Source organism: Phodopus roborovskii, unplaced genomic scaffold, assembly GCF_943737965.1.
Source record: "Phodopus roborovskii unplaced genomic scaffold, PHOROB, whole genome shotgun sequence".
NCBI classification, from domain to species: Eukaryota; Metazoa; Chordata; class Mammalia; order Rodentia; family Cricetidae; genus Phodopus; species Phodopus roborovskii.
The window spans coordinates 18,521,479-18,809,836 of NW_026126470.1; the positions used below are offsets into that span (position 1 = coordinate 18,521,479).

Below are 288,358 nucleotides of genomic sequence, written 5' to 3' on the forward strand. Positions count from 1 at the left end.
ACTTGCCTCTGTGGTGGTTTGCACCAGGACTAGGTAAGTGTACCTGGAAAATAAAATGTTACCCTTGATAAAATCAAAACATTCCCACCAAGTATAGAGGAGTTGAAGGGAAACAGATGGTAGTAACAGCTATATAATGTGAAGTAACACATTTGATGAAACATAAAATGTGTCTTAAAAATACAGGAGCTCTCTCATTGTAGAGAGCAATAGAAAGATGTCAGATAATTAACAGAAAAATGGGTGAACAAACTAAATCCCAAGTGATAGATAAATATACCGTAGTTTGCCAAATTAAAAACAGTGTAGTCGCATGTGCTTTAAAGGCCTTGTTTTTGTCTCTTTTCTGGTTGTTGTAACAGAGTACACCAGCAAAAGCAACTTAAGGGATGACTGCTTTATTTAGCTTAGTGTTCCAAGTTACAGATCATCATGGCAGGGATGAGGACATTGAAGCTGCAGCTGGTCATACTGGATCTATAGCCACAAGTAGACAATGATGAATTCATGCAAGCTAGTGCTTAGCTCATCCCTCCACCCCGTTGTAGTCTGAGATTCTCTGTCCAGGGAATACCCTGCCCACAATTAAGATGAGTTTTTCCATATCAATTAATATAATTGAGATTGTCCCCAAGAGACATCTTCAGAGGTCAGTCTACCTCATAATTCTAGATTTTGTAAAGTAGATAATTAAAAATATCTGCCACAAAATGTAAACAACAGTAGTGTATATGGAATTAATTACAAGCTGTGACCTTTTGGGAACTAGAACAATGGAAAATTTTGAAAGAAAATATTTCTCTGCTTATAAATCTTTTTATATGCTAGCAACAGTTAAGAAAAGTAGGCACGTCTCATTCCCTTGCTCATTGCAGCATTGCTCACGATATCCAAATTGGGAAAAGGACTTCAGTGTCCATCAATAAATAAATGAAAAAAGAAGGTATGATGAGGAGATACATGCACTGAGATGATTCCTAGTCTTAAAGCTCAGTCTTAAAGAAGTCATGCAGTTTGTGACAGCCTTTGTGAACCTGGGCAACACTAAGCTAAGTAAAATAAGTCAGAGAGTGTTAATAATTTTTAAGTATATATCTATAAGAAAATATTATATCAAACATGCTAAGTATGTATAATCTTGCCTTTCTATTGTATTAACACTGAAATAAAATAAAAGCATATATTTGTGCAAACTCAACTAATATGGTGGATATAAATTTAAGTATGTACTCAATTGGAATCTGAGCATGGTATCAAATAACTTAAACATGTAGCATGAAGTGTAATGTACAAAACGCTGATTTGCAATGGAAACTATTGCAAACTAGCTTTCAAAGTAAGTTGTTGCCCCTCATGAGGTAACAAAGGAATGACGTCTAGGACAGAAGATGTTTGTAAAGTCACCAGAAGGTAGAACAAGACAACTGAAGGGTGCCATTGAGAAGTTACAAGGTGAAATCCCAAACTTAGCGAAGCTTAGCTTAAACCTAAGTATAAAGGAGGTGATTGCCATTTCTGTCATTTGCAGTAGCCTTAACTTTCAGTATGATATTCACATTATTGGGCAAAAAATTTAAAGTTAAGATTTCAATAGATGGAAAATTGCTACATTGCCACAATAGGAGGCCAAAGATACTGAGGGAAAGACAACCAAAGAGGAGGAAGCTCAAGAGCATGTAGAACTTGAAAAGGAAGCATGGTCAACTTCACAGCTATCCATGAGAGCAGAAAATTTGCAAATACAGCTGAATAAATATTTCATGATACTTTAAACTTACCTAGGCATTTTAAATCACTATTAAAGGGAAAGACACATAGTTGACTTGGCAATCACAAGGCATCTACTTAATGAAAAGCCATTGTTGTTATTGGACTTTATTATTTATTTGAAGACAGAAAGCTGAAAGTTATCTGCAGGTCAGCAAATAACACAGACAATTGAAAGCACAAAGGTTCTTTGGCATCTATGGTTTTACTTAATTAGCTTTTCAGTTAGACGCTAAGCAGTGCATTATACAAAGGGCTTCCATATTCCCTAGGTGGACATAATAGAATATGGAGGTTTTGCATTCTATGAATATTGGCATATTATAAATCAACAGTGAGATTATGCTTCGTTCCATAGCCTATCATGTAAATTTTAGTATTAACATTAAAATGAAATGCATCTCAGTCAACTATTTGTGCTCTTTTTCCCCGTATTAAAATTGGAATTTTAAAATAAAAAGAAGTTAGCAATATTGTTATTTAAAACAATAATAGACCACAGTAATTTAATTCATATGATTTGACATTGTTATTTGTCATATCTCTATAAGACAAACAAACAAAATAACAACAAAAATACCCCACCCAGATTATATGTCTATATTATTCAAGGCAATTATTGGTATATTTTGTATTTCTATACAAACAAATTTATATATTATCAAAATAATTCACTTATATTACTTATTATTCCTGGTACCATAGGTACTTTATATTGCTTAAAATGAGAAGATCCTGGCTCAGATAAATTTTTGTGACCATTTGAAGTTGAAGTAAATTTTATAAGAAGTACAATATATAAGGACCAACTTGAATATATATATGACTTTTAATACTTGAGTGAAAAGTTGGCTCAGATGGCTGATTATATTTTAAAATCAACTCTTGAGAGAAATTCTGCATTATTTTTAAATGACTACTAAAATGCTTGCTTTAATAAACATATATGTAGATGGCGGTGCACTACCCTTTAAAATTTCAGTATTCTTCTATGTAGCATTTAAATCTTCACAGACAACACTAACATGGATTTATGACTTTATGTTTTGCTGCTGACTACACATTCTACTTCCTTGTTATAATTGAAAGTGTAAGGGGCTTTCGATGATGGCAGTTTGGGGTATGTGTTATAGCTCCTTAAAGCTCTGCAATTTGTCATATGAAGAATCTTTTTATTACTCTATCCATTTACTTCATATGTTGCAGGGCTTTATCCACTCAATAACTTTCAGAGACTAATATGTATCTAATTTGAAACTAATCAAAGGTACATAGATAGCTCTTTGCATCCACTCAGCAAGAGAGCATGAGATTTTCCACTTGACCACTACATTGATATGTTTGCTAAAAAGAAGAAGAAGAAAAGAAAAGATAAAAGAAAACGCATTGAAAAAGCACTCCAGTATTGAAATAACAGGAATATCTTGATCCATATAAAAGCTTAGGAGACATAGGGTAACAATGATGATTCGATGATTCTAGTTTAAAAATGTCATCATGAAAACAACCGATATGAACCTTAGAATTCTACTGTGTGCATTTCATATTGAAGTAATTTACCTTGTGGCACCTCTTACTTATATGCTTTAGTTTTACTCAAATGCTTATAGTACTAGGGGAAGAGATCCAACAAAATATTTTAATAAAAAATGAAAAATGCATCGAATGCTACCCTCCCCCCCTTTTTTTTAAACTATACTTAGGCATGATGGAAGTGATAGCATGATAGCAGAAGATATTTTAAAATCAAAGTCACATTAATTCTATATCGCGGATGATGCAATTGTGTAAATATTTTCCAAAAGAACCCTTGACAAAGCTCAACAATCTTTCATGACAAAAACTTTCAACAAATTGGTAAATAGAAGGAATATTTCTCAATATATGAAGACCATAGATAGCAAACACACATCCAATGTCAAACTCAGTAATGGAAATCCTAGTTTCCTTCTGTGTTTGAAACTTAGAAGGATGTTCCTGTCTTTATTTATGTTCAACCTAGAACTGAAATCCTAGCCAGAGCAATTAATCAAGGAAGGAAAAACAAAACTTATTTATACTGGAAAGGAAGAAAAATTTCCACTCTTTATAGATTGATGTGTTATATATCGGTAAATGACTCAAAAGACTCCACAAAAATATTGTTAAAACTGAAAAATATTAATAGAGTTCCCAAAACAAATTCAACATATAAAAATCTCTATGTTACTATATACAAAGAGCAAGTCATCTAACACTGAACTCAAGAAAGCATGGCAGTTGTAATATCACCCACAAACAAAATAAGAATATTGTAGTCAAATGGGTGAAATATTTATCCATTGAAAAATATAAAGCATTCATGAAAATCTCAAGGAAATATAAATGGGAAAGTATCACATATTCACAGAATAAAAATATTACAAATATATACTCATAACTCCCAAAGAAAGCTACAGATCTAATGAAGTCCTTATGTAAATGTCAATGATATTTTTTTCACAAAAAAATGAAAAAAGTAATCATCAGAAATCTGTGATCGTAGGACTCAGAAATCTGAGAAAGGTGGGGTGCAAGTGTGAAGTTAGCTTGGGCATTATAGTGAGATGTTAGCTTGAAAATAAATAAAGAGGGAAAAAGTCAATAGAATTCATATAACCATGAAAGATAACAAATAATCAAAAGCATTCCGGTAAAAGAAAAAGATATGTAAAATAAATTAAATAAATAAAGCTGAAGGTGTCATAGCACTAATCCTAAAAGGTAGAACTGATTAATAACAATCTAATAACATGACATTACCACAGAAATGGGTGCTTTTCCAAACCAAACAGGAAAGAACTCACAAATAAATCCATGCATTTATGGTGCACATTTGGGATAGGTCCACAACTGACAAAACACAGTTTCTTCAACTCTCATAATGTGAAAACCTGATATTTATGTAAAGAAAAATGAAAATTATCTTGACTAGAAACAAATACCAATACAAAATTAATTAATGACATAACGTCTAAAACTATGAGCATGTTAGTAAAAAAATAGAGGGGAACAACTTCAGAAGGTCGGAAGGAAATTCTGCCCTAGTAACAGAGTGGATGGAACTGGAGGAAGGTGTGAGAAGTCCAAAGGACATCAATTTGGAAGTCTTTAGATAAAGTTGTTGTCAAGGCCTGGATATTTATATCAAAATTCCTATGCTAACAATTGTCAAAGCCATTTTATCATGAGATATGCTCTTAAGCTGTCTTTCTAGTGTCACAATCATAATGCCTGAAACTGGATTGCATTATGGTTATTAAACGGGGGCTTTGAAGGATCTAGGACATCAGTCAGTGGTAAAGTGCTGACTGCAGTCCTTGAGGACATGGCCTTTCTCCCAGCATTACAACACAACAAATAAACAAACAATAAGAGACTGAATGAGGGGGAGGAGCCTTCCACTTTGGGCAGCTGTATGACACAAGGTGTGGCATTCTTTCTAAAGACTGAAGCGATGAGATGCCTTGGATGCAGAGGATGGGTAAGAACCAGGGTCAACAGACACCAAATCTGGAAATACATTGAATTTGGCATTTGTAACATTTAGAGCTTAGAAATAAACTTATGTTTCTATAAGTTATTACATATATTTATACTTTCTTATTAGTTGAAATTAAATGATAAATACATCTCCTTTCCCTTTCCTCCTTCCAGCCCTTTCTATATACCTCTCTTGCCCTCCCTCTCTCTCTCTCTCTCTCTTCAAATCCATGGCCTCTGGCTTCTGTTCCTTTAATTATTGTTACATATATATTTGTTTACAACATGTACACATATATATGTGTGTGTATGTATACATATTCCTCAATAGATAAATACAAGCTGCTCGCCTATATAATTTCACTTGTGTTTACATAATTCCAAGGATGACAACTTACAAAGTTGTTTGCACACTAAGATGTTTTATAGCTGCAGAAATGAGTTAAGGTAGCTGTTGTACATACTCTCACTCTCAAAATTGTTATGAATAATTGATATTTATTATCATATTCTCATTGTTTGGTGTTTTCATGTAATTATATAATTTTAGTTATTTTGCCACTGTTACTTTCTCTTCTACTCCTTCCTCGCCCACTGAAGCACTTCTCAGTGAGTTCCACTATGACTCTGTGCTCTCTGTTTATATGTGACTCTCTAAGTTTAATTACATTTTCTTGATCACATATGGGAGGGAGGCTGTTTGTTGGGGCACTAACAACTGATTAGTGGATATACCATGGGGAAAAAATGACACTTGGGTCCCCAACATCTGTTAACTTCCAATATTTCCCTAGGGTCCATGAGAGCAACCCTACCCATGATATAATGTTAATGGCCCCAATAACCAGTTTCATTGAGTTTGGTAGAGTCATGTCATGTCTGGAATATGTCATTTTGCTGCATATTTCACATCATCTGGCTTTTAACATGTTTCCAGTCTCCTTTCCCAGACGGCCCCGCACTTTAGAGGAGATTGTGCAGCTGCCCATGTAGGACCACTTCTTTTGAACAAATTTGCGAGTAAATTTTTTTTTACATCATAAGTATATTCAGTTGAAAATATTTATCCTCTGACAAGTGTCTGGGGCCTTCCATAGAAGCAAGAAGTAGCATAATAATTTTGGAAACCAGTGGGGAGACTCCTAAAACAGCTGAAAGTTGATCTGCCATAAGATCCAGTTATACCAATCTTGGGTATATGCCAGAAGGATTCTCCATCTCACCCCAGAGGCACATGCTCATCCATGTTCACCTGCTGCTCTATTCATAACAATTGGAAATGGAAAAATCCTAGATGTCTGTCAAATGATGAATGAAGAAGAAAGGTGTGATGATTGCAGAAAAATGTGTGGAGCTAGGAACAGTTGCCCTGAGTGAGGTAAGCAACCAAAACCCCAAAAGACAAACATTGCATGCCTTCTCATATATGTGGGTACTAGCTTCTAAGCTTTCAAAATGTGCATTTCAATTTGAAATACCAGTTCAGCTATCTAGTGAGGGCCCGAGGAATATGAGGAGATCTTCCAAGATCTCTTGCCTGCAAGATATATTGGTGCCAACAATAGGATGCAATGGTCATGGGCAAATCAAAACACATTTTGATTGAAGTTAAGGCCAACTCAATGAGAGAGAATCTCTACCCAACAATGACAAGGTGACCAAGAACCCAAAGCTAGATAGCTCATAGCCTATGGAAAAACCTATTTCTTTTAGTCTACTCAAGGAACATTCAATACTATGACTCCTAATGGCACACTTCTATACCTATGTATAAGGGATTTTTTCAGTTCTCACAGAGAAGATTCTTTTTGCTGTAGATGAGAATTAACACAGAGACCACAACTAGACAATGTACAGAGAGTGAGAGACTTTGAAACACTCATTCCTAAATCAGATGTCCTAATCAAATCCCTCTCCTCACATCTCAGGAAGCCATATGGAAGAGGACTCTCCAAGATTGTGAGAGCCAGAGGTGGTGGATGATTCCAAGGAAAACAGTGTCGTCCAGACTGATACATATGAACTTATAGAGACTGTAACATCTCACACAAGTCTAAGAGGCTCAAAAAACACAAAATTCCAGCATTGAGGAGAAATTAACACAAATTCCCACCAGGAATTAAATTGTAATTGATTCCTCCTGGGAAAAGGAGAATCACTTATCTCCAAAGGTGTGACACTGGGTATATCAATCACACTTCAGGGCAGGCTTTTTGCCTAGTAAGTAGTAGGCCAATACAAAAAGGACTCTATCTTTGTGTGTATGAGTGTTTTCTTCCTTCCTTCCTTTCTTCCTTCCTTCCTTCCTCCCTTCTTTCCTTCTTTCCTTCCTTGTTCTCTCTCTCTCTCTCTCTCTCTCTCTCTCTCTCTCTCTCTCTGTCTCTCTCTCCCATACTCTCTCTGTTTCTTCCTTTCAGTTTCTCTGAGGCAGATCTCTGTGTAGACAAGGCTGGCCTTGAACTCACATTCTCTTGCTTCTGCCTCCCAAGTAGAGATTAAATGTATGTACTAGTATGCCTGCCTTATTTGTTTGTTTGTTTTTGTTAAAGTAGAATTTTTGTTTTGATTTTCATTTTGTTTTGAGGGAGAAAGAACATAAAGCAAGAAGGTGGAGAGCTTCAGAGAGGAAGTGGGAAAGGAAAGAATGTGGCCAAAAGATATTGTATGAAAAAGCACTAAATACTAAATAAAAATAGTATATAAAATATGTTGTAGGTAAAAAGAAAAACAATTCCTCAAGAAGCAAAGGAGTTATGATTAAGATTATGGGGTTTTACTTATCTAGAGTGCTGTAAAATATTACCATTTTTCTGTTTATACAAATAGATCCTTTATTCTTTACTAATCTGACTGATTATATCGGCAGTGTGGATTTCAGCAATTTTTTTGTTATTCAGCAATTTCAGTAGTTATTAGTTATAACAATTATTTACAACTTAGTTACAGTGAATTAGTTAACAATCAGTTAATTGTAGCAATTCAAATAATTTACCTATAGTTCTTTTTTTTAAAACATTGTGTTTCATTACTTATTCTCTCCCTAGGGAGGGAATGATGCCAAATTTGCATATGTTTTAGTAAAGAAATCAGGCTGAGAGTTCCCGGAAGAAAGAAAAGAAAAGAAATTTAAGAAACTTAAAGTACACCAATGATACTAAGACAAAATATTGGTGTAGTAAATGTTCCATTAGAAGGACATATGAAATATTAAATGTACAGAAATGGTGTAGCAATTAATCTTATGTACAGAAATGGGCATGAAATATGTTTGAATATCTTCTCTCTAGGATCACAACTGTCAGAGAGAAAAAGCTGGGCATTTGTGTTGAATATATTTATATTTATTGTTGAAAAATGCCAATCAATATCAGTCTGACTGTTAAGTAATAGCATGACTCTGCTACTGCCCAAATAAAGTCATAGTTAATAGCAATTTTAACGTCTAAAACCACCATAATTGCTCTTAGAAATCAATAAATCCATGAAAGACCCTTTTTTGTTTTAGATACAAGTATTGAACAATACATCACATTTGAAAAGGTTCTTTTCGATCTTGACAACCCAGACAAATTTAGAATTGATTTGAAAATTAAATAGAAACAAGTGAATTCCTTTTTTATCTTTATTGTTTTATTTTTGAATTCCTCTTTCAACATCCATAAAGGTAGACTTATAGGTTTGGCTGTATATTAATTTAAAATCACTGAAGATTGAATAAGTTGCTTTGTCAAAATAAGTTCACTCAACTAAAGAAGCTTGTAGAGGAAGAAAGATGCACAGTTAACATTCATGTACTCATGTACTCTGTGATGCTATCCTTTATAGACACTCTATTCAAAAGAGTAGATTGTCAGAATGTACTGAGAACGATATTTTGTACTTGTGACAAAACTTGGTCAAAAAACAGATTTATAGACATCTTTCTGTAAGGATCGTCTTGAACTTTAATAGTTTCTAACTCATCTCTGCCTGGATTTTCTCCTTATACACAAAAGGAAAGTGGTATTGCACTAAAATGTGTTTACAATGTTCAACATAGCTGAGCTGCAAACTGGAATGGAAGCGGGGAACCTAAGGTTGGAATGTTATTTGGGCAAGTAATAGTGTTGTCATCTCAAGAATAATCACCTGTATTTACTGCATTGAGAATTCAGGAAACACTAATAGAGGTGCAGTGATTTGTTTGTTTTCTCGATAGTTGACGTCAAGCAAATTGTCTCGGCCCCATCTCTTGACATGGGATTAGTGCTTCACCTGGCATTTGTTACTGGAATTGTGAGTAATGTTCTGATCGAAGATATGTCTCTCAGGTCGCTCTTGTCATTTAGCCAAGCTCACTGGCTTAGATTGCTGTTTGGACATTTTCAACCTTTAATATCTGAATGACTTGTGTGAGTCCACATCACTTTTACTTATAAAATGGTTATCAGCTTGATCAAAGTGCCTATAATTTCAAAGGTAGCAGAAAACCATTGTTTGAGTCATAGGATACAAACTATCCCATAGGTGTTTGTCATCATGTCTTATTGTGTCCCAACCAAAAATCAGATAACATTATTGCCTAATTTTTTTTTCTCTCCACTAGATTGAGTTTGAAAGCACACTTCTCTGTTGTTGGAATCAGCAAAGTTTGTGTATGTTAGCATGGATTGAAGTTAAATATATCAGAAATGAGTAGGAACAAATGAAAATGGTTTGAGGGTTAAGGGAACCCAACTGAGGTTGGAATATGAATTTTAACAGAGGTGAGGCCAAAAAGAGTAGAAGCTAAGAGCCAGGGGCAATTGACTTAATGATCATAGAAGCAACATGACAAAGGTTACTCCTGGGATGTGCAAGCACAAGGAGTTCATATATAACATCAAGACAGTGGAAAGAAAAACTGAGCTCAGATAATGGAAAGTGGTTCATATCATAATCAGTTGCCCGTGTCCAAATGGGACAGAATTCCTATTACTATTTATGTTGGTAAAGTAGTCTGAATAAGTTGGAGTGAGTCAGACCCTTGTCAGCTGAACAAGCTACATTCCTTCTGTATGGTGAATGTTACCATCTAGAAAATTTTAAATATGTGAGAAGAAATGTTGTCTTATAAAAGCTCAATGAGTATATAGTCACGGGGCTGAAATTCTTTTCCTGTATGTGTCTCACTTTTATAATTCCTTACTTTGAACATGAACTGTTTTATATTATTAGATATGAAAGGAAAGCAGCGGTGGTATAAAGGTATATTCCAAGAACAATATGTTAGAAATAATATTTTCAAGAATTTAATAAATAATTTCTTATTAGTCCATGGATTTATCAGTCTGTGTCATACATCTCCATGTGAGAATGGCTTTGGGGACATTAGAAGTATTAATTTGTTGGTTATACATATTTATTCACTTGGTTTCAATAAATTTTTGAACGGTCATTTTGAATTTATGTGTTTTAATGTATATATCATAATTTAACAATTGATGAAAAAAGGAGCCATGAATTTGAAGAATGGGAAGGAGTATATGGGAGGTTTTGGATGGAACAAAGGGAGGGGAGAAATGCAATTAAATTACAAGCTTAAGAATAAAAACAGACAGAAAAAGAAAAAAGAGAAAGAAAACTTGGTTATGAGTTCAGTCTGTCCCCTCAAGATATTGATGACTTTCTGCTAGACTGATCATTTATGCATGCATTCTCACATCCTTTATGATTTACCAGATGACATAAAATAGCTGTTATCATTAATGTACAGATTTAAAGTATGCTATCATTAAGAGACAATGTATTTCATTTGAGTTAAAGAATTGTATTAGCAAAAATTATAATAATTCTTGTAAAAAGAGCCAGGTCTTCTGTTCATTTTGAGTGTGTATTTAAAGTGTTTATTCTGACATTCAAGGGCAAATGCTTATCAACTATGGCTGTCACTTTATAGTCATAAATGTGCTCAATTAGTAAGAGAGCAGGTGAAGTTATTTTGTACCTTAATTCTGTTTGGTATTTTATTTAACTTCTTACTACTTTTCTTTAAAACTTTATATGATGGGAGATATCATTCTGTAAATATGTTTCTCGTATTGGTTAATGAATAAAACACTGTTGGTCAATAGGAAAGCAAGATAGGCAGGACTAGGAGACTAGGAAGAAAGAGGAAGTAGGGGGGAGGAGATCCAAGATGGAGGACGGAGAGAGAAGAACGCCAGCCTCTCTCTCCGGTAAGATGAGGCCACATGGAAGTACTTAGATTAATATAAATGGGTTAATAATTAAGACAGAGCTAGCTGATAAGAAACCCGTAACTGGGCAATAGAATTATATCTAATACAGTGTCTCTCTGCATGTTATTTGGGGCTGGCATGGCAGAGGGACAAGACCGGCTGGCAGAAAACTTATTCATAACATTTATAACATACATTGAGCATTTAACTTTTGTTATTTTTACATAAGGTGCACAAAGAAGAAAGAGACTGTAACTTTAATTGTAAATAAAATCCTTTGCACAGCAAAAGTTCAGCCTCATTTGGACTTCAAAAACCTTAATTCAGACTTGGCTTCTCATCGTCATCCATGTGATGGACTGGTGAGAAGGACAAATTATTTGATTATTTCTCAGTTATCTCATAAGTTGAATGCAAATGATAGTACTGTATACTAGATATTTGATGAAATCATAAACAGGACACTTTCACAATAATAGTAATATGTGATATACTATTTATCCCTTCCTGATTATGATGATTTTTTTGATAATTTTTTAATTTAAATTTGAAACAAGCTTGTTTTATATGTCAATTCCAGTTTCCTCACCCTCCCATCATCCCCTACCCCCCCACCAACCCCCATCCCATCCCCTTTCTGCTCCCCAGGGAGGGTGAGGCCTTCCATGGGGATCTTCAAAGTCTGTCATATCATTTGGGGCAGGGCCTAGACCCTCCCCCATGTGTCTAGGCTGAGAGAGTATCCCTTTATGTGGAATTTTAATGAGAAGTATCCTCCATAGGCTTTGGTATACTCCGTATGCAGTTGATGGCGCTGTTTGGGGAGGTTTGGGAAGGGCAGACCATGCTGGGGAAAATGTGCTGCGAGGGATAAGCATTGAGTAAAAAGCCTTGCTTGCATCAAGTATAAGCTTTCAACTTCCTGCTTGCAGTTCAGTATGCCTGCCACTTGCTGCCATGGTGTCCCTGGCATTTCATAGGTTCTAATTCTCTGGAATGTAAGCCAAAATAAACTTTTTCTTCTATGACTTGCATTGGGCCATGTTCTATTACAAAAACAGAACGGTAACTAACACAATTATGTACACTGAATAAACTGGAAAGCATTCAAATCTCCGAGGATTTTTTTTTTGTTTGTTTGTTGGTTAATTTTGTTTAATTTGGAGATGTATTGACAAAACAGAGGACACCAACAGTATCTGAATGAACACTGTGTGTTATTATAGAAATAGACAAATGCCTAGTTTTCCAGGAGAGCAAGACTTGTGTGCTGGGCTCACTACTATGAGACATGCACAAACACTGAGAATGACTTGAGTATTGTCAGGCAACACTATGTTTTCAAGTTTTCACACTTTGATAGGAGCCAAATGAGTCACTTTGGTGTATCAACCGCATTTACTCGGTATATTTGTAAACTATTGCTAGTCCTGTTACATTCTGTATCAATATTTTACATTAATAATATAAATGATTTAGTGGATTTTGCTGCTGTCTGTGGTTTAAATTTGTAAACTTTCAGTGTTACACACATGAGAATATGGATGTTTCAAACCGAGCTAGCATGGAGAGGGGAGTTTCAAATCTCTGGATGGCTAGTCATTAGAGTATGTCTGCATGCTATTGGAGCACCTCCATGTACATTGTTTTTCATGATCTTTCTTTGTTATTTCTTCCTCTCTCTCTCTCTCTCTCTCTCTCTCTCTCTTTCTCTCTCTCTCTCCCTCTCCCTCTCTCATCTTTCCTCAATGCACATCTGTAAGGAACAAAATAGAAGGTGGATAACCAACAGATGGCTTTATCTTACCGGCTGTACCAGGAGAGGCATCATTAGTTTCACATTTGTAGTGCATAGGCAATGCTAACTTTACTGTGTGCATCTGTCTGTCAGATCCTCAGGGGATTGTCACACAAGTAACCCAAGCGTCTTAGCTGTGGTTTTAGTCCCCTAGTGTTTGCTCTGGCGTGTAAAGGTACCCATGGGCCAGCCTGATCCTCTTGCCAAATGTGAGCAGTTCTTATATGCTGAAGCCCTATTGACCACACTAACTTTCTTCTGTAATTAGAAGAGTTGATCCATCCTCTTAAGTTTGGTTAATGTAAAGAATAAAAATAAAAAACTCCATCTCAACTAAAATACTGTTTAGAATGTGGTGAAGCACGTAGAGTAATCACTGAATGAGGCCACTACCCAATGCAATCACAAGTCATGTGGATGTTTTAGCAAGCAGATACAATAGAATTCCATGGAGCCATGGGAAGAATAAGATGCCAGGTCATTACTGGTAATCCACAGCCATGTGGTGATACATAGATTAGTAGAAATTGGGTCAATTTAAATGTGAGATCTAGTTAGCAATATGTCTGAACCTTTGGCCAAACAATTGAAGTTAATATTAAGCCTCAGAGTGGTTATTAGGGAACTCTTGGGTGGGATAAACATGTCAGATTACAGTTGCATATGCCTTTCCGCCATTTCTTCCTCTTTACAATGTAACAAGTCCTTACAGATTGAAAACACAGAAGGTGTATTTGAGGGAATAGACAGGTTAATGTCCTGAACGTGGTTCTTCTGAATCTCCTGTAGTACTGAGATATAATAAGAATGGCATCCTTATTCTCCTTGTGTCAACCTTATCCAGATACTTTTTAGGTAGCTATAATGTTAAGGTATCATGGGCATAGATTCCCTGTAATGTCTAGCAGATGCTGTCTCACAACAGACTTTATGATCCTGTGACTCATATATTCTTTTTGCCCCCTCCACAATGTTTCCTGAGCCTTAGTTGTAGAGCTCTTGATGTATCATTTGAGGTTTTGCACTTAAAATCAGTTTATCTGGCTATTTTACCAGTTGTACTTCTTGGTAATGGTCCCTGTCTGATGTAAAGAGAATATTCTTTGATGTGAGTGAGAACTTCCCTCATCTGTGGATATAAGGATAAGTACTGTAATGGCTAATTTTATGTCAATTTTTGACAAATGCCATAGTCATTAGAGAAGAGAAGCCTCAATTGAGAAAATACATCTGTATGTAAGGCATTTTAAATTAGTGATCAATGGGGATGGTCCTAGACCATTGTAGGTGGTGCCATGTCTGGACTAGTAGTCCTGGGTTTTATAAGAAAGCACGCTGAGCAAGTTAGCAGCATTTTTCCATTGTCTCTGCATCAGCTCCTGCCTTTAGGTTCCTGCCCTGTGTGAGTTCTTGCTTGCACTGATATATATATATATATATATATATATATATATATATATATACTGTTATATAGAACTGTGAGTGAAATAAACCTCTTGTTCCACAAGTTTATTTTGATCAGAGTGTTCCATCACAGCAATAGCAACCCTATCTTAGACAAGTATTTACAATGCATATATGAATTATGCTGATTTCGTTTAGGAGGTTCTCCTCCAAGGTCCATACCTACCTAGGCCCTTGTATTTGGCTAGGTTTCCAGTACTAGGCATGCTTTTCATCCTGCCAAGCAGGCCTTAAATAAAATCAGATGTCATTGGTTACTACAAAGACATGAGTACCATTATTACATCTTTAGGAATGTGTTGCCATGCTGTTCATTGTGGTTCATAGACATCATAGAAGGGTAAAATTTTCCTTTGGCAGCTTACATAGCACCTGTACTATGAAAGAAGAAATCTTTCTGATCAGATCCCAGTTATGATCATATCACCCCTGTGCTCAAATTTTATGGTGTCTTTAGCAGTAGGGGCTTACATTCCACCTCCATGTGACAATCAAGGGAAAAAGCAACAGACTATATTGTTTTGAGAATCTTTTAGTCAGATGGTCCATGGCTCTTGAGAGGAACATTTTCATTTTCAGCCCAAATGTCACAACTTCATTTTATATTATATATGTATGTTATGTGATTTTAGGTAAATATAAAATAAAATGATTCTGAGACTTTTTCAATCACCCTTAGTGTTATTTATCCTCCCTCTCCATTCTTCTGTACTGACCTCCATCATTCTTCCACAGTTAAAGCTTTCCTCTGCATGTTTTCTACTTCCCCTTAATATCACTGTATTCTGTTTCCCTCCAATTATTTCTTCTCATTGTTTAAGTTTGTTCTTCGACAATTTCATACATGAATATAAATGAGGTATATCCCTTACTCTCATTTCCAGCATCTCTTAATTTCCTCCTACTGCTATTTTCTGTCTCTCCTACTATACTCTTTCTCATATTTGTGCCCTGGGGTTTCATTTTGTGAGTCACTGAGCTTAACCAAGGTCATCTATTTGAACATGAGTTTGAATCTACCGATTGGAGCCTGGTGGACTCAGCAGTGGGTGTACAACTGGAGAAAGTAACCCCCTCTTCCAGAATCTATAAATAGCCAGAAGTTCAGGAGACCATTCCCTGCCTATGACTGTCATATGTAGGTACAATGTAGGTATGTAGGTACAATGCAATAAAGGAAGCTGCTGTGACTTCATGATTGCCATGCTCATGTCATGCCTAGCTCTTTTCTTTATCTCCCTTCTCTTATATATTTGTTACAACACGTCTCCTGCAATGTTCCATGATCCTTCGAGAGTATGATAGGAACCATCAACTGTCATTTATTCTCAGAATCTTGGGCAGCCATCGTGTTTTTACATTGACTGCAACATACATCAAAGAGAAGTTTGTTTAAGCTTGAGAATATATTTTGCTTATTGATATAAGGCTATGCCAATGTGGATAAACAACAGTATTTGTTTTTCCCTATAGCATATGACCTCCCCATCAGGTGGTGTTAAGCAGGCTTACAGCTTCTAACATGGATTCTCCCATGGAATAGGCCATATTAGGTGTATGTGTGCTGTTCTTGCTATGATAGTTTAATGAAGGGGTTAATGTTGACACTTAGTAATTATGGTCAGTGGAGGCCTAAAGAAATTGACAACTATGTACCATGTGTTTGAAGTGCTAACAAGGCTCTTGAGCATAATTTTAATAGTCTTTCTCTGTCCCTCATTAGAAAAGAACAGGTTTCTAGAAGATAGCAATCAAACATGACAAAATAAAATATAAGATGAACAAAAACCGTCATGTGAAGGCTAAACAAGATAACCCAACACAAGGAAGAGAGCTCCAAGAGCTGGCACAAAAATCAGAGTCCTACTCATTCACACATTTAAGAGTCCCATAAGAAATACTAAGCCAACATGCTGCAATACATATGTAGAGGACTTGGTGCCGATCTGTGTAGGCTCTTCTCTTGCTGCTTAGTCTCTGTGAGTTCCTATGAGCCTTGCTCAGTCAATCCAAACTACATTGTTCTTGTGTCCTCCATCGCCTCTGGCTCTTATACTCTTACTGTCTTCCTTTTTCCTTGGCATTGCCTGAGCTCTTAGGGGAGGAATTTGATGTAGACATCCCATTTACAGCTATGCATTCCAAGGCATGTCTCTGTGTAAGGTCTGGCTATGGTTATAAGGGGTCCTTTATTTGTACCTTTTTTTTTACATCAGCAATATTTGGTTTTACTCTAGGTCTCTGAGATATCTAGTCTCTTGTTTTTGGTTGGCTAAACAGTGTTGCTTATGGGTTCCTTCTCATGGAGGGGGACTTAAGTCAAATCAGACATTGGTTCACTACTATAACAAGTCCTATGCCACAACTGCCCTAGCATATCTTTCAGATGGGACATATTGTAGGTCAAAGGTTTTGTGGCAGGGGGAAAGGCATATCTTGTGGCTTGACTTTGAAAAAAGATAAGACTCAGCTCTAAGTTTAAAAATATCATAATCTGTGTTATAATAAAGTACTCAGACTTTTAATAAAGATTTGTGACAAGGTAAAAGACTGCTGCATTCCCTGCCAGGCTACTAAAGTGCTCAAAGGTTTGGATCCAACATCACAAAATGAAACTGCTGGGAGAGTGCCCTGCAGTAACCCATTTCACTTTATAGCCTACTCAGCAGAAATTGCTTCGATGGCTGCTGGCCAACGATTGTATGCTAACTCCATGATTTGGCACACAATGCTTTCATTTGACTTAATTTAAACATATCTTTTCTCCAGCTATATCTCCCACTGAATGCTCAGAACTTTTCAGAAATGGTCTAGAAGTAGTCTTTCACTAGCCCATTGATTGCTAGGGTGGTGGTTCTGTGTTCATGACTATGACTAGTCTTATATTATCTTTAAATGTGAAAGAATCTATTTGAAATATATTTTCACGTACTTTTAAAGCTTTATTCTCTCTCTCTCTCTCTCTCTCTCTCTCTCTCTCTCTCTCTCTCTCTCTCTCTCTCCCTCTCTCTCCACTCTCTTCTTCAAAGTACAGAATTGGTTCCAAATCACAAAATGTTGTCTCAACAGACTGCTTAATGAGCCCTGGGTTTTGTAATGTACAAAAGAGAGAACACCATGCCTTTGTCTCAGCATTATTTGGGAGAACAACTTAGATAAAATCTATGAAGCCTACTATTTACAACTTGGCTTACATTTACAACTTTACTTACTATGAGCAAGTGTTTTCCCTTTTGGTCCCTTAGTATCATGATTGTTCCTTTCATGTGTTATCACATTTACCCCTCTTTTGTCCTGTAGTGCTTTCCAAAGTGCTTGATTAGGTGTCCTGGTAAACTAGGCCCCACTGTACTCTAACAATGCCACAGATGGATAAGGGTTACAGCCATAACTTTCTGGTCCTTCATTCTGATGGAAAGAGAGACTTTATGCTTATATACAATAAAATGGCCCAATCACACGGTGATATGGCTCTACAATTCAGCTCTAGAGTTGTTGAAGAACTCTAGTGCTGGTATACAAGAAAATTATCTTCATAAATGACAACAGAGTAGAGGCCAATGTTTTTCAAATCTCTATCAATCATGTGCCATCTACAAATTTTTCTTCTCTTTTCTTCTCATTTCTTGATAGGGTCCCACTGTTTAAAGCAGTTTTACCTTTAAATTGGGTTCTATAGTCAGGTCATGGTGCATGACTTTTTCTCATACATAGATTGCAACTTTAAATCTTTTGTGTTCTGTCTTTAATCTGAAATGCATATAACATCAAGGGAACTGGAATCAGACTTTTGGGACGGGGCATGCATGAAGGAGTGAAAGACAGTAATAGGATATGGTAAGATGAAAGTAGAGAGAAAGATCATAGAATATAAAGGTTCAAGAATGTAGTAGAGTGTTGGGGGTGGGGAAAATATGATGTCTTAGTTGGGGTTTCTATTGCTGTGAATAGATACCTTGGCCATGGCAATCTTATAAAGGAAAACATTTAATTGGGGTAGCTCACATATAGTTTCAGAGTTTTAGTCCATTAGCATCATGGTGGAGAGCACTGAAGACATGGTGTTGAAGAAAGAGCTGCTACATATTGACATGCTGACAACAGGAAGTAGACTGTGATGCTGGAATGAGCATATTAGACCTCAAAGCCCATGTCTACAGTGACACAAACTTCCTTCAATAAGACCAAACCTATTCCAACAAGCCCACACTTTCTAATAGCGCCACTCCCTTTGGGGGCATTTTCTTTCAAACCACCACAGATGAGGTATGAGAAACTCTGACCAAGATATATATATATATATATATATATATATATATATATATATATATATATATATGTGAGCCCACTTGGAAAAAGTGGGTGATACTAAGGGCTAAAGATTGAAGCATAGATAGGAGCGGGGAGATGGGGTTAGGTGGGAAGATAGGAGTGTTAACCAAACCAAAGATATATGAAAGACACCTTATAACAATCCACAAGTCTGGAAGCTAATTGAAAATAAAAGAGTAAATCTAAACAGAGGTACCCTGTGTTAATGAATAATGCTGCCCCCAAGAGAAATTGGTCCTTAAATGAGTATCCTAGTTCAAGGCATGGGTTACCACTGTGAGTTATTTGTCTCTGAAACACAAGAGGCATCTAAAATAATACAGGCTATTGTTACTGATCATTGAGATATGGCTAGACGGTAAGTTCCTATTCCTATATACTCCACACATTTTGGCTGCAGGACACAGAGAAACCATTCTCAATCTGTCCATGCAACTAACTGCAAATGTGGTATAGTTTTATAGTGACAGAAGTTGCTACACCGTAGGGAGAGAAAATACGTTAATGGTTTTACTCAGGGATGGACTCTGTATGCTCTGGTCATGGTATTTTCTCACAGCAACAGAAAGGTAACTAATACAGATGTTTACAAGGAAACACTGTCATCTGGACAGTTCAATATAGGGGCTCACAAAAGCTATTCAAGCTCAAACCAGATCCTAGCATGGAGAATGCAGTTGGACACAAAGTCCCACCCCTAGTTGTTGGACTATTGGCAACTGATAGCTGCTGTGAAAGTAATAGACAGCTTCCTCTAAGAGTGTAGCCTGCAAAGTGGATCACTCTTCAGTGGAAGGCCACGTGGTTTATTGCTTTTAGCTTTAACGAGAAGCATAAACTGCTTGATGTGGGCTGCTTTCCTTTGAATGCTCCATGTTCATTTACTTGTGAACTCGGTGTTGTTTGCAGCATTTATCCAATGCCTTGGTAAAACCAGGCAATACAATTATAGGACAATCATATATTACAACACTGTACATGGCTTTCTCTCTGAATCCCAGAGGTGTCCTGTGTGCTTCATGATCCTGGGTTCTTGCTTCTCTTGCAGACTAACCTGGTTCAATTTCAAAGCCCCATCTTTGGCAATTTACAACTTCCTATAACTCCTGCTTCAGGAAATCCTATGACCCCTTGGTCCTTAGGAAACTTGGCATGCGTGTCTATATATAAATATACACAAGCACTCATACACACATGAGATAAAAATTAGAGATCTTTTATTAATGAAGCTTGACTTGATTCCCCTGCATTCTTCTCTATAGTTCTGGTATTGCATGTGTTAGGAATCAAACCCAGGGCTTGCTGCCTGTTCCGCTTTACCAGCTTGAACAACTGAGCTGTACCCGAAGCTCCGTGGTTTAATTTTTCTAAGCATATTTATGCTAATGTTGGGAGAGAATTAAGAAATTGAAATCCTAAGTATTTAAAAAAAAAAGAGCTATATTTTAGGCAAAACGATGAATTGATGTAAATGGGATGAATGGTTGGAAAAGGCTGGAGCCTGAATCCCAGTTAACTCAATTAACTCTAGGGATCACATACCGTCAACTCGACATAAACGATTCCTGGTGCTGTCTATGACTTCTAAGCATCATTGAATTCTATGAAAGGGTTAGCAAGCACCTGCCACAGGGAATGATGTGTTCAAGTGTTTTTCTAAATAGCAGACTCTATGGTACTTGTGACCAAATGAATATGTTTCACTAAATAAATTAGATGTTCCAAATGTCTTTTCTGTATAAACTTAGGGTCAGTGGTATTTTTTTGTCATGGCAACCCAAAATAGAATTTGGAAACTGAAATATTAGAGGTGAGTCAAGGAAGGCTAATGATTTCTGTTTAGTTAAGATCTAGTTCTCTTTTAAGGTTTGCGTATTAAGGAGGAATTTGAAGGATTCATACAGTTTTGTTTCCTACCAATTGCTAGATTTCGTCAGTTACAGTTGTATTCCATATGAGTTATTAAATAAGTGAACCACCTCTCTTTTTGTACCTTGGAAATATTCTGAAATGTTCTTTATTTCTGCCTTGATAACTATGGTAGATTCTGAGCATGTGCAACCTTAGGTCAAGAAAACATTTTGATCACATCAGTGGTCTCAAAAGTGTATTGTAGGAAGACTTAAAATCCTACCAGTGAACCCCAAGGATTCTTCCAAAGGTATGAGCATACAGCTAATGATTACTTATGCCTTAAAAGGTTTCATGTCAGTGTTGCAATAGAAATCACAATAAGAGTAGTAAGAGAAGACAAGGCATCAGGAACAGAAGGCAGGATGGTCACATTGAATCTGCAGTTAGGAAACTGTCAGTGAACAGGGAGTTGGGCTCAGATATAAAATCTAAAGTCATTCCTCACTGACCCACTTCCTACATCAAGGTTCCAAATCCTAAACGTCCCACAGCCACCACTATTTGGAGACCAAATATTTTAACTAATGACACTGTGAGGGATATTTCACATCCAAGCCACATCACCATTTAGTATTTATAACATTACATATACTTTTAAGATTAAGTAGTCACTTAATATTTAATGTTTATTTACAGGATTAATATTTTACACACCTAGTCTTTAATTATGAAAATGTATCAAATATTCTGTTTATTGTGCATTTGTCAAATAATCAATTTACTTACCAAGTAGGCAACAGATTGGGAATAAACACACCAACTGACAGTAAATAAAACAAGCTCAGCATTTACAGTATGCTGAAAGAGACTGGTATTATAACCACAGTTTTAGCTGAGTAATTGCAGTGGCTACACAGCAAATATTTGTTGAATGAATAGTGGATTTGTCTTGAAAGACACTGAAATTGTGATGAACAAGTAGAGGTGAATTTACATTCTGTGGTCGGGGAGGATTTGCTGCAGATTTAGGTAGAAGCAGATACACTTTCATTTGGGAACATCTTAAAGCTTCTGCATATACTGAAGTTGGACTTGGGAAAAGAAATCGCCATGTTATCTAAAAGACAAGCATTAGTGACTCGTACCTATTAGAATGGCTGTGTGGAGTCATGTGGCCGAGTGAGTCTAGGTTGGGATTACTACCATGGGATTACTACGAATGGTATTGTCACCATTGAGATGGTAAGATAGTGAGGTCTATTTTATGTGCAATAAACTTGTTTTAATTCGTGTGTGTGTTTGTGTGTGTGTGTGTGTGTGTGTGTGTGTGTGTGTGTGTGTGTGTGTGTAGAGTTCAGAGAAGACATTAGGTCTCTTCTTCTACCAAGTTATTGTCTTTGAGACAGGGTCACACAGTGAACCAAACTGATCATAAAACTTCAGCTCTGCTGGCTTGATGTCTAGTTGGAGATCTCTGTGGGGCTGCCTGTCTCTGCCTGTACCTCACCCCCACACCCTGCCCCCAGGTGTTAGGGTAACAGGTACTTGCAGCCATGCCTAGCTTTTTGTATATGGGTGCTGGGGATTTGGGATAAGGGCTTATGTTTGCATAAGATGTGTTTTAACCCACTGAGCGATCCCTCCAGGTCCACAGTAGTCTTTCACAGTCTCGCATTAATGAGTCCCCATGGAGATGAGCCCGAGGCCACAATGCTTACACTTGTTTGGAAAGAACTTGGTGTATATTTTGTTGCACTTGTTAACTTCATAAATATTTAAAATCTTAAAAGTTATTTCTGATATTTTAGTGTCTAGTTAAATGATTTCTTCTCATTAGAAAAGTTCTTGGCTAAACTATCACGATGATTGCTTATTTGACAGATGGCCTTTAAAGCTCCTATAAACCAAGACCACTTTATGTTATATCTATTCTGTGGAAGTAAATACTATAACATCAATTCCTTACACAACTTTCTTTTCTGGTACAAAGACTTTGGGAATAGGGGTGCACTTAGTTTCACTCTTTTTTTTATTCAGCTTTAGTCTGAAAACACTTCTGTGGATGGCAGAATACCCACCTCCCTGACAGTGGGCTCCTTATTATTTCCAACATTTCCACTTTGCTAGGCTGCAGTGTACACATGGGCTTGGCATGTGAGCTGTTTACTCACTGAAACCCGTCCTGAAAAGTAGCAAAGTGACAGGTGCGGATGCAGAAGGGTATGCAAATTGACGTTTTGTGCAGATACCTCTGTATTTTCTCCACGAATTTCCCTCTAACTTTGTGTATCAAGCCACACAATTCAACTCCTGTGCTATACTGACGGGCATCAGAATTACCACTTTTTAGTTGCTTGGTAGACGTGGACACACACAGATTATTTGGAAACATCACAAATGCATAATTTATGTTTTAGATGTAGCTCTTCCACTTGCACTTACTCCTTTTTTATTACAGGAAGAGTCAGGGTTTTCAAATATTCATTAAAGTTTTACAGTCTCTGGATTGGGTTATCGTTCTCTCAACCTGGCAATCAGTTTAATTTGGCTGTGTCTGGGCTTTCTATTTGTCTGGCATTTTGTGAGATGATGACCTGTGACTCAGAGGGCCACAGAAACAGCCACAGGACCATGATCTGCTGAAAAGTTTGGAAATCTAATAAGATACTGCTCATCCATTATGAATTTGTACTGTTCTTCTGGATCTAGGAGGAGAGCGTGAAGAAGGAAGAAAGAAAGGAAAGTAAGGAGAACAAAGTGAAGGAAAGGGTGAAGGAAAATGAAAATAATAGGCTTTCCTAAATATGTGGATTAGCATTGTAAAGTTGGAGATTTCAGAAGTAATCCATGCTTGTGTTTTTCAGATTCTTTGAGTATGAAGCCATTTACCTGTTTTGCTCTTTGGGGTTAATATTGATTAAATAGAGAGAGACTAGCTCTATAAATTTAATGATATTTAAAAATTAACTTTACATTTTACTAGAAACAAAGACAACATACATTTAGAAAATTAGTAGTACAGACATCATACAGCATCCTGGCAGGGAGCAATGTTTAAGATTAGAACAATCTGTAAAATAGAAATAGAGTAGCCGCATCTCAAAGATAGAACAGCAGGCCACTGGGAACCACAAAACTTCTCCAACTCATTCTCTTTTAAAGGAAAAACCAAACAGGTGAAGGCATCCGGGGAGAGAGCATCTAAAGAATTAGGTTTGCTTTTCTGCCAGTGAAGGAGTAACCTATTTCTCTCCCTCCCTCCAGCCCCAACTTCCCAATCTCCCCCTCCTTGCCTCTCCCTCTCACTAGCTCCTGCTCTTCCTCTCCTCACTTTTCCCTCACTCTCCCCTCCTCTCCCCTCCCCTCTCTTCCTCTCCCTCTCTCCCTGTCCCACTTCTTCCTCTCTCTCTTATTCTGTAGTTAATGTATTACTACATTTTTCATTATTTTTTTATTTTACATGTCGATCTCCCTCTCCCTTTCTCCCTCCCTCTTACCGTCTTTCCCCCTCACATACACCCTGACTACCCTCCCCTCCAACCCCCCCCATTGCACATGTAGAGCAATACCATCCAGGTGGGGTCATGTAAATCTCTCAAGTCATTTGGAATAGGGAATAGGGCTTCTCTCCTGTCTCTAGGTTAAGGCAGTTATCCCTCCCTGGGGGATGTGTGCGCAAGGTCCTTTTGTGCACCAGGGATACATCCACTGTCTGAGGTCCCTTAGACTACTCAGTCCTTCTGGCTGAGACCCATATTCAGGGGGGCCTGAGTCAGTCCCATGCTGGCTTCCCAGCTATCAGTCTGGGAGCCCGTTAGCTCCTCCTTGTTCAGGTCAGCTCTCTCCATGTGTTTCTGCAGCCTGGTCTTGTCCTCTCCCTCTGCATCTGGATTCTAGTTCAACTCAGTGTTTAGTTATGGGTGTTGGCTCCTGTTTCCAACAGGCACTAGATGAGGGCTCCGTGGATAAGTTAGTTATTGATCTCACTATCCGGGAAGGGCATTTATGGTAGCCTTTCCACACTTGGTGGCAGTCTTGTAGGTCTCTAGACCTTTCTTTAGGTTCAGTTTTCTCTTCAAACCAATAATGGCTCCCTCTTTTAAGTTCTCTCTCTCTCCCTCTCTCTCCCTCTCTTGCTCTCTCACTCTTGCTCTCTCTCGTCTTCTATTCCTACCCTGGCTCAATCTCCCTAGTCGCACATGCTTTCATCTCCTCCCTTTCTCTTTCTCCTACTTCTCTCTCCATACACTATCCCCCACTTCCCCTGTGCTCAGGGGGACTTTTCCCTTTCCGCTTCTGTGAGGGACTTTATAAGAATCTCTTAGAATACACCTTGTATCCTAGTTCCTCTGGTGGTGTGAATTATTGGCTGGTGATCCTTTGCTCTAGGTCTAAAATCCATATATGAGTGAGTACACACTATATTCCTCTTTTTGTGACTGGGTTACCTTATTCAGGGTGGTTTCTTCTAGTGCCATCCACTTGCCTGTGAATTTCAGGATTCCATTAATTTTTTTCTGCAGAGTAGTATTCCATTGTGTAGATGTGCCACATCTTCATTAACCCTTCTTCAATTGAGGGGCATCTAGGTTGCTTTCAGGTTCTTGCTATTACAAATAATGCTGCTATGACCGTAGTTGAGCAGATGTCTTTGCTGCATGGATGTGGATCATTTGGGGGGGATTGCAGGTCATATGGTAAAGTAATTCCCATTTTCCTGAGGAACCACCATACTGATCTCCAAAATGGCTGTATGAGTTTGCACTCCCACCAGCAGTGGAGGAGTGTTCCCCTTTCTCCACATCCTCTCCAGCATAAGTTGTCATTGGTGTTTCTAATTTTAGCCATTCTTGCAGGAGTAAGATGGTATCTCAAAGCTGTTTTGATTTGCATTTCCCTGATAGCTAAGGATGCTGTGCACTTTCCTAAGTGTCTTTCAGCCTTTTTGATTTCCTCTATTTGCAGATGATATGATAGTTTACATGAGCAACCCAATAAACTCTACCAGGGAACTCCTACAGCTAATAAACACCTTCAGCAAACTAGCAGGATACAAAATAAACTCAAAAAAAAAAAAAAAAAAAAACAGTAGCCCTACTTTTTTCAGACGACAAAGAGGCTGATAAAGAAATCAGAGAAACATCACCCTTTACAATAGCCACAAACAACATAAAGTATCTTGGGGTAACGCATACTAAACAAGTGAAAGACCTGTATAATAAGAACTTTGTGACTTTAAAGAAATAAATTAAAGAAGATACCAGAAAATGGAAAGATATCCCATGTTCTTGGATAGGTAGGATAAATATAGTAAAAATGGCAATCTTGCCAAAAGCAATCTACAGATTCAATGCAATCCCCATTAAAATCCCACCACAATTTTTCACTGACCTTGAAAGGTTAATAATGAGCTTTATATGGAAAAACAAAAGACCCAGGATAGCCAAAACAACCCTATACAATAAAAGAACTTTAGGAGGTATCACCATTCCTGACTTCAAGCTCTACTACAGAGCTATAGTTCTGAAAACAGCCTGGTATTGGCATAAAAATAGACAGGTAGACCAATGGAATAGAATCAAAAATCCTGATATAAACCCATACACCTATGAACACCTGATTTTTGACAAAACAGCTAAAAGAATACAATGGGGGGGAGCAAAGCATCTTCAACAAATAGTGCTGGCACAACTGGATGATGGTGTGTAGAAGACTGCAGATAGACCCATGTCTGTTGCCATACACAAAACTCAAGTCCAAATGGATCAAAGACCTCAACATAAATCCAGCCACACTGAACCTCTTAGAAGAGAAATTGGAGGTACCCTTGAACAAATTGGTATGGGAGAATGTTCCCTCAACATAACTCCAGGAACACTGACACTGAGATCAACAATTAATAAATGGGACCTCCTCAAATTTAGAAGCTTCTGTAAGGCAAATGACACAGTGGACAAGATCAAATGGCAGTCCACAGACTGGGAAAAGATTTTCACCGATACTACATCTGACAAAAGGCTGATCTCCAAAATATACAAAGAACTCAAGAAACTAGTCAACAAAACACCAAGTAACCCTATTAAAAATGGGGTACAGAACTGAAGAAAGTATTACTACATTTTTATAAGAACTTTCTAACACTACACCATTCACCCTTAGAATAACTCAAATATAACTGTCTCTATGGGTTTCCTGTTTATTTACAGCATTTAAACAATAACATAAAAGTTATTCATTTACTTGTATCTTTACACTAGATTGTTGTATATTTTACATACAACTCTATACTTTCTGTTTCTTGAAAGTTCCATGCATGCATAAACACATAGCAGGTGTGGCTTCTTGTCCATCTCAAAGCCAGTCAAAATTCCAGCATGGATAAGGAATGACACGGATGTCCCATTCTATGGAAGGAGGTATTGATGGTCAATAGCTACTGAAAGAAGGAAGTCTCTTTCCTTTGGAAATGTGGCAACTGGTAGTTTGCCCACATGCTGGTGGATGGCTTCACACCCATATATGGGAAGAAATGGTTGGATTTGGAGCATTATAATAACAAAATAATACATTAAAATGAGGAAATAAAGCTGGGGGAGTGTGTGATGGGGTAAAGGCAATACACAGAATTGGAGGGAAGAAGATGTGAATGGATATGATCAAATGAAGGAACTTGTCCATTATGTACCTAATAGAACCAGACATCTTAAGCAGAGGTAACTTTTACCTCCTTGTTTTGATGTTTCATTTTGATTGTATTAGTATATATTGAAATTAGGTTTGCTAAGAAATTTAGAGTAAAAACATTGACTCATTATGGATGCATAACAATAGCATTGTTAAATTGTATGTATATTATTTTTGTAGCTTTATTAAATCTTGAGAACTTCATGCATGTATTTTGATCATATTCATGAAATCCCTCCTGCTAATTCCTCCCAAATCCACTCCCACCTTCCTACCACACACAACTTGTGTCCTCCGTTTATTTTAATAAACCATTGCTTCTAATAAACCTCCGTTTATTTTAATAAACCATTGTGTCTATATATGCCATTGGAGCAGGGATGACCTACCAGGAGCTACTAAGAGAAAATTTAATTAAAGTTGACTTTAATTAAAATTGACCAATTCTTCAGATTTAATGCAAAATGTTCCATTAGTAGAGATCCATACTTAAAAGCAACGTACTACCTGAACGGTTGTAATTTAGAACATATTCAATGATTACAAAACTTAAAGTGATAGAAAGGCATCTTCCTGCTTGTGTAATTCTTAATTACGTTTCTATCATCACTATGATCACTGGAACTCTGCTAGGTTTCCCTATAACAACAAATACTTCTGCACCTTCAAGAGTGTCACTAGTTCCTGAATGAGGCTTAGAGACCCTTTGAAATAAACAAGTGCATCTTGAGGGGGAATTCAGCCACCTGTTGGTCCTGTGTTCAAGCGATTATTATTATTATTATTTTGCATTTACCATCATCTGTTCAAAAACCCAATAGCATCTCCTCCTTGAGGATATGAACTGGTCATAAAAATGATAGGCCCTCTATCAAATTAACATTTATCAGTTGTCCATTGCTCTACCAGCAGATAGTATATTCACGTCAATAAACAGAACAACAAAGTGATAGAATGGCTGCTGAGGAAATGGCTCAACAGTTAAAACATTTGCCATGTAAGCAAGAAGACAAGGGCTAAGATTCCCCCAAACCTACATGAGCATCAGGTGGATGTTCTGTCTCTCCTGTAATCTTTGAAGGTGGAAAACCAGCAGTCATTGGCCTGTTAGAGTGGGTCAGGGTTGGGTTTAAGTCTCCTTAAAGTGAGACTTAACATCCAGTGGACACCGTGTAGCACTGAAGGATGGTTTCAAAGAAATTCACTCATTTTACATCCATGAAGTTCCCAACAATCTAGAATTTTTATTTTGTCTTGATTCCCCCCCCCCCCCGGAGTTTCGAATACTGAGATTGAAATCAGTAGAGGGAAAACTCGTTGCCAAGATACTTTTCAATTTGCTTCTGTGGCAATTTAGTCAAGCAACCTGTTGGGAAGAAGTAATCTATTTGCAGAAGCTAGGTGGGAAAAAAAAAGCTGCCACGTTATATAATTCACTGAGCAGGTTTTGGCTCCCACTCTGCCAATCCATCTTAAACAGTGGCTAGTGCCCTGCATCTCGCCATACATATGATCAAGCAATTTAGCAGAAAAAGAGAAAGGCCCTGCGACTTGGCATCCCCGTGGACATTTATCTTTGAGAAAACCAAAATGGAGCCAACTTTTGCCCGAGTTTAATAGCAAAGCTGTCACATTTTTACACAAATGAGTATTGAAGTCTGTTGGCAAATGGGAAGGGGGTGGGGACCAGGGGAGTGGAGGGGGAGGGACTGCTGACTATACTGTTTTCAAAGTGGCTCCAGGCTTTAGGGGCGGGGCCAGATGCTTTGCTTGGCAGGAGAGGCGAAGTAGTTAAAATGATTACTAGCTAGGGGTTGGAACCCCAGGCTCTGGGTGTATATAAGACGGTGCAGCCAGAGCAGAGTTTCTATTGCTGCCACCGCTGCTGCTGCGGCAGGAACCAGGACTAGGGTACACCAGCTCAACCCCTTAGGACACAGAAACCTGAGAGGAACGCGAAGAAGGCTGCTTAGGTCTGCGCTAGGGATCTTAGTTCACCTTTGCAATTGATACAGACACAGGAATCCCTAACCCTGTTCCCTGCCTCCAGAAAGACACACGCCCACAGTCTCTTGCGCTCCAGCCCAGTGCCGCACCGGGCAGCCTGGCAGCGGGTTCCCGCTGAAGGCGATGCTTACAGGGATCCTAGCTCCTGTGCTGGGAAGGAGGGAGTAGTACCCAGCAGGAAAGCGAGGAGGCTGCTGGTTAGAGCGGCCGGGGGCTGTGCTGCGGGAGGACACCGCCTTTGCTTCACTGGACACCTGCTGCAGAAGCCTGGCCACCATGATCCGCATGGTCTCCCTGCTGCTGGGAGCTGCGCTGCTCTGCAGCCACTCAGCCTTTGCCCGACGGGTGGTCAGCGGTAAGTCTGAGCAGAGACTTGGGACTCCAGGGCGGTAAGAGGCAGTCTACATTAGGGTGGGGACTCCTTCAAGAGTTGGAAAATTGTACTGAGTTGGGCAACCAGAGAGACGGTGAAAAAACATGCTCTCCTTTTCTTTCACCCTCTGTCCGCAAAACAGAAAGTTTTAGTTCTTTTTGAAACGTCTTTATAGCTGTGGAAGAAGCTCTAGCTAAACCCGGAGCAGCGCAATCTCTTCTAGCAATGATTTTCCACTTTTCTTTGGAAGATAGAGAGCGCGGATCACAGGCAGGCAGGGTTGGGCACCTGCGAAAGGGGTGTGGTAGAGCTAGGCAGGCAGAGTGTGGACGCAAAAGAGAGCAGCATGAATGCCACCTCCTGTTGGTCTGGCTTCAATCCAGCCAGGGTGCTCTCAAGGATGGTTTCTGAGACCAGCCTAGTTCCCATGTCCCAGTTTGCAGCCTTTGTTCTCAGGAGGACTGGCAAAAAACAGGGAGAGGCATTGCACTGGCGCCGTTCTTTTTTTGCACACTTCATTCCTAGTTAGACAACTCAGGAAACATCCAAGTGGAATTGGGTGGAGGTTTGGTTTGAGGTATTCTTGGTAAGGAATTTGGGTCCGTGCATCCCACAAGTGCAGTCAATTCTCTCAAACCAGTAAAAGGGAAAGAGGTCAAAATTACCAAGTTTCCTAGCTTTGTCTCTGTTTTATTTATTTATTTGTTTCCCCAGAGTTCATTGTCTAATCATTGAGGAATTCACATCATACCCACTCCCCATTAATACTTACGGATCCCCACGCAGAAAGCTCATGCTATGCTCATCAAACACTTGCAATGAGTTTGGTGAATTCAGAAGAGCAGTACACAGCAGATGTGGTCCACTGAAAGCTTGTCCATCTGCCCAATGGGCGTCACTGATAGATGCAAGATGACAGCAACTAAAAGAGTTCAGAAATCAGATCTTTAGGATCTAGCATATTTAAGCCCCTCCGCAATCCCTGTATGTCACTCAGTCAGATACAATTCAAGAAAGTATAGGTAAGCAGTCTGCCTCAAGTAGCTTTTCACAGGACTTTCAGAGCCTATGAGTTTACATCCTTTCCCTCCCTAATTTAGCAGGAAATAAAGGACTCCATGGAGTTCTGTCTGGAGGAACCAACTGCATATTTCACTCCCTTTGTCTTCGAGAAATTTTCATGCAAATAAATGAACAGCAAGAGATTCTGCTTTGAACATATGGCATTTTTAAACAAACAGAAGCATTCCACTAACTTAATAATGTTTCTTTGTTCTCATATTATGTATATGCCTTAAAGTTCCAAAGGAAGAGGGAGATATTCAGGGTGGAAAACTGAACTCAAATTCCTTGTTGATGAAAAGTTTAAATTTCATTGTACTTCTATATAACTTATTCCAAAACTTTGGCTATTGCTTTTCTTTAACAATTCATGGGCATCTTGAGGATGACATCTGGAAAATTTCTGAGTAACTGATCATGATTTATTTGATTTAGTATAAATTATGATGTTGACTTGAGATTAGAACAATTAGTTATGTTTTCCTTATGAATAATTTGATTGTCTTCACATTGAAATTTATCTGTAAACTGATTTAGGAATTATAGGCTTTGAATAATTCTAGCTGTGATGGGCTGAGTAGAGAGCAGCCTAAAATCTGTTATTTTTCAAACAATATTTCCTAACATGTCCACTGTCAGCCTGTTGATATTTCTTCTGAATTGTGCAGCAACCATTTTATGCCACTAGGGCCAGTTACCCAGTCCCTTCTCGTGTCCGGAGAAAACTGAGACAGCTTTGCTGTCCACTATTCCGAACATACTTACTAAATTTCAGGAAGACAACTTATAATTCCTTTGTAATATTAATAATCACTTATATGCCATATCCTCAAAAGACAGACATTGACAAACTAAATCTCCAGATATGTTTCTCACGTTTCACAACATTCAACAAGATACATTCCAGTACTTTTAAACACATCATTTAAAAGGGAAAATAGTTTAAGGATAAATACATTTCCATCAACTTCATCAGCTGATCTACAGAAGATTTAATAGTGTCCAGTGCACTAATGCAGTGCACAGTGCACACAGAGAAGTCTGATGATAATAATCAGTGAGTTTACTGAGTTTGTGATGCACACTGGGAAACTCAGTTGAGGATCTGAATTGTATGATGATTTCTTACTCCGCACAGATGGGTAGAGAGCATCTGTTGCATCTCTTTAATCATTCTGTTCAGAAAGTCACTAGCTGGTAATAGCATTTGTCTTCAGACAAAGTTTGAGATTTTTCCTTAAGGTATAATATGAAAATGGGGGATTGAAACTGAGGTCTTTAGCTTGGGAGAAGCAAGTAACATTTTATTTTAAGACATTTGAAATATTTTAATGAAACCTTTCTCTCTTTCTTCCTTTCTTTCTTTTATTCTTTCTAGAGTTCGGAGAACTAGTCCCAAACATCTCATGCTTCAATGTGGCATTAATCATATTCAAGGAACCCCTCAAATTTCTCTAGAACTCTTTTACATGCAAAGTCTTAACGCTACTACAGCAGAGATAAACTTTATCTTCGAGACTACGGGAAAACAGCCCTTTAGAAACAAGGTTATTGGGCCTGCTACTGACTTCCCTATAGCAATCCATGTGCTTTGTGGAGTCACACATGATTTTTAAATGCGCAACTAAACAATTACTCTCTATTTTTACCAGGTTGTTTGGAGTCTCTGACTTTAAGTCCCTTCCCTCCATAATTTAGCAGAGAGTGAAAAGGCCACTTTGGAGAGTTAGCTAGTGGAGCCAGTTATATGTAGATTTCTCTTTATCATCTAGAGAACATAGAATGTCACATGTGTGATGACCAGCGACTGGTTTCTAAAAGGTAATTTAACAGCGAGGAAGATGCAAGTGGAACTGTATTGCATATTCTGGCTTACAGAAAAATCCCATGACATCATCAAAGCAGACATGATGACAGTGCAGGTTGCAAAGATGCAATTACTTTAAGTATCTCTTGGGCAAAAAGGGAGCAAATTAATCTTATTACTAGGCATTTAATAAACTACTCATTTATCACAGGCATTATTCCTTAGTGACTGTTCATCATTATCATATGGTGGCACTATCCGTACATTAATGCTAAAAAAAAAAAATCTGTATTTTTAAAAGGGCTCTGGAAAGGGGAAATGCAGCTGATGCTTCATTAGTAATTTTTACCACTTACATCTCCCTTCTATACCAGATCTTAATATACAGATGCATCCATACAGACAACTAGGTGCTGTATTATGTCTGTACTGATAGTATTTGAGATGATGCCCAATTTAGGTTTTAATTGTTTTATTGAGAAAATAAAAGAACAAATGAGATATCACACACACACACACACACACACACACACACACACACACGTTTGGAGATAGAAGTGCCCTCAAATTAACTCTGATCTAATTATTCAACATAAAAAAATACATACTCAAAAACCACTTTTCCAGTACACATTCTTGTGCTTATACCAGCTATTAATAACCAACCAATAGCTATATTCAATCAATATCTCTAACACAGTATAGATTCATGCATGTCCATTTATTCATTATTTATTCATTATTATTCATTAAGTCTTTTAATGTCTATTGCTTGTGGGAAAGTATAGACACCATGGAAAGTGGGCAGCAGAACCACTGAGTCTGTTTCCAACCCTGTTTGCAGTTATGATCTGTGTGAACATGGACAAACTTTTAAACTCTGTCTTTGTGAGCCCTTTTTATTTTACAGATGGGATGAGAAAAATCAGCCTCATACAGTGGCCTGGAGGATTGAATGGTTTTGATACATTAATGCCTTGTGCATGTGGGAAGGGTGGGAAGGGTGAGAAGCCCTGTGTCTAGAGTTGAGTTTTCTAGGGGCAAAAGCAACTGTTCCAGTTGAATAGCTTTTTAAAAAGAACCTCTTAGTTACCTGTCAACAGATTCAGTTTTTCCCACTTCCTCCAAAGGTGTGGATTGTACTGGCAGTGAGATCTCCTATTTCAAATTATTGGTCAACTTCAGACAATTATGAGGATTAGTTCTGTGAAACAAGTTTTTAGGAAACAAATGTGATCATGAAAGTTTCATTCATTCCAATTACTTTCAGTTCTGTGGGACCTAAGGAACTTCTCTTTGATTGGATGTTTAAACTCTCAAGTATAATATTATGAATTATTATGAATGGCTTTCCATTCATAATCTTTATATTTATTTCAGATATCAGTATACCTCAGAAAGCCTGTAGTGTTTCTTGGAGGGATAGATCAGAAAGACTGTTGCTTGCCACCATCCCTGAAGTGACCCAAGATGGAAAATGTGATTTTCTTAGTATAAGAGGATAGACGCCAGCTATCGTGCACTCTGCAGTTAAGTGAATCATAAAACCCATCTTGCATATATAAGTTAACCTTAATAAATCTGTCTCAACTTCAAATAATAATTCTCTAGAAATTGGTATGTTCTTGAGAATTGCAAATAGAACACTTAGAATAAATGACACCTTCTTTCACTTAGTTCCAGACAATTGATTTATTCTTAGAGATCATGCAATTCATATATTTCAATACCACATGTGTTTTAGTGTGTTTTGAGGGGGATAGGAAAGAATTAGGTAAAGGGTTTTTTGTTTTGTTTTGTTTTTGGATTCTAGTAATTAATCTTAAGTTTATCCAATCTGGTTTAGGTGAGAGTTATCACATTGTCCCTTTTATATGTTCATTTTCTTTTCAATTAAGTGTGCAGCATAACTGAAGTAAAGAAATTTATACTTTCTTCTCTGTTTTTATGGAACAACATGATCTACATGAATTATTATCTAATGTTGATAAGAAAGAAAAAGAAATGTTTGACAACCTCACAACTGCAGACCATGCTACAAAAAATTACTTGAGGAGAGTAAAACCAAATTATTGTTTCTACTCAAGAAGAAGAAACAAATTGTCATAACTTCATGTGTTTTACTCTTGGTACTCGCCAAAACTAGTTTCAAGCCTTTTGTAAAGAAAAGTACTTATCTAGGTTTGTGGTTCAGTGTGGGCCCATGTATTTACAAATCTGATAGGGGTGAATATTTGCTTCTATAATTCTATGCAAATTTATTTGAGAAAATTTAAATATTTAGTTATTAGACTTGAAGATTATTTAGGTCCAGGTGCACATCCAGAATATTTTGTAAAAGTAAGTACATGAGGCTATCTCAGACTTCTCCTTTTATCAGTGTTTCTAGAATCTGAAGAGGAAGGCCTTTGTAGAGTAGCTAAAACCAAGTAATTTCTAACTAGAGATTCTGAATTGAGACTTCTTTGTAGTTAGCCAGTATGCATGTGCCCTAAGCATTAACTTTGTGACTTACAGAAAAATTATCCTTCCATAAAACATTTCTGAAAGATTTTATTTGAATATGATGTTTACAAAAGTTCAGGGAAAGTTTTCATGTGATCAACCAGGGCAATGAGGCAAGTCATCATAATTGTTCTCTAAGAAGGCTGGATTTTCTGTGAATCGGGAAAGTCACATAAGATGTGCATTAGCAGAACTTGTCTGGGAATTAGGGCAACATTTGTTTCCCAGCTGTTCGAGTTCCACTGTGATTGCAGCCAAATGGGATCAGCCCAAGTGCAGCAGCAAGCTCCATAGCTCCAGCTCCTGCTCATTTTGCCACAGCTAGGGCCAAATGTGCACAATAAGGCAGACACGAGTAGTAAAGTAGAATTATGTGTAAAGGTACTCATCCAGTCAGCATTAACTGACTCTATGTGAGCCATAATAATTGTGCAGTGTGTCTAAAATTTCTTGGAAACAGTCTTGCTCTCCCTGACCTGGTAGTAGCTTTTTAGTTCAAACATGAAGACTCAGCTGGCACTCACCAAATGTCCTTTGGGGTTAACATATCTGTTCCAGCAGATAAAATGCTTCTGTCTTGATGATGCAGGCATCATCATCTCTGTTCATTTGTTGCGATCACAGACTCACTCCATCTATAGGGAAAGACTGCCTAGTACAGAGTGCCAAGGTGGCAGTTTCTCCAGGACCCATGGAGCATTAGTTGTGAATTATTTAAAATGCAATCCTTTCTCTAGGAATCACTACCTTTTACAATGTAACATAATAAAGAGTATTAGGAATTTCTACATTATACTCAGAGATCTCTATGCATTTTTATTGTAAGTAGTATCTTAATTTTATACATGAGTGAATTTCAATCACATTATATCCCTTCACCATGTATAGACTAGAGATGAACTTACCTTTTAATATATCAAATATAATGAGTAATGAATTTTAACACTTAAATCATATCCAGGAAGCCCTTTAAGTGACCTGGTTTTATTACATATAAATTCATGTTACTCAGCATAAACATCCCACTATACTTTTTTTACTTCCATTGAGATCTTATAAAAAATCTTAAAAAATAAAAGCAGTATCTAATGAAAATGCTTGAGGGAGTGAAAATTTGGAACTTGGAAACTCAGGGGAATGTAGCTAAGATATATTCAGAAACTTAGAAATATGTAAAGGATGTACTAGATGAAAATAGGATGTGAGCTTGCTTCTTAAATGCAATAATAAAAATATACACGTGTAAGAATAATTGAAATCTTACCAGGAACAACTATTTTAAAAATGAAATCGTCATAAAACCTAATAACAAGCAAGGGTAAAATTTCAAATTTATGTGTGATTTCTATTAGAACTTAGCATTGGGATTTCCATTGCTTCCTGTCAATGATTATTTCAGATGATTTTCCCTACTGATGCTTCTAGCTCATTTCCCATGACCTTTTCTACTGATACATTATTTTTTGTTAATTTCAGGTTAGTCTATGTATTAATTTGTTTGTACCTTTCAGTTTGAAGCTCCTAAGTTCAGATCCCAGTTAGCTGGCTTGTTTTCATCGCTGGAATAACTATTTTATATTTGCAGTTTTTGTCAAGATCTTGAATGAGTATCACTAAAATACTGTTGCATTTATTATATTTATTTCTGCTTGCTCTTGCCTTGAGTGTCATTCCTGATCACAGATTGAGTTTCCAGCACTAGTGGGATGTTGTAATGTTGATGTAATATAGTTGTTCAGCATGATGAACTGTAGTTAAGAGTATAAAGTATAAATTCTTTACTTACCACAGTACTCAAACATGATTACCCTTTCTACAATTAATGAAGTTTCTTATAGACTGACTGTGGTCCTGCCATGTCTATAAGACACTCCTTTGCTCTGGTCCTCCCCAACATTTGGCTCTTACATTTTTTTCTACACCCTTTCCATGGTGGTACCTACGCTTTGGGTAGGAGGGTCTGATATAGATGTCCTATTTCTGGCTGAGCACTCTAAAGTCACTTACTCTTTACATTTGGATTAGTTGTGAGTTTCTGTGCTAACCACCTTCCACAGCACAGAGAAACTTCCTGATGAAGTTTGAGAAGTGCTCTAATCTATGGCTAGAGAGATATGAATGTAAGAGGGAAACCTTGGTAATATGTCCATTCACCGAAATAACACTAATATGTTCACCCTTGTGGCTTGTGAGCTCCACAATCATTAGTTATTGACCAGGTTTGTCATAGTAGGCATGGGTTTCCTCCTGGAGAGGCATGACTTAAGTATAATCAGAGGGTAGTTGTTTACTCCCATAAATACCATGCCACTATTACACCCATGAACATATCTTGGAGAAAAGAGTTCTTAATAGTGTTTCCTATTTTGAATTGTTTTTATTGTGATTAATATCAAACTTATGAAGAAAAGACCTCACAATCAGTTTTATTTTTGTTTGTTTTAGGTCAAAAGGTGTGCTTTGCTGATGTGAAACATCCCTGCTACAAAATGGCCTACTTCCATGAACTGTCTAGCCGAGTGAGCTTCCAGGAAGCACGGCTGGCTTGTGAGACTGAAGGAGGTGTCCTCCTCAGTCTTGAGAATGAAGCTGAACAGAAGTTAATAGAGAGCATGTTGCAGAACCTGACAAAACCTGGAACAGGGATTTCAGATGGAGACTTCTGGATTGGACTTTTGAGAAGTGGAGATGGCCAAACATCTGGCGCCTGCCCAGATCTTTACCAGTGGTCTGATGGAAGCAGCTCCCAGTTCAGGTAAGCTATGACTGGATCCGGAAGTGTTTATTGTTGTCCTGGAGGAATCAGGACAAAAGAAAAGCCCTGATACCTAGAAGTGCTCAGACCACATGTTGCTAAGTGTCCCTTTGCTTGTTTATTTGTAGAAACTGGTACACTGATGAACCTTCTTGTGGAAGTGAAAAGTGTGTTGTCATGTACCATCAACCAACTGCCAATCCCGGCCTAGGAGGTCCCTACCTTTACCAGTGGAATGATGATAGGTGTAACATGAAGCACAATTACATCTGCAAGTATGAACCTGGTAAGAAACATCTGTAGCTATAGTAGATTTTGTGCCTGTTTGTTTATATCAGGCCTCATCTTTAAGGTTTCTAGCCTTTCTCTATTATTCCTGTGGATGAGGCATCACCTAACAGCTTTCCCTGTTAATGTACTGAAGCATATTGTTTATAGGAGAACAAACCTGCCAGTGTGTTGGGTAAGAGGGAATGGGTGGAAACATTTGCTGGGAGAGGCATTTCCAAGAGAAAATAATAATTTATACAAGAACTGTACTCTGCTGTTGTAATCATACTTTATAAATGACAAATGTCTATGTGAAAAGATCTTAAATGCTTAAGAGACTGTGTAGAAAATAGGTATCAGCTACCAAAGGGCCTATAGACTTGCACACTTGTGAGCATTAGTCCCTTGGTTCATCCTGCTGAGTTTAGGGGAACAATCAGCTTTCTTCAGGCATATTATTTCACCGTGTTATAGCATAGTGCTCTCCATGTAGTCCTTCACCTGAACTTAAATCCTTTCTCAATAGTTAAAAAAGAGTAAGGTCACATTATGCATTCTTCTGATTTGTATCTTTTGAAAAATGACATTTTTTTTATTTTTCTTTAGAAACATTCGTTCAGTTATTTGTTATACACAGACACTGGGAAAATTACCTTGATCTAAGTCCCATGAGAGTGGCTTCCCACTGAATGTAGTGAAATTGAGTTACTTTAATGAAACACTTCAATTGAATTGGTATTTAAACTACAAGAAGGACTAATCAGAGACGTGTAAACTTATATATTTGATCATCTTAGACACTCAAGTTAGATATGTAAACCTTGATATATTTATTTTTCTATTTTTCTCCACAATGTTGGAAAGGGTCATTTTAACTTTTCTGAAGGACTGTCAACATGACCTCATAATATGTACCCATAGAAGGCAATTATATCCAAGTACCCATGTTCTCATTATTCTTTGGAAATTACACAATTCCTTTTCTCATAAAGCCATGAAGCACAAGGGATTATTGGATTAGACTTCCCCTTCTTTTATGTTTATCCTGCTCTTTAGTATATTAGCCAACTTTTTTTTTTATATCCCTGGTGAGTTTATTCTTTGCCCTTGGCTGCTAAATCTGTCATTACACCCCTGGACCTCTTTGCAGAGCTGAAGTCTATTATTCATTTCTATTCTTTCCAGTCGTGTCTTAGAGAAATGTAGTTAAGATTCTGTGATATTTTAAATTTGATGCAACATTTGACATTTATTAATAAGAGGGTTAAAGGAAGGAACGTGGCTATGTGATATGTATGAATGTATTTATGTATTATACTCATGATAAGTTTGAAGTGTATTATTTATTTTTATATTTCTACTCCCATATATTATTGAATAGAATGGCCAACAGTGATGAAAATGTTACAAAGTTGCCCTGTTTTTTCAGAAATGGGATAATTCAATTTTATGTTTTCCCTTTTCTCTAGTGAAACACACACACACACACACACACACACACACACACACACACACACACACACATTCTTTTGGTCCACTGATACACATTCTATAGCAGTATTTCTAAGTGTTAAATTTGTCTTTTAGATCTGATGAGGTGACTACAGAAAATGCTCAATGTAACTTTTTCGTACACAAAATGACAAGAGTAATGAGTCTAATTTTTTAACACCAAAACATTTACAGTTGGGTTTGTTATTGTTGTCTGCTCTTGAGGCAGTATTTTACTTTATGACCCAGTCTAACTTGTAACTCAAAATGTAGCCCAGGACAGCTTCAGAACACTGTGAACCCCTAGACTCGCCATAAATAAAAGGATGCTGTAGACTTACAGAGAGAAACTGCAGTTTCTCCAACCCCCAAACAACGGCATCAAGGAAGAAACTGTCCCAGAAACCATGATGGGGATCCTGGAGAAAGATAACCTTCATTCTCCAGTTCCCCAAGGAGAACTCCATTTAGAGTTGTACACATCATGGATAGCGTGGCAGGAATCTGAAGAAAAATCTCCTTCAATTCCACTTACTTCAGGAGTATTAGTGGAGTTATAGTATGTACCTCAGAGGAGGGAGGACCACTTTAGCTCAGGAGAGATAAAGGAGATCCCTTGCTCTTATCACCTTCCAGATGTGAGGTTTACAGGTCGGAGGGTTGTGCGTGCCACACCATGTAGCCTAACCTGTGTTAGGCAGGAAGTTCAAATGGATGTGTGGTACAAGAGTTATCCTTGGTTTGGATTTGGGGGTGTGGGAAGGAGGCCTTGTAGTTAGGTGCAAGCAGAAGGAGACTTCAGAGCCACAGTAGGCTTGCTTATCAACCAAACGTGCTTCACGCCAGTCTTCAGCTGGGCGGTTGGTGGGTGGGGTAGCTGGCAGGAGTGTAATATATTCATGCCTAGCTAGGTTTTGTTTTTGTCTTCACCAATACAATTTACTTTTGACTAAACTGTTACAGTAAGAATTGGGTTCTTGGGGGTAAAGTATAAAATATGGTAGTACCAGACTATGGTAAGAACTCAAGCATTTCTCATGCATTTGGATATTCAAAGATCTAATCCCATAAAGCTAGAAAAGAAACGAGCTGTAAATCTGTACTTACTGTTCTTAAAAGGAACAGGCCCTACTGGAATTCACATTTCGGAATGTCATTATTTGGGTAGCACAGACATGGTTTTTCAGATGGCTGTTGCTTGAATCAGCAGTACCACATGCAACTACGGAACTATCTGCTAATTATTATTGCACAGGAAAGGCAATTACACGGAAGATTTACCTTTGTTTTCTTTTCAATTGTATCATATGTGTTACATTTGAAGTTCACAAATGATTGTTTACCCCTGTAACTTTGGGCCTCTTTGTCATTACTGATTGGAGCAGGCTGCCTCTACCTCTTTTGGTTGCTAAATGAAGTTTGGGATTATAGAAAGAATTTATCAAATTGGTTCTTTTATTCAGAGATTATGAAATATTGGCTATTTTAGTTAATTTTATGTGCATTTAAATTCAGAATATATATTTGACTGCAAATTATTCAGAAATTAAAGCAACCTTTTTTGCCGTTTAATGAAAGAATTTTATTTTTGTTGATGTTTGCATTTTCCTTGCTTAATTATTATTTGTTATCCCTATGCTCATTATTTACAGAGATTCAGCCAACAGACCCTGTTGAAAAGCCATTTCTTACAAACCAACCTGGAGACACGCATGAGAATGTGGTTGTTACGGAAGCAGGTGAGTCCCTTCCGTGTATTTGTATCCCTCAGCAAATAACTGAGAAGGAGGGCTTCATCTTGATCCCAGGGAAGCCTTTCTTGTGGTTCAAGGATGCGGTGCATTAATTACGGGCCCAAAGACATTTACTTTTGACCTACATTAGAAATAATTATGCAATGATGTGTTTTGGATACAATAATATATTTTTTTAAAAAAAATTCCACTTCAGATGCAAGTATCTAGTATGAAACAAAGTGATCAACATTAACACCTGTATCTACAAAGCATTTCCCAATAAAATGTAGTAGTTATCACATACAGTGGCATGTTTAATACCAGTTTGCCGTTGAATGTTTAGGGCTTGTTCTGGCAGGAGAGATGAGGTATAAAATAAGCCTCATTGTAGTTTATATAGTCTTCCCTGGTAAAAATATCTCTATCTGATCAATTACATTCTACCACTGTGACATCACTGTATAGCATGTTGGAAAGGGGTACACACAATGGCCTTTCTATCTCGCTGTCACCCAGAAGACAGAGTGAAAAAATGCAATCCCCAGTGTAAGTCCCTTATTAACCAGCTGTAGTTGGATGTTTCTGTCCCACCCAGTCCCGCAGCCATTCAGTCCCAAATAAACACACAGAGACTCATATTAATTATGAACTGTTTGGCCTATTGCTCAGGCTTGTTACTAACTAACTCTTACAACTCTTATTCACCCATAATTCTTATCTATGTTTAGTCACATTGCTTGGTACCTTTTCTCAGTTAGGCATTCCCATCTTGCTTCCTCTGTGTCTGGCTGGTGATCTGACTCTCTGCCTTCCTCTTATCAGAATTCTCCTGGTCTGGTTTTTCTGTCTGACTATTCATTAAATAATGTAATAATATAATAATAAACCAATATAAGTTAAAAAAATGTTTACAGTGTATGAGAGCATTATTCCAAAGCCAGCAGACATTTTTTGTGACATGACATAATACAAATGTAAAGAAACATTTATCCTATTTCTTTTGTTAATATTGGCCCAAAGACCCAAGTATTTTAAAATCAATAACTCATAGATAGAGGCTGAGAAGAAAGGCCAAATACTCCACAGTCACTATTGTCTCCATTTTTAGCCCCCTGTAACAACCATGTGGGACACACACACACACACACACACACACACACACACACACACACATCAAGACATGAAGTAAAGAAGTCAAGAGAGTGATCTGTGAGAAATAAATCTATCAGGAAATGATTAAACTACAGATATGTTTCCTCTTATAATATTGAAATGCGCCTAGTAAAGTCATTTCATGTTGTGTAGGTCTTGAGTGTTGGTGATTTTCTTTGGAATCTACTAAAAATATATGCCATCATGGAGAGTGAAAGAGAAGGGCTAAAAGATGACCTATTTTCAGACTTTTATTAAATTATGTCATTGCCTCCAGAGTCTTGTGTCTCTGGGTTGTGACTACATCGTCACCACCTAGTATGTGCTTATTGTCATTTAATGCCAGATACTTACATTTTCTCCTGACATCGAGCTTATTGGCTATGATGATTAACTACTAAGTCAACAATGATTATAGTAATTACTATTCCTTAATATAAAGTCTTAACTTCTCCAATGATGCAGAAGAATTGATAAAATGAGACAGCTAAGATTATTAACATGATACGAAAATTAACCTATGTCTGAAATGGAAATGTAGTAGAAATTTAAAAGCATGCATATTCAATTGAGCATGTCAACCAGGGAATTACAGTTTTGTTCATAATTTTGTCAAAGTATCTTTATTTTTTTTATAAGTCTTGTGCTTGGAGTTTACATTTTGGTAACAATTTTACTTTACCTTAATCTTTAGGGAAATTTGTTCATAACTTTGCATTTGGGTTTCTTCTGATCTATCATTGAACACTAAAACTGTTTTGTTTTTGTAGGTATAATTCCCAATCTAATTTATGTTATTATACCAACGATTCCACTACTTTTACTGATACTTGTTGCTTTCGGAACCTGTTGTTTCCAGATGTTGCATAAAAGGTAATACCCATATTTTTGTCAAGATAATTAAGAAGAAAAATACTTAAATGTACTTTGAGAGATCTTTAAAATTTTTTAAAATATTACTATGTCTTTAATTTATATTAAAGAATTTTAATGTTCTTCCCTGTCAGTAAAAATCCAGCACATGAAGAATTACAGTATGTACTTAGATTATGTGAAGAACCTAGCATCTCCTTTATACTTCACAAATCCTGTGAATTGATTCCGTTTTTGTTTCTGCTTTTCAGTCAAGAAGACGGTGGCTCAGTTGGGTCATCTTCAGTTGCCTTGTGTTGTACAGTTAGCATATGTGGTGGATGTGACGTGTGAGCTCATATGAAATTTCATTAGTTATAGATATTTAAGGTGTGTTTATAAGCAATCTAATCTAGGCCTGAGTCCCAGAACTCAGAGGCAGGACAGCAGAAGGACTGCAAGTTTGAGTCCAGCCTGGGCTACACAACAAGAACATATCTAAACAAATAAGCAAAGACTTCCAACAAACTGAATCATCCCCCCCAAAAAACCCCAAAAGAGATGAAGAGAAATAAAACTAAACAATAACATATTTGAAAACATAAAAATCATTTAAGCTAAAAATGAAGAGCTTTTAAATGAAGTCTGGAAAATTAATATATTTTGTGACCCTCTTGACTTTCATTAAAAGCCATATGGAACACTATAAAATTTATTTTCCAATATTTTATACATAATAAACACAATAGAAAATATGTCATTTCTTGCTCTAATTCTGAAGACTCTAGATGGAATCCCGTCTGATTTCTCATTGGGAGAGCAATAGTGTAGGGGGATTGTGAATGCCCTCTTAGACCAGACAGACTGTTAAAGTGGCCATTTAACTAGCAAATTCATAAGTAAACATTAAAATAGGATTCAAACATTCTCACTTGTCAAGGAAAATGTGTTAATGTGTTGAGTAAAAGCATTTCCCCTGAGGCTTGTTTTCTTTCTCCCAAATAATGGTTGTATTCATTGAAAAGATCTGTGGCTGGCTTCACTGGTTTGCAAACTTCAGAGTCAGAAAAAAGAAACAAAACTGGGCACTCTCAGCTGCCGGATGAGCTGACGTCCTGTGTTCACCATTCTTAGATCCTCCCCTTTTCCTTTCTTCCAGGAAAGCCAGGAGAAACTTCATCAGACTCCACTCCATTATCATCTGAGTGCCTTGCAGAAAGTTTAAATTCCAACTGGTACACATGGCGGTTTCTCATTCCATACCCATGCCACAATAACTTTCCTTTCCTTAACTAAAGGAATCTTTTAAGTGAAATATTAGTTACAATCACAGCCACATTGACAATGTAATTACTCTTCCTACCATTTAAAATAATCTGCTCTTCATAAAGTTTGCCTGGCTTACTTTCACTTCATGTTAGTTATACTTGGTAGAGTTAATTATGTTGACTTTACTCATTTGAAGGAATATCTATATAACATGTAATTTGGAGTTTTATTAATCACAACATTCAAATTGATATGAACAAAGTATTTTGCATTGTAATGCACCGGGCTTTAGAAATAGTCCTTATTTGTCCTTAGAAAGTTTCACAATTCTACAGGATGGTAGAATAGTGCAGGGTTGCTTCTGTGAGTTTGGCAAAAGTGTGGAGGCTGAAGTGTGAATACCTAGGGATAGAAGTAAGTACTAAACATGGGGAATGTGGACAGACCAGATGATTGGCCATCCTAAGGAAACTAAAGCAAAGAAATGCAGATATTGACATGTATATGGTAGAGAATGACTTGGGGAAACTTATAGACACTTCTGCAGTAGCCTGAGCAGTGACCATTATAGGAAAAACCATCAGAATCCCAGGCACGGGCTGCCATGAGGGCCTGGGTCCAGTTCTACAGAACAGAAGTTTCATGACAGACATATCTTGGACGCAGAACTCACAAGCTCCTAAGTCACCAAATGTGTCTGTTTTGAACAGAGGGAGGGAAAATTAAGCTTTCTGTACACAAATGACCTAAGTAGGTTTGAGACAGGGGCAAAATTAAGCTCTCTGTACACAGTTGACTTAAGTGGAGCTCAGGAAGATTGATGGCAGAAGGCAAATAGGCATTCCTTACATTTAGGGCCATAGCATGTGTTTGGATGATTTGACACTAACTGCAACAGACATTATTTTAGAGTACCCAAGTAATATGTAGAAATCTGGCCAGAGAAAACAAGATTTATTGGGGGAAACTGGATGTTTTAGTACCCAGTCAAGCATTGTTATGCATGTGTGTTTGAACTCTTTGGTGAGTTAACAAATGCAGGTATGTCTGTTGCTTTATTTTCAAGTCTCATACAGACTGTCATCTTCACACAGTGATATCTAGACTTTCTTGTAGGAATAGAAAACATGCTGCTGAGGAAAGAAGAACTCATCCTAACTGTCTGAGCATCTCTCTTTGGATGAAGACACAACCAGCTTGATAAACAGATTCAGGAACTGAATTCATTTCTTTTTATGTTTTTCAGTAAAGGAAGAACAAAAACTAGCCCAAACCAGTCTACACTGTGGATTTCAAAGAGCACAAGGAAGGAAAGTGGCATGGAAGTATAATATTTAACTGACTTTGCTCCAGAAAAAAAAAAAACATAGTTTTGTAATTCTTGATCAGTGTAAGGAATGGCATCATTAGCTTGGAATGGCTTAAAAAAAATCTCAAAGGATCTGCAAGATGAACTATAAGCTCCCCCTTGAGGCAAACGTCAAAATAATTTTTATATGTCCATAGTTACACTTACAAAATATGCTGTGTTGATCATGGAGTGAGGAGATCTGCTTTCTCAGCCAAAGGATGCACCAAACTTCATGTAAATGAAATTGACCATGCAGTAAATTTCAGTGGACACATCTGGAGTGCCTGTGTTGGAAATAGTTACTTTTGCTTTTTTTTCATTTTCATAATTGATCAGTATTGCTTTATTTCATGTAATATAATTTGGATTCACATTTACAGTGTGCAGAAACATTCTACCTTTGCAAAAGTGTCTGATAAATATGGAGTGTTCAAATATTTATATTTATGGCATTTCATTTTTGCATACATGCTATTTTGATTAAATACTGAAAATACTGAATTCACATAGACACAAAGAAATCTTTCCATTGGGAAAACTTTTTTTATTCTTTTTTTTTTTTGCAGAAATAGTTCATGTTTTTCCATTTCTGTTTTTGGTTGCATAAGGTTAGGAAATCTCTTCAGAAATAAGAAACTGTTTCATTGACTGTGTTTTAAATCTCCTGAAAACCTTTACTTAAAGGCAAGAACTGTCTAACTTCAATTGTGCAAGACACGTGCCTTACAATTATTCTTAATTTAAAATTAAACTGAGTTTTGTAATAAAATGTCTTTATTAATAGTGTATATACACCAATGTAGTTTATCTTGGAAAAAAGTGGCATCACAGTACAAATCACAGGTCTTCACACGTTGCCTATAGAATTGCAAGCTGTTCTCCAAGTGTCTGGACTCAAGGTGCAGCTCCTCCCTGTCAACCGAACAGGGTGGCTGTTGGAGGGCTGGAATTGACCCTGGAGTCAGACAGCTGCAGTTCAGCTAGGGTTTCTAACTGAATTTAGCTTGTATTGATATATAGGCCTGAATGGTTTTCAGCAGTGTGATGCTAAGCAGAATACACTGATATTATCAATTAAGAACAAAACAAAAACTACAAATCACACCAGTTCACGGGCCAGGGGCTAGATGCCATTGATGTTTAGATATCTTTGATGAGGGTTTGTTCATGATTGTGAACTGTGGCTCCCTTCTGTCTGATCCAGTTTCCTCAACAGGTAGCATTTGTTCTTCTCAAGAGAGAGTTGTGACTATTTTGTCTTCAAATGTCCCGATGTTACTTTTGATCAAATAAAAAGTGCTTATTTCTGAGGAATGATCATTGGTGTTGTCTAAATTCTTAAGTGAACAGTTGTGTTTCATCACTACCTGAAGATGAAAATAAACATTACATGTGAAGAACATGGAAGGCAAGGATATAGAGTGAACAGGGAAACTTCATATTTTTGGCCAGTCTTTGTCGGCCAGTACTTCCCTTACATAGAATTGGTTTGTTTAAATAAGAGGCAAATGGGACCTCTGGTCTCTATCTGCTGCTCTGAGACTGAGATGGGCAACTGCATTCTAAGCTCAGCTGTCCTCATTCGGCCCCCATCCTTTCTGTGGCCCTCCATCTTTTGGGTCAAATGGGAGCCCAGCTGCTTGGATCTATGTTTTCCTTCCTTGCCAACTCCACCAATTTCTTCCCTTAGTTAGAACCGTGAGAACGGAAACGGGGGTTTGTCTGTGCCTCTTGGAACTCTAACAGCTGGAGGGTGGAAGGACAAAGTGGTCAGGCAAGGCTGTTGTTCCCCCTTTTATTGCTATCCGGGTCAGGGTAACTACAGATGTCAGTGGCAAACTCCATCTGTAACAAGGCTGGGGAAAGACATTTACTTCCCATTAGAAGGTGGACACGATACCATTCTAAGCATTTCTGGAAGTTTTAGCTGGTCCTCAAAAAACAAAACAAACCAATATGTGATGTAACTACTCTGTATTTGCAGAACATTGTTTAAATACATGTTGGGAAATGCCATTAAATATGGAGCTGCTTTCACAAATTCAAAACAAACAACACACCCCAATCTTTGTGCTCCTTTCTCCTTGCTAGGCTCAGGTGAGTAGTAACTGTTTTCCTAAGCAGAGTGTGTTCTGAGAGCCCTATTTGTGTTGTTGTATATGGGAACATCCAGTCCTGCATCATCTTGTTCAACCTTCTTTTAATGGCATGTTTCCCATGCTCTGACTGTCTTTTGACCTCTGTCCTCAACCTTCAGGGTCATTCCTGTCTGTACAGCTGTTTCCAGTGTTTCTTGATTGCCCCAATTGTAATCATTGTCTCTAAGTGTAGCTGAAGCTTCCCTTCTTCCACAATGCAAATCACAGCAAGTGCTGCCTCTTACTCAACTGATTTGAACCCGATTCATCCTTCCATTGTTTCAATTCTTGCAAAAATATGTCAGAGAGTGTGTGGGTGTGTGTGTGTGTATGTGTGTGTGAAATATGTCTCTCTGTGTGTGCATATGTGCATTTTGTGTTTAAGTTGCTATGGATTTTAGCAGGATCTGTGTCGTAAACTGAATTGACATTTGTAGTTACTCTGGAAATGATCCAAGAGATTAAAGTAGTAAAGAAAATTAATTTATTATACATTTTTGACTTCCATGGGAAACTCGGCTGTTTCAGAACAAGTTTTTCAAGTTAAAGATCTTCTGTAAATATATAAACTAAGAAAGAAATTTAATAGCTGAATTTCCTCAAAATACCTGCTTGTTTTTTGAGATTTTAGAAAATACCAGCTTGATGTAAATGCTAAATTAAAATGACCCAAATAAAGAATATTTGTGTAGAATGACATTATTAGGTAGTTTCCTTTTACATTTTATGGTCAGGAGAGAGACTTTGTGTGTTTTCTTTACCTGGATGAAAGGCACAGTGAAGATGTGATTATGTTTGCAATATGAGTTTATAACAAATGTACTTTTATGAACAGGAAAATGTTACATTTAACTTGAAATGCATACAGATGGTAAAGCAAGAAAACAAGAGTGACTCTGATGGTACACTAAAGCGAAATTAGATGAGTTACAACAGCTCATTTCAAACAACTGCACCCTTCAGGCCAACTATTACATTTCATTTCTTTACCTATTTTTGCTTAAATGTATGCAGAATGTCTTAAAATAATAACCCTCCACACAATAGAAGATGATAAAAATGATTCAAAACAAAGGAAATGATGTCTATAAAAATAATTGTTTATTATGAAACAAAAATGCATTTTAGAGTTACTTTATGTTGCAAAGATTGATTTGAATTTGTTTTGTCGTTCTTCCTTATCCCAGTATTTAAATTATTTGGTTTAGAAGAAAAAGAATTTTTTTTTCATTCTCATGAAACTCTCAGTTGACGTGCTACTTTGAGTAAAAAGGAAAATCAAACAAACAAAGAAAAATTGCCCAACTTTCATGTTTGGGTCAGAAGAAATGTCTAATGTAGAAAACTTTGTATCCACTCTGTAAATCCTGAGACCCGGGCATATACCCCAGGGTGATTAGGCAGTGCGCATCGAACTCCAAATGATGTCACACCAACAAGAAACCACCTGTTGTTTTCTTGGCACATTAATGGTCCTCCCGAATCACCCTAAAGTGTGAACAACAAAAGAAAGGCTGTGGGTACGTGGCCAATTAGTATAAATAAGTACAATTTTGCTAGACTCACCAATCAAAAAATTAATTAATTAAATAAATAAATGTACAGAAATATGTTCAATTGCCAGTTATGTGCCTGTATTCTTGCCATCATCCTAGCTATCTGCAATTTGCTCCTCAAGGAGATGGGGTAAATGGTAACAACACAAAGCTTATCATTCTGGTGGAGCATTTCTTATATTTTCAGTTGTGAGCTCAGCCCTTAATGGTTGAACCCTCTCTCCAGCCTGTGGTGAAGCATTTCTTAGCAAGTAATTTCTCACTTTCGCTACTTTATTTCAACATAGTTAGACATTCTAAAATGGTACAATAGAAAATTCCGTCAACATCAACATGCTAATCATGTTATTAAGTAACATGTAAAGTACCAGAAAAAGCCTTTATGTAAAAAGCAAAGCTATTCCCCATCATGATTTTGGAAGAATTAAGAGCTTACACATGGTTTCAGATTTATTTCTTATGTGAGTGAAAGTTTTGTCAGATACTAATGAGATTTGAACACCTTAATAATATTTCAAGTGAAATAAGAAGATCTCCTATTTTCTAGAATTCAGAACATGTGTTTTCACTTAGATTTCAATTATAGGTGGGTGGATTTTTGTCACGGTGTAAGTGATATGAGTGATAGTTGATCCTGTATAGGTATGACCACATAGATCTTATTTGTGCATAATGATTCCTCTCTAATGTCCATAGAAATGCTATGAACATGAAATAGCATGAAAAATGGATACATATTTCTCCCATATTACTTATGCAGATATTCTGGTTATTTACTTGTCTTTTTTTTCCCTTGAGACAGGGCCTCACTATGCAGCTTTTGCTGGCCTGGAACTGGCTATGAAGATCTGACTAACATTGAACTCACAGAGATCTGAATGCCTCTCCTGGAATTAAAGGCATGCACTACCCTGCAAGTTATTTATTTTTATATCATAAAACGATATGCAACACTATATACTTGATCAAAAGCCACTGCTGTAATAGAGCATTTAAAATTTGGCTCCAGGTTAAGAATTATCCTGAGAGACCCCTTGCCTAATATTTTAAACATCCTTTGGTGCTGTAAAAAAGGGGGGAGGTGGTCTGTCAAAGCACTCCCTGATCCATGGTTGGACACAGAGGAACACAAGTGGTATTGGCCAGTCACAAGTTACCTATATTTAAGGTGCAATCACTGACAATACTGTCTGAGGGAGGGACAGTGATTTTTACTTTCATAGCCTCAGGCTTGGATCTGTATATTAGAAATATTCATGGAGAAGTCTATTGCTCACAATGTCATATATTATTTAGAAATTATTAACACTAAAGCAAAGTTTAATCTGGTGTTTTTAAAAGGAGCTACCTGGTTCCTCCTATTTTATGAAGATAGTTTTACTAGGTAAGTATAAGATATTGATGTTAGGGTCAAATGTTTTAATTTACTTAGTGTATATTGGATAAGTTCATTGGCATTGATACATGGACCCTGCAGAAGGCTTTCTACCTTTCTCCTAGATGTCTGCATGGCTAGGGGCCTTGGCTTTGTTTCCCATTATCCAGCCATTATGTAAATTCCTGGCCTTGACTTTATAATTTGTTTAGTGACGTTTCTTCTTCTGTTATTTCAAAGAAATATAACTATTTAAATCATAAACTAATGCAAGAACACAAAATATTAAAACTATCTGTTTCTACTTTGATACTATTTATAGTATGTAAGAATATGCAGTGTCTGTTAATACAAACACAGGTCACTAACTTCTTTGACTCTGAAAGGATTAGTTACTATTTTTGTTTAGAACAATTACTATTTGTTATAGTAACAAATAGAACATTACTATTTGTTATAGTCACGAGCGTACATCATTGAGACTCAATTTAAAATTCTGATTTGCAAGCTTGTGAAGGACTCTTAAATTTGCAATTTAAACAAGTTCCTGGGTAAAGGGATCCATCCCATGTAGTGTAGGATATGTTTGTGAAGCTACTGACAAAGAGTATAGTTTCTGAATGGACAAGGAAATGACATCTAGTCTCATCCATAAAAAGACAGTCTGTAGTTTCTCTTATTGACTTTAAATTCAAAAGACTACAATAAACAAAGGAATTGGGTCCCCCTGGTTGGAAAAATTTTGAGGCTATAATATAATGATTAAGTGAATGTATTCAAATAGTGATATATTCAACATTTTAAGTAATATGTGTTAATATTTCACCAGTTAATATTAAAGTTGGACCAAGAAAATCATGTGGCAATCTTGAGTGATGGTTACTCGGTTATAAGAACATTTTACTGTATGGAATGTTTCTATCCATTAGGAATTTCTTTCTTGCTAATGAGCAGCATGCTTAGGTCCTGTAGAAAGCAGAGCCAAGCATATAATTTCACAGATCTGGAAAGAGTTACTGGCCTAATGTAACTCTAAGATCAATAGCATTAGATATCATATTTTCTACCTCATATGTGAGGTGCCTGCCATGCAACCCTATTAACTGTAATTGAAATTGTACAGCGGATTTCCCTCTTGCAAATAATTCTATAAATCACATCTTAAGTGGTAATGTGTCTTATCTTTAGCACATTATTCATTTTACAAGGAAGGTATAAAGATCTGGAGGTAAATTTTTAAATGAATGTAAAGCTATTTTATTTGTATTGAATATACAAGTGTTCATCAAAGCAGATAAATGTAAAGCCAATCTGAAAGTTTAGCATGACTTGAGAAATTGATTTAACTAAGGGAAAAACTTACACATTTATCTGCCTGTCTGTTAAAAAGGTGTTGTCAAATTATGTTATATGTGTTTGACTACATGAAACATGTTGCTACCCTTTAACACGGTGAAACCATTTCCTCACAGTAAAAATGGTTATTTTCACGTATATAAATTAATCATTTGTTCTGTAATACTTTATAGTTTAATGCAGTAGATATAGATGCATTAATATTTTATTAATATCCAAGTAATTAAGACATACCAGAAAATGTATTTAGTAAGTGTCCTAATAAAATCTAATTGGATTTTAATGTTTGCTGATTGTCTTACGTGTGTCATCTTACTTAACCCTCTCGATAAATGACAAGTGGCTTGTCGAAAGTCACTCGTGATCAATAATTGGATTTACCATGAAAGAAGTGGAATTGAAGATCATTAGTTATTTCTTGACTCCCCAATTATGTCTACACAAAGAGAATGATATTTAAATGTATAAGATGACTATTATCCTATATTTACCTGACAAGAGTCTATACCTCCTTCTTCATATCCTGCACATATCATATTTTCGGTGATGTTGTATTCTGGCAGCTGTTGCTGGCACTTCTCATTGGATACAAGAGGAACATCAGCTTCTTTCAGTACATCAGCAGTAGAACCTGCTCAAAACAGTGATGCAGACAGCCAGTCAGTAGTGATTAACAGGTGTCCTTGGATGAAACACCATCCATCCTATTGATTCCAGCATTTTGCTTTCATTATCAAGTACTGTGTGGATGTATAATGGAACTAACTACTAACCCTGCATTTTAAGCTTACATAGTATACCCACCTGCACTCTTTGGCAAATGGATAGCAGGAATGCATTTCTTTCTTTCCTAAGGGGTACTAAGAATCATGGATTGGACTAGGGTGGTCTTTAGGCATTTTCAGTGATTTTAAAGAGTTACAGTGTTGCTCATAGAAATGAAGTCTGCCAGCACAAAGAGTTCATTCATGGAAATCAGCACAGGGACTTGGAGATTCAGAGGAGCTTTTCATTCAGCACCTGAGGAGGTGCTCCCTCCTGTATAATGGCATTCAGCTTCTTTGTGGTTCTGTGTGTGGGAGCAGGTGCACATTTTGCAGGGGACAAAGCTCCGATGAACTGTGCTGTGCTCTGGGGGCAATCAGCTTGCCTTCCCATGCAGGAGAAGGAAAAGGAAGTATATCGTAGCATTGTGTATTTGCATTTGTTTTATGCAACTAATGATTGGAAGTGTGAATCTCTGTTTACTGAACTACTACTCCCAAGAGGCTTGTGAAGCAGACAGGTGTTAGTTCCTCTAGAAAGGGTACACAAGCACTCCCTCATGATTAGCAACTCTATTTGGTGCAGCAAAAGAGATAGAAAGTTAAAGGTTATTTATTACATCTGCCAGGCAGCATTGTAGAAACATATACAACCACATATTGAGCTATGTTTCACTTACACATAAGAAAATTAAGATATTGAGGAAAGGAACAAGTGTGCATTTATGCATGTGATTTAAGTGCAGTACAAACACGCATATATACATACACACACGTGTGTGTGAGTGTGTGTGTGTCTTAGTGTATGTTGGTAAATGTAGCTATTTGTTATCTTAGGGGGAAAAGTCCCAAATCTTCCCTCTTCCCTACTGTGGCAAACAATGCTACCATGAAAGATTTAACTATAAAGGAACAATGATTAAAACAGAGTTGGGAAGAAAATGTACAAATTGCCTCCAGCCAAGTGAACAACACAGCCACAATTGGCTTCCAAAACCTGGCAGATTTCAAATTAAGAAAACAACCACAAGAGACTGAAATAGAGAGGAAAGTTCAGTCACTCTCTGTCATTTACCCTACAAAGATCAAGAATGGGTAGGCAGACCTTAGTGTGACAATAAAAACAGAAGCCTCCCTTTGTACTTGCACCTCGATTCAAAATTTGTTTGAGTAAGTGACAGAGCTCCTTAGCAAAAGAGACTATGAGCAATGTCTGTCTATTTAGTATTTCCTTCTCTTATAAAATCTGATTTTGGTTATTTTTGAGTTATATATGTGCATGCAGGGGTGCCTAAGAATGTGAGTGGCAGCAGAGCACAGGAGAAGTCACCTGGTCCCTGGAGCTAGAGTTAAAGGCAGTGGGTTGTGAGCTAATTAGCCTGGGTGCTGGGGCGTGAACTCAGGGCTCAGGGTCTCCACACTCTTCACTGCTGAACCCTCTCTCCAGACATATTTATTTCTTCATGATAGTTTCCATGCGTAAGATTGAGAACATGTACAGATACACACACACACATGTATATACACACACACAGAGACATACACACACACAAAGAGACATACACACACAGTCACACACACAGAGACACACACACACACACAAAGAGACATACACACACAAACAGTCACACACAGAGACACAGAGACACACACACAAACAGACACAAACACAGACACACACAAACACATACAGACAAACACAAACACACAGAAACACACACACACAGACACACACATACACACACACAAAGAGACATATACACACACACACAGTCACACACACAGAGACACACACACACAAAGAGACATACACACACAAACAGTCACACACACAGAGACACACACACACACACAAAGAGACATACACAAACAAATAGTCACACACAGACACAGAGACACACACACAAACAGACACAAACACAGACACACACAAACACATACAAACACAAACACACAGAAACACACACACACACAGACACACACACACACACAAAGAGACATACACACACAAACAGTCACACACACAGAGACACAGAGACACACACACAAACAGACAGAAACACACACACACACACACACACACACACACACACACACACACACACACACAAAGCCATATATGGCCAAACTTGGTTATTTTTAAATACTGATTATGTAACTTAAACAGTTATCTCTTTTCTTTCCAAATACCTTAGCTAATTAACTAGTAAAATAAACTCTTTAGATCACAAAATGGAGTTTTATGAAATTGTATGGATAAAAACCATATGGCAAAATTAATAAAATCTATGAAAAAACTAAGAAGGAATGAAACATGGTCTGGCCATTTCATCCTAAATGATTTCTGATACTGTTTCCCTCTACTGGCTCCACACTGCCTTTGGAGACATTTTAATTTAATTAAACATATATTTTAGGAATAATAAGCAAGCCATGCCTGCCTGCTCCGCTCCAAAAAATATCTTCAATGGAATAAGGAGTCTTAAATTTTGTTAGCAGATAATTTGTTTTTGATGTCTACATTGTGGCTATAAATTGTTCTTTGGAAATTTGAAAGACAAAACATCTGTCTAGCAATCATTTTACTATTTAAGTTTCAAACTTAATAAATCATGATGTTTTCCCAGCAGAGGGAATACAAAAACATAGTCTCTTACTATATACTGAGTGGACAGCAGCTAAGAGGTACTGTCAGCCAGAAAATGTGACTGTCATGGACTATTTTGCTGAGTCTTCAGGCAGATGAGCACTGGCCTCAGAATTGATGCTTCCCAGATCAGCAAGGTTGTTTTTCTCTATTTTTAAAGAATACTTTTATGGAAGCAGAAGCAGACACCCACAGCTAAACACTAGCGGAACCCCTGGAATGCAAACAGGGAAGAGTATTGAGCAAAGGCTTCATGACCAGGCTGGAGAAACCCACAGAGACAGCTGACCTGACAAGGGGGAGGTCATAGACTCCAGATGATAGCTGGGAAACTAGCATAGGACTGACCTAGAATCCCTGGATGTGGGTGTCAGTTAGGACTGGGCAGTCTCTGGTAGTGGGTCAGTATTTATCCCTAGTATAGGAATGGGCTTTGGGAGCCCATATCACATAGAGGGATGCTCTCTCAGCCTAGATACATAGGGGAGGGCCTAGGCCTCACCCTCCCTGGGGAGCATAAATGGGATGGGCTGGGGTTTGGTGGGGATGATAGGCGAGGATGGGAGGGTGTAGGAACTGGAATTGACATGTAAAACAACCTTGTTTCAAATTTAAATAAAGGGAAAATATCATTTTACATTTCAACCCGTTACCCCTCCCTCCTCTTCTGCTATTCTCCCCCATTTCCCACCCTTCCCAACACCCCCCCCCCACCCACTCCTCAGGTGTCAGACCTTCCTTGGGCAGTCAACAAAGTCTGCCATACCAAGTTGAGGCAGGACCAAGCCCCTCCCCCCTGTATCAAGGCTAAGCATGCTATCTCACCATAGAAAACGGGATCCAAAAAAGCCAGTTTATAAACCTGGGATATATATTGGTCTCCCTGCCAGCCCTGTCCTCAACAAATCAAGCCACATAACTGCATCCACATTCAAAGGGCCTAGTTTGGTCCCATGCAGGGTCCCCAGCTGTCAGTCCATAGTCCATGAGCTCCCTCTAGCTTGCCTCAGCGGTCTCTGGTTTTCCTCATCATAGTCTTGACTCCTCCTCCTGCTTTTCCATACGACCCCCTCCTCCCTCTCTTCAACTGAACTCAGGGCGTTCATTCATGTACACACTACCTCTCAGCCATAATGATCCAACTCCTTTCTCCCATTTCATTTCAAAAGTGCAATAAAGAAGTGAACGGAATATATACGTGGAGTGTTTTTACACAGGCTAAGTGTGATGTTGTGATGAGGTTTCCTAACATCAAGTCTTATAAAATCAAAGGTGGAAAACCACTAAACCATTCCACACATTTTCTCCAAAGGGCATTTTAAAAGGCAGTGCTTTGAAAAAAAAATGTGTTCTTCTTCTTAAATACATCAGGGTAATTTACCTATCATGGCTATCATTTATGATTACAGAAGTCACATGATCCTGCTAGACAATAGTGCCCTTCCTTTGATGGGAGATGTCATTCTGTAAATATGTCGCTCATATTGGTTAATGAGTAAAGCACTGTTGGCCAATTGGAAAACAAGGTAGGCGGGGCTAGGAGGTTCCAGGAAGTAGTAAGGAAGAGTCAACATGTAGAGACTGGAGAGAACAGAGGTCCGGGGCCCACTCTCCGGTAAGATGAGACCACGTGGAAATACTTAGATAAATAGAAATGGGTTAACATTTAAGACAGAGGTAGCCAATAAGAAATTCTAGTAACTGGCCAACAGAATTATATCTAATACAGCATCTCAGTGTGTTGTTTGGCGAGGCAGTGGGACCAGACCGTTGGAAAAACATGCTCATAACTTTCTTATTACCTATCCTCACTAAACATTCAAAACTGTTCAATTTACATATTGTTCCCAGCAGTACTTTGGGCTCTAGTATTGGGTCTGACACAATCTGAAAATATTCTGTGGTACTATATGAGCGTAACCGTGGAATGTAATTCCAATAATTGTTTCAGAATATTCTTCAAAAAGTAATAGGTTAAAAGATGCAAAAGTATTGAAAATATGTACAGCAAATTTCAGTAGCATACTTTTTTCTAGTATATATTTTCTCATTTTCAAATATGATAACTTACCTTGAATTTCAGTATATCCCCAGCCAGCAATTGAACAAATTCTCCCTGGAATGAATACTTGGTTTTCTTCTGGCAAACAAATAGGCTGTATATAATCTGAAAAATCACGCAAAACAAAAAAGCAGCAAAAAGAAAAGAAAAAAAATCACAAAATGTCACCCATGCTTCTAACATTTTTTTAAATCAACCATTTCCAACATTTAATGTAAAAAATTTATAACTGAATTTCATTATACCAGAACAACTTTAGATATTAAGGGGTGATGCATTTTAGAGCAGTGTTTATTTGTCTGTGTTTGATCGCATGGTAGACTGTTTGGATTCTTCTCTTTCATTAATCTTTTATATGTACATAATGCCTTAGTTCAGGATTTGTCAGTTGTGTTTGAATTTTAAATAACTATGGTACTCATTTCAAAGTGGTCCCAATATTGTAAAATGTTGGAATATTCTTTTACATCTTTATTTATCCTCTTTATATGTGTACATATACATATGTGTAAGCAAAATATTAGATGGTGTTTTAAAATATTCTTTGACAGATAGGACCATATTAAAACCACTTTTTTCCCAATTGTTTCAGTTGGATCTTACAGAAGGATCAGGTTTGACTTTTCAGCATCAATTTACAAGTCCTTTAACTTTCAGTGGGCTTCTGATGCCCACAAGATGCATGAGAGATAGAGAAATGAAGACTACCCTTGAGGACAGTGTAATGCTACTAAGGACTGTAATCATATGACTTTTTCATAATCAACATGGAGACTTATTCCATTAATTTAATTCTCTTATCAAACATGAATGTAATCTTGATAAATGTTTTATAAAATTATGCAAAAATGAATTAATTTTATAGTGGGTGGCAATGTTGCCCAACCAGGTTTTGGAAAAGACTTCAGAGTAATAGCCTGGATTGAACAAAGCTCTTTAGGAAAAATTCACTTTATCAGGTGAATTCTTGTGCATTTTATAGGCAGTTAAGACAACCCTTCATTGATTGAACTGGTGATATTATTTGGTGTCCTTTAAAACTGTCTCCACATGGATGAAACAGTTCTTTTACTTCTTTTTTTTTGCTTCTGTGTTTTGCTTCATGCATTTTGGCAGATGGACAAATGTTTCTATTGCATGACAAACAAACAGGCTGGATGAGTTCCTGGTGCTTCTTCATGAGGAACTCTAAGAGTTCATTTTAGTAGATCTCCACATAGTTAGATTTAAGTACTATGATGAAGATTTCTTAATTTTCCTACTTCAATTGTTTTTAGGTTATAAAGATGTCTGCAGAAAATTACTAAGTCTTGTGAACTAACCCTGCATTGATATTTCAAGTGTCACTTTGGATTGCTACAAGCAGACTAGGTGGCTAGATATAGTTCTCTTACCTGTATAATTCACTTTGAACTCAAGGTGCATCATAGTAATGTCATCGAACTTTCTTCGCTTATCATAATGAGGATTTATGACAATTTGATCAATCACCCTTCTTTCTACTTGAGGAGAAGTCAGATTTGATTGCATATGCAGGCCCAGGAATGCTGTCCACCTGGTTGGATCTACATTTCTTCTGAAGATTGAAGTAAGAAAAATCTTTTCAAGTAATTTTCCATCTAGAATAGAACTTTCTAGAAGTCATCTAACATAAAAAGTTAGAAATGTATACATTTCCATTCAGTAGTATTCATCTATTTCTCTAAGGAGTGTTCCTTTTTTAGGTATTTTTTTCTCATTAATCTTCACTAACATGAAAACTGGGATATACTTAGGGAATGCCATTTGGTGTTTTGATACATGTGTATATATATGATGTTGTAAAGTTTAAGTCAAAGTAAGTAAACACATTTTCTCTGAAATTTATTATCTTCTTGGGGTGAAACTTCTCAAGATGCTTTCTTCCACCTTTTTGGAACAAATATCGCTATTATTTGTAGTCACACTATTGTGTAGTAGACAACTAACCTCTACTTTATGTCAGATTACCCCTACTTTCCCCTGTTGGTTCCCCAGCTTCTGATAACCACTACTACATTGCTAATTTCCTGTAAACCAGTTTTGCTGGGTTCCACAGGTGGCTCCACTTTGATATTCCTAATCAGATTAAAGAAGCTTAACTAATGTTATTTTTCTTCTAAAATGACTCCTCAAACATATTTTGACATTTTATTAGTTACTTTTCTATTGCTATAACAAACACATAATGAAAAAGGCAACTTATATGATGGGAGGTATCATTCTGTAAATATGTTTTTCTTATTGGTTAATGAATAAAGCACTGTTGGTAAACAGCAAAGCAAGATAGGAAGGACTAGGAGAGAAGGAGGAGTCAGGGAAAGGTAGGAGAAGATTCAAGATGTGGTACCAAGACAGAAGAATTCCGGGCCCTCTCTACGGTAAGATGAGACCACATGGAAATACTTAGATTAATGGAAATGGGTTAATACTTAAGACAGAGCTAGCCAATAAGAAATGCTAGTAACAGACCATCAGCTTTATATCTAATACAGCTTCTCTCTGTGTTATTTGGGGCTGGCGTGGCTGTGGGACCAGGCAGGCTGGAAAACATGCTCGTAACACTTATATAAGAAAGAATGTATTTGGATTATTATTCCAGATGAGTAGATAGAAAAGTCTTCATGGGTGTCATTTCTGTTGAAAAGTAGTGATTATTTGTATTTTAAATTATTTTCTTTCTTCTTAAATCCTACATGCTGGCCAAAGTGGAAGAGCTGGGCTGGGAGTAGAACTCAGTATTAGGACATGGTTAGCATGGGCAAGGCCTTTGGATTTATCACTAGCTCTGAAATGAAGAGAGATATGAGGGATAGTAGATTGTAATAGAATATAATAGAAAGAAGAAAGGAAGGAAGGAAAGAAGAAAGGAAGAAAGTTAGGGAGGAAGGAAGGAAGGAAGGAAGGCAGAAGACAGAAAACAAGTGGACAGGTGGTCATATTGATAGCTATTTCTAAGTCATTGGCTGTTACTTCATAAGGCTTCTTAGATGTGGAAGTTGACTTAATTCTGACAAATTTCCCTCCATCTGCTGGGTGTGGTAAAAATACTTAAAACCTAGCACACATCCTAGGAAGTTAATATTGCACCAGATGTATAAACAAGCATTATCTCCAAATAGTGGTGTTGCCTCAGGTACAAATGATTTAGGAAATAAAAATAGGAAGAGAATCATGGAAGAGCAACATGATAGGGAAGCAGACATTAGTGTAGGTAGAATTTTGTAAGTCTAAACTGAACCCTCCCTCTGTTAGTATAAATGGAATAAGGGCAGCCTCAGCAAGTTTGTCTATAACCCTGCTTTCTCCTAACAAAAGTTTTTTTTGACTCTACAGTTATTCTCTTCTGAACAAGATGAGGGTCCCTAGAGTACAGCTAATGATAATTTAAGGAGTAAAACTTAAGATGCAGCTGAAATGGAAATTGATACTACAGAATAAAAAGTTCTTCAAGGATTACTAAGAACAATCCAGCATTGGTGGTGTACACCTTTACTCCCAGTACTTGGGAGGCAGAGGCAGATGGATCTCTGTGAGTTCAAGGCCAGCATGGTCTACAGAGCAAGTTCCAGGACAGGCTCTAAAACAACACAGAGAAACCCTGTCTCAAAAAACCAAAAAAAAAAAAATATTTTGAACTCAGAAAGAAGCAGACCAAATTAGGTAAAATTGGTCAACTTTCAGCAATTTAGACATCAATTAATAATTATGATGATTGTTTTAATCATTATAATAAATTGGTCATGAAAGGACATGAATCTATATGAGCAAAAAGAAGTAGTAGTATTATGAAAAGTGGATAGGAAACTAGGACATAATTTATTCTGTGTATGAGTGAGTATAAATGACATTGAAATGCAAGAAAGCCAAGTACAGGCACTGGAGGAAGCCACAAATCATCATTATCCACCTGTGGACTAGTCATAGAAATAAGGAATCATTTTGAACACCCTACTTTGCATGACCTCCAGAACAGCCCATGAACTTGTGATTTCTTTTCACTTAAGCCTTCTTCCTCTGCCCTCTTCTGGGTCTCTCTCTCACAATCAACTCTAAGTAATAGAATACTTTAGGATTCTACTTTAGTCTTTTTTTTTTAAACCTATATACATGGGTTTATCTAGTGATGCCATTAATTCAAATACCAACGGCATATTATTACACTTTAATCATTGCTTCTCTATAATTTAGAGTCAAATTGACCAGTATCAATAAAAACCCACAGACAGAAATTATGCAGAGGTAGTTTAAATTGGAGGTCTTCATTGGATTCCTCCCCTCAGAGCTTGGGTAACCCCAGAAGAGGGGAAGGAAAAATTGTAGGAGTCAGAGGGGATGCAGGGCATCAGGAGAACATGGCCCAGAAAGCATAGGGACCCACACAGGTCTGTACCAGGCCTCTGCATATATGTTAGAGCTGTTAGCCTGATGTCTTTGTGGGACTCCAAACACATGAACAGGTGCATCTCTTATTCTTTAGCCTGCTCTTGACCCCATTTTCCTACTATTTGTTGCATTTTCCTTATTTGTTACCTTCTCCAGCCTATTTATGAGGGCTTTTTGCCTTGACATATTGTATCTTGGTTTTGTCCTGTTTGCCTCATGGAAGCCTGTTCTTTTCTGAGTAGGAATGGAGGAAGAATGGATTTGGGCAAGAGGGAAAGTTAGGAGGAGCTAGAAGGAGTATGGGGGAGACTGTGAATGGGATGTATTGCATGAGAGAAGAACATATACATATACATACATAGCTCATATATGTATAAAAATAAGAAATGTTACTTCCTTTTTACTGCCTCATTGTTCATTCCTCATCTCAACACTGTACATTTTATCATACTCCCACTGTTACTTATAGTCACCCCTTAATTCTTCCTGGTACCGGTATGCTTAGATGTCTTTATTATTAAATTCCCATCATCCTCAGCTATGATCTTAGGTTATCATCATCAATTTTTACCTGCTTTTTACAGTTTCACTTTTGATTAGCAAGTTTATCCCCACACATCAGCTTGATAAAATAAAGTCATCTTTCAGCCTCTAATGTTTGTTCATCTCAGTTATCATGGCCCAATATTCTTTACCTAGACTGTGCCTCAACATCCAATGTATTATTGTTCCTTTAAGATCTAGATCAAGTAGCAAAGATTCTTGAGGTTTCTGGAATAGGCCTACATCACACTATCTTTGTTGCTATGGGTCTTGATATATAATCATATAATCATGTTATCTATTACTTCTTAAACTTTTTCCTTCAAGTGGATCAGTGAAACTGATCTCCAACTATCCTAGTACTTTCTTCACTTGGCTTGTACTGGGAACATGTGTACATATAATTCTCTAAAATATTTGATTTAAATATTTTATCCTTAACATTTGAAAAATCCTTAGTGCAAGGTGAGTCCTTAGCAAAATCACTTTACTGAATGAACATATGGAAATCAGGAAGCAAAAAAATCATCAGAAAGATTTAGTAATGTCCATTATATTTGAAGTCAGATAATGTTTATCAGTGAAATTAAAGGTGGTAGCTCTTCTCAACATAGAGCTGACTTTAGAGATCTGATACAGAAGCCTGTAGAAAATAAGACTTTTGAGAAATCTATTAACTGCAACATACATTATGTCTATTACAAAATATGTGATTAAAGGATGTGTTAGTAAAGTGTCAAATGGGGAGTTTAAGTAGTCTGAGGAGATAGAAGAGATGTCTACTTCCTCATCTACTGGATAAAAGAGCCTTCCTAACGTTGTTGTGTAGTATTAGTTCATTAAGTATCTGGATCACAATATTTCTTTTATTAAGAAATCACTTTTACTGATAAAATTAGGGAATAAGATAAAAAATTGATGCCATTTTGTTATTCTGTCAAAATATTTTAAATATAGGTCAATAAAATAATTTGGAAAATTTTGCTTTGCCAGTGAGAACAAGAAATAGATGAGAAAATTAGAAAGAGAAACTGTTTCTATATTTCTATTGAACATCGAAGGATAGTAAGATGCAGATATTTCAGGACAATTCTGAATGTTTACAATTGTAGTATGGCTCACCTTTACTCATTTGTGTTCAAACTGAAAGTAGATAAAGACATTTTGTACTCTGTGTGATTGAACATGTGTTTATAATAGTTAGGGCAACCTTTCTATCATTTCATGTATTTGTGGTTTGAATAGGTATTATACTGGTATCACTGACCTATAAAACATACATCCATAGATTAGATAAGTGAATGATATCATTAATTCTGTTCTAGACCTATTTGACATTTAGAAATAATTTGCTTTGTGAGGATGTCAAACAGGAATTTACCAAACCTGAAGCTAATAAGACAATATTGCTGATTAATATCTGTCCATGTGCAACAGAAAGGGCCAAGCTTTTAGCTAAAACTTTGATTTATAATATACTTGTGATAGAGATCATCAACTTTAACTTGAAGTATAGGAAAAGAGCAAAGGAATATTTAGTATAGATGAGAAATGAATGCCTACTGTACTTGTTTCTCATGGTGTCTTAGGAAAAACATCAAATATAATTGTCAGAAGACAGCAAAGTCAGAGGAGGTTGCTTTTACTGTGAGCAAGGATATTATTTAGTTATCTTAGCATTCTTCTGTGTATAACATCAGAGAACTATAAAGGCAGATGGAGAAATTCCTTGGATAGCTCCCCGGGAAACTAATTGGTTAACCAAGCTACCATCTGGTCAAGAGTCCCAGATCTACAGACTTCTGTGGTCTGCATTTGCATTTGGTGCCATGGACATCTGGATGCAGGTGGGATCAACAGAGTTCATCAACATCACAACTCTGCCTCTTCTGCTCTTCCCTGGAAGTGTCTGACAATTTGTTTATACATACCCAGTAACTCTCCTTGACTGTTATGGAAGGAGACTTTAGCTCTTTGAACCTATGTGCATCTGCCTTCTCCAAGCCTGATCCCAGGGTTCATTCTTAGAGTCTTAAGCTGTCATGGGAGACTCACCCTAACCTTAATAGGTGAGGTTATGGAATTCAGTGCCCACTCAGTTCTTAGATGCTAGGAATACATTTTGTAATAGGTTCCCATACATCTTAGGAAGAAGCTTCTGTTCTTTTATGATCTCACTGAGAATTGTTAGTAGTTAACTAAAACCTTGACATTGCCCTTGTGTAAGAGTAGATGAATAGTTTCTTTGGCCCGGCTGTTCGTTTCTTCCTTTCTCCTCATTTCTCTCCATTTACTCTCCTTACACTCATGGTACTGCATTAGGAATGACTGCTTTTAATGAGAGGAAATCAATCCTAGAATTAGGCATGGATTTTGATCTTTGTGGTTACAAAATCAACTTATACATGGAAACTAGTTCCAAATTTTAAGTACATGTAGCACTAACAATGCAACCCAAGGATTAAGTCATTGCAAGGTACTTATTTCACAGACTTTTAGAGCACAATGTGCTCATAATTTGAGGGCAGTTCGTGAATGTGTTTTTCCTACTGATGATTTGCTAAACATTAATTATTTGACCTAATTGAATGATAGCAAACATTATGCAATAAATATCTGTTCTACATTTTTAAATGTTTCCCTTGTGACAAGATTAAAATGTCAGTGTATATAGGAAAAGTAACCAGTGATATTACAAATGAATAATATATTTGAGTCAAAAATGTTATACATAGTTTTATGGAAAATGATTGGAAAGTTTACATCACAAACAGTAGAAATATTTTCCTGGTGGGTTTGGGCCTATACAAAATCAGATGCTATTTTTTATCTGCTGAGTTAACCCTGTTTGCTAAAGGACACCTTGCTGAGGGAGGAAATAATTTGCTCTAGGTTATAAGAGAAAAGGGACCATGGGGAAAACTATCAGTTGCTCACATAGAGGGAATGGATGTTAGAGTTAAAAGGCAATGTTAGGGCTGAATGATGATGGCAGAGATGTTAGTGATGAGAAACGAAGAACTTGAGGTAGCTAAGAGGTCTTAAAAGCAGGCGAGTAGAAAGGAGGCAGACTCTGAGGATTAAGGTCAGTGTCATCATGTCAGTTAGCTGGCTTTCCTGAGACCACAACCCAGTCTTCCAGGAAACATCTGAAAGCTATTCCTTTTTAACAGATTCTTGTTTCCAAAGCAGGTAAGTGAAATGATCCCTAAGGAAGCTTTCATCTGTTTCTACAGGTAAATCCCAGTCTATCTTATAGACAAGATGTTGACCAACATCAACAAAGAACAAGTATATATACTTTTTGGTATATATACTTTGCATATATAAAAAGAGAACTTAGTATGATTATTAACACTGGATACACCTGTGAGGTTGAAGGCCCTTAACACCATCCAGGCAATGGTCATAATTAACAAAACAGGAGACAGGTGGACAGATGGGGTAGTGGCCCATGATTGGCACCAATCAATTCCCTGGTTGGGGTAGGGGAGCATGCACAGAAAGTATGGGCTTAGCATTGGCTCTGATAGCCCAGAGAACAAATAATCTCACAACAACTATCACACGTTTTGTTCAGTTTGTGCTACAGCCCTATAAAAGCTAATAGATTATTTCAGGGCTTTCCCTTCTGTTGAATCCTCTCCACTCTTGGACATTTCCTCACTTTCCCTTATTTTGTCAAGTTTACTTACCATCTCTTAATAAACTCCCACCGTGCTTTGCTTACTCTTAGCTGAATATGCATGTTATGCTTTGACTAGCATGAGACAGGGAACACAGAGCCAACTGTCTCACGCCAACCTTTGGTGATGGTGAGTGTTTGGCACCCTGGTGTATGAGTCATGCACAGCTGAGCCCTTCACCTCCATACTCACCCATATACACAGTGTGCAGCCGACACCAGCCATTCATTGCTGACAAGAGACGCACCACAGACCAGCCGGTCTCTGTAATACAGAGCCACCACCCAGGGCCACGCCCCGGCATGCGCATCACTTCCACCAACAATCTTTGGGTTGACTTTCTGGGTCACCATTTTCTCTCCACATGCTATCAAAAACAATCGAAGAAATGGCATATACCTTGTTTCTAGGTAATTCATTTGGTCATTGAAGTAATGACAACATAACTTCAAGCGACATAAAATTCTGTCTGGAATTTTAAACTGAAAGCTTAAAGTTGACAAATACTTACACTGGTGGTTGCAATGTAACAGAGTCAATAAATCTTGTGTACACTGTAGACTATAACAGAAAATAAGTTTTTGTTAGTTAAATAGACATTTAAACCTACATGCCAGATATGAAATTTAGGAAAGCTGAAATCCACAGAGGAAAATGGCCAACCTGAATGTCAAATAGGGTTGTGCTTGCATTTTTACCATTTACTCTTTATGCAGTTCTAGGAAAACCTCTTAGTATCAACGTGATTATAATAGAACTTAATGTATTGTGATTTCATAGAGATGAGGTGAAAACTTTGCTTTGGAATTATTAATTAAACATAGTTAATATTTGATCTATGATAGATATTGCCATTTTGCTCACACTAGACTTGGATTTCATTATAGTCTTATACTTAAGGAATATGCTTCAATATCTCTAGTGTTTCTCTAAAACCATATATAGAACTCAACCCTATGTTCAATGAATTCCCTTGTAACCAAACACCTATGACATGTCACAGTTAGCAGCTTGGGTTATTATGGTGAGAGAAAAAAAACTAATTTTTTTTCTTTTCCACAATTCTGTGAACAGAAATTGTATGTTTACTACAAATTGTAGATTTTTAGCAATACCATCACATGGCTCTTTAAAAATAGATGCTATTCCTTTACTTTAGTGCCACTATTGAGCAAATTATGGCTTCCTGGAATAAAAGCTCTGAACACTCCAAGCATTTTTAAGAATTAAAATAACTTCTGAAGAATTAATGGGAAGATAATGTGTGCCTTGTTTATGTTACACCAAAAGATGGTTCATTCAAGACACGGTAAGATTGGCTAGTCCTACTCAAGAATTGAAACTAATGAATTGCTTAAACATGACTTACTCCTTAAAACATTTAGACTATGATTGACCATTTGGTAACTGAAGTAATATAAATTAAGTCTGTTAATAGAAACAACTGATGAAAATCACCCACAATATCATCAATTTCAGAGCTATTTAGTAAAGATTCATTCTGTTAAATTGTTCTATAAGTGAATGAATGCATTATAGTGTGTTTGCAAGAGAGGCAGAAATGGGCATGGAGACTATAAAATAATGAATAGGCACACACTGCTGAAGCAGTATCGCCTATAGTTTTGAAATTTTTTCAAGAGCCAAAAGTATACATAAAGAAAATTTGTTTATAAGGTATTATACAATCCAACCAGTAGAGGTCAATGTTACACCAGGAATCATAATACTTCACACTTCTGCTGCTGCTAAGGACAGCCCACACATTAAATAGCACACATGTTAGTATACATGTGCACACACTTAGAGTTAAATGCTGTACACTTAAGAACCTACCAGAATGTGGTGTACATGTAGCTTGAATCCTCTTACTTTGGGAAATGTATAAAAGAAATGAGCAAAACAATACTGTATGCTCCATCAAGGCATCTCAATATTTTTAGAACATGAACAATAGAGCTTATTTATAAGCATGTGCACCTACATCCTATTGGTGATATTCTGTCTTAATATACAATTTCAATAGAAATATAATAAAATGTATTTTACTAACAATCAATATGATTGTATGTCTCTCACTATGTGTAAAATTCCTCAAAAAGTCTCAATTTTCCTTTCGGTTTCCACCTGTGTTTGAATGAAGAGTAGTTTATCGGATGCCACATGGATCACAAGTCTCACAAAAACACTTTTCACATATAAAGTACTCATCAATAAAAATCTATATTCGAAATGACTTCTAAAACATTACTGGTGGTCTTGGAAAGATCAAACAATGCTTAATTATTTTGAATCAAGCTCAGACATAGTTATAGGTCATTATCAATTTAACAAGCAAGTTCAGTTTTTCTCTAGTAACTTCTCCCTTATTTTTCTTAGAACCCTTAAAATAAGGATGCTCTGAAAGGCACCATTTTTCACATGACACTGATTGTAATAATCCTACAACAAATAAATAAAAGCATAAGTTAACTAAGGGAATGAATAAATCAATGTCCCAGTTTTACCAGTTCAGATTAAAATGGGCAATTAAGAAAAGGATTGAAAATGTCAAGGTAATTGGCTTTTTTTACTGTAAACAATGGTAAAGAATACGTCTTTTCTAAATATAATGGGTGTAGGCATAATAGTGGCTTTAATATGACTTGGTGCTGACACATTTTCATAAGAATGGAATGACGTTATCTTTTTCTGAAACATGCATGATATTGTTGTGAATGGCTTTAAACGGTTTCCTTTTCTCTTTCTTGATAATAACCAATGCAGGAAACAGGAGTGGGTAGAATTCTCAACCTACTGGAGAGCCACGGAGTTTTAGAATGCTTTATAGCGAGGAAGTGGGGAAGCTGTTTGAAAACTTTCCAATGGTTTGGTTCATTTACAGGGCTACTCATGACATCAGTCAACATTGTTGCAAAATACTAAACAGGCAACACCCTTTTTGATGCTAAATATGGTCTTTATAAATTTGATTTATTGTTTGAGCTGTGGGAGTTCGAACTTGTGCAAATAGAAGAATTGCATTATGTTAGTTTTGACACCAAGTCTGTTAAAACAAAATATAGTGGTAATAGAATGTTAACTAAGAGTACAATTTTTAGATAAAAACTGCCCCTAGTGCCTAAATAGGAGAAATTACATAATTTACTCATGACATGCCTTTCATAGATGGTGATGCTTTACAATACTCTACAAAAGCTTGAAGGGATAAATATAATTTAAAATAGTAAAAGGAGACACAATATAGGCTTGATTACTTTTAAATGATATTCATATTTATTTGCTAAGAAAATTAGTATTTAATTCACATCTAACCCCTTGCCTTTTGATGGTGGTCTGAGGACCATTGATCCTACTCACTTAAGGATTTGCAGTTTATTTTTAGGGGTTTAGGAATTTAGAATATGAGAATAAGAACAGTATTAAGGTATATCATCTCCCTTTCTGTATGCCAGAACTTTAGTTACTTATATTTCATTATACTGTATTTTATAAAAATGAGGGTCAGACAATCCTATCAGAAAAGATTAGTTAGCATTACACAAACAAAAGAAACTACACAACTTTCATGGTGTATGGGGTACCACTGTGTGTAAGGTACCACTGACATTTTATTGCCTTCAAAATATTTCCCATCTAGTCCTGTGTACCAAATGAGAATAAAACATCTTAGTACCCACCTGGCGGTTAGTGTCAAGCTGCCATTAGGGGCTCTGTTTAAAGTCACAAATGGCCCCTTTCCAGTAGAGAATGTTGGCATTGATGAGTTTGAACTCCTAAGGGAGAGGAAAAATGACAGAAGATAAAATAGCAAAAAAAAAAAATGTTACATTTTAAATCACTCAATGATGCTTGAAATAATTTGATGACATGGTGGGGGTTAGAAGGAGGGGAAACAGTGGTTGGGATGTATTGTATGAGAGAAGAAACTATTTTCTGTATACACACACACACACACACACACACATATATATATATACTCAGTATATTATATATACAATAACAAACACTACTATAAAACATTAGAGAATTATTATAAGGGCATGAAATAATGCCTTTGACACTTGTTTGCATAACTTGCAATATCATACAAAGATCACTCCACATTTCTCTTGAGGATCTGATTCTTTTCCATTTTTCTTTTCTGTGTTATTGAATGAATGTCATTAGTTCAATGGGTCAATACATACTAAAATTTGAATGAAATTTGCATGAGATAAAAACAAACACAGCACTCATGATTTAAGTACTTCTTTCCAATGAGTATAATTTATTTTCGAAAAATCAAACCACCTAAGAGCTATGTAGTGAAATAAGATTTTCAGAGTTTAGTTTTCAAATAGATCCATCTACCTACCTACATATCTATCTATCCATCTACCTATTTTGCTCCTGATGTTTTATTAAATTTAAGGTCCAAGCAGTTCCAATTAAAAGACAGAAGACATAGTTGCTCTGAGGACCTCTAAAGCCTGAATCTGCAGTTGACAACTCGTGAGCCACCACAGGGTGGCAAAAGATACCTCCACGTAAAAAGGCATACAATTCTTCATGCTGAAATCTGTAGAATCTGCATCATCTACTGTGTGTCTTAATGATAAGTTCTTATTATCCTTACTTGTACCTTACAGTTTAGCTAGAGATTCATTCAAGATCATAATCTTAATATAAAACCATGCTTTTAAATTTGAGAGTGAGTGGGGAGGGCAAGAAAACCAGGAGAGGGTTAAAAATGACACTGTGTACATATGGAAAATCCATAACTCTTAACAACAATCTTCTGATTCTAAAATCATGATTTTAATTTATTTATGGCTCTCAGGAGACAATGTAGTATTAGGTCTGCTGCTGCCTCTCCAGAATGTTCAGTGTCTCTCTTGGACTGTAGCAAAGAGCAACAGTGTGTTTGTGTGCACAGGGAATGTGCAGAGAACACTCACAATCCACACAATCAATGAAAAGAAAAAAAAAAACAGTTTATGCGGTAACGCCTCTGTCTTCTAATGTATTCTATAGGCTGAACATTTATTTGGGTCTTACAGCCACTAAAGAGGAAGTTGGAAAATTGGAAGCTCTCTCTAATGTCACAGAATTTGGTATATTATACTTTCATTTGAAAAGCAGAAATATTTAATGAAAGAACACAAAAACATTAATATACCTTTAATAAAATCTCAAATAGATTTAGCAAAGCAAAAACAAGCCTTACTATTGTTTTTTGAGTTTTTTTTTTTTTTTTGAGATTAAAATGTCTCCTCTATCATGTGAGTAGAAGAATTATTTTACTTATGAAGCTATAGGCATGTGTATATGTTGCACTTTAGTGGGGGAGGAAAGGCTAAAAACTTTTCCAATGTAAACTAGTTCCAGGTGAAGGCTGTCACATTCGAGCAAGAGAGACTGTACATCGAGAGCTCAGGATTTTATCAGCATGTAGTTTCTGGGAGAAGTCCTCACATCAACTTAAAATACAAGGTCTCCTGAATGAGAAGAGGCTTTATTTGTTCGTGTTGGCTGCAGGGTTTAGACATCTGAACTGATTAGTTCACTTCTCTGCTGGGAGGGTAAAGTCCGTGGTGATAATTACTCTCTAATCTCCTTTTAGACGGCTTTCTTCTTGTGTTTTAGTTTCTTATTCTGCTCATGGTGTGCCACCCCTGAGCATTCTTTCAAATAGTTTTCTAAGTCTTCTCTTTTCTAGAAGATATTCCCACAGTACTTTGTCAATAGCAGCGGCTGTCACCCCAGAAAATGTATTAAAAAATATGAACTACCCAGAACCACTTTAAATCTATGGGTTCAGAAAGTTGGCATACAGGCCCAGCATGTTGCTGTAACAAAGTTCTCAAATGATTCTAATGTCTGCTACAGAAACGAGGAAGGTCAAGCTGAAATATAGTCCCTGTTTATTGTAGCACAACATTCTGTCATTTTGCTTCTATCTTGATTTCTAGCTTTTAGAATCTGTTCTTATGTACAAAAGTGGAGAACACCCTCAAGACAGCTACATGAAAATGTATTGCAGGCATGTGAATTTTAAACAACTCAATTTCACTGCTCTTTCTCTGTTCCTTTGATTTTTTTTTAAAGATAGGTCCTAACGGGCCTTATCAAAATCTCTGGATATTTAAATAAAAGTAGAAAATAGTAAATTACGATTTTTTTAAACATTTTAATCTATTGTATTTATTACATATCTACTGTTCGTGATAGGTGTTGTGACTATACTTACTGACTTTATCTTGTCTATTCTAAACAAAAGGAAGGGTAGAAGATGACTTTTAAGAATAATGTACACATGTTCTTCTCTAGAGATCCCCAAAATGATATTCCATGGTGATATTGAGGCTGCCCTAAGATGATGTGGAGATAGTGTTCACATGAAAAAAAAGAGACATATTTATTATTCTCTTCTATGTGATTTGGATGAACATGGGACAATAGTACAGATCGCATTTAATTACACAACTACACTGACAGAGTCTTGCTATGTGTCCCTAACTGTTATTAGTCTTATTATACATCCCCAGTTAACCTTGGCCTTTCAATACTCCTGTTTCAGTCTTGAGTGCTAGGACCATAGGAGCACAGCATCACACCATCTCTGGTTTGCTAGAACACAATGCACCTTTTCAAAAAAAAAAAAACTATAAAATATTCACTTACGTTATTTTTCATGTATAATATTGATGTCAGAAACCTAAATTGTATTCTTATACTCTACAGAGTTCTTAAGCTCATACACATACTTCCATGTGTAAGAACTGGATATTAGATTTAGGGAATTAATTAGAAGCAGATGACATACATTCAAAATCTTGCCAGCTTAAATTTATCCTTTCTTCATGCACATTATTTAAATTTCATGCCCAAAAAACAGGATATGAAACAACAAAAGTATAAGACAAACTGTTAGCTTAAAAATGACAAAATAATAAAAATACATGGGAAATAGATATTAGCAGCCCTAGGTAATGTCATCATAATGAGTCTTTTGCCGACTCTCCAGTCAGCTCCCAAATAATGTCATGAAGACCTATTATTAATTATAAAACTTCTGCCTGTACCTTAGATTTGTTTCTAACTAGCTTTTTTAACTTAAAGTAACCATTTGTATTAATCTACATTTTACCATGTGGCTTTTTACTTTTCTGTCATTCTATATGTCTAACTCCCTCCATATCTCCTTGGTGACTCCTCTAGGCCTTGATTATTTCCTCCTACTTCCTCTCTCTGCATGGACATCAGGCCTATATCTCCTGCCTAGCTATTGGCCCTTTTAAAACCAATCACAATAATATGTTTTCACACGGTGTACAGCTATCCTACAACATGTTATCTACCCCTTAGTTTTGAAAAAAGTTCTTATAGTGATACAAATTGAATCAAGATGATTAAAATGAATTAAAAATTTTGTGATAATTTCCAGATCTACAGATTTTGATAAGTCCAAAGCCCATTTCTTTTCTTTTTTCTTTTAATTTAAAGAAAATCTCGTTTTACAACCAAATCCAGCTCTCCCTCCCGTTCTCCCGTTCCCCTCACCATCTCCCCATCCCAGCCCCCATCCACTCTTCAGAGATGGTTTGACTTCTCATGGGGGATCATCAAAATCTGCCACATCGTTTGGGGCAGGACTGAGGCCCTCTCCCATATATCTAAGCTGAGAGAGTATCCTCCCATAGGGAATGGGCAGAGCCCATTTCTACAACTGTCTGAAATGACTAGAGATTTAGTGTCATACAGATCATCTTATATAGCTTTACCTTGTTTACATATTATTGTCTCCTAGCAACCTATTTCCAAACCAGTATTATCATTTTCATAGCTTATAAACTCATAAATAGGGCTCTCCTGACTGGGGAAATTCTATTCTATGTGAGAAAAGAAGCATATACATGCAAATATTATAACTTTTTAGGTCATACATGAAGGGAGTATAAAATTATAAAAGAATTCTAGGGAGAGATAAAGGGCTATCCCCAGGCTGCTCAGATGGTGTTCAGTGTTCAGCCACTCTTCTTGGGCCCTGCTTAGGTTGCCTCTCCTTTGTCTTGCTACTCAGACTGCATTTGCTGAGATAAGGATTCCTCCCTGCAGGGAGAGCTTAGGTAGAGATGTTTTAAGCCTTTGGATACACTAAAGCTGAAGGAATAATAATGCATACTGCAAATACGACAACCAGGCACTGTAGCTCATTTCACACCCCAAAAGCTTTAAGCAATGAATAGAGCCAGGTGGGATTAAACTAAAAAGGCTTTGGAGGAGGAACATCTTTCTTTTCGTATTGGAGGGAAAGAAGGGGATTGAGTTGGCAGGACAGAATTCAGGACTTTTATAGACTCAGGCATGGTGGCTGGCAGAGAATCCGAGACAAAGTATTGCACTCGAACAGTGTCAGCAGTGGGCAGTTAGGTAACACTGTGTCTGAGCTGGACTAATTTCAACGGCAAATCTCATGCAGTTACTACATTTACAGCAACACACCTACCATTCTCCTAGAGAAACTTGTAGTGAATAGGTAAATTGAACAATGTTAAATTGCTTTTCTGACCTAGGCTCTTTAAATTTTGTGATATTTGTATAGAAGTAAACAAACACTGATAGAAGAGTTTTCTTTACCTAATCAAGTCCTCTTCTGTGCATGGTACCACAGTCACAGCAAAAGAGAAATCAATGGGTGAATCTTGTCATTGTGGTCTATTATCTTACAGAAGTAATAGTGTTTGGAGGAAAATAAACTGCTGGCACTTCAACCAAAGAGGTGGCTGCGAGATGAGTTTTTAAGAACTTGTCAAGAAGGCAGGTTCTTTGTGGATACTATATTGAGTATTGTGTACAGCATTTTGTCCTTGAACTTTATTTTCCTAAGTGTTGCTGGTTTTATTTTAATCAATTGTATGTATTGTGTGTGCTGATGCATGTGAGGGCGTGCGTGCGTGTGTGTGTGTGTGTGTGTGTGTGTGTGCGCGCGCGTGCGTGTGTGCGTGTCTGTCTGTCTGTCTGTCTGTCTATTTAGAGTGTGTCTGTGTTGTGAGCCAGATGACTGGTGTACGCCCAGACATGCATCCTGTCTTAGTTCTTGGGTTATAACTTGTTGGCATCCCTTGCTTATGTGTCTGGACCATCCCAAAAAGGCAATACATTTATCAGAGATGAATTTTGGGAAGCTGTCAAAGGACTGCATTTCATTTGCTCCTCAGTTATTTTTTAATTAATGAATTTTTAATTTTAAATCAGGGTAAGTGGGTGTAATTTGTTTCTCAGGTAAATGATAAGCTTTTAGTAAAATGTATCATTTACTGGAATTACTTTGGAAGACATTTTCACACAGTAGAGATTATTTTTCCAACAACTTAACTAGAGTTACTTCCACTACATCACACCTAGGTAATATGGTGCTGTGGCTGGAACTAAAAGTACTTGCCACCAAGTCTAAGAACTTGAGTTTCGACCATCCCCAGGAATGACATGGAAGAGAGAACAGACTTCTTTGTCCCTCACACTCTCCCTCCATCCCCTCCTCCCCAGTTTACTCCCCTTTTGTGTGTATACACATGCACCTACTTACACCTAAATAATTGTAATTAAAATATAAATATATAGTTTGAAAGTTTTAAGTAAAAAGGAAACAAAACCAGAAAGTAAAAAGTAAATAAAGAGGAATCAAGGTTAAAGGTAGTAAAGTTTTCTCTGATCTTTCTCCTATCTTGTCCTGGAGGATGTGTGTGTGTGTGTATTCATGTACGTGGCTCTGTGTGTTGTATGCATGTGTGTTTACAGTTGAAATAAGTTAAGGCTTTCCCTACATACTTGAAGATTCTCAGGACACTGGCAGAAATTACATATGGGAACCAGAATACTGTCTATCAACTTATTAAGCCAATATAAATGCCAATTTTAATTTCAGGTTTCAGTTCCTCATGTCAAGTTGTTGAAATAAATGTGTGTTTGTGTCAGATCTTTCATTTTCTTTTTGAACTCATAATATAATGAAAATATTTCTCCCTTCCCCTTTCTCCAATTAATTATGGTAATTTTATTGTAAAAAACTAGTCATTCCTCTACCCGAGTATTGATCAACACCTTTCAGTAGAAGAACATTGATGCAAGTCTATTTTTTATCTAGATTTTAGAATGTGAAGATAAGTTTAATAGTCTGGTATGTAAGGTGGAGACATATTGCATGGGACTCTTAGGGTTAATGACTCCTCCTGGAACTCCTAATCAGGAAACAAATCATTAGCTCAATTACTCACAAATTTTTCTTTAAATATTAGTATTAATTTTAATGATTTTGCAAGACAAATCCCATGGGCATGGCTTGGGCTGTAACAAAGTGGATCTCCTCCTTAGAAAACATGGTTGAAAACTCACTGCTATTTTAGCATTGGTCTTGCCTCAGTGTAAAAATATTTCTTTACTTTTTAAAAAAAAAAAAACAAAACAAAACACGAAAAAGTTATTCCAAGTACTTTTTACTTTTATGCATGTTACAAATGGAAAGGAATTAAAGTGTTTAATATGAAGGGGTAAAGTCTGATGAAATCTGCCTCATGAGATTTTCAGAAATCTGTGGGGAACTGCAGGTTGTACCCAATCTGCATAAGTAATCCTGAGAGACTACAGTGCCTGCTTAATAAATTGGATCCTAAATAATTTCCCGCTGTACCAAACACATCATTTAATCTCACCAAAATTTCTTTCCATTTCCTGATGCCAGTCAAGATAGTGCTCATTAATGCTGCAGTGCTCTTCCAGCTATTAAAGCTCCATTGAGACTAATAAGCATGCATAGGGACAAAGATTAACATCTTTGCATGGATTATCTGAACCATCTTAGAAGAAAGTAAGCACCTGGCCTTTCTAAAAAGAAATGTATCTAAGACAATGGATTGCTGACACAGCTCTAAATTTTTGGTCTCCATGTTTTGCAGCAAGAGCTATGGCCCATAGCAAATGAGATCAATGAACCAGGCAGGAAAATCTGTCTGGGGATGAGATAGCCTGTAATAGGACAAAGTCACATATACACATCACACAGGGAGAGAAAGAGACTATACACATATTAATAACAGTTAAAAAGCAGCATAGTATAATTCTTACCCTTGTCCCAGGAGATGACAAACTTCGTTTGAAATTTGTGTGGTCCAGTTCTCAGCACAAGCTGCATGCCACACACCGTGGATGTTGAACTGTACCAAACCATTGTTGTTCGTTATGCCATTGAGAAAACGCACTAAAATGCAGAGCATAGGATGTTTTTACATGAACAGGGGACATGTGGGGATACTGGCTTAAAGAAGGAAGAAAGTTTTTTGAGGCCCAGTGTACAGTAATATATGTTAACTGTGTACTTTTAAACTGATAAAAAAAAAAATAAATTTCTAACAGTATCCTTTCAAAAATATTAAGCATCTGAGGTGCTGCATAGAATAATTAGCTAATTTTACTTATTCTCCATTGTACACATAATGCATAATGTCACTTTGCATCCCTTAAATTATTATAATTTTTACACTTTCAACAGCATTCTTGAAATACCAATAAGTACATAGAGAGGCATTAAGGATATTGGATTGTACATAGGATCATCTCGATCAAGTTCATGGAGAAATGATGGCCTTAGCTAAAATGTGCTCATTCTTAACAGTTAGATCTTAGTAACTGGTTGTAGTTTTTCTGGAGTATCTTGGAAGATAGAAATTGGAAAATAGAAATTTAGTTGACACAATTTTGTCCTTTTCAATGACTATAAAATGAAAAACAAAGCAGAAACATTCAAGTTTATTTCCTAGCAAATGAACAAAATGAATCTGTGTTTTTTGCTATTTCAGTATGTTAAAAGTTATTTGTGACAAGCATTGCTTACAAACTTAGTCACTAAATGAATGAAAACAGAAATTCAGGAGAAATCTCAGTTGGTTCCCCCCCCCCATGCTGCCTTTTCCAGATGTGTATTTTTGTTGCTGTTTGATTTCCATCATCTTCTTACTATCTTACTATATGCAAAGAATGTTATGGTCATTATACCCAGAAAGGAATTGAACATAACCAAGTTACCAAGTAAAATACTCCTCTCTGGTGATGGTAGTCTGATAAATGAACACTTTGTTGTTGTTGCTTTTACTTTATTCTTGCTAAAAATGTTTAGTAATGAATTAAACAGAGTGAGTCTAAAAATGTATCCTTTGCTTTTGTGAGGTATATTATCTTTAAAAGATACATAACTTCCCCAACACTTAGTTGCTTCAGGACAATATCTAGAAAGTTCTTTTCCACACTTGTTTATAGTGCAATGCACATAATATATGTAATCATTCTTTTAGAAATTAAGCAATGTACAATAAAATAAGATATTATTCATATCATCATTGTAATCTGAAATGGGGGGTTGGCCTGAAACCAACTGAAACAAAAGAAATAAAAAACACTTAAGAACTAAAATTCCTAAAGTACCAAATTCAGAAAATTCGGTTAAAATATGCATTTAGGTATTCCTCCTAAAAGCAATTAAAAAAAAATTGAGCAGTGAATGTGGAAAGTACTAAGGTGCCTGATTTGCATTATTTTCTGTCTTTGATATTTCTGTTTTCTGACTGAATCTTTCTTGTCCTACCTACACTTGCTGTTATTACATGTAGCTAAATTTAACATATAATATGCACACGAATAAGACATACCGCAATGTTCTTCGTCTGAGCCATCAGTACAGTGTGTATGTCCATCACAGAGATCCCCCATTGGAATGCATTTTCCGTCTTTACACTGAAATTCGTCATCCTGGCAGGGCTCTGTTTATGGCATAGCTTAAGGAAGTCACAGATTGAAGGTTTATCCTATGCATCCATTTATGCACCTTTGACATTAGGCCTTTGCTCTAGCATGTCATGGAAGAAGCTTCTATGTTTAAATACTACAAATTTTCTTACCCAGAATGCTTCAGAAACATCACTGAAGGTACATGTGGCTTTAAATGAGTAAAGTACCATGAATGTATCATTATATCAAACCTGGATTGATTTCACTAAGTCTCAACTTAAAATAAAAGGATACCAGGAACAAACAAACATAAAAAGTCACTCAATATCAGATGCAAATCAAAGGATAACCAGACCAAAGTCCACAGCTCCAGAGAAGCTAGGTAATAAGGAGGACCCTAATAAGGACACATGGATCACCCTGAGAAGAGAAGTTAGATGATATCTATAGGCCAAACTGGATACAGGCGGCGGCAGGGGGTGGGGGAGTTAGGAAGAATGAGAAGAGGAGGGAAGGAGATGGCCTAGGCAGGGAGGGATGCAGTGGAAGAGCAATGACTGGGTTATCCCAATAGAGAGAGCCACTGTGGGCTTAGGGAGACACCTGGTGCTAGGATAACTCCCAAGAATCCACAAGGAGGACCCCACAACTAAGACACCTAGCAATAATAGAGAGGATGCCTGAAATGGCCTACCTCTGTAATCAGATTGGTGAATGCTACAACTCTCATCATAGAGCCCTCATCCAGTAACTGATGGAACCAGAGATGTGCAACCAAGAACCAGGCTGAGCTCTGGTAATCCAGGCGAAGAGAGAGAGGGAACATATGAGTAAGGGAGGTCAAGATTAGTGATGGAGAAAACTACAGAGACAGCTGAAACATGCTCATGGAAAAATCATGGAATCTAGACCTTCAAATGTGGAGACCCCAGGGGACCAGACTGGGCCCTTCATATGTGGGAGACAGTTGTGAAGCCTGGACTATCAGTGGGGCCCCTGGAAGTAGGACCACTGTACAAACCTGGTACATGAGCTGGCTTGTTGGAGCCCATTCCCTATTGTAGAATACCATGCTCAATCTTAATGCTTGGGAGAGGGGCCGGGTTCTGCCCCAACTTATTGTACCAGACTACATTGACTCCTCATGGGAGCCCTTACTTGTGAGGAAGAGTGGATGGGGGTAAGTTAGGAGGGAGGTGACAGAGGGTAGGAGGGGAGAACTGTGGTTGGAATGTAAAATGAAATCAAAAATGGAAAAAAAGTCACTCAAAAATATATGTGTGTGTGCACACATATAGATAAGGTTCAGTGTCATTGATTATAAACACACATAAAACAAGGTAATAGAAAGCATAGATAATAGGTTTATTCTGTATTTCCTCTGAAAACAATTGCTCTGTATTTGCTGGCTTAACAGCATTGGGGGGGGGGGGAAACTTCTATTTTATTGATTTTTTTCATACAAATATTTGACAATTTCATATATGTACAAAGCTCCAACCTCTATTCTCTCCTTTCTATCTTTATTCTCTCTCCTGACAAGTAGTTTCTCTCTTTGTCATGGTTGGTTAATCCCATATTTTTGTACCACTGTTGTACTGGTTTGTATGCCTTGCCAGACCGGTTGTTATTGTAGTTCTCTGGGTTTATTTATAATGTCTCACTTGGTGGAAGAAGAAAACTGACTTCCCAAATTGTTCTCTCTCTTTGGTATTAGCGCCATTATACAGATGTCCAAACACATACACATACGTAGCTAACTAAGTAAATATAAAATGAGTAAAAACTAAAAAAGCAGGGAGTGTAATGTCGGAGGGGGGAGCTGGGGCAAGGAAATCGGGGTGAATATGATAAAAATGCGCGATGTGTGTATAGGAGTCTCAATATAAACTTAAAATATCTTTCTTCCTTTCTCTTTCATTTTTCCCTTTCTTTCCTCGTGCAAGGGTGTGTCCTATCATTGAGCTCTAAAACATCTCTCTATTAAATTAATATTCTTGTTCTCTGCCCTACTTCTACCATTTTCCTCTCCAAATAATGAGATAAGAGGGAAATATGTCTAATCATTTTCACTTGGCAGCAGAAAACAGTAATTGGAGCCATTTGTCTATTTTAAGCTTTGAAGCATTCTACATTTTAACTGAAATCTAATTTACCTTAATAAAGATATTTTTAGGAAGTTACGACTGGCTGTTTCTGCAAATTTTTATATCAGGAGAAAAGTGGGTTATATATCTCAAAACATAATATTATTAAGGAGGCTCTAGTAAATGTAATTATCAATTTATTTCACAAACACATATTTTTAAACAGATTACTGGGATGACAAATGGCCCCAAATGATTACATTTTCTACAAGAAGCATGAATATCTTACTGGAAAGATTCCTCTTTCTTCTAGATGTTATCATTTCTTTAATTTTCCTTTAGAATATAGGAAAACTTTGAAATAGATGCACCGACATAAATACACCCTCTAACAATATCTATATTTCGGTATACATCAATTTTTATCAGGTAACAGCACTTGTTTCAGACATAATCAAATATTTTAATATACTCCATAATGTCAGTCATTACTGGTCACTGTTCAATTATTTGTAATATTTTCCATAGCTATTATAATCATTATGTCAAATGAAGTTACAGCAACAGTTCTTATTTATGGAACTCATTTATTGATAATGTTCTATCATTGTGATAAAGTCATATTCAGTTTGAAAGGCACATGTTAGTTAGTGAAAACATGTTCCCTGTCCCTGTCTGAAAATTATAATTTTTGTCTTTTGTAATCAAAACTGTTAGGATTATACCTGTGGGCCCAGAAGAGATAGCTAGTTGGAAGGCAAAATAAATGGGATGAAAAATTATAGAATGAAGAAAATAGTATAATATTGCTAAAGTGAATAGAAATTATAAAATTTGTGTAAAGGTGTGAATAAACTATTTCAAAATTTTCCATATATTTATAATCTTGATTTTGACTTTTTTGGAACATACAATATTTCAGGTCATTAGGAAGCCCTTAATACAATAATTTACCCTTTCTGGAGTCTGAAATCTTAATTCTGATACTTTTATGCCAGTGGTAAGAGAGGAAAAAAGTAATATTGCTCAGAACTGCATTTTCCCATCTTCTCTTTATGAGGTCTCTATAGCCCTGCTTCATTTAGTCACCATATGCTTGGTTTTTCAAAGCAAACTAAATTGGTTTCTGAGGCGCATGCCAACCAAGCTGGGGAGGCTCTAAGGCCCTGAATGCAACCAGCTGCTACTCATGAGTTGCCTGTGATGCTCCACTCAATTTCACATGGAGGCACCGAGAGTCAGAAACAAGCAACAGGAACACATTCGTAAAAGACTCACCACAATAAATATCCACTGTGAATACTCAAGGTCAACGTGTGGGGGTGATTAGAAGAGGATAAATAAAGGAAAATATTTATTCCTCATAATTATACTTCTATTGAAGAGTTCCTAAATTATCTCAGAAGACAAGCAAAGTTGTTAAACACTGGAAGCAATTTTTAACATAGTTTTTTTTTTCCACAATGTTTTTGAGATGATAGCCAAGGCAGAACACCAATATAAAGAGATGTGTGTACCACCACTCATATTTGTTACTGGTTTGATTGTCTGCTAGTGCCAGATCCCTGTTTCTGTAACTGCTTTCCCGTCTTTTTCTATTAAAATCATTTTGATGGAAAAATAAAAGATTATGCAGAGGACAATTGGGTCACTGAACTTCCCTTCCCCAGAAGGCTATCTTCTAGGTATGAAAGGAATGCCAGCTCACAAGTGGGTACATCTATCATGCAGTGATGTTATGCAAGGGATTCCTCAATCTTCATTTAGAAAGATCACTCTCTTAAAAACAAGATGCTCATGACCAAAAGCTAGGTCTAGGGCAAACCCCTTCACATAACACGTGTATGTCTTTTTTATCGACTGCATTAAAATACATGATTTGGGATACTTTCTCAAACTTTGTGTGTGTGTGTGTGTGTGTGTGTGTGTGTGTGTGTGTGTGTGCGCTATTTTTCAAAATAATTGGTACACTATTTTCAAGAGTAAGAACCATATAAAAATTAATAACTAATAATTTTGATGAAGAGTTGTGTTTGTTCTTGCCTTTCATAGTCTATACTATTTTAGTTTCTTTTATTTCTTGCTATTTGTGATTTTTAAATAGGAATGTAAAGACCCATGACTTGTATAAATGTATTCTTCCTGAGACTCAAAACATTAAGTAGGAAAGGCTATAATATTGAGACTTGATAATGATTTTTATTTTATAAAACATAGTAAGACACCAGGCTTTTTTGATTAATTTTCATCACCCACAGAAAATGTCTTGTTTTTCCCCCATGTACTTTCCTTTCTGAATGTTGGTGTAGTTTGCTGTGTTCTGCATTTTTATTTGGTATGTTGTCTTTCGTGTCCATTACTGATTATCATTCTTTCCGATGCATTTATTATTTTGCATTCTTTATTATGCTCTCCTGCTAGAACTGTAATAGTAATATGAATATTCTGGAATCAGATATCAGAAAAGTACATGGCTTCTATTGTGGCGTGTGTGTGTGTGTGTGTGTGTGTGTGTGTGTGTGTGTGCAGCAGGTTCTCTCACTGGCCTGGAGCTCAGCTGAACAGGGTAGGCTGGCTGCCCAGGGAGCCTTGGGATCTACCTGCTTCTACCCCTTGGCACTGGAATTGCACATGTGCTCTTCCACACAGCTTCTCCACATGGGTACTTAGAGTACATGCAGGTCTTCATGATTGTAAAACTGGCTCTTTACGAAGTAAAATAACTCCCCAGGCCTTGCAAGCTATCAGCAAAAAGACTCCAGTAACACTGGAAAGAAAAATCGGGGTGGCAGAATTTCACTGGAAGCTGCTCTGGCCAAAAATGAGTGCAAGTTTTCAGAAGTCTTGAGGAGGGACTTCATTGTGCTGTCACTTATAAAACAGGTGACAAGCAAGTGCTAGTCTATTAGGAACCAGCTATTATGTAATAATTAAAAGATCAGAATCGTAAGTTTTATTTAAAACAGTAATAGTGAAAATACTTTTTTATTTTTCTGCCACTCAGTGTTTTTGTCCTATGCAGACTTATGACCTACCCATAGGACATAAGTCAATTTCTTTAAAATATCAAACACATATTTTGCTTTTAATTTAATGATCCATATTCTTTGTATATTTTATCTTAAAAGCACTAAATGCTAGCTACTAACATATCCTTACATCATTACATATGCACACTACACATCATTAAAAATTAGCATAACCCATATCACATATTGAATTAAAATACAATAGAAAATAATGGATTCCTCCAAAGTGGAAATAAAAACCTGAAGCGGTAGACAAGCTTTCAGCAAATAGACATAGTTGTCATAAATTAATCAGTAATAACAAAATTAGAAAGAGCAGGGCTACTTTGTAGCTTGTTCCAAAGTATCTTGGTCAATATTTCCAAAGCAATGATTCAATTTTTAGTTACATTTTGAATATATATATACATGCATTGTAGCAAATCTATGCTTATTTTCATCTTATATATACTTTATATATATTATATATATCATTCATTATTTAATAAAACTGTCATTTTCTTCTTTTACATGAACTCTAGTTTCATTTTCTTATTAAATTACAATTTAAGATCAATTTTGACCTTTTAAAAGTTAATTTCTCCTATGCCCTTTGCTTCTACTCCCTCTACCTCCATCATAAAAAAAGAAAGAAAGAAAGGAAGGAAGGAAGAAAGAAAGAAAGAAAGAAAGAAAGAAAGAAAGAAAGAAAGAAAGAAAATCTCGCGTGGCGTGCTCCAGGCTCATCTGGAACTCACTATACTACCTAAGTGATAGACAGCCTTGTAAATTCTAACCCTTGAGTCTTCCTGGGGTTCTTTTCCTTCTGTTTATTTTGTGCAGTTTTTATTTAATTTTGTCTTATTATACTTTATTTTATTTTCCCTCAGACGTGAGGATATATGGAGGAATGGAATCATTTTCATTCCTCAAATGAAACAGGTTCATCTTCCTCACAGCATGGGATATGAAGTGCTCTCTTTCTATTTGCTCCCTTAGTCTCAGGTATTGAAGAGTTTGATCTCTAGCTAGTGAATCTTTTTTGGAAGGTTCTGGAAATTTTCGGCAATGGAGCTCACCTGAAGAAAGTAGTGAGCTGGTGTTGTATCTTGATTTAGAAGTGTTAGGAGACTCTCCCTCGCCCTCTCCCCATCTCACCCCCTTTACCTTTCGCCACCACTATCCAGGTTTGCATTTCCAACATAAATTAGGTGGCCTCTGCCACATGTAAGATTAAATTATTTAGTTAGTAATTTTTAAGAAATGCCATCATGTTCTTCTTTCTTATAAGCTCAGACATAAGGTCCAAAGACTGTGGTCTGACTGCCTGAAGTCTCTGAAACTTGGAAAAAAGCAAATCCTTCCTCTTTTAAATTGACTTCTCTGGTATCTGACCAGTGATGGTTAGCTAGGTGCTCATGTGGACAAATAGTTTTCCATTGGGGTGGGGCAGACATTCCCTGGATCTATTCAATCTCAATACTTTAAAGCATCTCGATACACACATGTGTATACACATAAACATACACACACACATACACACATATATATGTATACTATGTACATATGCATATTCATACGTATACACATATAATACACAAGTATTAAATACCACTAACACACATACATTTATATATATATATAGTTCAATAATCTCAGTAATTGTGTATTTTGTTTGATTCATATCACTGTTTCTAAGTGAAAAGCAGCTGCTTTTAAACCAGATGGGAAGATTAGCTGATTGGATTAGCATCCAACTCTTCCTAAGTAGCTTTCATAATTAACATTATGGCTTATTTGTGGGGCTAGAGAAAATGGTCATAAAACTGAAAGCAGGCCACTTCCCAGGACAGAGTCAACATTTCAGGCCAGCTGTGATTAGTAAAGAAGCAGATATAAGCATAATTTAACCACACAGCAGTATTTAGCCTTAGTTAATAATCCATAAGAGAGGGATCATGCAAACTTTCCCCTTCTCTAGGAATTCATATATAAGAATGAAAATTTATGAATTTCATTCAGGAATGCTGATACTGAATATTGAGTAATTGGTCAGCACAAGGAAAGTTAGAGCCCATGAAGAACCACCAGCAACAAATAATTCAAAGGTTTTAATCATAAATATGCGAGTAAATACATTTTGTATATTTGTCTAAACCTGTCTTTGTCTTTGCTCTCTCTGTCTCTCTCTCTCTCCCTCCCTCTCTCTCTCTCTCTCTCTCTCTCTCTCTCTCTCTCTCTCTCTCTGTGTGTGTGTGTGTGTGTGTATTTATGTGTGAGTGTGTATTACAATGTGTTGGTTTTTTTCCTGCTGCTTAAATTAGGAATATAAAAAGAACACAATGTGAAGGTTATAATGGCAGCAGCATTCAGCATTAAACACCTCCACTGTAGTTGTTTTGTTCTGGCTACCTCTAACAAGTTAATGATGTTTAATTTTTTAATTGGGTGTCACTGGCATCCAGCAGTTCAGGAACCCAGCTCCCTCCTCCTCTCTCGGTAAGATCTAGGCAAAATGAAAAGTCTTTCCTTACAGAGCCAGTTCCTTTACATTGAACTTCATGCTAAATTTTAAGTCAAGGATCTTAATAGAGAAGTACTTGATATGCAAAAACTTGTGAATTCCTGCTGTGAAAAAAAAAACCTCATATAATCATTACATAATATATGGAGTAGGAACAAAAGTCTACATTATGCTAAGAAAAACAAAATGATATCTCAGAATACAAACCTGTACATTGTGACTTAGGCTTGAAAGAGATTTTACTTTCCTTAGTCTGCTCATATAGCTATGATGAAATGTGCAATATTTCTTACCTGGAATCCCCAAGTAATATCCAGTGGTGAAATTTGCTTTGAAACCAGTGCTTGCCCTCCTCGTATTTGTGATGAAAAGCACAGTCATTCTGTTGGTGGTAGAGAACACGTCCTTCACAGGGCCAGGCCCTGTGTACACAGCTGCCCCCAAGGGAAAAGAGACTGTGAGGTGTTTGAATCTCAGAGACACATGAAAAATTTTACCTCCATCTTCAGAAGGATGGACTACAAGCAGAATGGCCCACCAAATGCGTGTGCATATTCTTATACTTTAGATGCTGATTCTTAGTTGCATTATCTATTAGAGGCAGAAAAACAATTCCAGAACAAAACCACTTCTATCTACAAATTACAATATAACTTAAATATCCTTCTGGAATTTTTATTTCTTTGATTTGTGTGAATAATTAGAAGTAAAATAATAAATTGTTATTTTTATTGCTCATATCAGCAGCGATTTCATTAGGAGCACAGTGTAACCAGAAAATGAAATAAAAAGCAACCGTTCAAAGTACTTTTACAAATGGGTACCCTGATCCCAATGAATGTTCCCCAAATCTTGTTGGTTCCCAGGGGATTTCGTTGTTGATTTATTTCCTGTGTGGCTCTGAGAATTCATTTTAGAAAGCTGTGTTCTAGAACTCTGTGAGATTTTCCAGGTATGCCTGGCAATGCTCACTGTTATTCTGGTCCTTCAGAGGTTGGTGTCTCGTGGAGAGTCTCCATTCACTTCTCATAATTTTTGTGTGAGTGCCCTGATTTAGAGAACTTCAAGCAGGTTACATAACAAATGATGAATATGAGTCATAAGAGCAGCTAGATAAAACCCTCTCTGTGGTGAGGAATCATAGTTCATGCTTCCCAGTTGAATATTTAAGATCTTCCTAATTTAGCATTGAGCTAATCTTAGCAAAAAGTTGTTCTTTCTTAAAAATTACTAACTAAATAATATAATCTTACATTTTCCCAATATACTTTAAATGTGCTTATATGTATTTTGCCATTCAGACAAAAATATTTCTTGTGTATAGTTACAAAGTAATAACCAATAGAAATAGAAAAAAGCAAACATTGGTAAATGTTTGTGTCATTATCAGCTCTTGAGAAGTAGATGCTGCTCTGCTACAGACAGTAATAAGAAAAACTGATAAAATATAAAATAAAAATGACTTAAAATTTTATAAGAAACAGAATTTGGATATTTTATGATCAAAGGAAATCTGACTTAATAATTATCTTTAAACACCTGATGTACACAGAATTCATAGAAACTACATGATAGGTATGCTTATAGTTAATTATTGCCAACTTTTAAGAATTATGTTGTAACCATATCAATCCTGATTAGCAACGACTATTCTAGAAGAGAATAATCTTGTTACTATTGTAAATATGTCCCATAAGAAAACCCATCATGCTTTGGGAGAACTTGGGTGTGGAGAAATCATAATCAGAATAAACTTTATGAAAAAAATCTATTTTCAATGACATAAATATCATCAACATGCTACCCTGTTGTTACACTTTAATTTTGCAAATTGTATAGTTCTTACATCCACTTCAAAGTGCTCTCTCTGTACATAAAGTGTCTCAAGCTGCATAGACTTTCAAGTCTCGATCGTACCTAAGAGCAAGGAGTCAACTTCTCCCCCATCTCTCACTTCAACCACATCGTTGATACTTTCTAAATCAAAATCTTGAAAGTGAAGTTGAATATTTTTTCCCTTTTGTGCATTTAAATTCCATACACCTTGAAGACAATAAATAACAACAATTAGTTTACAGCATATGTCTTCCTATTTTCCTTAAGTCTTCATAGTCGTTTTTTATTTTCATTGATTTGTCTTGTTTGGGCTAGGAAAGGTAATATATTGGATTGGTTTAAATATGTATTGTAACAATTCAATTATATTTGATATAAATTCACCATAATTCATTTTATACAAAACAATATACCTTATTAAAAAGTTTTACATAGCCAATTGATACTATTGCACAAAGTTTAAGAACATCAATAGGTAGCAATAGTCCAATTCATTTAAATTTCTCTGTTTTCTTGTATTTAGTATGTGTGAGGGGGTGGGGGGGGGTGAAGCTTCCACAGCCCAGAAGACAACTTGCTGGAGTAGTTCTCTTCCACCATAGGGGTATCAAGAATCAAAGGACATGAGGTTTGTGGCAAGCATATTTACCCGATAAGCTATCTAGCCAGCCTCAGTTCACCTAACTTTCCATGATCAAATAAGCAAACTCTAGTATTTATTTGAAAGTTTCCCCAATTAAAATATATTGCATTCTTTTAGTTTTAAAGAAAAAAAACTGCTTCAATGAATGTTGTTTTTATGAGTTTTTGAGGTGATTTAAATTTAAAACACACACACACACACACACACACACACACACACACACACACACACACACACACACGTGTCTCTTTGGAAAACTCCTGGCTCTTCTCTCCATCTTAGGTAAGGGCAGCACCAACTGTAGACTGGCCCCTAGCTCTCTTCACACCTTCAATCACATGCAAACTAAAGGCAGAATTGGCCTTTAGTTCTGCCTCCTATGCCCTTCACTAATATTCAGTTCTCAACATGCATTGCTTGTAGCATGAATAATAAAAACCCAGAGGCAGATATTGGGGTTTAAGCTGAAGATCAGAAAAGCAAAACAACCAGGCACTAGAGAGTTCTCACCTCTACCAATACTTAAACTGGAGAGGCAATCCTGTCCCCAGATGGCAACTCCAGACTACACGGCTCTCCACCAAGCCTCACAATCCTAGACTGCTGCCTAAGACTTCACTGAGATCCTTATGTTCTCATGGTATTAAAGATGTGAGCTCTGTTTCTCTTTTAGACTGATTCACTCTCCTGTAGCCCACAGTGGTCTTAGAATCACAGAGATCTATCTGCCTCTGCCTCCTGAGTCCTGGTATTAAAGGTGTGTGCCATCACTGCCCAGCTTCTGTGGCTGTGGCTAGCTTTGCATTGTGTTCCTTCAGGCAAGCTTTATTAGATCATAAACAATATATCATCACAATTGCCCTATCACAGTGCAAGGTGCTGACAGTTCTGATGTCCTATTTGAAGATGCTGTTGAAAATTCCTTCTCTCCCTGTTTCTGATACATAGGCAGATTGATCTGTCTGAAATGCGAGATGATCCTCTCATGCTTCTCATGCAAATATATGGAAACTAAACTTCCTTTATTTTCTTATATAAAATTCACATTCCATAACACAGAGCAAAATTTCTCCACATTATCAATTTAACCAACTACAGTTATGGAGTTTTACTTAAAGAGTCAAGAAAGTCATGCTTTCTTGGACTAGTCTGTGCCTGCCCCTTCAATGTCCCTCTATAATGGCTTTTTACTCTTATTTAATGGAATCTTGAACATTTGTAGTGCATGACCTGATCTGAGTATCCTTCCAGACAGTCACATTGTTTATTTGATAACATTGGGTGAACAGAAGAACTATAAACAACTAAGGAATGCTAAGAACAGGAAGAATAGTCTTCCCCTAGGAAAGTCATACCAATTGGTTTTCCAAGACCAAATGGTTATTCCTGAAAACTCATAAAGTAACATTATACTGATTCTCTCTCTCTTATCTATATTGATGTATATGATACACGTGATATGTATATACTAATATAAATCAGTATAAAGTTATATATAGTATATATTCACACATATACACATATATGTATGTACACATAGTATATACATTTGTATGCATATGCATATACCATATAACACACATATATACATATGTATATATGCATGTAACAACAATTCATGTTAAAAGAAGCCATCATGAATTTGAAAGAGTGAGAAGGGTGTGTATTGGAATGTTTGGAAGGCAGAAAGGGAAGGGGGAATGATGTAATCATATTATAATATCAAAAGTAAAAGCAACAATACTGCTCTTAGTTGTATCACTGACTAAATTTTAGAATTTTTAAACCTCTATACCAATGATAAGATTACATGTTGTCTTTGGCATGACGTGTGTATGGGGAAGATAAGTTCTGCTTCTGCATTCAAACCATGCTAGACTATTGTCTGCCTATTCGCTTGCCCTAGTGACCGCTATAAGCCTTGAGACTGCTATGTATCTCCTTGTGAATAGAGGCTCACATTTTTAAATCCCCCTTTCACTGCTATTGTTCCATTCATGGTACTGGCCTTGTACTGCATTTGAGTCCTAACTAGGAATGAACATGGAAAAAACATGGCTATTTCACAGCTCATAGCCCTTGAATTATAATTTTTGTAAAACAGAATGGAGAGTGTGGATGTGCAATGCAGAATATGCAGTTTTCAGATAACTATCTGAAACTATCAGAAACTTTGGAAACTATCTGAGTTTCTCTAGATAGTAACACTAGCCAGGTGACAACTTTTGTCCTATTTTTTTAACAGGTTGTTTTCTCTAAATATAGATATTTCATCAGTCCCAATTATCCTCTTGTTGGTGTTGGGAGTCTAATCACACCACTCTGGTTGTATTCTCTATTGAGTCTAGTATGTGTTTCCTAAGGGGGAAATTATTACATCAGCTGTTTTGACCCTTTGCATTGACTTTGTTCTATAAAACCATGAACATGCTTTACACACACTGCAGGGATTACATGGATGAGCTAGGAAGTTGATAAGAGAAATAACTGGAGCAAGGGTGATTGTATCATGGGCATTACTTTTATATTTTTATTCTGAAATTACAATAGTGCAAAGCACTGTAAAGAATGGACTGAAATCATGCATAATGAACACCATTACTTTGCCTTTATTTAAAAAGTTAGCAAAGTAAAAGTTGGCCATAAATTTGAAAGAAACCAGAGAAGGGTATATGGGAGGGTTCGGATGAAGGAAAAGCCAAGGATGGGGGAAACGATGTAACTATTCTATCAATACTCTCAAAAATGAAAGAAATAATTAAGGATGCATTTCATAGGTAGACAATATGCAGTACCCATTTTGACAAATTAATAACTTTGCTATGTACATTTTTCCTTGGTATCCTGGAAAAGAAAAGACTCACAGAAAGCTTGATTAGGGTAGATATCTGGAAAGTTTGGAGAACTGAATGTTGTATTTGGCTCCCATAATTCGAAAGGTCCTCCACAGTCAGCTGAAATGGATTAGGAAAGAGTCATTAACAACACTGCTTATTCCATAGATATCCTACTAGATGCCAGGCATTTTAAAACTACATGTCTTAGGATGCCAGTTTTAACAGATTCAGTTTACAAGTTGTATAAGTTGTTAGGGAGACATGATGGTACATCAGTGTCTTTCCTAGAAATGATCTCACAAACTTTTACATTCTTACTCCCTTTATACATTTCAACAGCTTATAATATTGTTCAGGATTGCCCATATTTATTTGGCTAATATAGATATTTTGCAAAACACAAGAGAAAAAAATCATACCTTCAGAAAACCATGAATATTTATAATAGACAAATCCCATCTCTGCCACCATCCTAGAAGAAGGGACAGTGCTGGCATGTCACTAATCTAGCAATATAGACTTTCCTATTGTTTGTTCTTAAGGTGTTGGATGGAAATGTTGCTAAATATTAAAGTGCATGGTAGTCAGGAAGTTGAGAGTAATGTTTTCTCTTTCTGTTTGTAATTCTTTTGAGGGAAAGTATGCTAGCACACACTTGTGATCTAAGGTCTTAGAACATGGAAGCAGAAAGATTCAAAATTAAAAACCTTCCTATGCTATATGAGAGCCTAAACACAACCCCTCCCCCCAAAAACAAACAAACAAACCCACAACAAAACAATATTTTTAGTTTAGTGTTGTTTTCTGGTTGGACGTGTTACTCAACATTTTGCAACAATCGGGATTCCCAGGGATGAATTAATGTTTATTATAAAATGAGTGCCTACATCTTCTTGTTTTGACTATGATTAGGAATGTTAAAATTTTGTTTTTTATTTAAAGTAAAAACAATCTTATTTTATATGCCAATCCCAGTTCCCTGTTCTTCCTGTTCTCCCACTCTCCCACCATCTCCCCATCCCACTCCCCCATCCAATCCTCAAGGAGGATGAGGTCTCCCATGGGGACGTATCAAAGTCTGTCACATCATTTGGGGCAGGACCAAGGCCTTCACCCATGTATCTAGGTTGAGTATCCCTCCATAGGGAACAGGCTACAAAAAGCCCATTCATGCACTAGAGATAAATACTGGTTCCACTGCCCGTGGCCCCATAGACTGCCCAAGCCCCCTAACAGACACCCATGTGCTATGTATGAAAAATGAATAAGTAGGAGCAGAACTAAAATAATGTCAGTTGTAACTATTAAACCTAATCAGACAGATAGTTTACTCAGCATTCATTCTGCAAACAAAAATATTCTTAGTAAAGTCTTTCCCTTAAGGTACTTAAGATGACCATTTTGAAATATATTCAAATTACAATTTCATATCAAATAACTGACCAGCAAAACTCCTTTGATCTTTATATGGAAGATGCTTCTGTGGCTGCCTCCATGTTAAAGACTGTAGGAAATTAGCTAATTTACCTTGTGCCACTTGGCTGTTACAGCACAACTTATTTGAATGTCAAAGTGTTCCCACAGTGGGGAGAACCCCATGATTATTAGAAAAAGCGCCATAGGCAAATGAGCCACCCTCTAGAAATTGCTGTCATGTAAGGCTACTAGGTAATCAATGCCTGCACAATGGGAGTAAAGTGACCTGACTGGTCCAGAGGTCCTGTCCCTAGCCAGATTAGATCCTCACTTCTGATATTTCTAGGTATTGTCTTTCAAATATTTGTATCTGATGGATCTCTTATGTTGTAGAAAGTTTCAGTGCACACATGATGTGTTTATGCTGCATTCTCTGAGGGAGTTTTCAAAGATGGAGTATGTCCTTGAGAGATTCAAGTGGTAGGTAGCATCTATTTAAGGCCAACACAACACTTTTGAGGTATGTGTCCATAGATTGGGAGGTTTATCCAGGAGGCAAGGAAGACAGAGAGTTTGAATTGAACAGGTGGAAGAAAGTAAGAAATGAAGACATAATTTCAATCACTAATAGGCTTCTGAATGGTACTCATTTATGGGGGTAAATAATAAAAGTAACTTGAGAAATAATAAATCATGTTGAATTTATGTGAAAGTCATTTTTAATATTCTCAAGTAAGTATTATGTGTTATTTTAGAAAGACACAATAGATCTTTTAATAATATATGGACCATGTTAATAAGTTATGTTATAATCCAAAATTAAATTTCCCATGAGAATTTGGAGTCCAATTTTTAAAAATTAATAATTTTAAGATATTTTTGTAACTATTAATAATGTAAATACTTTAATCAAACCTGTGACTAATAGCTTTAAGTATTTATTCATGAACGATAAATTTTATTTGTTCTTGTAATAAATCTAACCAACTATAACACTAAATGAGGCTAGTTGTAATAAAGGTAAAGTCGTGAAAGCAAAACAATAGTCAAAGTTTCTTTGGCAAAGGATTCTATTAATGCAACTAATACCTGTGTGTATTAGGGGCTGAATGTAAGTTGAATAAACACCACAGAATTATAGTCTACAGGGAGAGGCTAATACAGCATAAATGCAGATTGATTTTCACATGAAGAACTTGTCAAGTTGTTTAGTAACATTTTAAAAATGAATAATGGCTTAAATCAGAACATGACAGAGAAAAATCCTGAGAAGTAGTGAACATTGAAATGGCCAAAGCCATTTTTCTCAATTACTTGAGCACCCCAGAAATCAGCCAGCACCTTGAGTGCAGATTTCTTTTTGTTTACACATACTGTACTTTATCAGAGAGCTTCAGCATTGTTTGTTAAATAGATATGATGTTTGTGAAACAGAATATTAACTTTCATAAACTTCTCCAAATAGAGTGCCAATATTGAAATTAGTTGTTTCACCATCACAGACACCATCGTGGAGCTCATGGGGCAGAAGCCAAGGTCAGATGGTAAAGGAATCTCCGCAATTGTGAATAACCACAAAACTGGAACTAACAAACATCTCAGGAAAGGAGTGGACACAGAGTTTTATTATTTACCCACTTGTCTGAGATTTTCTTATTTAACTGGTTGGTAAAGAGTGAAAGAAAGGTTTTAGCTAGTCAACCGTGGTCTTCTTTTATTTTTGCTTAAACAATTCAGTGATCTGGAATCAGAATAGCTCTGCACAAATAGAAATTCCACTGACCCATCTGCAAAAAGCATTAGAAAGAAATTGTTCAGAATTCGTTGGATGGTAATTAACATTTTCTCTGTGCCAAACATTGGCTCAAAGTGAACCACTTAGAAAGTGGAACAAACACATTATGGGAAAATTCTAAATTTATTTCTTAAGATCAGATGGGTTTTTCTAACAGTACAATTTCTCCAGTGCTAAAATGTGCATGGATGCCAAGTTTCTGTACATTGAGATACTGTGATTTTTTTCTTTAATGGCCAGAATAGATATAATAATGGTACACATAATATAGATTTTAACATGGGAAACCATGTTGTAATCATTTTTTATGTGCGGTAATATAAAAAGGTTATCTCAGATTTTATAATTTAAGTAATGTGATTTGGCTTATGTCTTAAATATGGAGTTCTGAGATTGTACTATAGAAACTTAGAAACACTCATCAAACCAATATTGATTTTAAGAATTCTGAACGTACTATTTCATATACATACACTATGAATGTAGAGGGCCCATACAGAATATAATGAGACTGCTTTATTCAAATGCCACAAAGCCCAAATTAGTGCGTTCATATTGGTATTAACCCAAAAAAAACTTAGTTTCAATGACCTAAAGAGGGATATGACAAAACATCGGCATATCAAAAGCATTCTCAGTATGTCTAATAACATTTATGTGTTATTGATTCATGTGGTACTAGAAACTGGACAGATATAGTGAGTTACAGTAGGGCTAAATTGATAAATAAAAATAGTGTTGAGAAGCACACCTGTGCATCTGCCTAATCTGTCAGAGCCTTGCAGTCCATCCCCACACTGAAAAAAATTAAAATAAAACCTGTTTTTTTTTCAGAATTTATAGCAGCATCAGACTTCTTTCCCCCTCTCAGATTTCTGAGTGACACTTTTACACACACATTTCCATAATTAAATCTTGCCCACCTCACACTTTCTCACATATTAGCCATAAATACTACACTGTTTAAAATATTTGTTTTTCTATCATGTTAAAATTTTCACAAATCACCTATACCTCTTAGGTTTTGTTGGCATTGTGATTTATAGAGTGAATATCTGTGACTTAATGAATGATGGGAATAATGCATAATTCAGGAAATATCTAAACATGTCAGCATGAAAGGAGAGTGGGCACTAGCTTTTTGGTCTCATATAGCGAATATTCAAGTTGGCAGCGTGAGGCCTGTATGAACTACGTCTTTATGTAGTGGCAGCCCAATTATTAAAAGATGGAAGATACCAGTTATTTTTCTACAGGAATTTGGGTTTGTTAAAGTCATTTAGCTGAGAAAAAAAAATGATTCTTATAACAAAAACAAAATAAAGCAAACAGAAACCCCAATTCCCTGTGTGTGTGTGTGTGTGTGTGTGTGTGAGAGAGAGAGAGAGAGAGAGAGAGAGAGTGTGTGTGTGTGTGTGTGTATCTGTGTGTGTGTGTGTGTGTGTGTGTGTGTGTGTGTGTATACACTCATATGCGAACGTCAGAGGACACCTGTAGGAGTCAGTTCTTTCCTCTTTCATGTGTATCCCATGAATTAAAGTCAGGTCACCAGGTTAGGTTACAAATGCTTTCATACACCAAACTCATTTGCCAGGCTTCTTTGCTTTTTAGAAAAAGCATGTAGAAAAAGTCATGCTTTTGTATGTTAGTATTTTAAGTGTTTCAGAAGTGTTTCAGACAAAATGAGAAGAGGAAATTCTGTGTTTGAGTGTTCAGATATATGACAATACATTGTTTGACTCCCTCAGACTCCCACAATCACCAGACAGAGGGATGTTGTCTCAAAACTAGCTCTGCACTAAAAATATCCTAATAGAGGGACAGTAGCTGTGCTATATAAGGTATCGTTATCTGTGAGTCTCCTTTTATGGTCTGTCAAATCCAATAGTCTGGTAATAGGATGTGTTCCTTCACACATGGATAATATGAATAGTAATGAAGGTTTTAAGCTTTCCAATTTGAACTGAGGAAAGTAAGCATAAGAATCTTTTTTTTTTTTTTTTTTTTTTTTTTTGAGTTAAAAATTCTTCTAGGATTGGAAATCTCAATTATTGCTCAGCTAAGCAGTTACCAAGGTTAGGTAACAAAGCTTTATCAAGGCATTGTTTCAGAATGTAAATACTCCCAATCATTAGGGCTGTCATGTAAAAGTTTCAGTTTAATATTTGCTGTCAAATTTATTCTAAAACAGAGTTGGGGGTGTATGGTGTTTTGAAAGAAAATGGCCACCAAAGGGAGTGGCGTTATTAAGAGATGTGGCTTTGATGGAGTAGGTGTGGCCTCATTGGAGGAAGTGTGTCACTGTGGAGGTGGGATTTGAGGTCTCATAAATGCTCAAGATTCCACCATATTCCCAGCCAGCATGCTACCTACTATGATGATAATGGACTAAGCCTCTGAAACTGTAAGCCTCCATCACAATTAAAATGTTTTCCTTTAAATGTTGCCAGGGTCATGGTGCCTCTTCACTGCAACAGAAACCCTAAGGCCGTGTTTCAGTCTTAACTGAGGTGTTGTGAATTTCAAATCTTTTCCTAAAAAGGCAATGAGCACCTCAGCAACCCTTCCACCAACATGATAACACCACAGTCATCACCACCAATGTGGTGCTCGAATTTGTATTTTAATGAGAATAAAATAAAAATTAGTAGTCACTCAATTCAAGAATAAAGCTACTAAAATATTTTAAATGTGATCAACTAAACAATGGATGACTCTCTGTGTATTGATTGTAACATATTATTCGGCTAGCTATCATTTTTCTTATTTTTACTTCCATTTTTTCATTGAAATGCTGTTAGGCTGAGATAATAAAAATAAGCCCAAACAAGATAGATTCATGATTTAGGGAATACACATGATGGGGTTACTTACTAGGAAGCTCTGGCGGCGGGGTGGGAACCAAAGTCGGTTCTGGATAAAGACTCTCACTACAAATTCCATTTGTTAGGCTTATGTCATCCAGGGCTATTGTACTCCAACCTGGGTTTCTAAAAGCATTGAACACAACCTGAAATTCACAGAGGCATATAATATTATTTCACTCTAATAATTTTCTGGCCTGATTCTTCTTATGGCTTAACAACTCTGGAGAACCAGTATAGCCAATTACAAAAATGCATAATAAAATACTCCATGTCGAAATATTGGTAAATCATCTTGTATAAATACTCTTGAGGAGCACAACTTTTATATTATATGTAAATCTTAGCAAAATATGCACATATGTATTCCTTCTGTATTATACTCTTGTGATTTATTTCTCTTTCCCCTGATTTTGTCATAGTCTACTTAATAAAACCTATATATAATTTAGAAGCAGAGAGAAACCTCCCAATTATATTTTAAAAATATAAATATCTGTTTTCCTTCATAGTAATGCTAGTCTTGAAGAAAAGATACTCTGATTATATCATTTAAATACAAAAAAAGTAGACAAGAAGAAATGACTAGCATAATATGAGCTTCTAGATCCATCTAGTACTGGTTCTCCTAGTTCACTTAGGGTTGTGAGATGGCCTTGTTATGAAGGTGCTGATTTCAAGACCAATAAACCGTCTTGGTAATAGCTTCTGGGGTCAGAGACATCACAGCAGGTTCTCAGAAATGGTGGCTGTTTTCAACTATATTTCTTTGTACCTATCTTCATTAGGATAAGAATGATGTGACCGAAATATTTGCTACATGTTACTTGCTGTATGAGGCAAGTATTTTATTTGATTTTTCAGCATATTATATATTCAATTCACTAATGTGTCCATTAATTTCATAGATGTCTTACTAGACACTATTCCAAACAATGTGAATTTCTTCCTTTCCCAGAGGAGAAAATAAAATTTTAAAGAGATAACAGCAAGTTTTCCACAATCTCTCAATGCAATGTAATAACCAGAAAGTAAGTTAGTATTCTTCCAGAGAGAATAATATACCCCAAGTCCCACAATATGACTGAAATTCCATATAGCATCAAACCTCATACTGACCATGGTATATTCTATGTTATCTTACCTTCGAAGAAGTGTGATGTGTAAATTAGGTACAATATGGATCAATGATAGAACATAGTGCAACAAAACAGCTTGATGGGCAGTAATTTCCTCCATCTTGCAAGGAAATTCCTTAAAAGTCAGGGTATTCTAAAGTAAGGTAAAACATCCCATCCTGCAGGGAAATTCTTTCAAACTCAGGAAGCAGACCACTCAATTGATCCAAGAATTCCCTCAAAGTGATGAGGTTTACAAGGCCATTTCTCCTCAAGGTTTTCCTAAGTTGTAAGAATTGTTGGGAGACATTCTCAGAAAAGCTAAGCTACCAAGATAGGGTCATGTCAGTAGAGCCAACTGGAAAAGGTTTCAAGGTTCCAGCTTCTATGACCCACCATCTATGCTGTGTCATGAAGTTGTCTTTGAGATATTTCTGTTCCTGTAAGTACCCTTCAGCCACACTCCTACGAATAATCCCAATGAATTTCATTGGTCGACAAGTTGTATTTTGCTGGTATCCTTACTTTGGCCTGTCATCACTTCCCTGTCTATGGTGAGTAGATGTTAGTTCATATGTCCCCAGGATTAATATCTCAAAGCATAATTGTAACAGTACACTGTAATAAGGTTTGTGCGATGGGAATTATTTCTTTCAAACTTTACATTACAAGCTTTAGGACTCCAATTAACTAAACCCTTGAAATTAAATCACGAATAAATTATCATCACTGTGTAAGTGAGATGGGGCAGTGTCTATCTGTTTGTTGAGCTAACTCCAAAATCCTGAATCATTACAAGGTTAGAAAGGAAGCTCAATGGGCAGAACTGTTTGCAGAAATACCGATTTCCTCATTTTATTCATGTCCTTCTTTTCTATTTGATGTTCCATTTTCCCTTATTCTAATTACAAACAAAATTAAAGAGGAAAATTTCAACATGAAGACTAGAATAAGAAAAAATAAAGGGAAAGATGACAGGAAGAATTCAGACAAGGGCCACTGATTATGTTGGAGCAGAGACTCTATGCCTCTGGTGATGACATTGTCTGTTCAAATATACATCTTCTAAAAGTGATACTAACTTGTTTCAAATTACTCAATTAAAACATTGTTAATTTGGTTAAACTAATAGGGCACATTATCCTATAGTTTAATAGCAACAACCCTTAGGAAATGAAGACATTAAAATCTTATCTGGAAAAATTAATTCAACTTAATGCAGAATAAATGATCAGAGACTTCCCAATGATATGGCTCATAAAATTTCTTTCTAAAGGAAATCCATGGAGATTAAGTCAGAGTGGGGTCACTTGGTGGATATTGATGGGCTTGGATACACAACTATGAAATGTCAATTTTCTGTGATGTGTCGAGCTCAGTAAAGGCAGAAGAATAGAAGGAAGTGTTGATGAAGGGAGATGAAGTTGTCTTTTCTATGGCTTCGTGTGCCATTATAAACAGTATCTTAATATCACAAACAATTCCTCAAAAGTATTATATAATACGTCAGTGAATAAGTTTCCTAAATGAAAAAAAAAAAAGGTAGATTAGTACAGAAGGGAAAGTCACTAGATAGATTTTCTCCAGAAAATGCTTCACCCTATCATTGTCAAGTATAATCACAGTCACCAAAATATACAAACAGAAATTACAAAGTATTTTTACAAACCTTAAATTCCACTGTCTCATTTATTGTGACTTGACCGTAATTCCAATTCATCCCATAATTTCCTGTCCTTTGAAAAACTGTCTTGTCTTTAGTTTCATCACTGCTGATATGAATGCTCAAGTTGTAGACACTTTCACAACACATGTAATACCTAGTTTGGAAATAAGCAATGACATTAATTTTGATTCTTTCTACATAGTTTCTTGTATTTAAAATATTTTTGGTTTCTTTGGTTGTTTCTGGGGAAGGAAGTAAGGGGGCATCTACCAACACTTGCTGTTCTATCACTTGAAAAAAATAATGAATGAACTTTTTCTATCATAGTGAAATCAGGTTGGTTCCCTAGCAAAAGCATCATTAACCATTTACAAAGATAGCATTTAAGTATGTCCTACTTAAGGACCTGGCAGGAAACATACCAGAAATGAAGGCAGACAGGCTCTGAAGTGAGCTCTAAATAGAGGCTTGAAAGCCCCATTCTTTCTGTTCTCCATCCTTGGTCAGTTGGTGTAGAAATGCAAAATCCTGTAAAGACAACCATGGATTTTAGTTGATTAAAGTAGGCACTTATTTAAGATGAAGCATTAGGACATGCATTTTTGCACATTGGATGAGGCACCAGACTTGAGTCCAGAATGATTGACTTCATCATAATAAATTGTTTAGGAAGTTCACTCAACTTTGGGCTTCTCACTTTAATTCTATTTTTCTATACATCTTGATAAACTCACAGCTTGAAAGGTAATCAGCACATGGCTGATTGTATCTAGATATACTGATTGGTTAACTCAAGGGATATACAATTATTTAAGCATACATTTGATGACAAGGCTAAATGTTCCAAAGAACAATGGGTTTTATAGCCCATTGACTGCACTGCATATCTTTACATAAGAAGATGCCTGGTTTTATAAGGGTTTTGTATTTCTGTATTCCTCTGAATGATAACTAATCAGATCACTGTGGAGCGGGCAGCATGCTAATCCATATAAAAGCTTTTGAAATAGCACAAGATACTGCATAAGTGCTTTCAGGTCTAGATTTCATTATTCGAGCCAATGATTTGACTCATTCCAAGTGTGCGAAGTACAGTTAGGTAAGAATACTTTGCACATTCTCTTGTGGGAATTTACTGCATTCTTAGCTGGAAACTCATATATTAAGACAGAAGCAGGAATCATGCAGCAAACTTTGCTACAAAGTAAATGAAATATAGGACTAATAGAATTTGATTCCCGTGCATATTTTTCTGAACTACTCAAAAATGTTTGCTTGAAATCAACATCTTCACTCCTGTACCTTCCAAGAGAAAAATATAGATAATGTTGCCTATAAAATGCAATCTCATTCATTTGTAATATGCAGAGTAAGAATAAGATATGAAGAAGATAAATACAAGTAGAACTGCTTATAAACACAAATTTAGACCAATGAGGCAAAAATTGTTCAGAATATATGAGCGTTCTATCAAGGTGAGATCATGCTTAATGGCTCATAAATGTAATATATGCACACACATTAGTTTTATATTAGAAAATGCATGACGAAATAAATGTGTTTAACAGTTTATACTAGTAACAGATTACTCGCAGTTTATATGTGTTGTACTATTTCATGAATACTTTAGCTGTGTCTGCTCTCATGTGTACAAAGCTATGTAAAAGATCAGCTTCAGAGTCAAAGCACAACTCCCAGCACCTATTGTCTAAGAGCCCACAAGCAAATCCATTTTGAATTCTCCTGCTTTTAGTTACTTAGGGCATGAGAAGAAAGAAATACATGCTGAGGTGGTCTAAGTGCTCTGAAATTTTCCAAGTTAGTTGTTTTTTGTGTACTAGAAGCACACATGGTGTTGGCATTTCTTAGCATGTTCAACCATCACAGTCAGTCTACCTACTTACCATGTGCAAAGTTCTAAATCTATAATTCAGTCATTTAGTGGTAATATATATTAGAGCTGTACAATTGGTACATGAATTTACTTCATTAACTCATTAGATAATTTTACATCCCAACCATAGTCTATCCTCCCTCCTCTTCTACTTTCTTCCTCTCTTGTCCTCTGCATTTCTCTCAAATCACTCAGACAGGTGCACTCCGACAGGCCTCCCATGGGCATCAGCAAAGCATGGCATATCATGCTGCTGTAAGACCAAGCACCTCCCCCTGTATTAAGGCTGGGCCAGGCAACCCAGGATGAGGAATAGGTTCCCCAGAGCCAGTCAAATCACCAGGGACAGCCCTGCTCCCAAGACCAGGAGTCCCACAGACAGAAGAAACTATACAACTGTCACATATATCAGAGTGCCTTAGTTGGTCCCATGCAAGTTCCCTGGTTGTTGGTTCAGACTCTGCTCCCATGAGCCAGGCTAGTGGTTTCCATGGTTTTTTTTTTTTTTTTTTTTTTGTGCCTACCCAGGCTTTTTACAAAAGTGCTAGGGAATCTAGTTCAGGGCCTTCTTTTTGCCTGGTGAACACTTTACCCATTAAACTAGTTCCCTAGGCCTGTAGTATATACTTATTGTACTTATTAAAGAATTTGGGGAAAATTAGTAATATCTTGATAATTTTTGTATTTTCCATTTGGGTAAGGTACATGTTGTTTAATATATTGTCATGTCAATTTGACTTGAATTCACATTTTAAAGTCCTAGAAGAAATGACTCATCAGATATTTTACACCACCTTACAGGAGTTCTATGGCTAATTGATAACCTTTTAAATTCTTTAATTTTCTTGAGATGCATTTTAGATCTCTTGAAATTAACTTAAAGTAAGATTAAAGCCAGAAAACTAAGTAAATTTTGCTAATTCAAGCACACAAGGAACTTTTTCTCTAGTCATTAGACTTTTCTTTCATCTTCCTTCTGACATCTTTTCTGTTTGTTCCTCCCTGGACTGAATTTAAACTCTCTCCAGCCAACACCCCAATTAAAACCATAAATTCTGGGCATACATTGGTGCTCATGTAGACATCACAGCCCAGGGAGATAATGTGTTCTAGAAAACTGGAGGCCTGTTTCAAGAAGACGCTAGGTTGACTTAAATGGCTTTGTGAGTCTTAGGATGGGTATACGATAGCTGAATCTACTAGATAAATATTACTGAAAGTTTTAGTAAAAAGACTGTTTTAAATTTAGTTTCTTTAAGTATGATAATGTAATATTATTTTCTAAAATTTAATATAGCAAGAAAGAATAGACAAATGGGAAGAATACTACTTTAAAAAATATAAATTACACTAAGAAAGTAATTAGCTAAGTTGAAATGCAGATATATAAAATAATAATAAATTATATATGTATACATATACACATATATATGTGCACACACACACACATATATAGACATACACAAACATACACACACACACACACACACACACACACACACATATATATATTAGCCAGACATCTGTTTTCTTCCCAGACAGAAACTTATAACAGAATCATGGACAAGTGTTATCTCTTGAATACTTATGAGTCATGGAAAGAAAATAGTTTTAGCATCATATGGCACTCTTTTTTCCTGATGTTTCTAGAACATACCTGGCGGTATTTTCCTGATGTTTCTAGAACATAGAGATGAATTGAATGTTTATAAATCTTAAACATTCAACTATTATTATTATCAATCATATTTTCTAAAGAAAGGAATTGGCATGGAGAAGAAAAATAATTTACCTAAATGGAGGAGGGAGCAATAAAATTTTGCTCTAGCTAAGACGTCAGTGTCTTAATTTTAATGATTTCCATTCTATGCAGTGCTACCTTTCACAGCATTGAAAACAATTGGCGTCTCTGTGGGTTTCTCCAGCCTGGCATTGACTCCTTTTGTTATCACTCCTCCCTTTCTACAACTGGATTCCAGGAGTTCGGCTCAGTGTTTAGCTGTGGATGTCTGCTTTTGTTTCCATCAGCTACTAGATGAGGGCTCTATGATGGCAGATAAGTTAGTTATCAATCTTATTATCAGGGAAGGGCATTTAAGGTAGCCTTTCCATTGTTGCTCAAATTGTTAGTTGGGATCACCCTTGTAGGTCTCTGGACATTTCTCTAGAGTCAGTTTTCTCTTACAGACTCAGATCCCCTGAATGTGGGTCTCAGTTAGAAGGCTTGGGCAGTCTAAGGTACTTCTGACAGTGGAACCAGGATGTATCCTTGGTGCAGGAAAGGACTTTGGGAGCACATTCCCCATGGAGGGATACTCCCTTAGCCTAGAGGCAAGGGGAGGGCCTAGTCCCTACTTCAAATGACTTGGCAGATTTTGATGATTCCTCCTGGAAGACATCACCCTCCCTGTGCAGTGCAGGGGGGTTGGATGGGGTGGGGGAGATGGGATGAGGGAGGGGTCGGAAGCAAGGGAGGAAGGGAGTGAGAGGGAACTGGGATCGATATGTAAAATAAGAAAATAATGATAAAATAAAATAAATAATTATATGTGGATGGGAGAAAAAGAAAGGAAGGAAGGAAGCAATTGGCATTGTGTTGAAAAGAGGAGAAAAGGAACCTAAGACCACCTAACCCATTGTGACTCCTCCATTTGCAAAGTCTTTTTTTTTTTTTAAATGCTCATAACCTCATTTGCCCCTGATGTTCAGAGCGAACAGTCCCTCTTTTAGCATGCCAAAGCATTGCCCTGCATCAATGTCACCACCTTCCAATTCCCTTTACTTTTAAGAGGTACAGAGACTTTCTGAGAGCTGGCAGGGCAAAGATTGAGGAGCAGAGGCTCCCCCAAAAGTGAGTTCTTTAGAAGACGTGGAAAAAGTTGAGCACTTAGATGTTCTTTCCTAACGTGATGCTAATTCAAAGTTTATCTGTTCCATTTATGCTCCCGTGTCATTTAAAGTGAAGGCTAAGAACAAAAGCACCCTGCGTAGATAAGAAGAACGGCAGGAGAGGTTTAATTGGCTTGCATTTCAGAGGTACAATGTTCTGACACATTAAAAAAAAAAAAAAGCCAGTTGGAAGAAAAATACCCCTGGAGGTGAATGACTGGTAGATTATGAAATCACAGCTAGGAGAGTCAGAGAGACATTATGCCCTACCGTCGCCCTCATTACTTACTGCGCTCTGACCTGCTTGCTCTTGTCTAATTTTCATAACTCCTGCTACATACCTTTCTCGCGAGACTCCATTTCCCTCCCAAGCATTTAAGGTTTCTGTCGGACACTCATCCCACTTCACTCTGGCCATTTTCATCTGGTTTCTTTAGTCATTTATTCTGCTGGCACGCTGGAATCATTTCCCCCTCCTGCAATGCACTTAGACACTTTAAAATAGCACTGACATGATTTTTATCTTTATTGGGATGACACAAAAGTAGGAAAATGATCGTTTTAACATCAAGAATTTCAACTGCATAACACATCTGCCGTAGTCAATAAGCACTACTGTTTTCTTGAGCATTCATCTAGCTCCTATTGTTTAAATGTGGTATAGATATCATCACCTGTTATTTGGATGTCTCAGGATGTCTTTTTAGGGCAAAGGTGATTATCAGCCTAAGGGGTAGTCTTCATCTGGGTGATTTAGTAGTTTAACCATGTGAAATCACTCATAAGTCATCATTTTCAATATTAAATACCATTGGTCTTATGGAAGTAGCCATCTGTGCAGAACACATTAGTATGCATATGTCTATAATGGTATGTAATGTTTTGTTTTAAATTAATAGCTATTAGTTATTAATAACTAATGATAAGTAATTATAACTAATTTTTCTTTTAAATTACAGTCAAAAATCTAACTTCTCACCACTTTTGCTCTCTGATTCAAGTCCCGTGACCCCTTCTCAGGGTCAGTGGACAGTGTGGAACTGATGGTCCTGTGCTGGTCCTCTTAGTTAGCATGCACCCTAACACTTCCCTGTGCTGGACCTTAAGTCAGTTCCTCCTTATCCTCAGCATGAAATATAGCACCATAGACAGCCAACATCAGAAACACCTCACTGTTCATCCTACTGCATCCCAGCCTGTTGTGGAAAATTATTTTAAGGTGTGTTACATTTGCGTATGCTGTAGAACATTTGCTTTAATGATGCAAAGGTGTGCTACGTCCTTTTACGCTGCATTTGTCTAACTCTGTGAGGTTGTGTTACTTTGCCTGTCTAAAACACCTGATGGTCTAATAAAGAGCCGAATGGCCAACAGCAAGGGAGGGGAAAGGATAGGCAGGCCTGGAAGGCAGAGAGAATGTGTTGAAGGAAAAGTCTGGGAAGGAAGAAGGAGCAAGAGGAGAAGAGCAGGAGAGAATAAGGACAGGAGCAAGGAAGGAAGGAAGGACAACAGGGGCCAGACACCCAGCTGCACAGCAACACACAACACCAGCCTAACAGGCCTAATGGCTTTTCCTCATAGACAAGGAGCCTCACTGCCCACCCCACTGCATCCCAGCCTCGCGGGTTAATGGATTTTTCTCAAAGGGACCAACAATCTCTTCTCTTAGCTGTCTTTGCTCCCTCTGTCTAGTACATGTGCAGCTGCCTCCTGTGATCCCCTAGAAATTTGGTTCATGTCACTCCTTCACTGACATCTAAAGTAATTGTCTTGTATTAATTAGCACTCTCTGTCCTAATTCTACTTCCAAAGCTTTATACTTTTTCAGGTTTTTCATACACATGTACCAAAATTACTCTTCTTGCAACTGCAGCTGCTTATTATTTTCAAAAATTTGAATAGAACATGTGATCTTTGAAACCAGAAAATATGTTTTTATTTTTAATCCCCATATGTATTATGAGCATCTTTATATGACTTAGGTGTCAAAAATGAGTAAAAGAAAAAAAAAAATAAAAGGTAGCTTTTGTGATTGCTGTGAAAATGCATTAAATACAGTCAGGTTAATAAATCGTATTTTCTATTATCAGGATGTTTCTGTTTAAAGAACCAGAGTCAAATAAGCTTCTATCTTTAAAAACACTAAATTTTCAACATCCTTTTGCTGTATATCAGTCACAGTTCACATTAAGTCTACCACTTGCTTTTTCAGGTCATTAAAAGGAAATTACAGTGTACATGTGCTTAGATTTTTAGTGCTATAATGGTTTATTGGATAAATTATTCAGAAATGGGTAATTGAGTCAGGGGTGTGGACATACATTACTACATTCAAAATAGCTTTACATACTGGTTACATCATAACTAAGATGACTAGGTTCTTGTCACCTGAAGGAATGTTGTGGTAAGTCAGCACACAGTGTTGAGTGAAAAGATGGGTTCACACAGAGGTCTCAAAATTGCACGCAAACTTTGACATGTGGCATGTGTCTTCAATCCCTGAATACTGCAGTGTTGGTGTGAGATTCTTGGCACTGTGTTTTATCAGGGATGTTGACAAGTCATTTCACAGAATGAATTTGTTTCTTAATAGGTATAAACACACACACACACACACATATACACCTATATACACACATAAACACACATATGCATACACTCATATACATACACATATATACATGTATACACATGTACACATAGATGCATACACATACATAGATAAACACACCCATGAATGCACATACACACATACATGCACACATAGACATATATTCATACATGTGCATTATAAACGCACATGCACACTGCATACATACACATGCACTCATAAACACACACACACAAGCACACACACTCTAATGTGACTATGATTCTTACTAAGTTGTAACCTTTATTCACAGAGTTTATTAGTCTTACAGATGTGTTACTTCTAGTATCTCAGTAGTATCATCCCAGAATAATAACTTAGCGCTATCTTTTCTACTTAGTCAAATTTTATTGTCCCTACATTAGTGTTTTTACATGGAATCTAGCATTTTCTTCACAGGAAGATATCTTTACATATCACAGATTGCCCCTGGGGTCTATACTCTCAAGTTACTCTTACTATGGTTACCAGAAGAATATCTATATCTGTTTTGATAGGATTTGTACACTCAAATTCTAAGGTGTTTTTAAAACAACACTATCTGAACCAATGAACAAGACTATGAGCAAGAATATGAGCGCTGGACCAGTATACAAAACTAGATTACATTTCTGTGTATTCACAGTGAATAACTGAAAAATGAACTTGAGGCAAGACAGACTAGTGGTCAGAAGAGTCAGTTAACTTATATGAGTCCACTTACTAATGAATCATTTCAAAGCTATGGTTACAAGTTAATTTCCTTATCTCTAATGTCCTTTGATTACTCTCCATCATCATATCTGGGTAAAAGAGTAAAATAGTATGTGTTTTAGAAACTGGTCACGTATTGTTAGATATTTGATTACCATTTTTATCTTAAATATAATTATTAGCTAATAGGAAAATATAATTTTTTCAATTAATGAAGGTCCATTAAAATGAAATAATAGTACATGCTTTTATGGTTTGCTTTATGGATAAATGTAAATCAAACCTGATTCATTTCCAAATGTGTGGTCAAAAGGTGGTCCAGGGAAGAGAGGAAACTGTGGCCCTTGAATCCTTTCCCACTCATTATCATCATTGAGATCCTGGGTCCAGAAGCAAAAGCCATCATCAAAAGTGCAGCTGATTTTCTCGTAATCTGTGAATTTAAAAAACCCACAAATTTAATATTTAACATGAGCAATTTCAATGAATTAAATGTAAGAGTCCAACTTTATGTAGTTTTTAATTGCTTGTTTGTTGTGCATCAAGCCATTCTATTTTACTAATCTTCACTATGATTAGTTTTACTTATTTTTCAATTTTATTTTATTTAAGTTACAACACATGGCATAAGTTTCAACCATGACAAATTGTTATGTTTCTTAGAGTACTGGGCTTTAACAGACTTTTATTGTTTATTTTTTATGTTGATTCCACTATTTGCCACATATACTCCCCCCTGCTCCTGTCGCTTGTAACATTTATTTTCTGAATATTAAAAAATAATGAAATTTTTAGATCGACTTGTGATATTTTTTTGAAGCTGGTCATCTGCTTCCTCAGAAGACTATAAACTACTTTTCATATATTGTTTGATTCTAACTATAAAGCAAAGAGGGGATTAGTTAAGAGCTAGAAAGAGCTCACTAGAGAAAAGTGTAGGTTCTGCTGATGTTAAAATACAACCACAGCCATAGGCTGAACAGTAGAAAGCACTTACTGCTGAGGGTGCTGCTGTTAAAGGTGCTGTAGGAGGCACTGAAGCCAATAAAATCACTTTCATCAGATTGTATCAGGAAGGTGACTGTCACTAGGTTGGAGAAAATTCGAATTGTCCCAGGATCCGTTTCCACAAAAGAGGCTATGAAAGAAAATGTTGACAAATGATTATATTCTACGAGTATATCCTATCCATGAAAGGAAAAGATGAATTACTTTGCCAAGTATGTGCCTCTGAAGGCTATAAGTTGAGAAGTTATAGGGCTAAAGGTTAAATTTGTGTCCCATGTCACAATAGTGAGAGCTAGAGCAGGGTCTTCATAGTCAATAGTGTATTCTTTTGGTCTGCTTGCTAATAAAGTAGTAAAAACTCAAAATAATAATAGTAATTTTATTATTATTATTATCATGTAAGAATTACTTCTATGCCATTTATACTGATTATATTATTGCTCTTCATTAACTCTACCACCCATAGAAGATTTTCTCACTTTTATTTCCCAAGGATGGATATGCTTGTTGAATTAATTGAACTCACATAATTTATAAAATTATCAACACATGAAATGGTTTTACAACAACAATGTGCAGCTTAACATGTCTGTCATCAAAGGTAGTAATTTCACTTTTAGGAGAATCAGAATTGGGTTATATGGGGGAAGGCCCACAAATTTAAATGTGCAATGTTCAGGTACACAAAGGCACATATTTCAGATGGGCCATCTGGAGCATGTATCAAATTCGGGCCTTTGAAAGTGTCAAACTTCAGATGGAGCAAGGGCAGATCATTGCCATTTATTTTCTTGTAAAGAAATAAATCACGGAATATTGAAAACATATGTACTTCTCTATAAATTAGCACAATTTAACATTAGCATGGCAATTTCAACAAAGCCCAGTGGAATCATCATGACCAAACACTGAGCCGTGTATTAATGTTCCATCCACAGTGTGTCTTTTACTCAACTTTTGCTCATGAAGACTTACGTTGGCTCTTTGATCTTGCAGGGTATCTGACTCATAGCCAACATGATTTTTAAATTGAAAACCTTCTGCAATCACTCTAGAGATATACTGTACAAGCTTTGCTTTAAGCCTAACCTCTCCTCTCACCATGTTCATTTCCTGTACATTAAAAGTGTTATACCCAGTGGCTTCTGGAGGATCAAATGAGGGTTGGGACATCACAGTGTATTTGACAGTGTATTCCACATTTGCAAGTAGGGAGGATCTGGTGTAGAGTTCAGGTCATGAAGCCCATTAACCTGCTTTTGGTATGCATGCAAGCCTCTGGCAAAAGTGCAGAGTGTTAATCAACAGAGATTCCATGAAGCATTAATTATATCAGAGCACTCTGTTGACCTCGAAAGGAATCAGAACCTCAGTGCCAGATGGTATGCTACGTACAAAAAGGTACAAAGGGGAACCAGAAGGCTGAGACACAAGATCTAGGCTCTGGAGAAAAAGCTGAATTTAATTCCACTCCATGTCTTTTTGTCCCCATTTACTTTGATGTAAGGCATTGCTTATTTGTGAAATCTTCTAAGGGATAACTAAACGATTTCCGTGTGGAATGGCGGTTAGCACCTAGTAAATGCTCAATGGGTGATATCGTTTCCTTACCTCAGCAATTAGATTTTTTTGTTTGTTTGTTGGCTTTTTTGTTCTCTCGAGACAAGGTTTCTCCGTGGCTTTGGAGCCTGTCCTGGAAATAGCTAGCTCTTGTAGACCAGGATGGTCTCAATCTCACAGAGATCATCCTGCCTCTGCTTCCTGAGTGCTGGGATTAAAGGCATACGCCACCACCTCCTGGCAGCAATTAGATTTTTAAGTCCCAATAAAGTAAGGCTTATGGTTTAATTTTTGTGTGTCTCTGCCACAGGGACCTATCATGAGCACATTTTAGTTGATGATTAAGCATATGTAATAAGCTATGGATATTCCTAAAGTACATGAAGATTTATGGAAAGAAAAAAATATACCTAATAATATTAAAAACTGGATTTTCTGCAATATTACATTAAAAGCATTAGTATAATTTTCAGCAATGACCCAATTATGTGGATATTAATTTAATATGATTACATAGTTTTCATTGATCAAATAATCATTTGTTTCCTAAAAGAAGTAACTCTGGAGAGTAATTTTAGTGAAAGAAGTGTGCAAAGAAACATGATAAAAATGCAGAGAAAAATTATGAAAGGGTCTTTAGAAAGAGACCAAAATATAGAAATGGCAGATATTCTATTGACTGGGTTTCAACAGATGTTATAAAAGACATTTACTATCTTTTATTTAAATAAGAAAAATTCTGGCTGTTTTAGAGCATCAGTTTATGATGGAGAAGACTTCAAAGATGCCCACCATGTAGCCTTCAGTGCCAACTATGAATTCAGTACAGGGCCACACATTGATGATATGGAGAAATAACTAGACGCCTTATTAGAAAAATCCAGACATTTCCATTAATATTTTTAAAAAAACTGGTAAAAAATGTGATGGAAATAATCAGGAAAGTCTTCTCAATTTTTCCAGGCAGTCTTGTGAGGTGATTTTTTTTTTAATCAGTTGTGGACTGAAGCAACTTCTTAAATTAGCAACAAACTTTTTTTTCCCCTATAAATTCTCACTATTAACAGAAGTGAATGAATGGATACTTTTGTATGTAGAAAAAGTGTATCGATGAAAGCTACAGTATTTACCATGCACTTGTGAGCTTTACTGCCCTATGGGAGTGAGACTTACTGCAGGACATGACATTTAAAAACTTGTTTTCATGTGTTTTTTTCAGGCCATGTTTATGACATGTCTTTAAGAAGGCAAATCGTTCCTGGCAAAGTCTGGTGAAGCAGAACTGTTGCCCAGATGCCCAGCTACTTCGGTGAACAAAGCAGGAGGATTGTAAGTCCAAGGCATTCTGCTGGTACAAGGTGAGTAAAACTAGCCCAGGAAACATTGTGAGACCATGTTTCAAAGTTAAAGACAACAGAGCTGAGAATGTAGTTCAGACAGAACCCTTTACTCAGCATATAGCAGAGGTCTTGGCTCACCGTAGCACCTCCAAAGTTACACGTTATTTTAGGCAATTATGAAAAGGAGCCACTGTTCACAGTCCAAACCTATCTCAATGCTGACATTTATTAATATCACTGAATTAAGATCATGTCTTCATGAATAGGACCTAAGGGACAAGATATTTTGACTTAATTTCTTGGCAATCTATGAAGAACTATCTAAAAGCTAGTGGCAAATACCTCTGGAATTTACCTGTTTTGACCACCTTAGTAGGGTTTATAACAATTATTTTGTGTCACTGGAGAATCTTCTTTCCTTATAATTTTTTAGGGTAATTATCCCAGATTTAAGAAATTTAAGAAGTATATATATGTAAAATAAGAAAAAAATCATGTATATATATATATATATATATGAAAGACAAATACATATTTTTCCATTATGATAAAATAAAAACTGTGTTTCTGCTATATATTCTGAATTAGACTTTAATGACAACTATCTGGTAAGCATCTCTTAAAAGAACATTTAAAAAGAAGTTTTGAAAACATGTTCTTTAAATTAAAACAAAGTTATTAGCTGCCTTTCAATAAAAATACATATAAAGTTATTGCAAATACAGCTGGCATCCACTATTATATGGTATATCATCACAGTATAAGAATGTAAACCCTCTAGTTTAAGTTTAAATATAGAAATCCCTTGTTTTTATAATTAAATCCACATGCTAAATATTAGAGACATCATTGTCATTATTTAATAGTGCTTTAATTTTAAGTGACCTTTCTAATTTTTTTCTTGTTAAGATTGGCATATTTATATATTTAATTTGAAATGTTTTGTGTGAAATCTTTAACTGACTGTTATAATTTAAATGAGTTTTCATAAACTCATTTTCTCTGTGACTATTAGCTTCATATAACATTATTATAATAATTAGTTTTGTCTTATGACATCCACATGCCTAATTACCTCAATGCTTGCTTATTGCTTAACTGCAAAACTAAATATATGAAAATACAATAATATAAAACTAGGTATTTTAAGAGTAATTGAACATAAAACATTTGCATCTATGTAGAGTTAGATTTGATCATCAGCATGATGTATTTTATTTCGGTTCATATTAATTAGGAGGCACTTATTGAGATGACTGAAACTGATTTACACACTGCACGTGGTTATTTGGTGATACTCATTTCAGCCACAGTATTTAACCATCTGCAGTATGTCAATCTTTATGTCAAGGAACTGCAGATATTTTGTTACTGTTTTGTTTTTATTGTATTATTATTATTATTATTATTATTATTATTATTATTTTACATACCAACCACAGTTTCTATTCCCTCCTCTCCTCCTCTCCCCTCTGCCCTCCCTTCTTCCCCCCTCCCCTTTACCCCATCTATTCTTCCTCTGTGGTGGCACATTCCTTTAATCCCAGCACTGTGGAGGCAGTAGTAGGTGGATCTTTGTGAGTCTGAGGCCACCCTGCTCTATAAAGTGAGTTCCAGGACAGCCAGGATTGTCACACAGAGAAACACTGTCTCAAAAAACAAAAGAACAACAACAAAAAAGAACTGCAGTTTTAAACTGCAGGGACAGAGTATCAGCTGTGTGTTTCATTTGTTTAAGGGAATGTGAACATATGATCTCATGTGTTGCAGGCATCCTCATTACCATGCTACTTTTGGACTGCTAGAGCACTGTGCATAATTCAAATTTTGTGTTGACTTCTGCCTCTAACATTATCTCTCTGAACTTAATTTCTTCTCCTTTATCTCTCTTTACTCTTCTGTAATGTGTATTTTACAGTCATATTTAACAATACTAAATAAGAGGTTCTATACAGATTATCCAGTACGTTATTAGATCAACAATATACAATAAAGTATGCATCTTTGGAATATGCTTAAATACTTAACATCAATCAAAGCCATTTCGAGATCAAATCATTTTCCATCTTTCATACAATTCCAAGGTGAGATCATTAATCTTTGATATGAAGAATTGTTTGAAACTTATTTTCCCTGACATTTCCCTGACAGCTGTGAGGAAAGTTGGCTACTCTTGTGTTCTATTCCATGTAGCTTTCTTCATTCTTACTTAAGTTCCTCTGGAACTTTTCTTCCAATTTCATTGTCAGTGGGGATCAAGCTATGCAATTTAAGCAAACTGGAATGTAGACTATGGGTCTAGTGTGGACCTCTAGTCGAATCCTGCCTTTTCCCAGCTCCATCACTGTCTACACACTAATGACAAATTGTTCTATGTAGTGTTATGAAAAAAAGATAATGCAATATTAAGGGTTATTTGATTTTTAAGAATAGCGTCAACATTTAAACAGTGAATGAATGACACCTGATTTTAAAGTCATTAATTTCACACCATTTAAAATACACTAGTTTTATTGCAAATAGACAACATACAATACTCATTTCCTAATTTTGACAATGACAGCCATCTTAATTTTAGTGACTTGAAGCTCAACTTAATATTCTGATCAGAATTCAAAGAGAAACTATCCTACTCATGGCTTCCTGTTTATTTTCATTGTTATAGTCAATTATATATGTTTGTTTTAACTTACCTCTTAAAATTTTGCTGGGTCCTACACCTTCATAAATATCTAACACATCTGTATAATGTGAAATAAAAGATCCAAAGCTGATTCTTATGGAAAGTCCTCCATTTACACTAAATTAAAAGATAAAAAAGGATAAAAGTTCTTAAGCTGTGATAAATCTCAGTATATTCTAAAATTTGATTGTATTTTCTATTCTGTGACAAAGCATATAGGGTAAGCCATACTATAAATTTAACCACACAACCCAGTCCTGTAACTACTACCAGAACATACATATTTAGGATCTTGTCATCTAGCACAATTGAAGCCGTGCATTCATTAAACAAGACCAATGCTCTGCCCTTCTGGCCCCAATAACATTAATCTACTTCTTTCACTTAATTGAAATTATGAATGATTTATCTTGCATAGTTAGTTTATTTCATTTAGTGGTCTCAAGTTTCAATCATGAAACTTGGATAGGAAACTCTTCCTTTTCTGTGGCCAAATAAAGATATCCCAAAATATGTACATTCCACATTCCCTTTTTCACTTCATGTAATATTAACAGTATCAGTGTAATGTTAGACACATACTTGCTGTCCTATTAACCAGAAAATTTGTGACTTTAAATCAGATCCATTGACTCAGTCTTATATTCTCTAATATTTGTGTACACTATCTAGTAACTTCGAGTGGTAGTTTATAGCAAGAAATAAGATGGGGTTGATTGCAAAGTTTCAGTGTGGCTGAGTTATTATGTTGTGGGAATAAATTTATAAGTCTGCAGAAAATTTGTGCTTTGATCTTTGGGAGGGGGGAAGACATGTAGCAACTAATTTTAAAAAGACAAAGGTTAAATTATTTAATTTTCTCAGTTAAGTCTGACAATGATGTCTAAAATTTGTTTTGAGGTGGTACTTAAGATTCCAGTGAAACTGCTTCTATTAGAAATATCTTAGACAAAATTTTTCTTGGTACAGAGTTCTTTGTAAGTTTAAGATAGAAAGAGGAGTTTTGATACAATCTATCAGTTGGTAGTTAATGAAAATTGTAACTATTTTAAACATACTGTAGAAAGGAGTATATTATGTTGGAGGACTCTCATACTAAAGATCAGGACATAGACAATGATCTCTTACCTGATGATCCAGCGGCAAACAACAGCTGACCCATTGTTTGGGTAATGATCAGCTTGGAAAGACCCAGAATTTCCCATCAACAAAAATCTTCCATCACAAGCTGTGGCTGTGTGAATATGTCAGGTAATGTTAGATATAAGCAGTTTTGGAATAGGAGTGATTAATAGGATATGAACCAAGGTCTCTTGGTTCATAACAATATTCACAGCACACCCCATTCTCTGGATGCTTCTATCTGCAGTTCCCATGACCATATGCGTTACACAGGCAAAAGTAAATTATAAATTTCCATCTTTTGCAATGTTCTGAAACACTAGTTCATACCATGTCAGCAGCAGTATCAAAAATGGAAAGGAATGAAATGAAAAGGAGGAGAAAACCGAAGACTAGATATTTGTAATAGCCATTTACTCTGCTGGTGAATTTACCCATTTCCCCAGGTTTATTTCTGACATTTCTCTAGAGGAAAGGAATCAACAGTGTCTTGTTGTACAATGAGATTCATAGTTTTTAAAGTGTTGAGAGTATTCTGTGTTTGTTGGACTCTCTTGCAGCGCTTTCAGGAACAAAAGATTTGTCTGTACTTCCTCCGATGTCTGTACTTGCAGTCATATGGAGTCATGTGACTGGGTTGCTTAATCAGCTATTCAACAAATTGTGTCTATTTCCAAATGTCCCCCTGCCTGTTAACAGTTTATGAAAGAGCCGAGTAAGGGAGGGTGACAGACAGGAGGCATCCTTACCACCTAGGCAAGTTTCTGTGACCGCTTTCAGGGGACAATCCTCGTCTTAAGAGGCTAGGAAGTTTTGTATCACAGTGTCTAGCCTGTTCTATAGAATATGATTAATTTGTTTGCCTACTTTTTTTTAGGATCTTTACATTTTCATTGCCAGTGAATAATCTCTATCTTAGCCTGATGTAAATGGACCCTGGCTGTTACTGAGTATAAACAAAGGTATACAAATCCCTGAAAGCGGTTGAATATATAATCATATTCGGGATGCCAAAAATATCCAGTAAAGATGGAGGATTGGGTGGGTAGCTTCAGGTAGATTCTTTCCAGGGAGCCTGTGAGAAAGGCAACTTTATATCTGACAGTGAAGCAAAGATCGTTTCTCAGGGTTAAAAAGAATTATACAACATATCTCAGCTATGAGTGAGTAGGTTATTTGGAATCGTGAATCTGTGACCTGCTGAGAGCCTCCTAGAAGAGCACTAGAAGAAATGCTAGATGGGAAACAAGTAGCTATCCTGTTAGCCACCAGTCACCTTTGCCACATTCATGAAGCCACCCCAATGACATGCACTTGAAGCCCACCACAAGGTTGCTCTGCTGGCTTGATATTTACCCATTTTGTTTTTTCGAGCATTGAATTCTCCAAGACACATGAGTTAAACATGATCTATGAAGACACACCAAAGCGTATCACACACATGCATCTGAGCATGCAAACCACAAGAACAGTTGCCAGCTTGGGGACAATGTTGCACTTTGGGCTAGTCAGCCTCATTTCCCCACATAGGTCAGCTACAAAGCAAACTTTCTTGCACTTGCAATGCTAATCAGAGGAGAAACACAAATTAAGGAAATCTTATTTTAGCTATACTCAGCTATACATTGTATAAACCCAAATAACTAAGCACTAAATACAGAAACTTGGTACAGAAGCCATCATTAATATGGCTCTATTAATAACACAAGCTAGAATTAGAGCTCACAGCTGGGGTAAAATCAATAAATAAGAGAGAGATCAAAGGTCAATATCTTACAGAGAAAATTCCTAAATTAGCTTACACATTTTTTTCTCTGAGTATGGATTGATGCATGAGGACTTTGAGGCGGTGTCCTGCTGCTAGATTCTGGAGTTGGTGCTGAAGGGATGTTTGGGGCTCTGGGGTTCACTGCTCCCACTGATTAAAATGAATAAGATCAGCTGTGTTCTGAAACACCCGCTGCCTGAACACAGCTCGTTGATTGATTTTCCTCCTACCTTGGATAAACAATGATTTCAAACTATTTTTTGAGAAATAAATACAATGCAAACTTTATAAGACATATAGAGGAATGGAGACAATAAATGAACAAGAACTTAAGACTTGAGTTTTGTGAAAAGGGGTGACCCTAAGGTTTGATAAGTACAAAGACACCACATACTGAAAAAATATCAAGCAGATCACTATGTTTTTAAAGCAAAGGCAGACATTTAATGTAGATGCTGAGGCTCATCTTGTGACTCAGAAAAAATAATTTATTAATTTAAAACTTATTTGCAGATAATTTGTCATCCTTACATTATTAGTCTTATGGTTAATTTTTTATATGAATCATTATCAACTTACTTTGAAAATGATGAACTCATTGAGGTTAAAGGACAAACAGTAAGTGAGACACATTTTCAAATTATTTGATTTGTTTAATGTTACATCATCTCCTATCTTTAAAGTTGTTAATCATCAGTACATAGGTTTAAAGCTATATGACTTTGATATGGATTATTGTTTTAGAAACAAAAATCAGAATCACCTTTGTTTTCTCTCGATGGCACATTTGGATTATATTCTCTTGGGAAAGGTTTTGGAAAATGCCAGAAAAAAACATTTTCTGTTTTGATCAGCTTAGTTATAGAAAATAAATTAAAAATATTCTATAAGCTGCACTTTCTTCCCGTATATGACAAGTGAACTTCAAAGTGCATAGCTCAACTCTGTATGCTTCACGTTTATCCAAGAACACTTGAATTGGGATTTCTGAGTAGAAGAATGTCAAGTGTAGTTGCTATTTTTTGAGTTGTTGCTATGAAACAGACCCAATGCCTGTCCTATGAAGTATAGAACTGGTGGATAGGTAATTTTCCTAATTTGGTTCTGCATTCAAATCTCCATATTGAATTAATGTCAAGGAATAGGAGAGCACAGTGGTAAGAGTCAAGGAAATTGCAGCCTTAAAGCACTCCAACAGACGTGTTCACCATCACTGTACATGCTTTGTCAAGTTGACTAGTACTACACATTTGGTCATAACCTTAGCACTAAGGAGCCGTAGACAGAAGCATGATAACTATGAGCTCAAGCTCAGAGCATCTCTGAAAAAATCAGCAATAAATCAAACGGTGATTATGGACCAAACCAAAACAGTATTAATTCAGACTTCTCTTTAAGTGTTCAAAAATGAATTATAGGTTAGACTTAAGTTAACGGTACTTTTCAATTCTTACAACCTGAATTTACACTTACATGATGATAGGTTGCAATGAAACTGCATTGTTTGATAAGATTCTTTCTGGTAAGTCTAAGTGGAAGCAAGCTGTAGTGTAATATAAATCAAAGAGAGATTCCATTTAGATTATCTAGATTAATGTTTGGTGTAGTTTATGCTATTTAAGTATTTATTAATAAAGGCAATTGAAATGAGGACAATCAGAACAAATAGCAAAATTGATTCACAAAACATTATATATATACATATATATATATATATATATATATGTTTATATTGTTGTTATTAAGTTGTTACCCTACACTGTTTGTCCTATTTATAGAACTACAGGAGGAGAAGAAAAGCAAAGAGCAAAAGTGAATAAAAGCTCACTGATTTGGTACTGTGAAGCAGGGCCAAGGGGAGTGACAATTGATGGTGAAATATCAGGAAATGGTATTATATTATTAGTACTTATTCCTAAGAATCATGGCAGCTGAAGACAAAGGAGAGATGAAAAAGAGCGACACTTCCTACCTGAGTTATGTGTGACTGGTCACAATATTCTTTACAGAGCTCTCAAATGGGGAAGTGTAAAATTAGTTACATATAATATTATGCAATTTAAGTTTAAAAATAATATACTAGATTTTGTGTTAAACTATGCATATGGATATGGGAGTAGATAGCTCTTCACTAGTTTCCACTAGATGAGACTAAATGTGTACGCATAAGTGTGTGCCTGTGTGTGCACATATATGTGTACACATAAATGCATGCACATGTGTGTAAATGCATATGTGTGCTGTGCATGTATGTGCATGCATGTTTTTGTGTGTAGCATATGTATGTGTACCTGTATGTGTATATGTGTGTATGTGTGTGTGTGTGTGTGTGTGTGTGTGTGTGTGTCTGTGTTTGTACAGTCACAGGAGAGAAAAGATGAAGAAGAGTAACAGAAGGTGGGTGGCCTTACCACATAGCTCTGTGTCTTCATCTGAACCATCTGGACAATTCACTTCTCCATCACAAAATAAATCAGTTGCTATACAATTCCAAGTGTTAGCACAGGGCCGCGAGCCAGGTTGGCAATCTATTGGGACGTTGCCTTAAAAATACAGGTTCAAATCATAAGCTTCTTGAACAGCAATTTTCCAACTGGTCAGATATACACAATGGCTGAATATTTCTTGTGTGTTTTCCTTCACTTCAGCTTTGTAATGGACGGATGTAGTTCATTTTGTAAAACAGGAATATGTGTTTCACTCGGTGAATCATTTACAAAACTTCAAAGCACTTTAAATGATGCAAAAGAGATTATTCCTTCACTGATGTTAAATGTGAATGCTGATGCTGTTCATTATATTCTTGTAAGCTTATAGCTTAACCACTTAATGCCTATGGTGGTTTGAGTGAGAATGGCCGCCATAAGTTCATATATAAGTTTTACTTGGTCTTTGGTGGGTAGGACTCCTTGGGAAGGATTAGGAGGTGTGACTTTATAGAGGGTGTGTCATAGGGACTAACTTTAACATTTTCAAAGCCATCCCGAGTTAGTGCTCTCTGCCTCTCTGACCCATACTGTGGAACAGGATATAAGTTCTCAGCTGCTATCTCAGTGACACACTTGCCAGGCTGCTCTGGTCCCTACCACAATGATCAAGGATACACTAACCCTCTATTACCATAAGCCCCCTGAATCCTTTCATTTGTACGCCACCCTCATCATGGTATCTTAACACAGCAATGGAAAAATACCCAAGTTCCTAATTTTATACCTTTAACAAGGTTGTGTTATATGGGACAATGTATTGTAAAGTTTACTATAGCATTTAGTTAGTATTTCATATACATATTTCATAACTAACTCACAGTTTTATTATTTGAAAACACAGTGGAATTCATAAAGTCTCCAAAGGAAAATGTTATTAAAGAAAACCACTCTTGGGTAAGATAAAACGTCTACTTGCGAGTGTGCTATGTAATAAAAATGTAGAAAATGTTGGATATTTCTCCTCCATAATTCTTTGCCTCTTGTCACAGCCATTGTTATGGCATCCAATACAAAAACATCCCTCTAGAGTGCTAAATTGTTTGCCCAGGCCTTCCAGTTTGTATCTGTCAGTCTGTTTATCCTTCAAGTGACTTGCTTCCATGGATGTAATATAGAAAGACTGTCTAAGTTAGGATTTCTATTGCTGTGAAGAGACACTGTGACCAAGGCAACTCTTACAAAGGAAAACATTTAATTGAGGTATCAGCTTTGAGTTTTAGAGGTTTAGTCCATTATCATCATGGCATGGATCATGGTTCAGAGGTTCATTATCATCATGGTGGGACATGGGTGTGTGTAGGTAGACATGGTGCTGGAGAGGTAGCTGCTACTTATTGGTATGCAGACAACAGGAAATAGACTGAGATACTGGGCAGTGTCTTGAGCATATATAAAACCTCAAAGCTCGCCTCCACAGTAACTCATTTTCTCCAAAAAGGCTACTCATACTCCTCCTAATAGTGCCTTTGGGAGCCATTTTCTTTCAAACCACCACAGCAACATACCAAGACACACATACTTCTAGAAATTAACTTTGAAATTCTAAGAATAAGACATACTCTTATATGCCTACAAGGTAATATGCGTCTTGTTTTCCATAACAATGTGGAAATTTGAATGTTTTTGGTTGTGATTGGAGTATCATTGATGCTTTATGGGTTTTTGAAAAAAAATTTTTTGTTTGTTTGTTATTCGAAAAGGGTTTCTATGTATTGCTTTGGAGCGTGTCCTGGAACTAGCTCTGTAGTCCAGGCTGGGCTGGAATTCACAGAGATCTGCCTGCCTATGCCGCCTAAGTGCTGGAATTAAAGGTGTCCACCACCAACACCTGGCAGTTTTGGAAATTTATTGCATAACATTTGTTTTGTTATTATTCCTAACTTTGAAAAATGCTTTTGCTTTTTATTTATTCTTTGAAAATCCCATACATGTATATATTGTAGTTTGATCATTTGTAACCTTAATTCCTCTCCAGCTCTTTCCAGATCCCCCCACCATGTCTCCTTCCCAACTTCACATCCTGTCTTTTGCTCCCACTGAGTTCTATTAGTGTTTGTAGTGTGTATAGGGAGTAGGGCCATGACCTAGCATTCTTAACATGAAAGGAAACACTGTACTGCCATCTGCTGGCGATTAAAACTATGACAAACAAAATGAATTCTGAAATTCTTATTTATGCTTTCTATAAAATCAACAGGGAAAAATCAAATATTTGTATCATGTATCCACCTACCTAAATATTGTTTGAGAGCATTTATAGATAGATTTGGCAAACATATAACATATAAATAACCAAATTAGACTTTAAATACTGGTTCTGATTAAAAAGAATATAAATCATTGTGAGACTAATGGAAACATTAACATCTAAAAAATAGCATAAAGATTAGAGCTGTATTCAATGATAGAGGAATCTCATTTAATAAAATAAAATAGAAATAAATATATTTATTATATCCAAATATATTATAATATTATACTTCAAACCAAGTCATTTAATTACTATGTCCCAATTTTCAAAAGGCACAATATTTGATAGTGTGTCAGAAACTTTTGGTGAATAAATAGGTAGGAAAAAAACGCATTTCTTTACATATCTATGTTATTTTGCTGGGGGCCCATAAGATTCTATGTATTTAGTTCATGGAAGAATAGATTTGGGTACATAGCTAGGAAGATATAACTTGGGATGTCTTGGTGCTACCTTTGGACCTTTGCTTCCTGAAGCTCTACATGTCTCTCTGTTTGTCTGCTAACCCTTAAAACCTCACTGGCAAGAGATGGTTGCTTGAGGCCCTGTGATCCCTGTGCTGAGTGGTTTTATGTCAACTTTACTGACTCCCGAGTCATCTGAAAACATAATGTACCAAGCATATTGGTCTGTGAACAAGTGTGTGGTGTATTCTACTAATTAGTGATTGTTGTGGGTGGGCCCAGCCACTGTGAATGGTGTCAGCCCTGAGCATGTGGTCCTGGGGAACAAGTCAGTAAGCAACACTTCTCTATGGTTTCTGCACCAGTTCCTGACTCCAGGCTTCTGTTCTATGTGAATTCACACCCTGACTTGCCTCAGTGATAATAGAGTGTGATGTGGAACTGTAAGCTGAAATAAACCCTTTCCTTTCCAAGTTACTATTGGCTTTGGTGTTTTATCACAGCTATAGGGACCCCTACTAAGGCTGTCCCTGTAGTGATCATTAATCCGCAAGATTTTTATGGCCACTTATGCCATGACACTTTACAGGGTGTAGATAAAAGATAAAAGGAGAAAAAAAAATGTTTGCGGAATAGCACAGTCTCTGTTCTCACAGATCTTGATGTGAGGAAATAGCAATCATTTTTGTAGGATTTTTTTTTGGGGGGAGGGGGAAACAGGTTGGTCTGAGGGTGGTCTCTAACTCCCTACATAGCTGAAGGTGAACTTGAGGCTCTGATCATCCTGCTTCCATTTTGAGAGTGTAGAGATTGTAGGTGTGCACCACCACACAGCTACTGAGCAGTGAAAAGTAGCTACCCATTCTAATTAGTTTCAGTGAGGTGATAAGCGTGCAACGAAAGCACTGGGAAGTACGCAGAGATCCAGACCATCCTCACAAGAGAATTCATATGTAAATCAGACTTCGGAGAGCCCCTGGATGTACCTGAGTAGACAAGGATGGACCATGTATGACTATGTGGCAGAAGAACATGGAAATTAGAGACACAGAAAGGTCGAATTTATCTAGAAGTGTCGAGGGTGAGGGCATGTCAGCACAGAGTGAGGAAGACTTAGAAGTATGAAAATAGTTCTTCCTCAAATAAAGATGGCAGTATACTTGTGAATGGACAAAATCTCCACATCCCCAAATCAGGGATGTTCAATCAGGGACACAGTTCTCTCTGGATTCTTTTGGCCAACCATCTTGTTCTTCACAAAAAACTGCACATTGCTTTTCTCCCCTCTTCAATTACCAATTTCCACCACACAGTGGATTAGTGGCAAGATAGTGCATTTTGTGTGAAATAGAGAACACCACAGTATGGAAACTTCCATGTTTCTGAAATCATTGTCTGCACTGTCAGCAAGAAAGGACTAGAACAAGCTACAATATAGGAAGAATTCAAGCCTACGAGCAGATGTCCAAAAAAGCCTCTCCAGGCATACTGCAGCAGCCGAGAAATCAGTCTGTGTATGTGGCCTTAGCTCCGGTTGCTCTCCTCAAGTGCTCCAAACTGGTTAGTAAAACTTTACAGTAATTGGCAGGCAACAAAGGCAGCTGAACAAGAGAACATAATCCACATGGGCTTTTTACCTGTTATCATATAAAAATTCTCTTTGGCAGAATTTATTATAGCACTAATGCCTGGTATATGATGCATGTGTTTGTTGATTTTTCTCAAACTCCATCTCCAAGGCATATAAAAATGAGAATAAACTTAACATCCCTGAAAGACTTATTCATAATAAATTACTGCTTGGAAACTGCAGTTTTCAAGTTTAATTGCCTCGTTCCTCTCTATAAATCTATAGTGTCTTGCTGTATGAGGGGATTAAATGAGAGGTATGATTCAGGACTCACGTGCTACTTGAACTTAATGCAAAGGAGAATATGATATTTCACTACCTAGTTACCTTACAATGATTCTTTGTGAATTAATTAAGATAATACAGTGAAAAGCAATAGTCAAAAACAATGTTTTGTTGATGCATAAGTTGCCAGATGAAGATGAGCACCACAGATGTGAAGTCATGCTTGAAATCTAGTATTAGAAACGTCCCTCTTTTAGAACAATATACAGTTGCCGATATAGTAATATGCCATGCTGTTATTTTGATGTTAGTCCCTAGGAGCAGGCTGAAGTGACCTAATTGGTTCTGTACATCTCTGTGTGAGTTGTTGAGCTCTTCACAGTGAAACAGTATCTGAATGTATTCTATTTATATCTTCAGTCTACTTTGCAGTGACAAGAAATACCTAGGCACCATCTCAGGCATGTACTTTAATATTTATATTCTATGTAATGTTTATAAAGTTCTAAGATACTATATAGCTTTGTGAGTAGTTGAGGAGTAATTGGTAGAATTAGTCAATGAGGAAATTGAGCCAAGTCTTATCAATAATGAGCAGTTTGACATAAAAATTTTTATGGGATTCTAAGAATCATAAACTAGAATTTAGTGCATGCTCCTTAATTTCAGTACAAAATACACCTCAACATTTTACATTACTTCTCCATCTTTGTCCTGAACATCACTTGCTTATGTATAATAAGAAAGACAAGCCCAAGTGTGTGTTGACCATATTCTTGTGACTCAGATGATGGGGTGTTTTGGTTTGTTTTCCATACCTGCTTTTCCTTACTCCCAGAGGCACTGGACATATGGTCAGCTAGGTTTCACTATTGCTCAACTGATCTCCTCAACATACTTTGGGAGAAAAAGTTCAAGGCTTTCTTTTGTTGTCATATATCTGGTGTTTATTATTCCATAACTGAGCCATTCCATGTATATCTCTTATAATATTTTATGCATCTAAAAGGACCTCAGTAACTCAGTTAGATGAGTCCTGTAACAACAAATCAGTAGACTGACAAATGGAAAACAGGACACTAATTTGCATGCTTGTTTATATTTAAGCTTCAGGAAGAATGTCTTGAAACATTTTAACTACCTTTTTCAGTTTAGTTTTAGTTATTGAGTTTTTTTTTTTTAAGTCAGTTATTGTTGCTTGAAGTTAAATATATAAAAGTGTGGTTTGGGAAACTTTTAGAATTTCTTCATATTACAAAAAAATGAATGTGGGGTAAGTGAGTGTTTTCTGTATGTGACTGCTCTGTAGCTGTGCCTAAATGTCACTGTGGGCATTGCCACACAGATATGAACTTTCCATCGGCTCCAAGGATGTTGTTACTGGCTACAAATCATTGTAACTAATGAATCATGCTTTGTTTTGCATTTCAAACATTGCAACCGTTCCCTTATTCCACTAGTGGGTCGGACCAAGACATTTTGTCACTGGTGGGACCCACAGGTGGAGTAAGAGAACTGATTCTCACAAGTCCTTTGACATCTACATGTGCACTATGACACACATGCCCTTGTACTTGTGGGAAACATAAATTAATACATGTAAGAAAAGAACATCCTGTGAACTATTTTACGTTACACTCTCACTGGAAAAAAAAAACTGAGTGAATGAATCCAGCATACTTTATGACTGATTTATGACAGTATTGCAATTGCAGAACAGCCCTAAGTTGTATGCAGAGAATACAGTCAAAAGAAAATATCCCGGTATCTGAAGAAACTGGCATCCTTTCAAGAAAACCCTTCAGTCCTAGTGGCTACATCTCTGGCAAGTGGAGATAACTATAGTTTTAAAAATCAGAATGCAAGAGTAAGTTGGGGGCAGCTAATATTAGCCCCAATATCTAACTATGTTTGTTAAATATTATGCTTCAACTGCAAACTATGAAGTCCAGTTTTTCTTCTTAAAGAGTATTAAACTGTGGATGCATTAGATAATTTCCAAATATTAGTGAAAATCTAAAAAGTATATATATACATATATATATATAATTATTAAGACTCAGTCAGAATTGCCATAGAAGTGCTGTCTATTAGTTTATCTGCCAAATGAATAAAATTAAAATAATTTATATATTTTAAGTGGATATTAGCTATTCATTATTTATTCCTTCTGTACAATATTTTATCTTGGTGGTTTTAGCTTATTGTAAATTAGTAGTACATGCTAATTTGTTATATATATTTTAGGCAGATATATAGATATAAATATGTTTTATTTTAATTTTATAGCTATTTTTAATTGACAGATAATTGTGCATATTTATGACAATCGACATCACACTATAAGAACTGACCTGAAGTTGTTGCAGCCATTGCTGTTGAGAAGTTACCCCAAGATGCTAGAAGAAAGCAAAGTTGACTTGATACTTGGGTTTGTGACAAAGTTAATGTATAACATGTTTACAGCTTAAGTCAATGTGATGTTGAAAGAACTAACCTGAAGTTGTTGCAGCAATTTCTGTTGAGAAGTTACCCCAAGATGCTAGAAGAAAGCAAAGTTGATTTGATACTTGCACTTACAATTTAACTTTATCGTAAAACATGGTTACAGTTTGAGTAGATTTTCATTTCACTTGGGTTTTGCTGATGCTGCACCTATTGAAGATGTGCTATTAAAACCGACCTAAGTTGCCAGTGGATTGCAAAGATAGATGATATTATAATAATACCACATATTTAAAATGTTATGTGTGCTATTTAATGTTTTATCCAATGGGGCTGGAGAGATGACTCAGCAATTAAGGGCACTTATTACTGTTGAAGAAGGCCTGTCCCTTTTCAGCACCCACATAGTGGTTCACAACCATCTGTGACTCCAGTTCCCAGGGATGAGGCACCCTCTTCTGACCTCTATGGATACTGGGCATGCACATAGCATGCACACAGATAAGCAGACAAATCATCCATTAATCAAATAAATGAATTTAAAATATATTTCATATGAGTTTTAGCTTTTTCTGAATTATTAGTGTATGCTAACTCAGATATGCCATTTATATCTAGATCTAAAGATAAGTCTTTTATGATTCTTAAAAATTTGTTTGCAGCTATTAATTCATTGCTGAATAACTCTGTACATTTATGGAGTTAAATGTGATCTGACCTTCATTGTGCTGTTAAATACTGACCTCACTTGAAGTCAGTATTGGAATTGCTGTTGTGAGAACCCAAAACGCTTTACGAAAATAAAACTTATTTGACAGTTGATTTTAGCACAGTGGTGGCACTCGCCTTTAATTACAGCACTCAGGAGGCAAAAGCAGGTGGATCTTGTGAGTTTGAGGTCAGCCTGGCCTACAGAGTGAGCTCCAGGACATCCAGGGATAAACAGAGAAACCCTGTCTCTGGAAAAATCAAAATAATAATATAGAATGTAACAATTGTTTGGCTCTTTTTTACATTTGTTCATTTTGTTCTTCAGTTTTTAACATGTTTGTTTCTAAAATTAAGAGACTTAACTATAGAAGCCATAATAGAAACCAATGCATGTCTCTCATGAAAGAAGGTTGTCAAGCTTATAAGGACATGAAATTTAATTCTTGGAACTCACAGATAGAAATGGAGTTTTCCTAGACTTCTGTAGTGCACTGTAACAGGTGTACACTTACAAACACATGCACACACACGAACACAAACATGTGCACACACATTCACACTTTCCCACAATAAAATCGTAAAATAAATTAAAATATTATTGAGGCAGACCTGAAGTTGTCACAGAACTGCTGGTTGTCAGCTTATCTGCAAAGATAAGTGAGATTAAAATTATTATTTATTTTAGTCTGGTTATAAGAATTTTACCATATGTATCATATGCATAATATTTTATCTAAGAAAGTTTGTGCTTATGAGGACTTAATACTTATGTATCAGTCTAAGGATAAACCTTTTATATTTTATTTCAATGTTCATAATTATTTTAGTTGAAGGTAATTTTGCATATTTATGGGATTATATGTGATGCCTTGACTGCATGTATATTTGTACACCGTATGTGTGTGTGTGTGTGTGTGTGTGTGTGTTTGTGTGTGTTTGTGTCTTCATGGAAACAGAAAACACCCTACTTCAGTTTTGCATAGTTGTTACCTCTAAGGTATGTACTGGAATACAACTCTAGTCTTCTGCCAGAGCAGTAGGTACTTTAAACCACTGAGCTATCTCTCTATCTTCCTATTTATTCTTTTATGTCTTTTTAAGTGTGAAAGATGTTATTTCCTTAATGGGTTTTCCAGAAAATTAAATGATATAATTATTGGTTCAGGTATGTACTTTATAATACTTGTCTCAAATGTTGTGGAAATGTCATGATTATGGATAACACTAAAAGTGTTATCATTATATCTTTTGACAATTTTTATTTCTTAATCATATGTACATAAGATTGACATTTAGGATAGTGTTTGCAATATCCAGGAGAAGACTGGTAATCATACAATTTCCAGGATGCTGATTTCAAAGAACTTATAACAAAAGGTGCTTTGTAGATTGGTAAGTTAGCAGAACCACAATGAATTTTTTGATTTCTGGTTACTATTTTAATATACCCTCATTAGTAATTAAGGTTACATTTAAGGTAACTAGTGTTAATTATATATATATATATATATATATATATATATATATATATAATTTTTCAAAAATAATTCTTCAAATAGTGATATTGCTTTATTGCTTTGATGAGACATGAGAAAGTTCTAAATATTATGAGCAGGGATGGAATCTGAAATAAAAGAGACAAAGCAGCAAACACTGAAGTGGATCAGTTAGCACTACAGTTTAGTTTTCTTTTTCCAAAAATGTGTAATATATATATTCCTTAAATTACTGTTTTAAATGTTTTATCTCCATGTCACATGATGTGGGTCAATTGGGGAATCATACACACACCAAATAAAATTCAAAACACAACAGGAGTATTGAAATCAGAAATACCCACTTTTATAATTTAAAAATAGCAGCATGTGAGAGAAAGAGGCCGTGTGACAGAGCTTGGGTGGAAGGGTTTTGAAATAGGGGGAGAGGAGAGAGAAGAGAGACAAGAGGGAGGAAGGGAGGGAAAGAGAGGGGAAGGGATGAAGGGAGAGGGAGGGAGTCGGAAGGAGGGACAGAGACAAAGAGAGAGATGGGAGGCGGGCAGGGCCCCTTTAAAAGGAAACATAGCGAATATGCACAGGTGATGCTCTTAGTGGCTGCAGATAAAGATTTATCTTGTCAGAACCCCAAGGACTGGCCAGTACAGGTACCTAAATACTAACATCCATCTTTGGCATAAGCAGGTAGATATCATTAATACCTTAGCTACACATTAGACTAAATATCAAAACACGATGCAGAAACAAAATACGTTCTTTTCTAATGTCATGACGTTGATAACCCTGAGTTGTTGTAAGGCAAAATGGCTGAGTCAGTAAAGTACCTGTCAAACCTTCATGAGGAACTGAGTTCAGAGTCCCAGGACTCTTCTAAAAATCTCAGGTCTGGTTGTATACATCTGGAATCCCAGAGATTGGGTGGGGTGGAAGGCAGGTGGGTCCCCAAAGCTGGCTGGCTGGCTGGGAGGTCTGACCAATATTCTAGTCTCACAAGGTAAGATTTAAAGCATTGGTGGGAGGTGACATGCCTCAACCTCTGGTCTCTACATGTCCACAGACATGACTGTGGATTAGTAAGTAAATGCGCACACACGCATGCACACGCAAGCACACCCACACACACACACACACAGTTATAAATACAAATACTGACCTGAAGTTGTTACAGGGAATGGTGTTGAGAAGTTATCAGAAGATGCTAGAAGAAAGTAAAGATGGTGGTTTTATACTGGCTTTATAATATAACTGTATTATTAAAAAAAACCGTACAGAATACAGTTGTGTAGTGAGATACTCACTTTGTCCACACCTGTGGCACAGACCACGCCCATTGGGGGTGGGGACAGGGGCGGATGTTACCTGGGGGGAACTAAGTCTGAGGAAGGGGAGCCTGGAGCTCTCTTACTTGCAACACGGGGACAGGAGAGCATCCGGAGACATCCTTGGGACCAGGAACCTGCTGGTGTTCGTCTATCTATGTTGTGAGATATTTCTCCCTGAATAAGCATCTATTCGGCCTGTTTCTCCTGATCCGTACTAAACCTCAATACAGTTGAGTACCGTTTGGTTATTTCTTCAAAGGGCACCTGGTCCTGTGAACGCCACTTTGCTTGTTCTCATGCAATTGCCGTTCGTTATGTGGCTAAGATACTTCAGATAAGTTTTAGCAACTGCTTAATTGGTTTGTACAATTTGCCTAAGCTAAGTTTGCTTTATTTTGTGTTAACTCAATGAAAGTACCTATTCATTTATTGCTAAAGTTATATGGGATAGTTTATATTCAACTAATATAACATTACCTATCAGACATTGCCAATCTCAGGACTAACAATAACCAATATAAAATGAAATATATTTGAAAATTGCAAAATGCAAATATTAAACATAAATATCTAAAATTAAGCTTGGTGCTATTTTTATAGATGTGTTTTAAGAAAGCTCAATAAATCAAATATAGTATAACTTTGATTTGAGAATATTCTTAATTCACAGTTAAAATAAAGTTTGTGGGATGTGTAAGACAGACTAAAGTCAACTTAAGAGAATATGCTTTACTTTAATCACACGTGATTTTTTTTGACCATAAATTTCATCTTTCAGGTTATGCAAATGTATGGAATCATAATGATTAATTTTAGCATGTCTGTCAAATAGTTCATCAAGGAGATTATCAATGTGAACACACATAAAAGAGAAAAGAAGTTTTTTCTTTGAAAGATGTGAAAAAAAAATCAAGTATTATTTTCCAGAGGTATATCCATTACATAGAATTAAAATAATAGCTCTCCACATACAGGGTAGTATCCTAAATTGTACCCTGGAACACAGAAACAGCGTTAGTTGATAGCCTTACAAAATTCCTAATAAAGACATTATTAGTCTTACTAGTTGCTCTGGTTTGCATTCCTGTTGCTGTGACAAAAACCAGAGGATCCAAAGCAACTGGGCAAGAAAGTGTTTCTAGCCATCATCTAGGGAAACCAGGGCAAGAACCCGAAGCAAGGCCAGCAAAACGTCTGCTTCCTGCCTCCCTTTCGTAGCTTGCTCGGCTACATTCCATATGTAACGCAGGCTCATCTGCCCAGGGTTGGCGTCACCCACCTTGAGCTGACCTCTATTAATTAGCAAGAAAATGCCCAGCATACATGACCACAGGCTGATACAATGGAGGCAATTCCTCAACTGTGGTGGTTTTCTCTACTCAGATATCTTAAGCTTAAAAATACCAGTGGTTTATCCTTTTAATATCAGCACTTGGGAGACAAAGGCAGACATATCTCTGTGAGTTAGAGACCAGCCTGGTCTACAGACTGAATTAGAGGACAGCCAGAGCTGTTAAACAAGAAACCCTGACTGGATAAACCAACCAACCAACCAAACAAACAAAAAACCCCAAAGCTATAAGTATACATGTTTGCATATATATGTATATATATGCAAAGTCACATACAGTAACTTACTTTCTCTAGCCACACCCTATCTAATAGCACACTCAACAGGATCTCATTAATGATTTCATCCATTGGTCGATTTAGCATTTTTCCTTATCCAAGTATCTCTCAAATATTGTCTTGGTATTAAAAAATAATTTATTATTTTGTGTGATTGTGTGTTCATGTGTGTTTGTGGACATGATGAGTGACCAGGGCATGCTTATGGAAGTCAGAAGACAGTGTTTGGCATCAGATCTCTTTTTCAGTTTTAGGTTCAGGGGATTTAACTCAGATTATCAGGCTTTCAGGGCTACCCACTCAGCCCTCTGCCTGGTCTCTAGTGTTAGTTTCGACTCCCATGCTTAGGATAAAAATATTTTATCACTTGAAGAGGAAAGTTAACTTTTTCAATAGGAAATCGGGTTGGATTACATTTATTAATCCATCTTTTGTCTTCTTTTCAATTTCTAATTAGACATTTGTCCTTGCCACTTGACTGTAATCTCCTGAGGTCTGTGACCCAATCGTAATTTCTTGAATTTGACTTTCTAATGACTGGCTCTAAAACACACTTGACCAATACATAGAATGTGACAAGACTCACAAACAACTCTGGCCCCTGATATTTTTAGAATCTTTCCGTATTTCCCAAACCTCTCCTCACTGATACTTCCCTTCAAATATTTCACTTCTCTCATGTAAATGTGTTACCTCAGGCGATCCGACATGCTCCTAAAGCCAAGGACGATTCTCCTGCCTCTCTCCTAAATTGCTAGAATCTTAATTTCATAGCTTAATGATTCAAAGAAATCAAATAATGTTCACAGATACCTGTGATATCAATGCTGTTCAAGTCAATATGGAGAATGACCAGTTGGCTGGATATATTTGCTTCAATGCCTTGAATTAGTTCTTCTTTTACATTTTCATCTGATACCCACTGAGCAAAAAAGAGGTCAAAAAGGACTATAACGCTGCCATTTCTGCAAAGCAAAAAAAAAAAAAAAAAAAAAAAAAAAAATGACGTAAGAGTAAAAGTCAAGCATCTTCAAGTAAGTGATTTGTTCTCAGTTCAGGCAAAATGTCTGAAAACTGCTATAAATACATCCTTAGGCTTTATTATCCCACTGTATAGAACAGTATACTAGATATGCCAAGTATTACCCTTAGTTTATGATGGAAGGAAAAAGTAATTAAAACCTTCAATATTTTACCAAGTACAGAAATGCTGAAGTAAACCCAACTTTGGAATCAGTGTTCAATATGGCACACAGGAACACAATGATTTTCTCTAGTCTCTTGAGTCAAATCCAATAGTGTCACAAGGTGTCCTGTCGTTTTACTGTCTGAAGGAACGGAGTGTATGAGTTTGCAATGTGTCTGGTGGAGAGAAACGTGACATCATTCTTGTTTCAATAAACTGTACAAAACGAACAAGGCCTGATACTAAGGCTCTGTAAACATTTGTATTTAGTTTTCTTTTTGCTTTTGTTTAACCTAAATTTTTAAAATATGTCTTGATTTTGGTGGATAGCAAGAAAAGAAACATAATGGGAATTACTGGGCACTCAGGATATTTATACTTTTAAGAAATTCTTGCCCACAGGATCTGTCACAGTAGAAGAATTCAACCCCATGGCCTTAGGGAATATTCTTTCCCTTTACTTTAACCCCTCACTGTATTTGCATTTTTAATGACATTTTCTTTTACATTGTAAAAGAGATTAAAGAAAAAAATGCATTTGGAAAACGTAGAGACACTTGAGAGATTTCTTTTCACACCTTTCTGTTAACCTCATGTTTCCTATTAAGCTTACAAACATACAGTGATACACATACACACACACTCAGACACACGCACGCACGCACGCACGTGCGAGGAAATAGGGAAATAGCTAGTTACTAAAGGAAAGAAAGGTGTTTCATTCCTATATGCTTTCAATGTGTTCAGCTTCCTTTTCCACCCTTCACCACAATCTCCCTTTTCTCAGTCCTTCTTCATCCCTTCCCCGTTTCCTCCATGTTTACAGAATCTATCCCCTTGGCCAAACCGGACTGCTTAAGTGTGAACTAAAAGCTGATGGGATTAAATATGGCTTAAGATAAAACATGGATGCACAGAATCTTTTATCTATCCTTGTCTGTTCCATGGTTTTACTTTTGCTTTTGTTGCACAGAAGATGATGTATTATGGTAGTGAAATACGCATCTTCTCTCTATAGTTCTACATATTTAATTATACAGATCCCTTGATCTTGTGCAGCTTGAAATCAGGCAGTAGAAGACACAAGGTATTTGGGGTAGAGAGAATGCAGTTCTGAAATTTTCCTACACTGGCTTGTAACTAACTAGAACAATTCAACCTCAGGCGTAAACATATCTGTATGAAAGATGTGTCTTTTTAGTTGTGAATTATATATTGCAGTTAATAATTTACCTCTGTGAGGATAACAGCTCTATATTATAGATACACATATGATTGTATCCTTTACAGTTTATTCTTGTATTCAGTATAAATGTTGAGATAAGAAAGATGTATAGGAGAAATCAATGATACCATGATAAGTATTTGTGTTTTATCGCTTAAGTAGGCAGAAACTTATTTTGGGAAGTTTATCAATGATCTGTACCCATCCTGTGAGATTTATTTTATTTATTAAGATAAACGAGAAAAATCATTTCTTTAAGGAAAAATAATAGCCATTTTCATTTCAAAGAACTTGTTCTTAGTAGAGGTACACAGCCCTCCTCCTTTAGTCTCTGCTTTTCTTTCTTTCTTTCTTCATTAATTTTATAGTTAGATAAATCCTATCATTGCACAGAGAGCTTGGCTGTAATAGATCAAAATGCTTCTTATCTCATATTTTCTTTAATGATACTGATAACCTTTACGTTTGCTGAATAAACACAGCACTTTCCTTCAAGAACTTTGTGACTCATCTGTGTGTAAAGGGCAAACTTAAAGTGCACATTGCCACCGAGGGCAACCAGTCCTTTATTAAAAGGGTCAACTGCTAGTGCTCCGTGAATTAAACGTTTTCCACAGAGCATAATAACAATACCCCAAAGAGAGACAACAGATTTTTTTCTTCAGATTGGTTACACACACACACACACACACACACACACACACACTTTCACACACACACTTTAGAAAGTGGTAAAAAATACATAAAATACTTGTAAAATATGATCAAATAGAATGATGACTCAGTTTGTTACTCTTGGTGATATATTTTGATGACATATGTCATGTAAGGTCACTAAAATTGCTGTATTTAAAAAATATTGTTAAATATAAGGTTTTTACAATGGATATTGTTATGTAGAGGATAAAGCAACAATTTATGGTCCATGATTTTACAAATCAAATACAAATTGAAATGCTTAAGTCTAATGGTGATTTTGCCCCCTTTACTATGATTATAGATATTCATTTGTGATTATTTATGAGGATAACACACAAGCATCATGACTGGAATTTGAATCCCAACACCCATATAAATGCTAGGAGGGCATTATCTTCCTAAGTGTAATGTCAGCATTCAGAGGCAAATATGGGGAATCCTGATAGAAACTGGCTAACTAGTTGAGGTGAATAGGTGCACTTTAGGTTTAGATGAAAGATTTGCACACACACACACACACACACACACACACACACACACACACACACACGCACACACGAGAAGGGGGAGGGATGGAGGCGGAGAGAGAGAATAAAATAGGTCTGAATGATTCCTCATTCTTTTTCCCCTTCCTGTATTTCCCTTTTCCAGATTATTATTTCTGAGAAAGTGACAATACCATGGACTGTCTTCTTTATATTAATTTTGTTTGACTTTATGTCACTTTTTTTCTAGGCATAACTCTTTGACCCTGAATTGACAATCCCACCTTCATTTAGTCTCAAGAACAGTGGATTCTGGGCTGGTTAAGAGTACTTCTTGCTCTTTCAGGGGACCAGAGTTAGGTTCCCAGCACCCACATGATTATTAAAATCAACACATAACTTCCAATTCCAGGGGAACTAATGCCTTCTTCTGACCTCTGTGGTCAGACCCCATTGTCTAATAAGGAGAGAAGAATACAATTCCGTCATGTCTTGCGGGTGGCATTTTGTATGACTGCACAAAGTTCTGAATGAACTAGGGAGAAAAATGCTCAGTTAGAAAAGTTCACCAGTTAAGCATCACTGCGGATGTGCCATGGACTGGAGCTTAGCAGTTGCTAGGTTGGAAAGGAAGGATGCTAAGGAGGAAAACAGGAGAACAAAAGATGGTTGTGGGGGTGTATGCATGATGGGATAGTTCAGTACAGGTGCTAAAACAGAGTCTCAAGGATCCATGGAATTCATACGAGTGCCTGACACAGTACGTAGGAACACACCTGCATTCAGAGTGGCAATGCTATGGTCTTCAGCAGCTAAAAACACAAAGTATGAGTGGGGAACTACACTCAGTCTCCAAGGTGTCCTGCTACAGCCTCATCAGTGGATGAGGATGCAGAAAACCTGCATTGGGATGAGGGGAATAAAGCCTCCTTCTAGTAAGTGAAATTAGAAAATACACAAGACAGCGCTAATACTGATTATTTAACGGTGTTCTCATGTCCCTCACAACCTTAAATTAAACACCTTTGCACACATGCTGTTTGAAAGAATTAATTTTAAGTAGCATGAATACTTTCCACTTATAGAAATTGAATGAACTTCTGTCTAAAGCTCTGAAAATAACTTAGACAAAGCAGCCAATCAAAGGCTAGGTGAAGTTATCTTAAATCTTTTATATTTCCTTGAACTATTATAGGAATCACTACTTAGTAACATTAGATATTCCTTGATGTTGATATATCTCTTTAACAATATTTTTACTTCTTTGAAACAGGGATTTAAATAAGCATTGTCATAGCACCTTCAGAGAATAATTATTATTAATTAATTAATGGCTGAATGTACTTATCAGTCACTGCCTAGGTAACTCTTTTAGGTAGGAAATTAAAAACGTTATAAGCATCCCAAATGAAGGAAGGTCAAGACAATGCTCTCAGTACCTCATCACAATAGAGAGAATGTCTTAATGGTGTTAGGTATGTGAACTCCTTAATAAAATTCTTTCTTAATACCTTGATTCTTAAATACTTGTAAATCATGTGGTTAAAAGCAAGGCTCATCTGTGAGAAAAATAAGAGATGTGGAAGCATAAACATATTTCTTGGCTATTGTTGAGAAGACAAAATATTTGTTTCAATTTTCGTAGATATTGTAGTCATTTCTTTTGTGTGTGTGGATGGGCAGGCCTGTGTTCTTATGTATGGATATTTGGGTGTGTGGGTGGGAGGGTACATGCATGCATCCCCCCCTATGCAGGGAGGCAGGTGGACAACCTCAGCTGTCCTCACTCAGGATGCTGTCCACTTTCACTTTTGAAAAAGAATCTCCTATTTTATCTGGGTCTCGCTGACTCAAATTTCAGTTTGGCTAGCTGGCCAGAGAGGCCTGGGAAATCTGGTTGTCCTTGCCACCCTAACCTGAAATTACAAGTTTGTGCTACCAAAACCAGCTTTGTTATGTAAATTCTGGACAATGAACCCAAGTCTTCAAACCTCCATGATGTCAAAGACTTCGCTGCCTGAACTATGGCCCTGCCCACTGCTGCCACTTTCATACAATCCTTTTTCATTCTTGCTATGTACCTATGTTTGACCTTTGGTGTTATTTTGCCCTCTACTTGTGCAGGTGCACAGGACACTAGTTTATATTTGAGTGGTTTTACTTTATTTTCTTTATACTTGATTTTAATTTTGCATTTCATCGTCTCTTTCAAAGTGCGTGGTTCCCCCACACAGACTGGTGTGGACATCACAAGCTAAGCTAAAGACCATTTGGGGAAGTGAAGAGAAATAATGTTTCTTAGAGATTACACAAAGTCAAGGTGACAGCTTTCATCATGTCAAATTGAAGAAATAATTATAAATGCCTCAGTGGAAAGAAACATGACAGTGAAATGTCATTCTGAGAAGGAAGTAAAAGAAAGGGGAAATGATGGTACGATTTGCATAATAACAGAAGGCACTTAAGTCTCTATCTATGGCACATCTCTCCCACACATACCCGTACATCACTTTAATATGTTGATTTGTCTTTACATCATGTCCACAATACAGTTACTGTAAAACTCTTACTACATCTACGATTTTTCTGCAGCTTTTACTAGTAAAGCAGTGTAAGGTTTATAAAAATAAATAAATTTGCGTCATATTTGGTATGAAACATAAAGTTAGAACACTCTCCTAGGCTTCTGGATTGACTACCGCACATCAGACTCAGGCTGGGTTCATTTAATTAATAATCTGATGTATTGTCTTTCCACATGGTGGCTCTAACTACTACTATTGGTTTCAGAGAAGAATTTTATTTATGTAACTATTTACACAGATAAAATTTAAGACAAAATACATAGCAAAATAAGGTGCACTTTTTTGATTATGAGTTCTGTGTTTTATACAATGTTTAATTCTCTGGCTTAAAAATGAGGATACCTTATTCAGTGGGGAGGGCCTTAGGCGTGCCGCAGGTGATGTGACAGACTTTTTTGAGTCCCCATGGGAGGCCTCACCCTCTCTGAGGAGTGGATGGGGGGAATCAGAGAGGAACTGGGATTAGTATGTAAAAAAGGTTTAAAAATAAAATAATAATAATAATAATAATAATAATAATAATAATAATAATAATAAAAAATAAGGGACTTTGGATACAGACTCTGCTATAAGTCTTCACATATTATGATCAATTTTCTGAAGAAAAAAGCAGGAGGGAGAACGAAGCAAGGGATAAGTAAAGTGTAGAATTTCCCGATAAAAAGTCAACTTTGGAAATGAACTGAATGAGATATCCAGAGATGATATGACCGGTTATGATGTGTGTGCCTTCAGGGTTACATTTGCATCATTTTCTTCTCTTCTTCAATAGTGTTTTACATAAAAATTATCCAAAAAAGAACAGATGTGATCTTTTGACACTGTGTTTTCGCATCCAAATTGTTTCTGTCACATTTCCCCCCTCATTTTAGGAAATTAAAAATCTCTCTCTCTCTCTCTCTCTCTCTCTCTCTCTTATTTTAGCAATACCAGAGGTATTGCTAAATTGTATATGTTTGTATTTGAATTTTTTAGTTTTTGAGTAGAACACTACTTTTTTTTTCTTGAAATTTTATAGGTTCTTATTAGCAGCACAATCTTCTTTGCTAATTTTACTGTTCGTGTGTATCTCTGTTTCAAAGTCCCTTTGGTCCTAACATGTTATAAATCATTAGATTTACTGTGATGTAAGCAAGAAGACAGATCAGGGAGTTCTGGACTTTCATTTATAGACACAATGATTCAACAGAGACACATGGAATAATCTCTGAAGAAACATTCGTTCTTAAGAGGTTAAATCTCATATTAAGTGTTCCTGTAGAAAATGCTATATTTACATATATAGTATAGCTTAACATATCTGGATACCAATACATACTCTAGATTGAAGTATTCATAGTGAAATTAAATATTATCCTATTTACATGACTAATTTATTTATTGAAGATTGAAATTATGAATATTTATTTACTGTGTGCATAGGCATGTGTGCAAGTGTGTGTGTCTATGTGAGAGTATGTGTATGCACATAAGCTCACAGAGGCCAGAAGGGGCAGAGCGTTTTTTCTCTAATTACAAAAGTTAACAATTCTCATCTCTTTTGTGATTTACAATGTAAACAAACTTGGTGACATATTATTTTGCTAATAACTAAGAAGTTTCTTTCACATGTTCTTAACAAATTAAGCACTACATCTCCATGGCATTTATTCAATTTTAGTCCTCACACATCAGCACAGTTTTACCCTGGTAAGAGGAGCATGTTAATATATCAATTTTCAAACATTACTATTATCTCTTATTAAAAATGAAATTTTTTTTTACTAGAAATCATTTTTAGGTCCTCACACAATGTGGGAAATTTTTCTAGTTTTCCTATACATAATGACAGCATACATTTGAGTAGTATGTTCTCTGGAGCAATGTGTATCAGGGGGATGGGATGGCTTCAAGTATACTCACTCAAATTGAAAAACCCTCGATTTCTTATATTCGTTCTTCAGATTACTTGATTCAAAGATCTCATCTATCTAAAAAAGATGAAAACTGCATTAAATTCTATAATTTAACTTTTATCAACTTTTTATACAGAATACAGGCCATCCATTTGTTTAGAACCAAGGAAATACTCATGGTTGGGGTGGGGGAGAGGGAGTTCATGCAGTTTTCAATCCTGAATGCAACATGCAGTTTTTTGATATTTTCTGAGTGAAAAAAAAATGTGGGCTATGTATCATTTGAAAATAAGTTAATAAAATTGATTATGGTATTTTAAACAAGCTGTGGAGAAACAGCCCCCTACCATTTGCTGAAGGTCAAAAGCAAGAATTTTGAAATCCACCGAGAGTGTGTCTTGTAAATTAGGATTATATGTCACTCCAGATGTTATTTTAAATGTCCCTCTGACTTGATGACTTTTTCCAAGGGCTGCATCTAGATGGATTAATAAGAAATAAAACTCCTGATTATTAATAGAAGAGAATATTGCATCATGGTTTACAATATAGAGGCAATGGCACTCATTTAATATACTTTCTCTGTAATCAATTCATTCCTGCTTTTCTTTTGCAGTCCTTTTTTTTCTAAAACCAGCTACTTCCCACTCTTTTTTCATTTTCACATATCTGGTTGTTTTATTAAAAGACTAAAATGTGTGTGTGTGTGTGTGTGTGTGTCTGTGTGTGTGTGTATACACATACACACATAGGCTTATTTTCTGTCCCATTATTTCTTTCTTCTTTCTTTGAAGTTAAGCAATACACTTTTTCTTTTTTCATTTTCTTTCTGAATTGAGATTCCTGTTGGAAGTCACAGGGCATAATCATACTTTACCAATTACGGAAAGTGACTCAGGAAAACATAGTGAGAAATGGACCATTAAAAGTTGTGTAGCTGCTGTTAGATGTTTCTTGGACCCCAAGCCTCCTGGACACTGCTGGCTTTCTATGTGTGAATTTCTGTGAAAATTTCTACTCATGTGTAACTTTGAAACAGCTTTGAAGGCACTTCTTACATCCTAATAATTATAAATCTGGCACGTATGACTTTTGGCATGAGACAGGAACTGTCTTCATTGGAGAAGCTATCTACAATGATGTAGAAAATCCACAGTCTCAGAGGGGAAGTAATGTAAGATGTGGCGAACAAGTTAAACAGTCCTTTTATCTGAATATTTTCTTTGATACATACTTGTATTTAAAATGAGAAGCTTTGGCTTAAACTCACAAAACGATAAAACCATCAGCTAATGAAATAGTAACATCAAATAATTCTCACCATGGTATGATATGAGAAGGTTTCTTTCTTACAACAGGGAAACAGGAACTTAGAGTGACATAATATCCTAAGGTAATAAAGATGAGCAATGATGGGGGTAAAACTTAAAGATATATTTGACTAACTATAACATCTAAACTTTCCTAGACACATACATTTCCTGTTCAGACAAATATTAAAACTAATATTTCAAATAATAAACTTATATTTAGCATAAACAATCAACATTGTACAATTATGTACCTTGTTGTTGTTAATATAATTTCCATTTTGTGCCCAAATTAAATTGCATTTAAATTTTCCAATTTAAGTATGGAAATGGTGAAAGAGTTGAGAGATGTCTGATTGAAGAAGGATCAGAGACCTTTACTAGCATATGTGTGTATATGGAACTGAACTGAATACTAGACATTACGATGTTGATGGAGAAACCAGCAGTCTGAATAAAGAATATGGTCTAGTTACTAATATTGCATGAATGTGAATGTTTTAGTAGGGACAATTTCTATGCCTGCACAAGATGACAAGTTTGATGAAATCTATATATGCATTCTATATAATCTTTATAGCATTTTAAAATTGTATACATACATATATGTGCATATAACAATAATCAAGGAAAGAGGTTGGGGAAATTGAAAGGTTTTCAAGGGAGGGTAGCTGGAGTGGAAATAGAGGGTGAATCTATTCAATTAAAGATGTTAATACTTTACAATATTTCCATAAGTACAAAAATGAAACAACTATAAAACATTTTATTTCTTCTAATGTCTTATTAGTTAAAATCAAATTTCTCTTTATTCTGAGTTATTCCTCATTGCATTGAATTTAAACTTACAAATAATGTCAATATCATAGAATAAATAAGTGACATATCCTTTATGAACTCAAAAAATTATAGACCAAAAATTATTGTTTTTTAAAAGTTATTTGAAGCATATAATAAGCCTAAAACCAACAATTTTCTAAAACTCTATGTGAAACTTGTGTATTGATTATACAAAACACAATTATTCATCTTATAGTCTGATACCTTCTAGATGGTTTTAATATTTAAATTATCAGGTTTTATACTAAATTATTTGTATGAAACCACAAATACTTTTTATTATATTCAAATTCAAACATTTATTTGTCAGGAGGAAAATATCTACCCCCAAGTACTTACTTATTAAAACTAAGGTGACTCACAAGTAAATTCTCCTTGTGAATTTTTAGAATTAATTAATCTGCCTACATATAATTTATTATTTTTGAAGCACAAATCAAATTTTATCAAAAAAGAATCATCAGTGCCCAGACTATTGTGATGATTATGACTGTATATTTATCTTATAACTGAATAGGTTTTAGGACCTCAGAACTGAGGTCCAGTTTGTGTTCTGATGCCTTCTATGAATCAAATGCTGCCGAGTTAAGTAAATTTGTTCTCTAGTTCTTTGTTCCAGATTCATAACCCAGACAGAGAAATACTAATAATAATGAAGTCAAATTTGCTACCTCATATTATTATATTTGAATGTCTTTGAAAAGCTTTTGGCCCATATTTGCATAATTCTACACAATTTTAATTTCTTTCTTTTTTCTTATCATATTACTCCTCAAGCAGGAGTAATATACCTTTATTTATGTATTTATGTTTAGATGTATTTACTCAAGTTATCAGCAACATTTTAGGCCAAAAACAGAATAAAGATATCATTTTATATAAATGGACTACAGTGTTCACTTTCTTCATGTGTATGAGCTCGTATAATTGACAATATTTAGATATGTTTATGATTTAATTTTTATCAGTATGAGTATACAGACTGTGAAATCTACTATATTATATGTTGATATTAAAAACTGAATATTATTTTTCAAGAAATTAAAATATTTTCTTCCAAAATTTGAACTTGTGATTATTTTAAATGACATAACAACTGATTTTCTTAATTATCTATGAAGTCAAGTGTCCAGAACCACTTAAATGAAACAAAAAGTATCTTGTGGTGTAGCAAAAGCAATGAATAAATTTCAGCAAAGACTGACTTAGAACATGTTCCATGTTTAAGTGCATGGCTTACCTGTTTCTGATTCCTTGATTGCCAACCAGGACATTGCAATTAACCCAGCACACAGGGCAACAAGAATAATGAAGAGAGCAGAGACCATTGCTTCGAAAGAGCTGAGAGAACGATGTCTTGCAACCACCTCTCTGTTTGACTTCATTTTTTTTTTTTAATTTTGAAAGATGGATAATGTAGACCTTGTTATGAGAGACTATAGTTTTTCACCTCAGCAAAACCAATACTTTAAGACTAGCTGTAGAGTAAAGTCTATTAAATTCCTAGGGGTTTTAAAGGCACCAACTACTCAAGCTAACGTTGGCAGTCTTCAGTGTTATATGCTGTGAATGTCCCTCTGGGAATGGTGTGTCTCTACACATTCCGTATCTTTAAAAGGGGCAGTTAATATTTAAGAAGATAGAGTGAGTGAGTAAAGATGCCTAGAGTTGTAAATTGTAGTCATGTGAACAGGCCATTTGTCAGTGTCAGGGTAAGAGAAATGAAATGAATGCCATAAACAATAAATTGACCCTTAGTCTCCTTGAGAACTATTAAAAAACCATGAAAATGACAATAGAAAAATTGGTCATTAGGGAATGCACTTTATATTTGCATAAGTGTTCCTAACTGATCGACCTTCTGCCCCATGACTCACCTATTCCTCTGTAGGAAGGTAAAAAACTTCCAAATCACAACAGACATAGATGTATACTATAGATAATCTTAGTCTACGCCTCTGTTTGTCCCTTCTTACTTCCCCCTTTCTCTTATGTGTATGTATGTGTACATAGATATATTACTGAAATAAACAGAAGTCTTCATGTCACTCCTGAAGTTATGCATTGTAAGGCAGTATTGATTTTACTTAAAGGAGAGTCCACTTAGGACTCATAGGGCTACTCTACATGATATGAGCAATTAATTATCAGTCCCTGGGATTAATCACCCTAAGAAAAACAGAGTGTTGGTTTCTATTTTAAGAAAATTGCAAGAAAGAGGAGACTTTGTTCACTTATGGTGTTATGGTGTGCTTTATCATGTAAAATATGCCAGTATAACAAGGGAACAGGGTAAGATGTCCTTAGCAGATAACTTCACTGCGGTAACTGTAGACCTGTGTGTCCCCTGAAAAGTTAAACTGTTCTTATAATTAAAGTGGGGTATATAGTTGTAATTTTCTTAATTTGCATAATAATGAGACCAGAATATAAATTAACCAATCAACTATCCAATAAATCATTTATTTAGGGGCAAATCACATACTTTTTAATTCTGTTACCACCTTCATGAGCTCTAAGAGAAGAAACCACACATAAAGCATAAAACTGAAAATCCAAATGAATATATTTAGGTTCAGAAATACTACAAAAGTCCAGATTTGGAACCTTACTTCTATTTCTGAGTGAGTCACCTTACTCAGATTTAATACATGGAAAGGTGCTTTATTTTACTGAAACTTAATATGCCAAGTTTTGTTGATTTGCATGGGGCACCTGCCCTTTTCTGAACAGAAACAGAGGAGGAGTAGATTAGCGGGTGGAAACTGCAGGGATGGTGTGGCCTGGTGGGACTGGAGAAAGAGGAGGGGGGGAAACAATAAAAAGAAAAAATATTCTTCCATGTGATATGCGTGTGTGTGCGTGCGTGTGTGTAATATATGTGTATGCGTGTGTGCGTGCGTGTGTGTATGTAATACATGTGTGTGTGCGTGTGCGTGTGTGTAATATGTGTGTGCGTGCGTGTGTGTAATATGTGTGTGTGCATGTGTGTGTGTAATATATGTGTGTGTGCATGCGTGTGTGTAATATGTGTGTGTATAGCTGAATTTAGTGTATGCAAATAAGTACATGGAAGAATATCTTGTTGAAGATAATAAGTTATGGACAGTCTGAAATTAAACAGGTGGTGTGAGAAGTAATATATCATGTCTTGAAATGTGCAAAGCAGACTATTAAAATAAGATCAGAGCTTTCCTATCAGGTAACAGACCTCATTGCAGAGTTGTAACGATGGGGAATGTAGAATCAGTGAAGGATCAGATATGCAACTCAGTGTAGAACAAAGAACCCAGAAACAACTTGATTTGTGCATGGCAAGCAGCATACATTAAACATAGTGTTATTGGTAATACATGAGAAAGAATAGCTATTCAAGGAAAGGGACTGAGATGATTTCTTATCTGTCAGCCAAATAAAGTTAGATCATTACCTCACAGCCTTAGGATGAATAGATTCAAGGTGGAGTAAATATACAGGAGAACTACATACTCATTTAGAAGAAAAAATGTAGTGCTATTTTGATAGTTTCAATTGAGTTTTACATAATCTCATAAAATCAGGAGAATTGTACTGATACATTATAACAATTATAACAACTATAACACAAAAATTCTTAAAGAAACCAAAATCAAAGTCAAAGCCAGAGGATTGGTTGTTAGAATATCTTTTTTTTTCTGTCTGTTTGTTACACAGTAGAAATTAGAGCACTGTTTTAATGTGAATATGTGGGAAACGGGTCACAGAAGGTCTACTGGGGAAATGATGAAATTAAAGGGAGTGCAGCCTGGGTGTGGCCAACTCCACAGGCACCTGGAACTGTACCTTGTCAGTACCCATGGGAGCCAAAGAAAGCAGGCTCAAAGGTCTCTGTTACAGATGAGTAAGTAGGATCATTAGTCAATACACAGCCATCCATTCTCATTGTGGGAGAGTGGCTCCACAACTCCGATGCTTTATACAAGTATATATAACAAAAGTAAAGACAATGAGGAAATTAAAAAAAAAAAAAGACTGTCTTACTGTCTTAATTCTTTTAGTTAGTACAGGTAGCAGGAATTTAACAAAAAAAAAAAAAAAAAAACAGTCCACAGCAGTGCAAATAAAACCACCTCAACATCAACAAACCCAAGCAAAGTGAAAAAGAAAAAATGAAAATGTATGTGTAAGTATAGAAGTATAATTAATATAAGAAATTGACCCAAAACATTAAATATATGGGTACTACAAAAAAGTGGCTTTCCTTTCTTGTTAGACAAAAATTTTCTGTCCTCCAATTTCAATCCCCAAAACTTTTCCCCAGCTTTGTCAAAGGCCATCTTCTGTGCCCTGTCCCCTGCCTGACCTTATTACCTACCTCCATTACCTGGGGTCTATGCACCTCTCAGCAAGCATAAGACCGGATATCAGTACCAAGAACTACAATTATCCCAAACACAGATGTTTAAAGTCCAAGCCTAAATACACACACACACACACACACACAAAAAAAAAAAAAAAAAAGTCAGGAAAACATATTTCCACCAGAGATAAGCATCTCTACTATTGTAGGCCACGAGAAACACAAGGCAGCTAAAGCACAACACAATGATTTCAGAATAGTTATCATCCATATTTGCAAAGTCCTGAGAGAGGTATGAATGGCTCTGCTCTTGAAATCTATGGAAACATAAACAAATTGAAAAAAAAAAAAAAAGAAACAGTACAAGACATGAAAGTGCAATTAGAATGAATTCAGAAAATACAAACTGAGGGGAAACTGGAAGTGAAAAATTTAAGAATTCAAATAGAAAGCACAGATGTACACATCATCAACAGAATACAAGATGGAAATTATATTATTTGGCATTGAAGGCAAAATAGAAGAAATGAATAAACCGTTCAAAGAAAACACAAAATTTAAGAAAAAACATGGCACAAAGCATTCAGAAAATCTGAGACATTTTGAAAAAAACCAATAATTCAAAAAGGCTATAAATAATAGGAATAGAGGAAGAAGAAGAAACCCAGGTCAAATGTACATAAAATGTTTTCAACAAAATCATAGAATAAAATGTTCTCAAAGGAGGAGGTGCCTGCCAAGGTACAAGAAGCACACAGAAAACCAAGTGGACAATATCAGAAAAGAAATTCCCTACAGGACATGATGACACAACACCAAATGCACATAGCAAAGAGAATATTAAAAGCTGCAAGGGAAAAAGACTAAATAACATACTTGGACACATCTGTTCAACTATGTTCACAACAGCATTGTTTGTAATAGCAAGAACCTGGATGCAACATAGATGCCCCTCAACTGAAGAATGGATGGAGAAAACGTGGTACATTCACACAATGTTGGAAAAACACGATGTAATCCTGGAATTTGCAGGGAAATGCATAGAACCTCCTGAGTGAAGTAACCCAGTCACAAAAGACAACATGGTATGTACTCACTCATATATGGATTTTGACAGAGCAAAGGATCACCAGCCTACAATTCACATAGCCAGAAAAGCTATGTGAGGGAGGACCCTAAGAAAAACATACATGGGCATCTGGAGAAGGGGAAAGGGACAAGATCTCCTGAGCAAATTGGAAGCATGGAAAGAGGGGAGAGGAAGTTAGGAGAAAGAGAAGGGTAGAAGAGGAGGGGAGAGGCGAGCACGAGGGAACAGGAAAATTGAGTCAAGGAAAGAATAGAGGTGAGCAAGAAAAGGGACACCATATTACAGAGAGCCATGTTAGATCTAAAAAGAAATCTGCCACTAGGGAAACGTGCAGAGATCTACAAGGATGAACCCAACTAATAACCTAAGCAATAGTGGAGAGGCTACCTTTAATGCTCTTCCACGATAATGAAATTGATGACTACCTTATATGCCTTCACCTAGTAATAGATGGAAGCAGTAGCAGACACACACAGCTAAACACTGAGCCAAACTCCAGGAATCCAGTTACAGAAAGGGAGAAGTGATGAGCAAAGGGTCAAGGCCAGGCTAGAGAAACCCACAAAAACTGCTGACCTGAACAAGGGGGAGCTCATGGATTCCAGTCTGATAGCTGGGAAACCATTGTGGGACTGACCCAGACCCCCTGAATGTGGGTGTTAGGTAAGAGGACTGGGCAGTCTATGGGGCCTCTGGCAGTGGAACCAGTATTTATCCATAGCATACAAATGGGCTTTGGGAGCCCATAGCCCATCCCACATAGAGGGATAATTTCTCAAGCTAGACACATGGTGGAGGAGGGCTTAGGCCCTGCCCCAAATGATATGACTGACTTTGAAGACTCCCCATGGAAAGTTTCACCCTCTTTGGGGAGCAGAAAGGGGATGGGCTGGGGTTTGGTGGGGGGTGATAAGGAAGGATGGGATGGTGAGGGAACTGGGATTGACATGTAAAACAATCTTGTTTCAAATTTAAATAAAAAAGGAAAGAAAAAGACAGCTGGTGTATGAGAGATCCCAAGTTCAAATACAGGCTGAGCTACAGAGAAAGACTCTTGTCTCTAAGACCAAGTTAAGTTTTACTTTACGTAAATTGTAACTTAATAAATTTGTTTTCTTTTTTTAAACAAAAAGAAAAGAAAATAGAAATAACACCATGCGTTCTATCTGGCTAACAGTGATTAAAGCTGGATATCAACAACAGAAGCCACAGAAAGCTTACAAACTCATGGAAACTGAAAAAAGAAAAAAAGAAAACCTCACTACTGAATGAAAATTGGGCCTAGACCGAAATTAGAAGTGCTGTTAAGAGCTTTCTAAAATCAAATAAAAATGAAAACACAACATACTTAAACTTATGGGACATAGTGAAGGCTGTTCTAATATCAAGTTCATACCCCTAATTGGCTCCATTTTAAAAAATAGAGAGATATGATACTAGTAATATATTAATATACCTGAAAACTTTAGAGCAAAAAAAAAAAAAAAAAAAAAAAAAAAAAAAAGGAAGGAAAGAAAGAAAAGAAGAAAAGAAAAAGAAAAAAAATGACACTTGAAAGGAATAGATAAACAGATAAACTTGGGACTGAAATCAATAAAGTAGAAAAAACAAACAAATGGATAAGCAACACAAAAATCAATGAAACAAATACTTGTTTTCTTTCTTTCTTCTTTTTTAGGAAATCAGTAAGATTAAAAATCCTTTAATCCAATTAAGTGAAAGGCAGAGAAAGAAAGTTCAAATTAACAAGTTTAGAGATGAAAAGTGGACATATTGATGGAAACATAGTAAATCCAGAGAATCCCAAGGACATACTTTGAAAGAGAATATTAAGAACATCAACAAGGTTCTTTTACCTGTCAAAAGTTATTATTTTCAGTAGTATCTTGCAATTTCCAGAAAAGGAAGTCAAATTTGCAAGCAGTCTGAGAAAGGTGGGATACATACATTGCTTTGGTAGGATGGCCATTTTTCATTATGTTAATTCTATTGATCCATGAGCATGGAGAGCTTTCCATCTTCAGATATCTTCTTCAATGTATTAAAGGTTTTATTGTACAAGTCTTCCACTTGCTTTGCTAGAATTACTTCAAAATATTCTCTATACATTAATTAGAATCAATAAGAAATGGAAGGCTCTGTGGTTTCCTAGCCTGGTTAGTGAGACCAGCAATAGACACTGGTCTCTTAAGTCTCCTAGTCCTGCACTATCTCCCCTGCTTTTTCCTCAGATGTCAATGGAAGGATGAATGGGAAAAGGAAACGTCGTAATTCACACAATGGAATATGACTCAGCTGTTACAAAAAATGAAATTCACAAGTAAATGGTGCTAGAAAAGTCATATCCTGAGTGACCAGAAACGCAAATAAGGAAAGTATTTCTCTTTCTCTCTCTCTCTCTCTCTGTCTCTCTCTCTCTCCCTCTCTCTCTCTCTCTCTCTCACACACACACACACAAGCCACACACACAAGCTGTTAATTTATTGATAATGAAGCTATCTATAACTAATAGAGATTAGTTAGAGGAAGTTGTTATGGATGACAAGGAGGTCACTGAATTGGGAAGACCAAACAAAGAGGAGAAGGGAAGAGGGTCTTGTGAGAGTTAATGATTGAAGGGACAGCTAAAACTAAGGGGAATTTGATGCATAATATGGAAACCTTGTGCAGTAGCATCCTCCTAAAATATGTAGCTCTATGAAGGTGAAGAGACAGATTCTCAATTGAACATTTTTCATTGCCATAGCAAGTTCCTGTGCTATGAGAACCTTGACATGGCCATATTGTTCAGCTAATCAACAGTTTTAAAGTTACTGCATCATCCCATGTGTGGCAGAAAACAGTTGTAGAGCTCAAAAACTGAAATCGGTTGCCATATCTTGCTTCTACTGTTATACTAAACCACAACTGTGTCCCTTTTAAGAGGTGGGGCTACCCCCTTAAACATATGGAAGACACTATAGGAGTGTCACAAGACACTCAGCTGTCAGCAAGGTGGCATGATGTTATAAAAACATGTACACAAAGCCCTAGATATGTTCTTGCAAGACCGTCTCTGCAGAGCCCCTGACCTTACTGTTTGACATGGGGATCTTCAGTAAAACTCCGTGCTTCCGTTTTCTCATCTGGAGTGCAAAGTTGCTGATTTTCAAAATCCCTTTCATTTTTGAAATTTCATGACTTTGACTTTATAATTCTTATGGTTGCTCAAAAAGACAGCAAATGATCTGTATGCTTTAACATTGAAAAGGAAAGCAAACGTTTCAGATGTCCACCTGAAGCTCATCTGTGTGGAAGGATGTCTTTTAGAACACGTTCTTAAGATCTTTCCCCTCCTAGACGCCCCTGACCTTTCTCATTGCAGGGCCTTTCATCCTTTTCCTGCCTTCTGACTGCAGTGAGACCATATTTACTGTCTCTTTGCTGATGCAAATTCTTCTTCTCAGCTCCTCTAGCCTTTGTGCAGGCTCCACATGCTACTTGGGCTTCTTATCCTGTCACATGAAAGTCGCTCTCACCAAACCTATGTCCCTAATCTACTTTCATCAGTACAGTGGATTATAAAAGTTTTGAATAAAGGGTATTGTACGGGAACACGCTGAACTGCATAGCACTAGCACTTAACTGTTCTGAAGGGAAGAACTCTATTCACGGAAGTATTCAAAAATAGACCTGCATTTCAGGAGAGAAAAATGAACTAGGCTGGGAGAGATTGGTTTTTCCTAGTAGGGGTTACCACACTTTTCATAGCATCTTAGTTGGTTAGTAGGGAGCTTTGAAAAAAATATCAGCATGCTCTTCCCTATAGGCTGCTAGTTTAGGTCATTTTCAAAGAACCCCCTGTATGCAGGATCCTTACTAATTCTCAACCCCATGATTTTACATTGTCGTGCCAGCCGCATCTGTAGCTCAGGCGGGGTTTATCTTCTCACCATGCTACTTTTTAACTTTAATCATCTTATTGCCTGGAGGTCAAAAGATTTTTTGATATTGAAAAAGAGTGAGCCTACTTGTCAAATTTTCTCAGCATTCTATTTCTCTAATTGCCCTGCTATCATCCCCAAACTGGTACATCCAGTTTTACTTTTTCTATAGAACAAGTTTCTCACATCAATTTTGCTAAGTTTTCTGGCTTTTCATTAAAACAAGCCTAAGAGCTTACCTTTTTTTTTTGTTTTGTTTTTCTTCCTAAATGAAAGAACTGTGTTAGAGATAATTAAGGGATCATTTAGTTAAGAAAACAAGTTTCCTGTTCTGACTTACACCTCAAAACTCTCAAACAAGTTCTCAAACTAATTTTTTATATATCACTGAAATAGATTCACTAGAGATTAGTATTATATACATTAGTTTGAAGTACACTAATTCCCATTTTCCTGAGGAACTGCCATACTGATTTCCCAAGTAATGGTATGAGTTTGTACTCCCACCAGCAGTGGAGGAGTGTTCCCCTTTGTCCACATCCTCTCCAACATAAACTGTCTTTGGTATTTTTTATTTTAGCCATCTGACAGGAGTAAGATGGTATCTTAGAGTTATTTTGATTTGCATTTCCCTGATAGTTATGGAAGTTGAGCACTTTCTTAAGTGTCTTTCAGCCATTTTGGATTTCTCCATTAAGAATTCTCTATTTAGTTCTGTACCCCACCTTTAAATTGGATTATTTTGTGTTTTGGTAAATAGGTTCTTGAGTTCTTTGTATAATTTGGAGATCAGCCCTCTGTCAGATATGGGGTTGGTGAATATCTTTTCCCATTATGTGGGCTGCTGGTTTGTCTTGTTGACTATGTGTTTGCCTTACAGAAGCTTCTCCATTCAGGAGGTCCCATTTATTAATTGTTGATCAGTATCTGTGCTACTGGTGTTTTTTTTTTTTTTTTTTTTTTTTTTTTTTTTTTTTTTCCAGGAAGCAGTCTCCTGTACTAATTCATTCAAAGGTACCTCCCACTTTCTCTTCTGAGAGGTTCAGTGTGGCTGAGTTTGAGGTCTTTGATCCATTTGGATTTAAGTTTTGTACATGGTGATAGATATGGATTTATCTGCAGTCTTCTACACACCAGTATCCAGTTATGCCAGCACCATTTGTTGAAGATGCTTTCTGTTTTCCATTGTATAAATTTAGGTTCTTTGTCAAAAATCAGGTGTTCATAGGTATGTGAGCTAATATCAGGGTTTTCAATTCGATTCCATTGGCCTACCTGTCTATTTTTGTGCCACAACTAAGCTGTTTTCAGGAATATAGCCCTATAATAGAGCTGCCCAAATGATATGACAGACTTTGAAGACTCCCCCATGGAAGGTCTCTCCCTCCCTGGGGAGCAGAAAGGGGATGGGCTGGAGTTTGGTGGGTGAATAGGGGATGATGGGAGGGTGATGAAATTAGGATTGACATGTAAAACAACCTTGTTTCAAATTTATATAAAAAAAAGGGAAAAATGTAAATTAGTTTGTACTGGGTTAATGCATTCTTTTATATGAATATTATTCCATTATATTTACATAGTTTAAATGAATATTATTTATTTACCTTTATGCCAGCTCATAGAACATAGTGGCTGAGTATGTACATGTTTCTTAAATAACATAATGTTGCACCCAAAATTATGAGCTTAGTTAAGGCTTGCATCATCATAATGTGACTGCTAAAAATATGACCATTAACATTGAGAATTAACATTAACAATAGGTTATTAGAGAGGATATGCAATATTTAGTGAGTTTTTAAATATAGACTTATTTTGGTTTGGATTTTAAATTGCCTCCAGCAGATGGTTTAAATAGTAAGTCATGATCTGAAGCCTGTGGCCCTTCTGTGAAAATTGTAGTCATTGGTCATTAGGGCCTCTTGGAGGGGAATTGGGATGGGTCCTTTAGTAGAACTGGTGATTGCTGTATTCTCCGTCTCCCTGTTTCCCAGTTGCCATGGCAGGAGATGTCTTACTCTACCACACACTTTATTCCACGATGTCCAGTCCATCCCTTTACAGTTCCTAGTGGGGTCCCATCCACTGACCCCAAGCGTTGAGACCATGAGCCACAAGAGTTCATTCTTCTATAGTAGTTGATTTTGTCAGGAGTTTTCTCTAAACAACAGAAAAGTAACTAAGACAAAAGGTAACGATAGAATCAGGAATGTAGTTCACTGTTGGAATAATTGCCTACCATACTCAAAACACAGGGATCACTTTGTAGTACATGTGGTAAAACATAGTTGTGGCATAAGTTACTCTATGTTCACAGTCCCCTTCAGGTTAGTAACAGAAATATTAGGATTTTGCCTATTGGCCATTACCATCTTCAATTTTCCTTCAGTTTAGACATGTTCATGGATTAAGATAGGAAGTAAAAGTGACACACAGAAATCTTAATGAAATTTTATTCTTCTCTCCCGAAGTTGACAAATGGGCTAAGCAGCAGTTTCAGGAGCTATCTGTGAAGATCAGTCACACATCATGACCCTTCATAAGTGTCATTTCTAGGCAGCCATGAATCAGGAATTTCCTTTTCTTGATACTTCATTGTTATACATGTACAGTGAATTAGAATTTTAAATGTGAAATTACAATATAAATAAAATTTATTTAGAAGGAGATCCCATTTGTATCTGAAAGCAGAGATTTTCCAATTATATGTTGAATGACATTTTTCTTCTTTAGCAAGTATTTCAGGATAGAATGCATCAGCTCTGAACTAAATAGACGCCCATTGAAGTGTTTAAATTGTTGTATTTATCTAGATATTTTTCTTGTTATCCTTTTAAATATGTTTTTTCCTTATTATATTTTATTATGTGTTTCACTAAAATATATATTACTTTAGGTGTTTAATATAAAGACTTTGTTAAGTCTGGGCTTGAACAGTCATTGAAATCTCACTACATATGAATTTGTAGGCATCTTCAGTTCCCCCCAAAGTTCCTTCTCATCCTCTGTGTTTTTAAGAATATTTTATATCTCTCTTCTTATATTTTTTCAGAAGTCACTTTTAACTAAACAGGCTATATCATTAACTATAGATATTATATTATATAGAAAAATCTCTAGAAATTTCAGGTTATTTATTTTGAGAACACTATTCTATCTGGTTTCAAAAATATTTGAAAGACATTATTGCCTAGCAACCAATGTAGATAGAGGAAATTTGCACATAACAAAGTGAGGATGTTAATGCTATCATTTTAAATTTGGTCGAAAACATAGAGACCTCTTATAGATTCCTAAAAGCATTTTGCAAAACACCTTAAAATTATCATCATTGATTTTTTTTTTACTCTAACACATCCAGAAAGATCATGACTCTAATTGTTGATATTGATTACAATAGACTCATTCATTAAAAATATGCGTTTTATGTCCAACAGCGCCTCACATGTATTTATCTACTCTGGAACTATATTTCTTTTTATATGCTTTGCTTTTACAAGGTTATAAGACCTTAGTTTAGAAAAATCAAGTCATGCCAGACTGACTTGAACAGTACATTTCAATCATTACTCTATCTTTATAAAGATAATGCTAAGTAGGTAAATCAATTTACATTTGGACCGATTAAAAGATTAATATTTACACACACAATTTCAACTGATCTTGAACAAATAAAAATAGATTGCAGCAAAAAAATATCATATTGATTGTTTTCCAGCCAAAATTTTCTCAAAACATCTACCAGAATGTACTCTTTAAATTTTGTGTTACATCTAGTCCTAATTACCATTGGTCTAACTCTTCTGTTTTTAAATTGTTTCTTATACTTTCTCACAAAAATGCATTATTAAATCCAATCAAATTATCTCTTACTCTATGAGGGTAAGAAGGCAACAATAAATGCTTTTAGTATTATGTCTAATCCTACCAGGGCCACTTTTTTTATTGGAAAGTTTCTGTCATTGCAAACAAGCAAGTGTAATGGAACTAGATGGGGATTTCTGGGGATAAAGGCTAAACAATGATGCTGTGGATATGTTACCCAGTGAAGTTGTATAATTAAATATGCAATTAGAATAGCTAATGCATTTTGATTCTGTAGTATGGAAATGAAATAAGAGAAGTTTTTTTCTGAAACATTTTAAGATTCTTGCTACACAAGCTACTGTCTCTGCTGAGCATTCACAACTTAATTAAATTCAAGCTCTCTATAACCCTCTGATAAGAATAGAGCCCAGACCTCTCAGATGTTTGTAACTGCTACTTGTTTTTGATCAAGAAAAATAAAATTAACTCTTCAGTAAAATGAGCTAAATAGATTGCCAGAAGCTAATTGTGATCAATGGGAATTGACCTATATAAGTAAAATAATTAGGGCAATGCTATAATAAGCACTTATGCATGTCAGTCAGAAGGACAACCCCACATATATAAAAAGAAATACTCAAATATTTCATATATTGCCACAAGTAGTTATATAAACAGGTACATACAGACACATGTCATCAGATTTGCATATGTATTTTTACCTAAACATATATGTATATGTTGTATATGTTCATAAACACACACAAATGAAACAGTAACGTATTTGTAAAAAAAAACTACACAAACTTTTCAAATAATCCTTTCAAAATAGCCTACTTTCCCTACGGAGTGATGTTACAGGGGGGATAGTTTCCAGCAATTAGCAATTTTGGGGAAAAGCCTAATTTGTACCTGGTCTCTTTTTTCAGCTGAAAGGTAAATGTGCGTGTGTTTTTCTGGTCATGAACAAGTAACATATGAATGCAGCATTTGTTTTGTCTCGTCTGAGCACATCTTTTCATCTGGATTTATTCCACAAAGTAGTCGGTCTAGTGTTTGGCATTAGCTGGAAGACACCTTCTAAAAATAGAGGTTCAAACGGATATCCTGCTTTTGTGGATTATGGACCAGAGTTAAGGGATTTATATTGTTTTCATTTCAACATTTCTCATCATGTTTCTCTATTGTGGCTGTGGGAATTCATGATGATAACATTGTGTCAGTAGTGCTGTATTTTAAGGCTCCTTCGTCATTCTTCCATGTAGATGTGTTGAGAATGGCTTCTCAAGCTGCATGCACCAGTCAGACAAGCTGTATTATCAAACCACTGAGTAATCTTCTTACCCTTGAGGACAGCATTAAATGTGGTCTCCTTCTGACAAAGAGACTATGACAACTTCCATTATTTCTTAACTGACAGGATTGCCATGCATCTCTGTTATTTGCTCTGCAATTAATTCATGATAAAACAGCTGTGATTTACAGCTGCATTTTTTTTTCAGTCAGTGTAGAGGCAACGACGATGTGAGTATGAAAAGCAGTCTTGATCAATACCTGTTGGGAAGCATGGTTGAAATTGGAAGTGAAAAAGGCAACTAATGTTAAACATAGTCATTCTAGTGAAGTTATGATATTGATGCTAGAGCTATGTGTTATGAGCATTTTCTGGCCAGCCTTGTTCCAGAGCCATGTCAGTCCCAAAATAACATGCAGGGACACTGCATTAATTATGAAACTGTTAGCCTGTTTCTAGAATTTCTTATTGGCTAGCTCTGTCTTAAATATTAACTAATTTCTATCAGTCTAAGTGTTTCCACATGGTGTTATCTTATTGGAGAGAAGGTCTGGACCTTTTACTACTCTTTATCCTACATCTTGATTCCTCTTACTACATCTCCCAGAATCCTTCTTGTCTCCTAGTCCCATCTATTTTGCTTTCCTATTGGCCAACAAGGTTTTATTCATTAACCATTAAGAGAAACATATATACAAAATGACATCTTCCATCATGTATGCAACTGAAACAGCATCTTAACCATATATATGAAAGATGCTGTATAGACTTCTCTACTAGCAAAGTTTGTTTTCTGCTTCCTTGATGCCATTCAAGCCTAGTCATGGCAACCTTGGTGCTTCTCACAATAGGTGGAAAACACATCAGCTCTATTATATGATCATTTTTTGTTTGGCTAATAAGGTGAAAAAAACCAGTCAGCATTTTCCTTATGCCATGAGAAAGACACTGTCCTAAACAGGGCTTCTGTGTCAACTTACATAAGCTCAGCTGTTCAACAATGGACATATACATGAGTGCAGAATGGATGTCGACTATGTGTCACTCAGACTCCAAAGCCATTCCTTTTTTTTTTTTGGTAAATATAGCATTACCTACCTTGTTCTTAATGAACAAATAATAACAGAAACATGTGCATATATGCCAAACATAAAAATGCTTTTCAAGATACTACACTGGGAGTCAAATACTTTTAGATTTTGCCAGCAACATTGCCTTGTGTCAGTTTCTGTATATGTTTGAGAATCCATGACAACATTGTTAGCTAGCATTAATATCTCATGACTGTGACTAGATCAACCTTAAATAAGACCACTAAAGTTGCTGTCAACTTGCTTGTATGACATTAAATAGACATGTGGCCTGTGGTTATTTAAAATACAAATAAAAGGAAACATGCTGTCTTGTGTGATTCCTCAAATGTTTAGAAAATGTAATAAAACGTTAAGGTGGTGATGCAGGGGCTTTGTAGCTGGTAAAATCTATAGTTATCTAGAATAGTTATCATTTTGACCTAGTAATTCTGTCAACTGCAATGCCATCACACTAGAGAGATGAAAGGCTCATTTGAACAGACTGCTGTAATAAACAAACTTTTGATATTTGAGCAATAGAAACAGCATGGCTGGGCTTTGACAGTGAGGGTACTCTCCTGGGGGTCACCATGCTGATATCATTTTGGGTCATTGTCAGATTACAGACATCACTATAGTGATTCCCGGTGATATATTATCAAAGAATTTCCTGGTGCTCACGCTTTCTGAACTTCATAAATAAGAGGGTTCTGGCGAGGGTCTGAAGACGTTGTGCTTACCTCTGAAAACACAGTCCTTGCACATTACCCGTAAGTTTGTTAGAAATGCAGAATCTGAATGAATTAATGGATGTCTAAATTTCTATTGCACACTTAAGTTCTAAGCACTTAGAGAGCTTGGTGAGACATTCAGAAATTGCCTTTTTTTTTTTTTTTTTGCCGTTGATGTAAGCCACCTATGATCTGAGATGATACAAAAATTACAGTGTACTATAAACTCTTTAAATGGGCTCTTAGTTTCAGTATCATGCAAAAGTGGCATTTGGGTTTTCAAGACCTTAATTATGTATATATGTCCATATTCTATATATATTTTTAAAAGAGAAATAGTATGTACAAAAATTTCATTGACTCCTGAATACTAAATCTTGACTGGAAAAAATTGTTTCTTGTTAGCAGCTTTATAGTAATGTCAAATTTTCACTAAATTTTCCCAAACATCAATTTGAGGGGGTATAGAAATTGCCTTATCAGTGAAGGATAGCTTTAGAATATTTTTCTTTAAAAGTAAGGAATTCTTTGGATTCTTTTATTTTTATTTTTAAGGTCCACTGCTATTTATTACCAGTTTTTTAATAATAGGAATACCAGAATCACTGTGTTTTTGTAAGATTATATAGTTTTGTTTCAGAAAAATCAGATGGTACACCCAATTCTCACACTGTTGTTTGGGATGTACTCATGGTTTTGAATATATTCAAATACCTCCATGTACTCATACTTGCCTTCTTTCAAATTCATGATAGTTTTCTTTAATTGTTATTACATGTTTATTTATGGAATAGTTTATTTTCTAAAATTACGAATAGGAATTTTCATGATAAAACATTTTGTTAGGAATATAATAGTTGAAACCTCCTGGATGCATTTGATTTTATCTGTTGCTCTAATTTAAGGATTCTCTCTTTTCGAAAAAGAAAAGATATAAGATACATCCATCCTTTGTTCCCAGTGGTTACTGTATGTGTCATTCCAGGTTCTTGGCTACCTAAGAGTGAAATCTAAGACAATACGTATTTGCAAAGTAGCACAGAAATGCTTTTCAAAGTAAAGAGCTAGGGTTACAGAAATAGTCAAGACTAACAGGATCACATGAGGATAGGAACTCAAGGGTCTCTATTATTTCTGGGCCTTTCTTGTATGGGGTTCAAGAGAAGGACTTTGGTTGATAGGCACATAGTATGGGCCATTCTTTATTTTGATAGCTATCATAGATTGCATTGGTCTTTGATTACTGAACATGTCTCTGTCCACATACATTTTATTTAATCTCATGAATACCCAGTAAGCATGCCACAGTAAAGAGAAGAGTCATCCTAAATAATTGACTCTGAGAATGGAGTCTTCCTTATAATTCATGTACCCAGAACTGATTTGGGCTAGATTGATCAATTGGCCAAAGTTTGCAAATACTTATATAATATTCCTGAAAAGAAACAGTGTGCTATTTATGTGTGGCTAGTGGGGGTAGCATTCTCCATTGTTTAAACAGGTATTGATGCAATCTGCTGCAGAGTGATTCCCAGGTTTCAAAAAGTATTTAAGAGCATTGCTAAGAAAGGCATGTGTAAATCTCAAGCCAAGAGGAGCTCCAGCTTACTAAGCCATTCACCTTGCCTCAACTTTGGTTAAGACCCCTGGAAGTGCAATGTTAGGTTTTGGCTACGAGTTACAAAAATCCCCAGAGCATCTTCCTTCGTGCAGAGTGACGAAAGCAATGTGTTATATTTATGAAAGAAGAGAGAAAGGAAAAACAGAAAAATGCTGTCTTTATATTTGCATTTTTGTAACTTTAAAAATTTCTTATATATTTTGAGATTATAATGTAATTATAAACTCCCTCTTTTCTTTTCCTCTCTCTAATCCTTCCATATACCATCCTTGCTCCTTTTCAAATTTATGCCTTTTGATTAATTGTTATTACATGCATATATAAGTATAGAATTACAATATGTTCAATTTGAATAATGTTGCTTGCATGTATGTTTTCAGGACCAACAATTTGGTACTGTATAATCAACTGGCGTGCTATTCCCTAAGGAGTACTATTTCTTGGACTCTCAGCCTTCCTTGGTGGCTTATAGTTCTTTTTGTATGGTTGAAGCCTCCTGGGATTTTCCCTTTTTTCCTTAACCTATCTGTTGTTCCTGTCCTTGTTTGTGTTTAAGAAATCTTGTTGGTGAGACTCAATGGGTGCTGCTTCTTACTTTTAAAGGTCATAGTGTTTTCTGACTCTAAGAAAAGAAGCATGCAACATGAATGCAGATCTCAAATTCATAGACTTATTATTCAGGAGATTGAGTTCATGACCTCATGAAAGTAGGTAAACATGATACCATTGAGCTCTACACATTTGAAACTGGATAAAATAAAGTAAGCAATAGAGATAATTATTTAAAATTCGTGACCATCAACTCAGTTCAATATGTAGCTATAAGAACTTAGTGTTTATTTATTTAATCTCAAAATAACCCAGAAGTCAGATACTGTTACTAGTCACACTTGATAATATGGAAACAAGTACCAAAAAGTGTGTTCATGTAATTAACCCAATGTATTTTATTATTTGTTTTACATACTACTTTGGCAAAATACTTTAACAAAAGCAGCTTAAAGGAGAGTTCACTTAGACTTCCAGCCAGAAGGATCATCAGGAGGATTCCCTAATTTCCCCATCATGCAAGGTGGCTGTTCACCTTGCATCCACTGTTGAAAAAGAGAGTGATGAATGCCATTCCTCAGTTCACCTTTTCCTTTTTATACAGTCCATGATCCCACCTCAGGGAATGGTGTTACCCATAGTTGGGCAGATCATCCCACTACAATTAACCTAATTAAGAGAATACCCCTCTGGTGTTTCCAGGGAACCCCATCTCTCAGGTGACTGCAGAGCTAATTGAGATTAACCACTACAAGCATCAAATCCAGTAGGTACCAGAATAAAAAAATATTCAGGTAATTTGAATGTCAACAATAAATTTAGTGGCTTTCTTTGTGCCTGCTTAGCTAAACTTTAACTGCCCCCCTCCAAATATCTGTCTGTGAATACTTTTTGGTAAGATTGGACCAAAAGAAATTTATGAAATTTAGAAGATGGATATTTAATGATAGCCACAGAATAAGGAAGCTGATCATAGGGCTTTAGGTCTCTTTGTAGGTGTCAAGTGTGTTTTTGATCATTGATATGGTATGTATTTTTGTGGACATAAGACTACATTGGCACAGAGTTACTTTAGTTTCTTTATGTTGTGGGCAAGCTTTTATGCAGTGTCATGGTGGAGGGCTCTGGCTCCCTATGAAGGCTACCCACGGCATGGCACTTGAATTAGTTTCATTTCTACTGCTGAGATAAACTACAGACAAAAACAACTTAAAGAAGAAAGTGTTTTATTTGGCTTACAGTTCCTCTCATGGTTGCAAAGACATGGTAACAGGCAGGGAAGGTATAGTGGTGGACCAGAAAGCTGGACAACCAGACTCTACTCATGGAAGTAGATGGTAAACAGGAAATAGATTCAGGATATATAACTTTGAATGTTGACACAGTGACATAAGCCCTTCAGTCCACTTTAAAAATGTCTAATAACCTTTCTAATCAGGACCCTTAACTGGGGGTAGAGTCTTCAACGTAGGAGCAGACATGGAGTTATAGTTGATGATCAAAACATAGCAAGGGACAAAATGGCTCCTCATTTATCTTTATAATCCTATAATTCCTTGTCTTTAAATTACTTTTTCTATAGATCATTTTTCACATTGTGACTCACCTTACCTTCAGTTACTGCTTTTTCTCTAAATGGAGAGGCGCTAATCCTCTACAGATGCTAAACACTTTTGCCTTCATTCCTTGTTATTGATACTATGAGATGTTCCCATGATAACCTTACTGCTCTCTGTTTTTGGCTGCTTCCTCATAGTAACAAAGAGTGTAAGTTTTAGAATAAACTCCCATTTACTTTCTATACCTCAGAAATTCTTATTCCCTAATAGAATGCAACCTGCTATACATCTCCAGGAAACAAAAGATTTCATTTTATAGAACAATATATTTCTTGATGTTAAGAGGTGAAAGCTTAATGTAAGGCATTGATTATAGCCCACTGCAGCCAGCATTGTTTATAGATGTTTACATCATCATCATCAATGTCTGCATTTAGTGTACTTCTCCTTTGAATCATTCGCGAGTGCATAACCAACAAGAAAACAAAGGAGCCATGCAAGCAAAATAAGAAATTTCAGTCTGGTTTGCCTACATATTTAAATGGGAAAAACTTTTCACAAGTCCTCAAAGGATAAATGATTATATTTTAACCTTTAATTCAATAGTGTTAGCTACTTATACCAAAACCTGCATCATGTTATCCGAGATATCTTCTCCTTCCCCCTCTGCTTCTCCATCTTTTCTTTTTGTCATTGTTGAGACAAGGTTCTCCATGTAGCACTGGCTTGTCATGCATTTCACTTTGTAGCCCTGGCTGACCTCATTCATAGATTCCTCTGCCTCTGCTTCCCTGAGTGCTGGTGTTAAAGGCATGCATCCCCATACTTGGCTTTATTTTTATTCATATGGTTTTCACTTACCTCAGCAATAACCTTTGCTATTTTGAGAGAAAATTCTATTTTCCAACTGCTTAATACTCCTTTATATCCCTTATAGTTCTGAAGACTTTGTTTAAATGCCAGTGCCCAGACTGCTCCCAGGTGTCTAATAAAGTTTTAAAGGCATGGAAACATCTCAGGGAGCTATACAGCAGTTGCTTTATGCACCACTCTTGTTTTGACATCTCGGTGAGTCTATTTACATGTAGTGATTTCCCAGTACCAGTTAAAGCCAGCAAACGTGATTCATTGTAGCATTCTTGCAGAAAATGACAGATGGGCTCATTAGTCTTTTGATTCATAAAACTCATGATGTTGTTTTGCTTAAAATAAGAAGCAAAAAATAAGCAAGTCCCTGATAGGTTGAATTCGGAGTCAGAGCTAAGTAAAGTCAACTCGGCAGATTCATGCAAAGAGCTGACAAAGGAGCAGCATTGGCGGGGACACACACACACACACACACGACTGTGCAAATGAACACATTGAGTTCATTGAGTTCAAAGAATGAACTTTGTGAGAAGTTATGAATTATAAGGTGGTGGTTAAAATAGAACTGAGGACCCAAAAGTTCTGGGAACAGAAAGTAAAAGACAGGGACTAAGAAGTTGCCTGCCATATGTTGTGCATTTTTTGATGTCCCTGTAGCAGGAGAGAGAACAAAAGAATGAAATAGCACAAGCCTTAAGAGAATGTTTTTAAAAAATGCCTGAGTGTTTAGGGGAAAATAAGTCCCCACCAAGGGATGGATAATAACATAGAGTGGTCTTTACTCACAAAGGAATAGAATTAAAAGGAAAGAAGGCTTCAGTTGGATGTCAACACCTAAAATTCTTCAAGTAAGCCCAGTCTAGAAACTGTAATCTTATTGTTATTGAAATTGTCACTCATTGATTAACCATTTATGCTTTTTTTTCTTGTCATCAGCAAAACTACTTAAAGAAATAAAGGGACTCTGCAGTCAAATCCACACTTAATATATGATAGTCAGAAACTTTCTGATCATATTGTCTGCTTTGCATATGGAAGCAGTTGTGGGATGGATCATAGGGTTTGCCATATTTTTATATCATCTAAAATTAATGATAAAAACTCAGAGGATTGCTGAAAAAGAAATCTTATAACAGAATAATCATCAAGAAAACTGTTCACTGACTACTAAAATCTCTATTGCTAGAGAAGGTTTCTAATGGTTTGTGTCCATTTTTTTGTGTCTGTTATCATTTGTGGAACATGTTATTTCTTAAACTCTGATGATTTAAGCAATTTGCATGTCATAATTTTTTAAAAATATAACAGTATTGTACATCTTAGACATTATTAAAGTTTCAAAGAATATGAATACTGTCTTCATACAAACCTTTGTTTTATTCATATATATAAAAGCAAATGTTAAAGGAAAGGATACCTCAAGCATTACATATTTTGTTTAGATAGTTTGATATTTCACATGGATCAGTATTTTGATATTCATAATGGCTTGATGTAAAAAGCCCCTTAGAGCCTGAATGAAACATAACAAAAATACATTATTCAGCAGGAAAAGAGAGAGGCATTAGCTTTCTCTGTGGGCTCTGTGCCAATGCACTGGTCTGTGCCATGAATGTTGGCAATATTGAAAACAATATCTTTTGGCTCATGTTTAATACACTTGATGTATTAAATATACATAGTATATTTAATGCAAACGTTCATAGTAATTCTTTGTTTATATACGGTTCTGTGGCTATGCTTTTGGGTGTCCTTTTCATCTTCAGTGACCCATGACTGCTTTCTTTTACTAATTCACACTCAGAAACCTCTCTTGAACAGTAATAACCACCCTAGTAAATAATGCTGAACTGATGCTACCTCTGACTGTTTTCGAGACTGTCTGCTGACATCTGGAACAAATTAAGGATACGCATATCTGGGCAGGGCTGTGTTCTAGGAGAACTGACTAAGAGGGAAGATATTTCAGAGTAGGAAACATCATCAGCCAGGAGTCCAACACTAAAATGGACATGGCACAATGCGTTGATCCTTCTAGCCTTTGCCTCTTGCTGCTGATTGTGCCTATCCATGTACTAGGACCAGCAAGCCTGCAGAAATTTTCCAGGGCTTTGGTACAATCTTAACCCCTAAAGCATCCAGTATTGTGGCCTGAATAGTGTACCATGCTCTCTGGTTCTTCAGTATAGTGTAAATGCCTGTTGAACTACCCAGCCTTTATTGTGTAAGGCAGCATAGTGAATCCACTAACACAATACTGCACTTAGTTCTGAGTTAATTACACCATCCCAGTTATTTTTTTGAAGAAGAACACCAAGGGATGGAGAGCTTGATGGCATGTCCACTATTACTTAGAAAGTTAGTTCCGAGAGCTGAACTGGTTACAGAACATACAGTATGACAGCGTGCAGAGAAACGAACTGCCATGAAGGTATGGACTCAGGACTTCTATTTTCTAGTTAAAACAAAATTCAATTAAAAAAGTCTCCATATAGATAAGTGAATAATTTCAACAATATATTTTCTATTTTTACATGATTTTTAGATTACCCAAGATTCTTTTCATTATAAAATTATGTATTTTCATTGATAACACTTCAAGATAAGGTTCAAAATATGTTCCCAGGAGGCTTGCTAACTAATTTAATGAAAATGTACTTCGGTTCTTCCCATCTCGCTAATGTGTCATAATCTGCTTCCTCCTTTTTTTGTTGTTTGTTTTGTGTAATTGTTAAAAGTGGACGAGGATGTCATTAAGAAAACAATAGGATGTTAAGAAGCAAAACGGAAAAGAAAGAAAAGTCGAAGAGGTGGTGTTCACCTCTTGTTACCCCATGCCTCCCATGTTTGGGTCATTGCAATCAATCTCTTTTCATGTTTTTGTTTGTAAGAAATTGAGACATTGCTGACTCCTCACATTGTTGCTTTCTAGTAGTTCTGTTTAGGTACCTAGCTGCTATTATTTAGGCATGGTTTGAATGGATAAATCTGGAGGTCCTGTGTCAAAATTCAATACACGTTGTGATGTTGAGGATATGGGAAACTTGTTCTTATGAACTTGTTTAGAAGTAAGACCTTAGGGAAATGTGTAACATTGATATAATTTAGTTCCTTGGCCAACACCTATCCTATCTCTGTCTCTTTCTGTCTATCTCTCTCATCCATGTCTATCTGTGATGTATTTCCTCAGGTTTTTTTTCAGTCAGCCATATTGTTGAAGTGTTTCTTTGTCATTCTTGGGAGAAAGAAATTCACAGCTGATTTCCTGGTCCTCTACCTTTTATAAACTTTCTGCCTCCTCTTTTGGTTCCTCAAGTTTTATGTTCAGGAATTGTGTTATAGATGTATCATTTGTGCCTGGAAATCCTTTGATCATTTGTTCTCTGCATTTTAACTAATTGTGGCTTTTTAGTGATGACACCTTCTATTGCAAGGAAAAGTTTCTTTGAATAAGGCAAGGTCTACACTTTTCTGTGAGTATAAGGGTAAATATTTAAAATGCAATTAGAGATTGTGCTGTTTCTGTAAAGTGATGGTAGAAGATTCTCCTCTAAAATCATTACCTGCCTAGTCTTGAGAAGTTGGCTACATTTCCAGGACCACAAATGAATTTCCTCCAGTTGAGCTGGGCTTAAGTTCAATCAGACAGCTGTGTGTGACTGTGGCCAACTTAGTGCACTATTCCACACTGAGAGATACCTTGCAATACTGATTTTGGTTTTGCTTAACAGACATCACAACTGGGTTGCTGGTGGTTGTTTCCATCCCTTGTTAACATCCCTTTCTGATACTTTTCTGGTACTCAGTGCTTTTGATTTTGGCATGACAGTGACTTTTTAAATGTTTTTGAAAGAACTTAAACACATTTTTCAGATGCTAAACTCAAGCACAGCTGTAGTTCCTTAATCCTAGATGGTGCACCAGAATGGTAGCCACTGAAGCAGAAGTTAAAACAAGTTAAAGAGGAAATGCTGTGGACAGTTTGCTTGTGTTTTACATTTAAGTGTAGATTGTCTACTGTGACAGTTAATCTTGCTTTTATTTATCATTAATATGAAACTCTTTAGTTAACAGGTATACTCTTGTATAACTTATTTCATGTTATTATCAAATCATAATATTTTACATACTTGTCAGAAACTCTGAACACAGGTGGGGTCATAACACTAAAATATATGGTGTTTTGAAAACCTCCAAATATTTGTGTTTTCTCTGGGAATTGTGTTAAAATGATATGTTTTTTGCAAACATGTCCAAACTCAGTCATCAAAAATTCTTATTGAATTAGTCTGAGGAATCTGATAAGCTCTTTTTAAATTAAATCAGTCAATGTAATAAATGTATATATGGTTCCTGAGTATGCATGAGGTATAGTGTCTTGCGAGTCAGAGAATGTGTCTAGCTAATCTTAGGAAGCTATTCATTACACGTGCTGAGACTTATTCGGAGTGGGAATTCACCATGTCACAGCCATGTATGTAATTCCTATGAACTCTGGGAGCTTTAACAATGTTAATGTTCTTTGTGCTACATTCCATCATCTGGTCTGTGCATGTCATAACATCCCTTGAATGGTTACTGTTGATGTTAAATGGATAAGTAGATGTGACAGAGAGAGAACACACTTTAAAAAATATAATACTTTTTAATGCTTTGAGAATTATATACATACATGCATGCATGCAATGCATGCTCACCACATTCCTACTTCTACTCATAATTCCTCCCAGAGTCTACCCTCTCCTAAGTTTCTGTTTCCTCTCAATCAATTGTGAATTTTTGAAAGCCCTCTTCCTTTATCCCACTGTGTTCTGGTAAACAGTAGTCAGCAGGGGAAGAAGTTCAGTATCTTTGGGCCATCACCCATCTAAATGCTTTTCAGCAGGGAGAAAAACCCAACACAGCTTTCAAAGTCAGCACTGTCTTAGAATCTCCTGGTGTCAACTTCCAGGGTAAGAGTGCCATTTGCAAATAAAAATTCCTGATCTTTCAAAGACGATACTAGAAATTATAGTATCTGTCAGAAGAAAAATAAATACAAATCTGTAAAATTCTTAAGATTTTTCCCTCTCACATACTACCTTAGGGGGCTGGAGAGATAGGTGAGAACTCAAGAATACTATTTTATTCTTTTAGAGGACTCAGGTTTGATGACCAACACACACTTGCCTGCTTACAGCTATCTATCACAAGTGTAACTCCAGCTCCAGAGGTTCTGACTCTCTCTTCTAGCCTTCTTGGGTACCAAGCAAGCCTGTGGTGGAAATTCAATTCATACACACAGGCAAAGCATAAGTCAGTCTAAAGAGTTAAAAAAAAAAAAACTACCCTGAATATAAATGGATGCAGTCATTCAATTAAAAGAGGTAGTGAATGAATAGGAAAAACAAAACAAGATCACAAGTAACTTGGTCAAAGTTAGAAATTGTATAGATTGGAAACAAAAGATTTAATAAGAACTTCAACAAAAATAGTCATAAGTACAGCAGATAATATACACTGTGTATTGAAAGCAATATGCAGAGGTAGAAGTTCTCTATCTAATGACACTAGGGTCAGTCCTATAAGAAACATATATAAATATATATGAAACATCTGCAGACATCCATACAACAGCTGCAGAACTGGCAATTTTTCCCACATCACATGGAACATTTCTGAGGATAGATCCTTTTGTTAACCAGAAAACAAAAAAACAAACATCAACAAGTTTCCAAAACTAAAGTCTCATTAAGAATTTTGTAATTAAAATGGAATAAAATTATGAATGAATAACAAAAACCCTTAAGTATTCAACTAAATTAAATTAAGCAAATACTCTGAACAAATAGTGCATCAGGAAGAAATTAAGAAGAAAATGGAAACATCTCAAGACAAATGAAAATGGAGCTACAGGAACATATCCAATATGGAGAGATGTGCTACAAACAATACTAGGAAACATGTTCACAGCATCGGTATAAAAACTCTGGAGAGTCTGAGATGAAAAGCCTGCTGTTACACCTCAGGAAATTAACAAGGTATGAAAGCAATTCAGGAATTAGTGGGAGGAAAGAATAAAGATGCAAACAGCAGAGATACAATAGACCCTACAAAAGCGACATACAAAGACTTGGAAAGAAAATAAACATGATTGTCAAGCCCTTCACTCAACTGATTCAAGTAATAATGACAAAAAGTAGATATTGCAATAGAAACCAAGAATTACATGAGAATAATAAGCTAATGTGAATAGATATTCAAATGCTAAACAAGTCTAGAAGCACCTCAATCAACATGCCCAGATGCCCCTGTTAGGTGTAGTTAAGTTTGACACATCCACCTCAGTGGGAACACTTACTGTTCTTCCTGGGAGCCTAAAAAGTAGATTAATTAGAATGTTTGATAAGGGTGTTTGTTTTCTGTTTGTTTGTTTGTTTTTTATAGTCAACGGAATCCTGTAATTGTAGTCCTTTGTGGAAAAGAAATTTCCTTGAGTTCCATAGACAACATGTCAGCAGTTTCCCAGAGTTGCACTGATGTGGTCATGACCTCTATTTACTAGAAATATCAGGACCGCAGCTTCTATAACTGTATTAAGCTCTGGACCTTGGAGCTTTTCACTTGCTCTTTGCAGATATTCTAAACATTTCTTCTTTGCCAGGGAAACTTCTGTTTATTTTGTAGTACTGAGCGCTGGGGGAAAAATATCTTCCTAGCTTCCTCATCCAGAGATGCTGGCTTTTTGTCAGACACCGACAGTGACAATAAATGAGTTCGGGCAGAGAAGGGTTAGCAAATGATTGTAACTAATCATAGCTATTGAAAAGATAAAATTAAGTCCAAAAATAATGAAAGCAAGATAGTTTCTACTTGCATAGTGTTGTATAACAATTTTGATTAAAAATTTTATTTGATTTTTTCAAAATAATTAACTGCTGCCTACTTGTAGTTTACTATCATGAATAATTCCCTGCTCATGCATATTATTTCAAATAAAATTAATTCCTTGGGTAAGGTTACATCATCATAATTAACAAAGAAAGAAAATAATTTAATTAGAAGCATCATTAATTATTTTTCCTCTAAGAAATGAAATTACTGTAATTACTCTTGAAGAGATAGTATAGAATTCTTTAATGGATAAAATGAATGTGTCCACAAGCAAAACAGTTAGCTGATGAGTAACGGAATTAGAGGACATCTAGGTGTTCATCTCTTCTCCAGGATATGGCACACCAGCATTTATCTGCAAGTTTTTAAATATAATGTCTCAGAAAGGGATTCACTGAAGAACTACTCAGGTGACTTTAATTTTGTATTAAAATTGTTGCCTTTACAGCTCTCAAATTATCCCTTTACATTTTATTATTTAGGTCCACATACATGAATACATATCTACACACTCCTTCACAGCCTTTTAAAATCTGTAAACTTCAAAACATTTTAACCCATCTTTTTGTTGTTGTTGTTGTTGTTGTTGTTGTTGTAAGAATTTAGTGAAGGTGTGGAAGAGACCCACACAATTTCCTACATTCCATCATAGTGTTTGAATCACTACATTAAGATAACCTTTTTAAAAAGTGAAAATATTTAGCAGATGTCTTAGTGGAGGTTGTCAGAATTCATATAACAAGAAATTGCCGATGAATTAAATCACAGGTGGATAATTTAATGTATAAATTGATATATGACTGTTACTCATAAAGCAATCAAACTGTATATTCTCAACAAACTCAGTCTTTAGCAATATTCAATATATAGTCTAAACAAAGAGAGGTTTCCAGAAAATGTTTCAATACTTGTGTAACTTTCCTTAGGGTATAAAATAGATGTAAAATGAGATTCATAAATAATCAAATGAGGTTGTGAAATACAAAAGATTCCCAGTGAAACCAGGAATAAAAGAATAAGTAGAGATTATAGCCATATTATAGATGACAGTGCCAGCTGTAGAATATATAGATTTTTCTTCTTTAATTAAGGGTAAGAGAACTTTGGGAATACACATTTTTTCTCTGCTCCATTGGTGACTCTATGGGGTATAGTTACATATAGGAAATTAAATATTTTGCTACAATTATCTTATTTGTGTCGTGGTATTTTTCCTGAGGTGACTATTTCAATTCAACCTAGGTAGAAAGGGTAATAATGCATTACAAAAATAATTCCATACATAGCCATGTTGATGACAATGACTTTATTAGACTTTCTGATAGGCACCTATGATATTTACAGAGGCATGAATGATAGTGAGAATTGCAGTACTGATAGTGACCCCTCCAGTATGAGTTGCAGGTTTCAGCAGAATGCTTTACTGGAGTCCTCTGTATTTGTGCACAAATACCCCACTGAATAGTCTTCCTTGCCCTCCCCTGGTGACTGCTTAGTGCTTATATAACCTTTGGGATGTGTCACGTGAGATTTTTTTTTCCAGTTTATGAGTCTTGCTTAATGAGAATTTTCTCCTTTTCCAGGGGAGACTAATTCAATTTAAGAAACTATGTGACACTCTGCTCCTTTAGGTTCTCTCATTCTTTCTTTTTCATCTTCTACGATGTCTCATGAGCCTTGGGTTGTGTTGTTTTGTGTCTTTTATGACTGAGTATTGTGTGACTATGCTATAGCAGCAGTCACGTATTGTCAGGAATATAGACCTACAGGGCAGGAAATGAACCAACCAACCAACCAACAAACTAAAAAAAACCAAAGAACCAAAAATCAAAACAAAGAAACAAAACAAAAAACGATCCCTGATAGAATATTATGAGACAAAGAACCTTCAAAAATATCATTGAGTTTGTGTTAGCAATCTGCTGCAGGGCATAGGGCCTAGCCTTTTATTTATTTATTTATTTTGTTTCTTTATTACTCATGTATTATACAGCAGTTTTCCATCCCTCCCCTCCCCAAACCTCCTCTTCTCCCCAGATACACCCCAGCTTTGCCTTTCCTCAGAAAAAGAGCAAGACTCTTAGGGACATCAACAAAACTCAGCATAGCACACTACAACAAGAGCAGGCACATACAATCACCAGATACAACACAGTAGGAGGAAAAGTCTCAGAAACTGTCCCTTGTCCCACTGTTAGGAATTGCACCAGAGCACCAAGCTACTCAGTTATAACATGTATTCAGAGGACCTAGGTCAGGCCCATGCATGCTCCCTGATCTTGGCTAGTCTGCCTGAGTCCCAGTCAGTCAATTCTGTGCACGATTTTCTCTGGCTCTTTACTCTTCTAATTTTGTTTTCTTCCTCAAAGAGTAATGATATTATTTAGTACCAATTATGTTTAGATCAATGATGCATGTGACTTCTAGTATGTATAAAGTATGGTGTTCTCACCATATTGTTGTGAGTAGGTTTTCCCTGCTGGCCTGGACCCACTGTGGCACCAGCCCCAATTAACACAGAGAGACTCTATATTTGATATAATTCTGTTGGCCAGTTTCTTATCGGCTAGCTCTGTCTTAAGTATTAACCCATTTCTATTAATTTAAGTATTTCCACGTGGTCTCATCTTACTGGAGAGCAGGCTGGTGTTCTGCTCTCTCCAGTCTCTCCATGTTGACTCCTCCTTACTACTTCCTTGAATCCTCCTTGTCTCCTAGTCCTGCCTATCTTGCCTTCCTATTGGCCAACAGTGCTTTATTCATTAACAAGTCTGAGAAACATATTTACAGAATGACATCTCCCATCAGTATGGGACATTAAGTGTGTGGAGAATCCTCTTATTTTTATTTTATATAAGTGCCCATTTGTTCTAGCATGATGTGTTGAAGCAAACTTTCTCCAAATAATCTACATTTCAAATATCTGTCTATCACATAAGCTTGAATTTATTTCTGCATTGTGTTCCACTAGTCTATATTCCTATACATAAATTAATGTCTGTCTTACTTAATATAACTTCAAAATAAATGTGTATATCTGATAGTATAAATCATGTTAATGGGTTCTACTTTCTCTTTTAATAATTTTTTATTTAAATTTGAAACAAGAGTGTTTTACATGTCAATCCCAATTCCCCGCACCTTCCCTTCCTCCCCTATTCTCCCCACCAACCTCCCATCCCATCCCCTTTCTGCTCCCCAGGGAGGGTGAAGCCTTCCATGGGGGAATCTTCAAAGTCTGTCATATCATTTGGAGCAGAGCCTAGGTGTAGTCTGAGAAAGTATCCCTCTATGTGGAAAGTCCATTTGTATACTAAGGATAAATACTGATCCACTACCAGAGGCCCCATAGACTGCCCAGTTCTCCTAACTGACACCCACATTCACAGAATCTGGGTTGGTCCTATACTGGTTTCCTAGCATTCAGACTGGAGTCCATGAGATCCCCCTTGTTCAGGTAAGCTAATTCTGTGAGTTTCTCCAGGCTGGTCTTGACCCCTTTGCTCATCACTCTTCCATCTCTGCAAATGGATTGCAGGGGTTTGGCTCAATGGGTGTCTGATTCTGCCTCCATCAACTACTGGATGAAGGCTCTATGCTGGCATAAAAGGTAGTCATCAATCTCATTGAGGAAGAGCATTTAAGGTAGCCTCTCCAGTATTGCTTAGGTTGTTAGTTGGGGTCATACTTGTAGATCTCTGAATATATCCCTAGTGCCAGATTTCTCTTTAAATCTATAATAGCTCCCTCCATTATAGTATCTGTTTTCTTGCTCTCCTCAATTCTTTCCCTGACTCAATCTTCCTGCTCTCTCATGCCCACCTCTCCCCTCCTCTCCTCCCCTATTTTTTCTCCTAACTTTCTCTTCCTTCCCACCATGCTCTCAATTTGCTCCAGAGATCTTGTTCCTTTCCTAGGGGACCATGTATATCTCCCTTAGAGTCTTCTTTGTTTCTTAGCTTTTCTGGAGGTGTGGATTATAGGCTGGTAATCCTTTGCTCCATGTCTAAAATCCATATATGAGTGAGTACATACTGTGTTTGTCTTTTTATGATGGGGTTATCTCACTCAGGATGATTTCTTCTAATTCCATCCATTTGCCTCTGAATTTCAAGAATCAAAGTTTTTGTTTGTTTGTTTGTTTTTTTCTGCTGAGTAGTACTTCATTGTGTAAATGCACCACATTTTTTCCATCCATTCTTCAGTTGAGGGGCATTTTGCTTGCTTCCAGGTTCTGGCTGTTATGAATAATGCTGGTATGAACGTAGCTTAACACATGCCCTTGTTGTATAAATGTGCATCTTTTTGGGTATATGCCTAAGAGTGGAATTATTCGATCTTGAGGTAGATTGATTCCCATTTTCCTGAGGAACTGCCATACTGATTTCCAAAGTGGCTGTACTGAGTTGGCACTCCCACCAGCAATGGAGGAATGTACCCCTTTCTCCACATCCTCTCCATCATAAACTGTCTTTGATGTTTTTGATTTTAGCCATTTTGAAGGGTGTATGATTGTATCTTGTATCTCAAAGGTGTTTTTTTTTTTTTTTTGCATTTCCCTGATGGCTAAGGATGTTGAGAACTTTCTCAAGTAACTTTCAGCCATTTTAGATTAATATATTGAGAATTCTTTATATAGTTCTGTACCCCACATTTTAATTGGATTATTTGATAACTAGCTTCTTGAGTTCTTTGTATATTTTGATAATCATCCCTCTGTCAAATGTGGGGTTGGTGAATATCTTTTCCCATTCTATGGGCTGCTGTTTTGTCTTGTTGACTGTGTCCTTTGCCTGTGGTTTTCATCTACAGGAAGTCCCATTTATTAATTGTTGATCTCAGTGTCTGTGCTCCTGGAGTTATCTTCAGGAAGTGGTCTCCTGTACCGATTTGTTCAAGGGCACCTCCTACTTTCTCTTCTAAGAGGTTCAGTGTGGCTTGGATTATGATGAGGTCTTTGATCCATTTGGACTTAAGTTTTGTGCCTGGTGATAGATAATGGATCTATCTGCAGTCTTCTACAAGTCAGCATCCAGTTATACCAGCGCCATATGTTGAAGATGCTTTCTTTTTTACATTGTATACTTTTAGCCGTTTTGTCAAAAATCAGGTGTTCCTAGGCTTGTGAGTTAATATCAGGCTTTTTTAATTTGATTCCCTTGGTCTACCTGTCTATTTTTGCTCCAATACCAAGCTATTTTCAGGACTATAACTCTATAATAGAGCTTGAAGTCAGGGATGGTGATGTCCCTGTAAGTTCCTTTATTGTACAGGTTTGCTTTGGCTAATCTGGGACTTTTGTTTTTCCATATAAAGTTGAGTATTTTTCTTTCTAGGTCTGTGAAGAATTGTGCTGGTATTTTTATGGGGATTGCATTGAATCTGTAGATTGCTTTTGGCAAGATTGCCATTTTTACTATGTTGAGCCTACCTATCCAAGAGCATGGGAAATCTTTCCATTTTCTGGTATCTTCTTTAATTTCTTTCTTCAGAGACTCAAAATTTCTCATTTTATATGTCTTTGTTTGGTTAGCATTACCTCAAGATATTTAATGTTGTTGTGGCTACTGTAAAAGGTAATGTTCTGATTTCTTTATCAACCGTTTTATCAGCTGTATATAGTAGGTCTACTACTGATTTTTTTTTTTTTTTTTTTTTTTTTTTTTTTTAGTTAATGGTGTATTCTGCTAATTTGCTGAAGGTGTTTATCAGCTGTAGGGGTTCCTTGGTAGAGTTTTTTAAGGTCACTTATATAAACTATCATATCATCTACAAATAGTGAAAGTTTGATTTTTTTCCTTTCTAATTTGTATCTGCTAGATTTCCTTCTGTTTTCTTATTACTCTAGCTAGGACTTCAAGTACAATATTGAAGAGATATGAGAGAGTGGTCAGCCTTTTCTTGTTCCTGATTTTAGAGGAATCACCCTAAGTTTCTCTCCATTTAGACTGATGTTGGCTGTTGGCTTGCTGTATATTGCTTTATTTATTATGTTTAGGTGTGGTCCTGTTATCCCCGATCTCTCCTTGATCTGTAATGTGATTGGGTGTTGAATTTTGTCAAAGGCTTTTTCAGCATCTAGTGAGATGATCATGTGGTATTTCAGTTTGATTTTAAGGTGGATTACATTGATGGATTTTCCAATGTTGAACATCCCTGGGATGAAGCCTACTTGATATTTGTGAATGCTTTCTCTGATGTGTTCTTGGACTCGATTTGCCAGTATTTTACTGAGTATTTTTGCATCACTGTTCATGGGGGATTTTGGTTTGTAGTTCTCTTTCTTAGTTGTATCTTTGTGTGGCTTGGATACCAAGGTAATTGTAGCCTCATAAAATCAGTTTGGCAATGACCTTTCTGCTTCTATTGTGTGGAACACTTTGAGGAGTATTAGATTTAGCTGTTCTTTGAATTTCTGGTAGAATTCTGCACTGAAACGATCTGTCCCTGGGCTTTCTTTGGTTTGGAGACTGTTGATGACTGCTATTTTTATTAGGATTTATAGGTTTGTTTAAAATCTTATCTGTTCTTGATTTCATTTTGCTAAGTGATATTTATCCAGAAAATTGTAAATTTTTGTTACATTTTCTAATTTTGTGCAGTACAGGTTTTCAAAGTTTGACCTGAAGAGTCTCTGGATTTCCTCAGTGTCCATTGTTATGTCCCCCCTTTTCATTTCTGATTTTGTTAATTTGCTTGTTCTCTCTCTGTCTTTTAGTTAGTTTAGATAAAGGTTTGTCTGTCTTGTTGATTTTCTCAAAGAACTCTTTGTTACATTGATTCTTTCTATTGTTTTCCCAGTTTTTACCTTATTGATTTCAAACATCAAATTGATTATTTCCTGGCATCTACTCCTCTGAGGGCGAGTTTGATTCTTTTTGTTCTAGAGCTTTCAGTTGTGCTGTTAATTTTCTAGAATGACTATTCTCCAATTTCTTCATGTGGGCACTTAGTGCTATAAACTTTCCTCTTAGCACTGCTTTCAAAGTGTCCTATAAGTTTATTCTCACCGAATTCTAGGAAGTCTTTAATTTCTTTTTTTTTAATTTTCTTTTTTTTATTGTGGATTGTTGAATTTCCATGAGTTTGTAGGTCTTCTGAAATTTGTGTTGTTGTTGAATTCTAACTTTAAAGCATGGTGGTCTGATAAGATACAGGGAGTTCTTCTGATTTTTTTTTTTTTGTACCTATTGAGGTCTGCTATATTGACAAGGATGTGTTCAGTTTTAGAGAAGGTTCCTTGTGGTGCCGAGAAGGCATATTCTTTTGTGTTTGAAAGTAGTCTCCTATTTATGCCTATTAAACCCAATTGGGTTATAACTTCAGTTAGTTCCTTTGGTAAGTTTCTGTCTGGTAGACCTGCTTACAGTTGAGAGTGAGATGTTGAAATCTCCCAATATAAGTGTGTGAGGTTTAATATATGATTTGAATTTTAGTAATGTTTCTTTTACCAGTGTTTGTGCCTTTGTATGTGGGCATAGATGTTCAGAATTGAGACTTCATTTTCATTGATTTCTCCTGTGATGAATAAGAAGTGACCTTCTTCATTTCTTTTAATTGATTTTAGTTTAAAGTCTAATTTGTTAGATATTAGGATGGCCACACCTGCTTGCTTCTTGGGTTCATTTGTTTAGAAGATGGTTTACCAACCCTTAACTTTGAGGTGGCATCTGCCTTTGAAGTTGATGTATGCTTCTTGTATGTAGCAAAAGGATGGAGTCTGTCTTCTTATCCATTCTGTTATCATGTGTCTTTCAATAGATGAGTTAAGAACATTAATAGTGAGGGAAATTAGTGACCATTGATTGTTAATTCTTGTTTGTTTTGGATTTGTTGTTGTTGGTGGTATTGTGTGTGAATTCCCCCTATTTTTCTTTTGATAAAGTGGGATAACCTATTGCCTAGGTTTTTTGAGTGTAGTTGACTTCCTTGGGTTGGAGTTTTCCTTCCAGAACTTTCTGTAGATCTGGATTAGTTGGTATGTATTGTTTACATCGTGTTTTGTCATGAAATATCTCATTTTCTCTGTCTATAGTGATTGAAAGCTTTTCTGCACATAGTAGTCTGGGCTGGCATTTGTGGTTTCTTAGTGTTGGTAGAATATCCATCCAGGTCCTTCTGGCCTTCAGAGTTTCCATGGAGTAAAGTGAGGTATAATTCTGATAGGTTTGCCTTTATATATTACTTGGCTTTTTTTTTCTTTGTTGCTTTTAATATTCTTTTTTATTCTTTATGTTTGGTGTTTTGGGTATTATGTGGTGAGGGGACTTTCTTATGTGGTCCACTCTATTTGGTTTTCTGTAAGTTTTTTTTTCTTTTTTACTTTCAATGGTATGTCTTCTTTAGGTTGGGAATGTTTTCTTCTTTAATTTTGTTGAATATATTTTCTGCACTTTTGAGTTGGGTTTCTTCACTTTCTTCTATACCTATTATTCTTAGGTTTGGCCTTTTCACGGTGTCCCATATTTCCTGGGTCTTTTATGTCAGGGATTTGTTGAACTTAAGATTTTTTTTTTGGTTGATGAATCTATTTCTCCTAGTGTATCTTCAATGCCTGATAATCTGTCTTCTGTCTCTTGTATCTATTGGTTATGCTTGCATGTCATTCCTGATTGTTTGCCCATCTTTTCTATTTCCAGCATTCCTTCAGACTGTTTTTTTTCTTTTTTCTTTATTGTTTAGAGTAAAACTTCCAATCATTTCACTCTACTGTCCTGTATCAAATATTTCTTTTTTCCCCCTTTGGCCTTTACAAGCATGTTTTATTTATTGTTTAGAGTAAAACTTCTAATCATTTTACTCTGCTGTCCTGTATCAAATATTTCTTTCTTTTTTTAATTATTTATTTTTTTATTTTACATGTTGATCCTAGTTCCCTCTCCCTTCCTCCCTCCTCTTCTCCCTCTCTCCTTATTCTCTCTGCCCCCTCACATACACCCTGATCACCCTCCCCTCCCATCCCCCCACCCCAATTCCACATGTAAATCTGTGGGGGATGGGTCCACAAGGACCTTTTGTGCACCAAGAATATATCCTGGTTCCACTGTCTGAGGTCCCTTAGACTGCTCAGTCCTTCTGGCTGAGACCCATATTCAGGGGGGCCTGAGTCAGTCTGGGAGCCCGTTAGCTCCTCCTTGTTCAGCTCAGCTGTCTCTATGTGTTTCTGCAACCTGGTCTTGTCCTCTCCCTCTGCATCTGTATTCTAGTTCGACTTTTAATTGTCTCTATTTCAGCTTTCAAGCCTTGCACTGCTTGAATTGTTTCTTGCAATTTTTTTTTGAATTTTTTTGTTTGTTTTTTCTTCCATTTCCTTAAGAAATTTTCTCATTATCTCTTGAGGGTCTCTATCATTGTCATAAAGTTGTTTTTAGGGTTGTTCTCTCCTGCTTCATCTGTGTTGGGATAGTCAGGTCTTGCTGGTGTGGATTCCTTAGACTCTGGTGGCATCATATTGATCTTTCTATTGTTGTCTGTGTTCTTATACTGTCATCTACTCATCTCTTCTTCCGATGAATATTGGTGGGGTCTCTCCCTCTCCTGGTGGGTACAGGCAGGTCCAATATTCCAATGGCTTTACTCTTCCAGTGGGAGGTGGTGAAAATACTTCCATGGGTGGAAGTTGGACCAGGATGCCTGCAGACTCTGGATGGGCAAGTCTGCCAAGGCGGGTTCCCTTCCATATACTCCCATATCTTTAGTGGATCCAAGCAGGGCCTGGAAGGCATGCTGGAAATAGGCCCAAGTCTACTTCCTGCCATGTTTGGAGGTGGGACCAGGAAGCTGTCAGATTCTGGATGGGCCAGTCTGCAGGGACAGGCTCCCCTGTGTGCACTCAGGAGTGGGTTTTTGTTTTAAAAATCATTTTTTTTCCATTCTAAATCCTAAACTTCTTGAAGCCTTCATGATTATCTTGTAAATCTCCATTAACAGTAAACATAATAATATTTATTATGGCACACATATTGATTGAGATTATAAATTAGCTCAGAAATATGTAAAAATTTCATTGTAGATATTTTAAAAGTAATTCTATAAACTAATTTTAAGACTTTTGCTAAACAAACTATCCCTCCTTTTATTTATTATTTTATATATTTGTGTCTGTGTTTGTGTGTGTGTGTGTGTGTGTGTGTTTGTGATTTTAGTGTATGTGTGTCCAGGGCAGGTGTGGAGGTCACAGGATAACACTTTCTAAATTTTTCTCTCCTTTTTTGGGTTCTGGAATGGAGTTCAGGTCATCTGGCTTGGGTGACAAATATTATTACCCAGTGCACCAACTCTGTGGCAGAAAGTTCTATGATACTATAATCTTATAATGCTTTTATGTACTTGACATGTTATTCTTTGACCTAAAAGTCACTTTCTTGTAGTTTCTTGGTAATTTTCTTACATACATATTCATCAGTTATAATTTTTCACCTATAATTGCAGTGGCCAGGATTCCCGATAGAAATAGATAATGTCTGTGAATGAGAATGAACTGATTTTGTAGGATTGACTTGTCACTATGGTTTCCATTCTAAAATAATTGCATTTTTTGAAAAAGTTCTGTGAAATAGGTATAAAATAAAATTAGTCTCACAGATTTTTTCCCCTCAACGAAAACATTTCATTCAAATATTTACCAGCCCATTGTTTCAACTGTTCAGCATAGAATTTTGCTGTAATGCAGATTACAGTCTTCAGATAAAACACACATCATCAGATACAACTCAAATCATCAGTGAAAGTAAACCTATTTGAATTGCTTCTTGTCACTTAGTAGATTATGGAGAGGGAAAAAGTAACTAATACCCTTGCATACTATTACTGTCCTCAATCAAACTGACATTTTTAAATTAGCATAGTTTTCTTTACAAACAGTATTGTGTTGTGTCTGTATTTATGGTTATTTTAATTACTAATAAAGATTGTAAATCAATTAACAAGCATAAATTAAAAATTTTTAATGTTATTTTGAACTCACATGACAGCAATTTTATCTTATTATTTTGTTATTGGTAAATAGGAATTACTTTTATCCTTCAAGATTTTACTTATAAGTGCTCAAGTGAGAGAGAATGACTCAAAATAAAGATCACCGAAAACATTGATAGCATAGAAAAAAACACTTAACTCTAAAAGGGACATATTTCCCCTAGACAAGGTCATGGAGTACCAGTAGCTAATTGTGGTTCTGAGTAATAAAATTCTGACAGAAAACTGTAACTTTATTAAAATATTATCTGTGATTTTATGCAATAACAATAAAATCACAATAGAATATATTACATTAAATTATGAATTTGTTTATTTAAAACTTTGCCTTGTTGAAAAAAATCACAATGCAGCATTCTAATTTCCAACACATCTCTAACATGGGTTTCTTACCAAGGGAGAGTATATTAAATCTAGAAGATAAGCTGTTTAGTGAGCTTAATCACAATTAAACATGATTAAGCAACTATTGTTTGTAAATAAGCACATGTAGAGAAAGTTATCTAATGCTTTAAATGCACAAATGACATCTGAAATATTTAGTTGGAGCATATTAAGCATTTCATAACATTAAATTCTAATATTTATAATTTATGTATATGTATGCATGCAATGTGTGGGGATAATGGTGGTTGTGAGCCATCCACATAGATGCTGGGAATCAAGCGTGTGTCCTTTAAAATACTCGAAAATGCTCTTAACTTTTGAACCGCTCCTCAAGCCTATGACACAGAATTATTTCTTTCGCTTTATTTTGCTTTTTAGTGTCTGAGGTGTAAGACAGGGACTTTTGGATGTCAAACTTTTGGAGTTTAATAAGGATCAGGATAAACAATTAGGCCGAACAGAAGTTTATTCAGGGAGAAATAACTCACAACATAGATAGGTGAACACCAGCAGGTTACTGGTCCTGAGGATGTCTCCAGAAGTCCTCCTGTCCCTGTGTGGCTTGCAAGAGAGCAGTCCTAGTTCCACAGGTCATTTCTGCCCTTGGCTCCACCCCAATGGGCGTGGTCAGGCCACAGAAGGAGACAAAGTGAACATCCCACTACATCAAACAATTGCTCTAGTGATTGTTTTACACCTCTGGTCCCCAATTTACTGAGGATTTGAATTTGGAAGATGGGAAAGAAAACATGAAACTTAGAACAAGGGAAAAACAGCTGGCATATAAAAGTTGCTTTTGGTTAACATAACAGGAAATACTTTACATTAGTGACTTTGTGTGACACTGAAACTTTTTCTAACAGCAAGGTACCATTTGCTCATCATAATACTAAAATGTGCAGAGACAAATACATTTTATTGAGGAATAAGTCTTCATGAATCTAAAGTATATTTGCATTTATGAGACGTTTGCCTTTTATAATCATAACACAAAGTAGTGAAAATAATATACTTGTTAAATATTTTAACTGAAAACAATATTTTAGAGAAGTTGAAATAGAAGTCAAAGACAGTATCAAAAGGATTGGTTCACACGGTGACAGATTTGTTGGTAACCCTGTCAGAAACAAAGTAGGGGTTCTATCAGGGGCCGGGACATGAAACGTGGCACGAAAATTCTAAGTCTTACTTTGATGAAGTTGCTATTCCACAATAGTGATGTGAATGTTTCCAGTATAAGAACACAGAAGATAATGAAGTAAAAGCAAAAGGAAGCTTGGTGTTAGATGATTATTGAAAAGTCATATTTTGTAAGAATTTCTGAAGTTTAATTTCTTTTTAAATATAAGAAAAGCAATAGAAGAGTGAGTTAAGAAAAAAAATAAAACAGGAGAGAGGAGATGGGATTTTAAAATGAATTCCACAAAAAGTTGGCCATACCATAATTTATATAAAATTATTAATATACTTGCTTATTTTAAGCATCTGCATATTTAATTTTTGGAATACTTGCAACACTGAGCTTGTGTTTTCTTGAGTCCAGTCTTAGGTCCTTGATTATTTTCAAAGCTTGTTTAGACAACGGATCTGCCCTACTTTATTTTAGCACAAGGGACAAAAGAGGTACCATCTGTAGGATTTCCTCCTGTTCTTAGGTGCCCATCAGTCTGACACACTGAAAAAACAAGCCATCACCACAAATCCATTATGAACACATGTCCAAAAGCTTAGCTTCATTTGTACTTGATACATAGTAGCTGATTATGAAGAGATATTTCTCTTGTTTACTGTTCATGGCACACTTGCTAAGTCTCTCTAGGACTAATTGCAGGTACATTTAGAAGGCAGTACAGACCTAGAAAATCTCCTGTATTTGAAGCACAAAAAGTAATTGTAAGTGTTTTGTCTACTTTTAAATCTCTTTTTGATTATTTCTTACAATGTTTCCATTAACTACATTTATGCAATTCATTTCCAAATTGAGAAATGAGACACAGTCAGAAAACATATAATACAAATCTTCAAAAGAGAATAATTGTTTCCTTTACCCACCCCTTGCATTTCGCTTTATTCCATTTAAAAGTAAATAACTGTACTTTGTCTGTGTGTTTTGCCCTTTGCCTTCTAATTTACTTTCTATAAGACCTCCAGGTGGTACCATATGTAATTCCACCTTTCATAGGGGAAGCTGCAACTGCTAGGTTTCAATAAATGTGTTCTGGTAATAACTTTTAGTTCTGAAAAGCAGGATAAACTGTGGTATATTCAGTCCTAGTCCTACATTATGACATCCTTTAAATGAAAAAGAAATCATTCTGGTTGCTAATGAAATTTGCATGTACATAAAGTAGAAAATGACATGCCTTAACATAAATGCCAGAAGAAAAAGCAATTGCAGTTGGCTGTTGAAATATTTGGCTCTTGTGTTCACCTAGCTAATGGAAAAAAAAAAAACCCTAAAGGCAGTTCTACTTCCAACAGTTTCCTTTTCTTTTTCAACTACTTTTTGAAGGCACGAGGAGGGCACACATGATTATAGACTTCTTTTGGTTGTAAATGGATGTTTGCATTCAAGAGAAAAGTCACTTCCTTTTCAAATATTTGAAAGACTCAATACGGGCTTCAGATTCTTATATTTAAATTTTACAATTTAATTAATTGAAATTTAAAAATGTTAAAATTGCATATGTAAGTATATTATTATTATTATATATTCATTGCATATAGTACTGGGTTTCATAAGCATATTTTCATACACGTAGGTAATGCATTCCATTATTTTCTTCTCATTAGACACTATACCCCTACATTCTTGTAAGCAGGGGTGAATATGTCTAAATGACTTCGTGTTTAAAGGAAATAGTATTCATTACTGAAATAAATATACAGTTCTTGTTTAAGTGTGACTTATTTTGCTTAATTCTAATCTCTAGCCATATTCATTTTCCTGATGATCACAAAAGTTATATTCTTTATGGCTGAATGCAACTCCAAGAGAGATATAATGGATGATATTTTCTTTTGAGCTCCATTGGCTGATGGGTGGATTCAGTAACGTACACACATCTCTGTGGTAAAGTACTTTTGGTGTCTGCCAGGAGTGATAGAAAGGGGTCCACATAGGAGAACTATTTTTGGATAGCAGGCCTATTGAGGGACTAATGTAACAAGTACGGTTTTTCTGTCTGCTGCCTGGCCTTGTCCCGCCACCAAGCCAGCCCCAAATAATACACAGAGACTCTGTATTTGATATTATCCTGTTGGCCAGTTACTAGTTTCTTATCGGCTAGCTCTGCCTTAATTATTAACCCATTTCTGCTGATCTATGTATCTTCACATGGCCTTCTCTTACCGGGGAGGCAGCTGGCGTCCAGCTCTCTCCAGACTCTCCATCTTGACTCCTCCTTACTACTTCCTCTTTCCTCCTTGTCTCCTAGTCCCTCCTATCTTCCTTTCCTATAGGCCAACAGTGCTTTATTATTAACCAGTATGAGAAACATACAGAATGACATCTCCCATCAGACTAAAATATTGATTTTCATAACATTAGCTTGATTTATATTCCCCCAACAATATATGAAGATTTTCTCCTCTCCACAACTTCACCAATATTTGTTTCTACTTATTTTCTTCAGGATAGCTGTTTTGACCAAGGTGTGATAGGATTTCAATATTGTCTTAAGCTATGTTTTGTCAATGGATAAGAATGTTATTTCTTTATGTTTACTGGTCAATTGCAAAATTCCTTTGAAAAATTGTGTGCCAATTTCAATATGTCATTTATTGATGGGGTAATTTGGTTTTGAATTCTATATATAGTTGATATTAATCTCATCTGATGCTTATCAGTAAATATTTTCTCTTGTTTTGAAAGCTGCCATTTGAATTTTAATTGTTTCTTTTTTTCTCAATAGAAGCTTTAACAATTTTACTGATTTTTTTTTAACCTAGGCTATTATAGTCCTGTTTAGAAACTTTTTGTCTACTTCTTAATCATAACACATTTTCCCTAGATTTGAGGAGTTTCTTTTATAATTTTGTAGAATTGATTGTTACTTTTTCTGGCTTGCTTGTTTTTTGAACATGGGAGAAAGAAAGTACATGGAGTTGTGTGTGTGTGTGTGTGGAGGTGGGAAGCATCTGGGAGGAGTTATACATTGTATAAAAAATATATTTTAACTAAAATTTACAAGGTTTCATTCTGGGTTGAATTTATCAGTGTGCAAATTTCTCTTTGCTTAAGAATATCAATCATATTAAATATAGTGGAGGTCACTGATCATAGGGTAATGTAAATGGTTTGTTTTAAGATATAACATACACTAGTTAATGAAATGTGCTCATTTGTTATTATGGCTCTGACACTTCCCTTACAGTTACTGATAACCCTGCAGGATGTATCCATAATCATCACCAAGGAGAGTCAGTTTGTTAATAGTAGCATAAAAATGCTAGCTAGATGAGAAGACCTCATGTTTGCATGAATGAATGGCTGGTCCAATTAGCACTTTCTTTTCACCATCCTGAAATATGGCTATTACCATCCCTTTAAATTGCTCTGTCAAAAGTACATGTGTGTTTTAATTGTTCTCTATGTTATCTTTTTTTGTGGCAATATTTCATAAAATCAATAATTTTATTTTAAAAATTGTGAGAAGGTCTCATATAAGTCATGTCTTTTCAATCCAATCATGACTTTGAACCTCTGACTTTCTTGTCTCTTTCTCTCAAGTGTAGGGATTATTAGTATGGAAACTATAATTTAATTTAATCTTCAAGGACATATTTTTATAGCAGCTATAGAAAAGTAGACTTCATGAAAGCTCATTCTAAGAAGCAAAATATAGTTGTTTGTACTGTTTTTCATACCACCCATTCCCACTGTGATAATATCCATTCCTAGTTTTCATTTTCCATTTTAGTGCCTGAAAATTATAATTAAATATTGGATATATAAATTTTTATACATTGTGAAAACATCATTAATGCAGTTTTCTTATTGATGTTAATGAAGGACAATTGATTTTATTGACATGAGATACTCTGTACTTTTCTCTCAGTTACTCTAACTACTGATTTGTGTTTTTTTAGTCAAATTATCACTAGTTTTATGACTGACTATTTTTTGTATTGAATGCATACATATTATTAAGCTATTGTTTATAATAAAACATAGGATTAAACTATTGTTGAAGATAAAATTATCATTAAATTAGTCAGGCTTTCTATTTCTAATGGTTCAGTTCTTCAGTAATCTTTAATCTGTGTATAACAAAATTCATAAATATAAGATTTTATGTATACCTTAACATACATATGTCAATATATCTTTTTATATATGTGAAACTTTTATATATAAAAATAAATTTTCATTATAAAATATGTAATGCTATATGACTTTATATATCCAAAATGCAGAGAGGAAGATGCATAGATAACATGTAGAGATAGAACATTTAATTTTGTTATCTTTACATAGACTTATAACATGGTATATGAGCTGTTAAAATGCCAAATACTCAAATTCTAGGAATCAGGGATATTAGAGGCATCAAGGAGTGTCCACAGAATACTCTTTCCACCATGAATGAGAGGCATCACAGGGTTAGCACTCAGCTCTGGCATTTCTCCATTCTAGTGTCCAGATCCACAGAGGAAGGTTGTGTTGGCCTGTTCTTCCTCATTCTATACAACACATTTTTATTTTTATAGTAGATGGAAATGGAGAAGGGTGAGACATAAAATAACTCACTCCCAGAGAAGTGGACTTCAGAACTCCCTTTAGGTGTAGTTTATGTGACATCAGGAAGTTGTGAAAAGAACACAGAATGCTTCCAAGCCAGTATCCCATTTCATACTGACCTTTATGTTTGTAGTGTTATTTCCAAGAAATCTAAGACGCAAACATGTATTTTTTTTCTGTGTTTTCTATACAGTCTACCAAATAATAAGAATTTGTATAACAATTGAACAAGATTTAAATTTTGTTTCATTTAAGCCACATATTGTAATTGCCAATTCTAGATCAGTCTTACTTTCAGGTAAATGCTAAACAAACCTCCCAAAGTCATGGAAAGTTTGGATATATCTGATTCTTTAAAAAGCTGGAACAGGAATGTGTTGGTATTTTCAACTTAACAGATTCTTTACAGTTGTTTCAGAGTGAGAGAGATACAAGGAAATTATAGTTCAGTGCATGCTGGCTTATGTCTGATTACTTCTGAATATATGATTATAGGTTGTTTGGCAGAACACATCTCTTTTCCTTACCAGTAGACATGAGGACTGCTGGCTGGTCTAGATTCAGAGACAATGCCCTATTCCTGCAAGCAATAGAATGACTACTGTTGAGTAGAGTGCAAAGAGTTTAATTTCCTTGCTTTCCCCCCTCTGAGATTAACTGTGGACTTTGTACAGATATTTATTTGCTCACATGAAACTATGATCGATATCTATTAAATATCATTTAATTTTATTGACAGAAATAGAGACATACTACATTAGTTCTCAAGTGATTGGTACTGAAGAACTTAGAGTAAGTTAATTATTAATGAGAATTATATTTTCCTGTGTGCCCAAGAAGTGATTGATGTCATATATGTATATCTGAGTTATAGGAATATTCAATAGTATTAGGAAATTATATATGGAGAAAGAAACTGTAGCCATAAAACTATAAAATCTGAATCATATTTCTCAGCATTGATCTCTACAAAATTCCTGACTCAGGCCTTTAGAACGCTGTTAAAAATAATGTTCTTCTTGGTTGGAATTATAAATTTTCATTGCTAAGATGCAGTTTGTTCTGTGTTTTAACATCAGTTTATGATGTCAAACAGCAAACATGAGTATTCCATTCAATAAATTATTTTCAGATTTTTGGCAGAAAGTGTGTATCAAATCTTTCTGAAACACAGCTATTTCTGAAAAACAAATTATAAAATATATTTTTTCTATCATTGTGTAATCTTATTCATTAGTGGAGAAGAAAGAAAATGACCCACAATTTTTTTCTTTGTGAAATAGATAAACTTTTTTGATGAAGTAAAATTCCCATTCACAGTTATAAACAACTCATTGATTTTAACTAACTATCATGCTTAAGAAACACCACATTACTACATGGATATAGATCATATGTATATATCTACAGGGCATAAGGAATATATATATATATATATATGCACACACATACATATATATGTGTGTGCATATATATATAATCACAAATTATTGTTATAAAGTTGAAGAGTATAAATAAAATCTTGTTGCATTAATAACTTATGACTTGAAGACCGGTTTGTGTATTAGCTATAGTACATGATTTATAACTATTAGTTTGTTGCAAAAGGAATTGTGATTTCAGACAAATTTTAACCATTATACTGCCATCAAACATGTTTATCATACAAAATAGGAACTATCACAGTCAAAACATTTTGCCAACAAAAATGAGTTGCTTCATTCCTATCTTGTAAAACTCGATGCTTTGAGATTGGACAAACTCTTTTATAGTATTGTCTGTGTCCTGCTGACAATGGAAGCTTTTCCCTGTAAACCATTGCTGAGAAGTTTGAGGAAATGGCTTGGGGGGAAGCTCGAGATATGGTGGATGAGTCATACGTGCTCTTTGCTAAATGTATCTAACCCTGTCTGAAACTCTAGAGTACTGCAAACCTATCATGAATCAAAGCACCAAGAAATGACTAACATAATGAAACAGTTTGGATCAAGTTTCGAAGCACAGGTTCCATCTTATCCCTGTCAGAATGGCTAAATTCAAAAATACCAAGGACAGTTCATGCTGGAGAGGGTGTGGAGAAAGGGGAACACTCCACCACTGCTGGTGGGAGTGAAATCTCCTATAGCCACTTTGGAAATCAGTATGGAAGTTCCTCAGGAAAATGGGAATCAGTTTACCACACGATCCAGTAATTCCACTCTTAGGCATATATATATATATATATATATATATATATATATATATATATATATATATATATGCACAAATTGCACATTCATACAACAAGGACATCTGTTCAACTATGTTCATAGCAGAATTATTTGTAGTAGCCAGAACCTGGAAGCAACCTAGATGACCCTCAATTGAAGAGTAGATGGAGACAGTGTGGTACATTTACACAATGGAATATTTCTCAGTGGAAAGAACAATGAAATCCTGAAATTCACAGGCAAATAGATGGAACTAGAAGAAACCATCCTTAGTATGGTAACCCAGTCACAAAAAGACAAACATGGATTTTAGATGTAAAGGGTTCCCAGCCTACAATCCACACCACCAGAGAAACTAGAAAACAAGGAGTAGCCTAGGAAACATGGTACCCTGGAGAAGGGGAAAGTGACAAGATCTGCTGAGCAAATTGGGAGCATGGGGGGAGGGAAGAGGGAGTTAGGAGAAAGAGAAAAGAAGAAGAGGAGGGGAGAAATGGGCATGAGGGAACAGGAAAATTGAGTCAGGGAATGAATTGAGGAGAGCAAGAAAAGAGATACCATAATAGAGGAAGCCATTATAGGTATTAAGAGAAATCTGATACTAGGGATATGTCCAGAGATCTACAATGATGACCCCAACTAACAATCTAAGCAATAGTGGAAAGGCTACCTTGAATGCCCTTCCCTGATAATGAGATTAGTAAATACCGTATTTGCCATTCTAGAGCCTTCATCCAGTAGCTGATGGAAGCAGAAGCAGACACCCACAGCTAAACACTGAACTAAACTCCTGGAATCCAGTTGTAGAGAGGGAGGAGTGATGAGCAATGGGGTCAAGACCAGGCTGGAGAAACCTACAGAAAATGCTGACCTGAACAATAGGAAGCTTATGGACTCCAGTCTGATAGCTGGGAAACAGCATAAGACTGACCCAGACCCCCTGATCTTGAGTGTTAATTAGGACTGGGCAGTCTATGGGGCCTCTGGTAGTGGATCAGTATTTCCCTAGTATACTAATGGACTTTGGGAGCCCATCCCCCATAGAGGGATAGTCCCTCTGCCTAGACACATGGGGGAGGGCCTAGGCCATGCTCCAAATGATATGACAGATTTTGAAGATCCCCTGTGGAAGGCTTCACCTCCCTGTGGAGCAGAATGGGGATGGGATGGGGTAGGTGGAGGGAACAGGGGAGGAGGGGAGGGTGAGGGAACTGGGTTGACATGTAAAACACTCTTATTTCAAATTTAAATTTTATAAAAAAGGGAAAAAAGATTCAAAGCTCAGCTCAACTCTACAGTAACTGTGTCTACTCCATTCTTCTTTTTTTTATGAAGGAAGTACACATACAACATACTGTATTATACATCGCAATTACTGCAATTTACCAGTTGCAAAATATTAGTGCATCAAAGAAGGAAAAGCATATAGAAGATGGATTAGAAAATGAAAATGGTTACCTGGGGATGAATATATAAACTGTATATACAAAAATGTATACACACTACGTGTATTTGTGCTTGTGTTAACTGTTCTAATACTCTTATTTGAAAAAAAAATACAGACTTGATTGTCTCAAGTATTTTTTTATGAACAAAAAATAAAATAGTGAATTAATTTCAGGCCATCTAGGTTAGAGATGTGACTCATCTTGGGTAAATACCTATTGTGTATGAAGCCTGGGGTTGGATTTGAAGTACTATATAAGACTGAATACAACAGTGCATTTCATAATCCAAGAACTCTATAGAGATGGAGGCAGGAGGATTCAGAATTTGAGGTTATCCTTAGCTACATAGTGTTTTCAAAGCTAGCCTGTGCCACAAAAGCAACTATCTTATTCCTAATAAGTGAAACAAAGATGTCGTTTATTTATTACATAAAGTTAATATTCATTGGTAAAGCAATCTGTGTTATTTTATGATACATCTTTGTTGATGCTTGCTTGATGTCATGGGGAGAGGTCATTGCCTAATAAATCCTACTTGCAAATTAGCGTGTCAAAGAAAGGAAAACATAAAAGATAGATTAGGAAATAAAAATTTTTGATCCAGAGATAAAAATATACAAGTTCTAATCATATTTTTTCAGTCCCATGTACTGTTTTGTAAGTGTTGTTATATCTCAGTTGACTCAATTATTTTTTATTATTTTCTCCTGTTGTAGTCTGCAACAACCTTTTCTAAATTTTGAATAAACATAGCAGGAAGGGAAAACAGTAGAGACTATTTAATTAATGTCTATTTCAAAGCTACTACCATAAGACAGCTTTGTTTTTTTATTGGATATGATCTCAAACAAAGCGATAGAAACAAAGGCAGTAGAAAATCAGTCTCACATAATTAACTTCATAAAATAAGAATAACACATTTTCTTTAGATATAATTGAATAATAACATTTTTGTTGTGTACAGTTAAAAACTTTATCAGTTTCCTTTTACTAACCAATTATACTGGCATTGATAAAATTATATTGAGTTATTATATCAATCCTTTAAAGTATCTCTACATTTATAATTTTTCTCAATACATTTAGTCTGATGTGGTATCACCTCACTGTATGAGCTCATTTATTTTCATATACATTTAATAAATTTATGTCTTTGAACTGAATCAAAACCAGCTTTCCAATTTAAACACCAATTTTTGCCTCTCCATGGAATAAAAAATTTGAGGAAGTACAGATTTAAGCCACTATAAATTATACTTCTGTGAACACTATATTTCAAACATTTTAAATAATCATATTAGAGTCATTATTTTCCTAAGTATTTATTAACATTTTATATTCTTTCAGTTATGTTTTTAATTAACAGTGTAGCTATAGACTATGTAGGAGAAACAGGAGCTTCTTTTAGCTTTAAATACAATATTCCCGTGGTCTTTTTCTAATGCAAGAATGAAGGCTATGCTAATCTTATATGTTTTTCAAAGTGTTTCTGTTTCATATTCCCATCATTTCCATGAAGCCCCAAAGCTAATTTTCCACACAAAGAAGTTTGTATTTCTGAATCTGCTATCTTACCAAGATGTTTGAATTCTGCCCAAGAGTATTTTGTATCACAATGCTTTACTTTCAAGTATGAACAGGTAATCCTTCGTTCCTACCTGATGTCCCATGGCCCACAAGCTCTACTCTTCTAAATGCAGCTCAAATACCCTTTCTCTGACGCCCAATTAATGTTGTTCTAATGTGTCTGTGAATATTAACATGTATCCATTTGTTTACTAGGAATCTGATAAACAGGATATGCAGAGAGTGTCTCCTTTGCCTCTTTTTCTTCATATTCACAAACTGTAGCTAAAGTCTCAGGTCCAAGCAGGCAAAGTTCTTTTCAAATAGCCGTGGTTAGAACTATTATTGTGTATATTTCTCTACTACGCTTTCATAGACATCACAATTCCATCCTACTAATGTCACTGAGAATTTTGCATTTCCTATTAAATATGCTAAAACATACAATTTTAATTTCCTTTGGAAGTCTTTCAAACAAATTTTCATACATTTTTTCAAAACATGCAAAAGGTAAGGAAGGTCACATGTGATTTTCATAGACAGAACCAGATTATAGGAAATATGTTACCTTTCCAAAATAGCAGATAGGGACCCTAAATCTCAGGCTATTTCTCAAATAAAATCATTTTATTCTCATGCTTTAGCAAATGCTTGTGAATAGCATCTTTTTTTCCCCCAACACCAAGTTTTATTTTAAAAATTCTGACATATTTTTGCAAAATAGAGTATGTCTTTTAAAGTCTATGATGAAATTTACTTTCTAGACTTGTTTATAAAATACAGTATTTTGTGAGTAATCACATAAAACTTCTTAGAAAATAGAAAACACAAATGTAATTTATTATTTGTGCTTTTATTTGTACATACATTATTCGCAATGCTCACAGAAAATCAATAGTAGGAAAAAAATCCAGTATCTCATTTTAATTTTTTTCTTGAAATAATTGTATGTTCATTGATAACCATCTTGCTTGTTTAGAAAATGTTTAATTTTATTTTTGTTTTTCAAGTTAAGTACTTGAATTTATTTAAACAAAGTCAATTTCTGTGTTCCCTAATGAAATTATTTCAAAGGAGTGAATATGTCCAGCATCCTTGGAGCTGTGCTTTGAACCTCATTACTGGATATCTCTTCAGATAATCAAGGCTTAAGGAGAATCACAGTACTGATATTCAGATGGTTTAATCACTAACTTAGTTAAGTAACCCTTAGTTTTAAATGTTATGTAGCTCATATGTTATTATTCTTTGGCCATTCCATTCTCAGTAATTTCTTAGCAATTTTTCCACTTGGCTGCCTACCTTTTTAATGAATTCATTCTCCTTCTGTACATTGTCCTACTGTGTACTTTACCACAGTATATGTGTCTAATCTGAGAAGGATCTTGATGTCAACTCAGAGTTCTTGTCATGCAGGAGGTATAAACGAAGCTGTGGCACATTAAGAAAAAAAAAAGAGAGAGAGAGAGAAAGAAGAAAAGAAATCTTAACCCCTTTGCTCATATTATTGATCTTCCCTCTCTATGAGTTCTGCCCATTGCTTAGCTGTGGATCTTTGCGTCTGCTACCATCAGTTACTGGATGAAGGTTCCAGGATGACAATTAAGGTAGTTAGTTATAGGGTGGGGAGGAGGTGGGGGGAGAAGGAGGATGGTAGGAAGAGGGAACTGGGATTGGTATGTAAAATAAGATTGTTTTAAAAATAAAATCAATATAGTAAAAACCAAACCAAAACAAAAAGATAATCTTAGTACCAAATTTAACAAAAGCAATGTCTATAATTTGAAATACTACTTCATAAATGCTATTTACCTCTTACATTAGGAATCTCCCTCCTATATATTCAACATGAGAAGCTTAATCAGAGTCTTTGTCAAGAACTCATTAAGAATCATATTTTCAGTGGGATTTGATTAGATTATTTTTCTCACGTGTCCCCATTAAAAGGAGGATATAGGCTATAAGCCAAATTCTGTCCCAAATCATGGGCTTCTCATTTAGTAAGGTGTATTTAATTTCTTACTAATATATTAATTCATATCCTCACTTCTTCAAATCTATGTGCTTATATAGTATATACACACACACACACATGCATATATGTGTTATCATATGAAATAAAGACTAATTCATAGCATTTTCTAGCTGCATTTCCAATTCATCAACACCATTTTGATTTTGGTATAAATACATTTATTGTGGATGGATGGATGGATGTGTTTCTCTGTTATGTCCATCATAATTTTTGATGATGATTATCTAAGTCAATCAACATAATCTTACATCTTTGTTTACTATTAGACACGACAGTATACATTTTTCTGTGTTGTTTTCTTTAGTGTTTAAAAACTATGTTTAGTTTGTACATTAATTCATAGCTTTAGAATTAAGTTATTATTTTACTCATAAATGTGATACAAGAATAGATGTTTTTAAACTGAATGATACAATTTATTGAGTTACTTGGGATTTAGTATAGAGTCCTTATATAAGTATTGCTAACTTTGTAACCTTGGGATTTCATTCCTAGTAAAAATAGTATTTATTAAACCTTCCTTCTCACGTACTCATAAATGATGTCAGCATATTTGATCCTGATATATCTTGTTTTCAGCGATTTGTTAAATAGCTGTTCTAGTCACACAAGTCATTAATTATTTTTACTTCCTCTTTCTTTCTTTGATCTCATTACGGTGTCTAGAACATAACAGACTGTGTGGAAGGTGGCAGTGAGTGCTCTTTTATTTTTGTCTTGATGTTACCAGACAAAAATCTGTCCTATTTGTACTGAATTCCCCATAATGAAGGAATTCCCCACTATCCTTCACTAAGTCACATCGTTTTTGTGGGTTATATATACACTGCTGCATGTGACCTGATATCCCAGGTCAGTCTAGGTGTCAAGCATAATACATCCCTGTTTTATTTTTCTTACTCTCTGATAATATGCTTTTCCAATTACTGGCAACAGATTTTATTTTAAATACAAAAGCAAACAAAATTCAACACAACACTACAGTGTTTTGCACATTCTTAAGTAGAACTAATAAAACTCTCTTAACTGAACTCTAGTCTTCTGGTAAGAGGAGAATTCTGATAAGAACATTTCCTTTGCATTTTCTGACTAGTGGTTTTCTATTTCCAGCATTCTTGCTGGCCCCTGCTTTCCCATGTGTTTGTTTTTATGTTGTCCTGGTGTGTTTCTCCAGATTCCCTGGGCCTCACATGCCAGGTATGCTCTCTCTCTCTCTCTCTCTCTCTCTCTCTCTCTCTCTCTCTCTCTCTCTCTCTCTCAGAGCTCTGTCCTGGTCTTCATTTACACTTTAAGTGATTTCCATACAATGCCATAGAGAGTTTTCTCTTTGAGGCCCACACCTCCTGACATTTCTGTCCATGATAACTTAACCATTTCTCCAAAAGCAGTGAGGTCTTTCTCTTTCTAATGGGCATAACAACCATCTCCTTCCATTCCTGCGCCTTAAACATATGTTGGATTACTTCAATGCACTTAAGCAGCACTTATTGAATATTCTGTTATTACAATCCCTCATAATTGTCAGCATTCAGTTCAGTTCTACTTGCTTTCTAAAATGGTCACAGTGTGGCCTTTTCTTTCTCTCTCTTTTTCTACCTAGGGTTGTTTCCTTTCTCATCTCAAATTTGAGGTGTAGCTCTTTCATTACAGAGCCCTGTCCCTCCATTCTTAAAGCCAGGTGTAGATTTCCCCACTCAGCAGGGTGGCTTTCAGTGTCAAGGCTAAATCCTCCATTTTCATTAGTCTTCTGCATTCTTTGATTTCTACTAACTGAGAAAACCTAATCTGGGCTCCCTGAAGTCAGGGTGTCCTCTTGTTACTAACACTGGGGAAGTTTGCACTCAGAGGAAAATACAGAAGAAATATTTGAGCTACCACCATGTTATATTCATCATCTGCAATGTACTCGGTGATTCTTGGGAGAGAACTGATACATAATGAACTTTATTTCTTGATCCATCTGTGGCAATTTTAATACTCCATTTTCTTCAAGGGATGTGACCCATGACATCTGTGAACTCCCATGTTTAGCTGATGTTCTCACCCACGTATTTTACTTAAAGTAAAAAAATATTTGATTGAAAAATAACTTATCATTTTCCATTAAAACATAAAGAATCCTTTCTTTATCTACAATAACACTTATTTTCCTGTGTATATTATTAGTTTATTGATTTAAAAACATCTTTCCACTTATTTGCTTAAAATTAAGTCCCACCCCTTTTTCTTTAGGGTACATTTAATATCGTTACTCTCTTGTTACTATTTATTCAGAATGTATTTCTTTGTGCTTTACTCTGGATTAGTAGTTTATTTGCTGATGTAATATTTAAAGTAAGTGTGTGAAAAAACCTGCTATCTTAGTAGATATATCACATTGGGATGGGGTGACAAAATCTGAACGATAAATCACATGTAAGTACCAATGAATAAAAATTATAATTGTGAAATTTACTATAAGATATAAGTTATTACATTAATAGGAGGTGAGCATAAACTAAATTCCCATCTTTAAAAAAAATCAGAAGCTAGCAAGGTAAAATCAAAGTATAATGAGATAAAGTAACCAAAAGTTCTTTGTTGAAGAATAAGCATATGAAAATATTAAGTAAAATATGCTTACTTCTTTCATTGAGAATGCAAGATATGAAGCAAGAAACATTTAATAATATGGATATTGAGAACAAACAGTTTTGTGATTGTGCCACAATTGTGTATGAACCTAGTGGAATATAAATCCCCAGATGACAAGGATCTTGTCTAAGTCTCCAGGTAAGGGGAATTTCAATTACTCCATTAGTAGAATGATATGGCTGTGCAATATATGTATTTTTATTGGTCTTCAAATTCTAGGGGTCTGTATCAGTCAAAAGTAATGATCATAATATTATTTTTGTGTATTATTTTATGTCTTTGCAAGCCTTAGCTGCACTATCACTTCTAACATTTCTTATTTTAAAAATAATTTCTAGTACTAGAATAAATACTTAGCAAGCTGATTCTGAGAAGAGAAGTAACCATGTAAGTCTCAATGGGATCACAATTACAGAGGTGAAATAATTAATCTAGATGTTCACTGCTGCTGTCATTTCACTCTGGAAGTTGAACACAACAAACATTCGTCATTCCAAAAATCATTATGATTGCACATAGTCTCCAGAAACATCTTAAAATCATTGCCGAACTGTATATCTAATAATGTCTTAGGTGGCAAATGATCTGTCTTACAGAGTAGAACTCCCCTTTTGCTGTTTTCTTCTTGCTGTGCTGTGCCTTAATTGCAAAACTCAGTAGCTGAGTTTGTGTTTTCTATCCCTCTCTCTTGCTGATGTGTCACAGAATTGTGACTACAACTTCTACGGTAATTGATGGGTACAAACTCTTCTGGGATGTATTAATGATGCTGCAGGCAATGAGGCAAGCAGTGAATGGAACGTAAGTGGGTTCAGTAGCTCTGGAAACATCCATGGTGCTGGAGGCAGGGAGGTAGGCATCCTCTAATAACTACAGTTAAACAGTGGGAACGATTGTACATGAGGCTCATCTCATTGGTCATTATGTATCATTTGCACTTTGTGGCTATGCTCAACCATTGCTTTCCCAAACCAATTAACCTTCAGCATGGTGCTAACTAGTACAAATGTGGCTCCTAGTTAGGATGATTACTGGACCTTTGATTTTATGTGCCTGTGATAGTGAAGCAGATTCCCACCATACTTTTGAAGAAGAGATATTATTTGTCTTTTAATCTTGAATGCTTTGCTCAGAGACCAAATTCCTATTAGGTGACTTGGTGTGAATTCATAAAACTATACCTTTACATTTTTAATTGAGTGGTATGAAGTTAATTTCTTATTAAAAATATAATTGTGTTGATTAGGAACTTGGTCACAGAAAATGAGCTATTTGCTCAAGGTCTAAAATCACATGGGGGCATTGCTAAAATAGAAACAAATAACAAAGCTCATCCTAGTTTGGTTAAAGAACAATTTGAATAAAATTCAGTAAAATATTATGAATACCTATGTTGTATTTTGCATAGAGCTTGAGGTAGGAATAAGAGAATATATTTAATTAGCATTTGGAAATAAATGAACAAGGATTATTCTAATGTATGTACATGAAAAGAAAAAGAGAAATTATTAATTTTAATTAATGGTGGGAGTCAATGAGGAGAAAGCAAGCATCCTACTAGGCTTACTAACTGGAGAAGAAAATGACTTTTGTGGAAGTCTGCATCCATCAGATATGGTGGGTAAACCTGTAAGTTTTAATAATATCAGAAGATACAAATTTTTAAGCTGGGGTTTGTATTTGTTCCCTGCCACAGTGAGGAGAAAGTAATATATAGGTGGGCTCTTATTAAAATATAGGAATCTTTATATCATGAAACATGTCTGGTGTTCATTTCCCTAGAAAACAATATATTCTTTGCTCTTGCCATGGCCAAATTCACATGCTAAAAAATAAAAATCCAGGAATACTATGTGATTCATGATTTTCACTGAGCCTGTCAGGAAATCCCTATCCCATGGTTATCTACACATAGACTTGACACTAAAGATGGCATCAATCACCCAGTTGATTGTATATAAAAATCCTTGTGTTTAAACATCTCTGTGAATAATTCCTTAAACAGACATATTTCTTTGCAAATAAGGAATCCAGCATGAAGTTAACTCTCATGTCCAGTTGGGAAGAATTTAATGACTTGTGCACCATATGGCATCTTCCTAGTTAGCAAGTCTCACTAAATATGAGGGAAAAACTCTCTGCAAAACAGCAGAGTGCATCCTCCTGCCGAAATACTTTAAGAGTACTCAATATTTTGTCAGTTTTCAGCCAACATCTTGATAAATATGAATGCAACAGAATTGTCTGAATCTGTGTATTCAATATGTATGGAGCAAAACTATAAACCAAATATTAGCTGACTCCTAAGATGGTATGCTGTGAGTTCTTCAAGTGTTTTATTTCTTGTGTGTTGTCATTTCTGGAGGAACCAGATATCAGGCTGAGTTTAGTGCTACAGTAAAATCCTCCTAGGAGGAAGGACTATTTAAAGGCTGCAAACATATAAAACCTAAACATAGTATGCTGTGTTATGTCAATGAGAATTTCAGATACTTCGTTTTGATCATAGTTACCCCTCAGTTTATCCAATGTTTACCAGATCCATGCCCCCTTACCTGCTCCACCAAACCCGTAGTCTCATTAAAACAAAACAACAACAACAAAAAAAACCAACCTATCTAGTCTAATGTGTGTTACCCATATACTCTTGGGTGTGGTCTTCCTGTGGAGTGTGTTCACTCCCTTAAAAAAGCCTCTCCCTTAAAAAATCATTTCTCCCTCTTCAACAGCTATCAACTGGGTTTTGTTGGACTTGACCCTGAATAGGTCCTGGTCACGCTGTCACAATCACTGTGTAACAGTGACTGACAACCATTGTTTTGTTATAGTCACCTATTATCCTTGACTCTCACAGTACTTCCACTCACTCTTTGATGATGACCCTGAACTGGGAGAAAAGATATGGTGCTACCTCTGAATCCTTACATAAGTGTTTTCATTTGGAATACCAACAGAGATGAGATAATTAGGAAGAGGCCACAGAGAGTCACAGGGCATTGGCTTTCAAGAACGCATTAGGACATCATAGCCCCAAACCTCCAAGTATTAACTTGCCAATCCATAACGCTAAAGTCCTTGTTTTCCTCTCTTTGATTATTAAGACAAAGCTAGGCAAGCTATAATCTCTATAATCTCTAGAACCAGGAATGCAGGGAACTGGGGAGAAGGGACAGGTCTCCCTAGCATGGGACAATAGTGTAGATAACTATGGGTTGATGGGGCATGGGGCTGGAACAGGAGGATCAAACAGAAAGAGGAAAGAAGAAAGCAATGAAGGAGGACAGGTCACGTGGAAACCTAAATAGTAGAACTGTCTTTGAGTTTTGGAAGTATATCCTTGTCTCTCCCTGGATTTCTCCAGTGTCCAGTGTTACGTTCATTCTTTCATGTCTAATTTTGTTAACTTGGAGTTTTCGCTCTCTGCCTTTTAGATAATTTGGGTAAGAGTTGTCAATACCATTGGTTTTCTCTAAGAACAAGCTCTTTGCTTTGTTGGTTCTTGAGTTTGTTATTTGTTAATTTCTATTTCATTGATTTCAGTCCCAAGTTTGATTACTCTACTCTTTTTGGCTCTGATTTCTTCTCTTTGTTCTAGAGCTTTCAGGTATGCTGTCAAGGGCCTAGCAGGAGATCTTGTCAATTTTGTTTTTTGTTTTTTTTTTACGTGAACTAGTCTTTTACAGTTGCCAATTTGCTCCATAGTTTGATTATGTTGTGTTTTCATCTTTATTCAATCAGTGAAAGTCATTAATTTCTTTCTTAATTTACATCTTACCCATTTATCAGTTTCCATGAGTTCGTAAGATTTCTGTTGTTTCTGTTCTTGATATCCATCTTTATTACTTGGTGGTCTGTGGTGATATTTTATTTATGATCTAACAAATAAAGTATGCTTGAAGATCAGAGTGGAAAGCTAGCCACACTAGTCAGCCATACAGGTCAGGCAGTAGTCATGCACATCTTAAATCCCAGTACTCAGGAGAAACTGGCAGATGGAACTCTGTTAGTTCAAAGCTGCCCTGGGCCACACAAAATCCCAGAACTTGGAGTGACATGCCTTTAAACCCAGCATCAAGGAAGTGGAGACAGGCATTTGGCTGGGTGGAGAGAGGAATATAAGGCTGGAGGAGACAGGAGGTCATGGCAGTCTAGGAAGTTTAGGCAATCAGTTTCAGAGAGTTTCAGAGAGCTGTCTGAGCAGCAGTCAGTCTGAAGCAGTCTTAGGATGCATTCTGAGGATGTATTCTGAGGATGCAGTCTGAGGATGCAGTCTGAGAATGCAGTCTGAGGATATAGTCTGAGGATGCAGTCTGAGGATATAGTCTGAAGCTGCAGTCTGAGGATGTGGTCTGAGGAGACTGTCTGAGAAGGCAGTCTGAGTACAGGATGGCTCTTTTGGTTTGAAGCAGAGGTAATAGCTGGTGTCTGGCTGCTTTGCTACTTTGATCTTTCTGAGCTTTTAGGTGCTGGATTCAGATTGAAAATTTTATAGAACTCTTTTTTTTTTTTTTTTTTGGACTCTGCATTCCTAATGAAGAATGACTTTTCTTTTCAATACAATACCAAGTGAAAAATACTCAAAGATGTATTTCTTTGGCTTTAGGTTACCAGGGACAATTAATTGTAAGAGACTGATTTCTTGTGACTTTCTATCTGTCCATTTATAAATTGTCCAGTGTTACAGAAGGAGAATGCTAAAAAATGTTCTTTTTACTGTTTTTCCAAAAAAAAAAAAAAAAAAAAAAAAGAAATACAATAATTAAGAGACCAAGTTCTTGTGTGTTTATATTTGTCTATTTGGACATTTTGTCCAATGTTACTGACAGAGCATACCTCAAGTAGAGTAGTCTCAGGACAACTGGAGTTGGTAGAGAATTTGAATGGGAAGTCCTTACTGGATTGGAAGGCTTGGAGAAAAAGGTTTGGTTTCATTGTGTGTTAAATAAAGGGTTGTATAAACAAAATCCTGCATTTAATTTGAAAATTTGAATTGCTTTATGGCTTATTATGTTGATTCTTAAGCAATTTAAATTATTTTTTTTGGTTCCTTTCTGAAGAAACAATGCTAATCCTACTTAACAATACTAGGTGAACAATTCAGGTAATGTCCTTCTTTTCATGGTTTGCTAGATACTTAAAGTGTGCTAAATATGCATTTGTATTGGTATGCATTTGAATCAGTTAAATTAGTAGTTATATAGGGCCAAAGCACCCCATTTGTTTAGTGCTATGTAAAGAAATAAATCACAGCAGGCTTAGTTCATCTCTCCATGTCTATAGTCATTCTGTGGTCTTTTCTCTTTGCTAATAATGATAATTACTGTTAGGTTCCCACTTATCTGAAGATATTAGCAAAGAATATTTTGGTGGTTTCTGTTTGTGTTTGTTTTGTCTCGTTTGGTGATTTTTCAAGACAGGGTTTCTCTGTGTAACAGACTGTCTTCTGTCTTGGTATCTACTTCATAGACCGGGCTGGCCTGGAACTCACAAAGAGTACAGGGATTTAAGGTGTGTGCTTGGCTACTAGGTATTTTTTAAATTTATTTTTATTTTAGTTTTTATTTTTACCTGTCAGTGGTTGATGGTCCTTCAAAAGATATTTCTGTGTGGGACTTGCACATGCACTTTAATAAAATAAGCATCTTTAAACGAGAATATCCTGAATTCACTTGAATTCTCCATCTAATGACGGGAGTCTTCAGCGATGAAGAGAAGGCGCTGACATGGCGAAGCCTGGATGGAGAAAATGGCTTGCCAGCATGTCTGCAGGTATCAGAAGAAGCCGGAGATGCAGCATAGTGCTTTCCCCAAGACATCTCAGGGATTGCGGTCTACTGCTATCTGTGAGTCATATTAGCCACTAAGAATATGGCATGATGACGGTATGCTCTTTTAATTCTTCAGGTTTATAGCATTTCAGTGCAGTGGGAAGCCAATGCAGCCTCATTCCCACAAACTCTAACAGCAAGGACAAATACAAACAGGGAAATATGCAGCACCCTCAAATTGGGTCATTCAGGAAGCTGTAGTAGATTGTGTGTTTACAAAGGAGAGGTTGGGGTTAAGGAAAGTCATCTGGTGAGGACAACTGACTGATTTTCTGAGTCTGCAATAGTGAAATAGCTCCCACCTTGAAGCGGGGACTTCAGACATCCTTTCCTCATGGTTGTGGAGGTTTGTGCAAGGTTTCTTTCTCAGGCTGCTGCTCTCGGTGGCTTGCAGTTGTTTCTTCATGTCTTCTGACAGCTCTGTGTGTGTATGTGTGTTTGCATGTGTGTGTCTGTATGTGTGTGTGTGTGTGTGTGTGTGTGAAGTGTGTGTGTGTTGATATAATTGTTCTCATGATCTCCCAGTATTTTCATTTTATTAAGACATCAATCAGATAAGATAAAGGTTCATGCAAACAGCTTCATTTCAATTTAATTGTCCATTTAAAAGCTCTCTAAATATGGACACAACTCTTAAGTTCCTGGCAGCTAGTGTTTCACCAGATGAGTTTTAGTACTCAAGTGAATCTATACCATTGCTTTGGCAATGATATGCTCCGAGCGACCCAGAGAAGAAGAGATCTGGGCAGAGGTGTGTATTAGGAACAGATGACCTTGCTACAGCATTGAAGGAGACATGGAAAGAAGGGAGGCTGAGAAACAAGCTGTCCTTTCCCCCTGCTCCTCGACTGAAAGCAGTGGTGCTTTGCATACATGCATCTGCATCTCAGAGTCAGAGCATAGGTGGGAAGGTTAGAGACAGGTCCTGAAGGAGATGGCAGAATGATGGGACACTACAGTCACTTCGCAGAGACAACCTGTGTCCAGTTTTGTAGTCTGAAGGCATGTCTTGGAAATTCAAATTACAACCTCATCTTGTGTGGACTAGTTTTAATCTTTCAGTCATATATATTAAATATTTAAATATATTATAGTTCGATATACACATACTGCGACTAGCACAAAGTATTTCAGAGTATCACAGAAGTGGGTAAATACTCTAAGACTAAGCTCTTGTGTATTTGGCAAGATTGTGCTCTTGATGCACAAATTGTTCTGAAACGTGGCTCAAATTCTTTTTCTGGATCTTACTTGTTAAGTCCCTATACGATCAAGACCCAAGGACACAATAAATAATAGGATATATTTAACCTAAATAAGTCTAGAGGAACATGTTTCTTGAGGATAGCATACTAAAGCACCTTCATCATCCAGGAAGCTAATTGATATTTGGTAAATATATTTATTTAAATGAATTAAACTACAAATAGACATAGGCCTCTTTTCCTTGGTATGTAAATAAACCACTATAAAGTAGTTATTATTTGAATATTTTTGTGTATTCTAGTCAACTAAGTAGTAGGGCTAAATATTTGGATTTATTATCAGGCTGTTTCTTTTCCTCATGGGTTCTTTACTATTCTTGAGTTATAGTGATTCACAGGTAAATTAATTGAAAATGACAGTTTATAAATCGCCTCCTATGTTTATATGTCTACTGACTGTCTTCTCTTATAGACAAATACAAATACTGTTATAGGCAAATACATAAGGCCAGTTTTGCTAGAAAGCTGATAGAAGTTTCTCTGAACTGGGTTTCTACATTCGAAAGCTTGAGATTAAATTTCTGAAAATAATTAATGGTTTCATACATTTTAATAAAGTTTATAATGAATAGACAGTGAAGAAAATTGCATATTTGTTGCAGTTTCTGCTGGAAAATAATTGCCACCAGAAAAGTCAAATGAGTAATAGAAATATTGGAGGGATGTAAAAATGGTTTTCAAGGCTTGCAGAGAAATTCGCCACTAGAGGGCACTGCTGTTCTTTAGCACAACACGTGTGCGCCCAATAGACAGGATTTAAAACGGGCTGACTGGGAATTTGGATTGTGCTATGAAATTCTCAGAAAGAGGAAAATAAACTTATGAAAGTTTATATAATTTATCAGAGCTTTAAAAAGGCGGAATACTTACAATTTTCATCAAACTCATTTTACTTATCTGTGATATGCATTTGAAAAAAGAAAATAAATGATTTGATAGTCTGCGGAAAAATTTAAAAGAGAATACTGTTTATTCATTCTAATATTTTCTGGTTCTCATAGTGTGAAATAATAATAATAATCATAGCTCATAGATAGGGTTCCCTTTGTGGTGCGACGACATTGTTTATATTCATTCTATATTATACATTTATATTTACACATCTAAAGTGCAAATGAGAAGACAGGAACTCTCATGACTCATTCATAAGGAAAGAGATTGAGGAGCGGAATGCAATGACTGTGTAAGTACATAGGCATGAAGGTGGGGATATACATGCATGCACACGAGAATAAAAATGAAGAATAATTTTTTTCTACTGAATAGATAAAATAGTGCTACATTATATAGGCATGTAAAGTTCAAGTTTTGGAGTTGGCATATAAAAGTTTTATTTCATTACTACTAACTACTGCAACCTTTGGTTAAAAATCAACTTAAGAATGCAGTATTTATTATATAAATGTATATATACATATATAATAAAGACATTATTACTAATATAGAAATGTAACATATATTTTATGATACAAAACATGGAAGCAAAGGACATATGATATATGTGCTCAAGTAGCTTGCACCATGATCCATGTTTGAAAAACATACTTGTTTGGAGGTAGAATTAGGAGTTCTGTGTGAGTTACAGTGAAGAACAGTTCTCTGTGGAGGAAAGAGATTTTGTGCTGATCATGAAATATGAGTTTAGTTCAAATTCCTTTCTAAAGCATTACACAGAGCAAGACTCAGGAAACCCTGGATAGCTCAGGTAGACCCAAGTATGTATATCTGGAGGCTTTGGTGAGTAGAGCTGGGCTGGGGATGTGGGGGTGTTGCAACTTAAGAGAAGCAGAGCTCAAGAGATCATAAAGGGGGGAAAAGGGGGAAGAGTGGCCTCTGAGGACAGGAACAGCAGGGGAGAGGAAAGAGGGGCAGAGAGAGAGAGAGATAAGAACAGAGAGAGGGAGAGAAAATAAGAGAGAGACCAGAGGATGGGAGGTGGGTGGGGCCCTTTTCAAAGGAAACACAGTGAATGTGCACAGGTGGTGCTCTTAGTGGCTACAGCTGAGGTCGTATCCTGTCAGAACTCCAAAATCAGGCCAGCACAGTTGCTTGAATATTAACGAAGGGGTGCGGGGGTGGGGGTGGGAGTGGGGGGAGACAGTTGACACAATTTCAGAAGAAAAATGGGGGCTGGAGAGGTAATCAGAAGTTAAAAACAATTGATGCTCTTGCAGAGTACCGAAGTTCAGTTCCCAGAAGCCATATGGTGGCACAAAATGATGTATAGTTCCAGCTCTAGGGGAGCCAATCCACTCTTCTCCCCTTACCAGATACATATCTACTACACTTAATGAGTGTGCAAAAAAATCTGTTTACGTTAAGTAAAAATGAATACATCATGAAAAAAGACAAATGAAGACCCAAGCTTTGTATGTGCCTTTGAACAATTGGCTGTGTGATGTGGTGAAACCAGCAACCAGGAAAAGAAACCCGTTGGGGACTTCCTTAGGGAAGTTCCTCTTTCAAAACGCAATCACACAACCATGTGACGATAAAAATATTAATTAAGGCAGGGTCACAAACATGGAAAGTGAAAGACTAAATGCGCCATTTGGAAAAAGTGAGCAACAGTGATTTTTACTAATTAATGGTAGGGATCCCAGGACAGAGAGAAAATAAAAAATGGGCTTATCTTATCAAGAGAATTAAGCCCATAGGACATACCAACAAGAAAGAAGTGAGTTTATATTAGAGAGAAGGCAAGCAAATCATTTGTGCTTTGGATGTTGAGATGTCTTTCATTTGATTAAATACACTCATTCTCCCTAGCAATGCAGGGCATGCTGTAGAGAGGAGTTAGAATGTCATAAATTTAAAGAGTTATATTTAGAAATGCTAATTGAACCAGGAGGAGGGGTTACAATTCTGAGTGCAGTGGAAAAAAAGAGAACAAAGGATTATGTCTAAAATGTGGGTCAATCTGTAGTTTTATGTTTAGAGAAAGGGCTGTTACCAATGAGATATTAAAAATAATTGTCTTAGATGCGTGTTGGAGGAAGGGTATAAAAAAATTCAACAGCATCAAAGAATAGGAATTCCCTGAAGTGAAATTCTAAACATGTCAAGATTTGAAAGTTAACATGCCACAGAATTAACAAATTCACAAAAGACCGGATCTATCTAGGAAAGCTTTATTTCATCAAGAATTTGGGGATAGAAGATTGGCCTGTTTTGAACAGAAGGAAGAGGATACATGTGCAACAGAGTGAATTTAAATAGAAAGCTGGGATCAAAGGTTTAAATATGAGGAGTAAACATTGTATATGCACCTGGATAAAAGGGGAAGGAAAGATGGCGGTAATAAAAGACCTAAATTAAGGAGAAACACATTAAAGGACCAAGTGTCAGACAGAGAGGGGGCTGCTGAGATGGCTGGAACCAACCTCTTTAGGAAGCTGTGACACTATAACTTCACATACTCTAAAGAGATATAATAGCCTATAGATTTGTCTGGGATATTCTCCAACAATGTCCAATCTATTTTGAAATTGCATACAGGATAAATTAATCAGTAAAAACCATGATAGCTTTTTTTTTTAATCTTTGTATTGAGATTGTGTCCTAGCCAGAGCTTAAATATATACTCACCCTGACTCCTCCTCCTGCTCAGATAATATATGTACAGTATATTCAGTAACTCAGAAAATGTCATATATTTTTTTTCTGATATTCAGTGCTAAAAAAAGATGACTCTCTTCTATAATAGGGTACTCAGTTAAGAAAGTGCTCAACATCCTTAGCCATCAGGGAAATGCAAATCAAAACAACTTTGAGATACCATCTTATTCTTGTCAGAATGGCTAAAATTAAAAACACCAAAGACAGTTTATGCCGGAGAGGATGTGGAGAAAGGGGCACACTCCTCCCCTGCTAGTGGGAGTGCAAACTCGAACAGCCACTTTGGAAATCAGTATGGCGATTCCTCAGAAAAATGGGAATCAGTCTACCTCAAGATCCAGTAATTCCACTCTTAGTTTACCATAGACTCTTATTGATGCTTATGTATAAGCCTAACAGACATTAACCTGAACTCTGTAATTTAAAAAGAGCAGCAATGTCAAAGCATGCTATCTTAGCCTCCTTTGCTGTAGTATGTAGTGTTTCTGCATTTATAGGCATTTCCCATTAGTGAAACACACACAATCCTTCTGAAATATTCTGTAAACCATACAACAGGACAGCAGGGCAATTGACTCTGGTTCACATCTCCTGTGCAGACCTGGGTGAAACCTGGCCATGACTTGGGTCTGTTCTCCCTTTCTTTGACTGTTTTGATTGCCGGCCCTCTGCCAGGCCTTTCACTCATCTAGCATCTGTTCTACGAATGGCTTATCCGCATGCTTTTGATCCCACTGTCTGCCCAGCTCAATGATGGCCACGCTCTAATTTCCTGTATCATACTCTTGGTTTCTAATATTGATCACTTCAGTGATAAATTGCGTTCTCCAACTTCATACAAATTACACGGACAGGAAGAATCCTAGAAGCAAGCTTCCTTACCAAGCCGTACCAACTTGTTCCCTGAACTCCCCCCACCCCCAGAAAAAAAATCCTTTTCAGAGTCCTATGAGAACAGCAGCATTAATGATGGTACCAGGTTTTCGTTGTTGTTTTGTTTTTATGGTTTTTCCAGACAGGCTTTCTTTGTGCAACAATCCTGGCTGTCCTGAAACTCGCTTTGTAGACCAGCTGATCTTGAACTCAGAGATCCATCTGCCTCTGTTTTCTGAGTGCTGTGATTAAATGTGTGCACCACCACTGCCTGGCTGGTACCGACGTTTCTGATCCACAGTTTTCAGAGTTGTCATTAAAAGTAGGAACTGAGAGTTTAAAGGGTGGTAATCTTCACCAGTAAGACCTCATTTGAGGGACAGAGGCAGGAGGATCACTATTCCAAGCCAGCTTACACATGGGAGCAGTCAAAACAACAAAATCAAAAGAAAGCAGAAGTGACAAACAAAACTCTGAACAAATAACAAATAATAAAGTGTACAATGAAGCAGAAACAAACTTGGCTGAGTCTTTTTTGTTGATATACAGCCTTATCGCTCGATGGCAGAACTATGATCAAAGATATGTAACAGGAAGTGAATTAAGTATATTACATGTTATGTTCACACACACACACACACACACACACACACACACACACAATGATAGATAGCTAAAAGGGCATTAGGCAGAATGATTTTATAGAACATATACCTTGCTATATATGGTTCCCTGCTGACCTAAATATTATACAGCTTATACATATGTACTTTATTAATTTTAATATTTATGCGATTTGAGACAGACTTGCTAACATTTTACCATTCATGGATATACAACACCACCTAATCTTGGTATACCATTAACTATTGCACAGGTTTAGATACATCGGAACTCTGTTTTATTTTTTGTAAGTCCCACTTATAGAGTGCTACAAGCAAGGACATCTTCTATAGAACGGCAGTAAAACTTCTTTAAGACAAAGTTAGTTTAGACGCAATGTTGTGTGACTTTTTGGGGGGATGTGAAGAGGGTGACAGGGTGTAATTATCCTAGGCAGGACACCAAGAATGAACCAAATAAGTGATTCTGCCATGTCCTCCTTGGCAAACAACCAATGAATTTATTAGAGATATAGATGTGTAGGTGAGTGGTTCCTTACAAAGCATAGATGGCTCAGTCAGCTGTATCACTGAAGAGCCCATTCTAGCATGGGCAACTATTCAAGAAAGCATCATTCCTGGATATTTGCTCACAGTGTTCAGGCATTTGAAAAGTAGGGGATTGAGATTGCCCTTCTCTGACTCTTCCTCCCTAGCCTGTTCACTGTGTTTATAACTAGGGAGAATGGCCGTGGGCATCTTATGAGGTTTATTTGCTTCCAAAATCATCATAAATCTCCCATTTCCCTCTGCAAGGAAATATTTAATACACACAACAAATAAGTATGAATTGAAAAAAAAAGAAAGGAAAGGAAAAGAGATACTTAAATTTTGACTCTCTACAGCTTTGTATATTTTACTAGTATGGTTTCTTTGACAAAGCATCATAGACATTTCTTTCCTCAAATTTTATTATGGCATGAGATTTGGGACAGTAGTAATTGTTCTTATTTGTTCCATGCCACACCATTCACAGGAAATGTAAGTTTAGGGCCATCAGAAAAAATGAATCCAGCTCCTCCACACTAGTAGTGAGTTTCTGGAGACTTTATTTATTGCAAGTCTTATTTATAATCACAATATTTTATGGAGGTACAGTGCTAGCTAATTCTTTTTGTGTGGGTATACATGTCCGTGTGTGTGTGTTTGTGTGTGTGTGTGTGTGTGTGTGTGTGTGTGTGTTAGTGTGCCTGTGGAGGACAGAGTTGGACATCGGGACATTGGGTATGTTGCTCACCCTTTACCTTATGTCTTTGAGACAGGGTCTCTAACCGAACCTGGAGTTCCTAAGGTAGCTAGGCTCCAGGAATCTGTATGTTCAGCTTAGGAATCAGTACTTGTCCTTTCAATCAATATCTGCAATGAAGATTATCCTTCACAAACCTCCAAATCTATACTTAATTTTCTCCTTAAAAATCTACAACTACTTTGACTCTCTGATTTTCCTTCCTTTGTACTGAGATCTTGAAATATCTTCTGAACTGTTATTGGAGATCTTGAAATATCTTCTGAACTGCTATTGGAGATCTTGAAATATCTTCTGAACTGTTCATCTTGATTCTAAACTATTTCCCCCAGTTTTCATGTTAATATCATTGCACCTTCTGTGTAGACTAAGAAGGGGTTAAGATTTTTCAATCAGGGAACTGTTCTCAAGAGTTACCTCAGCATCTATGATTGTACAAAAAAAAAAATGATTCCTTCTTTTTCTTTTAAAGGTTTGTATTTCCCAAATGATTTTTTCCTTGAAACACTGTTTTGAATGTCCATTTCTGATTTCAGATGCATTCAGTGTGCATGTGTTTTCTGCATGCTTCCCATGTTGAACCTAAATTGCTCATGAAAAGTCTTTGTCTTGTTTCTCCATGGTCTCTCTAGAGCAGAGAGAGAAAGCTCAGTCCATGAACAAGGCACTGCAGAGTTGAAATGACAGCTCAAGGAGGGATGATCCTGATCTCGGGGCATGGCAACCTGACCTGCTTTCTTTTCATCAAATTATTCTAAACACACCACACACCCCATCTCGGGAGATTACAGAAGGAAGCTTTTCAGTTGTATTGAGACCAGTTGACCTGTAGAAAAGGTGCCTGAAAGGGGGAGTGAGGATTGAGAAAAGAAAAGAGCCCCCAAACAGAAAATAGAGTTGGGAGGGCTCTCAGTGAATACTGCAAATGCTCCAAGTTTATTACTTATCACCCTTATATATCCCAATCAAAAGGGGAGGGCAAAAGACTCCCTTACTATGATACCAAGAACAAACAGATGAAATGACTTCCTTAATACTCAAAACATCTAGTAACCATGCCTTAAATAAAATTTGCTTTGTGTCATTTAGGATTGAATGCATTTGTAATGTTGTATTAATTCATGAATTTTACATATTTAACTGAATTTTAATGAATTGTTATTACATAAGAGGACATATATGTATCTGAAAGACATATTTGAACAGATCTATGAAATATATACATATGTGAAATATAGATTAATCCATCATTTACATGTATATCTATCATCAGGTAAAATCAGAGAAATTTGTAGTTATGTTTCATGACACTCTTGGTGTGAACTGTATCAATTATCTGGCATTAGAGAATTTTTATTCTGGAGTGATATATTTCACATGCTGTGTAATATTTTGGTCAACACACTGTTGAAATGGTACGGGAAAATCTGGGTCTCAGGCCTATGTCTGACATCAAATGATTGCACACTCTGGTGCTGACTTTACGGATCTCCAGAGTTTTTATTGCAACGCTGATATTTCATTCATTTTTAATATCCCTTGCAGCTGTGTCTTCCCCCTTTAAAGAGTCTTAGTAAAAAGGCACAGGGAAGAAAGTGTCTTGGTAAACCATATTTTGATTAATAGATGCAATTTTTGTCTTGTGTTTGAAATACTGAAATAATAAGGTGCATGAAAATAAAATAATGATTTTAAAAATAGTTTGTTCTTACACAGTTCCTTGGGCATTTCTCCCTTGGTGCAGCTATATAATTGGCCAAGTCAAATCACTTAGCATTTCATAGAGAAAATGATACATGGGTAAAAGTATTCTTATGATAGAATTGTTCTTATGATAGAAATGGACTCAATGGTAAAGATTTAATCAATAATTAACATGGCAATTGAAATCATTAGACACACAACTTTGTATGTGTTTGGCCATACTCACCTTTTTCTTGCAGGAGCAATGAGGACATTTAGCAATTTTCTCCTTAGGGGACTGGACAGGCACAGTGTTTTGAATCAGTTTTCAGTAAGTAGTTGAAAGAAATTGCTGCTGCTTTCTATTTGGACATTTGGGTCACCAGACACATGCCACTTTATTCCAAGATCATACCCTAGATGTACGGATTTAAATGAAAAGGAGGAAATGGTTCCATTGGAAAAATACCTCTAAGGGACAGGAATAAGACTGTGCTAGAAAAAGTAGCCACTTTTAATAAGAAAAGGGAGGATAGAGTTCTATGCAGAAAAATGAAAATGAAACTGTCATTTAATAACCCTATGAGTGTCCTTTTAACAGTTTGTGTGAGTTCTGAGTTCTCTGCGTCTTCATAATTTTATTGATATTCATTCTTTATCTGATTCATATGGGAGAAAGAATAGAGAATTCCTAGTGTTCACCTTTGAAGGAACCTCATGGGAGAGCACTTCCATCAGAAGATGCTGGTAGCTGGGATCTTTGGAAGGTCCTCATGCGTATGCTTCACTGAGAGTTTACATATTTTCCTTTAAGGGTTACCTACAATTTCCTTTCTCAATATATAGTACTGTCAGTTGGAATAAAACATAAAATTTGAAAGGGAAACAGTAAGGAAACCATTTGGGAGATATTTTTTCTCTGTGTTTCATAAATGGCTACTCATGGCACCACTTATGTGGTCTTTGAGAAACGTCAGTTTCTTCCTCTTTCAACTTGCCTATTGAATATGTTTCTCATCTCTGTTCTTTCCTACTAATTATATTTTCAGCTGTTATCATCCAGATTCCCATAAACTGCTTTGGAAAGAAATAAACCTTTATTCTGGTTAGATTTTACTGTTAATCTGACCCAAACTGGTGTCACCTCATAAGAGAAACATTGCACAGATTGGATTGACCTGTGTCTATGAGAGATTATCTTGAAGGATGATTGAAGTGGAGAGTTGCAACCCACTTGGGGCAACACCATTTCCTGGGAAGGTGTTCCTGGAGAATAAAATAATGATGACAAAGCCTGAGCCTGTGAGAGCGCCAGCAAACTTGCTATTGGAGTTCTGCTCACGCCCCTCAATAATAGATTGGGACCTGGGAATGTAGGCAAAATAAACATTTCATCCCCAAGTTTTGTTTAGTCAGAGTGTTTTATCACAGCAACACAGTGTACCTAGAACTCATCTCTCTCTTTCTAAATCCTTTGCATGTAGATATGGATTTGTGCAGACGCAGATGCACACTATCATCTCTAGGCATTGCTCATGATTTTATAATATGTAACATCCTCTGACATGTTTTCCATGGGACCCTTAAAGACTGAAATAATTTTGGAAGCCTAAGTGATCTATACACCTCATTATCATTTTTTTTTTCTTAATTGAGTACTATGAAATATAGCCAATTATTTCTTGTTTTGGGGATAGATAGTAAGGTTAGTTAGATGAGCCATAGCAAATGTTTAAAGTAGAGTAAAATCCAAATGATGTAAAATATTCCCTTTTCTTTAGGTTTAGTCCCAGGGACAGAATGATCTCTTGGCACTGTTTGGAAAATCATAGCTCCATGAAGTATAACAAGCCCTTCAAATAAAACCAAAGCCCAACAACATTTTCAAGAATTTACATCAGTCTCAGAAGAATGTCTATAATGGTCAGCCACCATCAGACCTTCCTAACATGTCTTCCAGATAGCTCCAGGTCACTGTAACTAGAACGAAGACTGCCTGCGATTAATACTCACATGATTTGTGTGGCTGACTAATGAGAACTGCCAGGACAAAAGTGGTCTTAAAGAATTGACCTCAAGCACATGCTTCTATGGTTCTCTTAGCCTGTCTTAAAATAATTCACTGTCAAATGAAACGTGGGGGCAAGGCAACATCAGCCCCAGGAAAGGGAACACTATGTGAAATATGTAATTAGGAGCGAGCACAGTGACAAGTTGTAGACACCAGCACATGTAGCAGGCATGTCTGGGAGAAACTGCTACTGTGAAGCTGAGAAGCCAGCACTTAGCTAACATGGATTTTCCTCTGACTATCCATTCTTTATTGTATCTAGCAAATTAGCAAGTGTGTTAGCGTGAGCGCCATACTCCTGGGAAGGGGCAATGATTTCTTCCCCTCTCACTCATATTCCAGATTGACAGTTCCCTAGGGGGACAGCAGAAGTAAATTTAGACCTGCCCTGATGGAGGCGAGTCAGCTCATTAGCGGCTGCCTTCACAGCACTTTACCTTCAGCTCACAGATGGAGACAAGGGCTCTTTGAAGGCGATTTTGAGGCAGCTTCGCATGGAGCAGTGTAAGTGCGGTTTTTGTAAAGTATCGTTCCCCTGGAAACCAAGTGTAACAAATACCCTGTTGTCATAAGCTCAGGATGCCTATAGTTCACACATAAAGACAGGGCTTGTGCAGAAATTTGCACAGTGATACCTATGTTAAAGCAAGGGGTTTTAAGGATGGAGAAATGGGATCCTTTAGGGCATCTTGAACTCGTTAAAATGCCTGATATAATTAATCCTATATAAGTGTGGCACGGAATTTCTGTGTGAAATCCAGCATTCATCCATGCAATTTAGAAAGAATTCAATTTTAATTGAATTAGATAGTTTTTCACTATGGAGGCCTATCTTGTTAATTTAAGTCCCAAGGTTCTCACTTGTGGGAACAATTGCAGTGGAATTTTATTTTATTAGTAGTTTAACTCTATCCACATTCATTAGATTCAAAAACTAGTGATAAGCATGTTCTTTTCTGTAGTAACTTTTATCTAAGTACAGTTGATCCTCTGCTTCTATAGGCTCTATATCTGCACGTTTAGCAAAATATGTATAAAAGAACTTGACAAATTCTGCAGTGAATATGAACAGGCTTCTTTCCTCCTCATGCATCACTTAAAAATATATAAGAATCATTTAGATGTTGAGTTCATCATAACAAATAACCCAGAGATGATTTATAGTAATGGCAAGAAATGGATAGAGAATGGCCATGCTCTGGTGTAGAATAGTTTAAGTGACAGAGTTAAGCTTTTATTGACTTTGGCATCCACAGGAGAAACTGTGCAAAATGAAAAGGGAAGACATATTAGAGTTTAAGGTGAGTCTGTATGTGATTCAATACTCTGGACTTGAATGAGGAGTAAAAATGTAGCTTTCAGAAATTAACGTTCTTTATATTTAAAAATTTTTTAATTTAAATTAGAAACAATCTTATTTTATATATCAGTCCTAGTTCCCTCCCATTCTCCCATGCCCCACACCGATCCCCATCCTTTCCCTCTTCTGCTCCATAGAAAGGGTGAGACCTTCTATGGGAGATCATCAAAGTCTATCACATCATTTGGAGCAGGGCCTAGGCCCTCCCCTGTATGCTGAGAGTATCCCTCTATGTGGGCTCCCAGAGTCTATTCATACACTAGGTATAAATGCTGTTTCATTACCAAGGGTGCCATAGACTGTCCAGGCCACATGCAAGGGGCCTGGTTCTGTTCTATGCTGGTTTCCAGTCTGGGGTCCATGAGCTTCCCCCTTGTTCAGGTCAGCTGTTTCTATGGGTTTCCCCAGCATGATCTTAACCTTTTAGTTCATCACTCCTCCCTCTCTAAAACTGGATTCCAGGAGTTCAGCTCAATGCTTAGCTGTGTGTCTCTGATTCTGTTTCCATCAGCTACTGGATGAAGGCTCTATGATAACATATAAGGTAGCCATCAATCTCATTATAAGGGTTTGGCATTTAAGATAGCCTCTCCCCTATTGCTCAGATTCTTAGTTAGGGTCATCCTAATATATCTCTGGACATATTAGGTGCCAAATTTCTCTTTAGATCTCTTTTCTTTCTGTCCTCTATTCTTTCCCAGACCCAGTTTTCCTGGTTCCTCATGTCTTCCCCCACCCTCTCCCTTTCTCTTTCTCCTAACTCCCTCTTCCCTATCCCCATGCTCCAAATTTGCTCAGGGCATCTTGTGCCTTTCTCCTTCTCCAGGGCCATGTATGTCTCTCTTAGGGTCCTCATGTTTTTTCTAGCTTTTCTGGAGGTGTGGGCTGTAGGCTGGTGATCCTTTGCTCTATGTGTAATATTAATACATGTGTGAGTACATACCATATTTGTCTTTTTGTGACTGGGTTACCTCACTCAGGATGGTTTCTTCTAGTTCCATCTATTTGCCTGCAAATTTCAAGATTCCATTGCTTTTTTATCTGCTAAGTAGTACTCTGTTGTGTAAATGTACCACATTTTCTCCATCCATTCTTCAGGTAAGGGGCATTTGGTTGCTTCCAGGTTCTGGCCATTACAAATAATTCTGTTATGGACATCATTGAATAGATGTCATTGTTGTATGAATGTGTTTAACATTCTTCATTAAAAAAGTCCTAAAGATGAGTTTTGAACTCATAAAAAAGCTGTCCTCATCTCCATAGAATGTGGGATGTAGGGTTTACTTAACAGTAGCAATTTAAATGTGTTTGTTAATTTCTAACATTCCCAACACCAAGCTCGGATATGGCTTATCATAAAAATTCCATTCCTGTTTCACACATCTTAAACAAATAACTCAATATTTTTAAGTGAAAATTCTAGTGCCTATGAAAAAACATCCATGACACCATAAGCCATCAGTCTCTTTATTATTTCTGTACTTATTATCAAGCTTTTCCACTCACTTCTTACTGGAAGCTTCACTACATTTGAGTGACACAGTCTTTATTAAAAAATGTCCTAAAACTATCAGGCCCATGAGATATATTATCTTGAAATTACATAAAACGAAATGGACACAAAAAGGACCCAGGCCACTCTCCTGGTTTCACATCATGCCAGCTCTTTGAATAGTCCTTCTCCTTATTTAATCGACAGTTTATGATAGGCTACAATTCAACTCTACCTAATTAGTCTTTACAAGCATAATGGTTGATTAGTTAATCGAGACACATGTACTTACTTAACTGCAATTTGATCTCCTTAAGTTTGAAATATGGGTTTTTCACAGTCTTGACTGTCAGAGAATGAAGCTCTTCCCTTCTTAATTTCTTACATGGTTAATGTCTCCTTGACTTGAGCTTTACTGGACCACAGCAGAGTTTGCTCTGTGGATTCTTGACACAGGATGAAGCCTTCACTTTTTAACTGTTACTCACACAGTTCTAAGAGCATTACAAAAAATGCTGAAGCTGAATGTTTCTGTTCCACTCGGTGTTACTAATGGGATTTTATCAAGGAGCATGACCTCTAATCATATTAATATTTAATCAAGCAATAAACATGCCTTGCTGTGAAGCTCAAAGGCAACCACGTTCTCTATAGAGATGATTTTTTCCCCTATTAAACTGACAAGGATTCCTTTTGCTTTATCTCATTATTGTAAAATTGGGGTAAATGTCTCAGTGTTCAATTCCCTGTAAGTGCCTTAAGGGCCTCTTCTTACCTCTCCTACCTAAATGAATGAAGTATACAAAAGTGAAATTTAACATACTCTGCAAAGCTTTCTTCAGACATGACTTAAAAAAAAAACCTACAAAAAAAATTGCAGACTTATTGCATAAGGGTTTTGAACAAAAGTGAGGAGAGATACCCAGTAATTACTTATAAGTACTAGCTCTATAAAATGCATTCATTTAAAGTGTGACAGGGCAATACTGGTTTTTATGTAATAGAAGAAATGTAGCCGTATTTACATTATTTTGGCGTCTGTCCTGAAAATGTGGGGCAAGGAAAACATTGAGCAGCTACATTAGAATCTCCTTCTGGAGAACACGCCCACAACATTCTGGATCGTTTTCCAAACACTGACATCATATTGTGACTCTGAAAACAAATTTTTTGAATGTGTGCAGAGTAACTATGAGTCCGTTATACCTTTTCGCCGCCCTCTTAAAAGTCGTCTGTACTTCCCCGCTGTTTCCCTTCCTTATCTGAACTGACCTTGGATGCTCGCCCGTTCCCCAGTGTGGAGTTCCAACCAGAGGGGACCACTTTAACCAAGGCAGTCAGGCCTTCTGTGAACTTGTACAGAGCACAGTCACCATTCCAGCTTCATAAAAATACATGACATCAATTGGTTCCAGTAGTCACATGAAGTCATGATCTTGTTTTTCCTTTGGAAAAAGAGATAAAGGATGTTGTAACCCTGGCTGGTTCCAGTAGTCACATGAAGTCATCTAAGCCATGATCTTGTTTTTCCTTTGGAAAAAGAGATAAAGGATGTTGTAACCCTGGCAGAATTTTCTTTCAGTAATCAGCAAGCTTATTTTTTTTTGTGTGTTTGTATTTGTCTTTTTCATGAGTCAAAATCTGAAAAGCTAGTTAAGCATGCTTCCAGAAAAGGCAGGTGTGAGTGTGTGTGTGTGTGTGTGTGTGTGTGTGTGTGTGTGCACGTGTGCATGCTTGCACATGCGTGTGTTCATGCAGTGCAGTGGGGGGACAGGCACCCTAGCAGGTTACTAGTTGGGAGTGGAGCAAGGCCTGTGCTCCTCTCCCTCAAGGCCTCTCTGTGGTGCATGTGGTTTTCATAAGCGGGATGTGTGAACAAACAGGAGTGACACTTTTTAAGCTCTGTGTCTCAAGACTTTCTGCATTTCTTGGCTTCCAGGATGGATCAGGCTTAATTAAGGAGCCTGCTGCTATTTGGGGGCTCCAGGTGGGGGGTGTGTTTAACATCTTACCATTTCAAGTGTTGCTAGCATGCATCCTTTTATTCCCTTATATGGAACGGTACGGTGGCTTCTGTGTAGCATCTGTGTCTTCATGAAACAAAGTGCTCTCCATGATCTCTCTGCTCTGCACATTGTATTTTCTTTGCTTTGGTTCCCTGATGCTCTCCACTTTGTAGCTGAAAACTGAGTCTAGAGAAATGAGAGAGTGCTAAGTACTTGCTCTGAAAGAAAGAATTCTTATCTCCCACGAGAGTTGTTTATCCCTTTGATTTTTTCTTTCTTTCCATGATTCCCTTTTGTCCACCTAAAATAATTAGTTTTCAAAGTGAATCTGTATGACTGTATGGGGGTCCTCACTATCACATGACAAAAACTTGCCTTATTTTTTGAAAGAGTCAGGAGAAGATAGTGCTGCTTCAGAGGAAATTTAAGCAAGGATCAGAATTAATGGGGTAGAAAGTAAAACTGTTGCTGCCGATTAAGTACCAGTTCCAAACAAATGCTGTGGAGTACGGGAACAATACCCAACAGTCACGCTCTTAAGTCAATTTCTACCAGAAAGAACTACTGAAAAAAAATGTTAAAAATATAACCTGTTGTGTAGGTACCAAAATAGCATTTTCCAGAAGCTTCTAACAGGCAATTGACTCTAATAGTTTGGTGCTCAGAGAGGGTGAGGTCTACACTGGAATTGACACTTTCTTCCCTCTCTTAAACAAACAAACCTTTGCTCAGTTCAATCAAAGGATTTAATTTCTTTTCCAGCCCTTATGAGTTTCTGATACAGAAATGATCCCAGGCTGAACACTCAAGAAAATTAAGCAGACACAATATTTTCAAACAGTGTGCATTGCACCCTGTGGAGGGCACTCACAGACCATCAAACATAGCCTAGAGTTCCTCAGACAGTTCCCTGGTTATCATTTTCAAGGCAAATTCTTACTTGTTTGCTCTATATTCACAAAGTATTCCAGAAGCAAGACTCCCATGAAGGAGCTGGTTACTGAAACGGAGGCAACCATTCCTTTTTAAGGTCTTTGTAACCACTAGGGATTGAGTCACACTTTTACTTGCTAGGCAAATTCAGTAAAGCTATTTTCTAATTTTATTCTAACATGAACAGAATTAAAGATACTATAAGAAAAATCATTAGTGGAATGTCTACATTTTTACAGGGGTCATATTTAATGTGACAGAGACTGGGAGGTCTTCTGGTGACAACACCACTCTAGAGTGGGTTAGAACGCCCCTTATTCCCTTGGCGAGGTAGGCAGAAGCATCATCTCTTTATGGAAGGGAATGAATGTGACTCGCAAGTCAACATGATCATAACCAGACACAGTCTGAACCATTTATAATCTATGTAAGGTCATCTTGTGAAACAGCCTGAGACCTAAGATCTTGCCTCCAAAACAAATATCACTACCACTGAAATAAAATACTGATTTTGCTATGTGAATATTCATACACACAGTCAAATTAAAAAAGTAAAATCAGCATTAGAAAGAACAGGGAGCCAGGCCATTTAGACCATGACTATAGTGACCCAGAAATCTGACCTTGCACATTCTTGTAAGGACAAACTTTTTCCAATTTAGGGAGGATTTCATCTGGGAAAATGAGGTATTATCTAGGTAAAGAAGACATTATAGAAGAAGGAAAGTAGCAGTTATAAAGATGTTTAGCATCGAATGGAACAATTATGAAAATACCAGTCACTCACTGAATTGCTGAGAAACTGGTAAAATCATGGAAGAGAGGATTGAGAGCATGCAATGCTTGGATTCGTTCTACAAAAGCTTGAAAATTTCATGTACATGCTGTTCCATTCAAATAACTATAATGAGGTTGATGACTACTTTAAATCCCATCATAGACCCTTTACCCAGGAGCTGATGGAAGCAGAAGCAGAGATTCACAGCTAAGCACTGAGCAGTTATAGAGAGGGAAGAGTGATGAGCAAAGGGGTCAAGACCATGCTGGGGAAATCCAAAGAAACAGTTGACCGGAGCAAGTGGGAACTGACAGCTCTGGAACTAGCATAAGACTGAGCCAGGCCCCCTGAATGTGGATGTCATTTGGAGGACTTGGGCAGTTGTGGGGTCACTGACTGTGAGCCAGTATTTATTCCTAGTGCACCAATGGGCTTTGGGAACCCATTTCCCCATGGCAGCCTGGATACTCAGGGAAAGGCCTAGGTCCTGCCACAAATGATGTGACAGACTTTGATGATTCCTCATGGGAGGCCTCGCCCTCCCTGAGGAGTTGATGAGGGATCTGGGATGGGGATTGGTGGGGGCCATGGAAGGCTAAGAGGAAGAGGAAATTGGAATTGGTATGTAAAATAAGATTGTTTTTAATTTAAATATAAATTAATTAAAAAATAACTACATAAATGCCAGTAGTTTACTGGTGTCATATTTTATGACCTATTAAATGTAAGTTTTGTATTTTTATTTTTCACATTCTTCTATAGTAAAATTAATGAACAATTTAACATTTTACAAAAATGTAAAAGAAAAGTACAGTAGATACTTTATTAAGTTAATCAGCTGCTTTGACTAAAGGAATTGTTTTGGACCCTTGTAGCTCCTTCTATTTGAATGATACATTTTAATACACAGCTTAGAGAACATATTATCTACATATATAAAATAAGATTTCTGAATCAATAAAATGGGAGCCTAAACTGCCAGTTATGTTTCATCAAAGTATTATAGAAATGGGAATTGTTGGGGGATGTATGGGGAAGCCTCATACTATGAAGAAGTGATTCTAAATCATTTGATAATAACACCCACAGGTAAAGCAGCACCCTAAATGATCAAATACTTATACTCGGTCTATTTTGGGGGTGAAATTATGTGATACACACTAATTTTCTCAGGTTAAACTTATACAGAAATGAGCAAATAGGGTTTTGCTGTTATTATTGTTTTAAACAGTGTGACTGAAGGGTGAGAGACTGGGTAAAGATTTTATCTTCTGTCATTAGTGCCTGAGTCGAGGGAGGTGAAGGTGTTTTCAGAAGCCAGTGTTGTCATGAACACAGGTTCGCTTGTCTCTACTACAAGAAGCCTGAACTGCTTGTCACGGCTGTCAAGACTCTACTTGCCGAGGTGTGGAAATCTGAAAGGAAGCAGAGAAATGCAATGAAAAACTTTGTTTCTTTACTGTTCCAAACAGGAGCTCAATCTGGAGACACAAGGAATCCTTAGAGCGTGAGAACCTTGTAAACCCGGAAACGAATCTCCCTGTCAGCTGCTCAGGATGAGAGTTACAGGTAACTTCCCCAGAACTGGGATAGGGAGATGATGAGAGATGTCATTCTGTCAATATGTTTCTCTTATTGGTTAATGAATAAAGCACTGTTGGCCAATAGGAAAGCAAGATAGGCAGGACTAGGAGAGGAAGGAGTAGGGAGGAGATTGAAGATGGAGGACAGAGAGGGCAGAACACCAGCTCCTCTCTCCAATAAGATATTACCACATGGAAATACTTAGATTAATAGAAATGGGTTAATATTAAGACAGAGCTAGCCAATAAGCAATGATAATGGCAGGCCAACAGCTTTATATATCAATTACAGCATTCTGTGTGTTATTTGGGGCGCAGTGGTGGGCCCAGGCCATTTGGAAGAACCGCTCTTGATAGGGAGATGTGAGGAAAGCTACTTACCGTGCTGGATGGAGCCCTGAAGAGCAGGGTTTCCCATTTTGTTGCTTTCCCCCACTTTTCTCCGGTTGAAGGTGCTTGAGCAGGATTTCAAAGGACCCTAGGAACTCCTCATTTTGACTTAGAAGTTTCTTCCAGATTGTTGAGTATTTAGCTCAGGAACTTTTAAGTTAGATTTCACTTCGCTACTTATGCATTAGATGAAGGACATTTCTGAGGGAAGCTTAATTAAATTCACTGTCACCAGGGGACATTTGCATCAGTACTCCTCTTTCCCCAAGGTCCCCAAGTGGTATTAGAACACCATGAAGCATCCCCAGTTAATGATAGTTGTCCAGTGAATATTTTCTCACAGTACAAATAACTGGTAAGCAAATGGCCTATTATCATGTTGATCATGCTGCTTTGGAGCAAAGTGCTCCTCCATAGTTTATTTATTCTCAAGGTGATGGAAAATCTTCCATTTTAAAATATAGTTTGGTTACATTTAGAAAAAATTTTGTCAACAGCCTGTTAACTGTTACATTTTTTTTTCATTAAATTCTACTTTGGTTAAAGTACAAAACAGCATTGAAAGGATTAAAAAGTCAATGAAAGAGTTTGAAACATTGTGCTCAAAACTATCAAGACTGCAGGATGTAGATAATGCATGTTCATAAGACCAAAAATAGTAATGTGTTTATGTTCTTATTAAATTTACTCTACATTTGGTGATGATTCATTTAGCTTTATTCTGTTTCAAACTATCCTGCCTCACTTTTCTTTTAAAATTTGAAATTTTATAATCTAGAGTTACCTAGAATGTTGACCATCGACTTTAAGCAGTGACTTGTCTTCTAGTAAATATGAAAAAAAGAAAAAAAAAACTAGCAGTGTTCTAAAGCATCGAAATCATTATAAAGATAAAAGACAAATGTATTTACTCTATTATATACCAGGTAACAGGAGGATAAAATAAGTGATATACTCATAGACTCTGGGCATTCATTTCATATTCTGGATAAAATAGACTGGTTCTAGTCTAAAGACTCTGACATGCTCAGTTATCTGGGGTTCTCTCTTTGAACAGTCAGTTTTTGATTAAGTATCTGGTAACTGTTGCATACTGAGCTAGAGATCCCATCCAGTACTAAGCATTTTAGATAAATGGCCAACCAACCACTTAATTGCAATTTCATCCTTAGAGGAGGCACTTTCATTGTGATTGTCTCTCAGGTATGGATAATTTTGTAAACTTTCTGAATTCTGTGACTCTTGAATATCATTCATATATCTTTTATTTTAGGGGTTTATAGTTCTTCTATATAAGTACTTATGAGAACAAATCAGGAAATGAACTTTAAAATCTGTGGAATAAGTTACATTCCAGACAGATTATCAGAAGCTTGTTGTCATTATCCTTTCTAACTTTCTAACTTCTTACTGACTTTGCAAATCTGTATGTTTACTTTCATAATAATTATTGAAGTAGATAACCAAGTTTAAGTAAAAATTCCATATGACTCAGGGTCTTAACTTGTGTTTAAATAGTTTTATGATATATATTATATTCTGAATTAATGAATGGTTGTATATAATTAAATTTACTAGAATCTCTATATTCTCAATTCTGATTTTACAATATGAACAGAAATGGTGTGTGCTACTACTTGCTCCATCTACAAAGATCATAAAGTCCAAAGTAAAAAAAATACATATGAGTGTGTGTGTGACGTGTGTGTGTGATATTTTTAAAACATTGAAGTTATCCTGTTATAAGTAGTTCTTGTCTTTTCCTTTACGTTTGACATAAGGCACAATGACTTAAAAAAAATATCTGTATGCATTTCGAGAAATCAAGCAGTGGTGATAGCAGATAAACATCTTTATGTCTTGAATATGTTCTGTGGTTGATTTTTTTATATGGGCATATGTAATGAAGTGAAATTGTAATACATATATCCAGGGTTTTAAGATTATTATGTCAATAGTGGATCCTAACCCTGAGGATACCTGATTCTGACTATACAATTCATGCTGCCATCTACCAAATATTTTACACAGAGCTACACTAGTCACTGACAAGGACTTCGCTTCTACTTTTAGTTGGGTGATCTGACTACCAAAGTGATAGATTAGTCACTACCCATGATGACTCATTCAATCCAAGGGCATACTACCAGCATTTCTTAAGAAGAATTTCAGCATTAATATATTCCCATTTTTATTTTAAATAAAAAATTTAAAACAAAATATACTTGAGGGTAATATTTTATTCCTTGTTAATTTATGTTCCTAATTATCCTATTCTATTCTGATTGGAGGGATTTTCCTTTAGTGCCAAGTTGTGAGTCAAACCATGCTATTTCTTCTATGATATTAAGAATTTGCATTAGCTTTCTTTTGCTACAGCAAAAGACAAGAGTGCTTGCTTACAGCACAGTTTTGGAGACTGGAGCATAATCTTCCGAGTTCCCACTGCAGCAAGGGCCTCCTGAGTATGTTACTTTGAGACTTATGTTATCTATGCTACCATGTGTATAATAGAGACACCATGTAGAGGGACAGTAGGTCAGGGTGTAGAAGAGATCCTGTTTACAGCTGCCCAGTTCTGCATAAGTACCCACCGTCTCACATGAACATTTTCTCTCTCTCTCTCTCTCTGTGCATGTGTATGCATGCTGTACTCGCATGCACACACATTAAGGATTATTAAACCAATGCCCTCCATAGCATAACCACCTTGCTCTGTGCTTCACTTCCTAAATATCTCACCATTTGTGAGTTTCGTTCATTAGGGACTAACTTCCAACACTGAAACATCAAGGGAATGCACCCAAATAATGTAGTAACTGCAATATTTAGTCCCGGGCTACCAAGGTTCGTTTTAAATTAAAAATACAAAATATATTCATTCCATCCCAATAGTCCCAAAGTCTTCTTCCTGCATCAGTAAAACGCCTAAAATTATTAGCTCATCTGTGATTCAAGGCAACATCATTTCAGTCCTGGACTATAACAATGACAAAAAGAACAATAGATTATGAAGAAAGTAAACTCTCCTGTTTTAAAACAGAAATGGAGAAGTAGAAATGTTTAAATGACTCAAAGAAAGGTAACTAAGCATACAATGCCTTAAATTTTAAAGCTCTATAGGAGTCAGATATAGTAACATACACTGCAATCCAAATAGGACGACACACACAGGCACAAACATACACTCATCTGTGCCTGTTACAGTTACAAACATTTTTGTGCATTTTCTTTTCTTTCCTTTTGCCTTCCTTCCTTCCACTTTCCTTTCTTTTATAGACCAACACATTTTCTCCTCCCTCCTCTCCTCCAGTTCCCCTCCCCCTACCCCCTTCCTCCTCCACCATCCACTCCTCCTCCTCCATCACCATTCAGAAGGGGCAGGCCTCACATGGAATCAATAAAGGATGGCATATCAAGTTGAGGCAGGGCCAAACTCCTCCCCTTGCATCAAGGCTGGACAAGACATCCCACCATAGGAAATAGTTTCCAAAGGCCAGTTCATGCATCAGGGACAGGCCTTGGGCTCACTGCTAGGGGCCCCACAAAAGGCCAAGGTACGCAATTGTCACCCAGATGAAGAGGGTCTAGGTTGGTCCCATGCTGGTGCCCTAGCTGTCTGTGAGTGTCCATGAGCTCCCACAAACTCAGGTCAGCTGTCTTTGTGGGTTTCCCCATCATGATCTTGATTCCCCCATCCTTTGTTCATATAATCCCTCGTCCCTCTCTTCAACTGGACTCCCAGAGTTCAGCTGAGTGCTTGGCTGTGAATCTATGCATCTGCTTCCAACAGTTAGTGGATGAAGGCTCTATGATTACAATTAGGGTAGTCACTAATCTGATTACAAAAGGGTACCAGTTCAGGTACCCTCTCCACTCTTGCTAGGAGTCCTAGCTGTGTTCATTCTTGTAGGTTTCTGGGAGGTTCCCTGGCACCAGGTGTTAGTATTTAGGGATTTGTACTGGCCTGCCCTCGTGGCACAGGATCCATCTCAGCTGCAGCCACTAAGAGTAGCCCCTGTGCCTATTCACTATGTTTTCTTTCGAAAGGGCCCTGCCCACCTCCAATCCTCTCTTTTTCTATCTCTCCCTCTCTGTCTGTACCCCCTCTCTCTGTCTGTTCCCATTCTCTCTTTGTTTCTTTGCTTTTTCTTTCCTTCCTTTCTTCCTTCCTTCCTTTCTTTCTCTCTCCGCTCCCCCCCCACTCTCTCTGCCCCCTTTTCCTCTCTCTTACTGCTCCTGTCCTGGAGGCCAGCCTCCACCTTACCCTTTTTATGATCCCTTTCCCTAATAAACATCTTCTCTGCTGGTGTCTTTTTCCTGTGCACTATTTTTAAAAATTACAACACCAGGTTTCTCCCTAACCCCATAATGTCCCCTTTTATCAAGATATCTCTTTCATTACTCTCCCCCCTCTGATTCACCTCCAACTCAACCATCCTGATTCCTTATGGTCCGACATTCTTCCATCTGGTTCCCTCTATCCCATCACTGACACCAAGATTACCCAGAACATCTGTGCATTTTCTAACACAGAAGGATGACCCCATTCCTCATCCCAGTTTTATAACATTAATTTTCATTGTCATCATAAAACTTTCTGAGACTGTGTAAATGTTGATTATTTACCTCAGTTTTGAAAACTGAGAGACCCATGTTGGCTTGGTTTATATGTTCAGCCTTTGATGGGGGTATCTCTGGAGAAATGACTTCAGAGCAGGAATTCATATGAAAGGGAGAAGTCATAAGGAAGAGAGGAGACCAACAGAGACTGGGGTTGAGCCAATAATGCACTTCTAAACAATGTCGAATCATCAATTGCGGAAGCCCCATCAAAAGCCAAGGCCACAGAGTCATAAACCTCATCATGCTCTACTCCTTTTTGTAAAATGTTTTTTTCTTATTTTACATATCGATCCCAGTTCTACTTCTTACTGATATCCAGCACTCCTTAACGCAGACATGCTGAGGGCCAAGGCTGCAGTATATTTACATTTGTGGGGATAAAGTCAAAGTAAGCAAAATTTAGAGTAAAAATAGGAAAGTGAAATACAGAAACCCACTGAGACAGCTGGCCTGAACAAGGCGGAGCTCATGGATCCCAAGACTGACATCTGGGAAACCAGCATAGGACTGACCCAGAACCCCTGAACGTCTCAGTTAGAAGGCCTGGGCAGCCTAAGGGACCTCTGGCAGTGGGACCAGGGTGTATCCCTGGTGGATGAAAGGACTTTGGGAGAACATTCCCCATGGAGGGACACTCCCTTAGCCTAGAGGCAAGAGGAAGGGCCTAGACCCTACTCCAATTGACTAGACAGATTTTGACGATCCCTCCTGGAAGGCTTCACCCTCCCTGTGCAGTGTGTGTGTGGGGGTAATGGGAGGGTAGGGGTTTAGGGGGCATGGGAGGGAGGGAGAGGAAACTGGGACGAATATGTGAAATAAGAAGTAATAATAATAATAAAAAACTTCAAGTTATTAGTAAATTACACATTTTTCCCTTTCCCTATCCTCTTTCTGATAGATTCGAGGAACCCTGACACACCCTGTTCTCTTAAATGAATGATTTCTGGTTTCTTTATAAAAATTGTTATGATATATATATATATATATATATATATATATACACATCTATCTATCTATCTCTATATATACATATATTTCTAAGTATATTATTACAATCTGAGTCTGTATAATAGCAATAATACTTGTATATGTTTATATGTGTGTGTATGTGTCTCATTTTTAGATGAACAGGGTTGCTTAAAAATTAATGATTTGAAAAATCATTAATGCATATAACCTGATACTGAATATAACAGATCATTATACATTATGTTTCAAATGTAGTGTAATTTAAAAAGTATATAACATTTAAATTACTTCTGCAGAAGTGTGAAATAATATTTCATGGGAAAATGAGAATATATGAGTTTAGAATACCAATTATTCAATCAAAGGAATTTAATGGTTTAGTTCATTTGGTACAAAACTGACACAGTAATCAATAATGGCTTCAAATTATTAAGCATATGTTAATGCCTAGAATAAAAATTGGCTCTTCTTTCTTAGGACTTGCTATTTAATCCACTGAATAACATTTAAAGAGGTGAGCTATGTTCCCTAATATAATTGTGTATGCCACACATACATAACATTCAAACACAGTTTAAATCTGCTAGGAAAATAAAAGCTTGTCTTTTGTGTGTTATTAATGTTTTCTGAATATTTTAATATTGTTGGAGACACATAATACAATATAATTCTAGCTGAATAAGGTTGACTAACAAAATCATACAATAGATATAAACTATCATAAAAAGTACAGTAAGTAGCACATTAAGAAAATATGCTAAGTATATAATGTGAAAGTATTGATAATTGAAGTGTACAAGCTCTAACAAAAATTAAGGCCACTTTTTTGGTTTGTTTATTTTTTGAGACAGGGATTCTCTGTGTAGGTTTGTAGACCAGGCTGGCCTCTAACTCACAGAGATCCACCTGCCTTTGCGTGCCTTCAGTACCAATAGTGCCAGGATAGAATATTGAATTTGAAAGAAACCTGATTTGACCATGAATTATAATCCTGGATTTTCCGTAGTAAACTGAAATTAAAGAAGACCAGCCATCTGCTTGGATTTTCTTTAGCAAGGCAGATTGGTACTGTCAAAGACAGATTGCACAGAATGAAGCAAACACCTAAACTTTTAGTTTAAGAACAATAATATATACTGACAGGGTATCAAGAACTTCCAGATACTCATACTCTCTGCCAAGACATAAAATAGTACTTCAGAGAGTAACAATATAGCAACCAGTACATTTTACATTTCAGAAAATGGAATTCATTTCAAAGAAATCCAAACAGCTTCAATGAAACACAAGGAAATGAGTCAATACTTTAATAAGAAAAGCCTAACAAAAGATTCCAGTACTTAAACAATGCAAAAAACAGTCTTTATCTAAAAGACATACAAAAACAGACTCTAAAATAGAGTGATCACAATAAATCACAATATCACAGTAAATTAAAGAGAAATAAAAGGAATCTGAGTTTACAGGGTTACAGGCAGCTTTGTCAGAATACATTGTAGAAGGAAAAAAGAAAATGAAGACTTATAGGAACTTCAGGAGCAACATAAATAGAACAAATGTGTGAGTTGTTAGGGTTCATGAAACACTTGGCAGGAGACTAAAAAAAAAAAAAAAGAATTTGGGTGCTAAATCTTATTTTTCTAGACAGTCACAGATGATGTTTGGATATTAGATCCCAAGAGGCATTAAAACAAACAGAATAGGGAAGATCATGTTTCTCTCCTCCACAAAAGCCAAATGAGAGATGGATGGAATTTTTATCAATTCTGTAACTCGATCCCAATTAGTCTTATTAAATAAAAACCAGGAGTCAGATAATAGGGGGTGAAAGCTGAAAGATCAGAGAAGCAGAATATCTAGTCACTAGACCTCCTACCTCTTTGAATCCTCAGACCAAATAGGTAAGCTCCTGTCTCCATGACCCCTCAGGTTGAATGTTCTGAGCTCCTGTCTCCTCCTGCTTTATACTCCTCTCTCTGCCCAGCCATATCCCTTCCTGTCTCCACCTCCTTAGTGCTGTGATTAAACGCGTGTGACTCTCATGTACTGGGATTAAAGGTGTGAGCCACCAACACCTGGCTCTGTTTCTCTTTTAGACTGCATCAATCTAGTGTAGCCAAGGGTGGTCTTGAACTCACAGACATCTGTCTGACTTTGCCTCCTGAGTGCTGGGGTTAAAGGGGTGTGCTATCACTGCCTGGTCTCTATGGCTAAATAGGGGGGCTGGCTCTGCACTCTGATCTTTAGGCAAGCTTTATTTGTTAGATCACAAGCAAAGTATCACCACACCATTCATTTTCATAGGCCATTTTAAAGTGTTCAGTTCGTTCATAGCCAGGAATAGAATTTCCTTGTTACTTTACAAAACTAGGAAAGCATTTGATAAATCCATGTAAAATAAGTGTGTAATTATTTGTGACAATTATGACACTTAAAATGGGACTAGTCGTAATAAAAATAAAGATCTGGAAAGATTGGCATACATGTGAAATGATTCAGTCAGTCATTACTGGTTGGGCTATAAAATTCTGATTTATGTAACTTTAACTCATGATTCTCATCTGTTTTTGTTTGTCTGTTTGAGAAACACTGATTATTGTAGTGCAGTAAGAAGTTTAAATGTGCTCTCCAATTCCTTTCTTTTTCTTCAAAATGATTGTTTTAAAATTACAACGCTTTTCCTTCTTTTTCCTTCATAAACTCTCTGTGTATCAGAAAACTTCCCCTCTTTCAAAATCATGGAAGGTATCCAGTTATTCATCTTTGTCAATATATTGTACTTATAACTTACTAAACACGATATATGTTATATAGTAATATACATAAACCACAATATATAATGTACATACTATCTATCCACCATCTCTTTATTATCTGTCTATCCATCATACACACACACACATTTTGAAATACATAAATACAACTTGCTTAACCTGTGTACTTGAATGCAGATATTTACAGGCTGATCATTTGATATTAGATAACCAAATGGGTGTGTTATTCCCTGGGAAAAAACTATTTCTCCTGCTCTTGGTTTCCTATCATTAAGGGCCTGGTCACTGGGAGTTTGACCATGCTTCAGTGAATATATGGACAACACAAATTGGACTCCTCCCTCTTTTTTCTTTCTTTTTTTTTGTGGGGGGAGGGTTGCAAGGGTAGGGATGGACATGGGAGGACTAACAAATGTGATTGGATTGCATGATGTGAAATTCCCAAATAATTAATAAAAATAGTGTGTTGGAAAAAAGAATTGATAATTTTATTTAACCCTTTCAACTTTTCCTTATTGTTTGTTTTATTATTTGACATCTTTTCTTCTTTGCTCAGCGTTCTTATTTATTTTTTACATGGTGAAGTTGTCCATTTCCTTCTTGGCCAAATTTATAAACCTGTGATTTCACTGACATCAAGTGAAATGCTTAGAATGGCTTGACATATATAGTTCTTTTTTTTTCTCATTTGCCTTTAGTTGGTCCTATACAAGCCAGGTGGGTCTTCAAATCACTTTAGAAATCTCTTTGTGAAAAACATGTTTAGATAAATGATAATGGTGTTATATTCCTTACAGATCAAGATAGCAAGTAGAAACAGCAGTTATATATTACAGGAGACAGATTTTTATTAGAATGTGTTTTATTTATACTATCCATTAACAACTTTAAATTAGACACTCAAAACAATTACTGAAATTATGTAGAACAGTAGGGAAGACTATCTAATATATCTATCTACTTCTTGGTCAATGATCTTGGCATAATAACTTACTATTGATTTTTCTTTCAACGCACATAAATTTTATTTCATAAATGTGCTAAGTATTGATTTTGTATAAATAGTTTTCAAGGTAGATCATGCAGTAAGCAATCTGAGACAACATTTTGTTAAATGTTTTTAGTATGTAATGTTATGTAGTATTTTAGCTTTAACTGTATATATTTCAAATCATTAAACAAGTTTTTCCTCAGTTGCTCGCCATCTTTTCATCTCTGTGTTTTGACACTTGTAAAACAAATTCTTAAAGGTACTTTTCTGTATAAATAAATAAAAGACTTTGGAGATACATCAAACTGCTTGCCATGTCAGCATGAAGACCTGAGTTTGGATAGCAAGAGTTTGTGGTGAATGACATGGCATCTGTGACCGCATTACTAGAAGTTGCAGGCAGAGTTATATCGAACCTCAGGATGTTTCTGGCCACAGGTCTAGCCAAATTTGAAAGGTCATATACTCATTTCAGAAATAATTGGGAAGCAATAGAGAAAGATGCCTGAAGCAGATTTATGTATTCCAGATGTGTATTCATGGTCTGGTAGTCCTGTACACAGGTGTGCAGGCATATATCATATACTACACAAACATAAGAAGTCTCATATGCACATACTTGCACATACTGCATGAAGAGAGAGAGAGAGAGGGAAAGAAAGGCATATCCAAAGTTCAAAAAGTTTTAATTTGGAATGTTTTTGACAGGATTTACACTAAGATTTTGAAATCACACTTCTGTGAAAAAATAAGTGTTTATTGCCAACATGATACTTACTGTCTTCCATGCAATAATGAATTTTAGGTATTTTGTAACTAAAATGAGAGAAATTCTTCTAGAAATCAATGCAATGAGGCAAAAAGTTCAGTTTGTTGAGATCAGACATCGAAGAACTTTCTATAACATGATGGGTTATATAGCCATATGTAAAAAATTACCCTAATAAAATTTACAAATATAGCCCATAGTCACTAAATATGTTCCCAAGTGTTTTTGTTGATGTGTAAAGTCTATGCTCAAATTATAGTGACAACTCTGTATTAAGAAAGGTAGGTTGTGAGACTGCAGAGGAAAGACTCTTTAAAAATGTGCTATTTCTGTTAAGGTATCTGGAGAAATTTGAAATCCTGTTTAACAACATTAAGATTATGGATGATAGGGATAATAGTAATACTACCATTGTTGAATATTTATTTTGATTTTCAAAATGTAGTCTATTCCATGAATACTCTAATATGAGCATTCATTTTCCAGTATTAGATAAAATCCTGAAACATAGAAAGTGCCATAATCAAAGAAATTTAAATATAGGACCAGAATTCAGTGTATGTCTCTTACTGAAAATTGGAGCACAGACCATGAAAGCTGGAAGGAAGACAACGAAGCTCTGTACTAACCTCTTCCACTCAGCCAGGAACTCTTCTCTTCAGCTTAGGAACCTTCAGAACTCTTAACTGTTGTCATCTCTAGGATTTAAACAACTGTGACTTATAAAGTCAGCATGCATTGTTAGTGATATTTTGTCTGAATATTTCCATCCAGAACTGAAAGATAGAGTTGCATGAAAAAGAGATAAGGGGCCAAATGTCCACATTAAAACTTTATTGCTGAACATTTCAAGAAGTGTTTTGTGACTGATTAACGTTACCGTTCTCACTCAAGCCTTTCTGAAGGTGGGAATACGCTTAAAGAAGTGCTAAACAGTAGCTGCAGGAGTGGAGTCCCTGTGAAAACTGTTTTGACCATGCAGCAGTGTTTTCAAAGCTCACCCGTAAGTTCTAAGAGAACATGAACTCTCATATAATGGCAAACGAATTACCCTCCATTTGTTTTCTAATTATTTCAAGTGCTATCTGTGTTATCTTCCCCTAGAAATGAGGTAGTTTCTTCCTTTCTTCTAACTTCATGAATAATGAACACACACATCTTACTATTTCTAGAGGTACAATAACACATTAGAAGGTGTGATTTAACTAATCACTATGTTCTCTGGAATAAAGAATAAGCTGATTCACATGTAGAAGTCAATGTAAATTTATACATTGCAAATCCAATAAATAAATAAGATAGCTGAATCACATGTTAGTATTTAATCTGACCCTTGACTGGCTGCTTGACATTTTGTTTTGAAGTGTATAAGGTGTTTCTAAATCATAACACAATTGATTAAGTCACTTTTTCCTCAAACATGACACATAAATTACAGGATATCAGAATGTTCCTGAATTAAAATGGACACCATTCTTTTGCTTTTCCTTCTGTTTGAATTTGTTTGCTATTAATTTCCCTTATATTATTATGTGGTCATTTGTACCTTTTAAATTTCTAGTTATGTTTGTCTTTGGTATACTTCTTTTTAAAGTATTTTTGTTTCCTTGAATTTTGGAATGAAAAAAAAGATTTTAAAAAGAAATAAAAATACTCCTATATATTGTATACAAATTTATATAGCGAAATTTTACTGCCTGCACACTACAAAGAATTTTATCTCTTTCCTGTAACATAAGAAATATTTCTTTCCTGTGCTGAGACATTACATACTGCCAATAGCACAATTATATATACTTTTATAGTTTATTACCCATACCTTCTCTCTCCCTGAGAAATCCAGAAAATTAGCTATGCCTCATTGATTACCAGTAGATGTTCTAGTTTAGATAGAGTTTATTTTTGTTTTTAAAGAAAAAAAATGTTACAGGACTAAAACCAGCTACACTGATTTACATATGTGACATACTATGTCTGTTATGATCTTGCACTAGAGCTTTGTTAGACTAATGGGTGCTATTGTAATTGTTTCAAGATGTTTCTAAAGTGAAGTATAGGAAAGGATCTCTCTATTGAGCAATGGGTTTTCCTCTAAACCATTTTTATTCATTCTTCAGAGTGTTAAGTAGACAAAATCTGTAAACTCCCAGGAGCTCTAATTTCCACTGTGTGACATTGTTCCTGGAGACAGGAGAATATAGGTACATTATGACACAGTAGTTATTAATACAGAATCACATTATCCCAACAATAGTGTCCCTCTACAGTCTCTGATACATGCAAGGACAATATTTCTATTGTTGTTATGGATATTATGATAGGAACATTATTCCAATGAAAACAGCAAGAAGATTACATTTTCTTTAGTAATTTTCACAGCTGTGGCTATCAAGATTCTTACATGATTCTAAACAGAAACAGGAGAAGTTAATTGGGGGGTGGTTTAAGGGAGGTGGGGAGGTAGGGGAGGTTATGGAAGGAGAGGAGGGAGGAGAAACCAAACAAAAGGGATATGATTCCACTAAAATATTTTTACCCTTACTGTTAGACTTATGGTTGACCAGTCAAATTATATTATTGTATAAAATATCCTCTTATAAATCAGTTGTGGAAATCAATAATGGTGCATTGCAATAGCTTTAATAAAACTTTATTATTTATTACCTTCAGTTACTAGTCACCAAATTCATTTGTTACAGTAACAGCAATGCAGACGAACTTGTTCAATGTACAGTGTTGAGCTTGCCCTGAAACAATATACTCAACAACACTCAAGTCAACGACCTCTGCAGTTTAAATGTAATGAAAGGATTTTTATGAATAATAAATGTGTAAAAGTCTGTTATTTTTACATAGCTTTAAAAATTAAAGCAAGATGCAAATACTTAGAAAAAATCAGTGGTGGTAATTTCACATAGTTATAGGTTTTTTTAAAGGCATTCCTTCAAGCATGTCATGTTGTTTAATCACATTTATCTCCCGTAAGCTTCCCTGTGTTTCTCCTTCCAAACGATCCCCTTCTCTCACCAACAGTCTTGATTCTGATTTGATATGAATGATTTTTTTCATTTGATTCCATTGCTTGGCTAATGCAATCGCTGGAGCAGTAAACATGGATGTGCAAATGTTATCTCTACTATGTTGGCTTGAGATCTTCAAGATTATATTCGAGAGTGGTATAACTGGGCAGTATTAACTTCATTTTTAGGATTTTAAAAGTAATGTTCAGTTTTACTTCTGTGATGGCTAGAATGTAATGGCTTCCTTTCCCCTGCATCTTCACCAACATTTACTGTATTTCGTTGTCACTGACAGTAATTCTAACTGAGGATCACAACGGCTGGAAATTGTATTTATCTGAATACTGAGAGTGTAAACACACTGTTAGTCTTTATCAGTGTTCTAGTAATATGAAGAGACACCATAACATGAACACTCTTGTAAAACAAAGCATTTAATTGGCACTGGATTACAGTTCCAGAGGTTTAGTACATTATCGCCAAGATGGGAAGCAAGGCAGCATGCAAGCTGACATGATATTAGAGAAATAGCTCAGAGCTACATCCTGATCTGCAGGTGGCAAGCAGAGAGAGAGGGGGGGCAGACAGACAGACAGACAGAGAGAGACACATAGAGAGAGAATAGCCGAAGAACTCTACATCTGAATATTCAGGCAACAGGGAGAGATTCTAGGCTTAGGATGGACTTTTTGAAAACTCAAACCCCACCTCCTGTGATATATTTCTTCCAACTAAGCCACCAGCCTAATTATTTCAAATATTTACATTCTATGGTGAGTTAAGCATTCAAATTGCTGAGCCTATGGGGGACATTCTCATTCTAACTATCCCAGTTTTCATACATATTTTATAGCTATGATTGGTTCATTTCTTGATTGGTCTGGGTTTCTTTGTATTTAATTTTTGAGTTCTTTATATATTCTAGAGATTAATCTTCTGTCAAGTATATGGCTAGCATATTTCTCTTCCAATCTGTGGATAGTCTTATCACTGGGTTAACAGCTTCCTTTGTTTTCCAGTTTTTTCTTTTTTTTTTTTTTTCTCATACACTACACCCAGACTTCATTTCCCCCTCCCTCTACTCTTCCTCAACTACCCACTTTCCCAATGCATGGCTTCTTCATTTTCCTTTCAGGAAACAGCAAGTTTCTCAGAGATAATAGCCAAATATAGCATAACAAGATACGACTGGACACAAGCAGCTTTTAAATTTCATGCAATTTCATTTAATTTTTTTTGGGGGGTGGGTTTATTTTCCAGGATATTGTAATCTTTTACAGAAAATATTCACTCCTGTCTTGTCTTAAAATATTTTCTCCTTTTCCCTCTAACATTTTCAGATTTGTAGGTTGCATTAACCCTTTAATCCATCTGAATCGATTTTTATAGAACATGAGATATATGGATCTAGTTTTATTCTTTTGTAGAAGGATAACCAAGGTACTTGCCCCATTGGAAGAAGGGTCTGCTTTAGCTTCAATGTTTGATCTCACCATATTTGCAAAAATATGCTTATGTACTCATCAGTTAATGGATAGATAATACAAATTTGTTACATTTATATGGTGAAATGTTATTCAGATTTTGTAAAAAGTGACATTTTGCAATTTTCCTATATATGGTTGGAACTGGAAGTTATCATTGTAACCCAGACTCGGAAAGACAAACATTCCATGTTTTCTCTCATTATTGAATGCTAGTTTTGAGTCTTCAGATAGGTATATCTCATTTGGAATGCCCACCGTGGTCAGGAAGTTAGTAAGGGACCAAGGGGAAGGTGGGTTTTTAAGGGAGGGAAGATAACATGCAGTGATATAAAGGTGGACAGAAGAGGAATGGAAGAAGCAGGGTTAGATGGAATAGGAGATGTGGGTGTTGTTTGCCATCATAGGGCTTCTCCCAGTTCTTTCTTATTCTTTACCTGCCCTCTGTTAGTAATCTGGTACTCATTTTCCACTGAAAGTAGCATCTACAAGATTCTCTCATTGCCTTAAGCCTTGATTCCCACTCTCTGCAGATTTATTCCCTCCCCACTCAGATCAACATTCTGTAATTGGAAATGGGCTCTGCTAGAAACACGTGAACACACAGTCTTTCGCTACTATGACATTCATTTTACTAATGGCCTCCCTTGTATGAAGAATTGTTCTCTCATTAGTCCTGGTACATGACCTGTGGATTCTGGCAAACACTACATGGCTGGCTTCCATCTTTCCTATGAAACATGAACTTTCTGTATATTATTTTTGTTTCTATCTAAAATTATACTGAGAAATTTTTGAAATAATTCTGATAAATATTAAAACTCTGTCAAAAATTCAACTTATTAAATTTTATTAAATTATATTATCAAAATTTGTTCAATGTCTACCAAAATTATATTCTTCCCACTCACTCTGTGGCACATTGCAGACTCCAACTTCAAAACTTCAAAAATTATTCTTTTTCATCATATATCTCAATATTTTCTAATAGTGAAATTTTAATTTTAAATTATTGGGAAAAGATTGCAGCAGTCTCTATACCAAGTATTTATTTTTGTTTCATATACCAATATATATATATATATATATATATATATATATTTTTTTTTTTTTTTAAATTTCTGTTTATTTTTTTCAGCATTCAACTTTCTGAATAATTTCATGTGAATACCTGTGCATTTAGCATGTTTTGTTTTTAAATCTATTAGATAAATATGAAGTCTATTCAATTAAATTTAAACTAAAACTATTTAAATCTAATTTATTTAAAAACTATTAAATGCTCTCACTAGAATATCATGGGAATATGAAACATTGGTATGCTCAAATAGAAAACAAAAACAAACAGAAGACTAATTTCCCTTGAAGGAAATTAGTACTTTATGGAATTTCAGGTCTTGATAATCAAGGAAGCTCACTAATCAGTAGATTGCAACCAGCTAAAATAGGACTCTTTTACAGCTGTCAGTGCCAAATTACCTCTATCAAGATCATAATAAAAGATACAGAAAGTTCTCAGTAGTAGGCTAATTACCTCTCTCAGTATGAGCTGGTACAGCTCTCATTGGAAACAATTAAGATTAAAAATGTTCATTTGTAAGTTTCACCCACGTAAATGCAATGCAATTCAATACACAGTGTCTCAGTATCTGGAGTTTTAGGACAAATTACATTCTATAAATGTAATATTATTCATTAGATTTTATGTCATTTATATTATTATATATTATATAATATAGATTCTAAGATTTCACGGAACTAGGTATGTATTGAGTGGTTGTATAAATATAACAGTGTGTGAAAACAGATGTATTTATAAGACACTGAAACATGTATGGGGCACAAATTTTTTTAGAAATAGGAAACATAAATATTTTTATGAAGTATTTTGATAACTTATAAAGCTTTAATTTTTAGTAATGTCCTCAAGGAGAAAAATTCACCTATTTCCTTCTATTTTCCATTTTGTAAACTCCACTTTGGTAGAGCTTGTCCTTTCTAGGGAACCTTTTCATTTTCTTTGATTTTAAACTCAAATTAAGTTGGAAAAACCTTCATAACAGTTTCACATTTTGCTACTCACTGCTGTCTGCTTTTAAAATCCATCATCAGTGATCCTGTGGATGAAATGATAGAAACAGCTCCATCTCAAATCTGTCATATTATCCTTCTGCAATGCCTCAACCAATCTGAAATGGAAGTAAATGTGCAGACACCTCTATAATTCTAATTAGTAGCACAGCTTTACTCTATGAATCAAAACCAAAATACTTGCTTGAAGGGTCTTCATACAGTGCTAAACATGTTTATGTGTTTCTTTATAGGGAGAATTGGATTCTCAGACAAATGGAAACTAGAGCTTTGCCATCTCCTCTGTGCTCTTTTAGACAGTGATGAGAGTCTTTGCCTGAGCCAGCTCGAATAGTATGTATGGAACTGTGATGAAAGGCAGATGGATAATCTGTGGATGTTTTCAGACATGAGAAGGCACATGATGAGATGGTCTCAGTATGTTTTAGATAACACTATGCATAAGTAGACAGTAATTATTTTATAGAAATGACTGCTTTCTTTCTTTTTATATTTACCTCTCCTTATATTTGGCAGAACAAGCTGGCACATTATTATTGCTTTAATATAGAGATGTACAGGTTTATTGTCTAGAAATTATGTATGCATTTTCAATTCATTTTGTAAAACATCTGTGTCTGTGTGATATGCAAAGAATTTACAGTTAGCCCTAATCCACCCAGTGCAAACCTCACACAAAATAATTGTTTTTCTTCACCACATACCTACCATTAATTTTATTAATGAGCTCAATCTTCAAATAACACAAAGACCTTGGATAATGACAAAGGTCAATTCCTCAGTGAGCTGGCCATTTAAAATATTTTTGAAAGGCTGAACTAATTTTATTCCTCTTTGGCTACTTTGATCTTAAACTCCTTGTACTGGTTTTTTTGTCCTAGCGCAGAGTAATTTCTCTATTGAAGAGAGAGAAAACAGAAGGCCAATAGTCACTACCAGAGGTCAATATTAAAGAAATTTTCTTCTTTTAAAGTTTGGTTGATATGGTTAGCCATATACAATTTAGTAAAACTTGACAGGTAGTACTTTATCTTTTACTCTTAGGACATATGCTACTTTTGCAAGGCGATTTTTATTGTTGTTGTATTTGAATTTCTTCCAGCAACTAACATTTCTGAGAGTGCAAGTCTACAGATTGTCACACTGAATGCTATATTTCAAAGAAGGTTACGCAATCTCAGCCTTCCAAATACATTGGGAATATATGGGAGTCTCCCCTGGGGCTATACACAGCAATATTCTGCCATAACTACAAGGTCACTGATACAACTTATATGTGAGTTGAAAATATTAAGTCAATTGTAATGCATTGCATAAGTAACTACAGATGACAAGTCTCTCTATTATAAAGTTCATTTTAAGATAAGCCGATATACTGCAGCTCCCTAAATGCAGGTGAGTTTGTAAGACTTCAAGAAAAATGGGCATCTTTATTAGTACTTGGGGTAACTAATTTTATTATCAATTTAATGAGGTGTCACATCACCTGGGAACCCTTGACATGCCTGTGGGCAATGATCTTGATTACTTCTGTGGAGATGGGAAGTCTTACACACTTGGTTATCCACTCTAAGCCTGGGATCCTGGACTATACAAACCTAGCAAGTGAACTGAACAGCTGTGTGAGTTCATTGTTCTCTTCTCATTGTGGGCACAATATGACAAGATGATTTAAGCTCTTGTTGCTTTGGCATCTTCTCCATCATGAGGGCTGGTACCTTGAACTGTGAGCTACTAAACCCTTCTGTTTTATCACAGCCATTGAAGTAAACTAAGACAACACGTTTAGTTCTTAAAAATTCTGAACAACATTACCGTCATCAATTTAAAATTTTGAATGGAACTTCTATGATTGGATATAGGAGGGAAAGCAATTGGTTTTCTAATCTTCTTAGAGATACTTTGTAAACTGTGTATTTTCTACCAAAACTTTTTTTTTTAAACCAAATTTATACTTCCAGGTCTCTATTTTTACATCGCTGTGGCATTCATACAGTTTGAGATAGACGTGGAAAAGTGTCTTGTTAAATGACTCATTTGTTCCCACCCCCAGTAAAGTGGGTTATATTTCATTCATTAAAAGTGTGTGATGAATAGAAAAGGGATTCATCTACACGCATATAGAACCTTAGAAAAAGCATAGAACAGGCTGAATGCTGTGATGACACCTTTCTTAACAATAATAAACTCAGGATTACATCACTTTTTTACAACATTTCATAGAAAGACAGAATAGCATCACAATCAGAGAGAATGCACCATTCCTGTTAGTAGCTACATAGATAGCACCAATCACAGGACCACTTACTTACTCTTTAAAAAGAGATCAAATGACGACTTTCTAGGAGTTATTTAACTCAAGGAACAGAACAATAAAGAGAGGCAACTTTACTGTGCATTATTCAGAAAAAAGAATGATAACACCATGGAGACTGGACAAGGCGAACAGGTGTATGTGAGACAACGTTGCTCCTACTTAATTTCCACCCAAACCTTTTCCCATGACTTCACTTTCTGCTCAAGAATGCCTTATAAAATTTCAGAATTTCTGAGAAAAAAAATTGAATGATTTATTTCAGAAGCCACTTGCCATAATTCATGTAGAGGCTACAGAGATCAATTATTTGGCTTTGTAGAATTAAATAGAAATATGTATATAAAATATATTATGTTAGTATAATATCTTATTGTATAATATATAACTAATATGTATGATATGATTAAGTTCAGGGGATTAAAAACTGGGTCCATATTGCGCAATTATATTAATATCTGACACAATAGTTTTTGCCTGATATTTATAAACATCAGAAAACAAATTAGAATGATTCCAAAACACATATTTAAAAACATTAATTATTATATAATGAATTAGACAAGGGTCAGACTCCAAAGAATCAGTTCCAATAGCCCATCATATAGACTTAATATGATTTGTTGTAATATTGGCTCATGAAGCCACAGGAAATCATCTAAGTCCATGATCTTTATAGTTAGTTATAAACTTCAGGAAGCTGATGATAGAATCCAGTGTATTAGGACCTCAAAACAACAGAAGTAGGCTCAGTAAAAAGTCTGGTAGACTGAATCATATACACACTGAAGTTCCACTTGCAATCTACATTCGGAAATATTAAACAATTAACTTCAAGTAGAGGCAGTTCCTGTCCCCACAGGAATGTCAGCATATTTGCAGAATTCTACTATTCAGCTGATTATAGGAAGTTGGCTAGCCATATCAGGGTGGAAAATTGTTTTATTCCGTTGATCCATTAAATTTTAAGTTTCTCATAGGTATGTCCTTATAGTCAGCCTAGAATAGTATTCTGTAAATGCACAGACATCCTCCTATGTCTTAGTCAAGCTGACACTTCATGAAACTATTCGATGATCCAAATTATTTGTCTATTATTTAAATATGTGGGTCTTTAATTTCTGGGTGATTGGTGATAAGAGTTAATGAAGAACATGATAGGAAATATATTTAGACAAATGTTTCTATATTAAATATCTGGCAGGAGCCCCTGTTTAGTTACCATTATATTGCTATGAAGAAATACCATGACCAAGACAACCCTTATTAAAAAAAATTAACTAGGGGCATACTAAAAGTACTTAGAATGCAAATTTATAAGCCTATGGATACCATTCTCACTGAAAAAATGCAGCTGAAATGTTTACAACCAAGTTTCATTCTCATTCAGTGTCTAATTTCTTCATTCAGGTTGCATTCTTACACATTTTTTTTCCTCACTAATGGCACCATCAAATGCTATCAGATTGAGTTTAGGGCTTTAGTACACACATGTGCTGGAAGTATAAGTATTTTGTCCATTGTATTCTTGTATTCTACTAATAAAAATAATCAGTTGAATAATGATACTTCCTTTATTTGCAAATATCCTAGCTTGGTTTCACTGTTATGATAAATCACTGACCAAAATAAAAGTGTATGGGAAAGGCTTTGTTTTACATGTACAACTGTATAAATCATATAAAAGTCAGTACAGGAACTCAAGGAAGAATACAGGAAGAAGCAATGGGGAAAATATACTTACTGGGTTGCTCCCAATGGTTTGCTCAGCCTGTTTTCTTATATTCACTTAGGACCATCTGATAGGGGTGAGATCCCACATAGTGTGCTTGGACATCCTACATCATACATCAATCAAGAAAATGCTACATAGGTTTTGACCCTTGTATACATCATTGAAAACATTATCATTGTATAGGTAACACACAGAACTGTTACCCATCTACTTTCCTCCAAGCTCTTCATAAAAATTTCTCATTAGCATTCTATACACATCTGTGAACAGTTGGTTCACTTATGGTATGTAGTTCTTTGGCTTATTTCATTCAGAATAAGTATTCTGAGATCTTGTATATTGTTCATAACAATAATGTACTTCGTACAAGTGCTGAATTACGTTGTTTGCTTGTACCAGAAAATATTCATTGATTGACTAACAAATATTAGACTTGTTATACTTTTTGAGTATTACAAATAAAGCTGCTAACAGCATGTGTTTATAAGTTGTCATTTATGAGCTTTTATTTCTCCTGATGTTGAATAACAAGGAGCGAGTCCCAGGTGTGTTTGGATGATTACTTGGAAAATCTCTAAGCTATTATTTTCTCTCAGCAGTGAAGAAGTCCCTATGGTTCTGTGAAATACTTGCTATGACTGGTTTTTCTGTTTTGAGCCATTTTCATAGACATGCAACAGAATTTTGCAGAAGTTGTAAATGCATTCTCTTACCTGCCAATTGTGTTGCACAGTTTTTCATTTCCTTATTTACTAACTCTATGTATTTTCTACAGAAATTTCTCTTCAAATATGTACATAACTTTTCATTTAAAAAGTCTACTATCTGTCAGTATTTTCTAATAACTTTAAGCAAACCAAGAATAGAAGGGCCTAACTCCAAACTTATAGGCTATCTTGACAAAACTATACAAAGTACTATTAGAACTAATAAATGAACACAGTAGCTGTGTTAGTTTGAATGTAATTGTCCCTCGTAAGATCATAGTTGGAGTCAAGGAGAGTCAAGGAGGCTGAGAATGAAAGAAGTGTGTGTGTGTGTGTGTGTGTGTGTGAGAGAGAGAGAGAGAGAGAGAGAGAGAGAGAGAGAAAGAGAGAGAGGAGAAAGGCAAACAGAGGACGAGAAGTGGGAAGATTAGGGAAAGGGAAAAGTGGAAAATGACCTTCACTATGGATGCAGTGCGCCAAGAAAGGGCATAAAAATAATAAAAATCTAATCCATCAGTTTTATTTTTCATATCAAACATGCTTCTCATTCTATTTCTTATTAAATTTTTTGATATGAATAATGGATTTGAGTAGTTAAAATTTTAGTTTTCTTTATACATCTTAATATTTAATAGAGAGAATATTCAGTTTGCAAACAGAGAAAATTGACCTTTCATAGCCCCAACTGTATTAGAAACTGTGGTTAGTTATCATTGACAAAAAAGGCTTTGGTAGGCAATACAATTCCGGTATTCCTTTTTTTTTTTTTTTTTTTTTTTTTTTCCTGAATGTCTAACTGAAGACCTTCAAGTATTTCAAATTTTATGAATATCGTATTGCTTACCAATGCTTATAAAACAGTGCACCAGACTTTTGAAATTGGAAAAGGAGAAGTGAAGAGTCAAGCAGAATTCCCTGCGATCTACAAAACTTCTCTGTGTCATAGCACTGGTTCATATCAAATTCTCATGCATAGCAACCTTTTTTGCATTGTTATAGAACAACTAAACTCTCAACATGAGATTTCTTGCATCATAAGGGAACCCATGGCCAGTTGTACAGTGCTTGGACTCAGTGGTTGAGAGGAAAGTGTTTCCAAGACCAGTGGTGAGTGGACTCAAGTGGCTGAGAGGCGTGTATGACCAATGACCAAGACCAGTGCTGAGTGGCTGAACTGATGTTCTCAACGCACTCAAAGTGCTACATTCCCTCCCTGGTGGTCTTGCTCTCCATTTGTGGATCCATAGATTCAGATCTTTAGGTGCCCCAAAAGTTGACTATTCTCCTCAATATGCCTGTATTCATCATTACACTTACAACAGAACACTTAACTCTCAGAAAGAACAAACAAACAAAAACTGGGTACATTTTCTTAAGCAAAGTCTTTGTATTTACTTTCCAGTCTAGTACATGGTGATAATTTGTGTTCCCTGGTCCCAGTGGCTGAAACATTTGGGGATGTTTACCACACATGCCAATGACTTCCTACTTCATATAAGTGATTCTACCCAAAGATTTTGGTTGCTGCAAGAGTGTGGTCAATTATGTCTAGTACTGAACAGAAATGTTTAGAAGCTAATGTTCCTACTGCTAAGATTTAGTGTGCTATATACTGTAGGTTCCTGAACTCCAAAATGACAGTTCTGTGTTCTAGGCTGCAGTTTTGAGGATCTCTGGTAGAGTCTACATTAATTTATCCCTAGTATCAAAACCCTGTTTACTAGACTTACTGTCCATAGTGTAATTGTGTCCTCAATTCATTTTTATTTAATTAAAATATTATCACATTTTAACACATATACATGAATATATCTATATATAGCCTGCTGAGTCTGTTTAGTGTTGTTTCATGCAAATGATTTTAGATATGTCTACTTGATATTGTATAACCAATTAAGAGGCCCACCCCTTGGGAAGACTAATTATTCTGTTCTCAGTATTCCTTAGTTGTGTCTAGCTCTTTGTGTAGGGGTGGGATACAATTCGATTCCTCATTTCCATACTGGCTATTGCCATTGTCCTTGTCCTATTATTGAGGCATAATGGTTGGGGATTATCTAGTATTTCATTTATTCTTTTATATACATTTGGGAATAGGAGCCAGAGAGGCTACTGTAGAGGAGCCAGAAAACTACCTTGCCTTCCTTTAAGCACAAGCATTATGTTTCCCAGAGATCTAATTGCAATGTAGTATTTGCAACATAGAAAAATAAGAAAGTATCCTTAGAATGCATTAAGTAATGGCAGGCCATGAGCATCAGAGAATATTCATTGTTCTCTCATCTTGTCTAGACTGAGTTTCAAATAATGAGCACTGACTTGTCAGGGGTTACCACATCCCTTGTCTTAAAGTGGAAACTCACACATTATAGAAACAGAATGTTTGGAATTAGAACTGAGGAGGCTGAGAAAGCCCAATCAACCCAAGTTGATCAACCCCAGTCCCCACACTACACATGGTGTTTATACCAGTGGTCATCTTATACTCTTTATGGTCAGGCATGTCAAGTCTTAATTATTTTTAGTCCATACTGAAAATTAGACGGTATAAACTTGTTTACTGTTATGCTTAGGTTGAAACAAAAAAGAGAACAAATCCTCCAAATAATTAGTGATTGGTATAATATAATTTATGAAACATGTTTGACATGTTGGGAACCACAAATCTTATTCCAGGGTGGGTTTCAGGAACCTGGAAAGAAGAAAATTGATAACGTGGTGAAATTGTCCTCTGAGTTAGTAATGACTTTGGTCACAACATGTGAATCATGTTTTAAAGGTAAAAATCAGTTAAGTCATTAATAGCTCTTTACCTTATAGCTGCTTCTGTAAAATTTGAAGAATAAGTTAATCTCACTAGAAATGAAAGGTAGCATGCAATTCTTTTCCTAAATCTAGTGCCTCAGCTTTTGTGTTGAAGAAGTGAAGAGGGTCTCACGTTTCCATTAAAAGTCCTCTACTAAACAGATTAAATATGTGCATGCATTTGAGGACAAAATATCCAACAATGGGCATATGACAAATACTTCAGACATAACAATTGATTGCTACATTGGAACTGTTCAATGGTTGCCTTGACAAACAAAGAGATTCGAGGAGACACTGTGTAGGATTTGTGTTAACTCTCACGATACTGTGTACACGTAAAGTCACCGGTGATTATATGACTTATATATCTCCCTCTCATGTCTGTACTTGAAGTCTCACAGAATTAAAGTGAAAGAGGAACAGTTCATCTTTCCATTGTTTTCAAATTACCGCTTGGGTGTTTTTGTGTTCTAATATGCAATTGGAGGTACTTTGGGATTTGGGTCCATTCTTTTTGAAAGAAAAGGGATGTTTCTATAGAAACAGAGTAATTCTTTCATTTTATGTGCTATCAATCGTTAACCAACCTCTAGTCATTTTATTATTGTCCATGCTTATTAACTAGGTTTATATATGACATTTGAACAAGAATTATTTTTACATACTTGGAATATTGATATGAAATGTTATGGGGGAAATTAAGATGTAATGAAAGTGCAAGAATGTTTCATAAACTCATGGTATTTCCATAGGCAGCTTGTTATATGCTTTCATGATCAGAGCTAACAATAGGCAGGAAATCATTGCAAGCAGGTCCTGGGAAGGGAGCAACCACAAGAGACTTAGATATTGCTAATGTATCCTAAATTGAAGAACTATGCCAACTGATTGGAATTTCATTGACTTGAACCCCAGTTGTGTGTTTTAGTCCTTATTTGGAGTTTATAATACGTTAAACTTCTGTCACAATACCTAAATGGTATAATATACATATGTTAGGTTGTGTACTTTGTTGTTTACTCAATCTCCTCAGCCCATTTTGCAGGAAAACTGTTTTCTTTTTCTTTTTTGATTTTTCAAGACAGGGTTTCTATGTATTGCTTTGGAGTCTCTCCTGGAAATAACTGTGTAGACCAGGCTGGCCTCAGACTCACAGAGATCTGCCTGCCTCTGCCCCCCCCCCACCGAGTGCTGGAATTAAAGGTGTGTCCTACCAACACCCAGCAATAAAACTGTATTCTTTTGTGCCACTAAATTTCTACACTATCCACTTGTATCTCTTTGATTAATGGATATCTCTGGGTGCATGAGAAATATCAAACTGTTAAGAAGTTAAGAGTTAAGAAGTACCTGTGTTAGTGATCACAGTAGAGACTAAGAACCAGTGAGCTGAACACTGGTCAATATTCAACTCATGTAATTATTTATCAGGCACCCAGTGTTGAGATATTATTAGTGCCAAGAATTGAACCTTAGCAATTTGTTGAGTTTTCCAATTCTTGGTAGGGTATTTCATTAATAATGTTTTGCTTACCATACTACTACGTTCCTTTCCCATTTCTAGATTGTTATCTAAATAAATTCTTGGCAGAGTGATGATTTATTTTAGAGACCACTTTTCTCAGCACAAATGTGAAGACAACATTGTCAAATAATTCATGGCAAAAGTGTTTGTCTTCTAAATGCCTAGCCATCAGTTAAGTAAATCATAATCTCTAAAGCAAAAATAATATAAATACAATCTAAGATATATGTAATTATCTAGTAAATGATTAACAGGCATGTGTGCCTTCATGCACATACACACATGATGTCAAATAACAAAATTTTGAACTGATAGAAATTAGAACCTTGAAAATGAGCATTTTGAATGATCCAGAAATGACTTCCTTTCACAAGATTCTTTCTATTAAGGGCAAAGAAGAGATTTTGAGATCACACAGTCATCTCTACATCTATAGAACATGTACTTTGAGGTGTATTTTCAATGGGTATGCTACATTTACATTGTGTATGAAGATAGTTCTCTACATTGAAGGCAAAGGTGAGTTTGCTATGAATAGAATGGAAAATTGGTTCCCAGAGAGATCAGGAACATACTTTGAATTATCTGGGTTTAGCTCCTAGTAAATCTGCTTTTGTTATTTGACCCTTGTCCACAGGCTCAATTCTGCCCACAGTTCAGGATCAAAGATACTTCTAGTCTGGACAAATTTAGAAAACTTTGTTTCCGCTGCACAGGGTGGTCAGTTTAAAAGCAGACGTGGTGTGATTCTTCTGTCAAAGAATAACTTGATTCTGTTTCAATTCTGTGACCCATCCCAGCTGGTTCACTGAGGCCACTCTCCTACTCACTAATGACTGCTACTTAAAGTCCTATGCTCTTCATTTTCTCATTCACAGAAGTGCCCATAGTATATGCCTGTTCTAGTTTATAAAACTGGCCTCTTTCTGTCTTTATCTACTCCAAATCCTACCAGAATTTAAAAAAAAAAAAAAAAAAAAAACCTTCCTGTTAGCATTCTTGTCCATACCCTGATTTATCCAGAAGTTGACAGGATATGGTGGAGAATAAAGCATACAAATGATATCATAATGACCATTAAAAATGTATAGGAGAGAAAAAAATATTGTATTAAAATTCAATAAAAATTACAAGAAGATGGATGACAAGTGGGACCCATGATATCGTCCCGATCATGAAGCTCCTCCTAGTATTTTCTCATTGTATTCTCAGCCATCATTATAAGTCAATAAGTTATTTATCCCTAGGTTTTAGGTGGAGGAGTGATGTAGTGAGAACAAGAGATATAGATTCCTTATTCCTGGTCATTGCTCTGCCTTCTAATTTGTTTTATTTTAAACTAAACTTATGTTACTGCTATTGTCTAGCATGTTAATGCCAGTTTCTCTTACTTGTGTTTGTGTAAGCTTTCTCTCTATTTTGACAGAATGTAGAATATTTGCTGAAATATTTTGAACACTTACAGCATGAGAATTTCTGTTCCTAAGACTTGTTATAAGCAATCTTAGTTGTGCTCCTACCTACCTTATCATGGAAATATTCTTATTACTCTCTCTCTCTCCCTCTCTCTCTCTCTCTCTTTCTCTCTCTCTCTCTCATATACAGACACACTTAAAATTAAACACAGTAAAGAATAATGTTTCTGTTTTTCTTTTTTGCTGTTGTTGTTTTCATAATCAAGTAACTTCTTGTATAATACTCAAACATATAGATTGCTTGATTTTATTTTAGAACCATTAAATTTTCCCTCATGTCAGAGGTGTACTGAGACCAATATTAACTCAGAATAAAAATCTTAAGTATTACTTTGACATCAATCTGTGGGTTTTTCTATGAGGTTATAGTATTGTTAGTGGAGTGGACATTTGGGTCCATGTTTAGTGTTAATCTTTGTATCATTTCTTGGCTCTGATTCAACCTGTGCTGTGCTGTCTGGAACAGCAATCCAGCTGGTTCCAATACAGGTAGAAGTGGTTATTCATTAAATTGGACTTTGGAACTGATATTTTTACACTCTGTGCTTTATACTAACTACTTATTAGTCCTTATTCTGGAGCAATGAGTGGGACTTTCAAAAGAATTTCTCTGAGGCCCAACTGTCATAATCCCATTGAACAAGTCAATTCTTTAAGATGCATATGATGGCTGAGATGCTGACCCAATAGGGACAGTACTCACTAGATTTAAGACATCCATAGATTCATCAGGGTCTTAGAAATTCAACTCTTCTGAAATGTCAGCCTTTGTTGACATTATCCTTCTCCCTACTCCCTTTGCTTTGATTGCTACTTCTGGTTGTTGTTGGGATCTGGGATCACTGAAATGGAGCTCCTGGGGGGAATTTTCTTGAGGAAATTATTTGAAATGGTAAGACTGACCTGAAGCATGGGCCATGCCATCCAGTGACAGCTCAGGTTAAAGGACATGGACAGATGGAAGACTTTGCTTTTTCCTGCTTGTTTTCACTTGAACTGGTCAATTCAACTCTTGTTTGCTACAGCTGCCTATATTAGAACTTTTATTTGTATGAGAACCTGATTTCAGTCTTCCATAGTGGACTGAAGGCAGTTAGTGTTCCAAGAATCCCCTAGACATTTAGTGGCAGGTTGGGACATCGCAGGGACACAGAGCCTGGCTGGGACAACGACAGAATCGTCATCATTTCATCCTAGATAGTCGATGTTGAACTGCTTCAGCTATGCTATGTAAAGCCATCTAATAAACTTGTTTTATATAAACCCTGACACACAGACACAATCTCTGTGGACCCTCATCGTAAATGTGTCTTGGCCAGTACAGTCTTCCAGCTGCACAGGATACAAACTCTATATTTTGAGGCTTCAATTGTAAAGAGTAAGCTGGAGACTTGCTATTTAAGCAAAGTAGCTCAACAAGGACAGTCATGTTAGGAGGGTCCATCTGATGAGTAGATACATTACAAATTTGTCATAATAACTAGAACTCTTTCATCTTGCTGACATCTCAGGCAGGACTCAGTAGCTGCCTTGCATTCTTTTCTCTCCTTTGCCACTGTTCATGACATCAGTGGTGCTGCGATATTCACCAATTACTTAAAATTCTCTAGATCTTCATAGTGAACCTTCCCATCACATTCAAATCCATTGGTAACGTGTGCTGGGAAATTACAAGCACATATAATATTTTTTCTTTATTTTTCTTACTTTACATATTGATCCCAGTTCCCTCTCCCTCCCTCCCTCCCTTCCTCCCTCCCATGCCCCTGACCACCCTCCCATCCCATCCCCACCCCCACTCCACAGGGAGGGTGATTCTAGCTCCAAATATGCATACATAAATTCCATTCAAGTGTCAGGCTTACCAATGATTCAGCAAAATTCCCTACTGTGTTTCTGTCATGGATCCAGCCTCTTGAAAACTATAAGTTATACTAGATGTTTGAACTTAGAGCCATGTACCAAGGTGGCTCAGATTCTTTGGCTGAAACTATTAAACTTTGATTTACTTCATAACAACATTGCAGTTAAGAAAATTGTATGCTATATTCAGCAAAACAATATTTTTGACATGTCTTTTAAAATATGCTTATAAGATGTTTACTTTTAGGAGTTTTTAAAAACTTTACTATATATATATACATATATATATATATATAACTTTATTATATATGAATACAACTTTACCATATATACAAAAGCTTTATATAGTAGAATAATATATATATATATATATATGTGTGTGTGTGTGTGTGTGTGTGTGTGTGTGTGTATGTATATATGTTAACTGATATGACCCATTTAGAATTAATCAATTTTTGTTTATTCTACATGGGACATTTATAAGAACATCTATAAGGTTGAGGAATGCTGTGAAATAGGAATTGAAAAGAATGCATTAGCCAAAGGAGGAACACTGAACTTTTTTTATTTTAAAAATATGCAAAAATAAAACTTTACATGCATATATAATTTCCATATAATTGAAGTTTCAAAAATCTGTAAAGTATGAAGTTTGAATAGAATAAAACATTTCAGTGAGTAAAGGACCAGAAGATGCCAAAGAGAACTTAGAAAGAGAACATGAGAAGGTCCAACAGGAAAAGGAAACCACACTGTACTAGAAAGTCATAGGGAAGGACTCATCAGGGGAATCTCCTAAAATAAGGCTGCCTCATCAGGAATATGGTTGAGATACAGCTGAGTCTTTTAAACTTCTCTTTCTTCCTCGGTAATGCCAAAGGTAATTTTTGATGTTACATTTACATTCTATCACATTTTTTTCCTACCTCCATCCCTCTCTCCCAATGCTCCCAATTTGCTTAGGAGCTCTTGTCTCTTTCCTCTTCTCAAGGGGACCATGTATGTCCCTCTTAGGGTCCTCCTTGCTTCCAAGCTTTTCTGACAGTGTGGATTGTAGGCTGGTGATCCTTTTCCCTATGTCTAAAATCCACATACGAGTGAGTACATACCATGTTTGTCTTTTTGTGACTGGGTTACCTCACTGAGGATGGTTTCTACCACTTCCATCCATTTGCCTCTGATGATCCCCCATGGAAGGCCTCACCCTCCCTGGGGAGTTGATGGGGCTGGGATGGGAGGGTCAGTGGGGGTGGGGAGAATGGGAGGATGGGAGAGAGAGGGAACTGGGATTGATATGTACAATAAGATTGTTTCTAAATCAAACAAATTGAAAAAAATAGGTTCTTATCATCTATTTTCAAATAATACTTATCTTCTAAGACAGGGATGATTCAAATTATTAACAAACAATGGAAATCCTGGAAGGTAGAATGAAAATTATTTTAAAAATCATAGAATGATAGACATGGACAGGAACACATCTTAATGTGTAAGAGAGATACGTTGAAATGGCAAGGTTTTGAGCAATTTGCGCTGGAATTCAAACTCTGAGTACAGTTGACCTGGGCCTTGTAACAACACACCTGTGAAATCCTTGGAGTAACATTCAAGGCAGAAGCAGTTACAGCCTCGGGTAAGAGTGTGACCTCTGGAAATTAGACCTGGGACTTAGTTCTGTTATTAGTATCCTAGTAACGGCACCACTGTTCTCTAATTCCCAAACTAGACATTCTGCTTGAACACACACTTATTTTCCATATGTATATAAAATTAAAACAGTACTGTGTTTGTTTCTGGAGTGTGCTTCCCTCCCTTTTTTATTGCTTTTTGTTTCCACGACCATCATTCTTACTAAAGGCAAGCTACTGACTTACATATCAAAGTCAAATGACTTCAATAGATTCGAAGGTGCAACCATAACACAATGGATCCCCCATTAAAATGAAACAACGTATGAAATGAATGAATCTGCCCTTCATAATCAACACCATGATGTGAATTATGCTTGTAATTACTGACTTATCTCCCATAAAAGTTTATGTACTCATTGACTAATGCACAGTACCCTTTGTCTTCTGAGTGTTCAGGAGTATTTCCACATTTAGAGTTTTGTCGAGGCTATTTAGTTATTCAGTAATTTCTGTGATATGCACCCATTGTCCTTATGCAGATCCTTCAATATGCATGTCATAATATGGCTCAAGTATTAAAGACTCAATAAAGATCTTTAATATTTCTCATTCACATATTTCTGTTTTGGGCTGTACACAACACTCCTACTTACCAATTTCTTCTTCTGTTTTGTTTGAGATACAGACTTATACTCCAAACTCCATATTACAATATTCATAGTATAATCAATTGGTCCCTAATGCCCACAATGCTTGTTTCTTTCTTTTGAGATGGGGTTTCTCTGTGTACCCCTACTTGTCCTGATATTCTTTATGTAGGGCAGTCTTGTCTTGAACTCACAGAGATACACCTACTTGGGTCTCCTAAGTGCTGAGATTAAAGCACTCAGGACTATGCCTGTGTACCATAGTGTTTCCTAACCAAGTTCAGGTACTCTACTTTGTCAACTTTACAGCCAACCTGTGCAGATCTTGTTGTCTCCTGGACCTGGAATCTGAGGACCTTAAAGAATGGGACAGATTACAGTCTAATGCTGTAGAAAAACTTAGTTTATTTTTAGTGTACTTCTATACATGAATGTAACAAAGAAAACGATGATCCAAGGAAGATCGTTTAAGGTCAGAGAAACATGACCAGAAAAACATGTAAATAAACATCAGTAAGCACCTACTTAATATCAACAGAGCCATGTTCTGACTCCCCCCCCCAAAAAAAACATATCTTATAAATTAAATGCAAATGTTTAACACAGGAGGCTTGATATCATTTCCAAGAACAATCAAGTAAAAGGCATTCTGCCTTTTTCCTGGAGACTCTCATGCTGTTCCTGAGGTCATTGCTGAATGTGCACCATTCTTCAGAGAAGCAGGTTTATTCACAGTACTACAGTCTAGCTTTATCTGGTTTACAGTTGGTAATGATATGTGTTATCAATGCTTTAGGTTCCAGAACCATTTGAGAGTAGTCATAGCCATGAGAGATTATTTCAATTGCATTATTGTAAGGTAGGATGACTTAGCAACTGTAGATAGCACCATTCTCTGGCTTGGCTTCTCTTCTGTATAAATGGATAAAATGTAATGATTCTGTACTATGAATTCATGCTTGTGACTGTTGGTGGATGCAATATTACTAGCCTTCATGTTTCCATCAGGACAGAGAATACCCTTGAATTGTGGACAGAAATAATTCTCCCTTGAATTGCCTTTGTCCCCATACTTTTATCCCAGCAACAGAAAGTTATCTGAGGTTCATATCCACTCCATGTGCTTTAAGTTTAACATACTCATCTTTTTCCCTTCTAAACAAATACTTCTGTTTGGAAATTGCCAATATGTTGTAGTTTGTGGAAACCTGGATCGATTTACCTCTCTTCTCACAGCGTTTTATCCTCTTGTCAGCAAGTTTTCATACACATGGACCAGATATGTTTCACGCCAGCACGAGAAAGGCAACAAGAAGCCAAGGTGGTTATTTGGTTACTCTAAGAATTTATACTAGTAAATGGTATCAATGCTGCAGAAGCTAGATCCATCTGGGCAATGGGCCTCTAATCATGCCTGTGGGAGATTATTTTAATTGCATTATTTGAGTCTGGATGACTTGGCTATTGTGGATGACACCACTCTCTCAGGCTTTCAAGTGGTAGATGCTGCGATGCATCATGCAGAGTTACAGTGAGAAATCAGTAACATTCACTCCTTTTAACTTTGTGAGTGATGTGAAGTGAACTGCAGTGAGCTCTCAGATGTCAGTCACATTTGAGGATGTCTTCATCTGAATGTGAAACTTTCCCCAAAGGCACAAACTATTCTCTACTGCTTGCTCCCACGCCTGGTACACACGAGCCTAACGATCACAGCCTGCTTCAACAGTAGGCAAATTAAAAGTGACGTCTAAGCTCAGGAGTTCCTTGTAGGCAAGCTTCTTTTCATCATTGAAACTTGAGTGTGCAGACCTGTACTCTGCCAAGTTTTGGTCCCTTTTCCTTTTGTTGTGTCTATTTCTAAAATTTACCCCTAAGAAACTTGTACATGTCATCTTTATCTTGTGTTATACTTCTTACTAAGTGAAAACTTCACTATGATAAATTTATTGCCAAGCAAAAGGACTTATCTGGTATGGTTGAAGAAACAGATAGGAAATCACTTTCTTGACTGAGAATCTAAAACCAGAGCCTAAATATGTGATTCAGACATAGACATCTAAGTGGATATTCTAACAGAGAAAGTGTTTTTTTATTTCACATGGGATTTCCTATCTTAAAGCACTCCTGTATAACATGAATATATTATTTATTTTTCAGTAAATATAGTTGCATTATTTCCCCCCTTCCCTTTCCTCTCTTCAACACCTTCTGTATACAGTCATTTAACCCCTCATCTCCTCTTTTTCTTTAGTATACAACACACACACACACACACACACCATGCACATATATGTCTAAATATATAAAAATGTAATGCCTAAATACATAAGTAGAACCTGCTAAGCCTGTCTAGTGTTACTTGTAGGTATATGATCTCAAACTGACCACTAGGTATTAGATGATAGCCAATTAGGGGCTTGTCCATGGATATCGCGGTTAAATAAGGATCAGGATAAACAAATAGGCCGAATAGATGTTTATTCAGGGAGAAATAACTTATAACCTAGACAGATGAACACCAGGAAATTCAACCCAATGCTCTTCTGTCCGAGTCACGCCAGCAAGAGAGCTTTTCCCGCTCTCTCTCCAACCTCGTTCCACAGGTCACTTCTGCCCATGGCTCCAATGGGCGTGGTCAGTGCTACAGAAGGACTATCTCACTACACGTGGAGATGGCTATTTCTCTACTTCTCAGAGCTCTTTAGTTGCCTGTTTTTGCCTATGGGTAGAATCCCATAATACGCCCCCTTTATATGTTGTTGGCATTGTACTTGCTCACTTCTCATTCAGGAACTGATAGTGTTAAGATATCGTGGGTGAAGATTCTCTATTTTTTCTAGGACACATAATCTCACAGCAGCTTTTATGGCCCCTTGGCTATTAAAATCTTTATGTTCCCTTCTTCTGCAATTTTCACTGAGCTTTAACTTGAAGAGTTGTGTTGTAGATTGGCATCCCACAAAGACTTGTTTTCTATATTTTCACCAGCAGTGGCTGTCTGCAAAATGGTCTTCCTTTGGTGCAATGTCAACTGTCTTTGATGAACACTGAAATCTAATCTTGTCTCTGGGTAAATGTAGTTACTCTGTTTTAGTATTGTGACTCCTTCTTGAGTCCATTACCTCACTGGACTCAGATGATTAAACAGGTTTCCAGTATTTGGCATGGCATGTCTCTTGATGACTTAGCCTTAAGTCCAATTAGAGAGTTGTTCATTATCACGTAACGTATGAGTACCTTATTGTACCTTTATGGTTAACATGGCATGCTTGTCAGTATTGTTCTTCAAGAGCGTTTGGTACTTTCAAAGCTAGTTTCCAGGGAGGAGGCTCTCAGTTCAGATCAGCTCAGATCCTCAGGGCCTCATATCCTAAGCACATGGAATCTTTATCAATAGGGACTTACCTTCAACCTCTAGGAGACAACCAAGGGCAATAGCAATAGTCTCTTGAACGTCCCTGACCAACAGCTCTAAAGGGGTTTTGAATACACAAGTGGGTTTACTATTCCTTTGTTTTAATTGCTACGCTCTTATTTCCAGTGCTTTGAACAGAATTCACTTAGGAAGCAGTTGCTGAATTGATCCCATGTTGGATTACTCTGGAAAAGTAAATTAACAAAAACCTTTCAGCAGTGGCTCCCTCACAGAATGACTTAGGATAGCTACAAATCAGTTTGAATGCCCAAGAAGTCCTTTTGTCCCAGGGGTCTATTCATTACTGAAAATAAGAATTATAGCTAACTAACCATGAGCCAGGAATGTCAGTGCTAAAATGTGAAAGAGTGCTGAGGTGCAGGCTGAAATGAGCAGTTCTCATAATTTCAACAATTCTGACTGACAGAGCCAGCTTGCTGTACAGGCAAGGACTGCCCTTCATTGACAATCACACAGAAGCTGTTATAGTGTGTATTTTTACAATTTGCTTTACCTCTCACATAACCCCTTTGTAAGGCTAACTCATAAAGTATTATTTATCTCTCTCTCTCTTTTTTTTTTTTTTACAGAAAATTGTTTAAGACATTTTGAGATGGTAACATGGGTCACTGAATGCTTATTCGGAAAGAGTTTTATGCCATGTTCTGCAGCATTACCTTCGTTATCCTAAAACAATTTCAGAATAATAGAATTGGCATCCAGTAATCATTACAGGAAAAATAGAGTTAACTGTTTTCTGTATTACTAATAATTTGTTTTAAATAGTTAAAGAAAGTTTAAGATAGTCAAAATAATTCTAGCCACACTAATTAAGAACTGCATTTCTATTAATATAATAGCCACACTAATTACAAACTATATTTCTATAAATATTGACATTTGAAAAGTATAAAATTGTTTCATTTGTATTCAAAATGTATTTGACATAGTATATGGGGATACAGAGATTTTTTATTTTGAGGAAGACATGCAGAGATTTAAAATCAGCTAAAATTTATAATGATTACTAAGGATTTTTGAGATTTTCTTTTAGGAGCCATATTTAATGGTGAATCCAAGGTTTGCATTTAGAATATTGATGTAGTTTTTAATATACCAATATAAAAGGCTAATAGTAATAGGTTCACATTCATAGCTAACATTTTATAAACATTTGAATTTAATTCTCACATTTACCACAGAACATGACCAAGTTATGGGTAGCCTTTCATATTTATGCCCTCTTATTGTTCAACAACAACTTGAATTTGTTGTTTTACCAAGAGATGATTCATGATTCATAATCAATTTGAATTTCAAATATGTCAAAGCAAAGTCAGGAAAAGTATCTTAGAAATTAAGAGCACTTGTGGCTTTTCCAGAGGATCAGAATTTACTTCCCAAAACTCACGTAATGGCTCACAGCCTGCTCTCCCCTCAGTTCTAGGTGAATAGACACTTTCTTCTGGCTGACTTGGGTTCTTTCGTTTACATAAACTCACACTCATACACATAAATACATAAGTAAAAACAATAAAAAATATTAAAACCCCAAAACATTATAACCAAGATATTTTTAAAAAGATTTGGGCATTTCTAGATTTCCTTAGTGCTAATAGACTTGGTGTTCTGTAGTTTTTTAAATTATTATTATTAAATCGAATAGACACGCATATTTGGCAAGAGATTCTGCAATTGAAGAATTGTCTCCATCAGACTGACCTGTAGATGTTCCCGTGGTGACCTTTGTTTGACTAATGATCAGCCTACTGTGGGTAGTGCAACATTTGGGCAGATACCCCTGAGTGAAATAATAATACAAGCCCAATAAGCCAGAAATAACACTCTCTGTGGTCTGGCTTCAGTCCTGCATCCAGGTTCTTGCTTTGCATCCCTGCTCTTCTTGATAGATTGTAAGATGAAACAAATGATTTCTTCTCCAAGAAGATTGACTCATGATATTAATCATAGCAATGAATAGCAACCTAATTCACTTTGCATCTACACTATTAAAATGATGTGTCTTTCTTTATGAAATGCTACAGAATGATCTCAATTGAAGGAATTATCATAGTATCAGAAGGAGCCATGAAAGCTGCAAGGGAGCCAGTCATCACCATCAATAGTATCAATAGCATCCAGCTGTAATGCCAGCATAACACAACAATAATCAGCACTTCGAACCACAACAATGAACAGTATTCTGAAAAGTGAAATAGTAGCCCCTATTTCCTGAGGGAAAACAACACTCACCTAACTGGAGGCATAGCCCTCTCAATAGGATCAATACTTAGCACTGTAAAATTAGCCATCTATCTCCAAAGCTGGTGAGAACATGGAGCCTAGAGGTAAACTGACTATGGCCACTTTCCTAAATCAATATAATTTGTAACCACATTCTAATTACTTATCCTGATATCTACCTATCAGTGTAGCTCTCACACCTCATCAAAAAGCTTCTTTTTTGTAGTAGAGATCACTACAGAAAGCCACAACTGATCCAAACGTAGACCTGCTGATTGTTGGATGCTGGTTCCTCCAAACTACATTTACACACAATCCTTTTGTTAAGGTCAGAGAATATCTCAGAGAAGGAAACAGAAACTCGTAAGAGCCAGAGAGCCTCAACATCAGCTATGAGAAAGTTCTTAAAAAAAAAAAAAAAGAAATATTGCAAATAATCAGTGGGAGGGAGGAGGAGGATCTGGGAGGAGTTGGGGTGAATATGATAAAAATTCATTGCATGGAAGTCTCCAGGAATTAATAAAATTACTCTAATATTAAAAAATGGAAAAGAACCCACTGTTCCAAAGTGAAAATAGCAATCACCGTTACATGGCTATGTTTTATTTTCTGTGAACTGAGAACAGTACTTGATTTTTGAGCCCTATGAAATGAATATTCCTTCCAGTCTTCCACACTCTTAATATTATGGGTCATACAGAGAAAGAAACTTTTCTTCCCAGTATTTATTATGAGCTTTGTCCTATTTGTTAGTAGCTAGGCATCTGTAATGGCCCTTCAGGATACACCCTCATCTGCAGCCACTAAGAGCACCACCTGTGCCTAGTCACTGTGTTTCCTTTTAAAAGGGCCCTGGCCACCTCCCATCCTCCTCTCTCTTTCTCTCCCTCCCTCTGTCTGTTCTCTGAATAAGGTCATCCATTACACTCAGCCAATCATCTTCCTTTGGCAGTCATGTTTCCCTCAGTACTATCGTGGTTATACTGTCAGAACTATTGTCATTATCAATGAACCTAAAACCTGCTGGTCTTTTGGTATGTTGACTGCCTCTTCCAACAATGACCAGTCTATCTTCACTTCTACTACTGGCTGGAGTTGCTTTCAATGACTGCGACTCCTTGTCCACTCTACCATCATAAGACAGAACCACGGTGTACTGGAATAGCTATCCCTTTAAATGGGTACTGTGATAAAATGGAGGATGACATTGCTCAGGATTTATAGACAGTTTTCTATGTAAACTATTTTGATGCAAGTACAATGCTAGTTAAAAATAGAATTTGATTCTTTGAGCTTTGCATGTTATCTTTTTACTTCAATCTTCAGACGGAATTGAAAAAAATAGAATCTTTATATTTTAATTATATAGATTTAGTATCATCTCTGCATGTATGTGTGTTTGAAATACTTGTTAAGCTATGTTTTTTGAGTGTAAATGAATTCGTTTTTATATTTAACAGTGTGGAGAAATATTTTCTAAAAAATGTGCAACCAATGGGAAAATAACAGTAATTAATGAATAGAAGAATATTGTTGGGAAACTTTAGCTTCAGAATATGAATGAAAATTAATGTCATAATCATGAATCATTTCTTTTGGCATGTCTTACTTAAGGTATCTATGCAATCACATAGAGTCTATATGATTATGCTAATTTTATATTCTCCTTGGAAGAATTAAACATAAAAAATTATATGGTAACTTAACTTCATTTTTTCAAAGGTTATGTTTTGAAAACCCAAAGACCACTTTGTTGAAAGTAGTTTTATGTTAATATTTACAATCCTTAAATAGTATATTGCATTTTAGAATTTATCATTCTAAAGACTACTAAAACATTCCTGCATATATTTACTTTTATTCCAAATAAGAGATATAAAGATATTCAGGCCCTTCTATTAGTGGTTTTTCATTAATTATTTCTACAGAGACTATACCATTTAAAGTGTCTTTGAGATGTAGTCTTGGCCTGATGAACACATTTAAAACATCAAGAATGTCTCAAGATTCATTGTTTGGGATCATCCTCTGGCCAAAAATGATTTCTAAAGCAATTCTTATTTTTTAAAAATGACAGATTGGGGCTTCTAGAAAGACAAAAATATTTAAAAGTTGTTCTTTAAACCTCCAAAAACACATTTAATACTGTAATAATTTACTTTGCATTTTGCTGAAGTGTCTACCAGAAAACATATGACTTGAAGGCCTGCTTTATTTTTCAGAAGGAATTTGTTTTAACCTTTGAGAATCCCTAAAGAATGTTAATAAACAGTTTGAAAACCTGGAATAAGATATTTGGCATGAGGAGAGTGCTGTTTGTTTGTTAATTCGGTGGCTCTAATTTAAAGGTGCAGATGGTGTAATGGACTCTAACAGTGGTTCAGTGCTCACACTGTCTCTGGAGTTTTAAGTTTCAACTGCACCTATAAAAAGGGGCAATTAGTTCTTTCTTTTCTACTGCTGTCAAGGGAAATGAAGCTATTTCAGCTAACTGCCAAATAGTTCTCTAGATTAAAATCCTGCTGTACATTAATTTATTCTCCTTTTCAGATTCTAAGTCAAGAGATCAAAACAAGTGAGACATGTCACCTTCATAAATATGATTGTCGATTAATGATGTCATTTCAGTGTAACCATTGGTGTAATTAGTCCACACTAGGAATATCATTCTTCATAAGCTCATATGTGACAGGGACAAGGTTAGTACTAATTTATTACGCATTAATGGTCTAACTGAGCACTAATCTCCACCTGGTATGCCAGCTCCTCCCTGTTTCCATATGAGAATTCCTGAAGCATATTTTCTTGAAAGAGCTGGTAGAGTTGGCAAGTTGAAAAATGGGTAATGAATTAATTAATTTCTAGTAAGACATGCAATTTTCCCCACCAGATATGTGTTACTTTGAAAGGAACTTCTCAGTCAAAATTAATATAATTAGTTAACTAGAGAAAATGACTTTAATTCCCCCCTAACTATGTATGTGGCTACAATATATAAAAAATATTTTAGTCAAACCACACAGTAGGTATACTATTTTTCCAATGACTCCACTCCCATGAGACAAATTAATTTGGAAGTTTAGCTTATTTATTTATTTGTTTTTTTTTTTATTTTTACTTTTTTGGCACAATGGCTTAATTCTAGAAACTTTGAGGTAGTTCTTTATAACCAATTTCATCTTGGAAACATGGAAGATAAAAGAAACCAAGAATGATACATAAACTGAAAATGAGAACCTGTTACCTAATTTTGCAAGTGCTTTAGAATGTGTTTGTGGGTTAATGATATTAATGATATTAATGATCACCAACAGAATAATGAGAACTTTGCATTAATATAGCACAAGCTTGACTGTAATGTTTCTGTCTGACTTTAATTCTGCCTACTGCAAAATGGAGGGGACAGTCAAAACTAAGAACAAAGTATCATTTGCATCGGAATAGAAACAGCAACATCATGACAAGCAGATCTCAAATTAGCTCCTGCGATGAATAATTTCTTGAGTTTTTGTACTCAAAAATTTACTTTTTTAACTCCATATATAACTTGAAAGATTGATCAAGACAGCTGCATTTTTAATTCAGATAACATCAGCTGTTTGGCAGTGGAGGCAAAGCAAAGCGAAATTGCAACAATGATTTAAGTGAAATGGGGAAATCAAAGACAACAAGAAGCACAGTGAAATCATCATGCAAAACGCACATGAAATCTAACCACTTATTTCAGAGAAAAAAAAGTTTGCCTCGTTTGCTTTTTACAGTGTCTAGAGCATCTTATTTTGTAAATCATTTTCCCCAAGTATTACTCACTGAGGATGTATGAAAATTAATGGTATTCTTTCAATTTCTATTTAGAAAATAATTCTATATCCATTGTACTGTTCTATATTGTGCCTGCTATTTTTGCAGTGTGTTTTAGACTACGGATTTTATTTCATTTTTTTTATGATAAAATTCCCACGTGGTGTATTAATTCCTCCTTGTTTCCATATACCTCATTCTCTTTTGTGTGTTATAAATTTCCCAGCAACAAACAGTTCAAAAGATGGTATATCTACCATAAATATTAGTAGATATCCTTTTCACATGTTGATTTGAGTTTTCTTGCTTATAAACAAGTGTTTCCTATACCAGGTGTGCTCACTCAACAGAGTTCTGGTTGGGATAACACCAGAAATTTGCTTGTTTGTGAATGTGATATCTGAAAACTCAAATACAGGTAGACACTATCTTCTATAGTCATGTCTCTTAGTTTCATAAACCCTGTTCAAAGGGGGTATTTCCATTCTCCTTTAAAATATTTTACAGTTGATTTGTGAAAATTGCTCACAGATATACAATGCATTTTGTTAATATACATCCCATGGCTCCCTCTAAGCCACCCAAACAATATCCCTTCTATCCCTCTCAACTTTCATACTGTTTTCAACCCAATGTTCCCATTTAGCATTGCCAGCATGTGCATGGGTATAGGGCAATCTGCTCGGTAGATTCTAGTTAGTAGATTCTACTGGGATGTGAGGACCTTACCAGCGGCCACTACTCCAAAGAAGTTGGACTCCTCCTTCAGCAGACATCAACTGACAGCCACTGGGTCCCTCTGATAGAGGTTAAGGTTTCATGATGGAATATTAAGTATCTAGGTCTTATGTGAGTCTTGTACCAGCAACTACAGATGTTTCATTATAATCCTGGCTCTCAAATTTTTTTTCATTCCTTTTTCCATAGGGATCCTTGAACCTCATGGGAACAGACTAGGATATAATTGTTCCATTTAAGGCTGAATACTTTGTATACTTTTCTGTACTAATCACCATCTAATACTAAAAGAATTACTTTGAGGGTGTGAGTTGTACCAACTTGTCCTGTTCAGTTATTTTAGGAAATTAAGCTCTACCTTGAGGATACATTAATTAAAAAAAAAAACTAGTTACCCAGGTGGGTGGTGGTGGGGCACGCCTTTAATCCTAGCATTTGGGAAGTGGAGGCAGGTGGATCTGAGTTCCAGGACAGCCTGGTCTAGACTAGGGCAGCCGGAGCTGTTACACAGAGTAACACTGTCTTTGAAAGCAACAACAACAAATAGTTTTATATTATTTTAGTCAGATTAGTTGTAAATTAAATATTATGATGCAAACAGATGCCATCTCATTCACCAGAACTCAGGATTTAGTCACTATATACTCCAAAAATTCTAGGTAAATCCACACATAATTAAGACTGTTATAGAAAAAGTAAGCAGGATTTTATGATCAAGGATAAAAGAAAAATATAATTTGATAAAAGTAATAGCTGTTACTTGATAAGAATTACTGTAACTGTTATAGTTATATTATTATTGTAATAATTTCTAAAATATTAACCATAGATATCTTATCGAGATAAAAGCTTTGATGAATTCAAGTGTATACTATCAACTTAACATACTTTAAATATGTTATGTTATTTTATCCTTCAAACAATTCATATAGCAGATTCATCATTCAGGTGAAAAAGTGAAATTTGACATCATAGTAATCTGCCCAGAGCATGGTGGTAATGGAAGTTTGGGATAGAATTGGAGTATAGTGGTCTGATTGCCCCCATTGTATTCTTCTAAATAAATGCTATGTTCTTTGCCAAATTGCTGACACCCTAAGTCCTACTTTAGTTGAAAAGAGGAAATTGCCATTGATAATCACTTAGAGTAGAGCTGGAATGTAATGAGAGTTGGAGTAGGCAAGAGTAGCCCCAACCCTGTGAGGCCCCCAAACAAAGGTAAGGCATCAAAATAATATCATTGGTTCCCTGTCTTGATTACATCCATGTCTTTTCTGTTTCTATTTTGTTTAGCTTTTGTTAATCATTCCAGGAACTAGTCAAACTTTCAGGTGAATAAAGAAATAAAACAACATCCGAGTGAAATTATTCAAAAAAATAAATTGTCACTCAGATTGATTATTATACATGAAGATTATTATGCATTTATTTTCTTTTTCAGACAGGACCTCATATAGCCCAGAATGCCCTTATATTGTGCTAAAATTGACATTAAACATCTGATGCCTATGCCTCTCAAGTACCGAAGCTATAGACATTTAGCTCTAATTTTTAAAAAATATTTATTTAGTTTTATTTTAAGAATATGGGTATTTTCTCTGTGTGCGTGTCTGTGTACCATATTGTGCAATACCTGCAGAGGCCAAAATAGGGAATAGAATTCCCTAGAATGGGATTTGCAAAAATGGTGAGTGTTGGTAAGCAAAACCAGTTCTTTAGTGGACACAGTGTTCTTAACCATTGGGTCATTTACCAGCATCTTAAATTCAATTTCAAGCCAATTAAAAACACCAAATATAGTGAATCTTAAGTCAATGGATGCATGACTTCTGGTTTCTAAATAACTAAAATAGAGGAGTCCTCTGAATTTCTTCCTAGGAAATAACAAATGATATAACAAAAGGAATATAAACAAACTGTGACAAAATACAGTTTTGCTAATTTTCCTATCATCAGTAATCTATATATTTATAGATGGCTAGATAGACCTATCTATATCAATCATCTATCTATCCTCTAGTTACTCAAATAAACTGTGAATATTAACATCCAGGGAGCAACTACTTACATGAAAATTAAATAATAAGTCATTCCAGAGTTATTTGACATGTTTGCATAATCACCAAATTACTGAAGAAAACAATAGATTAACTGTGATGTATTATGGACTGCTTCTCAAAGTTTCAATTATTCAACCAAAATATAATCTGAATTCACATATTCATAGATTCCTTGGTTGAAACTTGAACCTCCAATATAAGGGTCTTTGGAGAGAAGGCTTTGGGGGATATTAGATTTAGATGAAGTCTTGCCCCTGGGGTCCTCAAGAGATTCATGCATTGTTAAGGAGCAGTGCTTCTACCCAAACAAGAAGGGACCCCTTGGCTCTCTGTACACCATGCAAGGAGGAGTCTAGGAGACAAGTCGTCATAACAGTACCCATTTAATGGCTTCCTGATCTCAGCATTCAAGCAGTCCAGAGCTCAGAGAAACCTATGTATGTGCTGAAGTTGTCCATAAACAAGTATTATGATTGAGTAGCTTTAGCAGTCTGCTATTTCCTTTCTGAAATAGAGAGAAATGCAACTCTTCACTTTAAATAAAATGCCCTAGACTCCTTATGGGAAAAGTTGCCTTTTTGATAGTTCTCAGTCCAAGATTATTTGATAGCTAGACTATGAATGAAAGAGAAGAGGGACAAACCTCACCAGCCTAGAATAGTCTGGGCATTGATGCTGAAATGCAATAGTGGAAAGAATAGAGCGTTTGAGCAACCAAATGCTGTACTTCTCATACAAGGTGAGATATACACCCTAAGAGCAGACAGAGCTTAAAACTGATCTAAGAAATTGCTAGTTTCCAGAAAATAGCATGAGTGTGTCTAAAAATTATTAATGAGTAACATAACAGTAGAAGGCAATTCCATTAAGCATAGCAAGCACTTGAGAATGATTCCATATAGCAACTTTATATTGATGAGAACCATATGCATATACATGCCTTGCTTAAGGGTGCTTAACTGATATTGTCAGCTTAGTTCTAATAGGGAAAAGAAAACAAAACAATAGCAACAAAACAAAACAAAACAAACAAACACAAAAAAAAAAAAAAACAAATGTGCTTTTTTTTTTTTGAAATAGGCTTCTGATAGATGCCTTACATTTAGGATGATGTAATATTTGTAAGGCAATTGTTTGCTGTGGAATAATCCTGTAAACTGAAAATATGCATTACTACTCTCATTGTTAATAAAAACTGGATTGGCCAATAGCAAGGCAAGAAGAGATTGGGAGAGACAGCCTGACAGAGTGAGAATGATGGGAAGAGGAAGGGCAGAATCCAGATTCAAGAGGATATAGACCAGGTAGATGCCGAACAAGCAGATTTCGGAGAGAGCGAGAGAGTGAGAGAGAGAGAGAGAGAGAGAGAGAGAGAGAGAGAGAGAGAGAGAGAGAAGAGCTAGCAAGTCATGAGCCATGAGGTAAAGTATAAATAGAATTACGGAAAGTTGAGATTATATACTGTGAAATTCTGATTATGTTAGCAATTTTTGTGTGTTTGTGGTGTCTTTTTCTCTCTCTCTCTCCCTCCCTCCGTCCTTCCCTCCCCTACTCTGTGAATAACTTCAGTGGAGTGCACATTGATTACAGAGGATAATTGGAAGTTGATTATCTCCTTCCACCATGTGGGCCCTTGGCAACAAACTTAGGTTGTAGGAACTGGTGGGCAGCACTTTAACCTATCAAATTTACCTGCCCCAGGTAAATTTATTTATTTTGATTGGAAGATAAGCCTTATCTGTGTTTTGAAAATAAGGCTAGCATATTGAAAGCCCAGTAATTCATAACAATGTAAGTACTCTAAGAAAAATGGAGCTGCAGGAGAGAGAGAGAGATGTTTCTGACACAATGTACTGTGGGTTGATCCAGCTTCTTTCTTTCAGAAAACAGCATTTCAACAGGGAAGATACAGTGACTATGTTTTTGCTCTAATTTAGTGGTGGATAAACTATTGTGGTCTAATTAGAAATTAAAGATTGTTTTACCATCTATATATCTAAATGGAGCTAGAGTGAGCTGTGAATGCCAATCATCTAGAAATGTGAAATATTATATGCTGAGAATAACAAAATAAATGCCTAATTTATCTTAGTATCATTAAAGAAATCTCAACAAAAACCTCATTTCTATCTTAGCTCATGTATTTTAGAGATAGCATTACTTATTAATATTCATGAAAAATATATGCATATTCTTTTGCTCAGAAGTGGTACCCATATGAAATTCCTGTGCAATTATTATCATGTTATAGAACTTTTGAAATGAAAAAAATAACTATAGGTTATCAGTTTCAGCTAGGTTATAATCATTTTACATTTTGCAAATGCTTGTGAAAGCCAATGAGTGATGAATTCCTGCAAGGGAAAGTTATAGAGACCGTCAATAGAACTACACTCAACACCTTGCTAATTTGTCATTCAAGCAAAAATGAGCCAACCATATGCTTTTTAAGTTTGAGTGAATAGCTTTCAATGTTCAATGTTTTTGGAATTTCTGAATATGAGAACCACATTTTTTTATTCTTATATGATACAAAGACTTATGTAATTAAAATATACTTTAGTTATGCTGGAAATTAAGTTTATAGAAATGTAAAAATGGTGTTAGAATGAGTAAGTTTTACTCATTAGTGTTTGTTTATCATTTAGCATTTGATTTATATGTATAATGCTTAATAGGAAGTCTACACCAACACTATGAACTCTATGCATAAAACTAGCATTATATAACTATTCAAACCTTCCTAAATGCAGTGAATCACCCCAGCTATAAAATCATGATGTAGTCTTCATTTTTATGAAAATGCATAGTAAAACTAAAAGAACTTACTTGTTGTTGATTTAGTAAAATGAACATAGCAAGAGTACCAAATTAACCATCAATACCACCAGCATTAGGCCGTAGTAACATGTTCAAAAACCTAAGAGAATACTGTTGCTTCAGATTTGTTGTTGCTGTTGATGGTGCTAACAGCACAGTAGAGTTATATGTCTGAGAAATAGTGAAGAATTCAGAGCAGCAGGAGAATAGACACATGATGAACAAAGAAACAAAGATAGCTGATGCTGACAATAGGCTGATGGAATGAGCACCAATTAGTGTAGATGGGTAAACCTTGGGGAAATAGCCAGATTTCATGACCATTGATAATAAATTCTGAGTGAATCGGTCTATGTATCATCAGGGGAAGTGGTTATTAATTTAAAGTGCTCAGAAGAAACGCAGTTATATAAAACACAGAGGAAAATCAATTTCGCTTGAAGTATATTTTATAAGCAATTTGAATCATAAAATGATCATCTGAATACATTGTGAAGTATCATGGTAGAAGATGTTTGGAGTAGAATTTAAAATTAGAAGTGTACATGGGTAAAATTGAAGATACTTGTGTCTTCTCCCACTTAGGCAAGCAGCAGCAAGTTTTTCAGTCTCACTATGTACTCTGTTGCAGAACATTGTCCCTAAAGTGTACCCAGACTCTGTCTGTTCAATGATATAAACATATATGAACAACATGAAAAATTAAATTCTATTTGTGTTTTATGGTATTATAAAATGAGAGGCAGCATCGTCAATTGCTTAGAAACTCTATTTCTGATATGGGTGTCAGCAAATACAAGGCTTATTTATACATCAGCCATGAGGTCATCATCTCATTTCTTGTCTTCCCTAAGAACTGTGGAATTGGTGTTAAATTATGGCACCTAGAAAGTTATTTTTTTAACATGAATAATGCTGTTTAGTGGTTTAGCATTATATATGTGTTTTCAGAATGTTGCCAGACCAGCATCAATCCTTGCATACATAATTTGTACAGCATGACAGGAGCATAATCTTCTAACCAGCTTATGTGCCTTATAGAGATAAAAGTGAAATTTTACAAGAAATAATTATATTACAATTAAAAAACATTATGTTGGGACTTTTGTTGCTTTGTAGAACCCAGGCCAGTATATAAAATACCGAGTTTAGACTTTTGTGCCTTTTAAAGTTTGATTTTCGTAATAATTATATTGCTTTCTCATTTCATATTGCTTTTTAGAAACAAAGGTGTAGCTCATAGAATATTTTTCCAAAACATAAAACATAATAGAAGTCAACAAAAGCTGGGTGCAGCAAACATTTTTCAAAGTTTTCTTCTATTATATTAGTCACGTGATAATTATGGACTAGTTAATTTGAGATTTCCTTTTTTCATCACTAGGACATGGGTGGGATCACTTTAGACTTGAAAATAATTGATATGTAAAATAAGAAAAAATAATAATATTAAAAAAAGAAAATTCACTTCAGTAAGCAGAAAAAGACAGAAGTATTGGCAAGTACAAATTATCTGGGAAACAATGTATTCACAAATTCACAAATTATATATAATAAATGTATATCTAAGCATCATGCATATATAGTATATACATATGTGTGTATGCATGTATAAATACACATATGCATATTATGTCTTTAGAATATTTATATTTGCCAGCACAATTGAAAGGATCTGAATTAAACTGCACCTTGTCCAACATACAGTTGCCATTATGCTTGTACATAGAGATGATATGAATCTGATACTGAGACTTTTAAAAGATAATAAGCAAAGCAGAGACACATTAAACAGACATTTAAAGCATCCTCATGCACAGTACAAGTGTGCATTTGGATGGAATATGATCCAATATTCTCAGTCTGAAAAACAACTTGATTTTGGTGGCTGAAGATAAGGCTTAAAGACAAGAGAGAAAGAGAGTTGCTGGGAAAGGCTGGAAAAAAGAAAGGGTAGTTGGGAGGACTTTGCTCAAAGCCATTATACTTGTAAAATAATAAACTAAAAAATGAACATTTATTAGCACCTTATGTATGGAGGTATACACATAAGGTCTAACCATAAGGGGGAGGTGATCTTGAGATTTCTTTCACACTGTGAAACGGGTAGGAGAATAAATAAAAAATATCAAAAGCAGTTCAGAACTATAGGCTTGAAAATCTTAGGAAATATAATGTAATTTTAAAAGTATCTCTTGAGACAGAAAGAAATAGTTTTTAGATAGTCATGTGTTTGGCTTCTTAGAGAGATTAAGATGGAGAGAAACCAGAGTGCTGGTGTTTTCATTAGAAGCCATCTATGCTAGAACATTGATTATTTTCAGCAGCCTCTTCAAATACATGATGAATATGATGATCATCAAAAGAGATACTTATATTTTAAAATCACATTATATATATGTATGTATGTATGTATTAATGAAAGATTGCAAAGTGACAATTTTCACAAATCCAGTTCTTTGAATGTGAGCTTCTTCTATAGTCCCTTCCATGCACTTGTACAAAACTATTGCTAACATTAACTATATTGGTCCCTGGTCTGCTTTCATTCTTCATCTCTTTCCTAGTGTCATTGCATATTAGGTCAGGCACTGTCTGCAAACAGGACATATTCCATTTTTCTGTGTATTTCAAACGTGTGCCACAGAAATTGGTAAGCACCATGCATAGAAAATTTCAGTGAAGAGTAAAGATGAAGTCATGAAACTAGAGAGGAGCAGTTTGGATAGAGGTGTGTGGGAAATAAAGAACAGTTGCTTGAGTAGAATACTAAGATGCAAGTATTACATTGCTTAAAAATTAACTTAACTAGAGAATTCTTCATCCACTGTATACACCCCCCCTTTTTTATTCCTAAGATTTAAACCTGGGGTACTGGCCAATGCTCACAAACATTTTAGCAAGGAAGTATTGCTCTCAGTCCAAAAGCTCTCTTTAAAACATTTTTACTATACCATTAATTGAAATGAAAGAGGCAAAATATTTACCTTATAAAAATGGAAGAGGCTGTGACAGCCAGAAGGGAATGTAGACTTTTGTCAGATCTTGTATGGAGCAAAGAAGAGAGCAGATTCTGAACCATGGCTCTGGTCAAGGGTCTCAGGTATGATGAGAGAGGCAAGTCTCAGAGTGGACTTGTAAGAAGGACTGTGGTTTCACCTTCCCATCTTTGAAGGTGAAAACAAATAGAACAGACTAAGCATGAGGAAATCGCCCCCCTTTCTCATCTCTTGCTCCTTAATCTGGAGGCAGGTCCTAGAGACTGGAGAGGAAGATGTTCAGAATAAAGTTGGTGAAAATCAATAGCTTTATTTATTTAAGTAGTTTCTAGAAATGAAGTGCACAAAGGTCACTGTAACTTTATAAGGTTCTGCCCTTCCTTCCTCTATAATAATGAGCAATAAAATCCAAATCCCCCAAAGCTATCTTTTAATGAGAAAATAAAGGCTACATGAATTTGGTGTCTTTTCAAGGAGACACTTTTTGTTCCCTAGGATCTGACATTGCTGACAAAACATATGTCTAATTTCATATTGATGAACCAATTGATTTGTAAGCATGGCTTTGATATAGGAACACTGGTGACTCATAGAGACTTGTGTCACCAAATCCTACCCAAGTATGTACAGCAGGAGGTCTTGGCAGTTTCCAGGAAGCTCAAAACCAAATATTCCTTTCCCTAAGCAATGTCTTACTAGTTCCACACCCATAGTGTGTCATATTTTTCTTGTAACTTTTTTTTTGTGAGATTGGTCAATTTCTTGGCTTTTATGAGCCATTCTTCTTTTTCACTCCTGGAGGGGGTTTTTCACCCCATTGGAATCAGAACAAGACAGAACAAGTCTTCCACTCTAACTGGAAGCCATTTTCTTACTTTTGCCATTATGAAAGTGTATAAAACTAGAAAATGATTCAGGCATTTCACACTTGTCTTTGAAAAATCTAAGCTGACTGGAGTTGGCAAATGTTTTGTGTTTACTCAGTGTTATGCATGTCACCTATTCAAGGATATTTAGAAACTTGCCTTTCCTGCCTTGAGTCCCACTAGTTCTCTTTTGGTGCAGTGGGGACACATTAAGAGATGAAAGGGTCAGCCACTGGGCAGTGGCGAATGCCCCAGGAGCCTGAGCTCCATGGACAAACATGGCCGACATTCAACAGGGGAGCAAGTTATAAATTCCACAAGGACAATGACCCAGCTCTGGGGCACAGTTCATCACCTTAGTTAAGCCCATTGGTCATATGGGGGTGCTCACAGAACTCATACCTGCTTTGTAAGACCCTAGCATCTGAGGTGTTTGTTCTACACAGACTTGCTGTTCACACTAGGATCTCATGGTGGATCATGAAATTCCCATAATGAATCAACCTCAGCAAAGAATAGAGAGAAAATGAGATTTTAAAAAAATGGCAGATGTGTCCCAGTAAAGGTAAAACTGCTATCTGAGCAATGTGTCTGGACACTTGCTTTTATACTGGGTTCTGCAACAATGTATCTGGGTACTTGTTTATATACTGGGTTCTGCAACAATGTATCTGGGTACTTGTTTATATACTGAGTTCTGCAACAATGTATCTGGGTCCTTGTTGGTTACTGTGTTCTGCAACAATGTGTCTCAGTATTTGTTGATATACTGGGTTCTACTACAATGAGATACTGGGTTCTGCAACAATGTGTCTGAGTACTTGTTTATATGATGGGTTATGAAGCATAGCTAAGTCTTTTGACTAGTAGTCCCCAAAAGTTTTTTTTTTTTAAACTATGACATAGCCACAAGAGGTGGCCACACCTTTAGCCAGAACTTAGGAGGCAGAGGCAGGAGGATCTCTGTGAGTTCAAAATGGACCTGGTCTACCTACTGAGTTCCAGGACCATCAGTTGTACACAAAGACAGCCAGTCTAAAAAAGTTAAAAAGAATAATAGGAGGATAAAAAGGAGCAAGAGGTGGAAAAAAGTTAAAAAGAATAATAGGAGGATAAAAAGGAGGAAGAGGTGGAAAAAAACCTAAGTCCTAAAACCTTAAATAATATTTTCCTCATCGTGTACATATATTTGTTGCAATAAAGTGCCCACATAATTATCAAAAACCAATAAAAAAGAAAGAAGCATTTGAAGCATTCATGGAAATACAAAGTATAACAATTAATGAAATCATATATGTATTAAATAAGTGAGATGTTCAGATTATAAATATCAAGCTTTTAAATAAAAGATTAGAGTAGCGATACTTCATATTTTAACAAGCCATGTATTACTTAATCATTTAAATACATGTTATATATATTTAAACATTTAAAATGTAAAGGATATGTCCTCCAATTCCAACCCCCAACTCCCACTCACAGCTCTGCAATAGACCATTTGGTATGACTTCTTTCCCTTCTCTGACTCATCCCCACGTCTTCTCCTTCAACGTCCCTTCCCTTGACTAATCCCATTACTGCAGCCTGCAACCTCAAGCAGATATTACTTATTCCTCAAGAAGGTACCTTTATGCAGGCAGGTAGACTAACTGCAGAAGTTCACCCCTCCCCACTCTCCTCCAACACAGCTATGCATCTTATCCCCAACTCTGTAACAGACTACCTATTGTGACATCCTCTAACTCTATCCCATTTCTAGTGATGGAAACAGATCATAGTTTTCTCCCTCCTATGTACTTCTTCAACAATCAATGTCCCCTCCTTTCAAGCCCATCACTATCCCTAAGTATTACCCTCCCCCAATACCTAGTAACATTGTACCAAGAACCCTCTGGGGCCACATACCAGGATCCCAGAAGAACTCCCTCACAGGCAACACACAGTTACCACAATCTCTTGAAATAAGAAATGGCAACAGAAACCAAGGAGTAAAAGAAACACTCATCAAAGGGAATACCAATATCAGCATCTTATGATTAAATCCAAACCAGATTCTTAGAAACCAGCATAAAAAAACAACCAATAACAGCCAGGATAATATGTTCCTACTAAAGTCCAGAAACCTAATATAGCTGAAGTAAAAGACAAAAGCCATAATATAGGCTTTATGAGTGTGATAGAGGTACTTAAAGAGAAAATAAATGAATCCCTCAAAAAAAATCTATGAAAATACAAACAGAGGAAGGAAATGAATAAAACAGTTCTGGAATTGAACTTGAAAATACAATAAATAAGACCAAGAATGAATGAAATCTGAAAATGAAAAACAAAGTAGGAACTTGAGCAGGAACCTCATGAATAGAATACAAGAGATAAAAGAAATAGCAAATAACAGGCATTGAAGACAAGATAGAAGAAATAGATAACTTGGTCAAAGATAATACAAATTCTAAAAAACTCTAGGTACAAAATATCTAGAATTCTGGAACACTCTGAAAGGATCATCTCTCCAAATAATCAGGGAAGATAAAAGGTCAAAGCCATAGAAAATATTTTCAACAGAATTATACAAGAAAAGTTACCTACCCTAAAGAATGAGATGACTATCTATCACGGTACAAGAAGTCTACAGAACACTAAATAGAGTGTAATATAAAAGGAATTCCTCTCAGTATATAATAATCTACTAATGGTACAGAACAGAAAATAAATATTAAAAGCTGCATGGAAAAAGAACAAATAACATATAAAGGCACACCTATTATTATAGTTCAACATCTGTGCTATCAGTTCTATGGTAAAAAAGACATAAACTAAACAGAACGGACAGGGAAATAGGATCCATCCTTCTGTTGCATCTAAGAAACATACCTTAACATCAAGAATAGATCTCACCACAGGATAAAGCATGGAAAAGATATTCCAATCATATGGACCTAAGAAGCAAGCCAGTGTAGATATTTTAATATTTAAACTAATCAGAAGGCATACAAAAGAACACTAAGTATGGATCAAAATAAATATCCTGCAAGATGGAATCTGAACCAAACACAAGGTCAACTAAGACTCAATATCTCATTCTTGCTAATGTACAGATCATCCAGACAAAAACTAAGCAGAGAAATGCTGGAGTAACATACATCATAAACAAAATGGACCTAACTGATATTTATAGAACATTTCACAAAAGAAGAATATCCGTCTTCTTAGCACCTTATGGAACTTTCTCCAAAATTGGTCATATACGAAGAAACAGAAAATGTTAGCAAAACTAAAATAACACCCTTGATCTATCTGACCATGACAGATTAAAGCGGGGTATCAAACACAGAAATAACAGAAAGCTTAGAAACTCATGGAAACTGAAAAAGTCACTACTGAATAAAAAAATGGGACAAGAAAAAAGGATTTCTCTAAACAAATGAAAATTAAAACACAATATGAGAGAAGAGGAGGGGGGAGGAAGAAATGGGGGACCAGGAAGATTGAGTCAGGGGAAGAATAGAGGAGATCAAGAAAAGAGAAACTTTAATAGAGGGAGCCATTACAGGTTTAAAGAGAAATATGGCACTAGGGAAATGTCCAGAGATACACTAGGATGACCCCAACTAAGAAACTACACAATAGGGGAGAATCTACCTTAAATGCCCTTCCCCTATAATGAGATTGAAGGTTACTTTATATGCCATCCTAGAGCCTTCAACCAGTAGCCGATGGAAGCAGAAGCAGACACCCACAGCTAAACACTGAGCCAGATTCCTGGAGTCCAGTTGTAGAGAGGAAGGAGTGATGAGCAAAGGGGTCAAGACCATGCTGGGGAAACCCACAGAAACAACTGACCTGATTAAGGAGGAGCTCATGAACCTCGACTTAACAGCTCAGGCACCATCATAGGACAGAACCAGGCCCCCTGAACGTGGGTGTCAGTTAGGACACCAGGGCAGTCTATGGGGCTTCTGGTAGTGGAACAGTATTTATCCCTAGTGTACAAATGGACATTGGGAACCCATTCCTCAGAGAGATACTTTGTCTGCCTAGACACATGGCTGAGGGCCTAGGACCTGCCCCAAGTGATGTGATAGAATTTGATGATTTAATTGCCCCATGGAAGGTCTCACACTTTCTATAGAGCAGAAGAGGGATGGGATGGGGATCAGTGGGGATATGGGAGAATGGGGTGGAGTGGGAACTGGGATTGATATATAAAATAATATTGTTTGTAATTTAAGTAAAAAGAACACAATATACCAAAATTATGCGACACAATGGAAGTGGTTCTAAGAGGCAAGGTTATAAGTCTGTTATTTTTTTTTAATTGGATAGCTCTCATACTAGTAATTTAACTGTAAACTTGAAAGCTCTAGAAGATAAAGAAAAAAGTTACAGCCAAAGGAGTATATTGCATAATAATAATAATAATAATAATAATAATAATAAATAAAACTCAGTACCAAACTCAACAAATTAACAACAACAACAAAATCCAAATAATCAATGAAACAATGAGAAAAATCAGTAAAATTGACTAACTCCTAGGAAAACTATTGGAAATGCAGTGAGAGAAGATAATATCTAACCAGATCTGAGATTTAACAGGGAACATAATGACAGACTCTTGGGAAATCGAGAGAATCTAAGGACATACTCTCAAAATCAGTATTCTACAAAATTGGAAAATTAAAAAAATGGATACTTATTTTTATTTATACAGTTCTACCAAAGCTATAAAAAGATTGGGTAAGGAATTTAAACAGATCTATAATCTTTAATGTTGTTGAAGCAGAAATTGAAAGTCTCCCCAAAACCTTGGAGTGCCAGATTGCTTTATCATAAATTTTAACCAGACTTATGGAAGAATTAATGCTGTTATTCTACTGATTATTCACAAAGTAAGAACATAAGGGGTATTAGAGAACCAGTAACCGTTTCCTGGTGCTTTGTGAATTATTATCTTATTGCTTGTATTTGGCATGTATCCCTCTTCTCTTTAAGCAGAAAATAAAAGAGAGGCAGCATTGGAGGAAGGTTTAATGTGAACCACAGAGTAGGAGTAAGGCGTCTTCTGCATGGCACTGGGAGGGGTTTAGAAGTTGCTTGTCCTGAATTACAGTGATAGGAGTTCAAGACTCCTCCTTTTCAAAACACTGTTGAGACTGTTTGCTTCTTTCTGTTTCATAATTTCACTCATTCTTGGCAGGAGTCAGATTATTAGAACTCATTGGTTTAATTGTCCCCTTCAGATTTGAATTTGTAATTAAGTTATGTACTAATAATCTATTAATGACTGAAATGCACAAAGTTAAGTGGAAAACAAAAAGTAAATGTGTGGCTTTACTAGATAATAGGTAATTTTAAAATTATATGTAAGCCAGAGAAGTTAGTATTGTGTCATAGAATCTGTTAAGTTCAATTTTATTACTGAATCCTTAGGATCAGACCATACATAACTCATGGTATCTATAACCAGATGAAAACCTACAATGTCCACTGAAAGATTTTGTCAAATGTATAATATTTGTGTACATTTCATATGACTTCCTATTTAGTCGTGTGCACCCGAGCCAATCATTTACATTTTATTTATTTACTTTTTGTTATAGGAAAACAAAAGAACACATCCTCAAGTTAAAATAATAAGTGTTCCCCCCCCCACCTGGACTTTTCATTAAAAGCCAGGAAAATTACACTTTAAGATAGGGAACAGAACCAGTAATAAAGAGATCACAATTATAATTTATAATTTACAAATTTCGACAGCAGTCTTAAAGTGAATGACTTAAGAGTAGGTATTATCTTAGTAGATTAGGGATATGTTAGAAGCCTTCTGATACAACAACAAAAACTAAGTTTGATACAGATTGGAAGTTGAGAAACATGAAGGTGAATTTACGATTGGAAAAAGTGGATAGTCCAGGCTGAATTATTTGTCTTGGCATGTTGAGGATGAATAACATATCAGAATGTCAATAATGTACTGGGTGATGTTTAGGCAAGCTACTTGAAACAGAGTATTAGTCAATCTTAGGGTCTCCTAATCTATGTGTTGCAAGAATGCTTACATAAAATGCACTCACACCCAGCTGCTTTACAAGCAGAAATCATAGGAAAATCCTGAGGACTATGAAGAATAGATTTTACTTGAATGGTAAGTAGCTTGAACCAATTTAATGTGTGGTGGCTGTCAAAAGACATGGGTCAGACACATAATGACAAAAACAATAGGAATCATGTAATCAGTGTTTCAAACCAATTTATTGAGCAGTGAGAAAAGCATCACCTGATTTGTTCACAGTGTATGGGTCACATGACAGGACAATAATCCTATACTCAGGGACCACAAATATTTTGTGATGTGAAGATAAAATACCAGCCCTTTACTCTATAGAGATTTTTATTTTCATTGTCATGGGCATCAAGCAGGGCTGTGGTTTGTTCTGGAGAGAATATAATTTCCTCCAATAGTGGTACCTATAGGAACTTTCTGGAACAGTAAAGGAAAATAAAGGCAGCCAAGATCTACCTTGCAAGGAGAGCAAGAAGAGGAAGATTTCTGGAATAATAATTCCTTAAAAATAGGAACCCCCAAAAGTAGAGGCACAGGGTTGGATATGGAAAATTTATCTGTTTTACATAACAGAATGTATAATTATGAAATTACCTGACTGAGAAACACCAACTATGATATATGATAAAATAGTCTGAAGGTGATAGCTGACAATTCTGATCAGTTGAAAGATATCTCCATGCAAAAGAGATTAGAGGTGTGGTTCCTGTACAGCATAAGCAGAATTGAATTACTACAAAACATCCTTTATTTATTATTTTTCTATTGTTGTCCTAAAACACCATGGCTAAAGAACTTATAGAAGCAATGGTTTATTTTGGTATTATGGTCCCAGAGAGCTGAGTAGCCATCACAGGGAAGTAGCAAGCTTGACAGCTGTGGTGGCAGCTGGAGTAATAAGTTATAAAATTATGTTTTTAATTGGAAGAGAGAGCAAACTGGGGATGGCCTATGGCTTTTAAAACCCCAAAACCTTTCTTAAGTGATGCATTTCCTCCAGAAAGGTCTCAGATCCTAAACATACTCAAATAGTATCACCAAATATTTAAATGACTGGAACTATAGGGGGCATTTCATTCACGGTATCACAAAAGCCCTCAATGATATCACAAATCTTGTGGGTTTTTTTTTTTCCTGCATAGACCTGACTAAGATCAAATATTAAGAAACAAGAATTTTTTCAGAATCCACTACAGAGACTGGAGGTCTGTTCTGTGAGTATCCATCCCTTGATATAATTCTCTGGACTTCTACCTGGTTCCAGGCAAGAGGAAGATTTTAAAAAGTGTTTGACTCTCATGAAGGCCATAATTGCCAATGTTTTTCATAGTGATGGAGAAGTTTTGTCAGAATGTGAAGCCACACCCACACTAATCCCCCCCCACACAGAGTAATCTGTGTGTCCTAATAATAAAAATAACCATATTTCTCTCATGAGTTCAGGACAACAAAGGTATAAGGAGTTTCATTTTCTTTCTACACTGCTTTACTTTTATTACTTTATCTCATTGTGTTTTGCCTTTCTCTATTAAATTGTTACATATAGGGTTCAGTGGAAGCCAACAAATTTTGTATTTGTTGTTCTTTCTTACTCCTTGGATCAAGAAAACTGCCAACAGAGATGCTATCTTGAGTTTAATATCATAGCTGAGTTATATTTTAGTTGTATTCTCTAGAGAGTATATGTATTACTTTATTTTGTGTTGCTGCAGCAAAACACCCGAGGCTATGCAGCTTGCAAGGCAAAGAAATCAATTAAACCCACAGTTTGGGAAGTATAGGATCACTACTCTGACTCTGCTAAGCTCTGGCAAGTAATTTGAGGTGAGTTAAACCACAGGTGCCATTGGGCACAGAGACACAATTGCAGGCTGTGAAAAGAAGTCAGGGAAGAAATAATGGGCCAAGCTGTGTCTCTTTTATAACTTATTCTTTTGCTACCTAAATATATCCCGAGAGAACGTTAATTCTATCTAATAACAGAACCTCTAATTATTTAATTTCATTTTGCTTTAGCTCCACCCTTTAAATATTATACAGTTTCTCTCACATAGCTGCTCTTTTTGACCCAAGCTTCCAGAAATTGAACCTACAGAAGTTGGCATAATGATTTGAAATTGTTTCCCTTTTATGGAGTTGGTTTTACTTTCTATCCCATTGGCGAGTTTTTGTCTATAACTTGTTTTGGCAAATGGATGTAGCATAGGGGTAAATCCTCCACCTCTTCATATAAGACTTATTATTCAGGGCATCTCCTGACATTTTTCTTCTCTCTAACAATGAAGAGCGGCTTGTTACAGTGGAAGATATCTCCAATGCACTGAATCTAGACTAAGTAGTATATTTCCCAGAGCTACTTCCATGTCACAAAATTAATAGATATCTCACATAGCAAAGTCTTATTGATGTCAGCTTCTGGTATTTGACAAATATTATGGAAGAATAGTGATGCCTGTGCTATTAGAGCAGCTTTGTACCAGGTCAACATAGCTATGCTGAGCAGATGCATTTGGTGCATTTTTCCATGCGTGACTCTGGGATGGAACTGACAAGGAATTGCAAGCCAGGAAGACCAAAGCGAGTAATCACCTGCAAGTTGCTGAGGACAAAATGAGGTAGCAAGAACCATGGCAGTTTTTGTCCATAGGTGCCAACTTGCTCTTTTATTTATTTATTTATTTATTTATTTATTTATTTATTTATTTTAGAGTATGGTAGCTCCTGGGCTCAGAGTTCCTCCAACACCTGCTATTTATTTAACTCTTTCAAAATATTAGGCAAAGCCGTACATGTTCATGACAAATGTTCCATCTCTTTTTCAGGTTATCTATATTCAAGTGCTTCAAGGCAATGATAGATGGATGGGTCAAAACTCTAAATCTTGTGAGCTCTGGTTTGGGTTATTGACTATAGAACCTTCTTTCTCTCTCTTATATAAGCTTAGTGTTTCTAATTCCAGGTTCATCACTAAAATTCCAAATTTCACAAATTCCCATAATGGTTAAAGTCTAACCCCATTACATATATATATATATGTATATATATATATCTGTGTGTGTGTGTGTACATATATGTATATATCATAAAATACACCATTATTGCCATGTGTACCTTATATATGTACGAATATATGTGATTTATATATCTTCCCTTCTTTTATCTGGTTGAGGCATGGCTGATCTATGTGTTAGAATCCTCTCTAGTATTAATTTACTTATGGCATTTGTGAAAAGATTTATAGACACTGTTTGTGATTGGCTCAAATGGCTCAAGAAAAATGTCTTGTGTCTTGTAGTTTTACATTAGGTATTATAAACCTGAACCTAGAAGAAACACTGTCACACATTGGGAAGATTTTGAACTACTCTGCTTGTGTCTGAACCCAGGGTTGCACCACAATTATGCCAGACTGCTTATTAAAATGTATTCAATTGTTGCAAATTGACTGATTTGCATCAATTCCTGCTGGAAACATACTTTTGTACTTTTTCTCCTGAAAATTTATAACTATTTTTTTTAAATTGTGGACTAGCATAGCAAACTTTGCACCCATTTCAGAGGCCAACCAATGACAGGAGAGAATATGACCCACAGCATATTGCTTTGCATGCTACACTGAGTTTACCCACAGTAATGAAGGCTTTAATATCAGCAGGGGAGAGGAAAGTGACAATGACCGTTAGTGCCAAGCTCCTGCATTTTCTCTCAATGGAGCATGAAATAAGGCATGTCATCATGTCACCACACGCTAGGAAGGATTTTCTTGGGTCCTTGTCCTTTCGGCACAGTGAGTCGGCTTTGTGATGATTCAGATTATCCATCTTTGCCACACAGGCACCTCCCTGTTTCCATCCCCAATAAACACTCTGCTTTTGAAGCTCCACAGTCGTACCAAATTGCCACCCTGTGAGGAATACGTGCAGGCCTTTTAAGTTTCTCCTATGGAAGTGAAATCTCACGAAAGGTGAGTGCAGTGAAAATATCATTTCTGAATAGGGAGAAGACATTAAAAAGCCACAGTAAGAAATCACACATCATCACCACCATCTTTACATGCTCATCCCGCATAAGTAATAATGAAATTACTACTTTAATATTAATCATAAAGTACCAACTTAGATAAAATCTTGCAAAAAAAAACTCACTTTAAAAGTACTTGGAAGACTGATATCATCACCACTATACTACCAATGGAGGCAAGCCTGATCTACAAAACTAAACAGATAAACACTGACTAAAAGAAAACAGCATTTGGCATACACACAACCCCCCACACACACTATATATATATATATATATATATATATATATATATATATATATATACACATACATACATACATACATACATACATACGTTGTTCTTTTCGGTTAGGGTATTACTGAACACTCATAGGGATTATATATGTAATTCTTCCTTGAAATGATTAGGCAGGTCTGGAAAATCTCAAAGTCACATTCACATTCAAACTACAGACAGAAACAGAGACACACAGACAGACAGACAGAAAAACAGACAGACAGACACAAACACACACACATGCACATACACACACAGGGAGAGAGAGAGAGAGAGAGAGAGAGAGAGAGAGAGAGAGAGAGAGAGAGAGAGAGAGAGAGAGAACTTTTAAATTTTTCCATGGTGAAGATTTTAAACTTTATGTATTTAATAAAGAAGATAGTACTAAGAGCACAAGTACCCAAAGGACGCTCTACAATTCTTGGAGATTATGATTCTGACCGTTATTTTTATCTATAGCTAGCTACTCAGTGCTTAAGATTATCTGTAACTAAAATGATTTTATATATTTTTAATTACTCCAAGTTTTGTCCTAACTATTGGAGTTCAGAATGTAATGTACTATGTTTGTAGTTTTTTTTTTAAGTAGAAAATAATTCTCATTAATATTAGTAGAGCATATTCAGAATTGGTTAAAATAGTGAATATTTTTTAAATTGTGTTTAAAGCTAAATAGAGACACTTAAATACTGTTCCATTATCAAGCCCTAGATGTTAGATATTAAGCTTATTAATTTCTGATTCATTAAAGCAACTGACTAGCCTATGAGAGAAATATCTAGATTATGTATATACATATTGAAATGATAAAGGCTGATATCATCTCAATATCAGGTTTTGAATAAGAAACATGAACTCGGCTGCTACAGCGTTTGTGTTTCAAGTGCACACATGGATGTCACAGATGGGAATTATAGTGATCTGCTCCTTTCAGGCAGTCTGTTTGACCTTTCTGCTTTCTGCAGAGAAACATATTGACCAGAAAGCAACACATCACCTTGACCTTTAGCGGAGAATGGACCCTTGTAAGTACCAGATAAGAGAGTCACATGATCTGTATCCCTTCCTGCAAGTAAACAGCAGAATCCAGGGAAATACGTTTCTGTGAGTCAAACAGAGCTTCTTGTTCATTTCGGACTTCTGGTTAAATGAAAATATTGTCATGTTTGAATGATCTAGGGGCACTTAAAGGAAATGACATAAGCTGGTGCTTTGGCTTAAAATCTTTCTCACTCTTAGCCCTTTGATCTATTATGTATGTCTGCAATAATTGCTGCCCATTGCAAAAAGACACTTCTCTGACCAAGGTTGAGATCAGCCCAGACAGAATTACCAATAGCACACTCTACCTTAGGGGCTAGGACCTTGCTCGCCATGGGCTACTGATTGGAATTATAATACCGGCAATGAAATTCCTCTCTATGAAGCAGGCCTCAGACATGTTCAGATTGTTATTTACCCCATAACAGCCATACTACTTTTGGACTGGGTGAAATGTCGTGTCTGCCAAGTCTTTTATTTTTGCAACTGCAGGAGCCAGTGCTGGGCAAGACTCTCGTGACTTTTCTTTCTCAGCAGCCGGCCCAGGACCTTATAGTACTATGGGGGATAGGCAGCAGGGAGGATGTTTCCTGGTTAGTTTAAATTTGAAATTTCTGTATATTGCAACAAAAGTGTGCGGTGTCTTTACTAATCTGGCCATATTATACAGTTATGGTGGTAACCAAAGGCAATAGCTTTGACCTGTGTTGTTCTAGAACCTTCTAGTTCCACACTGATCATGAACACAAAAGGAGGTGTCCCGGGTCTTGATTTTATTTAACAATTTATGCCTTCTTTTTAAAATTTATTTATTTTTCTTATTTTACATAGCAGTCCCAGTTCCCTCTTCCTCCCTCCCTCCCTCCCTCCCTCCCTCCCTCCCTCCCTCCCTCTCATGGCACCCGGCCCTCACTCCCATCTTATTCCATTTTGTACCTTCTAAGAGTGACATTGTCAATTCTTGCAGTATAATTCTGTCTGATGTCTCTTTCTCATTTTTAAAGTTATATTTAGAAATAAGTTCCCCCACATACCCTTAGTTCTGGGTTAGAGGCATGCTTATATTAACACCTGCCTCCCACTAAGGCTCAGAGACCATTGCACCACTCTCTCAACAAGGTCAAGAAAACACTGCACCGCCTTTCACTAAGGTCCAGAGGAAACCGTGCCCACCTCCTCTGTCTTTCTCTCTCTCCCTTTGTCTTTGACTCTGTCTCTCTGCCTGTCTGTCTCTCCTTTTCTCCTTGTTCCCATCTTTCTTTGTTCATAATTCTGCCTACTAAAAATTCACTGTTAAAAATGTGGGAATCAGAAGTAGATAAATAAATCATGATATGCGCATACAAAAAAAATGCACATACATACACACGTGAGCGTACTTTATTTTTTCTCATAGATGCCTTTGATGCCACCCTGCCCCTTTTTGCATTCAAACCATTTTGCAGCCTAGTGTCAGTGTTTTCTGCTTTGCTACAAACAGGCTGTATTTCCTACAATTCCTTTTGGAAAGGAACTTGGTGGGCATCTTTGGAACTCCTGACAGGTGTGTTTGCAAAATGATGGACTCCTGTGTGTTCTTATTATAAAATTATTTCGGTTAGACAAGGTTTTGTCAGTCCCAAGGTCCATGGGTTGAGACCTTGATTCCCAGGGTGACTATGTGGAGAGTGGAGGATTGTAATGAGCAATGGAACCCAGTGATGGCCATTAGATCATGTGGATCTGCCCTTGGAAGGGTAACAAAGTCACCAGGGCTGTGTTCTCAGAGGGGAAGATGTTGGAGAAGCCTGTGTCAGAGTACTGGGCACCCTTCTGTCTCCTTGCTTTAGTATAGCATTTCTCCCTTCCTCCTTTACTTATGCTGTCCAACAAAGGAGTCTCAGTCACACCTATCTTTTGCTGTTTGGACTTTCAGTTTCCATATGGTGAACTAAAGAAAACTTTTCTGCATTGTTATCCCACTTCATGTATTTAATGCAATAATATATACAGTATATATATTGATCATCTGCTATATGTAATGCTTGTATTAGCTATATATAGCTAGGCACACATATTTTACATACATATGTAAAGACACGTTTATGTATATACAGACACATTGTATATATTCCATTATTGCCGGATTTACTTTTTCACCTGTATCATTCCAATTTAATAGCCCACTTTTTTTATTTTGTTCAAGTCTTTTGCGAAGTGCTAGAACAGCATTCCAACAATTATGTCTTTGATCATTTTACTTCCTTGTTAATTTCTTTTTATAAGTGACGACATTAAAAATACCCTTCAGTTGTCCCTCTATTTCCTGTTTCT

The 288,358-nt window shown here is 36.2% G+C and overlaps 2 protein-coding genes across 3 annotated transcripts; one reads left to right on the forward strand and one right to left on the reverse strand.

Moving 5' to 3' along the window:
* The first annotated feature begins 29,565 nt into the window (after window positions 1-29,565).
* Chodl (chondrolectin) lies at window positions 29,566-47,533 on the forward strand. 2 transcript variants are annotated; one of them, XM_051191780.1, is made up of 6 exons: window positions 29,566-29,962; window positions 37,800-38,109; window positions 38,238-38,395; window positions 41,523-41,609; window positions 43,529-43,631; window positions 44,770-44,880. In XM_051191780.1, the coding sequence occupies exons 1-6, from the start codon at window positions 29,884-29,886 to the stop codon at window positions 44,813-44,815; spliced, it is 783 nt and encodes a 260-aa protein (XP_051047737.1). In that variant the 5' UTR covers window positions 29,566-29,883; the 3' UTR covers window positions 44,816-44,880. The 2 variants fall into 2 exon arrangements, with proteins under 2 accessions (XP_051047737.1, XP_051047736.1); XM_051191779.1 differs by lacking the exon at window positions 44,770-44,880 and adding an exon at window positions 46,126-47,533 and having other exon boundaries at window positions 29,568-29,962.
* Window positions 47,534-49,700: 2,167 nt separating this feature from the next.
* On the reverse strand, window positions 49,701-145,136 carry Tmprss15 (transmembrane serine protease 15). Its single transcript, XM_051191778.1, has 28 exons — window positions 144,992-145,136; window positions 141,949-142,079; window positions 141,609-141,676; window positions 134,340-134,491; window positions 131,729-131,773; window positions 129,689-129,724; window positions 128,421-128,465; window positions 128,278-128,322; window positions 121,336-121,467; window positions 117,163-117,268; window positions 116,045-116,151; window positions 110,441-110,581; window positions 109,727-109,876; window positions 101,740-101,845; window positions 101,321-101,471; window positions 98,544-98,679; window positions 92,486-92,575; window positions 89,060-89,185; window positions 87,436-87,576; window positions 79,445-79,555; window positions 77,868-78,000; window positions 70,442-70,537; window positions 67,273-67,322; window positions 66,954-67,128; window positions 59,523-59,704; window positions 58,138-58,233; window positions 53,147-53,289; window positions 49,701-49,856 (listed from the first exon to the last, which is right to left on the reverse strand). Exons 1-28 carry the CDS (start codon window positions 145,134-145,136, stop codon window positions 49,701-49,703), a joined length of 3,195 nt encoding a protein of 1,064 aa, XP_051047735.1.
* Between the last annotated feature and the right edge of the window lie 143,222 nt (window positions 145,137-288,358).

Excerpts from the sequence above, each read along its gene's own strand:
- Chodl (XM_051191779.1), top strand. The coding sequence starts at position 29,884 with ATGATCCGCATGGTCTCCCTGCTGCTGGGAGCTGCGCTGCTCTGCAGC. Across the intron at positions 41,610-43,528 it reads TGTGGTTGTTACGGAAGCAG|GTATAATTCCCAATCTAATT; the intron begins GTGAGTCCCTTC and ends TTGTTTTTGTAG. Across the intron at positions 43,632-46,125 it reads TTCCAGATGTTGCATAAAAG|TAAAGGAAGAACAAAAACTA; the intron begins GTAATACCCATA and ends TATGTTTTTCAG.
- Tmprss15 (XM_051191778.1), bottom strand. The coding sequence starts at position 145,136 with ATGAAGTCAAACAGAGAGGTGGTTGCAAGACATCGTTCTCTCAGCTCT. Across the intron at positions 110,582-116,044 it reads ACCCAGCAAAATTTTAAGAG|CCTCTTTTGTGGAAACGGAT; the intron begins GTAAGTTAAAAC and ends TTTCTTTCATAG. Across the intron at positions 49,857-53,146 it reads GAGGTATAGACTCTTGTCAG|GGTGATTCGGGAGGACCATT; the intron begins GTAAATATAGGA and ends TTCACACTTTAG.